General features: G+C 30.0%; 1 protein-coding gene and 2 long non-coding RNA genes across 5 annotated transcripts; 1 reads left to right on the top strand and 2 right to left on the bottom strand.

Moving 5' to 3' along the window:
• Positions 1-6,275: 6,275 nt before the first annotated feature.
• Positions 6,276-178,865, bottom strand: LOC129913105 (homeotic protein ultrabithorax). Of its 3 annotated transcripts, XM_055991599.1 has the most exons (4): positions 177,938-178,865; positions 151,758-151,802; positions 115,627-115,677; positions 6,276-6,704 (listed from the first exon to the last, which is right to left on the bottom strand). In XM_055991599.1, exons 1-4 carry the CDS (start codon positions 178,608-178,610, stop codon positions 6,406-6,408), a joined length of 1,068 nt encoding a protein of 355 aa, XP_055847574.1. In that variant the 5' UTR covers positions 178,611-178,865; the 3' UTR covers positions 6,276-6,405. The 3 variants fall into 3 exon arrangements, with proteins under 3 accessions (XP_055847574.1, XP_055847575.1, XP_055847576.1); XM_055991600.1 differs by lacking the exon at positions 151,758-151,802; XM_055991601.1 differs by lacking the exons at positions 115,627-115,677; positions 151,758-151,802.
• Positions 51,031-51,566, top strand: LOC129913106 (uncharacterized). Its single transcript, XR_008771981.1, has 2 exons — positions 51,031-51,245; positions 51,309-51,566. It is a non-coding gene; the product is annotated as an uncharacterized LOC129913106 (long non-coding RNA).
• A 35,109-nt stretch (positions 178,866-213,974) lies between the features above and the next one.
• Positions 213,975-265,146, bottom strand: LOC129915560 (uncharacterized). The gene is made up of 3 exons (XR_008772326.1): positions 265,031-265,146; positions 255,571-255,613; positions 213,975-215,147 (listed from the first exon to the last, which is right to left on the bottom strand). It is a non-coding gene; the product is annotated as an uncharacterized LOC129915560 (long non-coding RNA).
• Positions 265,147-288,358: the final 23,212 nt, after the last annotated feature.

Consider the following 288,358-nt stretch of genomic DNA (forward strand, 5'->3'; position numbering starts at 1 on the left):
TAGCAGTAGCAGCATGAATTTAAACTTTTTAACGCAGCAAAAGATTTATACAAATTTATATAGATATCTCTGTATAAAAGGTACAGCATTGTAAAGCCTTATACCTAACTGTGAATTTGTATTAGGCAAAAGCTCTGTTTCGTCGTTGGTCTTCGAGAAGTTATGACCTTATCTCGACGTTTTCACAAATGATTGCTCTTTCGGATTTGCCAATAAGGAAAGGCATCTCTACTGCAAACTCACTGGGCGGTAAGTTTTATTAAGTTCATTGATTTAATAGTTTCTGCAAGGATTTAAATGCGCATATACAAACCTATAGTTCGAATATATACCAGTTGTGTTTATATAGTTATTGTGCAATGTTCAACGATTGTAGAATGTTGAATTGTACTGCAAGTTCTTAAAAGTAGGTACCTTTATAGAATGATGCACCGGAGTCTATGGTATTTTTTTTTTCTTTTTTTTTGTGTGTATTGGTATCTACTTTTTTCTTGTACTCATCCTTGAATGGAAAATTCAATTTCTCTCGTTTATTTTATTGCAATGGAATTCATTAATGCACATTCACATCATACGGGTGGAAAGGTGCAGCGCAGCTCAGTGCAACACAATAGCAACTTCAACTTGGCCGATACCAATGTACTTAAAGGTATATCTGGGATTCCAATGAAATATTCAATGAATTTCAAATAAGGAACACTGTGAGTAGGATTTAAGAAATTTGTTATTAAAATTGAACTTCGCAAAATTTATTGATGTATTCTTGAAAACTTAAAACTTGGTTAACTTTATGTTTTGTTTGTGGACTAAGATTTTCCTTTTCTGAGCTAACTTTAAAAATTGTGAACGCACATTTTGATGAATGTTTCTGAAGGCTCTGAATCATAAATTTAATTCAAAATAAATTCAAACATATTTATGAATCTATACTAAATATAGGTATAGGGATTTTAATTGAAACATGTATTAATTTTTATACTCTGAGGGAAAAACAACTTAAAATAAACGGAAATCACTTTGATTTTACAATTTTTCGAAATGATTTTGTGTCAGAAAGAAAATAATTTTAAAATCAAAGCAGTACAAAGTTAATTTTATGTGCTTTTTGAATACGAAATATCGTTAAATCAAAGTTGCAAAAGTTCGGTACACGCGACATCCCATAAAGGAGATAGGCCTAGTGGCTAACAACTCTCAACCATTCTATGTGTGCGTGGTAATTAAATTGGCAAGAATAAAAGGAACCGCCGAGTTCGAACGGCTTAACAAAGATGCATTTCGTCATGACAATGATACTTTTGGAGGCTATGTCAATTCCTCGCAAGAGAGAGTAATATTGGAAAAAATCTTGTTTTAGGCGTGGGAGGCCATGTATTCAAAGCCATGTATTCAAACCCAGTTACCTAGGCGTATTCTTAAATCCTCGCTAAGTGGTATCAACTTTGCAGATAGTTGGATCTTTACTGTAGAATAATTGTATTCAAATAGATCATAGGTTAAAGCTAATTTTCATGTAGGTAAAGTACGGTACGATTTTTGATCCGCTAAATTTGTTCCACTTACCTATCTTTAACATTAACGTTGTGAAATTTCAATGTGCTATCTTAAGCGAAAGAGGGTGCTGATAACAGTTCAGTTTTTAGGTTTTGTACGTAATCTTGTTTTTTTTTCAGTTTTATTTAATTTAAGTTTACCTTGTCTGTATTAAACATAAGAAATATTTTTTTTTTTTTCGAAAAAAAATGTGAGAAATAATTAATAATAATAATAATAATAATAACACTGGTTTACAGCCAAAATGGACACTTAATCCCACTATTTTTTTCTTACTTACTTTGACCTCAGGAACTCGGAAATCACTTAAAAAAAATTACGAAGGATACGTTTTCGAGATATAATTTTTCAAAGTTTCTTGTCGTTTTTTTTTTCAGCATAGATACTTAGTATTTATTCAGGCTATATCTTGAGTAATAAACAACTAATCTGAACAGAAAAACCGGTTCCTGAAAAATGGCTGAAAGAGACCAAAAACAGTAGATTTTGAAAGTCCATATTTTATCCAATTTTAGCCAAATAGTTTTTCATTAGTTTTTTACGATATTTTAATTTTAAATTTTTTTAAAGGACACATATCCAAAGAAAATTTAATTATCTACAAAAAATTACTTAATAAAAATTTTCATATTCGGCTTCATTTTCAAGTTAATAGACGAAAACACAAAATATAACAAAAAGAGTCGAAAATATTGATCGTTACAAAAATTATCATATCTTTATAACTTATTCATAGATTTTGAAGAAAATTATTTTGTTATCTTTGCCAAAAAGTGCACTACACATACAAAATTAACATAAAACTATGAAGACTCGCAAGATTTAGATTTTTTAAGTCAGTAAGAAACTCTTTTTTTGCAAAAAATTCCTTTGCATGCACTTTAACTTTTGGAGTGACCCAAAAAAGTTATTAGAGTGTTTGTTGCTTATTTGATCAGCTTTCAGAAACCGGTTTTCCTGTTCAGATTAGGTGTTTATTACTCAAGATATAGCCCGAATACTAAGTATGCTGGGAAAAAAAAACGACAAGAAACTTTGAAAAATCATATCTCGAAAACCTATACATAAATATTTTTTTAGATAAGATTTTCGAGTTTTTTGGGCTCAAATCTATACGAAAAGTATAACGGCACTTGGTGTCCAAAATTTTTTTATTTTTTTGTAAACTAGTGTACCTACCTAATTGTGCAAATAAAAAGTCTGTGTACTAAATTTACTTGAAAGTGGATGGCGCCAGAAGTTATTATTTCGATGTTTTTTTTTTTTCAGAATAAGTACAACAACAACAACTTTCAAGCAATTTTTAACTTACAAAAACAAAACAAAAATGTTTAATATTTTGACTTTTTTCAAAAAAAGAATTCAATTTTTCAATATCGATAGGTCTCCTGAAATATTCGAAATTGCATTGGTTGTGCTTGTCGTTCCAGCGTTTCAAAACATGGTGGAAAACGGTTGACCTTTTCCATTTCATATTTTGTAAAAATCTCAACCATTGAGAGATATTTCAAAAAATAAAAAAATAAATCTAAATCTTTATTTTTGAATTTATAAGTTGAATCGCTCCACTTAAAATAAAAATAATTTTAATAATTTTTTATTATTTTTGTTATTTTTTTCTTCGTCTTTATTTTTGATTTTTTTAAATAAACGAAACTATTTAAAGTAATGTTGTAACTCTTATAGAGAGAAACTGATTGAAATTAAAGGTTTACTGTTATTTCTGATCTCTGCTCAAAACCAATTCTACAACGAATACCAGAGGGATCAATTCTCGGACCAATTTCTTTTTGCATGAAGTTTCCTCTTCCTCCCCTTCATCAATGCCAGCGCCTGTGAAGACCGCATTTGGTATCTTTGAATATAGGTAATTTGTTCTCTTTTAAGACCTTTTTTTCACCATACTTACAAACGCTCACATATACTAAGGGAAGTCTAATCCGTTAAGTAACTATTTGTCTCCATTTCCATTCAATGTTTTCAATTTTGTGAGTTCCTTTTTACGACTTAATAACTCATCCTTAAGAAGATTACCTTTTTTATTCAAGTTTTAAAAGTTCTTAGTACTTTTTCTTGTTTCCTTAATATCACACGTAAACCACTTCACCAAAATCCATTTCCAAAAATCAACCAACCAACGATGAGAGATAAGCATTTCTTCCATTTTTAAAATAAAACATGAGTCCAATTAATTTAATAATTCTCATTTTTGTTTTTAATTTCATAATTTTTTAAATTAAATTAAATTTTTTATAATAATATCATTTTATACAACTTAAATCTAAACAAAATTAAACTATATTCATATTTTTTATTTTTGTTCTTTTGTTTTGTTTTACCAGTAATAACTTTTAATTTTTTTTCACTCTAACTTTAATTTTTTTGTTGTTGTTTGTTTGTTTATTTCTTTTGCCATTAATAAAAACTTAAAAACATAAAATCACTACAATGACCACTGCTATAACAATGCCACCAAACAAAATAAAAAAATAATTGCAATCATTCATCAGTTTTTATATTTAAATTTAAATAATAAATTATATTTATATATAAAAGAAAACTAATAAAAAACAAACAAAAACATCAAATAAAACATGTTCTTGTATTTAATTTTTATATAATAGCGGCATTGAACTGGGCTTTTTTTTTGTTGTTGTTATTTGTATTTTGTTATAGTTTTTTTTTAAACGTTTTTGGCTAAACGTTCTTCTACGAAAATCAAACAAAAAAATCATCAAATCATATAATTTTGTTTTAATTTTTTATTTTTTGCTTTCTCTCGATAAATAAATTATCTTATACTTTAGGTATTTATAAAACACTGTATTTTTTTACGTATATTTGTTGCAGTTGTTTTTTTTTATTTACTTTCTATTCTTTTTAACTTTAATTTAACTTAGCTAAAAAGTTTTTTTTACGTATATATTTTATATTTTTTAAAATTTTTGTGTTTGTTTGTTTTTTATTATAATATCAACTTATAGTCTAGTTACGTATACATCATAGTGAAGGATTCCATTTTGTTTAGAATATCCTTTTTTTATTTGCTTTGTTTTTTTTTGTTATGTTTTTATTTAATAAATTAATAATTTAATTTGTTTTTTTTTTTTTTTTCAATTTAAATAGTTACTTTTTTTTCTTTATTTATTTTTACAAAAAAATAAGTGTCCAATGAAGATTAAACCTTACTAATTTACATCCTGAATAGAGTATTTATTTTTTATTTTTAATATTTTTTTTATTATTTTCTTCAATACTAATATAATATTTTTAAGTATACATGTAATGTATTCCATTATTTTACAGACTTTAGGAAAATAATTGTTCACTTTTTTTTTTATTTACGTATATTTGTTTCAATTTTTTGTGTATGTGTTTTTTTGTTTGTTTTATTCATTTTTGCACAAAAGGTAGAAGTTTTTTTTTTGTTTTCTTTTTTTTTTTTTAAATTAAATTCTAGGAATAGTAGGTAATAGAGAGATAAGTAATAGTTTTAAATATTTATATTCATTTATTTACTTTTTTTTTTGAAAATATTTCACTGGAGTTTTTTTTATGTTTTAAAGTTGTGGATTCTTATAGACTTTTTTTAATATTTTTTTTTTTCGAAAATAGTTATTTAATTATTTTTTATTATCATTTAGATATTAAAATTAAATATAAAGTCTTCACAGTTTTTTTTTTTTTTAAGTTTAACAAAAAATTGTATGTAAGTACATTGCAAATAAGTTTTTTTTTATTACTTGTTTTTTTTTTTTTTCAACAACCGATCTTTATTTTTAATATATATGCATAGTAATGTTATTATTTATATTTTTTTTATTTATTTTTACAAAATATTTGTTATAGGTAATTTTTATTGTTTGTTTTGTTTTTTAATTATTAAGGACGTTTTACTTAGTTGTTTGTTTTATTGAACTTTTGTTAGAAAATTATTTGTTTTTGAAATAAACAAAAGTTAAAAAAGAAATAAATGAAAACAAAGGTTTTTATATTTTAATTTAACATTAACAATTAGGTAGTGTCTTTTAAAAAAATTATTTATACAAAAAAAAAAAACAAAGACTGTTGTTTCTATTTAACAACATGAAAATATAGATACAAACAGAAATTAGGTATTGCACAAAATTTATTAAAAAAAATTGTTAAACTTAAAATTAAATTGTTCTAAACAAAACATTTTTAAGAACTAACATTAGTCAATTCAGGGCGAAAATTATAACTTTTTTCAAAGAGAAGCTGATGGAAGCAGATTTATGTCTACATTTTCTTTTTGGGCTAAGAGAATTATGTCATGCTTCATAGCTAAAGGCCTAAATTTTGTCAACTAAAAAAACAAAAACAAATATTTCTGTTCTTTTTTTCTTTCTTTAAATTTAAATACTTTAGAGATCATCATCAAACATATAGCGGATGTTGTTACCGCACTAAAAAAATCCATTTAATTTTTCTTTTAAAATTTTGTCAACAAAAACTAATAATTTTTAATAAATTCTTTTCTTTTTTCATCTAAACTAATTTAAAATGTTTTTTTTTTTGTAAATTATATTTATTATTTTTATTTAATTATTAAAAAATTTACAAATTCAAATTCATATCAACAGAATTTAATATTTTATAGGTTTAACTTATATTTGTATTTTTATATTTATATATAAAAAAAATTCAAATTAAATTAAAAATTAATTAAAGAATTTTCAAAAAAAAATTATAACCACTAAATAAAAATTGAAAAAATAAAAACACTAAATTAAATAGTAAATTTTTAATATTTTTTTTTTTTGTTTTGTATTTTTATTGTTTATCGTAATAACTATTATTATGCTTATAATTAAAAACAAAGATTTTTTCCTAGTTATGATCCGATATTTGCGCTTGCGCCGCTGCTGCTGCTGCAGCTGCTGCTTTTTGTGCTTGGGCTTGTTTCTCTTGTTCGTTTAATTCTTTAATAGCTTGAATTTCTTTTTTCAATTTCATTCGTCGATTTTGGAACCAAATTTTAATTTGTCGTTCTGTTAGGCAGAGTGCATGGGCCATTTCGATTCTTCGTCGCCGGGTTAGATAGTGATTTGTGTGGAATTCTTTTTCTAATTCGAGGGTTTGATAGCGGGTATAGGTTTGTCTACCACGTCTTCGGAGGCCATTTGTACCTAAAAATAAATAAGGAAAAAAGAATTTATTAGTTATTTTGTTTTGTTTTGTAAAATTATTATATAGACCGAAAATTAAGAACAAAAACTGTAGAAAGTATGGCAAACATTTGAACCTATATGAACTTAAAAATATGTAAGATTTGTTTTAATTTTAATAACTAATTAGTTAAACAATTGGAACTTTTAAAATTATGTTCTATTTTGATGTAATAACTCCAAAAACAAAACCATTTTTTTGTTTTTGACACAAAATTGACACAAGATTAAATTTATTAACAATATTGAAATTCAAGCTTTTTAACAGAGTATGGACCCAGATTTTATAAAAAAAAAGTCTTCAGTCTTAGCTCAAATCTTTGATTGATGTGTTCAAGCATCAAGTTACACAAGTTTTGAGCAATGACAATATGGATTGAATACAAAACCAATCATTTCCCAAAAAAATTGAGTTATTTTTTTTTTTTTTTGCAAAATAAGGACTGTTTTTTTTATACATAAAATTATACTTAAAATTTTCACAATTTTTTTCAAATTTTATTTCCAAATTTTAAAATATTAAATTGACCCAAATTTATTCACAAAAGATGGATTTAACTTAAATTTAAATTCGAAAGAAAGTTTTTTGAAAATGCATATTAAGATTTTTGAATTTTAAAAAATTTGGGGCGAAATTTTGAGTTTTTTATAATTTCAAATAGTAAAAATTTAAAAAAAAAATTAAGAAATTTTAACTAAAGTTTGCAAACGAATCAGAAAAAAAATTGTTCTTATTCATTCTAACAAAATTTTAAGTCAAATTTTTCATCTTTTAACGAAAATTGGACTAAATTTATTTTTTAAACAATGAAATTTGAACTTATCTATTTTATCGCTTTTGTCAAAAATTTGAGCAGTGACAGTGGAATCAAATATTTGAAACCAAAAATTTGGAACAAAATTTAAACAAATTTTTTTTCAAATACTCATTTTTTTAGACAAAAATTAGACTCCAGAATGTATAATCAAATATGAACGTAATCTTCTAAGCTGAAATTGGGCTGAAGTATTTGACCAATATTTAAACAAATATTAATATATTTGAAACTTAGACACAACAAAAACCAAGGGTTTGAACGAAAAGTGGATTGAAGCTTTTGTAGTCAAGCTTGTAGTTAGGCTTTTTTTTTTATTGAATTAGGAATCAATTTATTCATGCCTATAAGTTTTGGACAATGAAATACTTGAATAAAAAAGGGATTCATTTTTTTTTTTCTTTCTGTGTTTGAGATTAGGTACTTTATTACATAAATAAACTTGGTCTAAAAGTAGTAGCTATCACACAGAAATTGGGCCAAATAAAAATTGTATTCAATTTTTTGAACAAAGGACACAAATAATCAAAATAGTAAAAACTTAATAGATTTTGTTACGAAATTTTAAGCAAAAATTACTGATGAAACCACTCAAATTTTCTAAAATAATATTAGAGAATGCATTTACATTTATAAAATTTTGTCTTAGATAAAAAAAAATTTAGACAAAAGTTTTGAACACAATTTCGACTTAATTTTTAAAAACAAAAAAATTGTTTGGAATTTTACAGAAAATTCTGACCTTTAAAGTGAATTTTACCTTTTGAAGGCAAACCGGATGAAAAAGTGGTCTCGAGTTTCTAAAAATAGTTGGATAGACTTGAAAGGATAACGAAGAAGAGGAAATTTGGAGCTAATAAGTAATTTAGCAAAATCAAAATAAGTCGTTAATAAGGTGGTAGTCCTGGAAACAATTAAATACCTATTAAAAGTTAATATAAATCTTCATGTAAAACCCTACATTAGCAGCCAATTAATCAAACCTATCAAACACAATTAAAGTTTGACATCAACGGATATCATCGGATATACCTACAATAAAACTCGCCAACACTCTCCACACAACATATACCAACAATATCGAATCGATTGTTTACCTATTTGAAGAATTTATTTCCATCAAGATATACAGACTCATGCAGCAATCCACTAGATAGGTACGACGAGTATCTATACAAGACCAAAAGCCGACATAAAGTATTTTTACAATTTTTCTTTCATTTAATTTTTTTTTGTTTGTCTGATTTTTCTGATCTGTAAAAAAAAAAAATAAAAAAGAAAAACTTTTCATATGCCGCTCTGGCAATTCATTATCGCGGTAGCCAATCAAATCGGCATTTTCCACGCGAAAAAATAACGAATCCTCAAGCTTGTAGCGTATATAGCAGCATAAAAAGCAAACACTCGCACCTCTACCTTCTTCTAGATATACCAACTAACCCCCCTTTCCCCTACTGAACATATACAATACACAAAAGCGATTATTGTAACAGCCTGGGGGCAAAATAATATGATGCATGAATTCCAGCAACAGCACACAAACCAGCCAAACAGGTGAGTGCTGCTGTATTTATAGATGTATAGGATATATAGAAACCCTTGACTTGACCAGAGTAGCAAACAAAAAAAGCATCATCAATTCAGGAATTCGGAGGACGAAAAGGGTGTTCGTTTGTGTAATTTTTTTTTTTTTTTTGTTTCTGCTGTATTTTTAGTTTGATTCGGTTCTTGCCAAAGTTAAGAAGAATTACCTTTTTACCTCGTGTGTGCAGTCAAAAAACCTTGTATAGATTTATACAGAGGATATACTTGGTGAGCTTCGATCCTACTTGCATCCTCTCGTTTTTGGCCACTAGAAGCCAGCGTAGAGTGCATCAACCATCACTGTGCAACCAACCTCTCTTGATATGGTCATGAATAATTTTTTGTTCTTTGATTTTCGGGAGAGAAACATTTTTATTCCCCCCCCCCCCCCCTCCTCAAAAAAAAGGACACCACTTTGTTGCATGCAGTATATTTTAACTCCCTACATGAAGGTATCCCAATACCACGTGATAGGAGGAGAGAAAATGTTTACTATGTTGTCGCTGGTTAATACGACGATGTTTCCTTTCTTTTTTTTTTTTTGTTTTTTGGTTCTTTAACATCGAAAAGAAAAATCGAAAATAATTGGGTGGACGAGTTCCTTCTACATTATACGATAGTAGGTACATGATGGGGGTATTATCCGTAAGGAGTAAGTAAGTCCTCAATATTAGGTGATGCTGTGTTTTTTGCCAGAGAGTAGGTATAAGTGTATAGAAGGAAGGAAGGAAAAAGAGGTTTTGAAAACCATGAGGGCAGCATGTTTTCCTCGCTACTTTTTTTTTTTTTATTTTTTTTTTGAAAATTCCAACAGGTTTCTTTTATAAAACTTTGTTCAAGCATCGTCAGCGGTGTGCGACTCGGCGGCAAACTAACGAAGGAGTCCTTCTATAATGGTCGGTATTATACACATAGTTTGGACGACACGCTGCATGAAGAAGCAAAAGAAGAGATGGCCATCAGTAGAGCCAAAAAGGTTCTTGACCATCATCATCATCATCGAGCATCAGCAACCAGCTAACAACTTGGAGTGTAGGTACCAGAACCTTAACCATCTAAGTAGGTATGTGCGTCAGGATGTTGTATAGTAAGTTTTTTTTTTTCTCCCGATAGACTCTCCTGTTATAATATGAAGGACAAACGAAGAGAAAGAAAGGAGTGGATGCTGGAACGCGATTTGGAAAAGAGACATGGCAGAAATGTGATGGTGACCGCACGGTTCAAGTGGTGGGCATTATCATCATGTATAAGAAAAAGGAGTTTTGTTTTAAGTCATCCCATCAGCCATGCTGGTTTTTATGTAGGGTCTTTTTTTTTAATTTAAGTTCTTGCTCCACATTATGCAGAATATAAATTATTCAAAGCGAATAACAAGAGATTCAGTATAGAATTTTTTTGGATTTTCTTAAGTTCGGGTTTTTTGATTTCCTTATGAAGGATTTTTTTTTTTCTTCTTCTTTTGGTCGATGATGATCGAAAGGATGATTGTAATATTTAGAGAAGGTTTTTTTCTTCATTTTTTTGCACATACTTTTTAAGTCAATGAACGTCGCGCATTATTGCTGGACCATGCAATTAGTTGTTGCAGTTTTTTTTTTTTTTTTTTTTTGATGAAGAAGATTTTTTTTTTTGTTTTGTGTCAGTTAATAATTCAACTTTTTGCCCAAGGCAGAGTGTGTAGCAGAATCATACAGTAGCAACATAATGGGATTTTTTTTAAGGATGATGGATTGTGTTTTTGAATGCTTTTGAAGGCTAGAATTTGAAAAAAAAAACGTTATGATTTTGACCATTTTTATATTAGATATAGCTGCAATTTATCCAAACAGCCTCGTTTTAAGTCTTCTTCTCTTATGAATTTTCTACAGAAGCTAAAACTTTATTAGTAGCTTCTTTAAAGTTTCGTAGAAGAAGTTTTACCGAAGTTCCGTTTTGGTAAGCTTCGATAAAGCTTATTTTAAGATTTTTTTAAATTTTATATGAGCACCATATGGAAAAGATATCATATGCGATCTTATGGAATTCCCCATTGAACATTTCAGCTTCTCTTAGATGTTAACTCAAGATCTTAGCTAAATTTTAACTTCGGTAATCCTCCGATAACACTCATTTAAGATTTCAACTTCTATAAAGGGTTACGGAAACAAAATTTTTATCTTGTTTGGGCATCTTTTTATAAGCTCTAAACGAAGTTATTACTTCTATTAGAAAACATGTTCTGAGGAAAAACTTATAGAAGCCTTATAGAAGTTTTGACCACTTAAATGTACAAAAAAATGAAATTCGAATAGAAATTTTTGTCATATCTTTTAAAACAAAAACTATTGTTGACATTTTGAAGAATGCTTAAACTTTTGATGTCTAAAAGCTTTCTCTTTGTCTTCTTTAAGATTTCTTCAGGTCCATATAATATATCTACCCAAGCCGAATGATAAATATCCAAAACGTCAGTGAAATTATTAAAAAAAAAAAAAAATGCAAACAGATGAAATTTTTTTTCTTATTTCGAGTTTTATATTTTTTAATAGGATTTCAGTGAAAAAGAAGATTTATACTTATTTTTCCTCTTAAAAAGAAAAAGTCCAGCAAAAAGATGCTGAATGGGGAAGAAAATGGTTAACCTTTCCTTTTCTTATTTTTTTTTTTGTTTTTTTTTTTTTTTTTTGTTTTCTTACCTTCTTCGAGGTACAAAAAACAACCCCACATAATATACAAGGGTAGGTGTATAGAAAATAAATTTACTCTCCTTGAGTCGCGTGTTTTATAACTCTCAGGTAAGTCCTGCCTCTTGGTTTAGTTGTTTTTTTTTTTTTTTTTTTTTGTTGCTCCCCACCATCATAACACACACTCTCTCTCAAACACACATATAACTTCGTGCGAGTTTTTCGCGCTGCGTAGAATTTGTCACAACAATAATTCGTCGCTTGGTAGGGAGCTCTAAGAAAAAACATAGTGAGTTACCCCGTGTCGTTTTCATTAAAAATGGCTTAAGTGGAGAAAAAATTCAAAAAAAAAATTTTTTTTTTTTGTTTTGTTATTCATATTACACCAGCCCAAGAGTATTTATGCACAACGGTGAGCTTTGCGCTCCTGAAGGATATATGAGGATCCAAGTCAACGAACGACAAGAGGAGCAGCACGTTTTTTCAAAAAAAAAAAAAAAAAAAAATTCCAAGAAAACAGAAAGAAACTTTTTTATTTTCCCGTTTTCCTTCGAAACCTTGGGTGGCTGGGAAAAAAATATATATATATATTTTTTTTTTTTTTTGAAATTTTGTTGTTTTGTATTTTGTTATACTGCTTTTTTGGCATGAGTAAAGGGAGTGATCCTTCTTCACAGATGTGCCCAAAGGAATACAACTTTCGGGTTCTTTGTGCATTGAAAAGCGAATGCTTATAGTATACCATCATCCCCATATCAGAAAAATAAGGAGAACTCTAAACAGCTTGCTTGGCTTGTGCCGCTGCTGCTCCTGCTGCTGCTGTCTGATGATAGTACCAACTCGCTGTTCAGCACATTTCCATTCCCCGGGGTAAATTGTATGTGTGTGTTTGAATGTGCCACTGTCTGGAATATGGGGGTTTATTTTTTTAGAGGAGGGTAGTATAAACCAGGGTGATGTTTCTTGTTTTTCTTTATTTCACTCAGTTTGCTGAGTGTCTAAATTTTCGTTCTTGTTCTTTATTTTAAAGACATATATATTTATATAAATGTGTTGTGTATACGCACATACTTCTTATACCCGACGGCTATACTAGAATTTTGGTGGGCGAAATGGGGAGGTTGTTAGAACTGCCTGGCCCCAGTTGAGTTTCTTGATAGCAGCAGCAAAAGTATCTTCCAGTTTTTTGAGGGATTTTCCTAAAAAAAGTTTTATGTGTATCCCATAGCTTTCTCGGGTAAGATATATGGGGGGTGGGGAGAGAAACCCCCAACACAAACAAGGAGTATGGTTATGGTATCCATAGATAGCAGCAGCCAGAAGAATTCCCAGAGTGTACTTCCTTGTGAAAGTTCTATATTTCTAGGTAAGGAATATGTGTGTGTTTCTGTGTAGTAGTGGCTGCAGGGTAAATTTCGTACCCTAATTCGTCTTGGGCAAATTCCACCATACGACATGGGTAATAAATCACACGGTTACTCCATGTTATATGTCGCCAATGTGATGTATCGTTCTATTAAAGTATCTATAGATTAAATTATATGTATTTTTTGTATAAATGTTTCGATGTGTGGGTATAGGGTAGAAATGTTTGTGTGTATGTAGATGTTTTTCACATGTGTTTGGTTTTGCAATTTATGTGCTGTTGGTGCTTTAGGGGCTTATGTCAAGGGAATTGTTGTTTTTGTTTATTTATTTTTTGTCCTATGTTTGTTTTTTGTAATTTTTTTTTTATTCTGCTTTTAACATGGTACATTTGTGAACTTTTTTATTGACTTTTTCCTTTTGTTTTAACTTGAACACACAAATATCTGTTAAACAAGTGCTCATCAGCAAACAAAAAAAGGGAATAATGTACCTACCTCTAGTTAATTTACTTGGTTTGTGATGTTTTTTGAGTTTATACCATTAAATTTTTACTTTTATACCATTCAGATTTTTTTTTTATATTTTTATTGAGAGTAAGGAAAACAATCTCGTAAACTATTCTAAATTAAAAATAAAAGAGTAAAATCGGTTAAGTTATTGATATAAAAACTGGTCTAATGAAGAACCAAAGCATGTATGGTGTATTTTGTGTCTTTTTGCGTAGTTACGAACAATATACCGATAAAATCTTTGCATTCTGAATGACATTTGATCAAAATTTTTATGTCTATGTCACTAGGAGTGATATTCAGTCAAAATTCGTATCCGTATAAAAATTTCTTTTGTGAAGAATTTATTCCTGATTGGTATAAATGTTGGCGTATAATACCTATACCTATATGTAGAACCAAGAATTTATGTATAACGCGTATTATAGCATGCCAAGAGGCATTATTTAGGTTCAAGATTATTAAAACAAATGATATTCATTAGAAAAACTATTTCTTTTATTGGTATAAAACTGGTCAAAAGCAGATAAAAGTGATTATTTGTGCTTTATATTTGTTTTTTTTTTTTTTTACGAAAAATGTAATGGGAATAATAGTTTCTATATTCGGGAATCTTGTTTAAGCTAAAATTTTTTGTTTTGTAGTGTAATGCCATTGATTGGTATAAAAACTGGTAAAATGCAAGTAAGACCATAAACAATATACTAAAAAAATATACAATATTCAGATAACAACTTTGCATATGAAATTATATTCGTTTAAAAAAAATCCACTAATTGGTATAAAATCTGGTATAATTCAGTTAAAAGCCAATATTAATTTATTCTGTTTGTTTTAAACCCCAACATTGATTTAGTCGTGTTGAATCCTGTTGAAAGTGATATTTTATGTTCATTGATTGGTATAAAAATTGGTCTAAAAGCAACAAAATCAAGTATTTTCAAAATATTTTCAATCTAAATTGATTTTTAAAGAACCAAATTCAAGTTTCAATTGAAGTGGCTAAGTGCAGAGGCACTCGTATACAAAAACCTGCCAACACGAGAAAGAACCTCCCATTCAGACAGAGGTAAGCTATAAAATCTATTGCCAAAACTCATCAATATTAGTTCTCTAGACCTTAACAAGGAATGGGCAGGGTTGTTGTAGTATATTTTTGAGGCGTGTTTTACTCCATTGAGACTGCAACTAAAATACACCTTGCAATAAGCCAATATATGAAGAAACGAGTACAAGAGTCTACAATACTAAAACCTCGTATTCAAAAGGCTGGTGGTGGTTTGACGACAATCAGAATTTAATTGGTTTTATTTTCTTCGGGGACATTCGAGAATTGGGAAAAAGTCTCTGCAATGACGAGAAAACGACTCTCCACATACTTACAAGGACAATGAAAACGCATGGCATTTGGTTCAATAGAAAAGTAAGGTATTGTATAAACACGGTCAAAAGGAAAATGCGGCAGTCTTATTATTGTTGAGAATGAGGACCTCTATTATATTACAAAAGGGGTGAAAAATTTTCCTTTTTTGACCACATCGACTATGGTACAATAAATGAATAGAAAATAAATGATGAGTCTTTTGGGAGACCTTGTGGCACATACTTATACGTATAGCTTACCTACTATACGACCTACCAGTTTTTGAAATCTGGATAATTTGTGTTTATTGTGGTTTATTGGCCAAAGTAGAAGTGTGTGATGGTGGTGTATATAATTAATGGTTGTATAGTATAGTTTGCGATAATATTGAATTCGTTCGAGTAGTTAATTTGATTGGTTTTTTGTTTTTGTGTTTGTGTTCGTGTTTTTTTTTTTTTTTTGTGATGTGATTGGAATTTATAAAAGCTTCTGTGTGTACAACTTAATTAGCTTTAGTTTATTTTATACAAAACGAGTTTTAAATGTATAAATTGTTATGACACGATTTTATATATAAAAGCACTTAAAATGATAAAGTGTTCAACAATAAATCAAAGTAAACACATTATTTTGAATATTTTAAAATCATATCTAGCTATAACTGAATTTTAATTTTAGTTGTTTTATACATCTTTTATATTTATGAGTATTTAAATAAATACCCAAAGTTAGTACGAAATTTTTGTTCAGCATTTGTTTATGAGTCATAAGTGTGGTCACTGTTTAAATCAAATCTTCTAACACAAAATTGAACGTGATATGAGTTTAAACTATAGTTTCATAGTTATTTATAACCAAAAACTTTTTTGATGTTGATTTTACTTTGAGCATAATGAGAGGGTAAATCTACATATATTTTTTGTCCTCATTCTGAATTATTTTCTTACGTACGTTCAAAAATATAACGACACAGCTCAAAAACACTGTTTTCAAGGTAACTCAAGCCACTTATCAGACGGAAAATCTATGTTACGTTACGTTTCCATTACGTTACGTTGATACGTTCCGTTACGTAACGTAACATTACGTTACGTGCAGTTAAAAACTTATTTTGTCAAATTGTTTTAGGTATTTGTTCGAAGAAAAACTAAATAACAGGAAACAGTAAGCAGTTTGCCTGCTCAAGACGTACGTAAGCCTCATTAAAACACATAATTGAATCTTCCAAAGATATTTGTTCATTTTATGTACAAAAAAAAAATCCCTAACAATGGCTGATGGGCAAAAAAAACAGAAAAACCATTCCTCACTTTTCAATAATAATTGAGCACCTTGATCTATTTACACAAGAAAATCAGTTATTTCCCTCATAACTGGCAATCTTCTACTTAAGCAACAATTTATTAACCACTTTACTGCCCCATCGGTCATGTTATTCCTTTTTGTATGCTTTCCACCATCACATTCATTTATATAATGCCGGTTGCCATGGTAAACGATAATACAATAATTCCACTCTGATGTTGCTGCAGTAGGTACTTCTATACAAACGATTTCACAACTAGTTTCTCATAAGAACACGCCATTTGCCATTTGGACGCATCAGCATCGCCATTGCCATCGTCATCAACATCATTGGCAGCCACAGAAATAACATGAAAAGTATGACCAACAACAAATACCTAACCACTACAAAAGTTACAACAACATCTTTTTTTTCCAGCCATAATCAGAATTGAACTTGATCGTATAAATCATTTAACTTGATCAATAAATCAATGTCACTTTTTTCTGTCCAAAGACCCATGGAAAATAGGTATGTCTTTTTATTTTTCCTATACACACACACAAACTAATACATTGATATAAAGCATAAAATTATAAACCTACCAAAGACGAGCGTTAACGACCGCTCTTATGGCTGAGCATCCAAACCGCACATCATCAGAAAAACATGATCGCACGATCACTGTGCGCGCCGCAGTACGCAATCTTTTATATCCCTTCTCTCTCTTTTTGTCGATTAAATGTGTGTAAATATGCCTTAAATAATAAATACATACCCTTTGCGAATAATATTGGCAAAGGTGGAATAAAAAAAAACAAGTAACGAGTATCTTATCCTTCTTGAACGGTCCATTTAATATAAAACCTAAAGATGGATGACGGGTTTGTAATTTTTGTTGTTTTTGTTCTCTTATCAAAAATTAAAAAGAAGGAAGAATAAAAAATTAAAAATTCCAAAGTTAAGTTTTATATTTTTTTTTTTTACTTTGCAGAGAAAAACCAGGAAAAAATATGCCCAAGATGGTTGAAGAATGTCCGTCCTTCAACACAAAAAAAAATATATATTAAGGACTAAAGGGAAAATTCATACAAGCAAAGCATGAGATCAAATAAATTAGCGAACAAAAACAAAAAAAAAAAAATGTTTAAAATCAGTCACGTATTCAGTACGCGCAGTCGAACGGTGAAATCGTTTATCTTGATTACCACCAATGGCTTTTAACTTCCCTTTTTTATTTATTTTTTTTTTTTCAGTTTTGTTTTCATTTCTCTTATTCTTCCTTTAAAGCCGGGATATTATGTTGGGCTACTTTTAAGAGAAGTCGATTTTAAATGGAATGATAAAATGTACCAAGAAAGAAATTTTGTTGGCATAAAGAATAATCTTTTTAAACATGTTGAATGTTTTCAGTTTCTTTTTTTGTTTCAAGTCCTCTCTAAAACGGTTAATTAAACTAAAAAATGTTGACATTCTTATCCTCAAACCAGATTCTAAGGACCAAGTGAACGACGAAGATCAAATTTAAGGAGAATGTACAAATATGAAAACCTACATTATCAAATATTAATACAATCAGTTACGATTTACCAGTTTTGGCTGTGATTTACCAATTTAAAAGCTCCAACAGCTGAGATTTACCGATTTTAGTTGACCATTTCAGCTCCGAGTTACCAGCTTCATGTTGTGGGGTTTCCTAGCGATTTTTCAGATTCAACTAGAATTTACCAGTATCGACTAAAATTTATAAAAAATCGGCTGCCATTTAACAGAATCGGCTACGATTAACCTTCTTTGACTACGATTTACCAGTTTCGGTTGCAATTTAACAGAATCGGCTGCGATTTATTAGAATCGGTTACTAATTAACTTTTTTGACTACGATTGAACAGTTTTGGCTGCAAGTTACTAGCATATCGGCTCCGATTTACCACTTTTGGCTGCGATTTACCAGTTACGGCTGTGATTTACCAGTTTTGACAGTAATTAACTGGTTTCGGCACCGATTTACAAGCTTTGGCAGCAGCTCACTAGTTTTTGCTGAAGTTTTTCGGAGCTTTAGCTGCCATTTAAAAGTGAAAGTATAACCAGTTTGCAACGCAATCATATCATTTTCAAGAGAAATCTACGAGCATCTGCTACGGTTACCAATTTTGGGTGTGATATACCTATCAATTAAGATTCCAAATTAAAGAATTAAAACATTACGATTGAATGTATTGAAAAAAAATACCCTTTACTTTGCTTGATGTTTAACATTTCTTCAGTTTTTTTTTTGTTTTATTTTATAACATTTTAACAATTTTTTTGCTTTCAATTATTTTTTTTTTTTATTTATTTTATTTTCAAGAAGCTACAGGTATTTATTATAGCGTAAAAACATTTTCCATCATTATCCGTGCGATGCACATATTTTTGTATCCTTAAGGGCAACAAACCACACCAAAACTCGATCTGTTGATTCTCGCCATGTAATAGCTTCGGGCGTAATGTTTTTTTTGTTCCTCATCATTCTCCACACTATACAACATTTTACCATGGCCTTTAATATTATATCTTTTTGGTCATTGTTTGCTCTTGCTTATAGCATAATGATTGCTCAAATTGAAGTCAAGAATCGATTGTAAAAAAAAAACCTGCTTGCATTTTTAATAGCCATTACCTTTTACATCGTATTATAGCAAGTGATTGATCGGGAAAAAAAACGAGATTTATATCTTGCAATTTTATTGGGTGTATAAGTGGAATTTTATTTGCAACAAAAAAAAAGATAAATATTCCTACATTTGTAGATACCTATAATATTTCCATTTATTGGTCATAATTGAGAATTATTATAAAGAAATATTTTTATTTTTCTTGTATCGAATCTGTTCTTTAAATTAAAAATTAAAAAAAAAATTGAGAAAAAAAAACAAACAAAATTTTTAAATATTCAACCAGACCAGTTGTAATTTATTATCCAAATGTCAAGCAAATAAATCAAATTCTGTCAACGAAATACAATGAATCGTATCCCCCAATATACAATATCCATTTCCATTTTGGTTCGATGCTTGGGAACTCTTAAAAAAAAATATCAAACGAGATAATTAAATGGACGATGACGACCAACAAAAAAATAAAAAAAAAAGAAGAAGAATAGAGTCGACCAAAGTTAAGATAGCTTCATTTGGTTGGGATTATTTTTTTTTTGTTGTATTGTGGAGAAACCATTAACATTTATTAATAACTTAATAACGCGTTTTTTTTATTAATTTTGTTTTGTAGTGGGATTTTTGTTTTAGTCATTTGAAAATGAATGAGAATTTTAATTTATGTTTAAGCAATTAATCAAAAAAATATATTTATTTTTTTTTTTTTTAATTTTGTAAACTGGAAAGATTTTCGAGGTCTTAAGATGAAATAAATCTTAAAAAAAAAACATGAAATCATTAAAGAAAAACTTAATAAATTTATTATTAAATCATTATAAAAAAATTTTTTCCATATATCGTCGGCCTCATAAGAAAACCTCCTAACTCCACTTTTTTTCAAAAATGACTTTTGAATGCCATTCTTTAGAAAATATGTCAGCGGAGCAACCCAAAAAATTTGGGATCATTCCGAAAACTCTAAATAGACTTAAATTCAAATTTTGCACAGCGCGTTTCTTTCAAACTACTCTGTTGTTTATTTACTCTTTCGTCTCTCCTGTAAAATTTTGATTTTGGGAGTTACGAGGTTTTCTCATGAGACCGACGATGTGCAATAGAAGATTTCCATTTAAATTCAAATTAGATTATTTAATTTAACTATTTTCTTCACTTTAAAACAGATTTTAAAAATTTTAAAATGTCCTTAAAATCACCCAAATGGCTTAATTAGGTACAAAAAAAACATGGTTCACGAGTAGAACTTAGATTTTAATTATTTTTCGTCTTAATTTTATGGTATCAGTTACCATCTGGAATTTTTCAATTTAAATGTCAAATATTCTAAGGTGCCTTTGGGGTGCTATACTTAATTGAAAGAAGAGTCCATAGTTCATTTTCCAGTAAACAAACAAAAATGTTTTACTTTGAACAGTATGCTTCTTTTTCAAAAATGTTTTGTTTTTTAATTTCCTTGTTCTACAAAATACTACCCGAAATAGAAATACCGCACTTAAAAAACATATCCTCGCTGAAATTCCTGATACCTACTTTAGTAAATATAGGTATCAACACCGGCGGATCCAGGGGGGGCACGGGGGCACGTGTCCCCCCAGAAGTATTTCATATACTTAAAGCATATAATTTGCTTTGTTGTTAAAATATATGAATAATAACAGAAAGAACTTGAGTGAAACTCTTGTCTATTTCTGGCTGAAAATGCGAATTTTATTGTTTGTTGATCCACTTCACTAATAAATAAACCACTATTTGTTGGGTGAACACCAATTTTCGTTTCGATTTAAAAAAAAGTGAATTTTCTAAGTGTTTTTTTTTTTAACTTCAAAGTGATTTTGGTGAAAAATTTTGATATATACATCGACAACTAAGGTATGAATTGTATTCTAAAAAAATATTTAATTGTATATGCAACTCTATTTTTTCATACGGAGGGGTTGAAATACACACTTAAAAAATTTGCACTTTTTTCGTTATTTTTCTCTTACGTTAGTGTTTTTAAAATAGCGCAACCCGCCACAACATTGCATAAAATATATATTATTGAACTGCTGGATATATAGAACAATCTTGCATTTCAAGAGTTTGCCCAAGTTTGCACCCCTGCAAATAGAGACCCCTTGAAAAAAAAGCGACCCTTACTTATAGACTTTTATAAATATTATGTTATTGCGAAAATTTCTTCAGGGGTACCTTTAAAAATATGTAAAGAAATAGTGTTCCAAATTTCAAAACATTCGGTGCAGTAGTTTTGAAGTTATAAAGGGCACCGGCTTGAAAACATTAGTTTTGGGGAGAACGATTTAAAGTTTTGAACCCTGGACTAAAACGTTCGTAAGCGAAGTATTAAAATACTCATAGGTAACTTGGTCAATTTGGCTCCAATAGACCTACAACTTGAACACAATATTCTTGATATATAAAACAAAATGTAGGTATTGCAAATAAAAACAACAAAACGGGGTTTCCCAGAAAAAAAGTACCTACCTATGTTTCAGTTTTTTTTTAATCTTAGGAACTTTAATATTTTTTATTAGAATGAAGTCTTTAGTATTTGACTAAAAGCTACGAGGTCATTAAAAAATGGTATAAATATGTCCATAATATTGCAAAATTTTATACAAAATCAATTAAAAAACGAAAACATTTTTTTTTTCTACATTTCATCTTTAAAACTTAATTTCTCAAAAACTATTTAATGAAACAACTTGACTCAAAAAATAAAATAAATAACTAACTTTAAGAAAAGTTACCTATAGCACAGGGTTTTACGTGCATTTTATGATTTTTAATATTTTTTTTCTCCCGGCTAATCGGAAGGTAAGTGGGTAAGCACTTAAGTGGCTTTTACTGTACCAAGAAAATGAAAATTTTTTCTTCCGAATATTTTGTTTGTCATTTGGTACCTACCTATTTGATGTGGAAAATTTGCCCAAATATTTTTGGCCAGGTTTTAGACTAAAATACCGCACTGTGCGTCGTTAAAATTCGCTGCTTGTCAGACAGTCGTATGATACTTCACTTTATTTCTAACTGTTATTGCTGATTTTTTGCCAATCCGTCCCTAGTGCCCCTCCCTAGAAAAAAATCCTGGATCCGCCCTTGGGTATTAATAATTGCCATGGACTTCCCTTATATTCGATTGTCACTACCACTTGTCGTTTGTATATATTTTATCCAAATAAAGAAATTAAAAATGGAAATAAATTTTCGAAAAATTGGAAAAAATTACAACCAATAAACACCCCTCACTTAAAAAAATAGAATAAAAAAAATCTGTCAACAGAAACAACATATGGCGACTATACACGACCAATGTAGGTAGTACCTATATTTTTTTTACCATTTGAAGGTCGCATGTTTAGAGATTCAAATTCAATTTTTTTTAAGGACCCTGTCGTCGTCGCCCTTAAACAATTTATTTAGGTAATATATGCCATCATGTGGTAAAAAATGTGTTCATTTAAAATAAAAACTCATATGAACACTGAACAGAATCCCTCTTGAAACTTCTGTATGGACAATATATATGAATATGAGATGCAAGTCTGGCAAAGTGGACAGAAAAAAAAAAGAACCAAGAATATCTTTCAGATATACCTACTCATATCTACGAGAGTTTCCAAGAGTGAAATATGATGTATATGCATGTCACCTCCTATTTTTCTCTATATGATGATAATATGCATTAATAAAATAGATTTATTAAAAACGAAAAGGAACAATTTTCTTTTTGCCCTCTTCTCTTCTGATGTCAGTGAATGAGTGTGTGTTTTCTGTTCATTTTTCCATTCCGGAATATTTCTTTGTCTCCACATTCAGTATGGAATGTTCATAATAAATCTTCCCGAAGAGGGATTCACCATGTAGGATGCTTTATAATGTCATTCTGAATATGTATAAAAATATACTCATATAGAGAAGAGGTATAAAAATATATGTACACAAATATTTTTATATGGGATTTCAAGTGTTTGACTCTTATAAGACTACATTTTAATGATTTTTGTTATACCAGAAATAAAACTTTAGACATTTCTTTTTTTATATCAGTTATTTGCCGCGCTTGCTATATAAACATATGTATCAATTTATCATTATTTATTTTATGTAAGTATAATTTGCTTCCAAGTTTTTTCTGTCCTTTTGGGGGAATTCTTCAACATTCACATACTCCTGAGGAGATTTATATTTTCTCTAGGAAGTTGGAACTTCATTGTATTAAAACTAAAAAAAAAAAGATAACATATGTTTATGTATAGATGTGAATACATAATATCTGTGTACCTAACATCGTTTGTTGAATTTTTTTTAAGGACATTAAAAGAAAACATATAGTCCTTGAATATGGATTTCTTTTTATATTTTTTTTTTTTTTTTTTTTTTACAAAAAAAATAAAAAAGTTATTTTCAAAGTTTATGAAAAAGTTTTAAGCCGTGAAAGTTTTTCATTTTTTTTAGAATGATATTTTTTTTTCTCTTTCCTTCTTTTTTTTATACCTATATTTTTTTCGGTATTCTCTCTCCTATATTTCATCCTCCCTTAATTCTTTGTCTTTTTTGAAGGCCATAAAATTGAAAAGTTTCCAAGCACTGACTGAGCAAATATATGCGAGTAATATATTTTTGTTTGGCTTGAACGATGATGGCAAGTTTTATATGTATATTAAAAAAAAAAAAAAAAAAAGAAAAAAAAAAACGAACTTGGCTTTTTTTTTAATTTTACGTTACGACAATTTGAATAAGTGTCTTTGGGAATTTGTCAGCTGGGGTACAAGATAGAAAAACTTTGGCATAAACTTCCTTTGTATGTAAGAAAAAGACAAGTCCGGAAAAAGAAAATGAAGAAAAAAAGAAATAACAAAAGACAATATGAAGTTAAATTAAGTTTTTTTTTTCTTGTTTTTTGAGTGATTATGGTATTTACATTTTGGAAATTTTATGTTCATTTTACACCTGGAATATTAATTTTATTCATAAATTTTAAGGGATATTGTTATTTAAAATATTTAAAAAGGCATGGAGGAAGTTCTTTGTTTTTGGCGTAGTAAGGGCCTTTTCTTAATGTAATATTTTTTGACAGGAGTACGCTAAAGGACTTCAAATAAAAATACTAAGCTGTATTATGTCTCAAAAAAGAGATGATAATTCAAATCAGCTTTGTCGTTATAGGTAAAATTTCAATAATAATTTTGAAAAAAATCACAACTTGTATAAGACTTTAATAATGTGATTTCTTGAGTTTAATGGATTTATTTGCAAAAACACCGTCGATTGGTCATTTTTGTGGAAAAGACTGCAGAAATTTCGAGTAATGATCTTAAGGCTTCTCAGCTTTATAAACTATTCTACATTCGAGACACCCAAGTAACAATTAAACTTTCATAAGGGTCTAAGGGCTATTTTTTGGCTTGCATTAGAAGAAGGACAGGTCTTATACAAATCATTTTGGCGCATTTTACCGAAATTGCATAGGACTTTCCTTCACAGGTAACCCACAAGTTAATAGCTTGTGACAAACAGCTAAAAATGGCCTTACGGAGGTCTTCCTGCAGAGGGTTTATCTAATGCACAAACCCAATTACTTGCGTAGGATGTTATAATAAGGCATTATAGAAGTTGTGAAAAGTTGTTGAATTTATGCAAAAAAAAAAGAATTAATTGAATTTTATTTCATTATTTTTATTTTTTCCTATTTTGTTTTTTCTCCTTTTTTGAAAATTCCACTGCTTTTCTGTTGTTTTGAAATGGTAGCTAATTGAAACCTCACATAAAAATGCAATGTTTTTTTCTAAAGCGTTACAAACATTGCATATCTGCAGGATAAAAACTTTGCATACTTACTGGTGAAAAACATTGCATACTTACTAGATGAAAACATTGCATACTTACAAGAACCTCTTGGAACAGGTCTTATGAGGCCTTCTGTCACTTGAAAATACAAGGCTTCTTTAGAACGGTTCAAACAGGTCTTATAAAGGTCTTCTTTAACTTATATTTACAAGGCTTCTTCTTAACACTTCGAGATAGCCTTAAGTAGACCTCCTTTTTTCAAAAATGTATGATTTGCGTAAGTAAGCCTTAAACTAAACGTATACAAACTATAGCTTGCCGATTATGCAAGTAAAATTGTTACTTGGGATCCCGTAATTTTTCTAAGAATAAAACCAGTGTTTTTACCAATTTGCCAGCAAATAAAAAAAGTTATTTTACGACATAAACTATAAGTCCATGAGTTCCTTGGAAGAACCCGTGATTTTGTCAAACCATTCAGTAATTTTAGCGATAAAAGCCGTTATTAAAAAACCTGAAGAAGCTTTAAGTAATCGAAAAAAAAAATATTTTCAAAGCTATTGTAAGATCGATAACTTATTGCGTTTAAAGTATCGAAATTGTGCATCTATGAAGAAAAAAAAAATGCCTCCAGCTTGAATACCTACAATAAATAACAGTAAATGCGTATAAAACTAGCAATAAAGTCTCCATATATGTACTGATACACTAATATTTTAATACTCCCCAACAGACGTTTCACATCTTTTGACAAATCTAAATTGCCAAAAATGTCTGCCTTCTTTTCTATTTTTATTTCTAGCCAATAGGCATAGATAATATAGAACTCCCTAGTTAAAGTATATAAATATCTATCCTGACTTGGTACATCATTAAAATCAATTCCGCCCAACTAAATAAATTCGAAAAATCTTTCCAAAACCAGAAAATATACAGAAAAAGAAATGAAATCAAAAGAAGGCAACAAAAAAAAAAAATTGTCAAGAAGGAAGGAAGGAAAACTACCATCATTGAGACAAAACGCCTCCAACAATAATAAATATTCTTTTTCCTTCGTGGTTGAGATTGAAACTTATACAACTATATCTGTTATAGTAAAATTCTTACTATACAAGATACAAAAGATATACCTAATATCTTAGAAACGAAATGATAGTTTTTTTTGGTTAAATGAAGTATGAAATTGAAAATGAACGCCTGCATATGATATATATATGAAAGAATGTATCTTAAGTTAAACATTTAGACCAAAAAAAGATACATATCTTTGAGATATTCTATGTTAGGAAATAGCAAAAGTCTATATTAAGTATCTATAAGTATCAAAGTTTCTTAAGATAATAATCTTTGACATTCGTTTTAGATATTATAATGATACCTTTTACAGAGCAATAAATCACTATGCATAGCTTATGGCTTATTTCCCCTAAATCAACAGAAATGAGAACACTTTCAACTCAATTGAATAAATGGTCAAAAGGACTCATATGAAAGTTCTTATTCTAGCTTCCCATTTATAAAAGTTAAGTTAATCACTTCTTTCGAAACTCAAACAGGATCTGTACAAAAGTATTAGGTAAAGTATCTATATCTTAGCTGGATATGAAATGTATCTTCTATAAAGTATTTTGATGGCGTTTACACTTAATTGGATAGCAAAACGCGTATTAATTGCTTCACAAGGCAAAAAATGCTAACTGCCAGTTAGCATTGCAGAAGGCGATTTGACGCGCCTCCTTTTTATCACAGAAATCAATGCTTTTTTAATTGTTTTTTTGAGTTTCTTTTTATTTTTAATTTTTTATTAATTTCTTGTTTCTTCACTTTGAGTTTCCCTCTTGTTGATGGTGATGGTGTGCAATGAAGTATCCTTACACGCACACTTTTTTTTCACTGGTGCAAAAAATGTAATTATAAATTTAAGATAAAGAAAAAAAAAAGTATCTATAGCAAAACAATATAACATTTATACTCTATAGATACAGATTCAAAAAAAAAAAACGATCCTTTTTTTATAAATGGTGGGATGGATGGATGTGTATCTATGTGCGGTGGTGGCAAGGCTGCAATGGGTATCGGTATCGTGGGGAATAATGTGCATAAATTTGCCCAACTGTTGGTTTGCTATAAAAGATACGGTCTTGATATAGAGGGAGGAAGAGGTTTATAAGTCTTAGAGTTTTTATTTTCTTTTTTTTTTCTGTTGTTTTTTTGTTTCGTTTGTTTCCACTTCCTTACACCGCACAACAGGAATGAATCTTTCTTTGGGAAAAGAAAATCGTTCGATATAGTCAAATAGCCGCACTTTTTTTGTATCTTCTGTTTTACTTTGAAGCCCCTCTAGATGCTTCTTCCTTATTTTTTTCTAAATGAAAAGGAAATTATAGTTTGAGGGCATGAGGATGTGGTGGAATTTAAAACCAAAATAAAAAAAAATAAAAAAAAAAAACACAAGAAGTGGGCTTCTCGTTTTGGAAACACCCAATACAAGTCGCAGCTGGATTTATGTCATGGTTTTAATTGGCTTCCCTCGAAAACCCATCAGCCAGATAGAGCTCCCTTACTTTATAGAGATTTTTTTTTTCTTTTCGTTTTTTTTTTGTTGTTGTTGTTTTTCAGTTGTCTTTTATACTTTAGCTACTGCAACTTGCTGCTACTGGTGTGTATGTCGTTGTGTCTCTTCCATGGGCACTTAACTTGAAGTAAGTTTGGGTTTTTTTTTTTTGCTATTTTAGCCAAGGTTTTCTTATATAGACACTTTCTTTCACTTTATTATTTTATTTTTTTTTTTTATTTTCTAGGACTAAATGTGGTGTTTATGGGTGATTTTTTTCTACAGATTTTCCCTTTTTACTTGAGAAAGAGTTAAAAGAAAGCTTTGAGAATGGTATACCTACTCTTGGAGAGAAGTCTTTGATTTAACTAGAGGTCTAACTAGATATATATAAGCACTATCTTACCCTGTTGTTGTTGTTGTTATACTGTGTCTTGGGCAATAAAATTAAACAATAAAGGGAGTAATTAAAATGAAGTTTAAAAGGAGTTAAGCCTTAGGTGGTGGATTGTAATTACGGAATAACAGAAAAGGGTAGCAAATAAATCAGGAATCACCCTTTTTTTAGGACTTTATAGAAACGTGGAACATATTTTTATTTTTTTTTTTTTTATAAATCAGGGATTTTGTAATTCTTAATTTTTGAAAAGGGTTGTGTCAAGTGGAAAAGACATAAATCAGAAGGTGGACTTAATTTTATTTAAAGCAAGAAGGGGTCTTTGCAATTTGTGAACTGGTGGAGCATAGTTTTGGCGCCCGGAAGAAAAGTTTTTAAAAACTGAAAGCTTATAACAATTTTTCTAGGTAGGTATATATTTTCTTTATAATTCTGAATCTATAATTTTTACAATTTAAGAAATTTTTTTCTAAAAATTTAGCTAGGTTTCGATATAGGTTAACTAAAAATGTCAATGATCTCTGGTTTTCGGAAAGATGTTGTGGGTAGCAAATTCCTTAAAGCTTGTATTTAGCTGTTAAAGAAGCTATTTTGAATTGAATTTTGATTATATTTTGAGAATGTGCTTAAAAACTTTGCCTTGTTCTTAAAGAACAATTTCGTTAAGGCTTGCTTCGAGCTACAAAGCTATTGAGTTTCGGTAAAGCTTGTATTGGGTCTTGGAGATAATTCTGCTACAAAAACTAAATTTTTTACATCTCTTCAGCTAACAACTTCTGTAAGACTTTCTTTAAGGCTTTCAGAAAAGCCATCAACAGTCTTTGGTAGGGTAAAGTTAAATATAAGATCTTATAAAGCAAATTCAGTAAAGTTTACCTTGGGGTTGTTAGAGAAGAATATTTACAGCTTTTTGGCAAGATCAGCTAATTTTATTTTAAAGCTTAATTTTAACTTTTTTTAAGAAGTATTATGGAAGCTCTTTCAATTGATAAAATAATTCTATTAGAATTTGAAGTTTGATCTATTTTTTACCTAATAATTTTTAGCATTTTAACAACTTCGAGTGAACGTTTCCAAAACGTGTTATGAGTGACGTCATGAAAGCTTTAAGCGTTACTGAAAAAGCTTTCCGGGAACCTTTTATAAAGTTTTAAGTTTCGATTCAGCTTTAAATGACCCTTCGTAAAATATCTGTATAAAAATTCGTGGTCTTGTCTAGTTATTAGGAAGGAATTTCGTTAATGCTTCTATTAAGCTTCTAAGGAAGTTTCCTCTCGGAACTTGTGTTCTCATTCTCGACAAATGAAAAAAATAGATTATCTGTTTTGTTTCCTTTTTCTTGCAATGAATTTGATTCAAATGAAAAAAGGAAACTAATCCTTTGACAAATTAATTAAACCCATTTCTAACAAATACCCATAAAACTTCATCAAACCGATCACAAATAATTTTCATGTCAATATAATCTCATCGTATTGCTCTTTAAGCCCCCCCAGGTTATACAAAAACATCATAATTTATAAATCTATTGCCTTAAACATCACACAAAGAATCTATAATAATCTCCCTATACATTCGTATAGAGCATATCTCTCAATCTCCTTAAGGACATCACAAACTATATTCTTGTTCTTCGGATGCTTAATGGCTAGTAAAATTTTCCCGAAAACTATTATAATTGTGTATGATATCTTTATATGTACAGTGAATATGTGTGATGGTGTATATTTTCCTATCGGATATAATTACTCCGCATCATAAATTCTCCTATACTCCATTTCTTATAGTTCTGAATTTATACCCGAAAATTCCCCCCGGCAAAATATTCATTTTCATCATCTATATGTCTTTCTATATCTTTCTCTGTCATTGCCACCAGCCATGGTGTATGATATAGCAAAGAGAAAAAGCAAGACATTAAGACAAATAAAAAAAAAAAAAACTTTTCTAATTTATATGATTCCTTTAATTGAGGAGGAAAATATGTTTACGTTTTAAGGATATTTTACGAGTAAGCATCCAGGACATCTTTATATTTTTTTTTTTTTTTTTTTTGAAAAAAGTTTTTTTTTTCACAAAAAAAAAATAAAAAAAAATTAAAGAAAATCTTTCTTCATTAATTTGTGATTTATTATCAACCACTGCTGCCACCAAGTCGCTGGTCTTTTTCTTCCTTTTTCTTGTTTCTTAAGTTAATTTAAGGATTTTTTTCTGTTCATGTTTTCGTTTTTTTTTTTGTAATTCTCATTTTGAACTCGCATCACAGATACAAAATGAGATATATTCCTTAAAACCAATTTATAGACTAGTTGCCAGGGCTGCACTTTTCTATATACGAAGGATGTATTCCCTAAGACCTTGGGGTATATGCGGCGCATATATAATATTACACTTGGGACACATTTCGATGAAATATTTCCAAGTGTCCCTGGTCGTAGATCTTCTTAGCTGTCTTATTTTTCTCATGGTCTTACCTAGACTTTTCGATTTTCTAACAAAAAAAAATCGAAAAGACCGAGAGAAAAGGACGAAAAAAATATATATTCAAAGACCATAACGAAAACTTTCTCCTTGACTCAAAATTGGGTATGGAATGGAACCCCTCTCCAACGCAGGGTGGATGGTAGTGATACCAAATGGTAGAATGGTGTTCTTGTGTTTTTTTTTTTTTCTTTTTTTTAAGGGGGATGAAACTGACGACGACGATGTCGAGGTTGTTAAAGGCAATTTAAAAAAAAAGAAAAAAAAAAATGGCGAGTAGCATAATAAATTGTGGCATTAGACACACCATACAAAACGCCTACCTTATAGCAGCGCACTTGCGTATACAAACACACACAGGATACACCTAACAATCTAACAAACTGTGTCAAGATATTATAAATTGGGTCCTTAAAAGCTGAAACACAATCACGCTTTAGGGCGTCGCTTCGTTGCGTTACGTTGAGAAATCCTCAAAGCGCGCTTCTGTCACTTTGACTTTGAACAGCTGATTGCAACGTAAAATCTGCTGTCAAATTAAAAAAAACACAGTCACTCACAAAATTATTGGGCCAAGTCTTTATCTTGATTTAATTGTGGAAAAATGAAAAAGGATATTAATGTGTTTAAAAAATGCATAGAAATTTGTTTATTCTTCAATCCTATAGTTATAAAAACAAAACCATCAAAATATATTGTTTTTAACAATAAAACTCAGTCTAAAACATCAATAATTTTTTTTTGTTTTTAATACGTAAATTGTTTTGATTTAAAATATCTCGATGTCGTTTTTTTGTGCAAAATCTATATGGAGAAATTAAAAAACACACATAGTTTTGCAATAATTTATTTTTTTTTTATTCACATTTGGCGCAATAATAATGTGGGTGACTGTAACTATGTCTGTTAAATGTCAGAAAGCGAGCAAAAGTTCAGTCTGGTTGAACTTTTGCTCGCTTTCTTACGTTTCCTTACGTTTGTCAAAAAAAGCGTACGTAAGAAAAGCGTCATTGTGTGAGGATACACAGATTTCCTATAGTTGAACTTTTCGCAGTTGTCAAAATCGACGGCAAAGCGTGATTGTGTTTCAGCTTTAAATGGGGTGATGACGATAAAAAAATAAATAAAATCACTAAAAATAATTTTTATCTCGACATTAAGGACATTTTTTTCAATTTTTAAGCAATTCTCATCATAGTAGAAATTTAATCCTTAAAATAGACTGCGCATATTATTAGCTGCCACAAATTACTCCCTTATAGGTCTTATTATAGCATGTGTTGTAGGTATATCCTTTTGGATCACCTTTTTATTCGATATTCAACTGTTTTTGGGTTGTGTAATTCAATCTTAAAGAGAAATAACCCTTTTTTGAAGAGATATTACACACTCATTGTGTACCGAAATGATGTACCTATAACTCGAAAGGCAAGAGTTCATATGTGTGACATGATACTCTGTTAATTTCTTATTAGGTGTCTGCATTTCACTCCCCAGAAAAGACTTTCATCCTTGAAAAAAGGATATAAGAACGTATAGCAACAGAGTCTTGGGCCAAAACGTTCTTACTATCAACCGGTAAAATCGTGAAAACAAAAGAAAAACCAATAGATTTTTTTTTATCCTTATTCCCTTTTGCCCTCCAAGAATTCCCAAAACAACCAACACACCTCCTTTAGCGCTATATAAAGAGCAACCTTTTTCTGTGAGAAATATTTTCGCGATTAAAGATTTATTAGTTAGAAAACGACACACAACGACAACGACTTCGACTACCTACGCTGATAATATAATGGTGGTGTATCCTTTCACCCTTTTGGGTGCACGAAATCTAAGCTTTTTGATAGAAATCCTTTTTCTTAAACAAGTGCGCGCAAGAAACACACGGTTTTATGTCGTATAACCTGCCTTTTCTAGGTCTGGAATATAGGTGTGGGAGTTTATAACAAGTTTTTCTTCAATGAAGAGGGGTTGCTCCTTCTCGTGCTCTAGAACAAAAGCAAGCCCCCATGCCCATATACTCGCATCCTTTTTGAACCCCTTTTAGCTCATTCTCTAAACTTGCTTTGCTAGTGGAGTCATTCTTTATGTTGTGGAAGAGTATACAATTTTTTTATTTGTTCCTTCTTCTTCTTCTTTGTTTTTTGTTTCTTTCACACATAGATTTATGAGTGTTTATAATGAACTTGTAAAGTAATTATGCTACTATGGGTTCCTTTTTGGATCTTATGGTGGTGGTGGTGGTGTATTTTAAAGGTTTTGGTCTTGGCTTTAGGTACACTCAAGATATTCTATATAAGGATGGGAGGAGGTCTGAATGAGGATTATATTGAATGTCAGGCCATAGGATGTGATACGGATAGTAATTACACGCTTCATTGTTGACTTTTTTTTGTGTGCGAGTGCGAGTGTGTGCCAAAGAGCATCAACCATGTGCGGGAAAATGATAGCTATAGTCTTTTATTCCAGAGTAGACGAAGTAAGTCGAAGGAAGAACAAAAAAAAAAAAAAAAAAAAAATTATAAAATTCTATGAGGGTATATCAAGTTTATTTTCTGTGTGCACCAGAGTTAAGTGAAAAAGTATTCCTTGCTCAGAGAAAGAGAGTGTCCTGTTTCGGCACAATGTGTGAAGTGAATTTGAGATGATATTTATGTATTGTCTTTTATGTTAAGATAGCTAAAATAATACGAAATAAATTTGTATCTTCTTTTTTTTTTGTTTTTTTTTTATTGTTTCAGAATAAAGCTTTAAAAGTAATTCCTTAGGTTTGAGAAAATGTCTTTTATATTTGGAAGATCAAAGATGAGCCTTTTGATATTGTGTTTATATGCAAATTTGTTTCATAGTTACCTACCTACTTGTTTTTAAAGACAAAGAATATCTTTCTTTTTTAAAACAAGTCTACAACGGTTCGGAATGCAAAAACAAAATAAGTAAAATCCAACACTCTTAAAACAATACGATTCCCGCTTAAAATTTAGTGAAATCCGCTTAAATTCTGTTAAATTTAAGGTGAACTTCATTTCATTTTAATGTGGTTTTTCACCTTAAAAATAAAAATTTTAAAATTACAGTCAGCCTTTAGCTTTAGTTGCAGCTAATTTACCTACTTGTTTCCAACAGTGAGATAGACTGATGGTAAATCACTCGCCTAGTGACCCAACAATTGTAGTTGGTATGTTTAGGTATATCGATCTCTTGTGGGCTGCCAGTTTTTTTTTTTTAATTAACATTTTCCACATAAGAATACCTAATATGATTTTCCGCTTAAATTAAGCGGATTTCTTTTAAATTTGCGCATTCAAGAAATTACGAAGATCTGTCGGCTTAAATTAAGATGGAGGTCGCATCTTGTCAAAAAAAACCTTGCAGAAATCCGCTTAATTTAATGTGGAATCCGCTTGTTTTTAGGTTCGTGTATTTTGTTATGTTAGTTTTTTTTTTAAATTTTACAATAGGTACCTACCTATCTATTTTATTTGATTTAAGACATAGGTATCTAAATTTACCTATATTATTTTTTTTTAACAAAATTTAAATAAAAAAATGAGATAAGATACCGAGGACAATTGGATAATGAGTTGTCAGCTAAACATTACCTATCTGGGATTTTTTAAAGATTTAAGTGCGTGTCTAAAAAACTTAAAAATCCTTTATAGGTGCCCATTTAAAATTAGGTAAGTCAAAACCCTAAGACCATCTGACTACGCAGATCATCTTTACATCCCCGATCTCTCTATACCTAATTGACTTGTTAAAAAAAACCCATTCATTATCTTCAAATACGAATTTTTAATTATAAAAGCTTAACCAACTTAATCAATTCTATCGATAAATTAAAAATAAACATAAAATTAAAATCAATAGTTATTTAATTATTCTTCCTACCTACCTACACGAAACAAAAACAAAAATCCAAACAACCTGTTTCTATCTATTTCAACCAAATTTCATTAACAATTCATCCACCTCAATCAGAACTTCTTTCAACGCTTTGATTTTTTCAACTTTCTGACCGACCACACAGGTTGCCATGTTGCCAAAATTCCAATGATTTTTTTTTTTTTTGTGCTCCCGGGGACACACCATAACCGTTTATAATATTGCCGCATTATATCTTTCCTTTTGGAATATACTCGTCCAACACATCATCACATGAATCTTCCAACAAAAAAAATGGGCCATTTGTGCATATCATTAAATTCACCAAAAACCCATAGATATAAATTTTTTTAATGAATCAGTTCAACTTCAATATAAAAAAAAATCGAAAGAACAGTCGCAAAAAAAAAATTATCTCGTTTCCTTGGGGCCTTATTTGAAAAAAAAAAAAAACCTTAATGCACACGCGCACACATTAACGCATGACCGATGTGATCTTTTCATTCTTTCCCAAACAAACAAGGGTACCGGCCATTACAATCCACACACACACACCAACACACAAAAACACTCATACAAAACATTCTGAAAAATGAGAACGGCAAACATAACAAAGAACAATAATGGTGATTTTAATGGCTTCCGACCGATCACCAGTTAAAAAATGGTAGACGGAACCAATAAACGTCGTTTGAATACGATATAAGTGCCAACGGGAACAGTGAATGGATATAGTATTATAGTTGTAGAGAAAAAAAAAAAGAGTAGGTAGATTTGTTGTAGGTACGTGTGCAATATTATGGTAGCCATAAAGGTACTAACACAATAAGAAAGAGATAGCTTGATTGTTAAATTGAAATTGGAGTGAAAAGAGTAGGTATTGTAGGGAACATTATAGAAAATAGTGTTGGTATTTTTAGAAGAAAAAGAAAAAGAAAATAACAAAAAAGTAGGAGAGTCTCTGTCTATTACTATCAACCATTATTATAACTGTATCATTGCATATGTTGAGAGTTGAAGTGTGTTCTTTTCGGTTAATGGATGCTTGTTGCATGTTGTTAAATGTAAATCTCTAGTCAAGTGAGACGAAACTATAGACAATGCAGACAAAAACAAATAAAAGGAAAAAAAAAAAACCCTTCCATTATGGAAGTTGTTGTTTGTGATTTTGTGTTAAAGAGATGTCGTAGGTAGCAGACATTATAAGAAAAATGGTTGATGGCAACATCTGATTGTATTCATATTTAATTTTTTAGAGAAGGCTTATTGATTTATAAGTGAGATATTGATGGCGCAGTGTTTAGATAAAGTTGGAATGAAAAAGATTAAAGAACCGATTTTTTTGAGATTTTTAAGATTGTTTGGTATGTATAAAAAAAGCCAAATTGAAATTAACTAAGGATCGTAAATTTAGTAAGATTTATCGGGAGCTCTAATTTTACAGAAATACACCGACTGTGCAGAAATTTACGACCAATTTTCCATGTGGAAAACCTAGCAAGACAAATGTCGAGATATGGTTACAGTTCTTAACTACCTACATTACAGTTTTCAAAACTGTCGAGTTAGTGGACAATAAAGAGTCTTAGAAAATGTACAGATGTACCGACGAGCTGGCAAGGATTAAATAATCATTTATTTCTAATCAGGCTGAGTTAACAGAGTGCCAGGGGCGTACACACCATTGGGGCAAGTGGAGCGGTGTCATGGGGCCCCCAACTGGTTATAAAAGCATCGAAGCAAAAAGATAAGATATTTGACATGAATCACTTCGGACACAAAAGAGACAAAAAAATTACATATTATCTTGGGCCCCAAAAATTATTACTTGCATAATCTTAGCGACTAACAAATGATAGGTACATCAGAGGCCCCAAAAAAAAAAAAATAAGTGGGCGTACCTATACATACTTTTTTATTTGTTCTTATTTTCTATATCAAAGGGGCCCCAAAATTTAGTCTTGTCCAGGGGCCCCCACAACTCAACGTACGCCCCTGCAGAGTGCTAAGCAAATAAAATTAGGAGACACAAAATCACCCCAAAACTATCAAATCTGAAAAAAGTATGCTTAGAGTTGTAAAATATGAAAACGCATCGAGCTTAGGGGGTTACATGTAAATTGAATGTATCTACAACACATTACCTACACCTCTTCTTTTTTTGATTAAAGACTGTCGAAATCTAATTACCTAGAACAAAAAGTCTCGGTTGATCTAAGTTTGATGCTAAGAGGATCAACTGTCAGCACAAAAAACCAAATAATTACTATCGCATTGAGAAAATTGATCAAGACTTTGATTCGGAGTTCCGAGAGATCTTAGAGGTCCTAGATAAAAGGTCGTATTATAAAAGACACAAACGTTATATATTTGATGTTGACAAAAAAGATGACAAATCTTTCCTTTTTATATTGGTTCTTTGATCCTTGATTGGCCGTCTAGAAGCTAGTTTACTAGATTGAGTGCTGCTCATCAAGGTCCACAAACCACAAGATCATTTCTACCGAAGCTATTTTAAGCTTGGATTTCTACCTTCACGCAAAAGTTTCCCAACGTAGGAAAAAAGCGGGTCATTTAAAGCATAGCTGTTAGTATATTTTTACTGTACCAGTTAATGGAAGAAGTTAATTGATAAAATTGCAATAATTTTGTATTAGTTTTTGTGTTTCAACAAGCTTCCGAAAGTCTTTCATTGGTAACTGGAATGTTTAAAATTTTGTAAATTAACTACCTACCTAAACCAAGTAAATCAGTAAACTGCTTTCATTTACTTCTTAATACAGTTGAAACAGTCAACGTACCTACCGACTTTTTTAAGCTAAAAAAAATGAAAAAATTAGCTTTCTTAGTCAATTAACTGACGTACGTATACCAACTTTATAAGCCACTGTTCAAAGTCTCCCAAAAAAACAAAAACTGCATTTAAAAATAAATATTTCCCATCAATCAGCGTTATGGTGTGCATTTAGCAACAATTATACCCTTTATTTCTTACCTACCGCATGCAAATCCCTCCCACTTATAAACTCTAAAACGGCTCAAAGTAGGTACTATTCAATTAAACTCTCTGTATACGGTGTGCAAAAAGGGTTAAAAACCCAAATTACCGTAGGTAGGTAAAGTGTAGATATAGATATATAAATACAAATGCCCACTTGAAAAGGTGTGCATTTGTTACATTTTGTTTGTGTATCAGTGCATGTTGTATGTATATTTCAGTGAATGTGTGTATTTTATATGCGCCGAGATCGCAGTTTGTTGTTCGTACTTAAAATCAATTTACTTAATAACAGCAATTTAAGTGCGCGTACACATTTTACTTTACATGATGGCTCTCATCCATGGCATGCGGCGCAGCTATTGCAATGGCAGCAGAGGGAAAAAGTGCAACGGTAGAGCGGCGGCGGCGGCAAGCAGTCAGTGGCGGCGAATAATACCTATACGAAACATAATATTGGCGGCAGCGGAAAGGCGGTAGAAAAAACATTCTATATCCCACCGCATCCTCTTTTAAAAATTCTACATTTACCCTGCCTGTACCCTCCACTCTGGGGTATAGAATTTTGTATGTTAGAAGAGAGTTAAAATAGTTTGCAAAAAGAATTACTTTTTGATAAAATATGAATACAAAATGTATATTTGTATTTGTTTACTTGTTTGTTGGTATTGGTTGAATATTTGCTTATACCCACTTCTATCCGTTTAGTGAGAGAGAGAAATTGCATATAGTTAATCGTTTAAGTGCAGTTAATTTATTGGGGTTTTGTTTGTATATTTGCTACAATAGCGAAATTGTTTTAAAGTGAAATGTAAACAATGTGCATAGTGTGACGCCTACTGAATTTTTATTTCGATGATATGACCCCTATTATAAAAGGGATGAAGGGAGTACAAAGGGGTTTTTGAACAACAACAAAAATTTGAGAAAACTAGAGAGAAGTCTATGTTTGAAGGTGATTTGTAATTATTTTTTTGCTGCAAGCTATAGACACATTGCGTTTGATGTAAATTTGAAGTTAATTACGTAGAACGTGTTTTTTCTGTTATTAAAAATTAAATTTATGTAAAGGTACCTACATCAAGAAATTAGCAGAAGTAACAAAAAAAACTAGATCATTTGCACGATCTATAAATTAATTGATCGTTTAGTTTTTTTTTTCACTTTTTTTCCTTCGGACTTTTCTTGGTTTGTGATGGGGGTGAATTATAAAATATGAATAAACTAAATGATATTGAAGAAATTCTTTGGGGTAACCATGTAAGTGCGCACTAGTTAAAGATTATTTGCAGGTGTTTTAAAGAAGGGAAGATTAGATGCAGAAAAGTTTGGCAGGTTTCTTATTATTTGGACATAGCCTGGCCTGCGAAGTGTTTTACTTTGCTTCTAAAAACCTTTAAGCAAGAATACAATAAACTTATTTATTGTATTCTTGCTTAAAGGTTACCTAAGGAAGTAACAAAAATTTTAAAAATGAAACAACATCAATGCCCATTTTTTTGAAATTTTCAAGCTTGAAATAAGAGAAACATTCACTTTGTTTACATTCGTGAAGTGCGGCTGCATAAAGATTTTACTGATTATTTAAGTTTTTATTGGTTTTTCTAGCTGTTCTGTTAAAGGTGAAATAGATGTCGAAAAGTTCGAAAAAGAATATAGGTAGGTATTTAAATATTTCTTCAAAAACATTTTAAAATGGTAGTAATTGCACCAAAAACAGTTTTTTTGGTCAGTCTTTTAATTTTCGAAAATTTGATTTTTAAAAATTGTTACGGATTGCTGTTGTTTCTAACAAACATAGTTCCAAAGTTTTAGTTTACTAGCTTAAGATTTTGAAGATCAAGACTTTTAGATTCTTTTATCATCTGCATGGAGAAATAAAAAGGCCACCTAACATTAAGATGATGTCAACCTTAAACCCCACCATCTAAAAAAAAAATACGATTTCCGCTTAAAATAAGTGGAATCCTCTTTAATTCTGTTTAACTTAAGATGATCTTCATTTTATTATACTGTGAATTTTCATCTTAAAAAATCGACAAAAATTTAAATTTAAAAATTATAGAAATGAAGAAGATTTTTCCGCTTATTTTACGACCAATGTCATCTTGGCAAAAACCAATCAGAAATCCGCTTAATTTAATGTGGAATCCGCTTGTTTTTAGGTGGTCGTTTTTTTTCCGTATACAAACAGGTTTTTCATCAGCATTTCTTGAATTTCATCATATTGGCTCTTACTATTTATGCGGAAGTAGTAAGGTATTCTCTTGGAACCATGAAAGGAGTCCTGTAAAAATACACCCAAATACCTTTTTCAAACCTACCTTTCGTCGTTCTATTACTGTTCTATCATTGTCAGCACTTAGTCCACCTATCATCACAACACAATCAACAACTTAACTGTCTCTCTCTTTCTCTACAGTTCATTGTTTCGTTTGGTTTTTCCAAGTTTATAATTCATTTCCTGAATATTCATTGTTTGTCGCCACACGTAAAATTATTTACTGACCAGCTGACTTTATCCTCTCAAAACTCAAAGAGGCAAATTATAATCCAACTCACATGCTTTGGGGAGTACTTATTCTCAATAGGCTAACAAACGCCCCGACGACAACAAGCCAAAAAATATAAAAATAACAACAACAAACACACTCTCCCCCCCTCCCCTTCTCTCTTCTCATTCACAATATTTTTTGAATATGTGTGCAGTGAATCATTTAACAATAAAATTTTGCTACCGCATATATGTGGAGATATAGATAAGCGCTGATATTTATAGATGCAGCAGCCAAACTGCATATACAAAACTCCTTTTCGGCTTGCCTCTTATTTGCCTCTCTAACCTCCATATAGTATAGAGAAGAGTATCCAAAACAACATCACAGAGCAAAAAACAAAAACAACTTATACCTACCAACCAGCCGCTGCAGTATCTCGCTCTACAATATAGCCCCAGCATAGCCTATATTGTATAGATACTTTCCCATATATTCATGCAGATTTTAGTGGAAGCCTTTATGCGAGAATTTATAGACATAGAGAACCCCCAGTATATATTCACACATGTACAGTACACAGATATAGGTAGGTTTGTAGATACAAAACATACCAAAGCAGAAGCAGCGCCATCCAGCGGTCCAAAGTAAAGTGTGGTATAGCCAGGGCCTTAGCCATAGCCACTGCTCTAGCATCATATATCTCTCACTCCTCGATGGAACACACTGCATATTAAGTTATTGTATATTAGGTGTTAAATCAGATAAATTTTCGCATAATACCGCATACAGCACTTGGATTTGCAAGATTAACGTTTTCTCTCTCTCTCGCCATTTTGCTATGCCCGAATAATACCGAAATATACCAAAAACCCGAGTAAATTCTGATCTCTCTCCTTGCCCTTTCTCACTCTCTTTGGTTGAAAATAGAGCAACGCGCTCCATTCTCAACTCAGACCTGGGTGTTATATTATATGCCATTATGAAATATATCTATGCCCCATGCAATAGATACACACACACACACACACACACAGATTGCAGCATGCAGAGAGAGTATCCATAGATTCATTCTATATGCCAGAGGTGCAGATACTAATGTAGTTCGAGTTCATATTGCAAAATTTCGTTTGTTCTTCTTGTTCTTCCTCGCCTCCTCGCCTTTTATAATATGAACGACCGACGGAAGGTTTTCAAAATTCCCTATAGGATACCAGAAACAGAGTATAGTAGTTATATGTTGCACCCTTTTTTGGTTTAAGGATTTCATTCTTAGGCAACAGAACGTTTATCATGTTGTAGATATGTGCGAATTCATATTTAGAAGTGACTAACTTCTCATATGCAGTGTGAAAGATACATCTATGTATCCATATATTCACCTCTCTCTTTGGCTATAGATGAACATGTCCAAAATATAATACTCTTGTATTTAATATTCCGATCTTTCATACCTTTATAGAATATTTTCCATAGAGTTTGAAACTTATTATAGTCAAGAGAGCTCTAGTCTAGGCGCCTTTTTTACTCTCTAAAGCCAATATAATTCCTATACAGAGTTTTCCATCGTGCATGCATCATATATCTTTTTTACATTGGCATCAACATCGTCGTTGTCCTGTATAGGTACCTATATCTAGACTTGAAGTAGAAGTTTTCGGTCGGGTGAATCTTTGAGATGTGCTCCTAGATTCTTCTCTCTGTAAGCCTTGAAATTTATGATCTCACATGTTATATGTTCGGTTTGGGGTTCATTTCGTTTTTTTTTTGGTTTTCTTATATGAATGTTGCACCCTCTCTCAGAATGGATGAGAACATGCAATCTTCCAGTTTGTTAAATGTGAACACAACATGTTATTTGAAAAAGTAACTAAAAAAAATTAATTCTATAAATTGTGTTTGAGGAAAAAAGGACTTGAAACAAAAACGTCCGTATCAACTTTTTCTGAAGTGATGACAAAGATTTATCGATTCATGCGAAAATTGGTTAGTGAGTTATTGACACCTAAGTATTGGTACCGAAACTATGTGATATAGTTTTTGGTAAGGTCCTTTACTAAGATTTACTTGGATGATTAAAGATATTTTAGTGATTAAATGATAAAATTTGAAAAAAATTATGACTTTTTTTAAGGTGGAGAGTTCGAAATAGTGTTCTATTTTCAGAGAGGATTATACAAATAAACGTTTCATTATTGATTTGTTCATCTTGAAAGTCGCTTTTCATTATTCATAAATTTTTTTTGAAAACATTTTAAAAATGTGGGTCGTAAACCCAAAAATACGATTTTCAACCAATACTCGTTTTTTCGAAAACTGAATTTTCAAAAATTGTTTTATGTTGTGGAAGTTGTTTCTAACATTATCCCAAAATTTTACATCACCATCTTTAAAATTGAAAAAGTTATGAACCAAAAAATAAATAAAATTCTTCCATTGTTTGCATTTGGTAGCCCAAGTCGATGATATATTGAGAACATAACTTGAAAAAACAGGTTTGTTGAGCCAAAAGCACATCAACCAAATTATTTAAAAAATTAATTGAAAATACGAATAAAATATTTAAATGGTAAAACAACTTAGAAAAAACTTTTTGTTAAATTTTGAACTTTCGAAATAGAGTTCCATTTTTTCGATAGAGATGGAGTTTTCCTTATTAATTTGTTCTCCTTGAAAGTTGTACTTGATTACCAAGATTTTTTTTGAAAAATATTCAAATGTATAGAATTTACAACCAAAAAACCGTTTTCAACCAATACCCTTTTTTTCGAAAATTTATTTTTTTAAAAAAGTTTCGGGTTGTAAAACTTGTTTCTAACATAGTTATTAAGTTTTACATTTTCAACTTCATTCTTGCCAAAGTTATGGACCAAAAACCAGAGAATAGACAAAAAAAAAATTGAAAAAGTAATAGAAAATTCAAGCAAATTAAGTTTTTTTTAAGTGAAAAGTTCGAAATAGTGTTCTATATCTTCGCTGAGGTCTAGAAATTGACTTTTCTTTATTGAATTGTTCGCCTTTAAAAGTCTACTTCCTTATACGATTTTTTGTTTTGAAAAAAATTCCAAAATATGGCTTTTACAGTAAAAAAACATTTTTCAACCGATACCCGTTTTCTAAAAAATTGAATTTCTAAAACCTGATAAAGATAGTAAAAGATGTTTCTAACATCGCTCTAAGTTTTTAATTCTCAAAATATTATATTTCAAAAGTTATGGACTAAAAACCATAAAATTTTAGACCTTTTTTCTGTCAATTGACATTTCTTAATATAAATAAAGTAGGTATTGATAAATTAAGTCATGATGAATTAAAAATACAAAATTACAAACTTCTTTAAGACAATAAGTCCTGATGCATATGATGTACGCTTCACACTCTTCCACATTTCGCTGTACCATAAGAAACAAAACTAAACAATATCACGCATGTGCTTGTTGCTCCAGCATTCTTTTCTTTATACACATTATATGAACTATTATAAATCATACAGAAAAAGAATATTATATAAAGAAGAAAGTAATACCGCATTTTTCTCGCCATTTTTTATTTATATATATCACAAAGTTAACCCGCATAAAATGAGTGTTTTGTCTGTTATAGTACAACGAGACTATGTGCAAGTGGAAATGGAAGAAGTATATCTACATAGATAAACCTATAGTACAAGTGATATATGGCAAAACGTCTTCCCCAAAACATACGTACACGTTATATATTTCAATTCGAAATGGCAATAAAATCCCTTTCTTTCGTAGAAAATACGTGACCAATGTCTTTTATTTCGATTTTGTATTCCTCCAACGGAAAACGGGCCGGAATGCTGCATTGCACATATTTATACCAACAACAACAACTAAAAACAAAAAAAAAAAAGATAAGGACCATGAAAAAAAAGGGGGATGAGATTGTATGATTTAACTTGCATCCCAACACATATGGTGTTTTGTATTCTGGGATGGGGTGTCTCTAGTATCCATTCTCGCACTCAATTTTTCAACCCTAATTTGGTACCAAAACCAAAAGTCATGTGTATTGTATCGAATACAAATAAATCTACAGTAATTGATCATATTTTGGAAAAAAAAAGTTCAATCTTCTTTCTTTTGAATCCTTCTAAATTCGTTGTTGTTTCAATGATTCATATAATTTAACGCCTTCTATTTCCCCAAACCGAATAAAAAGACAACGTTCCACTCTTTATAATGTCATAAAATTCCAATAACATGGTTTAAAATATTTAAATGGTGTATAACCATCATTTCTATATCTTTATATCGAAAGAGTGGTTTTACAAAATGCGGTAAAACAGACAGATCTTTTTTGAAAAATCCTAAACCAATACCTCTAGAAGAACCCATAGAAGAACCATACGCCCTTCGATTTTATTATGTATATTTTTCCTTTGATTTTCATATAGGGTTTTTTTTTTTATGGCATTGAGACGATATGATGATGATGACGTGCTGTGACCACTTTATGAAGAGATTTACATTTTAAATGATTTCAACGCCACCATCACCATCATCAGGGATATAGTCCCTGGGATAAAATTTGTGTGTGTTTCTTTGAGTTCTATGAATTTGTATAAAATTTTTGTTTTTAAATATTCATGTTGATATGGTTGATTTAGTTAAGAGAATGATGTAGATAATGGTTATGGCTGCGAGGGCGGTTTTACAAGTATAGATACGGTCGTAATGAGGAATCAAAATTGATTGTTAGATTACCTATTTGAGATGATAATTGCATACCTTTCCTACTTTATAATAGAAATTGATATTTTTGACCTGATCAGTTATTTGTTTAAATGCCTTGAAGTTATTGATACTAATGGGCGATTTCGTGTAAAAAACTGTTCTTTACATTTTTTTTTGTGTAAAAAAACTGTAAAAAAATGGTAGGTATATAATGTGTAAAAAATTTAAAAAGAGTAAAAAATGGTATAAAACGGTAGATAACTTCAAAAACGCATTCATTTTGACAGGTAAAAAGTATTTCCAAAGTCATTAATGGTCTTTTTTCTCGAGAGCCCAAATTTGGTGAAATTAACTTAATAACCATCGTTCAAAACTAATGTTCTTCTTTTTCTGCAAATAGTTGAAAAAAAAAACATAAAAGATTTAATCATTTAATTTTGAAGTGAAAACTTCTTTAGTATCGTAGTGGTTTGAAACAAGATGAAACGAAAAAGCAACACGAAAAATCAATTGATCATATCATAACTTTTATGTTTTTATAGATAGATGAATGAAATTTATATAGTAGATAGGTAAACAAATAAATTATGATTGTGCAAAATTTCAATTAATTTCATATTCAAAAATCTGAGATAACGTCGAAAAGATGTTTCTAAACACATAGATCACATAACAAATTTATTTAACTTTAATACGCATGCTGAAAATATTACCTTTCATTTAATATATATCGCACATAACGGCACGTGCTCTACAAGTTATATAATCTTTAATTGAAAAACTTAAAAAATACCTCAAAACACCTATGAAGATTTGTTGCCGATGACCAGCCAGCAGTAGAGGAAGTACCGTAATCTCAGTTTGAAATTTCGACATGGTTGGCTTTAAAAAATTCTTACTTTTTTTGTAGGCATGGTAGAAATATGATTGAAGCTTCATATAAAAGGTGAAATAATAATGATTTAAAATTTATTATAGGTTGTCTTTTAAAAAATTGATTTAATGGCGTTAGAAGAGAAAAGAGATTGATTGTTTTGCTTTTTTTATGAAAACTAATTGGGTTAAAAAAATTCTAGCCCTTTTTGTAGATGTTGTATAGACATGGTCGATATAAATATTTTGAGCTTTCAGATGGTATACAATATATAGTAGGTTGTCATATAAAAAAGTGATGGAATAAAAAAGTTATATTTTTCGATTTTTTTTTATTGATTTTTAAGATTTCACTTCAACCACGTGTGAATTGCACATATGATTTTTTTTTTTTTTCTCAAGACATTTCATTTTTTTACCATTTTTTACATCAGTGAGTTTTTTACATTTAATTTTCAAGTTTCTTACATCGAGTTTTTTACATGTAAAAACCCTGTAAAAAACTCGATGTAAAAAAACCGGCACAACACTGATTGATACCAAAACAACCAGTAGCATTGTTAAGTTAAGAACTAACTCTTCTTAAATTTTTATTGCATTCTTTTTTTTCTCCTTTTTTTACTCCAAGATTGAACAAATTTATTTAAAAAAAAAAGGATATAGGTAACGTCTAAATAAAAATAAAGCTAAAACAGGAAATTGGTTATAATCTCTTTTGCTGTTCTTTAAATTGAACTAGGTATGCGCCTGACCAAGACCAAAGGACTGTGTGGACTCTCTCAAGGTAAACCCTATCATTGCAGTACTCATGGATAGGTATGGTGCCCCCCTTCTTGCCTTTTGTCTTTGGTATTATTATGTTTATGCAGTCAGAGCCTTTAGGCGGCGCATAACACAAACCAAAACTGAATAATTGATGACGACACCCTTAGGCGTGAAGTTTGCTGTTTGGCTGGCGAGGACGACGGCAACGACGACGAAAACAACAACAACAACAACAACAATGGTTATAGTCGTTGTCGTCATCAGACTATGTCTGTCTGGTGGTGCGTCTTTCTTATAGGTAGGTATAACTGCTGTTGCTGCTGCTGCTGCAGCCTAGATAAAATAATACCTAATGATGAACGATCTAATTTAAATTTAAAGGATAAGTAACATAGAGATATCCGGGTATTTTGTTGGAAACCCTCTCTGCCAACCAACCAACAAACACAGAAAGAAATAAAATATCAAAAATAAAATTTATATATAAAACGAAGCGCAAAAGGAATATCTCAAAAACTCAAATTAGCTGCAGGGGATTTTCTATAATTTGTTACACTCTCGCTCGCATGATGTTGATGGTGGTGCAGACTGGTGCGTGCATAAAATATGTAGGTATTTAAGCTTTAGGTGGTATAACTTTGTTATATGTATATTAATCATGGAAGAGAAGAAAAAAAATATTTAATAAATTGTATGAAGAAAAGATACACAAAAAGGTTTTTTTTATTTTTTTTTTATTCTTGAAGAAAAAAAAATAATGTAAATTCAGGAGTTAATTGCTTAATTAGAGGGACTTTATTAAATGGGTTTCTTTTCATTTTTTTTTTATTATCTAAATCGTTTTGAATGAAGATGACCACAATGCGTGGTATAATACGGTTATTGTTTATGATGAGTGGACAGAAGAAAATTTGAATATTTTATGGATTTAGGGGGGATACAAATATTTAGTTATCAGGAGAAAGGTTGCAGTTGAAGGCACATGCACATTTACAAAATGACGATGGCTACTAAATAATAGGAAATATCTTTTTTATAAATAAATTAAGCATCTAGTTATGAGAGGGCATACCTACCTACAACTTTATAAAATTCTTAAGTTCGGCTTACAAAAATTGACAGAGCAAAACCCTGTTTCGAAATATTTTAATGAGTGCGAGAATTATTTTATCGTAATATTTAATAAATTCTTATAAATATTTAAAAGGCAATGAAAAACTATATCAGCTAACCTTTTATACATATTTGATAGTGTTACCTATGAAGTTCTTAAGTGATTTAAAGAGAATTTCAATTTTAATTGCATGCATAATGAATTTATTAAATAGGAACGTAAAATTGTTGGTAACACAAATTTGGTCAAGAAGAAAACATGAGATTCACTGGAAAATCCAAAAAAGCAGAACCGAATTCGATTAGGAATATTTTGAACGAGGCCCCAGAAGTTATATGAAAAGACTCAAACGAACGCAAAAGAGTTTCCTTATTTTTTTGTTTAGGCATATAAAGAAAATTTCATTGAACTTGCAGCAAGATCGGTTTAGATCCTCCCAAATGTTAATGTGCTTATTTCAAGCACTTTTACTGATAATTTACTTCTATAAAGCCTTAGAGAAGCTATTGTGCGGAAGAAAAGTCATTTCAAAAACTTTATAAACCATATTGTTAAAACTGCAGATGTCAATGAAAATTGTTTTATAAATAGCTAGGTATATAAAATGACCGATTCAAATGTCATCAATTTAAAAATGAATTTTTGTGCATAGTGAATGAGTTAAACTGTGCTCAGAATCCATGATACTTTTCATGATGGCTTCTGCCACGCCTTTTCGGCCATCTTTGTGAAAGAATAAAAAGAGGTAGCATTGTCTATATTTTTCTGAAAATGTACCGGTACCCATTTGATAAACTCAACCTTAGTGAAACTGTTCCTTGATTGACAACATTAGGTGTATTCCAAATTTTTTCTAATTTTGAATTTTTATATGGGTGGAAAAACTACTACAATTTCTGTTAAAATGTGGACAAAAGGCTTTTCTACAAGGTTTTGATATTGCAGTTGCAGTCATTAAACTTAAATATATAAACAAAATTAAAAATTATTGTCGACTTGTAGTAGGAATGAATAATAGGTATTTAAAAAGATAGTTAAAAATAATAGTAAAAATTTTAAGGTTATGTAACTAGGTGCAATTTTTTTTTTTGGAAAAAAGGTAGGTTTTAAATTTACGAAATGTGGAAGACTGAATGGCTTTTAAAAGTAAAACCCAAAATAAATAGTTAGTTATAAAGTGATGTGATTAAAAATTATCTTTCCGATAGCATATTTCATATTTTCCATATCAATCACTAGATCTTTCAATGTCTGAGTTTATAGTACTAAAAGTGCACTTAAAAATATCAACTTTTTACTTTTAAGTTGTGTTCAAACCCTGGTTTTAAAAACAAAAATATTTATGAACAAATAAGTTTTCCTCAAAAACTCAAGACAAGCCCCCATAGGAACTCTTCAACTATACACTTTTTTTTTGGCGCCTCTTAACAGTTTAAAAATTGGTATTTACTCGTAAAATGCTATTAATGATTCATATATTTATATACGACATTGTGGTGTGAAGTGGTTCTTCCTTAAAAGTTGCTTAACAACTGTTATTTATTTTACGTTTCAATCCGAATTTTTGTAGATATCTACTATTTTTTTTTTATCGAAAGCCAACATTTCTAAACTTTGGAATAAAATCTTAAAATTGAGTTTGGATAACAGCTTTCTGAAACCAAATTATAGCATCATTTAAGTCCTACAGAAACAAATTACAAAAAAAAAAAAACATAGGTATCGATTTAATCCTAGAAAACATCCTTCAATCTTCAATATGTTCTTATCCAAGAATAAGAAACATAATGGATCATTTAATTTTATTTACTTAAACATCCAATTTTCAATTTGCCCTCACGCTTTAGCCCTTTTTCATTTTTAACTATTAAATATATTAAACTCGATTTACCCTTTCGATCTTTATAGAAGACCCTAATCAATATAGTTTTCAACCATGATCTTGTATCGATCAAACTGGCATCATCAGAACATCCAGAAAACTACCATGACAACATATATATTGGTTTGGAAGCCGCAATCTATATAAGAAAAGAAAATCACTTGAAGATGAAAAATTGTAATTTAAGAAATTATAGTAATTCCATTATACAACCCAGAAGAAATACTAAACCACTACCCTTTAACTAATATTATATAAAAAAAAAAAAAATTCAAAAAAAAAATCAAGATCCCTAAAGGGTTTTTTTTTGTATCCATCTTATATCGAAAAATATCGTTTAAATATAATTTAAATCATAAACTTTTTTTCCATGTTGCCTCTGCGCTATAATGCTTTTCCATCACAAATTACAGTGAATAAAGTATTATTTTCCATTCGTACGATTATTTTAATAATAATAATACTGCACATAGCCAAAGTGGAGAGAGAGAAGATGCTCATAAAAAAAGATTGAATGCTTTTAATATATTCAGTAGGTATATGCGAAAAGATATAGGATGGTTTTTTTTCATGACCCGTATCCGTATCTATTCCATTTTTTTTAGATACCTAAAGGTACTCTTGAAGTCAAGGTATAAAGTGCTTGAGTTTTTTTTTTAAGAAAAAAGGCTAGGTTGGTCTATGGAAGATTTTCTAGCCATCGATGGTTTATTACCTTTCAACAAAACTTCTAAAAAATTACACTCATACACAAACAAAAATTTACTATATTCATATTGTATAATCATCCTTTTGGTTGAAAGGAATTTTTCTGCCAGTTTTTTTTTTTTTTGTTCCTTTTTTTCTTTTATACTTGTTTGCTTGCCTAAACTCACATACAGATACATTGTATGTTGAAGATGGCTTTTATATTTGTCTTTTTTTTTTTTTTTTGTTAGTTTGTTTGCCTTGTGTCCTTTTATTGGTTCTATATGAATGACCGGGATAAGGACCGCAAATATACAAATATCCCCGCTTATAAAATATATCTCAAAAATCTCATTCCGTTTTTAAACTGTCGCTAGATGTGCCGCCAATGCGCTTGCTGCTGCTGTGCTTCTTATAGAATATGTCGGGAGAAGAGATGGGGACAGAGAGATGCTGGATGGCTTTGGTTCTGCTGGTGTATATGCGGCAAACTAATATTTCATGACAACTAAAGCAATTTGGCAACGAAAAGTTTCATGCATTTTCGAGCAGAGTGAGGAGAGGAGAGGCCACAGCATTTGTGAGTTGGGGAGAAGGGGGCTCTGATGTAGGGAGGTCCAGAATCTATATGATAGCATTAGCATCACTGACCTGACCCCACAAAACATAGAAAAATGAATGGTGTGAGAATTTGGGAATGAAAAGGACTTAGCAAGAATATAGAGAAGCTTATTTTGTGTCCTTTATATGTTTTCGAAAGGAGTGTTTTTTATTTTTTCTCTTCTTTTTTGTTTTCTTTATTATTTTTGTTCGTCTGAGTATGGTTTTTCTTCTTCGTCGTCTATACTCGGGGGAGCTTAAAAATTGTTCACACAAAAGTCATATATGAGAATCGAGTGTAGTGTATGTGTAGATATGTCCTTTTGAAGGAGGAAATGTGTGCGGTCAGGATACGATTATCCAGTTGAATATTGTTGTCTTTTTTTTTTTTTTTTCTTTTACTTCTTCTCATTTTTAATACCCATATCAATATGTGTTTCCTTTGGGTTTGAGATTCTAAAATGCTCTAGAGCTCATTCATATATCCTAGGAAGCACTTAAATGTGCCATTTTTGGTGACCCCCAGTTGTAGATTTTCAGCGTCGGTCGTCGTCGTTCCACAGAGATTGAAAAATTCAAAATCAAAAAAGACATTTATACAGCAACAATTTAATGACGATGACTACGAATGAGGATGGCTAGGCTATGGCGACGACGACGACGACTATGACTACAAAATGTCGGCGCATTATTATTGGGGGCGATGAACATGAATATGTTTATACTGAAAAGGAGAAGGATACAAAAAAAAATAATATTCCATAGAGTCGTTTTATCCTTGAGAAAAAATATTGACATTAGGTATATAATGAATTTTATTTTGTCTATTTTATTCTGTTTGTATTTTTAGTTTCGCTTGAGTGTTTTCATTGTTTTTATACATTTTTAAGTGCTTCATAAATTAACAGTTAATACTTCCGTATTCCATCAAAGCCTTACACATGAGTTGTTGAAATAATGGTTTACAATGTTTTTATAGTGGCGCTTATACTTGGCTGAATTTTGAAAAAATTAGAGGATTTTTCATCTCGAGGATATAAGTTGTGGATAAAATATGATTTTGTAGTGCCAAATAATTATTTTGCTTTGTTTTAATTCCACAGCCAGTCTCTATTCGGAATTAGAGCTGTTCCAGATGACAAATGTTTCATTTTTGTTGGCATTAACGGTAGCACTCTCCCTTCGGACCACATCTTCAGAAAGAGGTCTTAGGACCAATAAATGTTTAATGGAACGCACTCATTTCCGTTATTGAATAAAATTTAAGGACTTTCAGTTAAAATTTGTAGATTAATCTTGCAGTGGAAGATGTTTATTTTCGCCTTTATGAGTCATCATAAATAAATACGTTCCACAACCTTTTTCTTGCTAATTTCAAAGTATCCGAATATCCTAAAGGAACAGAAGTATAGCCTAAACACTTTTAAATAATTATGTTTTCCAAAATATGACTTGTGGAATGTAAGTTTGTAAATATCAAAGCTGAAAAAAAAATACCAGCAAAAAGCACCTATCAAGTGCTTAGTTATAATTATATAATTAGGTATGCATTTTGATAATTTTGCTCACTTATGTTGTTTTTTTTTCACTTGAATCTACCTCATGTGAAATGAAAAATCAATACATTCCACAAAGTGTAACGAGGCAAATTAAAAAGGAAACTGTCCAAAGTTATGTATATTATAGAACATAAATTTTGCCAAGCAAAAAGGTTTTACTATGAATAGTTGCTGTGAAATGCGTTGATGAAATATTCACGCAAATGATAATTTCCATGAGATTTTCCCGAACTTGAATTGGAGTTTTTCGTCTTAGCTAGACGCTGGGTTTAAGCAGGTTTCTCCCAGAAATTGATAAATTAATAGTAGAATCCTTACAGATCTTACTTTTTTCAGCGATTCTAACTTTCTTCTTGTTACTGAATAAGATCTAATGTTTGTTTGAAATCGAATAGCTGAAATCCGAATGCCTACCCCTTTAAGCATTTCTTTATCAACGGCAACTTTTTTTTTTCCAAAAAGCACTATCTTATACAACTGGCCAATTCAATCATATAAAACTGCACTTACATTTATTAGCTATCTAATAAATTAAGATAAATGTTGTTTTTTCTTGTTAAATTAAGTGAAATACTGATTTCACCATTTCCCCTACAAGATATTTTTTTTCTATAGATATCTTGTTGCAATATCTCACATCGTAATGCAGATACATTTTCCCTATTTCCCAAAAAAAAGGGATATTCCCAAATAGAGAGCAAAACAATTTGAAGAAACCCAGTCGACAGAGCAGAGCAAAAAAAAATCATCCAAACCGATATCTCTTAAGATACCAATATACCATCACATATTCCACATCTCTATATCCACACCCAATTCTTAGAAGTAACAAAACACAAAATAAAAATAAAAAAAAAAACAACAACCAAATAGAATAAAATCAGGAAAGAAAAAAGGGAAACAACCTTTCTCAATCACTTTCATATGCAAATTATTTGCTATTTTATCTTAGCTATACTACTCGCTTGCTACTATATGCATGATGCTAATAAATTGTTTTCAATTTTTTCTCAATACAATTTTGTATAGCTATGGTTAGATATGTTTAAAAGGACTAAAAGAAAAAAATATACACATCCTATAGTGAATGTGAGAACATCCCTTTTGTATATTGATTTGATTTTCTGCTGAATTGCTTGAGAAAGTACTTGAATTTCATTTTATTCTTTTTAAAAAAAATAAAAAGGGGGAATGAGAATTTCGGTTTACCATCATCATCAGAAGGGCGGAGGAGGAGGTTGAACTATGTAAGGATTCGTTTTTAGCTACTTGATAAGCGAACTCCTTTTTTTTAAGATAAAAACTTTTTCGTATCTTCTTTTCGATAAAATGTAGGAGGTATGCGATTATATAGGTACGATTTCTTCATGGTCGATGGAAGATAAAGTGCGTGCACTTAAGTTAAAGAAATATTTATGATGCTTGTTCGAATAAATTTTTTTTTCGCTAAATGAAAAAGATTTTTTTTTTTGAATTGGTAAGGATGTTTCTTGGAAATTAGTTGTGGTAGAAAAATATTTTTTGTATATAACTCAAAAACGTTTCTTTTCTAATATGGTTAGAGCTCATTAGAAGAGAATATATCACCGGCATTTAAAAATACATTTGTATAAAGGATTGAAAGTAATATTCAAATAATTTTGTGGAATCAACTTATTACTTTTTCTTAAATGTTAGATTATACCTACTTGGAATTCCTACGAATTTATAAGAGCTCATGAAAGAATTCAGTGGCTATAACTTTGAAAAGCTTCAAAAACAATTTATTCAATGCTGTGATTACTTTGGAAGAAAATTTCACAGAAGGAATTAAACTTATTCGTTAACCAAATCTATAAAAATGTAAAATCCTCGAAAACCTGATGTGATGGGGCAGAATGGATTTTTGACTCGGTTTCAGCAAACCCAAAAAACATATGCTTAACATAAACGCACCCCCAGGTAAGAACTTTTTTTCTGTGTGACTGTGCTAACATGTCGGAGGTACTGTGTTCAAGTCCAGCCTCCATCACGAAGCCTTTTTCAGGGGTGCTAACTGTTGTGAGGAATTGACAAAACTATCAAAAGTAGTGCATATCACCTATAAGCCGTGATAATTCCCTCTATTGTTGCCAATAAATTAACTTACGAACACTGGAATAGTTGAAGTTTGTAAGACACAAGGCATTCGTTCTCCATGAGCTTTTCACGTCTTTGAGGTACTATCGAATAAGTTTTAGGTAATACTTTACTGACGCTATTGGCCTGTTTACAAGACGCTTCATAGAGTGAAGCTGAATGATCAGAGATCAAATAATATTGGATCGTAATGGAACGTTTGAAAAATATTAAAGAACTCTACAAAGGTCATCCTGAAGTAAACACTAACTGTGGAATCGTTTCTTCTTTTATTTCTAGCTGGTTGCATTCAAAAAGACATTAATCTACTATCTAGTAACTGGAAGAAGTCAGCTAATCCATAGAATTTAAGGCCTTATACTAAACTCTCGTGAAAACAAAAATGTTTTATGTTTCATAGTTTATGGTAATTTTGGAGAAGAGGTGTCAACATTTTTTAAACAAGCAACTTTTAATGAGATTAGAAGCTGTTAAATGTTATGCTCAAACTTTTACACTAGCTAATTTGTATAAATCTTTTATTTTTAGATACTCAATTTGTTACTAGGGCTAGGCCTTGAATTTACCCTTTAATTTTTGTACTTATGATTTGCCTACTGAACTAGGATATCAATCAAATATTTATTGGGTAGGTAACCCTATTATCTTTGTACATTTTTGTCAGCCAATTTGTTCCTATTCTTATTAGAAAAATAAATCTCGATTTGACATTTTATTTAATAAAACCATTTTCACACATTGCATCCATGCTATACATATTTATCACAGTTGTATACACCTTCCCTTCCTGACTAATTTATTATATGACAATTTAACTATTATTCAACAAAAAAGGAAAAACTTTTACAAAGAATTTAATTTCAATATGCAATTTCGGTCAGGATATATGTATGTAAGCGAGGACAATGCAGTGAAACTATAGATATACATAGGTATAAATAAATGGATAGGAATTTTGTTGTGTTGCAGCAGCAAGTTCATTTGTGGTGTTTTGTTTGGCTTATAAATTAACAGATGTCGCATGCCAGCCGTGCCTTCGATCTCATTATTGCAAACATTCCTCAAATATATTTATCTATGTATTGTACCTATACATGTAGAAATATATCACATCCACCCATGTAATTAATTATGAACTAGGTATGTGAATATGTATTCTGCTTTCACCTTAATAGTATAGAACACGTTAGCATTTAGCAATAATATAATATTGTGTAATTAAATTTCAGTTGAAACAGCAACAACAACAACAACAACAAGAGTTCGTAGGGTCATTCAATGCGGAATGCAATGGACACACACTTTCATAGTCGCACATACATTTTGCAGACATTCATCACCAGGTCAAAAGTCCTACCGGGTACAAAATGTCTAACAGGGCAACTTATTGGAATGTCAACCCAGAGCTAGGATCGAAAGAGAGAGAGATAGAGAAAGTTTATCCCCCATTTTCTCTGTTCTATAGAAAGGTATGAAAAGGGAACAAAACTGGTATCGAAAAATACCATTGGTATCGGCATAATTTGCAGTTTAACAAATTTTGAGAAGGGTTGAATGAAGTACCAACTGAGTTCCAGGGAGATTGGAGAGGTATAAAACTATAGAATTTACACCATATCGCACCCTCTTCAAATAATTCGAATCACATCCCTTTTAATTAAAAATGAACTAGAATGCTAGAGACAAAAAAAAAACACGTCGAAATTTTCTATTTCCTATTATATTTTTGGAAGTGGAAGGTAATCTATCAAAAAAACGGTCTCTCTACACACAAAATGGGAAATTTACAAGCCTTAATTCGATTTCGATGCTCAGGCTCACCCTTTTTTTTTTTGGTATCCTTAGCGAGAAAAAGATGAAGTACAACAGAAATTCGTGTACCGAAATCGGTATAGAAAGAGTGTGCCAAACAGTGCTTACCACTGTGATATAGCTTTAAGGAAAGAAAAGGGGATATAGAAACAATAATTTGCTGCTATTGCTACCGCCATACAACACATGAAGCAATAAATTTTAAGCCCAAAGTGACATAAGACAATGCTGAGGCAAGCAATAGCAGCAGCAATAGATAATTTCACCTAATTTCTGCCAGCCATCATGGCTATACTCTCTACCCACCAACCCCTCTTTAACCACCATCATCATCCAATACCTACCAATACTATTGTAAATATAGTCTAGATTTTGCCAAAAGCCCGTTAGGCTTTTACCAAAAACACACACAAATACATCTATATAGGCATAAAGTGAAAGATAATATGGGTGCCAATGTTAGAATAGCGGTTTAAGGATAGATTTCGGTAGCAGGTGGATATTGTTAGAGAGAGGGTGGTACTGGTAGTAGGCCTTCTCTCGCACTGATATCAGAATTATAAGGGTGACGCAGCAGTAGCGGCGGCATCAGGCAGAAGAAATATGTTTAATTTGCGTGGGGTGGCCTGAGGCAAGCAAGATAACACAGTTCGTTGTCACAGAAGATAGAGCACGACAGGAATGTGTTTTTTTTATATTTTTCTTTTTTTTTTTTTTTCTTTTGATGTGAATTCTTATTTAGGAAGAAAAAAAATAAGCAAGTTATAGAAATAAAATAGAAAAACAAGAGGAAGTGGATTAAGTGAAGTAAAATAATAATATTCGCTTATGTTTTTGCTCATTTTAATTGCAGAGATATGGCAAATGAGTTTGGATGGTGGGGGTGGAAGGGGTATCTTAATTATGTTAATTAATAAAGCTAGTGATTTCATAGAAACTTTTTTGATAGGGAATCACATTAAAACACATAGGAAGACCTCATTTTTGAATATTTTTTCGAAATTGAACTATCAACATTCTTAAATTTCATAAATATTTTATATTTAAAAAAAAGTCTTAGATATCATTTATCAATTAAAATATTGGTCCACATTTTTAATAGGTCTGAATCTTAAAAGTTACCTTATGTAATTATGTTAATTAATAAAGCTAGTGATTTCATAGAAACTTTTTTGATAGGGAATCACATTAAAACACATAGGAAGACCTCATTTTTGAATATTTTTTCGAAATTGAACTATCAACATTCTTAAATTTCATAAATATTTTATATTTAAAAAAAAGTCTTAGATATCATTTATCAATTAAAATATTGGTCCACATTTTTAATAGGTCTGAATCTTAAAAGTTACCTATTATTTTAAAAAAATACTATTTAGCGTTCATATTTTATTCAAAACATTGTTTAAAGATTTGCCAGCTTAACCGAAAAAAAATATAAAAAAATGCGGAAAACTAGAAGAGGTCCGAAATTCAAGTCTATGATTACACTGGTTAACAAAATTAAACTTTTTTTTTGTTGCCGAAACAAAAATATACTTTTCTGAAGGTTTTCGGTGTGCTGAATTCGAATCCGAAGTTAAAAAAATTAATCAGCTCCCGTTTTTGAAATATTACCGTTAGAAAATGCAGCACTTCGGACCTTATTCTTTTATACATGGAAAATTGTTTGAGCATATTTAGTAACGGTTTTTATAAGAACTATTTACCACCTTTTTAAATCTGTTTAAATCTTTCCGATATCTTTTTTACTGCCCGAGATATCCTCAGTTGTTTGGTATTTTTATAAATTTTATAACGTCATTATCTTATTATGATATATGAAGCCAAACCCACTGACTTCAGTTTAAAGATATCTCGGGCAATACAAAAGATATTGAAAAGATTTACAGAATAATATCCGTAGAACTCAAAAAAACGTTTTTTTGCATTTTCTAACGGTAATATTTCAAAAACGGGAGCTGATAAGTTGTTTTTGACTTCAGATTCGAGTTCAGCACACCGAAAACCTTCAAAAAAGTATATTTTTGTTTCGGCAACAAAACCCTTGTAAATCAGTGTTATCATTTTAACGACTATTTTAGGTTCTATTTCAAATCAAAATATATTAATTTTTTGGTGGCTGTTTGTAGTTCAAAATACTACTAAGGTTTTATGAAATAATTTTAAGAACTTAGTGAAAAGTTTCACGGATTTAAGTTGCAATCAAAAAAGGCTTGGTGATTATGATATGGTTGCAAAAATGTTGCTGAAGAAAAAGAACTTAAAAAATGAGGCCTATATGGCAAAAACCTTATATAAAAGACCCTATACCTATAGGTATAGTGTTTTTCTCATGTTTGTATAAGTAGTCGAAAACGGAGTAAAACGACCATTGAATAATACAGCTGCTTTGGAATAAAATTTTGAGGTACTTTATAACGTCTAAGGTCTAACCTAAATAAACTATAGGTAATCAAAATATTTCGATGATTTTGTAAAAAGTTATTGGATTTTTTATGTAGGTAAAATGTTTGACATCCTTATTTTGTTTGCATAATACCTATACTGTTGTTATTAAGAATAAAATGAGCGCATTGAATTATTAGTTATTTTGTCCCATAGAGAAAAGCCAAACAAATGGTTTATAGGTACTAAATCCTAGCCTGAAAATTCAATCAGTTTTTCTTAAAGTTTAATTATAAAATATTTAATTCCTAAAAATGATGTATAAGTAAAATCTTTTTTTATATTAAAAAAAATTAGTAGGTAGGTAAAATTAAAAATCATTTTTGTTTTTTTGTTTTAAATTCCAATAATCTTCAAGAGGATATAATTTAGGTATGTATAACACAATTCTTACATTAAACAAAACTCACTCAGTTACAAATGTTTGCCATATTTTTTATCTTCTTAAGTTCTTAATTTTCTTAAGTCTTCTCAAACTTAATTATAAAGCTTCATCGAATAGATATGATCATCACTTACCTAGAAAAAAGATTAAAAACAAAGAGAAAAAGAAAATAAAAAACATTGATTAATCAAATATATTTAACTTTTTTACAATCAAAAAACACTTATTAAACAGTTAATATAAAAATATTTATAGTTTTATTTTTTTTTTACCAAAGCAATTTCCGCAGCCATATTTATATATTGAAAAATATTATATATGAAGTCACATCATAAAGGTACAGTTAAATAACAAGAAAAACAGCACATACATGAGCACAAAAAATAATAATTAAATTCACAGCTTTAAAAAAATAAAAAAAAATAAAGTAAAATTGAACGGTGCAGGTTTAACAATCAAGGGTAGGATACGAATTATAAACAAACAAAAAAATACTTAAAATTTTATTAAAAAATAAAAAAAAAAAAAATATTAAAGTAAGTTTTTTTTGTTTCCATATATTTGGAATTTTATTCACACACATCTCTTCATCAAAGATACAGACAGAAAAACCCAATTCGAAATAATTAAGAATGCATTTTCACCAATTTTCCAGGATATCTACCTCAGACACACTCGCACTCAATAACAAAAAACGATACAGGTGTAGTATAGGTAGGCAGAGGTATCTACCTTTCCCTATGTAAATTGAATATCGATGTCCTTTAATAGTTGCAAGTTGAACATAATACTCAACACTGCGTAACACTGTTTCATATCCTATCCGTCGGTAGGTGTCGGTCGGTTTGGTAAAAGGATGATGTTATTATTAAAAATAATAATCATAATAATAGAACAATTTATTGATCCTTGATTCTTTTTCACCCATTGAATATTAATTGAAATTGGGAGCTCGCATTTTGAGTTGGCGCTACGCGGCGTAGGTATATAGCCCAGGCAAAGGATAATGCGTTTATCAAGGGTGCACCAGAATTTAATATAAATTTCGTTGTTGTTTGGTCGAGATATTTTCCATTGCGTAGGTATATGTCATTACACCGTATAGGTTCAGTGTTTTGCAGTGATAATTTAGCGGATTAAAATTTCGTTAATGCAATGTGTTATATGCGAAAGTTATGTGATAAATATGCGAATTAAGTGATCGAAATGTTATTCAATGCAGAGTCCTGAAATATGCGGTATTCAATACTGATAGGGACTATATGGAATGGGGATATAGTTGGAAGATTAATATTCAGTAATTTTTTGGGTGATCCTTTGAAGGACCACTTTTGGGTAACAAAAAAAATTTAAAGTAGGACACATTAATTTGTAAAGATAAATTATCTTCTGCCAAGAAATTTTTCTACAGAAATAAGAAATGATCGACGAATTTTGAGACTAAGAAGAATATGAGTTGGAAGAATATGAGGAGGTTTAGTACTTTTTTTTTACACTTTTACACACATTTCACCTAAAAACTATCAAACTCTAACTGAATTTGCCCGAAAAAACAACCGCTCTCTACCGTGTCGCATTGAAATCACGACGTAAACTGGAAATCCTTGCAGAAGCATCTTGTGTTTATCATAATAAAATATATAAAATAATAAATACCTATACATTCAACTGAATTCGTCCTTGTCCCCGATATCAATCCCAAAAACATAATAAACCAAAACCGGTAACAGTCTTAGAAAAAAACAAACCCAACAACCAAGGTTACATAATTCCCTCTTTTTTTTTTTATTGTGCAAAGATTTCTCTTCCTAAGACTGTATATCATAAAAAGGACACCATCATGGATCATAAAAAGAAATATGAAATCATATTTTTACCGCTGACTTTCTCTTCCTTTATATTATATATATTTTTTTTTAATACAATTGATTTTTGTTTTTCTTTGCGTTTGTCGCAGAAAAAAAATATTCTTTTTATCTTTTTTTATTGCAGATATATCCTGAAGCCTGTGGCGGTGTTTGTTGGGTTGTTTGGTGGCAGCAGGTCTTACGTAAGTAAAATTACCAAAAAAAAAAAAAAAAATATGAAAAAATATCCTTTCATTCATAAGAAGTCATGCAGAGTCAGGAAGAACTAATGTATTTGGTCATATAATTTTTTTTCTGTCCATCTTCATAGAAAAAAAAAAACAAAAAAAAAATAGTTTCTAATATTTTGAAAATAAATCTGGAAAATACGCAAACAAAGCAATGTAAGGTGAAAGTTTGCAAAATAATATCCATTGACGAGACTACGCATGCAAATTGTATATAACACAAAAAATATCCTCGTTCAATAAAGGAGTCATAAATTATTATTTTTTTTTCTTCTAATATGCAAAAAAGGAAGACCAACAAATCGATGGGTATTTTCATATCTGGACTACAGGACAGATGATTTTGCAAAATAAAAAAAAAAATATTCAAAAAAAAATTGGGTCAGGATGTCATCGTCGATTGCATGTCCTTTTTTTTTTGTTATAGGTAAGATCGTGCGAGTGCAACTGTTCCATCACAGATATTTATTCATGAAATATGAATTATGAACAGGTAGTTCTTTGTTTTTGTCTGTTTGATAAAAACAATAAAGAAAATATTTTGGTCAAGAATTCTGATGTGGTATCATAAATCAGAATTTATTCAAAATATACTTTGAAAAGGTAAAGGTACCGATACGTGTGTCCTGCAGGAAGAATGCAAATTGTATTATGCCTATTGTATAACAGAATATATTTTGGTATGGGGAAAGTTTTTGAATTTAACAGAAGCCGGTGCATGGTTTTTCTTTCTTTTTTTTTTTGTGTTCTGTTTTGGTTAGGATCCTTTGTGGAGTTTTTATATTCCATAGTTACTATTCCACAGTTATCAGAAGAATCTATCAGGTTTTAGAAATATTCAGTTATAGCTGTTGGAAACGAAGGTTAATTTTTAAATATTACTCAACTTGTGGTGTTATAGTTCCACGTCTTCGGATTTTTTCAACTTTTTGGGACTTTCCTTCCTAACTATAAATGGTTTATAGATACCTAAGAACTTACTCATTTTCTAGGTAAGTTTAATTTTAAAATTGATAAAATATGCTTATAACAATTTGTCCAAAAGCCAAACATTTGAACTTAAAGTTCCTTGAAATTAACTTAATTCTTTTAAGCCCCTTTAAGGTCCTTTTAAAAGACTTGGATATTAAAATTATCTGTGTTTTTTTTTCAAAATTAACGAATTCTAATCGATTTTGTCAGTCAAAAAGAGTCCATGAATTGGGGTTTTTAGATAATCTTGTTTCAGAAGTTTTTAGGCCTATATTTCTTCTTAAGGTCTCTCCTTTCGATATGACTAATATGGTCGACAAGTCATGGTCCAGTTAAGAACTTTCCTCCAAACATTTTTCATGACTCCACATTACCAAATTAACTGCTTAGTTAACTGTTCCCACTTCACATCTATCTTACGTAACTTATTCATCAGTAAAATTAATAGTAGAGGAGATAGAACACCACCCTGAGGTATACCATTATATTGTTATATTTGGTCTTGTTTGTTCTGACTTATGTTGCTTGATGGGTATGCCAGCAATTCTCTCAGCAAGAAAAAAGTCTAGTGCAATTCTTAGATTTCGTACAAAAATTTGAAAGAACTCGTGGTGATGCTATAAATTCAAAACCTCATAAAAACTTCTTCAGTACCTACTTTTTAGTTTGATATTTTCATTTTTCATCTTATTTTAAGACATATCAAGGCCTTTGACTAAGTACCTATTAGAATTGTCAAATAATTTAGTTTCTACCTAACTTAATTATCATAAAATGCAGTTAAAAGTATCTCAACTGGTCATATTATTACACACAGCACTTGTGTATATCGCAAAAATGTATATTTCGTCACCTCTTTGCCAATAATTGGCAAATCTCTAATGCTATAGTTTTGATATTTTTTTATATCCAGATTTCTTATCGTCTTACAACAAATCGGTCAATTACAGTAATTTAAGGCGTAATTTCATAATCTCGTGAATCGACTTTTTATCTCTCACCTGCCAGCGCAGCGTTCATATAAAAAACTTGAAGAAAAAAATCAAGGCTTGTTAAAGAGATTTGAAGTGTTTGTGTATCTATCTCTATACCGCAAATAGACAGTCTATCTGAGTAAAATATTTATAAATCAACTATTATCCTCTTGTCGATAGATGTTGATTACTTATATGTAGGTAGCAATAGATAGACAGATTTACGAAAAAAAAAAATTAATTCAAGTTGTATATAAGATACAAGACTTTAAACAGACAGACAAATAGACAGTCAGTGGGATTATACTGAAGAGTAATTCAGTATCTTTATTTTTTATAACAAAGCACTGATGGAGCGTGTTGGTGAAAAGTGAAACGACTAAAAAACGAAAAAAAAAAAAATCTGCATTTTAAGATATATACGACTAGACTATGAATGCAGATAATGTATCTCTAAGATACAATGTGATATAATATTCACGAATTCATTTTCAAGACACACACAAAAAAAAAGCTCTTCGTCGTACCAGAGTCGTCGTAGGTTATAAGCAAATGAAAAACCATTTGAATTGAAATTGCGCTGCGCTGCGAAAAAGCGTGTCGTTATTCTATACACTTCTTTGTACCTATGGTTTGTATATCTTTTAAGGGTGTTTGCGGTAGGTAGTACAAAAAAAAAAAAACCATTTCGAAAGTTTAGTTTTGCATATGTTGCCGGTAACTTTTTTTTTGTTTAATTTTTCACCTCACAAAAAAGGCGAACAAACACAAGTGAAAGAAACTTTAAATATGTTTTCATCTTGAAATTAATGTTCAAATGGGACTTTTTCAGTTTTTTTTTTATATGAAATTCTTGTGGTTTTCCTTAGAGTGACCTTTATATGAATTTTTTTAGTTCCAGAATTTTTTTAAATAAATTTTTAACTTTAATTAAAAAAATAAATATTTTCCTTCAACAAATTCTTTTAAAATTAACTTTAACTTTGCATTTGCAAGTTATTCATTTTGTATCTTCTTGATGGCATTTTTATTGGTTTTTACTTGTATTTTATTATAAGAAAGAAAGACTTCCCAAAGCCAAAACCATCTGTATAAAGGCACCATCTTTGTTCCTGTAGGCTGTTTTTTTTTTTTTTTTTTGTTATTTGCTATTGCGCCTTTTAGTTAAGGGTTCTCGTTATCTAGATTGTCCATTAGAAAACCAAAATAAGAAAAAAAAAAAAGTATAAGAAGAATTTTCTTTCAACATCAACATACAAAAAACGTTTGCACAATCTCAACTTAAAAAACAAAAAAAAAAAAGGAAGAAGAAAAAAAACCATCGACAAGATTCTGCTGGTTTATTTTAACGAACTAGTCTGGTCAGACAAACTACCTATATAGTATCTTTTAGATACATTAGTAGGGATAGTTTTTTTTGTTGTTGTTGTTGTGACTGCATAAATAAATAAATACAAAGATAGAACTTACTTAAGGAAACAGCATCAACTTTTTTTTAAGGAAACAAAAAATAAAAAGCATTTTGGCATACATAATGGCAGCTCATACATGAGGGCATTCCAGTTAAGAAAAAGGCAAAGAACTTTGAAATTGCATAAAAAAAGAAATCACACATCTGTCTGCATCAAAAGATGTTTACCTGTCAATGCTTTACAATGTTTTCTGACTCCATATTACCTACTTTGATTGTAATGAACAGCAAAAAAAAAAAATATATTGAAGGATCTGATATGTTGGAATCTATTAAGGACATTAACACAGGGCCCTTCTTTCATAAAATTTAAACTTTCTCAAAGCAAAAATTTTAATTTAGCTTAGAAATAGTCTTTTAAGATCATACTCTGCTAACACCATCACCACCGTAGTGAAGATTTTTTTTTAGTTGGGACCATATTCTCCTGACCATATTCTGTTCAGACCGTAGTCTACTAAGACCTTAGTCTGCTAAGTCCTTAATCTGCTAAAACCTGCCTACAAACAATTTTGCTTCTTTAAAGCTTTACAGAAGCAACTATAGCACCTGTAAAGCTTTATAGAAGCAAAATTGTTAGTCGGCCTTAGTCTGCCATGACCATCGTGTTTGAAAAACCATATTGTCCTAAGACCATAGTCTACTAAGACCACAAATTTCTAGGGTCATAGACTGTTAAGACCCAAGTCTACTTAGACCTATGTAAGTTTGCTAAGACCTTAGTCTTCTAAGACCATAGTCTGCTAAGACCATAGTCGTTTAAGACCATGCTCTCCTGTGACCCTAATCTCCTAAGACCAAATTCCAAGTCCTTTAACTGCTATGACCATAGTGTTTGAAAAACCATGTTCTCCTAAGACCATAGTCTACTAAGACCACAATCTTCTAGGGTCATAGTCTGTTAAGACCCTAGTCTACTTAGACCTAAGTTTGCTAAGACCTTAGTCTCCTAAGACCATAGTCTGCTGAGAACATATTTTGCTAAGACCATAGTCTGAGACCATGTTCTCCTGTGACCCTAATCTCCTAAAACAAAATTATACTAAGACCATACTTTTTAAGACCTTAGTCTGCTATGACCATAGTCTACTACTACCATAGTTTGCTAAGACAGTACAAGATTTTCTAATATTATAACATGCTGAGACCCTAGTTCTCTAAGGCGATAGTCTAAGAAAAACATAAAAAAGAAGTCGGCCCTAGAATCTTACGTAAACAAAATCCATCCCTGATTATTAAATGGCTAACGATTGCGAGACTTAGGACAAACGGCAAAAACGACATCAACGACGACGACGCTGACAACGATGACATTTTTTGTTGGGTTCTTTGCAAGCTCCCAAACATATTCTTCCCCATCCACACATCATTGCTTATGCAGTTTGTTCCTCCTTTCGAGATGTATCTCGCATCTCTTGTGTTTTGTGTTGTGTCGTCGTCCTCGTCGTTGGCTGTGCCACAGTGATGATGTTCCTAGTTCCTGTTGCTGTGGTTTTTTGTTGTGTTTTGCTCCTCAGCCACTGATACTGCGAGGTACTGTTGGCTGCTCCTCATCTATACTAAAGAAGAAGAGGATGCAATCCGGCCCCCCTTTATTGCTCACACACAGCAATATATACAACAAAACACATCATTAAGTATAAAATTCTTAAAATGGAATTTTAAATCATTATAAGCTGCAAAATGTGCAGAAAGGAAGAGAATGTGCTGGGGCCGGCAAAAAAAAAAACTAAAAAAAAAATAAACTCGCGACATCCGCGCATAGGTATAAAGAGGAGAATCTCGTCGTCGTTGTTGAATCCGCACTGGATAGCATATAGGAAGGCCTTTTTTGCGAGAGAAGATGGACCACGACTTTATGTTTTGTATATGTTGTTTTGTGGTGTGGTGGCCAGAAGACCAGAAACATGGCTAAGACTATAACACTGCGACGATGTTGGCTGCTGCTGTTGTACACGTCGCGTCCGTCGTCGTGTGTCGTCGGTCCTTATGCCGCGACCATGTTTAAGAAGACGAGTTCCCATTCTCGCATATTTTTTCTTACCGGTTGTATACTCTCGGCGGGTTCGGTGCGCGGTAACATGTTTTCCATTTTTCAGTTTTTTGTTGTAGTTACTCGATTTGGTTCCGTTGTCGACATAACGACGACGACGTACTACGTACGTTCGTTTTATTTTGATTTTCAATCGGTTTTTTTTTTTTTTTTTTGTGGAGCTCTAGGTTTTTTTGCACTCGCGAGACCAAGTTTGGAGAACTCCTCCATCTTCGTCTGAAAATATAAAGTTGGTTATATCGGCGCGGCGCGTCGCATCCGTCCATATGTGGTGCCATTTTATGTTTTATATTAGGCAGGAGGTTCTCCTTCTTCTTCTGGGGCTTCTCTTCATTCTTCAAGATGATGATGATGGGGTCTTGTTGCGCTTCTCCCACTTGTTTCTTTATACTTTTTTTTTTGTTCGTTTGAGATGTATCTGCAGCAGTGGCGGTTTGTTATCTTATTTTTGCAATTTTCTTCATTTTTTTAGTTCAATGTTTGTTGTTGTTATTTTTTTTTTTTAAATTGCTTTTGGCAACAACAAAAAAGTACCTATAAAAACTGCTGCTGATGGGTTGTGTTGTTGCTGTTGATGATGTTAATGTTGCTTTTGCTGGATGACGATGATGATGATGAAGAGTATAGGGGCATGACAAAATGTATCTTTTAATTGAAGAAATAAAATGTATTCAACCGATTGCGAATTCTAACTCTTTAGAATATAAACAAGTGTGTGAGTATTTTTGATTGTATAGGTTACATATACTGTAGAAGGAATGGAGACAGTTTTTTTTTTTTTTTGTTGCCTTAAGTTGGATTTGTTTGTCGTTGAATACGAAATTTATTTATGCGTCCTAATTGAATTTATTAGCAAAAAATGATTTATTTTCAGCTGGCAATTTGAAAAGAGTTGTTTTTTTTTATAAACATTTAATTAAAAGGACATGTGTACATACCAGTAAAGGAAGGGTTTTTTTTCTTTTCGATTGCTTTCAAGATAAAGAGCTTGAAGAAATCCTAAATTCTGATCAAGTGGTTTTGTAACCACTTATTAGACTGAAAACCTATTTGAATACTGCTTTTATGAAGATGGAATAGTGCTTATCTTAGGACCTCTTCTTAGATATAAAAAAAGTTCAACATATTTCGTTTTGGCAGATCTTTAAAGGTTCTTGTGTCTTATTAAATCGTCATTTACTTTCAGAATGTGGTCAATAATTTGACTAACAACGACTTTGCATTTATGTTGGGCGCCATTTTATAAAATAAATTGATCTTAAAATGGTTTTGGGTCTTATTAAATCACCATTTTCTTTTAAAATGGGATCAAAAATTTGACTAACAGTTATTTTGCATTTATGTTGGGCTCTATTTTATGAAATAAATAAATCTTAAAAGGTTCTTGGGTTTATTAAATCGTTATTTTCATTAAAATTGTGGTAAATAATTTCACTTATAGCTACTTTGCATTTATGTTGGGCGCCATTTAATGAAATAAATTGATCCTAAAAGGTTCTTGAGTCTTATTAAATTGTCATTTTCTCTAAAAATGTCTTTAATAATTTGACTAACAGTCACTTTATATTCACGTTGGGCGCCATTTTACAAAATAAATTGATCTTAAATGGTTCTTGGGTCATATTAAATTGTCGGTTTCATTAAAATGTAGTCAATAATTTGTCTTGCACTCACTTTACATTCACGTTGGGCGCCATTTAATCAAATGAATTGCAAATAAAATGAACTGTTTTGAAAAAAAAGCAGAAAAAGTCTTGCAAATCACCTCTAACATACTGTATTTGTCCATACTAAAAGTTCCGTCATCCTATCCTTTGTCTATTTTGAAATTCATTTTTCTATGCCCTCAGAGAAGAAGATAAAAAAAAATATTGAAGGTGTCGTGTTATTTTTACTTGTACATCCTACTTTCTATATGTCTTTATATGTATGAAGTCATTTTAAACATGATTTCCATGTAAGGGAATTACCCCAATAAAGTTTAAATCCTAAGCCTCGTGTGATGCCTTCATGTTAAGTTTTTGCTTAAGTTGCTGCTGCTGCTGCTGCTTGCCACCACACAACCAGGATTATACTCTTAAAAAACATCAAAACAAAGAGAGTGTACGAGAGGAGGTGGGGGGGGGGGGGGGGGGGGGGGGGGGGGGGGGGGGAGAAAAAGTAGCTTAAGTTTTGCATTTGGAATTAGCAAAAACCCGCATATATACAAGTTTGAATTTTAGGGACAACAAAATCTAAAAAGTCTTTCTGTCTCTCTACATTATACTTGTCTAGAATTTGAATTTAAATCTGAATCTTCTTCTGAGGGATCTTTAGTTTTCCAGTCGAATAAGGAAAGGGATGGGTTTTTTTTGGGAGGGTGCGATTTGAGGGGGTATATTTAAAAGTAAGACAAGAGAGGATGGATTTATATTGTTGGCAACACATTTTGCCTGTGCAAAAAGGATTATATTGTGTTTTGTGTGAGATAAGACTTTTTGAGTATAGGACCAATACAATAAATGGGGAGTGATGGGGGGGGGGGTTTCATATACACAAAAAGGAGTTTTAATCTCTAAACGCTATCTATCAGTCATGGACTCTACGGATTAGGCCAAATGTGGTAAATATTTATGTTTATATCTGTAAAAGGGGCTATTTGTCCCCCCCTCAAAGTCAGAAGTCAGTATTTATATTGACTTGGCTTCAAGTAGGTATACTCAACAGCATGTTTTTATAATACAAAAAAAAAAAAACAACACAATCATCGTCAATCATTTGGAATAAGAAGAAGGACATTTATTTTATTTTTTTCGTTTTTGCTTTATTTTTTGAAATGCAAATGAAAACGAGGACAAAACACAAAAATATCCTAATGAATTCATTTTCATGACAAGGGAGTATCCTTGAATAACAAATTCAACTCAAGAAATTCAAAAAAACAAAAAAAAAATACAAAAAAAAGTAGAATTGTCGCAAAAAAAAAAAAACAAAAATAAAATAAACGAACTAGACTAGGTGCTTCGATGCAGTATAAGAGGAGCAGTAGCCAACAGCAAAAATGCTACCACCACATTGCTGCTACTAAAGTGCTAATCCATCAAGTCTGACAGAATCGCACGACAAGCGACTTGACCGGGACGGACCATTAACATCAGAAAAAAAAATTTATAAAAAAAAAAACCCAAAGAAACACAACCAACCAACAAGGTTTACAAAAAAAAACAGCAACAAAAAAACGGTCTTCGTTAAAAACCCATTTTAACGCGCCACTTTCATGCATATGTTCATTTTCATTGCTGCTCTATACCCCCCTCATGCAGCTCTCCCTTCAAAAAATGGTTGTGTGAGCCCCTTTTTTTAGTGTTTTTCCACCAGTTTCCACCATTGTCCATGCAGCGCGATGATAGTAGAAGAGGATGGTAATGGTGACGGTGATGGTGGTGGTAGTGAAGGATAAAAACGTTTTGAATTTTGAATTGGATTCGTTTTCGTTTCCATGTTTTATTTTTTTTTTTTTTGTAATTTTTTTTTTTTGTGTTCCAACTGTGAGTCTCTGGTGCGACGCGACATTATGCATATGTGGAGACTGTTAGGAAAGACTTCTTTCTATCTTTACCTATACCCTAGCAGGATACAAAAAAAAAAGAAATCCCAAAGAAGTTTGCTTTATGTACATAGATACACATTTACATATGAGTGATTGTGTATAGTTTGCCACTTTACTGCAGCCTGTGTACAGTGTCTTGGAGACGTCGCACTGTGGGGCAACTTGTATGGGAGACCGGAAAAAACTCAATTAAAACTAAACTACTGAACCAATTGTCATGAAATTTGCAGGAAAGGTAGCTAATAGCAAGACAAATCAAACCAATGACCACCCATTGCCACGCCCACTCAGAAAAAAATTATATTAAAAAATCAGAAATCAAGTTTTTGCAGCTGTAAATGACTTACTTCCAATCGCTTTTTTAGAAAAATCAAATTTTTTTGAGTTTATTTGAACATTTTATTAATAAATACCGTTTAAATTTTACATAAATAAAAAAAAAATCAAAAATTTTCAAAAAAGGAAAAATGTCCAAAAACGGTAGGTATGGCATTTTTTCAAAATTTAACTTTCTTGGAAACTTTTTTTTCCTTGGTTAGTTCTAAAATTTAAACGGCTACCAAGCCTAAACTTTTCCTTCAATTAGCGGAACATTCCATCAAATCATTCCATCCTTTTTTTGGAAACAAGTGGAACTAAAGATAAGAGAATCTTCAAATAACCAGTTTTACTGTATTCCGATTGCGATAGTTATAAATAAAGTCAAAAAAGTGGCTTAGTGAAAAAAACATTTGTTTTAATAGGTAAATGTGCAATGCAGGTTTCATTAACACAAACTCCTGATCCCAACAGCGACTAAATTGGGAAAAACTTTAAAATTGTGGGTTTAAAATTTTTTTTTGCAATCTTATCAAAAATTTTGGGCTGTTTAGCAAAACGGACTTCACATTCAGATTCAGCATACCAAAATACATTTAGAAAGATTTGTCTGGCGAAAATAGCTGCATATTTCTTTTTTGCCTTATTTTTTTTTTTGGTTTCTTGAATGACTTTTTCAGATTGAAATTGCTATAAAAACCGAATACGGACGTCTTCGGGTGAGATTTTTTTTTTAAACTATTGCTGAGATTCAATACTATCTAGAAAAACCTATCCGCCAACAGAGGCAGACGGAGGCAGTAGTTAAAACCTAATTTGAACCTAAAAGGTCACTAAAATGGAATGTTTTTTTGTCAAAAAAATTGTATTCAATTCTTTTTCGCTAAACTAATGTACCATATTGTTTGTCAATTTATTTTAAGCCTATTTACAAAAAAAATTGGTTCAAACCTTTAAATTTTAAGGAAAATAGATCATTTTGAAACTACTTGTATTTTTATCAGTTTTCACTGTTTTTCAACTTTGAGCGATAATCTCCAGGACCACAATTTTTTTTTTGAAAAACAGTTTTCATTTTCTGATTCTTCAACTAATTTACTGTTAGAAACACGTGGAGTATCAAAATAAATCGTACTTCCGAAAGTTGGGTTTTTTCCGCCTTTTCCCCACTGTGCGTCGTCGTCATCGTCGTCGGAGTCGTCGTTGTCGAAATGAAAAGGAAATCAAGCATGCATGACGTGTGCAATCCTAGGAATTCAACATACAAAAAATAAAGGACGAGTACTTCAAAAAAACGAAATAGTTTTCGAAAAAAAGGATATGGCTTCTCTCCGCTACCGAAAAAAAGAGTCGCAGACATTTTCCTATTAAATCTCGTTTGCCAGCCAAAGTCTCTACATAACATAGAGTCTCGTTTTGTGCCAAAACTAAATATGCATTACCTGGCTTTAAGCCTACCTCCTTCTTCCATAAATATATATAGGACACCCTGAAAGAAACCTTTTTCATTCAAAAACGCAATGTCAGAATCCTATACCTCGAGAGTATGGTTTGGAAAAAAGCAAAAAGACAAACATCGGAAACCAAACCAAACCATTGTGTATAGAGGTAGGTGGTAATGGTGGTGTACCTTTCTAGGATTCTATACACTTACTGAAAAAAGGAGTAGGAACTTACTATACAAAAAGAAAAAAGGACTCAAGGAGAACATTAAACCAAATGCACGTAGATATGAACCTTACGTCGTGTAGTTCCGTTTTGCTCAAGGACCAAAAAGCTGATATAGGTACCTTTGAGTGTGGGCGAAGGAAAAAATTGCACTATGCCGGAAAATGAGAAAAAAGAACACAACACGACGACAACACAAAACGATGTGAAAACAGCTTATTTTTTTTTTGCTCTTGATCATTTTTGTTTTGCTTTCGAAATCCGTTCGAAAAGGTTGAATAGCTTTAGATTTTGCTGGTTGTGTCAATATTTCAAATATTGAAGGAATTTTTCAAGTCATTGAATTTTTAGTGGAATTTTTTTTTGATAGTTTCTGAAATTTAGTTCAAAACAGCGAAAGAATAGAATTCAACTGACTTTGGAATTGTTTTTTTGAAGAACGCGTAGAATTTTCTGAAATATTGCTTAAGTCCCAATTCTTAAGGGAAAACCTTCAAATACCTACTTTTACCGATATTCCCACAAGTCCTTCTATATAAGGATATAGAAATATACCATAATGCAATCATATATTCCACTCATGGGTCATATTTCGAACGATGTCTATGTTATTATGTAGGTATCCCATATGGGAACATTTTTGTCCTTTATTCTTTGGGAAACAAGTCATACATTTAAGTGAGAGGGCTGCTTTCAAATAAATCAAAATTATACTCCGAAGAAAAATCCCATACCTATAGAAAATATTATACAAGCAATACAATTTAGATTAAATATTTAAACCATGTCGAAATGGTTTTTTAGTGTTTTAGTTAAAAAAAAAATTGGTTTTCTTGTAACGTAATATCCTTTTGCACTTTATGTTGGAAAGTAATTTTTTATATATGTGCAGTATTGTAACGTAAATGGTTTTGGATTTTTCCAAAGGAGAAAATAATTGAAAATAGCAGTTAAAGGTGGAACGGTATTAATGGATTTATAGTTTATAGAATTTCAATTCGATTTGGTTTCAATTTTAATAGATTTAAATTTGAAGAATGTTAAGCAGAATTTAAGGAAATACTGGAAAATTCAGAAAATGGTCGAGTTATTTAAGAAATGCCAGAAAAAAGTACATAGATTGGATGCCTTTTTTTTCTCCGTAAAAGCTAGCATTTTATAATATCGCATTCTACATAATAACTATTACTATGACATCCTAATCTAGTGGAATGAAAATATATTCAGCTCTAGAGGGTTATTCGTTGCACATAATTCACAGTCATTCTAACCGCTGGGCTGATGGACTCTTACTCTATTCTATTGCTAGCTGCATATTTTTGTACATCCAATAGGGCCATTTCACAAGTCACGGCATCAAAAACCTCTAGAAACATATTTTACAATGACTTACAAAACTGTTTCATTTGTTTTCCTAGCAGTTAAATGTAGGTATTGAAAAATTTCGTAATCGACGCTTTTTTTGAAGTGAAAACTTCTTTAGTAGATGTTTTTTTTTTCTAAACACGTTATATCTTTTGATCTAGAGCCCGTAAATATTGTATTTAAATTTAATACGCATGCTGATAACATAACCTTTCATTTGATATATCACACAGAACGGTACGTAATCTACAAGTTACACAATCTTGAATTGAAAAACTTGAAAAATACCTCAAAACACTTGTGGGATCTGTAGTTGCCGTCTTGCCGATGACCAGCCACCAATGTAGGAAGAAGTACAGTAATCTCAGTTTGAAATTTCGAAGTGGTTGGCTTTAAAAAATTCTTACTTTTTTGTAGGCATGGTAGAAATATGATTGAAGCTTCATATAAAAGGTGAAATATTTAGCTTTCAGATGGTATAAAATTAATAATAGGTTTTTATATAAAAAATATGGATTTAAAGGTGATGGAATAATAAAAATGTAATTTTTTTTTCGATTTTTTTTTTTTTGCAAGAAAAATGATTTTTTAAGGTTTCACTTCTAGCACATGTGAATTGCACACATAATTTCTTTTCCGGTCATCACTACATTTCTTCCATCTTCTAACTTTTTGTATAAAAAATTTTGTCGTGCATCAATTTAACACACACACAAATAATCCCTCATCTAGTTCAAATATCTTCTCATCTCATAAACATTTATATACAAATATCATCACCAGCTGGTTTAAATTCCTGAATTTAAATCTTCCTTTCGGCACGATTTAAAAAAAAATCAAATCCAAAAAACTTTATACCAGAGAGAGCCCCCCAATATACACCGTTGTTCGCGCATTGCATTTTGTTGAAAATTTATGTCCCATGTTTAAAATCAGAGAGTGCTGGGGAAGTAAAAATAGCTCCTTATTCATCTTCGATCGCATTCTTCATATAAAATAAAAATACATGTATAAACTTATAGATACATCGTGATGCGGCGATGGGGTATTGGTTAAGAAAAGATACTTTGTGTTCCTATATAGTTTTTTTTTGCTTGATTTTATTTTATTTTTCTGCGCACATTGAAGAGGATTGTGAGATCCATTTCGTCGTTCTTTTTTGGCCATCCAAAAGTATCAGAGTTTGTATAAGGTACCTACTATAGACTAGGTATAGAGAGGTATGAAACGTTTAGTGATTTTTTTTTTGTATCTTTTTTTTTTTTGAAAATGGTGTTTGCTTTTGATTTTCGCTGGATTCATTTTAGTTTAGAGGTTCTGCTGCAATGCACTTTTCGCCTACTTCTTCCATTTGAAGCGTTCGGTCGGTCGTCATCAGCCCCAGCAGAAAAACAGCGCTACAGCAGTCAACGAGCGCGCGTTAGTACGTTCGTTCGTTCGTTCGTTTCGTTCATTTGCTCGCTGTTGATTCTATGTAGGGTATAGATACATTTTCGTTTCGTGTCGTTAGTCTTTGACTATTTGCGCCTTTAAATAGATACAAAAGTATCTATAACTAGCTATAAGACCTCTATAGGTAAAGTAGATACGTGTATCTATTGAGGCATATCCAGTTTTAAAAGACATAGGCATCAAATCCTTCTGTTTGTTTTCCAATGTTACAATCGTTTCTTTCTATTTAACCCCTATATTCCCCCGAACTAGAGGGTATACCTATACTCTATAAGGTGCATTTGAGGCCGCGGATGGATGGACTTTTCCCAACCTACTCGGTCGTCGTCGACGGCTATATAGCTCGGCAGCGTGTACCTATAGCAAAAGTTTATATCTAAGCTATCTTTTGCTCCTTGTTGGGTATGGAACCCTGGCTGTGAATTTTTTTTTTTTTCTTGTTGTTGTTGTTGCACATTGCGACAATAGAATTTATGCGATCACGATTTTACCATGTTTCATACATTTGCCATTTAATTTATTACATCGAAGAGACATATAGGTGAATGTTGTTGGGTCTTTGCGAACGCGAATAAAATTGTATCTCTATACATTCGCTCTGTGGTCTTTGGTGCAAAACTTTACTCTATATAATGTGAAAAAGATACATAAACGCATGTAGATCTACTTCATATACAAAAAATATCTCTATACCCGTACCTATACCTTAGCCCGCGACGATTGACGATTTTTCCTTATTGTTTAAATATATGATGTGAAAACCAGGTAGTTGGGGTGCCTTAATAGTGTATAAAGTGCATTTGAATGTTTTGCATTGATAGCTTTTCATGTTAGCTACTTTGGCGGATGTAAATTTTTTTTGGAAAGAAGGAGAACGAAAGAAATGTATCTTCAAATCTGAAGGCGTATAAGTAGGCGATGATTGATTTTTTCCACCTCGTATCCTCTCTCATCGTTTGTTTTTTTTTTTTTTTTTTTTTTTGTATAAAAGTCGTGTATCTTTATATTTATAGGTATATCTTTTTTTTTCATCTCCTTTCGGTGGTTTCCTTTAATCCCTTTGATTTTGTCTGATCTCTCAACTGAATTTGGGGGGGATGCTTTAGCCCATATCACTTCAGTGATGATGTCCAGAAAGAAGGAGATGACGACGCAAAGGATTAAACAGAAAAAAAAAGTAAATACTAAAATAAAACTATAAAACCATCACCGCACACAAGCCGGTTTTAGTGCAAATCGAAATGACCATTTGCTTCATCATCATCCCGCAGAGACCAAAGAGATGAAACTTGAGCGGCAAACCTGGAACCTGGGCATTTACTTTATAGAGTGTTTGTAAAGCCCTTTTTTGTAATTTATATACTTCGTTCGGCGAAGTTTTGCTTTATTTGCGCTATTCGAGCTTACCTTCATTTATTTATATCCTTATAATCGAGTTTTCAGTTTTTTTTTTTTTACCGCCATATAACAAACATATATGTGTTTTATGTACCTACGAACGACCGACCGATGGTAGATGATGATGGTGAAGGAGCGGGTATAGTTTTTTTTTTTTTTTATTTTTTTTAATATGGGGATCGATGTTAAGTTTTCTCAGCGTGAAGGATAAGATTTTATGCGAACAACACAGTGAAGTGTTTTTGTTTTTTTTTTTTTAAGTGTGTTGGCGTTTATTTCAATTTGAAGAGCACGCAATATAAAGGTGGAGATTAATCGTTATAAAAATAAAAAAACGGTAGCACGATATTTTTTTTTTTAGGGCTATTCAAACTAACCAATTAATTTATTTAAGTTTATGTTAATAGGATTGATTGTAAGGTAGAATTTTTTATTTTTTTTTTTGGGACGAAAAAATATAGCTAGGTATACGGTCAAGGACATACTGAGCCATAAAGTTTCCTTCATCAATAATACAGTCATTAAAGCTTTCGAGCCTTTTTCCGGGAGATTTCTTTCGATTTTGAGCATGAAATCCTAATTTGCTTCACAAACGCTTCTAAAAGGGGATTTTCAAAAATTTGTAAAAAAAATTGATTTTGCTTTAAGAAGTTAAATTCTATTTCGTCTTTAATTGATGGGGTGTTTACTCAACTTAAAAAAAATAAACTTTTTTTTGAATAGCCATCAGATCCTTTTTTTATAGAAGCCTTATAGAAGCATTTTGCCCTATCTTTTTTTTTGCATAAATTTTAGATTAATATACCATCCTCAACGATTTCTGAAGTGTTTGTATGGATTACCCGTTTTTGGTCCAAACATTAGGCGCCATTTAGAAGGAAAATAAAAAACAGTTCCGTATAGAGTATTTAATCCGCCTCTCTGTTAAGGAATTTTTCAATTGTTCCCAAAAACAGTGGTAGTTTGTTTCAGGCTGTGAACAGAAGATAGTGACAGAAACTCTTATTTTACTTCAGGATCGAACAATTTTGTTATATGTAAGATCTTATTACTCGCTACAGCTATACTGTTTTTGTCAGTTTGGGTGATCAGAAGAGCGTAGCACCAGGAAAAAATCGCCGCTAAAAAACTTTGCGGAACGGTTTTAAGAACACCCAAAATACTGTCCAGGTCTTTAAGTGTTGTTGGCCTATACTCAAAATGTAATAAACCCAAACTTAAAATACCGACGGAAATTACTTAAGTTAGAGAATAAATATTTAGGTAATGATTTAAATAAAAATGTATTTATTTTATAATTTTAAAACTTAATTAAACTAAAAATTCCTCAGAATTAATGTTTCAATTAAGTTCAAAAAACATCAAATACCACTAATGGACAACTTAAACAACTGTCACATAAATCTAATATGACTACCTTTTTTTTTTTTAATACTTTATTCAGCTACTGAATAACAAAATCCATATTAAATCAATTTAGTTTCTCCTAATTAAAATTCATATTAATCCAGAATCTTAAAAAAATAAAGTTGAATTAAATAAGAAAATAAAAAACTTCAACAAAAATGTTTCTATAAATTTTTACAAAAAAACAAAACCCGACCAAACAAATTAAACTCAAACAAATCAATTTAATTACCGTACAAGCAACCCATTAGTTTCAACATTAATTAAAACCAATCGACGACAATCGTCAACGGCGGATTTTTTCAATTAAAGATTCGCATAAATTTACAATCGATTGTGGCGAGGTAATTACCTCTCCAAAGAGACTTATTTAATACCGCGTTGCTATACAAAACTATTTAAAACCAACTTGCTGTTTAAAAAACCACATTGCAACTTAGGTATACAAAAATACTGGACTATAACTGATTGACAAGCGCGGCGAGCGACTTGACTATGTGTTTTAGCTGCGTGATGTCGTGTATAAAACGTAATCACTTATGGATCACGTACTAAATGCGTTTATACTTATTTTATATGACATTTTCTGTCTTGAACATTTATAAATCAGCAAATCTAGTAAACACATATAGAACCTTACCAACAACTCCAAAAGACATATATCTCAAAAGCTGTCGAAGTTTTTCGTTTGCAACATTCATCATTCAAGTTTGCAACCTGTTTTTCTTGCAACTTTAATTGCATAAGAAAATGGGAAACGAAATATATATAAAACAAACAAAAAAACAGTTAAAGAATAACAAAAAAACAAAAAAAAAAATTAAATTAAACTCAAAATGGCTGTGTTGTGCTGGCGATATACTAAAAACGGAGACCGCTTTGACAATCACTTGAAATGTCAACTGGTATAGTTGGAATTTTATTTCAACTTTGTTTGATTTTTTTTTTGTATATCTTGCCTTCTGTTTCAACCTTTAAGCATAACACAAAATAATACATCGGCTAACTTGGAATGACTCTTGGAAGCCAATCTACAGCAACCAGCAGCAGCAAAAGAAGAAAATTACTTTACTAAAAGCGGTTTTCAGCTTTTAACCATATCGGTCTTTCCCGCCGCATTTGAAATTTTTCTCTGTTGCATTTTTATATAGCCTTGATGGTGATGGTGCTGTGCTCTGGTGAAGGTTTATACATTTTTTTTTTCATTTTATTCTCTTATCCATAAATGATTGGGAATTTTTCTTCATAGAAGTTACAGAAAAAAAAAAAATATATATATATAAAAAACATTCAACAATCCAATCCAACAACCGACGACAAACAAACGAAAGATTTATTACCTCGGAATGAAGTCTCATTTTATCCAATCGCCATATAGAAAGGTATATTTGTTTGTCTCTTGAGAGGTATTCCTGATGTTGGAACGAGCAGTGACATTTTATAAAAAGTGGAATTAAAATCGTTATATTCCTTCCTATTATAAGAGTCATATAATTATTGAGACTTTTCGAACGAATACATTGTATCTTTTTTATATATAAATTCAATGAAAATGAATAAATTTCCACAATAATGCATTTATAACACTTTCAGATACATGATTTGTAGTCAAAGATACACAAATACTATAAACTAGATTATTAAGATACACGAGTTCGAGATGTATAAATTCTGAATCCATGTTTACTATTATTTTTTTGTTATATTAAAAAAAAAAATCACATTTTAATGGAATTAAATGTATATTATGCATTGTATCTTTATGTTGTTGATTGTCATGTGTTATTCGATGTTGTCGATTAAAAACGAATAAATGTCAACTCAAATGCAGATAAAAAAAAAAATCAAACAAATAAAAAGTCAGTATAAGTCATCATCATGTAAAAATGAGAAGAACAAAAATCGTGAATCAAAGTGCAATTATTATTATTTTTCGTGTGTGCCGTGTTGATTGTTGTTCTTTTTTTTTTTGATTGAGATTGTTATTTTGGGGGGTTCATGAACGATGAACCTGCACAAACACAGACGACTCCCACAGGGACACTTCAATTAAAATGCATTTTCACAGTTTATGGGATAACGTTTTACCTCTATACTATACCTATATGTGGATTGGTTGAAATGTCCCTGCTATTGCATCCCTTTTTTGACACTGAAACTCTAAAAATTGAACTTTTATGCTAGGGTGGTTGCATGTAGGAAAATAAAGTACTATATTGACTTTGGAGGGTCCTTGATATCTCATACACTCTTTTTCTGGCTGTACACTCTGCATCACATGATGCGAACATGGCAAAATGAGACTTTAATTTGTAATTTTTTCTAAAAGCTATCAAAATACTTTACATCCGATTGTGTGACCCTAAGAGAATCTATGCATGTAAAAGATTAAAAAAATGGGTCCTTTAGTTACCCGATAAAGGAACAGTTTAAACGTATTGGCTTGAAAAAAATCGTTCAAAAAGTACAAAAAGACAACATTTCGACCTAAAGATAGGGTCCCAGAAATACAATATGAATTTTTTTCAAAGTAAGCATGTATTGAAATTTTCTTTTTTTGCGGAATAAATCCTTTAAATTTACCACAATTTACCATTAGCTAGCTCTGTAAAGCTATTGGAAGCTTGAAGTCCTGTAAGACCTCCTGAGGGCAAAAGTATAAAGAAGCATAACGGAAAAATTATAATTTCCAATACCAAAATAGAGTTAGTAACAAGAAGAATTTTTTACAAAAAGTGGGGACCTTGATTTTGCAATATTTTATTTTTGAAAGTCGCTGCTAATTTTATTGTTTTATTAGTTTTAAGTACACATTAAGACCTTGTAAAAGTTTAATCATAAATCATAAGCTAAAATGGGATCAAAAGTGGGATAAATAATGCTTTTTTTAAGTATCTCAGACCCCGGCTTAAATGCATCCAAAACTATTAGACACCAAGAATCATCTTAGGACCCCAAGAACATATTTGTTGGATCTTCATTTAAATGTTGATATATAAAATGACGTTGTCGTGGACAAATGTATTCAAAACTATTGAACACCAACTTTGAGGTCTGAATTTTAAGAGTTGTCTCCTACTAATTTTTTTTTTGTATTCCTAATTATAGCTTTTCAAATAAAAACAAATCAGAGTAATATTATGTAGATTAAAGTTAAAAGTAAGAGGTTAACAGTATTTTAGAGAACTCTTGTATTTCCCCACATTTTTTTTCGGTGCCTCATTTTTTCGAGAGTCCTCAACGCCACTTTGGTACGTTTTGTATGTAGTATAATCTGGATCTTAAAAATGAATCAAAGAATAATTTTTTAAGGGTCTCAATGCAAGAATATTGAATTAAGGCTTAAGGCTAAAAAGGCTAACTTTAAAAGGCTTAAAAATTAAAATTTTAAGATTAAACAAATTACAATTGCAATTAAAGCTTAAGGTCTAAAACATTTGAATCACAATGCTATTTCTTAAGACCTTTAACAGACTCATTTCTAAGAAATCTTACTTCAATCAACTGACCCCGAATGTATTTGTATATGAACAATGATGAAGGTAGTCTAAAAGATACATAATAGCAGATTGCTTGTGTATTGAGTATCATAAAGTATCAAACAAAAAAAAATATCGCATATAGTAGGTACAATCATCAGAGAGAGAAGAGGTATATACAAAAAATTTGTGTCCTCCAATACTGCAGTGGTACATCATATTTCGCGTGTGATTTTATATCTTTATAATAGAGAGATGCGCAGCTCGGAACAGCGTATATTTTATTTGCAACATTTTTCAGTTCCCAATAACAACAAAAAAAAAATGTATCTTTGTATCTTTTTTTTTATTTTGAATTCAAAAGTTAAATAATAAAAAAAAGAAAACACATACAAACACAAACTAAATGTATCTATCTTCTCTCTGGGATGATGCTGGTATACGGAGAATATTTGTGGCACCAGATTTTTTTTTTTTATATATTGTTGCCCCCATATCGAGTATAGGAGGATATCGAGTCATCGTCCGACCGATCAACCGACGGCTGTCGATGGTGCACTCTGGCTTATTCCTCTATACCATCATCGTCATTGCGCTGCCCTCTGTGTGTTTTATATTGGTGTATCCTTTGTTTTGTATTTTTTATTTACTTTTTTTTTTTTTATTTTCGGTTGTACTGTTGTGAGGCCTTATATTGCTTATCCTTTATCCAATATCTCCAATACTGCTGGCATCTCCTCCTCCTCCTCTATCTTGACCCAAACCAATGACCTCCCAATATACCCCTTCTCTCTCCTTCCCCCCCCCCCCCCCCCCCCCCTCCCCCAAAAAAAAAACCCAATGCAAAATATTCGAATATCCTATCGGCCAGAGAGCACACAACATACATCTATCTATCTCTACCTCTTTTGCCTATAAAGAGCCTGCTGCTATGGATTTTCAGTCTCGGGAAAATTTATACATGGAAGCTCTACAGATGATACAGAAATAATGCCAAAAGGATCATAAATATGGTCAGGCGCGCGATAACTCGATAATTATGTCCGCTTTTGTTTATTTCACACATCGATTACCGCCTTTTGCTACCCTTTTTTGCCTGAATCTCTCGTTTGGATATGTCCTTCTATACAATAGGTATATACAACAAAATTGTACAGGCTATCCTCTTTCCTTTTTATACCGCATCATGGCAATCATAAAGTGTTCTCTCGGCTGTATAGTGTTTGTTGTTTGTCCTTGCACATACTTATACATACATATAAATAGATATAAATGTTTTTTGTTGTTGTTGTTTTTTTTTTTTTTTTTTATTTTTAAATATTTGCATATGCCAGTGTTTATATGGCGCTTTAGCAAAGTTATATAAAATTTACAAGGAAGCATCATATTGAAGGCACCACGCGGATGTACAAAATTAAGGGAAGGTCTGTCGCTCTCGTTTACGTTTTATATGACTAAAAAGGACACTTTCATGTGTTTTGTACGATGTTCGTAGACAAAACAAAAAAATTTGCTCATGTAATTTAGGTTTTTGAATTCGTAGGTGATTCGAGAGATAGTAGACAAAAAAAATTCATTCATTCTAGCCTGTTGCAGAAAATGGAGATTGGGAGAATTAGAGACAGAGCAAAGGGTTACCCCATTTCTGATTCATAATTTTTTGATTGTGCAATAATGAACCTTTCATGTTCTGGGCTCTGTTCAAAAATACCATCACCAGAGGGCTATTTTAAAACTCCAGGGTAAATCTGAAATTTGCTGGAGGGTCTACTTAGTTTTTTAGTGTGACCATATTGGACTTTTAAAATTATGTTTCTTATTAATAATAAACGATGAATAACCCCGAGTTAATTAAAATAAGAGTTGAAAAACGAATAAATTTTATGTCCTTCTTTATACAAGAAAGGTACAAGGTCCTAAAAACGGTTTGAATATCCCATTTAAAGTAAGAACTTCTTGAAAACACATATATTTGTTTTTAAAACCTCAACTATCACAACAAAATTTCCATTTTTATAAGAAAACCCTAAATATTTCAAGACCCTTAAACTTCTTGCCGTCAAGAATTAAAAAAATTCTATTAAAATTTATAATCTGGTCACACTAATACATTGTCATCATCATCATCGTTTGGTTTAAAACAAGAACTCTCCCACAATCATATCGTCATAAAAACATACCCATCTCTATACTTTCTGCCGTTTTAGTCGGTTTATTCTTAGGCAACCCCCTCTTTTCAAATTCTCCCCCTTTTGGCACAATTCAGGGTCGTGAATATGGTCATACTCTATATGTAATAGTGCCATACTACTTCTGGTTTGCATCCCCAAAATTTGGTTTGGGGAATACACATATTTGCCATCGTTGTCGCACCCAGTTATTAAGTAATGATTTATCATTCAAGAGGTCGAAGCGAGAGGCAATTTTTGGACTTTGCAATTGCCTTTCCTGTTGGCCGGCGGGAATGAGGCGACGACGACGACGACGACAATTCCCATCAAGCCCTCAAATTCTACCAAAACCTCCCCCACTGTCCTTTTTCATCATCTATACATAAGAGAAAAGATGGTTTTTCGATGTTCGATGTTTCACATGTTTTTCATGCGAGGAGCCTATTTTTGAGCTTGTGAGCAGACGATAGAGTATAACTATGGCGTCGGCAATGTGGCGGAGACAATACTTAATCTATGTCGGGGTGTTAAATAAAGGCCTCTGGTTGATATGGTCTTTTGCAGTAGAGAGTACAAAGTAGGTAGATAGGTATATTGGATATTGTGTGTGAAATAGTCAAAACGAAAAATTCGTTGTTTTACACTTCACGCAATATAAGAAAAACGTTCTTTGAATAAATGATTTTAAAAATTTTTTGTATATTTTTGTTTGTCTTCATCTGCGACAAGATTGACTGCAGTGTCGTTTAAAAGAAAAAAAAAAAGCTTTGAAACGTGAAATGATTTTTTAATTGATGTGGGAGGATTTGTTTTGTTTTTTTTGATAGGGTGTCAAGATTTTTTTGTTTCTAGAATTTTTAAATAGTTGATTGTCAATAAATGTTTTGGAGCTGTCTTGACAATGTCCAAAATAAATTGTTTTGTGGTTGTAATAAAAATTCATGTTATTTGGACACACAGTTATTCAATTTGTTTTACTGCTATTTATAGATATTTATAAAGATATATTTTATTCATATAAGAAAAAAAGCTTGAACATCCGATGATTTACTGATGTTAGAAATAGCTTCGCCTTGGCAGAGTCTTGACATTAAAAAAGTCATGGAATTTCAATAGCAAAAATAAGCAATTAAATGGTGGAAGGAAACTTCTTAATTGCTTAAAAAAAAAAACTTATTTCAAATATAAAAGTTCTGGTCAAACAACACAGAAATCAAGAAGTTGTATTAACTTTTAAAAAGTTTAACAAAGGTCCGCCGCTTTTTATTAGTTTTAGAAAATTCTTCATTGTTTTTTGAAAAAACTGTTCTGATCACTCTCTTCGACCTAATTGTACAATAAAATCAGTCAAATCAAATAGTCTCAAAATAAAAAAATCGGAATCCGTTCGTTCTACAAAAAACTTTTGACACAGAGAAAAAAACAATAAATAAATAAAAATGTAAATAAATTTAAACCATTTTTCCGGATGCTATTTTAATTATCATAAAAGAGTTTTGCCTATCTGCGAACACATCAAACATAGCAGACAACCTCCACTGAAATAAAAAATTAAAAAAAAAAAAAACAAAATTAACATTTAACAAGAAAATTCAATACCGGAACTTTCTTTCTCCACAAACATCCACCAGAGAGCCATTTCCATTTTATATAGGTAGATATTCTTATCGATTAAAGCTTTTTTTTTTTTACTTTTCCTATCTGTGCTTGAAAAAAGTTTAAAAATGAATTTATTCTTAAAAGATTTATTGTTGACTTTTGTTGGGTTTATTTTATTTTATTTTTTTTTGTTACAGACGCCTTTTATTTATGTGACTTTTTGAAATTAACACTGAATAATATAAATAAATAAATTAAACAGAAAAATTTTAGCGGTTTACAACTATGATTTCTTTGAGAGCTACTTGAACCTGAACCATTTTCTTGAATTTGTTGTTTTTTTTTTTTTTTATTTTTATATTTTATATTAACGTGGGCATATAAAAAAGGTCATTTTGAATTGGTTATTATGTGTGTTAATGAAGAGAAGAAAAAAAAATATTATAAACGTAGGGTGCTTGAGTTTATAAAATAGTGTGTTGCCGTCATATCCGGCAACAATCTAATCGACATAATAAAATCTTTATAACAAAAGAACAACAACAACACACTCTATTATATAGTTGTTGTTAATTAAGAGGTTGTTTTTTGTTGGTTTCTTAAGTTCCGTGTTTTAAATGTAGAATAAAATATAATTTTATGCATTTAAAGAAATTTGAACAGGCAAACAACAACTTAGCTCATAATTAGCATGTTTTTTGATAAAAATCTTTATTCAAAAATGGTTAAAAAAAAGAAACAATCAACAAATAAATACACCATTTTTTATTTCACATAAAAGTGGATCACAACTTAATTGATATAGCACCTGATTGTTTTAAGTTAAATGACAATAATTCAAAATGACAGCCAGCGTCTTTTGAGCATAAAATTCACCTTGCTGGTTGTCAAACGTGGATTGAGAAAGTCACTAATTGTGATTTGTGAATTCAAAAACTTGGTAATGATGCTGTCAACTGACAAGCATTTTACCAGCTTCTGGCAAAGTTAAGCTTTGTTATAGCTTTTGATATAACAAGGCAGTGACGATTAATAATTTTTTTTAATGATAATGATACTTTTGAAGGCCTTGTCAATTCTTAGCAATAGTCGGTACCCCTGAAAATTGTTTAAGATGGTGGAAGCTGGGATACGAACCCAGACCTTTGGTGTCATAGTCCAGCGTACTGACCATTGCGCCCCACCGACTCTAATCACTATATACGCTTCCTTTAGGCTCTTAATTCAAGACCATTTACTAGAGATCGAATTGGTTCAAAAATAGACCTTCAAATTCAGCCCCGTACTGCTCCCAAATTAGGCACATTTTCGCAGGATACCTAACTGGTTTGACTTACTTTCGATTGAGAAACCTTATAATTTTTTCGATTCATCAAAATAGTTAAAAGCGATATCTACCAGTTTAGGACAACGAAAGCTGAAATTGTAGATTATAATCATAAAAAGTACGTCGTAAAATTTTAGAATATATTTTTAACTTTGACAGCTTATAATTTCCAGTTCGTTTAACCGAATCACCTGTATTACACATTGTTGAAAAGTTTCAAATGTTTTCTATCCAAAACTATAAAAAAATCTAAAATGGGTAAAAATTTGACGAAGATACATTCGTTTTCCAAAAATTCGTTTTTTTTTTTACCCTTAACTCAAGATTTTAAGGGTTTTACGGAGTTTTTAAAAATGTATACATTTCGTAATCAGTGCAACTAGCTCTACAAAACTTGATAGATCTTTAACCGCGTATATTTTTCGACCACTAAGTGAACAATTAGATTTTAAGTTACACATCAAATTATGACATTTAAGGTTGTTTTGCTGAATATGGAGTTTCTTGCAGCTAATTTTCCAGTAAGGAGATTGACTAAAATAAAAGAGTAAACCCAAGAACAATTATTTAGGTTTCCGAAACTTATTCTTAGATTACTGACACGAAAAATCACACTGAAACATATTAAAAAAAAAAAAGAAAAAAGTTGCTACAAATGAATGCAGCTTTTTTTTATTTTCAGTTTATCAAACCTCGACATAATTTACCCGCAATCAATAAGAAACGAAGTAAATGAAGCAATTTTCTATTTAGATTTACGAGAACTCTTTGTGCACGAAATTACAGAAATTTTATTGTAAAGCTTGAGGCTATTTTTAGGTTCAAGAACGGTTAACTTATCTACAATCTTTTAAGTTTGATTTATAACTTAATTTTCTTTAAAAAATTTAAGTCAGATACTTCCTGAAGAAATTCAAGGAATCAATAGTGTTAAACTGTAAACTAAATATTCTTACAATGACCATCAAAGACAAAAAAAAAAAAATTGTGGAACTTTCAACACAAAATTTTACGAAAAATGATCCATGAAAATGATAAAAAATTTAAAATTATGTGCTAAATAAATTCACCTCTTACTCAATTTGAAAGGGGATTTTCATTTATAGGATACTTTCGACCAAATGTACCTATATCCCTTTTGAATTTCAATTGGCAACAAAACTGTTTGCACATAGATTTAGCAAGAGATGATGTGGATGATCATGATGACTACCAGCAGCATTTTCAAAATAATAAAAAAAAAGATACAAAAAATAAATAAAAAAAAGTATCCCGTAGATACTTTCTTATTTTTTTCGTATTTTTTTTTTGTCGACGATCATTGCCGACTCTTTTAGTATTAAGGAAGACCAAAAAATATCGTGTCATGTTGTCCATATCTCATTTGGGAGAGCACGAAAAAGATGTCATGATTCGATCTTCACCAAATGAACAACATCACACAGAGTCACAAGCACAGTGCATGAAATCTATCTGCACCATTTAAGACCCCAACACAATAAGGCATGCAGGCATCATCAGAAAAAAAAGACTCCCCTTTTCCAAAAAAAAAAATGTCTGCAAACTAACTGTCTGTATTGACTATAGTATAGGAAAAAGTACCACATAAGGCAAAGTATATTTAAGATACAAAAGACAGAAAAAAAAAATAGGTTTACAGATCATGCATTTATAATGTCACTATGTTGTGAGAGAGGACACAAACCAAACAAATGGTGACTAAGTAGGTAAAACCTCACATATTCGACGATATAGTGTAGTTAGCTTTCTAAATCGATAGATAACCTAAGGTAGGTATACTTATAGATACTTTTAAATCTTTGCTCTTTTCCTTGAAACAATGCATTTTTTTTTTTTTTTTTTGTTTTTGTCTTCATGGGGACACTCTGGCTCTCTCTCTTTTTAGATTATTTTGTTCCTGTTTCTTATAAAAGTTGTCACGAAAACGGTTACCTACCGAAAAATAAAATAAAAAAAAAAAAACAAAAGACTGTAACCTTTTTGGTTGGTGGTCGTCGTCATCGTTTTCCATTCTCATCGCGAGCCTTCCTTTTTTTTTGTATAAAAGATACATTGTACTAAGGTATAGATATATGTATGAATGTATGGTTTATAAGGTAGTTGTCGTGGTTGTCGCAAAGTTGGTTAACTATTCATGCAGTCACCGAATCACGGACGTCGTTGTTGTCAACGACGACGACAACATATAGCATGGGACAAACTGCCTTCAAAAAATTGCATAACGTTCAAATCCTAAAAAAAAAAAAAAACACCAACAACAACAACAAAATATCATGGAAAAGCGTATACAATTCCATGCATTTTGTGCCTTTTGTTGCTCTTTTGCATATAGCAAGGTATCTTGATACAAACAAAAAACGACGACAGGCGACAGGTCGATAGAGTGCACCAAAAACAAACAAAACCAAACACATTGAAAACTTCTCATAGATGAAATCAATTTGATGTACAGTGTCACAAAGCGCTGTTTGCCGTTTTGCTCTATGTTTTTTTTTTTTTTTTTTGTGCCCCTTTCGTTCAGTTTCCACCATCCAGGACGACTTGCAAGAGAGATTCAAAACAAACGAAACGAAAAAAACTATCTAAAGGTGCAGTGCTATAGTGGCATTGCATTGAAAATGCAACCCCATCATGCCATGAAAGGAGGAAGGAGTCATCTTGATATGAACAAAGCAGACATTTTCTATTTTTTTTTTTTGTCTTTTTCTTTGAAAAAAGTTTGTATGCGGTTGAATAGAAAATCTCAGAGCAACTAAAAATGCATCTTTCTATACCAACAGACTTGCTCTATGTGCTATTAATTGGCATCAACAGTAAGCAAAAAGGATTGTTTTTTTTCGTTTTTTTTGTTTTTTTTTTTTTGATTCTATGAAGTTGATATAGAAGCGAAGGTGTTGAATAATTAATGCAATTCTAACCAGGAAGTGGGCTGTCTAATTGGATAATATCTACTATATACCTATTGCATTTGATGCTCTGAGTCATTTTGCAAATGATTTGATCTCGTATCTTTTTCATCTTCTGTATAAATTGTAAGTTGTGAGGAATGTGTTTTGAAGAATATTTTTAAGTGAATTGATACTTGGAAGAGATCAAAATGGTATGGGATTTAAGCTGTTAAGGATTGCGTGACAGATTGACTTAAAGCAGTAAGCGCAAATAAATATATCATAAGGCTCTGCTGTTTAACTTTTAAGCACTTTTTGACAGTTGTTGGACTTTTTGCTCTTGTTTAGCGATGTGTACACGGAGAAAAATAACACAAGGGATTACTTTACTTCTGGTAAATTTAATCATAATATATAATTGAAAATACAAGAAATTAGTTAAATATATCAGAAACAAAGTAAAATATACCAGAAATAATGTTAAATTTACCAGAAGTAAAGTAATCTCAGCGTTATTTTCCCTCTGTGCAGGTACAACTAGCTTTAAGGGTAACTTGCATGCATATTCGTTAGAGCTCAGGGCACAGATTCTTGATCGATTAGCAAAACATTATTTGGACCCATATCTTGTGATAGCATTTAAGCTCGGAAAAACTTAAGAAACGAAATTTTTCGATACAAAATATGATCGTGACACTCCATCAGCTAAAAATTTAAGGTAATAATCAAATGATCAAGTGTAACTTAAAATCAAGATTGATTAAACCTGATAAAAGTGAAGATTTGTTTTTGAAACCATTTTCATAAAGATTTTCACGTTCAAGAAGTTCTCTTTTACCGATAGTATCCAGGAACTGTCATAGGTATTATCTTATACCTAAATTGATGTCGAAAAGAGTGGTACGAATTAAAAAAAAGGAACGATGATTTATTAAAGTTATGTTTTGTAAATTGTGTTTCACTTTCACTTAAAACTTCAACTTCTTTCATTGTTATACTTCTACAACTTTCATTTGCAAAAATAAACTAACTCTTACCGATTTTGTCAGTAGAACCCAGCTCCTAAAATTTGGGTTTTTCTGTAACTGTAAACTCCGCAGCAGCTTTTCGAAAACCTAAAAATCTATTAAATCTTTTTAAACAGCTAGCAAAGATCCACCAGGATTTTTTTTTAGATAAAATAAAATAAATTCAACATCAAAGTAAACATCCTTTTGTAACAAGGCAAACTTCTCTAAGTTTCAACTCATTCCAAAATCTTTTCAAAACCAAAAACTCACATCCTACAAACACCTCATAATCCCACGCGCTCACAAAAAACTTTACAACCGCACCAGTGTGCAAACAGTAAACAGAGTTTACAGACTGCATCCCCTTCTTTTTTGGAAAAACCTAGACAAATAAAGTCCTTTTTTTTTTGTGTGTCCTGCGAGACATGATTATGCATGCCTAATCAAGCTAATTAAAATTCAAAACCAATAAGCTTTTGTAGAAGTAAAACTTTCTATAGGGACCTACTACCTACAACTTTTGATGTATTTTCCTTTTTCTTATGAATGAGAAAGCAATTTGTTATATGTATTTTATCCTTAAAAGTGAAAAAAAAATACTATAAGATCACATCCTTGCGTTGTTTATTTTTTAACAAAAATGAATTGTGACGAAGTAAAGAGCAAAGTTATAAATAATATACAAAGAAACACGTAATAAGAACGAAGGATATATTTCATATCAGAAATCTTCCCATACTCCCATCATCCAATTTATCCTTTCAAAAACTATATATGCAGAAATACACATTCATTGTTAGGATTTATTTTTTCATTCTCCGCACTCTTCCGTATTTATAAGTGGAAACTATGAATATCCAAAGAAAAAAATACAAAAACTTAGAATATTACGAGTGTGTGTTGATAATAAAACAAAAAAAAAATCAAATAAAAGAAGAAGAATGAGGATGAATGAACAAAAAAAAAAAAAAACAAAAAAAAAGGATAAAAAAAAATATACAAACTCTCTCTAAAATCCAACTCGAATCTGCACTCGAAAAGTGTATATGAGAATGTGAAAGCTTAGCTTTTGTGTGATAAAATGAAAATTGCACATCGTCCCATAAATAAGGATTCTCGCAAGGATAATTTATATATATAAGTAAAATAAAAAAAAAAAAAGAAAAGTTTTTCTCTCGTTGTCTAGTGAGGAGGCAACTACTCTCTCTTTCTCTCTCTGTTTTTTTTTTCCATAGGAAGGATCTGTTGCTATATTACTCTATCGCCTCCTTTTTCTCATTTCAAATGTTATAAGGACGAGAAAATACATCTTAGGTTTTCTCATGTGCAATGCATATAGTACAGTTATATTATTCTATTCTCGGTTATAACCTTATGGAAATACATCTACAATAGTTGAACTTTACAATTATCATTATCCTGATGATCATCGTCATCATTATCATCATCATCAGCTTCTATAGGAATTCAGCATCAGAATTTGCCAGGAGTTAGGTACTTACGAACTAGGACGACGACGACGAATGCTTGTGCATGCCACAGTTGAATATGAAGAAGAGGTTTAGACAGGGGGTTTTTGGTTGGGGTGGAGGACGATGACGAGGGGAGGTAGAATAAGGATTCAAAAACTAGAAACAGCAGCAGCAGCACGCAGACAAATTATGCTGAATAAATAAAACACTCGAGAATTGGATGAAGTGTTGTATGAGAAGAAAATCTATGTTTTTTTGTTGTTGTTTTATGTGTTTTGCCTGTGAAAATTCATTCTCTTTCGCTGTATAGGTATGAGTGTATATGAAAGCTGTACCACAGGATAACACGAGCAACTTAAGGATTTTCTTCTTTTTTTTTTTGGTACATTTTGAGTTAAATATGTTTACATATACAAAAGTTTTAGATATATATCTGTGCAAGAGTATAAAAATTGCTTTTGGTTTAATTATAAAAGATACCAGCGATATACAACCCAATTGGCAGCGCGATGAGAGAGAATGAGAACAAAAAGGATAAAGACCGCGTGATGGTAAATTGTGCAATTTGCTGAAATTTAAAATTAGTATGGTTTGGTTTGACTTTTTCTGATGATGTTTATTTTGGTAGAAGCAGCAGCATGTTTTGCATTTAATGTTTTTTTCTTGTTTTCCTTATTTTTTTTTTAAGAAGAAGAAGAAGTACCTAGGTATAATTAAATTGTTCACCGCACATTTTGCAAAATATCTTTTATCCTTTGAATTGTTGTTTTCATATACCTACCTACTTAAATGCCCTATATAACAAACCAAGAAAAAATAAAAAGAATCTTTGGGGAATATTTTATTAGCAGTAGGTAGAGCTTGCAAGGACATTAAGCCAGAGAGTAGAATTCAGTGATATATTAAAACAACAACAAAAAATTGTAATAAACTGAAACTGAACATATTTTTAATTAAAAATGAGCTGCGGTTTAGTGATTTGTTTGGTTTGGTTAGCTGACAGAAGAATGAGAACAATGCTGCTGGTGGGATGAAAAATTACTTGTTATGAAAATACAACTTCTATAATTTAAAGGATTTTTACACAAAATTTAAAATATTTTATTTTGTAGAAATGGCGATGTAAAGCGAGGGGGTGAAAGTTTAAACCGTCTATCATTTAATCGGGTCTAACTGTAACTTTACTGACGGAATTGTAAAGGTAAATTTCAAGTAAGTTTGTAATTCAATTAGGTACCTAGATAAGATTACAAATCATATCCAGCAAAAAAAAAAAAAAAAAAAATATAAACTAACAAAATTTCAATTCAACAAGCACCATCATGAGACTACTAAAAATAATTTTGGTATATTTCTCAAAAATCTCCCAATCAGTGAAAATAAATTTTGTCATCATCGCGTGTTTCTATACACTTACGTGACAAGAATACCGAAAAAACAGTTCCAATCAAAATTAAACCAAAACAAAAACATCAACACTGACCGAGACCAACTGTCATGTCGATGGCCGCGGTATTTTGTTTATTTAAGCTTAGATTCCACGTTATGATAAAAAAAAGAATCTAAATTCACATCTTTTTTAATTCCGAAAAATCTGAACCCATTTTTTTTTTGGTTCTCATATTACTATAAAGAATAAAATTTCTGTTTCAATAATTAAAAAAAAAAAAAAAAAACTAAGCCCTCCCGCTCTCCAACATCGAAAAAAGAATTAATATCTTCATCATAGGTATACCTACCTTAATCGGTATAGCGGCACCGTGAAATGGCCTGAATTTATATATATTTTTTTTGGGAGTGTTTGGTTATTATATTATTAAGTTGTGGGGACCCCGAAAAAAGAAAACGTGATTAAGATGAAATGTTGTTTCTGTTTTTTTTTTTTCGTTTTTTTTCCTGACTTTGTTGAGTCAAAAAATACGAGTTCTTATTTAGTGTGCATATGATTGAGATACATGTTGATTTTTTTTGGAAACGATGAAAATAAACAGATACAAAAAAAAACAAGATCAAGTCAGGTCACAGGTATACAAAACAGAAAAAAAAAATATATTAAAATATGCCTCGAAGGACGACACGATCAGCACTTTTTGGTTTTCTCGGTAGAAGAATTTTGTGTTTCTGATAAATCGAACATAAAACAAAAGAAAGTTGGAAGATGAATTTTTGCGCATATTCTGGTAGTCATAAAAAAGTATGAAAAGATATTGGCAATATTTGAAAAATTTTTAAAAGAAAAATTTTTGCGAAATGGCCTTCAATTTTTTATGCGCTTAAGGATCAAGGAAGAAACCATATTTTTTTTTTAAAGAAGAAAGGTTCTTAATATTTTTTAATGACCCTTAAAACATATGAATTTTGAAATAGGAAACTATTAAGAAATATTGGATAATTCAAGGGCAAAATTCATACATATTTCCCAACTCGTAACTAATATTTTTTTAAGAAACACAGGAATTTAAGACAAAAACTTCTGTTTACCACATGTGCTGTAATTAGTTTTTTTTCTCGCTGCTATAAAATTAGTGAAAATATGCAATTGATGGCCTTGAATGCCAATTATTTATCTATTGCAATAGTGTAATGAGAATGATAAAAAAGGCATGTATTTACGATACAATGTTGAATGATAACTTGTATTGTAAGCATACTTATATTTAAATACAATTTTGAAAGTGATTTTAATAGAAAAGATTGTGTGAGGACAAACAAGATAATAATCACATTGGTTACACCCCAAAAGCAAAATAAGCATATATGTTTTGTATAAATTTTTTTATGGTTAATTGATAGTGTGTTATCGATGTAACTTACACACCTATTTTTAAGATAATTATATAGCATAGTCTAGTGGTATTTTACATATTTTACTTTAGAGTTTTACTATACCTAGGTATCTAACAGCTATTAAGATTTAAGTCTACATGAAAATAACTGAGATCTGAGAGAAATTCCATTCAAGCAATTTTTGCTATCATGATTGTTGTTATTGAATTTTAAGCTTAAACTATGATTATTTAAGTATCTGTCTTATATACAGCAAAACCCGCTTAGGAGAAACGGTATAATGTCACAGTCCCTCTTTCACTTAAGCGGGTTTTTCACTTAAACGAACCCCGTTTAACTGAAAAAAGTATTTGGAGATCAGAAAAGTGTTTTAAGCGGGTTTTACTGTGCCTGTCTTGTATTCAAATGTTCGAATTTAACTTGGGTATCTACCTTTGTACCAAAATTTAACAGAAGATCATTAAACAGTAGATACATTGTATTTGGTGGTTTTTTGGCTATGTTTTTTTATCAAATGAATTAATTTATCGATGCTTTTCAAGCACAGAAGCTCAAAATTTTATCTTGTTTGGATTTATTTACAGCTACCCGATACGAATCCAAAGTTTTTTTTAGCTAATCATATTTTTTTTTGCAGATTTAAATTTTTTAAAGACCAAGAATCCTTATTACCTTTTATGAGTGTTTTTGATATCATTAAGTTAATATTAGGTATTTCTGATAGGAAGGTCTTTAAATGAGAGTTTGAATAACAAAGTCTCAAGCAGTTTATTGATCTTCCAAATTATTACTTTTGCGATACAATCATCGATCTTAAAGCCTGTTATAGAATAAAGCCTTTATGCAGTCTTTGTGAAGAGACGTGAAATTCAATTTCCGATAAGTTATAAGAATCTCATAGGTATCTACCTACTTATACTTACATAATTCTGTAAAAATTAGCTTAGGTAGCTTACAAAAATAAGTTTTCACATTTTTTAAATGTAAACACTAATGTGTGTTTACGATGATAGTCACATCGTCAGCATAAATGAGACACTTTGAGTGTTTTAACACGGATGGTAAGTCATTCATAGGTATACAGAATAAAAAAGATAGGATCTAAATTTCTGCCCTGTGGAATTCCAGTTGATCTTAAACTTGTTTGATTCACAACTAGTACCTACAGAGTAATAGGTAGATACATGCCAAATAAATAAGATTGAACCCATCTTACAAAGTAGATAACAATGGTCTGCAAGGAAATCCTCCTTTAAATAAAACTATTCTTTTCTAAAGGATTTTTGTATGCTGATTCCGAATCCGATGTCAGAACTGACCTAGCACGTCAGTTTAGAAATTCCAGTTAGAAAAACTCAAAAACCCATTTTTTTTTGCTGTTTTCGAAGAAATATTTTGGCATAATGTAATCTTTTTCAATTAAAATTGTTACGGTTTATGAAACAAATTATTTTTTTCTTTCAAATTCAATTTCAATTTTCTCAATATGTCTTTTCTTCTCCGAGATTTCTTAATTTAAGTAAGTTAAGTAGGTTTGGCATATCTTACCATAAAGAAACTGATCTCTAAAAATTAATATATATTTCTCCCTAGAACAAAGGTATACTTTTCTGATGGACTTTAGTGTGCTGTTTTTGAATCCGAGCTCAAAAATTTCGGTCAGCTCTGTTTTTTGAGATATAGTAGTTTTTTGAGATTTTCTAAAAAAAAAAAACTTGATTTTGTGAGACTTTAATGCGAATATCTTAAAATCCTGATGTGATAGAATTTTTTTGACTTCGAATTCTAACTCAGCACATCAAAAACTATAAGAAAAGTATACTTTTGCTTCTAGAAGAAACAAATCTGAAGCTTTATAAGGCAGTTTATCGATAGGTTTATTACAAATAAGATATTTCTAAATAGAAAAATAGTATATAAAATTACAGAACACGTAAAAATTTTGTTTAATGTATTTTATGATGGTTTTCTTTACATATTTGACTTTTTAAATATAATGGGCATTGATATTTTACATTTTCCTTAAATAAGGTGCTTTTTGTTCATGTAGGATTTACTAAAAAGTGAAGAATTTCGATTTTTCTGCTTTTTTTGTAAATCAGTATTTTAAAATATGAGTAAACATTTATGTAAAAGGACATATTTGGTGTCAATCGATAGGTCATATTATGAGAAATAATTCCTCCACATTTGAGCTCAATGCGACAAACAGTTTTAATTTTATACAAGTTCAAATGAATCTAAAAGGGTGATTTTTTAGAAACTGCCCACATTTTTCAAAAATCATTTTTACAAAAATGGTACCTGATAGAATTTTTCTGAAACCAGATTTAGATTCAGGAAAGTCTAATCTTTCATAATATCAACAAATTATTTGAAGGAGAAAAAAAAGTTAAATTTTGCAGACCAGTGTAATCGCTAAATTCCAATTTTCTTAACTTAAAAAGCAGAACTTTATGCGAAAACTTGTCAAAGGCTTTACTGAAGTCAGTAAATACATAGTCTAATTATTTTTAAAGGAATCGATACAGTTTTCCGCCAATTCTGTTAAAAAAAAAGTATCTGTGGAGCTACCTTTTGTGAAACCATGCAGATTAGGAACAATAAGAGATTTAACATTGAAACATAACGATTCACAAATTATAGCCTCAAAAAGCTTATATAGACTTATCGCAGATATTGAAATTCCGGAATTTAACCATTTAATCCTGCGGAACTGTAAATAGGGGCAACCCTATTTTCGGGTTCATAATGCATAAATTCATGATTCATCATCTGTGACAGTTCTCATTTTCTTAAAAAAAAATATTTTCAATAAACATCCGACGTCAAATATCACATCAACATCCATTCTTTTTTATAAAACAAAATAACAAAATTAATAACAAAAAATCAAAACATTTTCACTACAATTCTTCAAAAATAAATTTTCTTCCAATTGGATATCAAAAAAAAAAAAAAAAAACAAAATCTTCCGTGCCATCACATCGAATGACCATCCATAAACACTTCAGAGCAGCCATTAAAAAAACTTACCACCATTCACCGTTCATAAAGCAACAACAACAAACCAAAATACACCATCATTGTGTTTGAGGGGAAATATATCAGCCTGTGAAACACCACACACCAACAACAAAAGCAACACACAAATTCAAAAAGGGAAAAATGAATGATGGCGGTCACAAGACAAATAACCCAGCCTCTATGTTTCTCTTCTACTTAACTGTCTATCTCTCTTTTCCCGCCATTGCTTTGCTACTAGTTCCAATCGCTCATTCACACACACATACACACGCAAAACAAATAAACACACTCATGCAGAAATGAAATCAAATAATGTTATTCAAAAATTCCACCACTTTGGGTTGCCTTCCATTGCCGCTGCTACTACTAGCTGAAAACAAAAATTTTCTTTTCTCCTTCTCTATTATGTTGTGTTGATTTTTCCTATCCAACCCCACTCTCACAACCCTATCAAAAAAAAAAAAAAACTTTGAAAAACCTAAACAAAACACATCTCCCCTCCACCAGGCTCCAACTCCAACAAAAACTAAAGAAATAAAGTTCAGCTGGCAGTTGCAAAAATATCGCACACAATTAAAGGCAAGCACCAACGATCTAATAAAAAACAGTAAAAATCCCCGCCATCAATCAGTGAGTTAAAAACTATGAAGAAGGCTCCTCTTTTTTTTTTTTTTATTGTTTGTTGTTGTTTGTGGGGTGCATGGTGCTCAATTGACCTGCCCCTCTTTTGTTGCAATGAATCTCTATAAACAAAATAATGTGGTTGAGTGTGTTTGTGTAAAATGAGCACAATTCGCCATTAGTATGATTTGCAACACAAAACACGGCGAATTTATCATAAACAAAGCTACTCAACATTGAGTGGGATTCAACTTAGATACAATGTTGCTGCAATAAAAAAAAAATGTTGCCAAGTAGTCTATAAACAAAAATCAACAATAAAGTTGAGTGAAATAAGAATTATAGAGAGACAATACAAAGTACATTAGTCAGAAAAAGATAGATAGATGATAAGTAGACTTGTAAATGGGTGAGAGCGAGATTAATGATGAATATAAACTTCTATTTGGGTTGGAAAATATACGACGCCATATTTGTTGTCATCATCATCCATGTGGATTTGAGTGAGTGAGTCTGGGATTTGGAGATGAATGTGTTCCTTGAGTTAACTTAACGATTTGATGCGAGACGCGTGTTTATAACATCAAGTCGTTACAAAAATATAAATTAAAATAAGAAATTTACCGTTAGAAGTTGTAGTTTTCGTAGAAATACATCAAAAATGTATCGAATTTGATGAAACAAGTGTTTGATTTGTGAATTTTGTATTGAATGTTTGTTTATTTTACAAACAAAAAAAATATGAATAATGATGAGGAATTGAAGACGCCATCATCACTTGACTTGATGTGGTGTGGGTTGTTTGTATTTTATGGTTTTGCGGATTAGCCGGCAGATGGAGTTATTGCTGCGCCGTTATAATACAAAAAAAAAAGCACAAAATTTATGCCCTGAATCTATACAATGTGCTCAATAAAATTCGCGCATGTTTCGTTAAGAGTGTGTTCGTAGATATAATAAATGTGTATATGTGCGATTTGAGAATGCTTTATTGCCAGGGGTAGCAGATTTATAGCTTTTATCCAAGAAAAAAAGGGGGGTTTTTGTAACCCCCCATTTTGTCGGGTGTAATTTTCTGTAATTTTGGGGAGGCTTTTGGCTCTCTCTGAGAATTCAGTGAATATGGAAAAATAAAAAGAAAATTAACCTGCATACTTACATAGACACAGTACCTACACATAGAATTCCCGATTTATTATAGTGTGCGTTATGTGGATATAAATTACGAGGTGAATTTGAGAATCCTGGACTTTAATTCTTAACTGTGTACTGTCGGCGCGCAGTGTGTTTTTTTTTTTTTTTTTTGTATTCTTTTCTTTGATTTTTTTTTCTTTATTCAAGGGATACCCTCGAAATCCCCATTTTTTTTCCTTTGAACCCATATACAAACTTGGGTATAGATTTTTGTAGGTAGCTTGGTTTATGCCTCTCTCGCTCTTTTTTCTTTCTTTATGGCACTGAAAACGAGCCTTAGAATGGTTTTTGTGGCGAAATCAATAAATCCCCACGAAAAAACAGTTCGTTATAACCGACGACGAAAAGGGATTCGTCTCCAGCAGCAAAAAGGAACACTTATACATATTTCTTCTCTTTTTGGGTGCCAAAGGCGTGTGGAGTTTTTTGGGTATGAGGAGGGGGACAAAGGGGGCTGAGAAGGGACCGAGTATTTTGAGGTGGAGGCTTGAGGGTAGGTTTTTGGAGATGTTATAAAGAAAGATTTAGGAGAGAGATAATGTATATAACGGGAAAATATATGGGTCATTCCATTGGGAATTTTGTTCGCTTTTTTTGTTGTTGTTTGGTTCGGTTTGGTTTTGGTTCCATTCATTCCTTAAGCTTGATGTTCTACCGTTTTTCGGTGGTTCTTTTGTTGTAAAGGTTTTTTTTTTTGTTTTGAAAAGAACAAACCCATGGGGGACAGAAAGATATTATTGCGTAACTGCTGCTTTTGCCCCATATATAGCTCTTTAATTCTATAGATTGTATATATAGAAAACCCCTCTGCTATACCCATACCTTATATTGATGTGCGATAAAACTGTTTTATCTGTTTTTTTTTTTTTTGAGGAAGATATTTATTTTGTCGTTTTTCACAACAAAAAAAAAGTTCTCTATCTCTCTTTCATACTTTTGCAATTGATTAGCCAAGTTTTATTGCCTTAATTACCTATCTATGGAAATTTTCATAGAGAGAGAGAGTGTTAGAATAAGTGAGTTTAAAGATACTTAGGCATTGTAAAGATTAGGTGTAAAGATTGTCAATGGATTTCAGCACCTTTTTTTATGATTTCTTTAATCGATTTTTAAAATCGTCATTAGTGGGTTGGTAGGTAGATAATTTCAAAGAAAACCACGATTTATCTATCACGATGGAAACCGTGATTATGATTTTGAAAACTGTGATTGTAATTTTGAAATCTGCTCATTCGTAGGTTTCTGCTATTGATTTTTTATGTAACAAGCTGTGATTGATGTATCTATAAAAACTGTGATTATCATTCCTATTTAGAAGTGCAACTTTCAAAACAAATAGGTACTAGGATTATCAAAACTAATATTGTGATGGTATTAAAAGTGATTTTCATAACAATAATGTAGCTGTGATAAGAAAACTGTTATGGGATATATTGAAAACTCAACTAATCGTAATAAAATCACCGATTTCTCAACATTTGAATGTTGTGTCATCAACAATATAAATTGTGTTTTCAAAAACTTTCATTTTGATAGTGAAAATCTTGAATGTCATCTTAAAACTGCGACCGAATTAACAAAAATTCCTGAAAATATCTAATTTTAAACTCGACGTATAGATACCTATTATAAGAATGAACGATTATGATATTTAAAACCGTTATTGTAAAGCTATGAATTGCGATTGTCTGTGATTATTGTTTGAAAACCGGCAATTCTCGTGGTAGAAACACACAATTGTTAACCGTAAATAATGTGTTTTTAGTTCAAAAACTAACGATTTTGAAAATAAAAAGTGTGATTTTGAATAAAATGCCGATATTTTTGGGTTAGATACAATTATTTAAATAAAGAGGAATCATTGGAAGCGGTTCTAATTGAAACAAGCGGTTCTACTTGAAGAATATTACTCTGAACTACATAGATAATAAAAAATTTTAGCTGATATTCAAACTGTTTTTGAAAACGAAAATCAAAAAATTATTATTATGGATTTGAAAAGAAACAAGCGAAGATCAATTTGGATTATTTGGAATCTTAATAAACAATCAACTATTATATTATGAAACGGAACTGGGAGAATTTTAATTTATCTATGCAGGTATTTACCGTTTCTAACAGTATATACCTAAAACCATGATTGTAGGTAATACTATAAACTCCAATTTATTAAAGGTGCTAAAAATCTATCATAAAAAAGTATTTAAAACACCGTGATTTGATTTTGTAGACGAGAAAAATGATTAGGAATGTCAATATTCTTTCCTATTCACAAATAAGGCCATATTGAAAGTTTACAACGTGTTTGATCTTTCTAAAATGATTAAACGAATGAACACACGCTGGCCAGCTGTTTAGTTTGAGTTCCGGACTACAACTTTTGCCCCGAAACATCATTGACTAAGTCGTAGATTGCCAAAGACTTTCTATAAAAAATTGACCGAAATTCAAAAAATTTGGAGGCAGCAGTTCTATTCGTAAAGAAAAAGGACCACTTAAAAATAAGCGGATTTCTGCATGGGTTTTGCCAAGATAACTTTCGTCTTAAATTAAGCGGAAATCCACTTAATTTAAGATGAAAATTTTCTTATCTACCTATAATGATAAAAATTAGAAGATTTTCATCTAAAATTGAGCGGATTTCCGCTTAATTTAAGGCTTATTCCGCTTATTTTTAGGTGGGTATAGTTTTTTTTTCATTGTACATACCTTTAACAAAAGGAAAAAATTAAACTGATAAAGAGTAAAAACACTCTAATTATACTATACGCTTGATTCTTCACCACTTAAACAAAATGTTTACTTTAGAACCATCTATAGACTCTGTTCCAATTGATTGAAGTCTATTTGAAAAAACAAATTAACCCTTTAACTAACTTTTAAAGCTCTAAAATTGTAACATATAGGTACTCACTATACAAAAAAATATTACTGTCACATTATAAAAATGTTAATCTAAATAAAATGAAAATTCTTCATCGTCAAAAACATCGAAAAAACTGAAAAAAAATAGGTACCTACACAAAAAAAAAACTTCATTATCCATCAGCACGCTATATCCAAATGGCAGCCACATTCATCATGACATGAATTTTAAATTTGAATTTTTTGCTTTTGTTTGTTTGTATCGTTTTGACACAAAGTCTCTCAACTTAAAAAAAAATTAAAGTCCCCAAAGAAAAACCAACAATCAAATGTCAACCGAATCCCTTTTTAATTCTTCTCCACTTTTATTCAGTGTTTGTTTTGGGTTTTTTTTTTTTTACCTATACAAAAAAAATATGACTGACTGTCTGTCTTTTTTTATATACATACCTTCCAACATATTTAAGTTAGTATTTATATCCATATAAAGTTTATGTTGATTATGATGATGATGTCAATTCACACATCATATTAAAAAAGGTTTTAGTAAACAAATAGTGAACATGTGTCACGTTGTATCTTATTTTTTTTTACCATTTTTATTTTTATTGCAAATAAAACGAAAGTAAAAAAAATCCCTTTTTTTGTTGGTTTTTATGTGGATACCTCTGAACGAGTGTTGCAAAAACTATTTTATATTCCAAACATGATAAATATACGACGATGACGTCTTTATTATTTTTGGACATTTTTCGACGATGTCATTTTCACATACGTGTGTTTGGATTTAGATGCGGTTGGGACAGTTTGCTCATGGTGATGGGACTTAAGGACTTAATTTTACAGACATTGAAATTATAATTTTGTGTTTTTTGTACATTTTTTTGACAAGTGAAATTCTTTGAGAATTTAAGCGAAGGAACTTTGGTAGGTATCAGTCCAGAATAGAACAAAAAAGTACACTTTTTGAAATCCGAATTGGAATAGAAAATGACTGAGAGAGGACCTACAAATTTTGTTTTGCAAAGCAAAAGAAGAGAAAAATTTGACGCTTACGTAGGTATAAGGTTAAATCTTATTTTAGCGGAATATTGAATAACAAGAAAACTGATCGGGCTACAAAACTGAAGTTTTCGTGTTTCATTTAAGAGGCTATAGGTTACTTCAAATTTTTGCAAAAAAAAAAAAAAATTGAATTTTGCTTTTTTTTTATTTTGAGGCCTTTTAGATAAGCTAACTTTTTTAAACATAACATTGAGTATTTTTAAAAGTGTTGGAGCTACAAAATTGAAGATTGCATCAAAAATCCTTTTTTCAAAAGCTTCAATTACCTACTGACAAAAGAAAAAAATGTTTTTTTTTAAAAAATGTTTCTACTGGAGTGATCAAAATAAAAAATAACTGAATGCTAAGCTACAATTTTGATCATCAAAAAATTAATAAATTCCTATTTTTGTCCGCAAACTTCAGTCTTATTTTAGGGGAATATTTAATAACAAAAAAACTGTAGGGGTTACAAAAAATAAGTTTATATGGAATTGAAAAGCATTTGAAAAACCACAAATTTGGAGGTCAGCCAAACCCATTGTTTTTATTCATTTCAGATTTTGTTATTTTGGCGGCAAAATAGAATAAGTCAAAAACCATGAGAACTACAAATTTTTGGTTTGGGCAACAAATTAGCATTTACATAATCAGCTAGTAAATTAATGATATTAATTAATTGATTTCGCCCCAATTACCTGTTGCTAATTTGCGTCCATAAATCCCTGTTTTCAACTTACATTTTTGCTTCAATAAAGCTTTATAGAGGCAAAAGTATTAAATTTTTGAAAAAAAAAACCTAAATCATTCAAAACTTTTTGTATCCACTGTTTTAAAATCAAGCTTCCTCTATTCTTCAAAAGATGGCACCATCATCTTCATTAGAAAAAAAAATGACTAAAGATCACTCACTCAATTTTTTATAACGAGTTCCAGTTAATAGTCCCCAAATAACCACCATCAAACATTCTCATTTCTTCACCAACTCAAATTTTACACTTAGCTATAAAGTATCCATTTTCAAAAAAGATTCAAACCTCTAAACATCACACATATAAAACTATACCTATACCGAAATGTTTTTCTCCTTTTAATTCAATCTAAAAGCAATAGCCGACTATATGGGTATAGCCACACCCGATTTTATGAGATTTTATTGGCAAAAATTAGATTAAAAGGCAAAGGCAAACACCGCAACAACCGAAAATCCGAACACATATAACGCACTCTAAGAGTGAATAATGTGCGTGTGTGTGCTAATGTCTCAAAAAAAAAGTAAAAGGAAAGAGAAAACTTTGGATTTGAAAGTAAGTAGGTATGTGTGTTTAAAAGTTTTGAGCTAAAAATTTCAAAAGGTATTTTTGTTTGATCCTTTTTTCTTATTGTTTCATCCCCTCTAACAGAAACGATATATCTACCTTCCTGTAACTTTCTATTTTAATTTGTGCGTTTGTTACCTACTTTCTTCTTTTTTCCCTTTTGGTTTGCTTTTTAAATTTGGTGTCGTATTGGGTGATTTATTATCGACACGCGTTCAGGTATGCCACCAAAACACTAAACCATCTAGCTTGCTACACGGTACAGCAGGTACATGGTACATAGACTCTCTTATTTTTGCACCTCCAATTCTCTATATCCTGTGAAAGTAGGCTGAAATTGTTGGTAAGAATGGTGTATCATAAAGGATGACGGAAACAACAAGCCCACGGAATAATACATCTAGGCCATTAATTTGCACTTTACAGTGCGTTTGTTAAGAATGTCAATATGCAACATCAAAAGGAGAAGGAGGAGGAGGACGAAGGAAAACATTTGTGTATAAGGAAACAAATTTTTTCGAAAAAACATTTTATTCCACTTTCTTCGATTCATTTCCTCTTTTATTTTTTATTTTGCTTTCTTTGTCCTGTTTTTCTTTTTTTTTTATTTTGTCTTCACTTCCTTTTTCTTCATTTTTTTTTTTTTGTATTTTATTTCATCCGTTTTTGGGTATTATATAAGGTATATTCACCCAAAATACATAAAACATCCACCCACGCAAGTGATAAATGTCCTTTCATATACAAATACTTATAAACAGGATTCGTTACACACCAATATAAGGTATAACAAACAACAACAAGAAAATTATACATAGATACAAAAAATAGGCTAAAGGTACGGATACGGATATGGATATACTCTCTCAAAAAGATTCTCAAAAAGCATTTCTAGGATATTATGTGCGAAAAATAAAATAAAACACAAGGATAACGTGAGTTATTAGGTTATCCTTTTTTTTTTATTTTTGTTTTTCAACGCATATAATGTATAACGTTTGCCAGTGGCTATAACGGATGGTTTTTATCCTTGCAAGGATGTATGTATTATGTGTCAATAAATTATATACCTGTCATTTTAACAAAACAACAAAAAAAAAAAAAAAATTTTTCCTACGCTCCAGGTAGCTTAGCTTTCTCCGCATTCTTACCAGTATCAAAAAATGTGCTTTTTACAAGGATATCCTTTATATTTAAGTTTATATGTGCGTAAAAGTGTGTCACACAGCATTGAGATTAATATGCCAACGAATCGAATTTTTCATTCAACCCCATTTATTTTTTTTTTATTATAGGTATACCTATCGGAGATGAAAAAGAAGAAAATCGCTTATATATTAGCAAAAACGGCAGGAAACACTTGATTTTTGGGTTTTCCTCTATGGTTCGTTGTCCTTTTTGTAAGCACGCAAAGCTTTACCAAGAGAGAAGAGACAGTTTTTTGGGGGATGATGAAAAAAAAAATCTAGTCTAGATCAGTGGGCCACATAGCATCACAGCTTCCTTGAGAGCAAAAAAGGACACACCACTCACACAAGTTTTATGTTCTGTGAAAATCAATAAAAGGGTCGACTTTCTGAATGCGGATATACCTAAAGGACGACAAAACGAACGAAAACAAAACAAAACAAAAAAAATATGATTTTGTGGTGATGTTCAATTTAATTGAATCTTACGACTGAATAATTTTTTTTACTGGGTGCTTGGTTTTGGATTATAAAATATCTCGAACAATTACTTTATGGGCATCAATGTTGAATGTTTTAGTATTGAATCGTTTATCAATTGGAAAATTGGAAATGGAAAAGATTGTATCTCTTTTACACTAGCCATAACTGACAAAATACAGATTTGCTGAAAGAAAAGCAAACAGATATATAATTTGCCGTTAATTTGTCGCTAATATTTTTTTATTTCGAATTTTTTTGTGCAATGATTTCATAAAATAAATTGGTGTAGTGCTAAATTTTGAGAAGAACCCTTTAAAAAGTTGAATACTTCAAAATTTTTAAAATTGTCACTAATTGTCGATTATTTTGATGATGTGTCGCAATTTTTTTTTTTTCGATTTGCGGTCTTATTAAATTATTTAATTATTTTGTTATATACTCTTTTGAGAAAAACGCTACAAAAAGTTGCCCATTTATTTATGAGACATTTTAAATTTTTCAATGCTTAATTTGCCGTTAATTTGTCGCAAATGTTTTTATGGTTTCATAAAATTATTTTATTTTGAGTTTGTTTTAAAATAATTAATTTGTCGCTTATTTTTATGACATTCAATAATTTTATAAAATATAAAAAGTATTTGAAAATTTTACCTCAACTGAGAAAAGAAGGCAAATTCTTACTTTTTCTAGGTAATTTAGAAAATTCTGTATTTTGAATTCATCGTTAATTTATCGCTTATTTTTCGGTGATTTCAATTTTAGTGCAGTGATATTTCATATAATTTTTAAGGGGTTTGATTTAAATTAACCAAAGACAATCTTAATCTTTAAGTTGTTAATCATATGAAAATTGCCGTTTATTTATCGCTTATTTTTAAGATATATGGCTGTATTTTTTGTTACGAATTTCAAAACAATTTTAAGCGATCATAATCAATCAAATAGCAAAACCATGACAAAAATTTGTTGTTCTTTAATTTTTTAAATCTCTCATTGTTTCAAAATTTGCCGCTAATTTGTCGCGAAATAATTTCATTGTTCTGAAATGATTCTCAATGAATTCATAATTTTATTTTGATTCTTTTACTAGATTTTGTAAAATTTTCGCCAATTTTCGCTCTGAAAATGGATTTTAGATAGGTAAATAAGCCGCTTATTTAATTAATTTAAAAATTGTAGCTAATTAGTTTCAATTTTGTCATTCAGTAAGTTTATGCTACTTTAAGGCCTTTTTTAACTTGAATTTAATGAAAGAAAAACATTTTTTTCGATAATGTTTTGTTAGAAGAACTATTTGATAAATTTGCCATTATTTTGTCGCTAATTTTAATGATACTTTAGAAATTGACGTCTATCGATCAAAACTAATTTCAACTGTTAACATTGTGTGATAGTTATAATTGATCCAGGAGGTGTTTAAAACTCAATACCAGTAATTTTGAATTTCCTACAAAAAAAAAAAATGATAAGCAAACAAACCCAGAAGGACCTTTAGGGAGAAAAAAGAATAACACATTTCACTTTCGATGACACTTTTTAAACCCAAAAAGTAGTTACAAGGACATACACACATCCTTATAGTTCCAGAATTCCCTCAAAACAACAAAATACGAAAAAAAAAGTTCTAAAAACAACAACACACCGGCAAAGTTTATCCCCAAATGAATAATTTTTCCCCAAAAAAAAAAACTATATCAACAACAAAAATAACAAAAGGCGAATCATGTTTATTTTAATTTCGGCACAAAACCAAAAAAAAAAAAAAAAAAAAAAAACAAAACGAACAACATTTCCAATGTTTATTTTTGGGCGCGTCGACGACGACGATGAATTCAACGTCGGCTTTTTGGTTGAGGATATTAATTATGCGCCTCTAATACTGTTTGTATTAGCTGCGGCAATGGCATAATAATGCGGAAGAATATGGCAGTAAATTAATCAAACCAAATTCCAATAATAAAATCATTAAACATAATTTCGATATGAAAAAAAGAACAAAAAAAAAAAATGAAAAAAAGGGAGCAAAAATGATGTAATTTAATTATAAGTGGCATGGCCGTCGGCAGTTGTTGTATAGTAAGCATAGGCGCCCCCATCATCTAAATATTTATTTTGATTAGGTGCAATCTTTGTTTAATGTGATTTTAATGCGCGATATAGTGTGTTAGTTTTTTTTTTTTTTTTTGTAACATTTTGAGGGTACTTTGAGAAATTAAAATAGAATCAAACAAATGTTTCAAAAAAAAAAAAAAAAAAATAGTCTAAACTAAAAATACTCAAGTTTTTTTTTGTGTGTAAATTTTTCCACCCGGTGATGATATTAGCAGTAGGTACATTTGGAAGACTTCAAAACTAATTGAAAGATATATCGATTTTTCGGCGCCTTTTGAACTTCAAAAAGCTTTTTTAGAAAGTATGGTTTAGGCATAGTTTTCTTTTAAGAAAAAAAAAAGAGAGGGTAATCTTTTTTTGTTTGGTTTGGAAGCAATTAATTTAATTTGAAAAGATATTAAATTCACATTTACAGCAAATAATCATAATATTGGGAAGATGATTTCATTTATTTATTTCAATTGAAGAATTTTGTGTGTTATCTCTTTCGTTCAAGTTCAAGATTTTTTTTTTTTATATTTTCAAGCTAAAGGTTTCGACTTTTTTTTCGTGAATTTTATGATCATAATGGAGATAGTTTATGTGCATTTCCTGAGATTTATTATAATTTTTGAGACCTGACTTCACAACTCACAGCTTACCAATGCCAATAGAATAATTCAAGACCTTCAAAATGCATATTTGAATGTTCTTTAAATAGTGTAAAAGAAATGCTTCGAAAACTGGTAGGTACAATCTAATATCCACGATAGTGGCGAAGCAAAGTGTTCATCTGTTTCCTCATATCTTCTCAACTACTAGATATAATCTGACAAATGAAGTATTTTTGGAAGCCAATTTTTAGTTGGCTGGTTATAGTTTATGTAACGTCATGTTAAAGTGAATAATGCGCCCTCTAGCGGAAAAATTCATGACTTGACTAAAGATTTTTTTAATGTTGAAGAATATTTATGTTTCCACTTATAATCTATAGTTCCTCTCTAAACGATTTGTTTAGGTCCTTTCAATAGGATCAAGATTAGTTTTAAGAAGCTACTGCATTGGCAGAGCTAAAGACTGAGTCTATTTTTGTACTCTCTCAATGTCTCCTTGAAAATTGTTAGTCTCGTGTTTTAATACTATGAACTGTCCAAGCTTATATCGTTAGCGAATGGCTTGAGATTTTTAGGCGAAATTGCTGATAGAATCTTGAAATTTCAAAGCGATTTTAACAGAGGCCTAAGAACTTTCTGTAAATTTCTTAAGAAATTGAAAAAGAAAACAAAGAAATTGTTAATTTCCATAAGATTTCAGAGGAAATGCTTTGTTGAATGCTCGATTTCTTGGGCTTGATTTGTGTTTGGATCTAAATCAAACTGTCTTATTTGAGCGTTGAGGGATGGTGAACAAAATAACAACTTTCTATTTGAGTTTAATCGAAATAAATCAAAGGACATTTTTTAGATAAAAAACAAAATGGAAAATACGCATGCGCCTGGAAGCTGTTTTTTCTGATTGGCAAAGTTTTGTTTTACGAAAAGTATGGCGTATTGTTCCGACATATCCTTTTTTTTATTACGAAATCAAAATTCAAAATGGCGGAAAAAATAAATTAAATTAAGATGCCTCTCCGAGAAAAGTTTAAATAAAAAGACTAAGGTCCATTTTCTTCACTCGGAGTTGAACATAACTTCAGAATTTTTAATATAAAAATTCTCAAGTTTTGTTCAACTCCGAGTGAAGAAAATGGACCTAAGCTAATTATGAAAATTAAGAAATTTTTTATTTTATGATAATTTTGTTAAATTAATATAATTTCTATTATTTTTTTTAGTTTAAATTGAATTTTATTGTTCGTTTGATGAAAAATCAAAATTTTGTCTGCCTATAAGAAACTTCTCATTAACAGAAGTTCGAACATCAAACTCATCTAACCTATCCATTTAGTCCAATTAACTAATTTTCATCAGCTTTCTCTCTAGTATAAGAACGAGTGTACTCATATAGCGTAAAGGACTAAAGGTATAAGTACAAAGCAATTAAAGTCAAAAACAAAACGATATAAAAGGTGTAAAACGAGAAAGTTCGTGGGGGGGTGTATGAGTAGAGTGTATGTGCGTGTGAAAAAGGACTCTACACCTTATATTTGCTTCCTGTTTGAGCACTGATAACAATTTTGTATATGTAGCTATGTATGTAAGTTGTAGGTATAGGTAATGTTGAATCACAAGAGGAGGTCTTTTCTGTATATGTACCTACCTAACTGGAGGTGAAATTTTGTTATAGAAGTGGTACCAAAGTATAAAGAGAAAAGAGGATTGGTATGGCGGCGTATTACTACCTACGTACCTACTTGCAATTCATTTTGTTAGAAAGATACGAGGATGCATGCTATATGGCATATCTATATGTAAAATGTAGGTATATGAACTATATATAGACTCACGAAAACGTTTAGGAAGTAATTAAACACTCATTAAGTTTTGCTTATAGCCTATATGGGTTGCAGCAGGAAAATATAGTATAGACATACATATCTTTGTAAGTTAGGTTTGGAGGTAGGTCTTACAAGTGCCCCCGAGGATGTGACAAAGGAAAAGATTTTATAAGCTTCGAGTGCAAATTGAGATGGCAAATTAAAGCTAGTTCAAAAGATATACTTGTTCAAACATCGCATAAATTCATTTTTTTTTTTAATTCTTGAATTATTCTGAGTTTTGTATACCATTTTCATTAATGGATTTTTTTAGACCCTTCAAAATGTTTGATGAGCTTGAAAAGTGTTTCCCTTTACAGAGTAGGCCATAAAAAAACCCCTGAAGCTATAAAAACCCAAATTACCTTAACTAACTCAAGTAGCACAAAAGTCTAAGATACACCAAAATATTTGGTGTATTTTTTGCACTTTCGTGATATGCATTTTGAATATAAAAAATACACCATTTTCTCGTATAAAATAAACTCCGGTGGTTAAAAAAATATACCGATTTTGGTGTATAAATGGCACTAGTGGTATATTAAATGATCTGTTTTTGGTGAAAATTATCCCTTTGAAATTGAAAAATACACAATAAATCTATGGATAAAATACACCATTTAAATTATTCTGATTTAAAATTTGAACCAAAGTTTATTTTTTATCTCAAACAGTTTGATGAATTCTAATTCACACCATTTCTTATGAAATAAATGAAAATGAATTTTTATTCACTTTCATAATATTGCCATAAGAAACCAATTGTTAAATATGATTTTGTTTGCCAAATTTTAAAACGAAACACATTCTATCTACTAATTTTAGATGCTACCCCCTCTAAAAATCGAGCGCCTCAAAAATGTCAGTGAATTAATGATTTTTTTTTCGATTTTAAGAATCCATTTTTCAAAAATTATAATTTTTGTGTTGTTTTACATTTTTTTAAGAAAAGTTTTTTTATAATGAATCGAAAAAACTAAGAATGCGGGACTATTAGGTCGATAAATATACTATTTTAATAAAATAATTAATCGCTGTCTTCTATTTTTAAATGGCGTCCATTGAAAAATATGGCGTCTCCCACATATGCATTTTGGTGAATTTTATGTCCACAGGGTGTGCTTCCTACACCAAACAGAGTGTACAAAATAAACCGTTTTGGTTGATTTCAGAATCAAATAATTTTATGCACCATTAATGGTATATTATAAAAACAACTGAATATCGGTGTATTTTTTGCACGGAATCTTAAAACAATGTTGAAATTTTGTACAGAAAAGACAGTGGTATAATTTTTATACCACTAATTTTGAGAAATACACCATATTTTTTCAATTTTCTCAATTTTACACCAAAATTAATGAATTTACACCAATTTATACACAAGTGTGCTACTTGAGAAATTACTTAAAAACACTGATTTATTTATATCACATGATGATAAAATTCTATCCAATCTGAATAAAATCTCTTAAATATGTCTTCATAAACGCATATATTCACCCTAAATTTTCATCAACTTTCAAAACCCAAGGTGAAATAATACATTTTTTTAAGGATAAATTAGACTCGTATATGTCGTGTTGTCATATATATTCCGAAAAGACTCCTCAACAATACATTATTCCATTAGAAAATTAAACTTTTCCAAAAAAATATATATATTTAATGTATAGCGATCCGAAAATGACAAAACACATTCATAATAAATTCATATTGACACAAATGAGTATAGTGTACCAACACAACACAGCACAACCCCCATCTAACCCCCTCCTCCCCTATCACTCTCTCTAGCATTAATGTATGAATTTCGATGAAAATTTTAGCATTTCTGTTGAATCAGTAAAAACCTATTTCAAAATGACTATTTATGGAACTCTAAAGGTTTTTCGTTTCTTGTTGTTATTTTTGTTTTGTTGGTTATAGCTTTGGTTTCGGCATTCGTTTTTGTGTATTACAGTTTTGGTGATGTGGTTTAATAAAATGTCAATGTAAACATTTTGTGCCATATAGAAGATTTATATATTTATATGTTATTTGTGTAAAAGTTTATGGTGGGTATCTATTCTATTTATTAGATTTCGCATATATGGAATTAAATTATAACACACAAAATGCTCTTATTCCAATTTGGGTTATGAGTAAAGTTTTGTTTGACTTTGTTAGAGAAAATGATATCACTTTTTTGTTGGGAATAGTGTTTTTTTATTTGATTATTAGATGTTGGTAGGATTTTTTTTTAATGAAATAAGGGGAGTAAGGTTATGTGTGTTTTTTGGGATGAAATTTAATAAAATTAATATATTTAATGCGTTTCTACAACAACATTCTTTATAAGCAATATTTTTTGAGCTATTATCGCAAAAGTAGAATAAAATAATATAAATTCGGTAGGTATGTGTAAAATGGGCAATAACTTTTCTTTGGTTAATCCAATTGACATGGTTTTGATGTCAATTTGATAAGCATTAAAAAACACCTTAAAACATGTGTCATACATATCCCCTCTCTCTTCCTCCAAAAAAAATCTGTAACGCTAAATATACACAAAATTGATTTTTTAATCTAGTTACCTACGAACGCAATGCCCCGAGATGACAACATTAATACAATCAAATGTAATTATTCTTGCGAACCAAAAGCTTAAGACATCAGTTAATTTTTTTTTCGAAATTGTTATATAATTGCACTAAAAACCAAATCAACAAATTTAACCCTACTGCAATGCTCAACTTTACTGCAATTATACACGTTACAATAATAAACAAAACCATTTAAACCCAAGTGACATTACAAAAAAGGGTTGTTTGTACCTACAACTGGGTATTTTCTGATGTTTACTCCTAAAAGTCAAATGTTTAAATTATGTTAATTAAAAGGATTCGCATGCAGATAATAGTAGTTGTGGTATAACAAAACAGCTATTGTCAAAAGGATATAGCTAGGTAGTTGAAGTTTTTGTGTTTGATGGCTCTCAAACGAGGTGTTGCAGTTTGTTAATGTTTGTTGATGAGAGCTCTTCAACTAATTGCGTTTTGAAATTTCGAACAGTTGTCATAAAATTTTTTGTGGTAGCACTTAAAATTGAAATACCTGTTACATGATTTAAAAACATTATTGTTTATTATATTTTCACTTAAAAAAAAAATTAAGAAATAATTTAAAAAAAATAGAAAACTGGGACATCACAATTACACAAAACACAGATTCTTAGATATTGCATAGCATTTGAATAAAAATTGGTAATATTAAGACTTAAGTTTTTGATAAAAGGACTCTTAAATTTTTAAAAAGGGATTGTATGCAAGGAATTAATTTAAAATGCATTCGAAATTAAAAGGATATCAATTTAAATAAATTTTGTGATTTTGAAAAATAAATATAAAAAAAAAAACAACTATAAAAAGCTGCCGATTTTAAATTGCATCACAAAAGCAAAACGGAAAATAATTAAAAAATATTGCACATTTATATAACATTTATAGATTTAAAATTGATAAAGATAGTTACCTTATTTCAGAGAGGATTATTATTTTTTTGTATAATTATTTTTTTTATTAATTTTACCCATTTTTTCTTTTTCTCTCTCTCTTTTTAAAGTTGTGTGCAATAGATCGACTAAGATTATGACTTTTTTTGTATGATACAAAAAAAAATAAAGAGATATAATAATAAAATTTGTGTGGGAAAATCATAAGGAATTTATATTTTTAGGGATATCTTGAGACGATTTAATACAATTAAACATTATTGGGTTCTTATATTTTGAAACGTCTAATATCTTGATTTTATATACCAATCAGTGGTAGAAAAATTTGAATTTTGTCTTCGATTCACAACAAAATTACTAAATGCCTTGTATTGAAGTGTAAAATAACATATTTTTTTTATACCAGTTAAATGGTATAAAAAATGACAAGATATTGAAACTGAGGATGAATATATTGAATATTACGAATACTATATTGAATCCATTTTTCTATGTTAATCTCCTAGGGCTCATATATTTACACTAGCCCAAAAAATTTAGGGAACAAAAAAAATCGTGATTTTTTTAGTGATTTTCGATAGGCTGTATCTCAGTAAATAATGCCCGCATCGTGATAAAATAAAAAGGATGTGAAAGCTCTATTCTTCTAGTTTTAGGATTAAATATTAAATTATTTTATTTCTAACGGTAAAATAGCAAAATTGTTGCAAATGCTCAAAAACCAAAATTTTCTATTTTTTTTATGTTTTTACTTCTCTCGTAAGGAAGTGGGAAAATTTTTTCTGATAAAATGATTATTATTTTTAGAAAGGCTTTTTATTTGGCTTTAGAATTCCTTTTGTTTCAAACTTCTACGATTTTTTTTACACTGCAATATCAGTCATCAAACCAAAAACCATACTTTTGACTTTGACTGTCAATATCTCAACAACGGATCACTAAACAGAAAATTTAAGGACACATTTAAAAACTTCATTCAATTCTCTACAAAGAAAATAAGTTTCTTTGTAAAAAAAAATGTTTTCTTATTTTTGAGATTAATTTAGGAAAGCTATCAAAATAGGCATTTTTACGGTTTTTTAGAAAATGTACCGCTATTTAATTTCTTTCGGTGAAAAGATTAAACTGAGGCTTAATTATTGAAGCTTAATATACCTGGAATTAATATGCAAAGTTTCAGGCTTATTCATCAAGCAGTTTTTCTGTTGTGAAGGTTTGAACATTTGAGATGAAGTAAATTACCATATTTCTGCAGTTCTAAATGACTTACTTCTTGTTACTTTTTTATGAGCAAAATCAATTTTTTTTGAGTTTATTTGAACATTTTATTGGTTTATCTATAATTTAAACAATATATATCATATATATACATTTTTAAAAACTGACAAGTTTTGGACTCTGAACAAGTTGATTTATTTTTTTTTAAAGAAAAATGGTGTTCTACAAGTTCATGAAGGAATGGAATACCAGCTTTGTATCTAATCGTCATAGAAAATCCCTTAAAAATATAAAAAATGATGTCAAAAGAAGCTTTTACAAAAGAAATTTTGTGTGTGAGAAAAAAATTTTGTTCGAAAAAAATTAAACTAAAGGCCAATTTTTGTATGTGTTTTGGTTTTTAAACAAAATTTTTAATAAAAAATTGCAAACAAAATTGTATTAATTAATTTGTGTTTTCCAATTATAAATATGACTGGCAAAAAAAGATTTAAAAACAAATTTTTGTCAAAAAAATTAAAATAAATTAAATTAAAAAAATCAAAAATAATTATTTTGTACTTACCTAACCAGTCTGGAAGTAATGAGCCCGCAAGAGATTCTGAGTATCTCTTACCTGAAAAATAAAATAAAAAAATATTATATAATATAAATTTAATCAAAAAATTTAATTATATAGTATAAATTATATTAAATAACTGTATGCTAAAATTAATCTCCATTGGAGAGCGAAAAATTAAAAAATCGCCATGATCAAATCACTGTGATATAATCACTTTTTCGTAACTAAATTCAAAACATTAAATAAATAAGGGAAATACAAAAGTCTGAAGAAATTTTTTAGCCAAAGAAAGCCTAGGTAGTTGTGAGCCTAATGATGTATAAAATCGTTAAGACAGATTCTAAAAAGTCTCGTCAAATTGAAGTTTAATGATTAATTAATCTTAATAACTTTTAATATATATTCCTTATGTTAAATTTTTGTTGTTTTTCGTTCCAACCTTCTTTATGATATAGGTAGGTATACGAAAAAACAATGTAAAACTTTAAAAGACTAACAAGCACATCACGCACACCAAAAAACCTATTAAATTTATGAGAAACAACATTGTGCACAGGTGCGCTCTTGCTGTAGCAAAAGTGTAATCTAATAACTTTTTAATTTATAACAAAATATTAATCTTTTCTGCCAAGTTTTAACTCACGCACACCAACCTATAAAATGTAGATATATACCGCCCTTATTTATACTTATGATGTTTCTAAACATACAACAAAAAACCTTCAAGAGTGAGCACACATTAGTTGCTAATATCTATACAAAACAAAAACAACAACATTCTACCTAAAAATCTCAAAAAATATATATCTAAAACAAGAAGCGACCGTAGATATAACAATGATGTTTTGTATCTAATTTGCATAAAATATTAACGCAGGTTGATGGTTGTGTTTTGTGAGTTGTTGTTTGCGCGAAAGTGTTTGGGATTTTTTTCCTTTTTTTTTTCGTTTTTGAATTTTTATGGTGTTCAAAAGTAATGCTTCAAAGTTTTGTGCAAAAGATGTGATGTATATTCCTACACTCTCATATACATACCATCTATCTTTCATATTTTTGTTGTGTGTGTATGTGTTTTTTTTGGACAGGAAAATATAAAATTTATTATTTGAATTATGTTGATATATTTATATAAATTTTTGAAGTAGGTAGGTACAAGGTGTTGGGGATGGGCGAATTAATTTGAAGTTATGGCGCGGCTTCGTCTCCTGTGAGAAGTTTAATGTCTTCTCCCATTCTTCTATATTCAAATTTTGTTGAAAAGAAATTTGTTTTAACTCATGTTAAAATGTAACATAAGGCTTGACATTCAGTTGGAGGAAAAATTAATGTTAGAAAAGTGTTGAATAGAAAAAAAAAACAGAGGAAATTAAAAAAAAAAAATATAAAATGTCACGCCCGCAACATGTTTTTGTCACACCCGTAACAAAGATGAAAAGTATATTTTAAATACTCTTCGGCGTTTTGAGTCTCACTAGGTAAAAAGAAATTGTGAACATAAAGATTCTGATAGGTATATTAAAAAAAATATATATAGGTACACATAATGTCACACTTGTCACAATGAGTTTGTATTCAATAAGTTAGTTATACAAGTTATTATAAAAACACCATGGATTTTACTCACTAAGTTGAGTTTTATTGAAGTATGACTGAATAAGTTTGTAGATTTATGAGTAAAAGTGTCACACCCGTAACTGTGGAAACTCAAATATGTAAAACACAATTTTTTTTACGAAGGAAATTTTGAACGCTCAATTTTTTTGTGACTTGGGCACTGTTAATGTATCGGCATTGTTAATGTATCGACTTTGATAACCTCTATGGAAATCTACCATTAATTTACCCTACATTTTAATAAAAAAGTTAATTTATTTTAATAATTGTATGAATCAAAGCTAAACCTTTTGAATAGGCGTCATAAGGTATATTAACTCTTAATTAAAATCACTTAGGTATATTTCCTTGTCACCTATATCAAAAATTAAAAACCCTTTAAGTTGCTAACCTCTTAACACTAGCGCTGGATCGTACGCACGAGGTGATTAATTATACTGCATTATTTATAATTAGTTCATTGATTGCATAACCATCAATTGCTATTTATTAAAGACCCTCTCACTATCCATTTTGGTATACTGATGTGCTTTCACGCCTTTTACTCATTCTCTGTGTATAGCTTCCTGTTTAGCCTCATATCGAGTTTTGTTGTCGGCCAAAGTTCAATAACGTTCGTATACAAATCTATGCCTCTATACCTATAAAGCTTTTGCTACAAAATCAAATTGCATATAACTGTTTAATATATCTCTGACTGTTAAATATATATCCAAACATTATATATGTTTGTATATGTATAACACACGCACGTGGGTGGCTGTTGTATAGTGTATAGTATATTGGAATAATGTAATTAAATTTGGTATTAGCTAATGTTATACAGTTGCACATTGATCAATTAACAAGCAATATATTCATTTGTCAATGCATTATTTATAGTCATAGAGTATAGTTGATAACACAAATTACACACACACATTCACATAATATAGACAAATAAAATATAGGTACATATACAAACAGAAACGTAGACGAGGCCGAACGCCAGCCTGCCGCCCATATCAAACATGGGTCAAACTTGCATCTCTATACTCGAATATATTAACAAAAGGGAAAGAGGGTGAACAGAGTGGGGAAGATTGGCGTGGGGGGAGACGAGACGAGGGTGTTGTATAAGTGGTTGGTTTTGTGATTGTGCGGATGTCCTAAGTTCTCGACACTCGACTCCAATTCCTCACTCTTTATTTGCTGGCGCATTGCATTGCATTCCACTCTCTTGCAACTTCCAACTTCAAATTCATTGCCCCCTGCTATACCCGCTCTTTGGATCCACCTTTACTTTGTATACTTTGATACTCTGTGTGCTGTCTCACTGGCGCTCTCTAACGTGGTAAATTGTGCGGGCGAAGAGACAGAAGAAACCAAACACGACAGGTGTATTTATGTAACCTCACTTTTGCCACCCTTACAAACTCATACCAATTGGCTGTGTATAGTAAGAAGTGTGGGCGAAGGGCTATTTTGTGTGCTGCTCACTAAGAAATGGGTGAAGACCAGGGAAGGAGTCGGTTCTATATTTTTAATTGAGGCTAGAAGGTCTTACAATCGTAAAAGTCAAAAGAGTGTTCTTTTTTCAAACTCAAAATACTAAACTTTAACTTGAAATGAAAGGCAAAAATATCACGTTACGTTACGTCAAGTAGTTTAAGATAGTTTCTATTTGGTAATTTTTAATTAGATTTTTTTCAATACGTTACGTTGCATTACCTACGTTATATTGTCATACATTACGTTGCGTTACGTTACGAAAAATTTCCAAATTTCTTCAAATAATATGTGTTTTTGTATTTTGAAAGTTTTAAGTAACGAATCGTAGGAATATAAAATATACATAATTCATTTAACTTGGTTTTCAAACGTAACGCAAAGTATAATAACTCAAATTACATAACAGAAGCGAATGAATGTTGAAGGAAAATTATACCCTATATTGCGTAACAGTTTTAAAAAATTTCGTTTTCCTCAACAATATCGTTCGAAGTTATGCTAATGGAAAAATTTTCAGTAACGTTATGACATTCCGCTCCTGAATGAAGTTGAATTTCAGAGTGTTGCAAAGTGAATTGCAACATACTGCCTGCAAACAAAACAACAACCTTCAGACATACAACAAGCGAAAAAGGGGTATAGAATGGAAAAAGAAGCATGGGCAATCCTTGAACAAGGGTTGTGCACTTGTACTAACTCTTTTAAACAAAAAAACAACAACAAAAACGAAAGGCCGACACGAAACAAGTGAATATATAGGTACTATATCCCATAGAAAAGTGTTGTAGGTATACGTATTGGATATATCAACTATATGGGAACGGTGGACCCGCACTGCACTTTTCACTTAATTCAGTGGAATGGTTTATTATTTGTTTTTTTTTTTTTTTTATTTTTGGTATTGTAAATTTTTCTTCTTGGGAATTTCTTCCCTTTTGTTGGTGATATAGAAAAAGGGGGCAATAACTGTGTATATACCAATTGTTCTGCAACTATGGTCAATTAACTGGCATTAGACATGACGACCTTTGATATTCGGGTGTTTGCCATTCATTTAGCCTCCAGAGAGATAACCACAGAGAGAGGGAGTAAGTACACACACACACACATGTGTGACACAATATGATTTGTCATTATATCTCGTATATCTGCAGGGATTTCACATAAAATATCTGTATAATCAATCAATAGCAATTTAATGAAAATCCCGTTGAGGCAATTTATGCTGCGCGCCGTGTGTGTGGGGTTAATTTCATTCATCCCCCTCTCTCTCGAAAACCCTAAAATAATAGTCTGACACACATGTGTGTTTGTTTGCGCCATGCTGGATGGTCAGTGCATATTTCTACAAATATATATTATATATAACACACCAGGAGTTGTGTCACTTGATTTGCGAAACATGTGACCTATGGCAGTTAGTATTACTGAGCTTCTATAAAATATATAGGTAAGGGTCTAGGTATACCTCATACATTGATGGGAATGGGGAGAACAATACGATATGGGGCGATGTAGGAGACCAGTTTAAGGCAACCAACCGATAGAATATCAATCCTTGTCTTGCATGGGGGGTAGAAGTAGTTTATGTGTATCTATCTATAGGTTGTTTGTAGATCTATAGGTATGAAGATGGGGAGTAACATGCACATAAAATGTTTTACAATGGCAGACGTATGGGAATTAGATCCGATATGGAGAGTAATATAAATTTAACTATATGGTAGAATTTAACTATTTAACAATTTAAATTTAACAAGATGTCCTACACAAACAAAAAAAAAAACAAAACTTTTTCTAAATCAGTGTGTTTTGATTTTAAACACACAAATTTATAAAATGCTAAAATTAACAGATTTCCTTACTAAATAAACCATTACTCGTCTAGTGAAAAAAGGTAGGAATATTAGACTTTCTATGAGCATATAATTCACATCCAGTTCAATACAGAAATATATAATAGCTATAAGACATTGTAAAAGAACAAAACCATCAAGCATATTATAAAGACTTCATCTTATTTGAGATTTATTGATTAAGGGAAGACACAAGCAGCTTTGATTTTCTAAATAAACGAATAAAAAATGTCTAACCAAATAAAATGTTCCGAAGTAAGAACTGCGTAGAAAAGGAAGAAAATTTGTTCCCCAAACGAAATAAGCGTTTTGAAAAGTGCTAAAAAAAACTGTTTGATTTTTTGTCAGAGCCATGTCATTAAACAACATAAAAAGTTTCAATTCCAAAGGTTCCTTTGAGAAATGTTTTATATCAAATGAAATATTTCAATTCAAGTTCGCTAGATATCATTTACATAAGAATACTGTTCTTAGACATAACTTTGAAAATATTTTCGATTTCTTATTGAAAAGTAGCGCAGGAAAGATCTAAGAAATCAGTTTAAAAAATTAGGTGAAATTTAAAATGTTTTAATTTTGTAGAAAATTCGTTCTATCAAAAAAGCTTTGGCACTTGATTTCTGCAGAAAAGTATAGGTCCCTTCACTCAGTTGAATATGAATGATAGGAGCTCCGTGAAGCTTGCAGCCTCAAAATTATAAAAATTAAAATATTTGCATTAAGATTGTTACATACAAAAAAAGTTACGTATACACCACAGTGACCTTTTTTATTTCCTCTAATTTAATCACTGGCTGAATTGCAGTAAAATCATCTGACTTAGTGAATGGTCTGGTCATAACTGTGAAAATCATATGGTTGAAAAGTCAAAATTTTAACTGTTGGGTATTCAGATGGCTGCATATTTTGTTTTCTTTTTCAGGCCTCTAAAAAAAAATTTAAATTACTTGAAAACATAACAAATTGGCTTCGATGATGTCATCTCTATAATGTGTCTATGCAATCTTATTTTTTTCTATTATAAAATATGCTTTAAGTGAAAGTGATAAAATGGAAACAATTGGAAACAATTTTTTGGGAAATTTTGAGTACTTTTGAGTACTTTTGAGTTCTTTTAGGCACTTTACTGGACTTTGAATTTTTCAGTACAAAATCCTTTTTTGAATGTCTCTTAAATGGAGGGTGGACGAAAGATGATTTTTGGTATATATTAGATAAAAGGATAAAATAATAGGTTTTTTACTAAAAGATTCGTTGAAAAGCATTGTGATATCTATAACTAACTTGATTTGCAAATCAATAAAATCTTCATAAACATCCAATTACACACTCAACTTATTTCTGTGGGATTCCATAATAAAACACACACAACTCACAAAATTTCACATATGTCTTCGAATTGTTAATGGGCATCTGCAAATAAATTGTAACCAAATTGTAGAAAATTCTTTTCCAATACCAGAATTACGATTTTGCATTATTTTTTTTTTTTTGGTATAGGAAGGATTTATATTATAAGCAATATAGCACCCTACTTTTCTATACAAGTCATATAAAAAAAAAAAAAAAAACACCCCCAAGGGAAGGGTTCCATGTATGTACCTATATTATATGAAACGTTTTACTGCTAATAAAGCACCAACCATGCTTTAATTTATTACAAAACAATACCTTATACGAATAGAAGAAAAAAAAAGAGAAAGAATGAACCAAAAAAGTTGAAGAAAAAAATAAATAAATTTATTTGTGTTAGCAAGATTTTTTTTGTTTCTTTTATAGTAGATTAAAGCCCCGACAAGAGGGCGCTAGCAGTATAGAGAAAAAGATCGACATCACATCGAATGATGAGAGAGAGGAGAAAAAGCAATTTATTGAAATTTCCAATCGATTGATTCGTATTTGTCAGCATACTAAACTATGCCATATTTTGTGTAAAATTTTTTGTTGTTTTATTTCGTTCTGCTGTATTTTTTACATTTATCTTCTTTTTTTTGTGCTTAGATATACAAAGTTTGTGACTAATCAGCATTGTTCTAGATATTGGATGAATAATTTTGTATACTTTTTTGTATATATTTTATTTTGTAGGCAATTTTGTATATTTCGCGCACTCACACGACTCGGTGATGTGTGCAACAATTTTTATCGTGCATTTTAAATTTATTTTGTTATATCAGAAACAGAGAGAGAGAGAAAGAGTAGGTTTTAGGAAAAGGTTGTAATTTTTAATTTATCTATGATTTTAGATTTGTTTTGTATTTGTGTATTTATTTCCCAGGAAAAAGGATTCTACGAATAAAAAATATATATAAAATTCATGCAAAAACCATTTAAACATGTATCCCTATAAAAGCTGGTGATATGATGATGACGATGTGATGGTATAGTATCTACCAGAGTGCGGGTGAATGTTGTGTATCTATATCCTTTTAAATTGCGCCTACTCAACCATTATTTTAATTTATTTATTGGTCTTTCATTGGTGGATTTATGTGCTACGAATGGTTGAAATAAATTCACACCGAAATGTATAGCTTTATAGAGCAGCAATACAAACAGATATACATACACCTACCTATACAAACCTATAGAGTATAAATGGTGTATGGCTCTTGCTTTTCATACAAAAGGGATTACCGAATTCGGTGGCAGCAAAAAAGATTTATTTCCCCAAAACGAATGCAGATGATTTGATCTCAGAGTGCATGTGTTTGTAGCTACGTGTGTTGGTATAAAAAGAAGGGTAGTTTGAGTAGGTATAAAATTTGGGGTGGGTTTGAATCATATGGTGTTTCGTGTTTCATTTCAGATAAATATATAGTACACACACCGGCTATTAACAATCATAAATCGATGGGAATTAAAATCAAAATTTATTGATCAATTTGTTGATTAACTGTTCGGATATTATTTGCACATTTTAAATATTTAATTCGGTCGAAAAGTTGCTGGAATAATTTGGTCCATGTGCATTGCATGTAGATAGTGCATGTGTGTATCTTTTCATGTAAATGATATACCATGATTGTAAAAAAGTAAAGTTGGGATTGGTTTTTAATGTAATTTGTTCAAATTGTTTACATTTTTAATTATACGCACAAATATAGGTAAGTAAAAATGTTGTCAGAAAGGAAAACATTAATACTTTTAACTTTATTTTACGGAAAGACTCATACCTTGACAACTTAACAGCTTTTAAACCTTGAAGGACTTGGTGTTTATTCTTAATTTGTTTAAGAAAATAAAAACGAAAGAAAAATAGTGTGTGCGGGTAATAAGGCCCATTTAACTAAAATTTTAAATAATATAGTTAGTAAGTAAATAAAGTACCGTGTTTCCTGCTTTTAAACTAGCAAAATAAAACACTTGAATAAACCTTGCCACTAGGTCTTAATATGCTATGGTAGGGTAATAAGGCCTAAACTATGAAAATTATTATAAAAATAAACTCGATACATTTGGTAACTGAGATCGATATGAAATGTTTGCTTTGAAATAATAAGTAATATATTTATTTTTGAGATTTTGAAAAATATTTCATCTTGTGTGACAAATAAAGTTACTTCTAAGAGTGAAGAGGTGTCAAATGTAGGTAACTATAGCATCGTGAAGCCAAAACTGCTACCTCTAAATTTTGAATTTGTCTAAAATTTTCGTATTTCCACTCTTCAAAAAATTTTTAAAAACAAATTCAATTTTTTTTATTTTATAAGAAAAACCGCCAAGAACACTCAAATTTTGAGATAATCATATAAAACTAATTGCCATCGTTTGTCTAACCCGCAATTTAGGAAATATTCAAAAAACTATTTTTTTTATAACAACTTTCATAGAAAATATCATTTTTTTCTTAAGCCTGTCTTTTTTTTTCAAACGTTCAAACGGCAATCGTTTGTCCAAATCAAGAAATGAAAAGGTACAAACCAAAAATCATTGTTTGTCCCCTTTACGTTTAGAAGATACCTACTAAAAAAAAATTGTACTGAAAATTCCCAACAAAAGTTACGCATACACCATAGTGTACGTGTTTTTCAAAATTCTTTCGTTTGTTCACCTATCGAGCTCTTTTCAAAAACTAAAATCGTTTTTCGGCAATTTAGGTGACTGTGAAATTGTCAGTACCTACATTAGGTCACTGTGGTGTATGCGTAACCTTTTTTGGGAATTTGTGGTACAAAATTTTTTGAATATCTCCTAAACTTAGGGTGGAAAAACGGTTCCTGGGATTGAGGAAATTTCCTTCTTAAGAGTTTAAAGTAGTTATTGTGCCTAGGAACTTTTTTTGATTAGCTAAAGTTGCGCCTAATAAGCTTGAATTCTGAAGAGTGAATATGGCATTATGGCATTAGAGACAAAATTTGCTCAGGTACTTGATGATTTATTGATCTATTCATGGAACACCTTTTGCTTAGGATTTAGGAATAATTAATTTTCAGTAAAAATCAAATGTTAAAAAGCATCGATTTTGATCTTAGTCTAAAAATCTGACTTTCAACAATTGATGGCGCTCGGTTTGGTATACCTAAAATAATTCTTATTTGACTGGCTGATTGTTCAATTATTTATATTACTTCTCTTATCTTTAATTTTAAACTCCTACCTAATAAGGTAAAATAAATTTTGCAAAATTGTGCTACCAAACCCTAGCTCTCTTCAAACAAACATAAATAACTTCTTTTTTTTCACAAAACAATCTTTTATCCATCTCATTAATTTTTCAAGTCACTCTAACCCATGCATAGCCTTTCAAGTCATAATTTCTGTTCTGTTACCACAAAAGCCTACCCAACTACGCCATTATTATTACTATACGACTTGTGCAAGTATAAACACCATAGTAAAACAAACCCAGCTAAGCCCCCACATTTGCATTTTTGCAGCGATTTCAAATTAAAAACGCATAAAACAAATAAAATAACCAAAAATGACGTACAATCTCAACACGTTCCAACCGCAATCACATGATTTAACCACCACCATACGCCAAGCTAGGCCCAGGCCTGGTGGACAGAAATATAGTTAAAGTTATACCTACAACACTTCATCTTGCCCCTGCTCTGCCAAACTGATCCTATCCTATATCCATGGCCTATCATACACTTCTGCCACTGGTGTTCTTCTCATCCAAAAGAGTCTATTTGTGCTTGTTGCTTTATAGTGTTTTTAGTCCAGCAGCAGTTGCAGATTGCCAGTATAGAATTTGCAGCATGCTTGCCTGCCTGCCGTCAGTCATCACCATTACTCGTCACGCTCGCATGCGCCCAAAGATTATGAATGCAGAAATTGCAGCAAGTATAAACTATATGCATGATGTTGCATAAATATGTTTGTATAGATATACTCACTTCTCTATACACATAAAACAAAACTATGACGTTTCACGGATAGACAATATCCAGAGGCTAAGTACGTGGTGGATCGTCATCGCTATAGCTGCTGCTGTTGTTGCCGTTGCCGTCGGTCGTTCATCGTCGAACGTTGCCGGCCCTGTCTAAATATCCCCGTCATCATCATCAACATCATCGTCGTCATCATCGGCACGTCGTCAACTTTTGAGTTTACTTATTACAACAACAACATGAAGCTAGCTCAAGTCTGCAATCGTCATTCAATCTTTTATGATGATTTTTTCACAGATCATGATGGAAATAAGGTAGGTAATGAAGGGTAGGCGTTACATGTCGGGTCGTTTTTTGCTTGGGCAAAAGGCTAATCCAACAAACACGACTTTGGAAGAAGAAGCAGTCAGTGGCGCGCACACTCTTATAGATAGCTTTGAAAATGTTATACCTACCTATAGAAAGTGCAAGTTTAGCGCCACTTTTATAACAACTTAGAGATACTAATCTAATGTATAACGCCCGCCAAAGATAAAAATCTTTTGTAAAGCAGTGAGAGAGATATCTCTATCGTGAAAAGTTGTCAGACTGATATTTTGTAGATTAAGAGGTTAGGGTGGTTACGTGTGGTGAATTAGATTCTATATTTACATTTTAATAGCATGTGTACAGAACTGTGCAAATGAAATTGTCAAAGATGTATTGTATGGGTTTCAATTTCAATGGCTCCAGAGTGCATTATACCAGTTTATACCAATACAAAAATCATTAAGTAATCAGTATTCTTGATATCTAAGCAATTTAAAAGAAGATTGAATTGAGTACAAGTTGAATGTCAACCATTTTTTCTTTTAGACTAGTTTATACCAATCAGCTATTGAAATAACAGAGATCTTTTTTGATTAAATTTAAACTCGTTTGGCTCAGAATAAAATTAGTACTTGTTTTCAATTTTGCAAGGTGAAACAATGTCGATTCGTCGAATGGACTAAATGAAGATTCTTCTGATTTATACCAATAACAGAATATTAAGTTATAAGTCTGCTCGAAAACTAAATAAATATTTTGAAAGTAGGTTGCACTGATTCTAAGGCAATAATTTTAAACTGAATTATTTTCTATTTTTACCGGTTCACTCTAAAATCGCAGTGAAGTTGACTTGTGGGATTTAAATCGTGTTGAAGAAGACTTTATACCAATACAAAAAATTATTTTTTCTCTAAAAAACAGTTATCGGAAAATAAAGAAGTACTTTTAAACATTTATGATATCTGCTTCGATAACACCAGAAGTTGTCAGAACACTTGGGATTCTCTCATGCCATCATTCATAAGACTTAGGATTTTTATTTATTTCTTGGGTTCGTCTATTTTAGACCAATTGATAGACCAAAAAGATTAACAAACCAGCTAATCAAACTTATGTTCCTTCTGAGTGACTTGAATTCACATTAAGAAACAAATTTTTTGATCTTTAACTAAGACTAATTTATACCAGTAAGATAATGAAAGAATGGCTTTGTAAGATTATAAATTTGTATACCATTTAGAATATAAACGAATTATTAAATCACGAAGTAACCATTGGACATCTAAGAATGCGTATCTATATACAAATAATTTAAAAAGACTTGTTATTAGAATTCAACAGTATTGTAGACCAGTTTATACCAGTAAGAAAAGAACTACGTAAATAAAGGCTTTTAAGAAATTCTATTTGAATGCCAAACTTCAAAATTAAGAGCAATTTATTTGTTTTATGTCGTCATTATACCAGTTAGGAAATGAGTTAATCAAATTATATAACTATTATGATCGTTTACAATGTTCCGCACACAAGAATCTAGTCTTTTTAAGATAATAGAAGATTATAATTAGTTAGGCGAAGAAAAAATTCAGCATTTGTATGATTAATATTTTACCTTTTTAGGAACTGAGTTGATAGAGACGCGTATACATTTATATATTCTTCGTTTAAAGCATATTTCAGTTTATACCAATCATTAAGTAAACAAATTAAAATCAAATTGAATCAAATTAATCATATCTATTCAATTTATAAAAACCAAAATGAAGATTTGTTAGTCCTGAGCATTGGTATAATTTATACCAGTCAAAGAAAAAAGGACAAAACTTAACCTAAAGATTCAAAAACTAAAAATACTACATTTGATTTTACTCTTTTTGAGCTAGGAAGAATTTTGTTATACCATTCGGAAAATATAAAAAATGCTTTAAGGGTGGAAAGTATGAATCGATAAAAGCCGAATAATTTTCCAGCACCACACTGTAAAGTTAAGTCGTTTGTTTTCACGTGCTTCGTCTTATAGTAAGAGTAGGTACTTTGAAAAAAGTGACAGTTGTAATAGAAAAAAGAAAAAAAAAACCCTACTGCTGCTATAAAAAGTTAGCATTAGTCCAGGCGCTTGAATGCGGATCCAGCCGCTATATTGGCGACAATATAACTACACACAACATTATAAAATACCTAACTAAGCTCTGAAAATATGTATACAAATGTAAATATATGTTTATTCATCTGAATCATCAGTTTTCGCATGCAAATCACGTCCATTCTAAACGCCTCTATTTGTATGGTCTCGCCGCATTAAAATTGCAAATCAACATATACTGCGTCCCTTATACCGGTCGCGGCCGGCACGGCCATGGCGGCATTGAATTTTATTACATCAGTGTGAGAGTGTGTTTGTTTGTATCTAAGTAAATTTAAGGAAAAACTTTTTCTGCACCTTGAAGTTTTTTGAAGTTCTACCGCTTAACAGCTCACAAGAGAGACCTATATAAAAGACTTGAAAAAAAATGACATCTTATTTGTCAATCAATCTTTTCTCCTCTGAAGTTTTTTTTTATAACAAGAGACGGTTTTCTTTATTTTTCTTGGCACCATATTTATTCAAAAGAGCCAGTCTAACGAATCCTTAAACAAATGAAATTTGAAGCACCTATCCTCTACAAGAAATATTAAGAAGGTCTTTTATGTTTTTTTTGTTCTATACCAAATCTACATAAGAGCCACAACACTCGTCGTCATCATCATCGTTGGTGTCGTGTGGAATATTATACTATACCAAAACAACCACACACAGTTATAATATGGTTGGACTTATGGTAATAAATAAATCGCGAATCACATAAATCACCTTGAAGTCCGCATTTCTTATAAATGTGCGCAACATACAGGTTAACATTTATGATGCATTGTATCTAGATACTTTTTTTTAATTTTTTTTTTTTTTTTGTTGTCACCTTGTAGGAGAGCGCGATTGTTATACGCAAATAGTATCTAACTAGCTAGGTTATAGGTATATACTCATGTGAGACTTTACTTCCTCACTTCTAACTCGCGATGTGTGATTGTGATATGCAATGGCACGGTGGCCTTAATTTGGGGCACTGTTGGGTTGATGTATGTGGATTATTATAGTTCTTAGTTGGATATTTTTTGTAGTAGTTTTCCATTTGCCTTGAAGTTTGTTTGTTTTTATTTCTATTTTGTAGTTGAAGTGTCCATTTCCTGAAGATTTTGCTGCGATTACTTATATGCGTCTTAACCAGCTACCATCATCATCTAGAGTGAGAGTGACTGTGTATGTTAACGACCGGAGACGCCGACGACGCGTCGTTTGTAGTCTTCGTCTTGTCGCAAGCTTGTAGGTAATTTTTTTTTTCTTGCTTCTTCGTCAGTTTTTTTGAAACTGACATTTTTTTCCACTTGGAGAAAAAAGATATTGTTGTAGTTATGGCTATCGCAAATCTTAGAGATGAAATACACATTCATAAAGTAAATTGCAAATTAGTAGAAGTTCAACATAGTTGACTGCTGTATGCAAGGGGACAGTTATTTGACAGCTGAACTTTACTCACTTCAAAGATTTTTTTTTGTCAAGCAAAGGAACCCTTCTTTTGAATGAAACTGTCAAAGTGTTGTTTTTCATCACTGACCGAAGATTTGCCGCTAATTTGTCGAGAATTCGTAGCTAATTTTTTTGGCTAATTTCCCCTTAAATTTAATTGTAATACTTTTAATATTTGACATAAACAAAGTAATTTAAAAAAAATGATTAAGAATTTATTAAGCAGTAGACTTCTTCATAGTTTGTCGTTAATTTGTCTCTATTTTTTTTTTTGTAATACCGCTTTTATCATTCAATGTTTTTACGCAAATTTTTATATAATTTTGTTGTTTAAAATCATATCAGTCCGGACCTTCTGTCCTTAAAAAAGATGTCTTTCTTTAAAAAAAAATTGCCGCTTATTATGTCGCTTATTAGGTATTTCTTTAATTTCTTCTTTACTTCTGTTTTGTGTTTGTTACACTTGCAATAGAAGAAGTTTTAAATAAATCTTAGCGCAACAAATTTTGAAAAACGAAGGACTTTTAACCATAAGGCGCCTAGTGCAACAGCTTTTAGAAAAAAGGCTCCAGTTATTTGTATGTAAGAAAGAAGCTTTTAGCAAAAATCGGTGAAAATGCTTCTGTGAAACGAGAGCCTAGTGCCTTTACCCTAGACAGTTCAACCTTCAGGTGATTTGTTAAAGGATCACAATGTTTTACGAAACAGTTTGTAGATGAATGAAATTAACACTTTAGATAGGTAATAGAATAAACTACAATTGTACAGTTAATTTCAATGAATTTCATATTCAAAATCCTGAGATAACGGTAAAAAGATGCTCTTTTTCTAAACACGTTATATCTTTTGATCTAGAGCACATACAAATTTGATTTAACTTTAATACGCATGCTGATATTGTTACCTTTCATTTCAGAAATAATGGTACAAGCTCTACAAATTACACAATCTTAACTTGAAAAACTTGAAAAATATGATGACCTGCCACCAGTATAGGAAGTACAGTTATCTCAGTATAGGAAGTACAGTTATCTCAGTTTGAAATTTCGACATGGTTGGCTTTAAAAAATTCTTCCTATTTTTGTAGGCATCGTAGAAATATGTTTGAAGCATCATATAAAAGGTGAAATAATAAGCTTTCAGACGATATAATACTTATTATAAGTTCTCGTTAAAAAAAATGAATTTAATGATGTTGGAAGAAAAAAAAATGTTTTCATGAAAAATGATTGTTTTGAATAAATTACACGTATTTTTATACTTTTTGCGCATTGTAAATTTAAGTATGGCTTTATTCTTTAGGAAAATTTGTAAGCTTTTTTAATTTTGTAATTTTTTTTAAAGAAAATTATTTTTTTAGGTTTCACTTGAGCTTGATAGATAACCCTTGAAAGGTTAACCTAAAAAAAAAGTTTGTAGAGCCATAAGGTCCCAGTATAATATCAGAAGTAAAAATCCATAAGAAAAAGTCAGAAAAATTAAATATGTTGTGGCAATCACTTGTAACACAATCTACTTTACCAAAGCCTCAGTCAGAAATGAAAAAAAGAAAGACAGGAATCACCATACCAACAGACACATATTCATTCTGTTAAAAAAAAAAAAAAAAAAAAAAAACAACTTAAAAAAAAGGGTTTAAGTCTCTCCAAGATATAGTCTGGATGTGCGCGCGAGTCTCGGCTGCGGTCAAAAATATATCCTGTGCCATTCAGAGGCAGTATACGTTTCAACGGTTGTATGTGTGTTTAGTTCACGTGGGGCGAGGAAAAGCCTCGTCTTTTTGACAGCCAAAGAGAGAAGTAAATACAAAAAAAAAAAATAAACAAAATCTTAAAGCCACATTCAAGCCAAGCCAGACAAACTGTGTCCAAGACACTTTTTGATCCAGGCATATTGCTGGGCCGAGGTTATACTCCACCACCACCAACAACAACATCATTGCCATCATATGACTCTGGCGTGTTCCAAGAGTGTAGGGCGAACAACAAAAAATTAAATATAATCTCGAAAATGCGAGAACTTTTTTGACAGATACAAAATTGAGTTAGTTAACAGTTTTATATGCGCGTATGTAAATTTTTTATTTTTTTTTTTACTTTAATCCATCTGTGTGTGCCTTCTTCGTCCCTTGGGGGCATTCTTTTGTATTTTTTTTATTTTTAACTTTTTTTGAGCTGTCTCTTGACAACTGTCCTGTCTCTGACCATAGTGCGCGAGCGCGCGCACGAATGCTCCTCACACATTCCACTTTAGATAGAAGATAAGCGGATATATCTTTTTAGATTTTTTTTTTTTTTTTGTATTTTTGTTCTTTCTGTGACAACTTGTGACAGTTTTTGTTTTTTTTTTTTTTTATTTTTTAATTTTTGCAAACATGCGATGGATATATGGTGTTAGGTTCCATTTAAAAATATAATTTTTCTTCCCTCATATACATCTACAATAATTAATAAATAAAATTCTAAAATTTTGTATTTGTAATAAATCATTTCTTGTGCAGGAGTTTTTTTCATTGTAATACCTGTATTTCCTTTTCAATATTGAATTGATATTGAATTGAAATCAAAAAGTAAAATAAAAAAAAATAAATCTTTATTTTTTATTCGTGCATGGATCTGTTGGTGGTAACATATATTATCCATCCGCCAAAAGTGTCATGTTACGAAGATTTACGATGCGTCTTTTCGTATGTTTTGATCACGCCCAAAAATGCAAGTTTAACACAAAAAATAAAAAATTGAAAAGAAGATTTTTTTTTGAATAAAAGTGAAAACATTCAGTTGTTTCTTTTGTTTCGTTTGTTTTTTTTTTTAATTTTTGTTAAATCGTGTTTTTTTACATATCCCATCAGGCTCAGAAAATAAAGTTGCTTCTTTCCTTCCAGATAGTGGAAACAACGACGACCATTGATCTTAGCTTGTTTTGTGTTGTCACCATAAAAGATATGTTTTTTTTTTTTTTGGGAATTGAATCATTCTTTAACGAAGAGTCAAACAAGAAATTGGGTCTGAAATTCCAATTATGTCTTCTTTTTTGAAAAATTCGATTTAATTTAGAATACTTAACAAATTGAATTACGTCTTCGTTACAAATTTTTTCTTAGAATGTTAATGGTGCTTGGAAATTAAAAAAACCATTCAATTTCGACTTTTACCTAAGACATTTTTCTAATAAATCTCAGTAAAAAAATCTATTGACCGCAGAAAAATTTTAGAGTTTTTTTTTTAGTTAAATTATCTTTACAGAACAACTTCCATTACGATATTGAAAGAGTTCGAAATGAAGTTGGTTTCTAGCGAAATTGTGGCCTTAGCCGTCAAAAGAACTGTTGGCAGATCTACGCCGAAAATATTTTTTGTAGTTTTTGACTAATGCCGCTAGATGGCGCTATAATTAATTTATGTTGACATCATATAACCTATAACCAGCGGAAGAGCAAGACGATTCCAACGATAATCTACTGATCAAATTACGATAGTTAGTTTAGAAACTATGATGGAACAGGTGAAAAGTAATCTAAGTCCATTTTTGACTAACCAAGATTTAAAGGTGCAAGAACGTTTACTTGCTTGAAACTTGAAGTCGGGTTCTAGCAAAAAAGAATTTAAGAGCTATAAGGGTAAAGTGACATTTGCAGAGTTTTTATAACCTAAAATTTTTTTTAGTTTCTGACTTTCACCTCCTAGAGGGCGCTTCAATCAATTTAATATGATGTCAAACAAACTATAACCAGCAGACAAGCAAGGGTCTTCCAACGATACTTTTCTAGTCAAATTGCGATAATTAGTTTAGAAGCTATGATGGAACAGATGAAGTAATTTTACGTTGGAGCTCGTAGTGCAGAGGTTAACCAATAACATTTCATTTAATTTAGTTAAAAAATTTAATTTCTTGCTCAGTTCTTCCAATTCTCAAGAGTTTTGATTAAAAAGTGTTCCAAAGGAAGTGTGACAAGACTATACAAAGCAAATCAGAAAACCACAAGTGTGTCAAAAAGAGATGAAAAACAATTTATACCAAATATTTACACCAAGTATTTTTTTTTTTTTCTTAATTTGTTGTGACATCTTGGGATGCACATGCATGCTGCTTCGGCATATACAAAACACATGCAATGATCTATTGCTTTTGATTAAAAGATTTATTTCTCAAGAAAGAAAAAAAAAAAAATAAATCCCAAACAGGTAGATTAGGTTGGTACTCGTTTATTTTTCTTATTTTGTTCGTTTCGAATTGAGAGAAGCACTTATATTCTACAGATACGCGAGAGATCTTTGAGATTAATCATCCGGCACCACTATAGTGATGTATTAGATACATTTTTTTTTTTACTAAAAACAACAACAAAAATACCTACAGAAAAAAAATATCATTATGGCTTGTTAGTTCGGCCATGTTTATTATTTGTTTCAAGGTAGTAGTAGTAATAATAGGTAATGGTGGTGGTTTGGTGCGAAGGTGATAATAATATAATGGCTGGACTGTAGTTTTTATTGTGATGTAAGGATTTATTGTTTTGCCTTTTGTAATCAATGGATGTCAATTTATACAAAAAAAAAAAATCGATTTTTCCCACCATGATATTAAATTGAAGGATATTTTCAATGTTTAGGTGGGTTTGAAGCCATATTTGTTGTACCTATATAAAATGAAAACTTCGAAGGTGGTTTGTTGTTTCAAGAAAATAAAAAAAAAAAGGAAATTCTTTGCGGTTTTGATCAAAGATTCAGATAAAATGGGGCAAGATACAAAATATCAACTCATAAATCATGATTAAGGATAAATAATTGCTCGAACTATATGGTAAGGTGTTATAAGAAAAAAATTTTAAAGTGAAGGTAGGTACCTACATATACTTGTTAGGTACCTACTGTGTATGTAGATATACTGTCATCTCTTAAAATTTCAAATACACGTGAATCGTTTATAGTGGTCAGTAGACAATAAGAAATTGTTCCTATAATCATGATAAACATAAAATTACTGAATTTTGGGCTAAAAAGTATTTACCTAGGTAAAATTTTGAAGCACAGATTTTCATAGGTATTTATATTTCGAAAACGTTTAAGAATTTTTCAACTCTTAAAAAATTAAGGGGTCTGTATAAACATTTATTTGTTAAAAAAGGTAAAATAATTGATGCTTTCAGGAAAACATTGAAAATAATTAAAAGACTTATTCGCTGACAATACAATACAGATAATTATTAAAAAATCAACGTTTCTACGGGTTGTTACGATTCTTCTTAGAAACAATAATAAATAGTTAAAACAAATTTAATACAAGATGGTTCCGCAAAAGGGGAGAAGAGGGGAATGAGTTAAAGAGAACTAACCGCTGCCATCCTATAAAATTGTATTACCAATTACAGTAATAAAAAATATTAAAAAAGGATTTTTTGTCACTGAGAAGCAAATTCCTATATACGAAGTCATTTTGTTTGTAATGGTTTAGAGAACTTTCAAAGAGCTCCTATACTTTTCATGAAGATGGAAAATTTTACTTTATGAAATACAGTTACTTATCAAATGCACTGGTTTAAAAGGTTTTAAAACCTCAACAAACTCAACCTCATTTATCTATTCATTGTAAGTTTAGTAGTATAGGGTAAGCGGGGGTACATTTGACACCGGGGCACATTTGACTTTGCGTTTTTCGGTATGATCGTGCCCTTAATTAACAATAGTTTGGATGAAGAAAGAAGCTTAGTTTGATTTTAAGAAATTTTGCGAAATTTCACAGTCTTTCATTAACTTTTCGCGAAGTATTACGTGCTTTCGTGTTTTCTGTATTTCTGATCTAATTTTTGACCACCGGTATGTAAGCGATTTCTGAACCTAATAAAACAGTTTTTTTAATGGTGAATCAATATTTTGATAGCACTAAGCTTAAAATTAAGTAAATTAAAACCAGCTTTGTAAAAAAATAGTATTAGTTATTGAAAAAAAAGAAAAACAGTTCTGTGGCTCCTTCGGGGCACCTTTGACTTTTGAAATGTGGGCACAGTTTTACGTTGATTTTGGGGAATTATTATTAAATAAATTATTTAAAAATAAATCGACATCGATTAATTTTGATTAAGATTTAAATGGAGAGATTTTTTGAAATATTTTATGGTTTTTTGTTTTTTCTTCTTCTTTTTAGAAAATAAATTTTTTAATTTTTTTTTTTCGTTATATTGTTTAGTAGATTGTTTAAAACCAAAAATTTATTTTTTTTTCTAACTAAACAATAGACAAGCAAGATTCGCTGATAGTTTTAAAAATATAATGCACACGATGTGAGGTAATCCACCATTGTCAAATGTACCCCTTTTAAAGTCAAATGTGCCCCGGTCCCGGAGCACTTTTGACAAAATGACTTTTTTTAGAAAACATTATTTTTTTAAATGTTGTAATATGGTAAAACAAAAAAATTTACTGTTAGTATAATCTTGAATAGTCAATTAATCAAATACAAAACAAAACATTGGAAAAAATTAACAGTTTTCGAAAATACAGACCTTTAAAAACTAAGTGTCAAATGTACCCCCTTCTCCCCTAACACATTTCTTGGTCATCAACTTGTTTTTTACTTATGGTAAAAGGCCTTATTATTCCTTTTTTCGGCGCTGTAATGATCTCAATGTCGAAGGGATCATCCATAACTCTCCAACGTTTCTGCTTTAAACTAGTTATCCGCCTGTGGATTCAACGGGTTGATTTCAGAAATCGGCAGCAAACTTGCCGGTTTAAAATTGTTCCACTTCTGAGGCCAAGTAAATTCTGACGTTTTATGCATTTATTTGTCTGTACCAGGAGTTTTTTGGTCCACCTTTCTTCTTCTTTATTTTGAGTTGTTTTGTAATGAGTATGGGGCCTAAATAAATACCATAGGAGGTAAATATTTCAAAGCGTTTCTGACATTCTTTTTTTTAAGAAGGATTAAAGTTTCTATTGAGTAGATTAAAAGCGCAATAAAGATAAAATAATATAAATCAAAGTTCTATATTTCTATTTACTCAATAAAATTGCTCATTTACACGTTTTTGAAATTAATGATCCCTACTGAAATATAAACCGCCTTCTTAAAAATTATAGCAAACTCCCAAAATTTCCAACCTCTACCAAAAATCCAACTTTTCAAATCAGAACAAACAACAAAAAATTCTTATTATTTGTTGGATCTAATAAACATGCTATTTGCCAATCCCAAATAGAATCACTATCTATCAAAATGCGTTCAGATAAGCCACAAAAAATGACAAGGAAAAGAAATCCCTTTTACTTTCAACACAGAAATTCCCAAAGAAAAAGAATAAGACAGAAAGAATTACTTTTTATCACGAAATAGTCTAATTAGATTATACCTTTTCCTACTCATATTTCCACCTGGATATACCTTACCTATATGAATCCCAACACAATGGTAACACCTTTTCATCAGGTAAGAATACAAATTATGAATTCGCCTCTTTTTTTTTCTCTCTCTCTCGGTTATGGTTTGAATCTTTGATATTTTGTTCCTTTTTTTTTTTTGGTTCAAAAAAACAAACAAACAAACCGATTAATGTTCATAACTTACACACATAAATAGAATATCAATTTTTTATTTTGGCAAGCCAAATGGATTTTTTATCACCTTAATTCCACCCTTTTTATTTCTCATAAATATTCAGATTATAACTACCTACCAACTCGGGAGGTAGGTTATTGGAACTTCCATGTTTTTGGATTTTGCTCTTTATGGGGATTGTGTGTGTGTAAAGTATCTGTGTCAAAACGTGAGCAAACATAATTAATTTTAATAATTTTTTTTGTATTGTTATTTCTTATTTCTTCTATCTTCCACACTTCTTCCACAAGATGGATTATATGAGTAGGTATGTTAAAAAATTATGAGGGGAATCAAAGTCAAAAGTGGGATCATTCTATACGTCATCATAGCCGGTGTATATTTTATGACCGTTACAACAAAAACAATACAATACCTCTCTCACGGGAGAGATACCTGCTAAAGGTGAGCAAAAAAAAAAAAAAAAAACAAAACATGAGAATTGACTGACAACACACAGACGATGACTATGACGACGACGAATGGTCACCCATAAAGGAGAAATACAATCCACCAAATCCAAAATGGGAACCTATTCAATATTTTTGTGAGTTTGAAGGAAAAATAAAAAACAGACGAAAAAGGTGATAATGAAGGATAGTGTATCGTTGTGTATATGTGTGGATTATGATGGTGGACAAGAGATATGGAGAATTTTTAATCTCCTTCCATTACTCATCCTCACAAGTGAATTTTTGTTATGGCATATTTGAACGAACAGTCCCGAGGTTTTAGCTTTAGGTTCGCACGCGCTCAGTCTCTATAGGTATCTTCTTCTCCTTTGATTTTTGTATCTTAAAGATACAATTTTTTCATTCATGGGGTTTAAGTCTGGAATTTCCACTTTTGGATTTGGATCTCTAACCAAAATTATAGGTTTGTTGTTGTTTGCTGAATGGAGTCTTGTGAAGTAGGTATACAATTTGAAACAATTCTGTCATTCCAGAAGAAACAAGAAAACCTCTCGAAAATCCCTATTATAACCTCGTAGATACAACCTCTAAAACATATGTGTTCGCGGGGTGCATTTTTTTTTATACCATTTACGATGTGCGAATATTATTTATTACCACGTTTGTTTATGAGAGAGAGACAGAGACTCTTTTTAACGTTGATGGTGGCGGTTGGTGTGCACAAAAAACTTGAGCTCAACAACTCGTAAATAACCGACGCTAAAGATCTATAAGCTCCGTTATTTGTATCTTTTTTTTTTGTGGTTTTAGTTTTTTGCAAAGAAACAAATTCTATTTTTACAACTGTTCCCATTGAAAATGAAAATTTTGTACTTTTAGGGGGGCGGGCAAAAGAAGAACGGGGATCACAGTGACGACGGACTCGACGACGACGACGACGGAAGGGTAGAAAAGGTATAGAAAAAGAATTGCCAGATACCTTTACCTAACCTACTTATATCCTTTAGTTAAGTTTGTGGCGGGAACTTGAATGGGTGCAACAAAGTGTGAGCCAGAATATTATAACTTTACCGTCGCTAAAATGGACTTTGAAAAAAAAAAAACACTTCTACAAGTGTTGTAGAAGTGTTCTTCTTGCGCCGGCAATTCGGATCGCAACCTATTTCTCCGGTTCTACTGTTTTGCAGCGCAGTAAAAATTGATTAATTGCTACAAGTGTGTATATAGTTTAGTTTTCTGCAACATTTCGAAATAAAAAAGAAATTTTCTACAAAATAAAATTTATATCTGTACAAGAGTGTAAATGGATTTAGATACTTTTTCAACGATTTAAAGATACTTTTTCTTCTTATAGCCGGTCTCGGTTTTTGATTCTCATTTCTCTCTCGCCCGGGAATGAAAATGAAAAATTATCGCGCGCGCTCGAGTACACTGAGGTGTATCTGCATATATGTGGAAGCATAATACAATGTATAGATACAGATACAAATATACATTACACATTCTGTAAAAGCGTGATGCTTAATGTTGTTTTTTTTGTAATTTTGTTTTATTTGGTGCATCATCCATCCGCGCTCGCGTATCTCCAATTTCTCAATTCACTTTGCCATAAGCTAAAGAGCAAGTTGTTGTTGTTGTATATATGAATTGTGTGCTGGTGCAAGTTTACCTCTGTGAACCATAGGTATACCAAAAAGGTGTGAGGAGTGAAGTTTTTTTTTTTTTTTTGAGAGAGAATGCAATTGCTGAGGTTATTTCTGTGTGTAAAAACGTAATTTTTTTTTATTTGTTTGTTTTTTTTTTTTTTTATTTTTTTGCAATTTTTGTTGCGCGCATTAATCTTTTCAGGTGATAATTAACAGGCGTTTTGCCTTGTTAAGTGCTTCTGGAAAATAGTAAATTGAATATCACTGCAGTATAGTGTGGATGTGTTTTTTTTTTTTTATGTGATTTTGTTTTTAGTTGTTGGTTTATTATAGTGTATACCTATGGTTGTTGTTTTTGTATTGTTTTTTTTTTTTTTTTTTTAATTTAAATGAACAGAAAAAACGTGTAATGTGGAGACCAGGTTAAAGCGGTGACACTTTGTTTAAAAGACAGGAAAGATTTACTGATTAGAATTTGTAATTTTTTTTTTTTTTTAGTAATTCTTAAATCATTATATTTAGTTATTTATCACTAATTGAGGGTGTTTTGTGTGTATGTGAGATTGTTTTAATTGAGTTATTATTTTGTTTAATTAGGTAGAAGAATATACCGACTTTAATAGGAAGGTATAGCGTATAGATGAATGTGTTTAAGTGTGTTGCGTGTCAGATTTAATTAATTGCGTAAAGGAATTTTATATTAAATATCGGTAAATAGGTAGAATGAGCTCGTCTATAATTTTGTTCGTTAGTTAAGTAATTGACCTTGACATTGTTAGGTAAGATATGTAGGTATATAGGAATTCAAGAAGTATTACGAGAAATGGAAAGAAAATATCGGAGATGGAATACCTAAGTCATTAGCGGAATGAGATCTTTCTGCTCAAATAGTATTATGAACAAATTTTGGGATAGAATTAAGAACCTGCCTACTTAATTGAAAATTTAAGGATTGACAAATTTTTAACTATTTTTTTTCCGAATGGAATCAGGCGATTTCTAAGCTAAAAAAAAGGTTTATTTCATCCCCAAGGCCTATTTTAGCACAAGCTAACAACTTTGTAGTATCTACATTTGTTGTTATCCAGTTGTTCTCTTAAATTTTCTACAGAATTAAGGTACCTATGCCAAGCTTGAGACTGGAAACGTAGCTGGTTATGAATAAGCTTGTGCTGGATTATTTCTTCTCTTATTAGGAAAGGTGTTTCAAATAATCGATTGAAAAACCCAAATTTTTTTTATTTCTAAGAATTTTTAGACATTATGGAATGCTCGATTGTTTCATTATTTTGTTTGAATGTCTTCGAAGATATTGTTAACCCTTTCGAACCCAAGCTATGAAAATCAATATTAAAATATGTTTTTTCAGTATTATCATATCAAAAACATCACAACTAAGAAATATGAATAGCAAAAAGTTATTTTCCAAAATAATAAATAGCAAAACTAATGTGTTACTCTAATGTTGCATGTAAGTAACATGCACTGCCTATGACCACCAAAAAAAGTCGGACAATTGAGAAAATAACTTTTTATAAAACAATAATATATGCTACTTCTTCTAAGCCAAAAAGCAAAACACTTTCTGGATTAACTTTTTTTATATCTTTTTTTCAAAATTATGACCATATATAAAAAAATTTTTTTTTGCAACAAAAAAAGAAAAAATGTGAAATTCAGTTTCTTTTTCGATAAAAAAAAAATTAAAGGTAAGATATTTGACTAAATTTTTGTAATAATCCAGGAACTAGGCATCATTATCTTTCAATTGAGCCATCGAAACCTAAAATAATATTTAATGGAATATTTTTTACGAATTTTTAAAAATATGTTACATGAGAGTAACGCTGGGTCCGAAAGGGTTAAGGAAGTCATACTAACTTAACGGATTTCCTAACTGCCTTAATAGTAAAATATTGCTTTCAGCAAAATTTGTAGGTAGGTACGGAATATTTTCGTGAAAAAATGTTGATGTTCAGAATGTTGGTATTGATCATGATCAGCCTTAACGGGTTGATATTGGTTAAAAGGTGCTCAATATATTTCATCAGAGTGAATAAAGTATTTCTGCAGAAGGAAAACTGAAATTTCGGGTAGTGGTAATCTTTGGTTCAATTCTTATACACAATTCTTACTTACCTACATATACTTCAAAATTTATTTTTCGGTTTATTAACGTAAAGGACATCCAAATGAACAGAACACCGCATCAAAATATCTGACTTACGTACTTATGCAGAGGAAATATCAAAGATGAAAAGGCGATAGAGAAACAATGGTCAATTTTCTCTGTTATTTTCCGAAATTGCTTTATTTTTAATGCAACTACAAGGGGCTGCTACGGTGAGAAATGTCGTTCAATAAACTTGACATATCGCCGACTTTTATAATGATGCAAAAAAGTTTGAAGTACCTATAGAAAACTACCTCAAACATTATGACTTATGAGTTATGACGCACCTTTTAAAACAAAAAAAGCGACCGTGTTTAACAATGAAGTGATAATGAAATGCTCAAGAGATTGTAGTAGGCACTAGTAAATAAACTAATGATAAGGTCAAAAATACCTGAATGATGTGCTGCATCCTTAAGTACTAAGTTTTATGGAGTAAAAAAAATTTAAATTGCGTTTTTCTCGGAATAACTTTGAATGGACTTTTGCTGTTTTCCCCTGAATTCCAAAAATCGGTTAAACATCATAACAATCTGGTTTCGCGCTGAAAAAAAAAACTGACTGACTTTTGCTGAACAAGAGTTAGGTACAATTATTTTTTTTTTGCAAATTTCCTTTTGAAACCAAAATAAGTTTTTCCTGTGCTAGTATAGAACAAATTTAAAAAGAGGTTGCCATTTTGACAAACAGAAGAAATTTTGGTAGGTACAAATAGACACCGTGAAAACAAAAACCAAAACTCAACCTCAATTATCTGCATTAATTTATGTAATGTTCAAAATAATTTATATACCTAATACCTACCCATTTTTTGTTTAAACCTCCAAAACTTACTAACCATAATCTCTCAAAAGATAATAATGTGTTGAAAGTCATCAAAATGTTAAGCCAAAATACTTATAACAAAAGGGCAAACATTATTGTGTGCGGTAGGTATTTACAGTTTTAATATACAGATAATTTACTTATATGTCGGCAGCTTTAGAAGATCTAAAAAAAACCTCCTTCCTCATTATAATTCACGCACTAATGACTCAAAATATAATTGAGGCAATTAAAAACAAAAAATATTGTATATAAAAAAAAAAAAGTTGTAATAAAATTTTAGAGTGTGAAGATAAGGTCTAGTCAATGCGATGATGACGATGACTTTTTGGGGGTTAAGCATAAGTATAAAGGAAATAATATGATGTTTTGACTGTATCGTTATTTTGTGTGATGAATTTATTAGTTTATTGTTTTTAAATGCGTGAACTTTCGCATAAAGATAAGCTTTTTTTGAATTTCACCAAATGTTGTAATACTTTTTTTGAAACTGATAACATTTATATGTGAACCCAATAAAGACCCCTTGGGAGATTTTTTTTTGTTGTTTTTCTTTTCATTTTCGTTAAGAATATTTTGTTTGCAGTTAGAGCTTGCGGTGAAGTATTCAGACACAAAATTGTTATCTAAGATACTTGCAATAAATCAGAAAGTATAGAAACGGTAACATAACAATATTTATTTAAATATATATATGAATTTATAATACAAATATGTGTTTAATTTTTATTGTTACCTGACTAAAAGAATCTATAGTCCTTATTAATTTTTATTTTTTTTATCTTTTCAGCTATGTGCAATTTTTTTCTTACTTTGCTTTCTACAATGAAGACTATTAGTATCTTCGAAGAAGAAAAGTGCTGAAGGAAATGTGCACATGTACAAACAATGATATCCGGATGATGAAAATGGGAATGGGGATGGGGGTGTAAGAAGACCACCTCACTTAGGTAGCTATAGTTATACCTATCTGAAAATCTAAACCTATAATTAAAACAATCCAATAGCTTGTTAAAATTTTGCGAGTGTATGGATATTTTCCGTGTGCATTTCAGCTTCAGCTAGTATTCTGCGGGTTCTTAACATTTAAATGGAATACCTATTTTTTTTTCTAATTTTGTTGTGAGCAATGGAAAACTTATTGAATGAAATATATGCGGAGTATGAAATGAAATTAAGTAAATGTGACGTAATGACATACAACAAAGTAACATTTGCATACTCGTATAGTAAAAATAGAGGAGAAATGAATATTTTGTATTAAAATAAACTCGTTTAAGAGTCATCATTACACACATTATGCACACAGCGGGAGCATCGATCTGATTTTATCATCAAGAAATAAAATTGTATTTGCAACAAGTAAGTGCTAGTGAAATTTATGATTGAGAATTTTTGTGAAGATGTAGATTTGATAAATTAGTTTACACTGTGTCGTGTTTTGTGGAAAAGATTTTTTGTTTTATTTTTTTATTTTTTTTTTTAATTGCCAGAACAAAATAAAAAAAATTAATGAATAGGTAGATAACAAAACTTGAATAAACTCAAGAAGCTAAAGTTTTGTATTGGTACTCGGGGTTTTCAAGAAAAAAAAAAAAAAAAATAGTTGATAGTGAAATCTTCTGCAAATTCCAAGTTTTTGAAGACCAAAATACAGAATACGGTTCTAAAGATCGAGACATAATCTAAAAATACCTTTCAGGATTTTTTAGATTTCAGCAATATTAGTAGTAGAAATTTGTTCCTACTTGCAAAATTCCTGAAACGTAGGTACCTACCAACTGTGTACAGAACATTTTTGATAGAGTTTCTGTCGAAGAAGAGCTTAATAAATTTCGGATATCTAATGAAACGTATTTAAAAAAAAACGTGCATACAAGACCTTTTTTGGAACGGCATAGGAAGTTTTATGTCGTACTTACTTGAATTTGCTGCTACTATTGCAGTTTCTTTTAAATGCATATTGATATGATGAAAACAAGGGAAATTACCTACTTTTGACAACTTTTTCAGAAATCTCGAGTCTGGAATTTTTTTTAAGGTAACCTATAAAACAAAAAACCTATTTCCTTTTCGTAAAATTTTGTAAGAAGCAGTAGGTTCCCTACTCGTAGAAATTTCACTGAGTTGCAATATCAGTGTTTTGACAAATGATCTTCACTAAATCTTATAGATATTCTGTATGGTTCAGTGTCACAAGCCATTTCAAATGTAATATTTTGTACAAAAACTACACACTACAAATGGAGAAATTGATTTCAATTTTTTTTTTTCTATTTAAGCCGCGAAACAGTGTTACCATTGAATAATTACAAATAGAAGTGGACACCCAGGGAAACTTCCGCTGTAAAATTGTCGTCGCTAGTATCGTGCGTTGAATTAAAAAAGCAAATCCAACAATCCAAAAGCAAAGCCAACAATCCAAAAGCAAATCCAGCAACCCAAAATCAAATCCTAAACAGCTTATACATATAGATAAAAGTTTTCCTATTTCAAAAAGTGGAGATAGCCTAGAGGATAAGGTGAATGTCTGTTAAGTTTACCTACCTGGGTTCGAATCTGACGGGAAATTGAGATTGTTTTTTTTTCTTACATTACTAGAATAAAAATTAATTAAATTTGTCAAAAAAAAATCTCCACAAAAAAAAAACAATTTCAATTTTTACCGGTATTCGAACCTAGGCCACTAGGAATAAAAGGCATCGTACTTGTTCTCTAGACTAATATGACTTTTCAATAAACGAAAACTTTTATCAACATAAGCTCTTTGAAATGTATAATAATAATTAATAATTTTTTTATGAAGGTTTAAAAAAATTATTAGTTAAGACTCAACTCGAAAATACATGATAGTTGAGGCGCAAACCTGTAGTTCATCTATCTTCCGGTACTATTATAGTCGCATGAGTAATCTGCGGTGTCACTTCTATTTGTAATTATTCAATGGTGTTACAGTTCCATTTGCTGCAAAAAGTCAGGAGTGCACCGGTACTGATCGCTAAACTCATATCAGAAGTCTGAGCAAATAGGTATCTGATCAAAATCCATTTATGCGGCTGAACGTTTACTTTCCTGCTTTTATAGTTCAAAACATCAAAAGCAGCACATACTTTCCCCAAGGTGAAATGGATAGAATTTCGTAGGCCGATAGCGAAACAGTCGAATAAAAATTTACTTAGCCGCTTAATAAGACAAAGAAGTTCATGTCTGTTTGATTTATTTTATGCTGACAACAACGGAAGCAATAAATTAATAGAGTTTTGTTTCATTGATCAGTAGCTAAGAGTACTGTTTCTATTTTCCGAGAGGAAGAAGAAAATCTCAACTATTTTACTGACTAAACTTCTTCAATTTTACGATTTTGTTTAGACCTTCTGTATCCGCTCATAACTATGGTCTTAAAAAAGGTCGAAAATTTGAATATCACGGAAACTCAGACTTGCTATAGCTAAAGGTCAAGATAAAACTTTAAAAAAATTCTCACAGGAAATTTTAAATTACACGCGCAAAAAACTACCTAATAGCATTGAATAATTACAAATAGAAGTGGACACCCAGGGAAACTTCCGCTGTAAAATTATCGGCGCTAATATCGTGCGTTGAATAAAAAAAGCAAATCCAACAATTCAAAAGCAAAGCCAACAATCCAAAAGCAAATCCAGCAACCCAAAATCAAATCCTAAACAGCTTATACATATAGATAAAAGTTTTCCTATTTCAAAAAGTGGAGATAGCCTAGAGGATAAGGTGAATGTGTGTTAAGTTTACCTGCCTAGGTTCGAATCTGACGGGAAATTGAGATTGTTTTTTTTTTTTTTTTACATTACTAGAATAAAAATTAATTAAATTTCTCAAAAAAAATCTCCGCAAAAACAAAAAAAAAACAATTTCAAATTTTACCGGTATTCGAACCTAGGCCAGTAGGAGCAAAAGGCATCGTCCTTGTTCTCTAAACTAATATGACTTTTCAAAATACGAAAACTTATATCAATATAAGCTCTTTGAAATGTATAATAATAAATTATTAATTTTTTTATGAATGTTTAAAAAAATTATTAGTTAAGACTGAACTCGAAAATACAAAATAGTTGAGGCGCAAACATGTAGTTCATCTATCTTCCGGTACTCTTATAGTTGCAGAGTAATCTGCGGTGTCACTTCTATTTGTAATTATTCAATGCTAATAGGTACTCGAATTTCTGTTTTTATTAAACACCACCATCAGATATCATCGGTAAGTAAGTACGACCATATTCAGGTGCTGAAATTGGCACGCCCACTAACATACTAAAATGGCAGGTTTAAGTTAAACTTCTCCATCAATTTATTTTGATGAATATCCAACAGGCATATCAGATACTCCAAGGGCTTTGTTACTTCTCAAGCAAAAAACTGGTTTCATCAAAATTAAGTGATGGATATTCTTACTGAAATAAAAAATTTGAGCTATGAACATTTTATGATTTTAATTAGGTAGGTACCTATCTTATAATGGGATTGACCATGCTTGAAATTGAAAAAGATGGCGAAAATACTGGATCTTTTTTGTAATCAGCATGATTTGCTTCTTTCAATATTTCTAGATATTTTTCTCCGATAAAATGCAAGTAACGCTTTTATTAAAAGTTTTAAAAATTGGATTTCAAAATACTGGTTTTTTTGTAAAAACTTTTCAAGTGATTGCATCATTAGTCTAGTCTTTATAAGACTTTTATTTATCGTATTGTTGACTTTTTTTGGAATCTGTTCAAAAATAAAATGACCTAGTTTTCGTTATTTCCACAAGATGGAACATTTTAGGAAAATATCTTGGTTCTTAAGACCCAGCTTGTGTAAAACGAAATTTTGGTCAAAAGTAACCTAGCAAAAACTCCGCTGTTTTATCGAGCAGTTTTTAAGCTGAATGGTAGTTGTATAGATATAGATACCAAGTTGAAAATTGTTAAATGATGGGGCGGTCTAAAACCTGCTGAACTTATTAGACTAAAATAAGGCTTATCACCGTTTCACGGACGAAATTTATCAAACATTTTTAGTTTTCTTTCAATGTTCAATCATTATAAAAAAAAGCAATAGAACCAAATTATTTCCCAAAAGACCTTCTCTCCTTATCTTTAACCCACAAGATCCAATTCTATCTCATATCATAATAGCTCAAAATCGTGCTTCCAAACAAAAACTAAAAAAACTATTAAAATGATTTAATGCTTTAAAATTTATATCGTCAAAATATATATCCCGGTATATGTACATCTCGAAACTATAAACCTATCATATCACCTTAAATTCATCTGAGTTGACAAATTTCACACACAACAATACTTTATGTTTTATAATTTGAAAAACGTGCGATAGCACATCACCGGAAAATGCTACTCTGGTGCGCGTAAAGTCGCATATCCCATCCAGTTTCCCCCTTTTTCATCAACACATAAAAGCACGATGCTTGGTAGAGAGAAAAGATATACAATTGGCCAATATGATTTATTATATTTATATTTGGTATAGGTACTTTCAACTTGTTGTTGTTGTTGTTGTTGTTGGGGAGACACATCATGATGGAATTTTCACTCTTTAACCACTTTGTATGTTGTTTTATATAGGATCTACCTTCAAATCGTTTAAATTCTACCAAAAATTTGCTAGAAATTTCACATAGATACATTTGTATCTATGAATGTATCTATGGGCATAAATATAACAACGACCATGCAAATATGAATTATATCCATTTCAATAAATTATAACAAGTGTAACGTAACAACACGACGACAACGACCAACGACTCATCTTTTGACTGCCGTGCATTGTATCTGAGATACATTTTACTTGTGCTGTGCCTGAATTTTATGACTGTGACTACATGGATACAAATGGCGAGGTGAATAGACCTACTGACCTGATTTTTCGAATTTTCGTTGGTTTCAATTTTTTTTTTTGTTGTTGTTTTTGTTTCAAAGATAAAAACGATACACAAAGGTCGGTTTTCATAAAAAAAAAACAACAAACGACAAACGACAAAAATATTGATTTATTTTCTTCAAACAAACAAAATTTCTAGGAAAAGATACTTTTTTTTTTTGCCTTTTCATATCTATGAACTAATAAATCATCAAAATCTCACAAAACCACTAATTAACTATGCGAAAGAAAAATAACAAAAAAAAATGTTTAAACTGGTGTGAGTAGGCATATAAAATAAATCTCTGAACCTTTACGTTTTCGCAAAAAAAAAAAAAAAAAAAAGAAAAAAAAATAAGTTACGTGAGTTTTTTTTTTTTTTTTTTTTTTATTTCGCAAATTCATTCTCATTATGACCTTTGCGTATTCCAATTTGTATTTATTTTTTCTTTTTTTTCATTTTTACCTCCCCTCTGTGTAGATACAATAATATAATTTTTATTACGTGTTTATGTGGATCACAGTGCTTTGGCCGCATTTATCCGAAATAAAATACAAAAGAATGAAAATACGCGGTAGAACGAAAATTATTTAAAAAAAAAGTATCTACAAGATACTTCTAAGGCGGTGAAACCGTTTAAAAAGCAATTTTGATGAACCTATATATTTTGATATTTTTTTTTTTTTTTTGTATTTTGCAGTTTTTTTTGTAAAAGGTATAGATTTTATTTGAAACACAAAAATTTTTGTTACTGATAACCTTTAACCGAAAAAAAAACTGGAAACATAGTTATTTCCATTCCATCATTACAGAAATCAAAAAAATTAAAACAAAAAAAAGCAAGATTTTGTATCTTATATTTTTTCATCGCGCCACATTCATCTGCATGCGTTGGATGATGGTAAGTTACAGATGCAGCTTGACGTCTTTGGATGGCGCAACCTTACAATTTTTTTTTTTTATATGCTCTCCCTCTTACTTAGCTTAAGATATCGAAAAGATATGTTTTTTTTTTGTTTTGTTTTAAAAATATTTTTTTTTTTCAGGTTCTTCTCTGATTTACTTGAGAGATGTGATGATGATGCTGATGATGATGATGGTCTGGTTGAATTCTGGAGGTGTGCAAGAGCCTCTCTCGATCAGACGTGATTTTTTTTCTTTGTTTTTATTAATTTTTTTTTTGTATTCGAATTTTAAGTCAGCTATGTTAGCCCACTTTTTGATGCCAAAACAAGTATTATATATGGTAAAATGGAAAAACACAACACAGAAGAAGAGAAACAAAAATAAAAAGATATAATAAGGTGAAGATACATTGAGGGCAATAAAATCGATCTTTTTTACTATGAGTCCCATCCGCATGAGAAATCAATCATTTTTCTTCAAAGTTCGATGGATGAAGGGGAAAAGACTTCGGAGGGTGATCGATGCAGTCGGTGTTTAGTAACCATGAAATGAGATAAAAATGAAAAAACACATATAGGAAAGCTGTAAGTTGGAACCAAGGTAAATTTTGATACCCTATTTTTGAGAATTTTTGTTAATTGGATTGGTATTTGGCATTAAAGCTCAATGTTCTTTTTTTTTTATTTATTTAACAATTTTTCCTAATCTTTAACTAAATTAAGCTGAAGTTAGAAATCCATGTATCTGTAACACATTTTGAGTCCAAGTCATCAACGACTTCTTATAAGTTGTGGAACGTATTCATTCCACATTTAACAGAAGATAAGTACTCCACTTCAGGTGGTCGCTAAGAATTTTCTAAAAACAATATTTTATACCTTGAATTACTGATGACAAACATTTTCAATTAAAAATGGAAAGCTTCCAGTTGAAAAAGAATTGGAGACGTGCGCTGGTTGCAGAGTTTTAGCCTTGTATCACGTATTCACTAATTTTCCACAAATATGTACTATTTTTGAGCGGTTAAAGGAAATTCTTTTTATCATGACAGACAAGTGTTACACTTGAACAACTATTTTCACAAAAAGAAGCAGTAACGTTGAAATAGGCTGTATTTGAACCAAGAAATGCAACTTAATAGTGCAAAATACCACATCATTACGTCAAGTGCCAAGGGGATGACTTTTTCCGACTAGAAATAACATTCTATTGGTCCATTATATTCTTATTTCTTGTATTTTTAATAACTTATTCCTAGTAAAATTCTGTTGTTGAGATCTAGTTTGAAGTCAGTTTATTGTTCAAATTACACGATTTTTTTGCAGGTTGACTTCAGAAACCGGCGTCAAACTTTCTGGTTTTGTATCGTTCCATTTCTGAAGTTAACTGAATACTATTGATTTTGCATTTGCTGGGACCAGGAGCTCGGAATGCCTTAACAAGTACGAGAGCTATTTACCAAAATTTTCTAGCATTGCTTTGGAGGTAACCTTGTTGTTCAAAACGTAACAGTCAGATTCTTAATAGACATAATTTTTGCAGATTGAACATCATTAGCGATGCTATCATAGAAGTTCAAAAGTTTCAAAGTATTAAGATTAACTGATCTTTTGTTAAGAATATTTTTTTACCAAATTCCTTTAGTAAATTAAATAATGAATCGTAATTGAATAGTCTATTTCCAAAGTGATTTTTCTCTCTAAAAAGAAAACACCCTTTAACACAAAATACTTTGATGAACTGATGTTATTCTGAATTTCTATGGAACAGAAAACATACGTACCAAATTTAATCTATCTAGCACTTTTTCTAACTTTAAAGAACTGTTCATACAAACGCCAATAACTTTTAATATGATCATTGAAAATAAGGTTTTCAGTGTTGCTAGATTTGACATTCAAAATACTTCTATATGAATATCATGTTAGTACCGTACATTGTACATTGAAATGCAATAAAACATGTGAAAAAACGATCAGTTGAATAGTAAAGAATTAAATTATTATGATAATTTTTGTTAAATAATTTTATAGTTTAACCAAACAAACTAGCATCACCCTATGAAGAAAAAAAACCTACTTGTTTCAAAATAAATGAGGTGCTTGACTTTCAAGATATGCACTCGTACTTTACGAGTGCATATCTATACACCACCGTTGGTTGTTGCTGCCAATGGGGAGCTTCCGAAGAGAATTTTACGATATAATATAATAGCTTATTATATCAAGATCGAACTATTTACTCTAGGTAAGTAAAGAGAGGTACCCTACATTATAGAAGGTAGTTATAATGTTAAAGTCGTTGGGTTGATCGGATTTCATAAAAATTAAAGATCAAAATTAAAAGGGTTGGTCCTGATTGTAGAAAGGTACATGTTTAAAATTTTTAATGATCAAGTAATAATAAAAAAAAAAAAAAAACACACAACAAAAATTCTACTTTGCTAAAAGATTTTACTAGATAGTAGTTATTATTATGTAGTAATAGTAACTCAGTTCTTACCGTTGTAACTGTTATGAAGTTCTTGCTGTATGGTGTTGATCTTACCTGAAAAATTTTGAAATAAAAAAAATAAATAAAAAATAAATAAAAAGGAAAATAAAAAAGTTAAAAAAGAATACAAAATGGAAGTTAAAATAAAAAAATAAAAAAACATGAGACCTCTTCCAGTTAAAAAAAAGAGTTAACCCAATGTGTTGTATATGTCAATAGTCGCTCATTATAATAAATAAAGCCTAATTTTTACTTTGTTGCTATTTTTTTTTTATTCATTTAGGTATATAGTTTTTCGCTAAGTTTTTAGAAGTTAGCGAAAATCCTTTCTATACTTGGGTCCAGGCTAAGTGAGTTACGTAACAGGTTGGTAAAAGCTTATTGAAGTTCAGATTTTTTAAATTTTTACTCTTAGACCTTTCGCTAACTTTACAAAAACTTAGCGAAAGCAATCTAGAATAAATATTATAAAAAAAATTAAAACCATGTCAACTTATAGTAAATCGCCTTTGGGGGACCTAAAGATAATTTAAGAGCAAGTTCGCTAAGTTCATATAAATTTAGCGAAAAAAAAACTAAGCGAAATACCAAACAATGAAATAAGTACCTAAAAATTCAACAAATTCTAGATTTCCGTGATGATATGGAAACGAATTGGGTTAAAATTTCAAATAGTCAATATGTGTTTCGCTAAGTTTTAGAGTCTTGAAATATTAAAGAAAGCTTTAAAAAAAATTGTATACTGAGTAAACTTATTCAAGGTTTTTAAAATCTCTTAACTTTCAAACAACATTTAATTTTTCCTTCAATTCCTATCGTCTACTTCTTCCAAAAGTCATATAAACCTCAAGTGTTTTTGATATGTTCTTTAATCCACCATCCAGCTTGCATGGCAAAAGATATCTGCATTGTAGGTATATCGTCGCATCGTATCTAAAGCCATTAATATCCAATTATTATGTGTGTTTATTTCATAATTACTATTTACTCATATATTTCTATGACCACAACAGAGGCACAGACAGCAAAAAAAAAAAAGACACAACAAAACAAAAAAAAAAGCACAGAAAAAAGGTGTCCTTTAACATTTTTCCTTGCCTTCGCGCAGTGAAACCCAGATAAAATGCAAAACAAACTATCATTAAGAAAGAAAGGCAAACGAAACGTTCCTGATTCATCTTTTTTTAGTATTCTTTTTTTTTTTATATTCTGAAGGTAAGTTCTTCTTGCAAAAGCCTGATAGGTATAGACCTCCCCTCTTCTTTCTTTACCTATCCACCCCAAAAAGACCCTTTGGAACTGACACCAAAAACGAAAAAAAAGTATCCCAGTTCGCAATATTAAAATGATGCAGTGGCAGATAATAAACACTCATGTCAACAAAACGTATCCTTAAAAATGTGTTTCTTACACACTAACTATATCTCTCTCTCTCTCACTCTTGCTCTTTTTCGCTCAGTTTGTTGCTGATGATAGTGACTATACAAAGGACACAACATCGTAGTGATGATGGTGCTTTTTAGTGGGATGATGGTGTCCTGGTTGTGAATAACTACAAAAACAGTCAACAAAAACACCGTCACTTTTATACACAAAACACATTTCCACTAAAAAAAAAATAAACCTCGCGCACAGCGCACTCTATCATCCAAAGTATCTTTAAATGCCGTTTTACATTAAACGCTTTCATACCTTAACCCAACAGCAACAGAGACAAAAAAAATAGTTACAAAAGACACCAATGCAGCACCCAGAGAGAAAGAGTTGGAACTGGGATTTCCTACGTTGGGCGCCACTTTTTTGAGGGTGGTGATTACCTTTCACATGTATTTTCTTTCTTTAGATAATCTAAACTCAAGGCGATAGATACAAAAATTTTGATATATTTTATTTGTTGAGCCAAAAAATATTTAATTTTATTTTTTGGTAGAAAAAAAAGGTGCTATACGAGACGATGATGATGGGATCCACATAGATGACACAGAGCGAGGAAAATCCAAAGTAGAAAAGAAAAATGATTTAATGGCAGTGATAAACCACGTGTGTATTTAAATACTGCGATGGGGGTCTTATGTAAACGTAATTTTCACCACCAGTTTTCAATTCTAGTTGTAGATTTACCCTCTCTCTCTGAGGCTGGATGATGATAATGGGGAGTGGAAAATCCCTTAGACACTCAAATTTAACACTCGAAAGTTTTTCTCTGCAGTTTTTTTTGATGGGTAGTACAGTGGCCAACTATAAGCCAGGAACCCTGAACAAATGTTTACTTTTTTGAAAGATTTTTGTAAAATTAAATTTTAAATTTATAGTTGAAGGTTTAAGATGAGAGTAATTTTGTATGCGTTTCTCGTTAAAACATTTAATAAAAGGGGTGAGGAAAGTGTCTACAAGTTCATATCTCTCAAGTCTTTTTAAGTTCAATATCCGGAGAAGACTTATATCAAGATACACTCTTGATGCATTTTCTAAACAAAAACTTGACCGGATCGTTTATTTTCCCTAAAGAGAGAATAAGGATTGACTGTCACAGTGTTATTGAAATGTATATCTATAGTGCCTGTAATATTTATATATTCATTTGAAATTTTATTCGTTATGGTTCTGTGGACAGTCAGTGAAAAAAAATAGAGAGGAAAATGTGTGCGATAGCCCATGGAAAGTCATTAGGGAAACATTATATTGACATTAAATGAAGAAGATTCTTTTTTTTTCATTTTTCTTGTTCTTCTTTACCCTTTAATATTTTGCCACTTGGAAGAATAAAGTGTATTTGTAATAGAAATTGAAAGAAAGTAGTATCTATGGGTTTGTAGTTCAATGGTAATAATGTCATTTAACCATTAAACGATTTATATTGATGTTTAAATATGTTTTCAATTTTTTACTGAACTCAAGGAGTGTTGTATAATTTTTAGTAAGAAATATATATAAAATTTATTGATTAAAATGACCCATATTTTTAAATGTGAAGGGATGCAATAAAGTATGCAATTATTGAAATTGAAAGTTTTGGAAAGACTTGAAAAGTGAATAAATCCAGGGATGGAACTTCAATATTTAGAGTCCTAAGGTTAGAAATTTGAAAGTTACTTAAGGTAAATTAATGCCCAAGTACCTATACTTAAGCGAAAATCTTAATCTTCAACATATAATTTCTATGGAGTTTGGTATTAACGACTTAAGTCCAAAATCGTCGTTTTGAGATAAATTTTGGAAAAAATTAAAAGCATTTTAAAAATTTTATAACTGGTACAAAAATCAGAAGAATAAAAGCAGGCAAAACTGGTGAAAAAGTAAAACAGGTGAAATATGTAGAAATATTATCAAATATAGGAATGCGTACCGAAAAAAGCGAGCGTTAAATTCCTAGAATCAACAACATTTCACTCAAGTAATTTATTATACTTAAAATTTACCTATCGCAGCAACAATAAATCTTATAAACAATAATTTAAGCCTCAAGAAGCTTATACTAAAAACATTGCTACCTAAGAACACTAGTGCAATACTGAACATATACATATTTCAGCTTCTATAAAGTATAACAGCTTTACCGAAGCTGTGAATTTAAAATTGTTTAAATGCTCTTCTCTCTTGTATATGTTTTAATTTGTGTTCTATGAACTTACTTATGGAAGTTATGTAAGAATTTTTGAAACACTTCTTAGCAAATTTGTGGGAGTTCTTAACGAAGTTATAGCTTCTGTAAGCAAATTGTCTTTTAGGAATCTTTAAAACACTGTTTCTCGTTGTAAATTTTTGCATTCCTTGAACAGAACATCTTGGAAATATTTCATCTAAAAATGTGATAGAAGGACGTCACTGATCTGGACACAATAACATTCTAAAATTATTAACCTAAACACAAAAAAAAAACTAAACATAACTGTCTACTGGCCATAAAAATTACATGTGAACGAAATGTTGACACGCAATTTCATGTTGCATGCAATGAATGTAGGTATGAACTTTGCTTTAAAATATACTTAAACTTCCCCCCGGTCAACTAGAGAACAACAACTAAAACAATAAAAAAAATACAAAATTCCATAAGGTCATAAAAAAGACATTCTTTTTATTAAATAAACCGTCAAAAAATAAACCAACAAAAATACTATCAACAGTAAAAAAAAAAATAATAAAACCCGTCTAATAAATTAACAATGCAAATCAATTTTGAATTCTTTTTTTTTTTTGTTTTGTCTGTTTATTTTTTAATTGCATGTAAAAAATTGAAAAAAAAAAAAAAAAAAACAAAATATGCATGGACATTGTCAAGCCCATGTCAGCCCTCGCACTCCATTAATTTCACCTCGGCTACTTCACTCTGCTATACTGTGCACTGTAATTTAGTTCGACCCAATTATTTTCGGTTCATCAAATTATGAGCTAAAAATATGTTTTTTTTTTTTTTTTTTTGTTGTTTTTGATTATTTTTGGTTCGTTTTATTTATTTTGTGTAAAAAAATGAAAACGAGGTAGGTAGAAATATACTTTCCCGAGAGAGTGTCAGGATATACCGTAATAATGACCGTACATACCAACAAAAGTATACAAAACTTATACACATATGAGAGGGAGTTAGCGAAAGTGGGAATGTGGAGAAAAATGACCAAAAAGAGATACGTAAAAAAATAAAATAAAAATATAAAAAAAAATTATAATAAAAATAATGAAAATAAAAATGAGAAAAAAAAAACATTCTTTACCACCACACGTTATAAAGTATAAAGTCTGTCATTTTTGACCATTCAGTGTGTGCGCCATGAGAACATTATAAAACAACAAATCACCCGTTTGTATACCACACACTTATATTATATAGTAGTTCGTCGACGTCGTCGTTGTCCGTATCCGTCCGGCCACTATACTATGCCATATTATACACCAGTGAAGCCATCATGATGGGGAAAATCTGATTTTAATTTTGATTTATTTATTATTAATAAATTCATTGGTGGTCGATATGCATCTGATGGTTATATTTTTTTTTTTTTTAATTCATAAACATTTTTCGATACACGCATCTATACACTTTTGATTTTTTGTTTAATTTAATTTTTATATAGGTATCTGGTCTTTCTAAGTTGTCGGTGATTCAGAGTTTGAGAGTAAGTTTTTTTTTTAGAGAGTGGGACTTGAGAATTAAGAAAATATTTGGGCCAAAATATGTCTGCAAAATTGAATAATGATTTATGTAAATTGCATGTGACACACAATTTTGTTCCACGAAAATCTGTAGAGAAATCTGAATATAACGAAGGGACACTAACGGGTCGCAAGTAGTTGCTCTTATAGTTCAAAGTTTCTTTGTTTTAATAACTATTTAAAATACGAGTTTTTGGTATATTAAAATTCTATTACCTAAATAAACAAATCTAGTTTCTAGGTATTATTTTTTAATTTAAAAAATTTTAATGCACAAAATTATTTAACATGGCAAGAAGAATATTTCCACAAGTTTTTAATAAAATCGGTTAAGCCGTTAAAGATATACACGTGAACAACCAAAAAGTATATAAATTATTGGTTAAAACGGCAACGCTCTTATTAATTCTTCGATTTTTTTGAGTAAACATTTTCTAGAATCAATATTCTTGTATGGAAAACGAAAGGTAACCGTTTGTTCCTAGCTAAAGGTCAACCCACTTAAAATCACATGAATAAAACAGCTAGGAAATTTATTCTATAAGCAAGTTGTTGCTGTATCCCAAACTTTTTAAAATTCCCAAAACATCATTTCGGATGTGGAAATAATTTTGGGATGTGGATATGTATACAGAACATAAGGAAGTTCCGTCAGAAGACGGACAGTATGACGAAAACCACGTTTTTGGAGTTCTCGAACCTGTTTTTGCTACGAAACAAAAATTTAGCCTTATCTACCTAATAGAAAACAAATAGGTAATTTTAATATCGTCGGCACAAAGCCAAAACCGCGAATCTGCATTTTTGGACATTTTCACTTTAATGCGGCATTAAACTTGTCATCGGCCCCTCTATCCACTGCTTCGACCCCATTCATCCTTCTGTTGCCTAAAAGCCTAAAATATCAATTTCCGTAGCACGACTTCCCATACGATTGCATGAATTTCCAAAACTTTGAAGCCGTTTTTCTCAAAACTACAATTTTGCAGATTCGTGGTTTTGGCGTTGTGTATAGTATCGAAGAAGTTTTTTGACTAAGTGACCCTTAAAATCCTATCTTATTAGCAACTAATAAACATATCTGCAAAGAAGTTTTAAAATTAGTCTTTACTTATACAACTAAAACACAAGCTTGAAAAAAAAAACCTGAAAATATGTTTTTACTTGAGAGTGATCAGTAAAATTTGATCACGAACATTTCTTTTACAAATCCACGCATTTAATGAAACATTTTCTTGACGCCTCATTTTTTATATTTCTCCGGTGTACAAACAGGGTAACACTCTTAAAAAAACACTTGATGATGGCCATTTTTGTTTTAAAGATGGCTGCCTGACATCACGTCAAATTAATTGTATTTGTTACTATAGTCAGAATCTTGTTCTGAAAAATGGATTTATGCAATATTTAAAAAACTCAAAACTCACAGCTTTGAAAAATTAAGACAAAATCGAATTTAAAAATATTGAATTTGAAAAAAAATCATCATAAGGAAAAAATGAAATAAGACTTGTACAAAATTTAAAAACAAATTGTAGAAAGACTAGGAGGTTAAAAAGACTTAATTGAAAAAAAAAAATATGTGTTATTTTTAGGCATTAAATTGGTCCTTAAATATTTATTCATTTATCATTCAATTTTATTCCACCAGTGTATAATTTATTTATACATAATAATCAAAATTATTCATTTATTTTACTTTACAAAGTTTCATTTAATTTTTTTTTTTTTTTTAAATTTCAATTTCGATTGCCTTATTAAAACTCGTGCAACAATAAATATTAAAAACACCTCTCACAAAATGTTTGTTCGCATTTAGTGTGATTATGATGATGTTAATTAATTATTTTTTTTTGTTTTCTTTTAATTTTATTTTTCTATATGGTATGAAATTGAAATGAACTTTTGCTTATTTTTATTTTCCTTTTTGATATATCTTACGTGTGCAGAAACAAAAAGGGGTTGCCAACAGAATTGCTACTAAGTGGTTGTAGAGTATACCTACCTATTGATAAATTTATAATTATTCTTGTTTAGTTACTTATTGAGGTTGTAATTTCAAAAAAATGTTCCTTTGTTTACTTATGCTTACGTTAATACCTAGGATTCTAATATTATTCTCAACAAAGTTGAAAATATTTGCTTTTAAAAAAGAATAAAATGTTCTTAAGGAATAAATTTATGAAGAAATGCACTTGACGATAAATCGAGGTTGCAATTTTTGCATTTAATGGTTAAACGAGATTGCGTGCTTAGCGAAACGGAAACAAGAGTGAAATATTTGTTTTTTTTTTTCATTTCGTGCAGCCAAATAAACACTGAAAGTGGATGGAAGTAGTTTAGGTATAAAAATTTTTAAGGACATTTTAAAAATGGTATTTTTGAAATAATGTATTTTTAAATTGTGCGTAAATATCGTTATTGGTCTAAAATTTAATTTAATAAAAAAATTTAAATATACCTACATATATTATCCAAACATACTTTTCCCTATTAATTTATTAAAATTAGCAGAAAACTTTTTTTTTTAAGAAATCCATTTAAAAACCAACTCAAATGATTTAAAGCTATTTAGAAGTCTATAAATCATGATTAGGTAAGTTAAACAAAATTTATTACCATAAATCAATAGAATACACAAAATTATAGTGGCAACCCAGAAAAATCTACACGATTAGTAAAACACTAAAATTCACAAATTTTTGCTAAAGTTTTAAAAGTTTTAATTTACATTTTGGTAGTTTTTGGTGTAATTTATTAGTTCATTAAATAAAATCTCCGTTATTTCCACTAAGATGAATATTTATGCACAAAGATACAAAAAGCTTACAACAATATTATTGTCCGCGTATAGCTACCGATCAATGATGACGTAATCAAAAAAAATCTTGAAACAAAACAAAAAATAATTTCGCGCGCATAAAAGCCTTTATAACATAACATATGTAGTCACCTACTAATACAAAATACTAATTAGTTAATTATGTAAATTAATATTATCTTTGTATCTTTTTTTTTCTCTATATTCTCTATAAATTCTATATAAGATGAAAGCTAAAGAGAATAGCTCAAAAATAGACAAAACAAAATATTAACCTCTCAACCATAAGAGAAGCCCATCAAGCCGTAGGGGAGAGTGGGGCTAAATGTAACAGGGGTAAGAATTAACAGCTAAAAAAAGCGATGTTCCATTCAATATTAAGAAACGCGTAAAGGAGAAAAATGCTCAATTTTTGCATATCTACCGGCACATTTTCTTCAGATGAAGATTAGACGACAGGGTGAGAAGTTACACTAGTGGTGCCCAAAAAATGCATGTTTGTAACTTTTTTTTTAAATTTTATTTTTGGTCTACCTCTTTACCCGAAAAAGATAGAGTGCTAAGTGTTTTTTTGTTATATGCAACTGTGTTTTGGCTCAAATTGCGTGTATATGTTATGTCTATGTCAGTTTCGCTTTTTTTTTAAATTGATTTTATGTGCCAAATTTCATGCTGGGGCTAGTTGTAACATTTTTCCGGGGCAAGTTGTACCATGTAAAAACCTACCTATACTGAAAAATTGTTTACCTAATATAATTAACAACCCTGAATATGAATGCTTGTAATTGAATTTGTATTTATTTTGAAATTGGAAACACATTTTTGAACCACCACTTGAATTCATAAAGCTTATAAAACAATTTATTAATTCGAATAACTTGTATTTAAGACTACTGTCAAATTTTCTCTCTAAATCTTGGATTTGCCCCTTTTTTTACAAATTCGCACCAAAATTTCATGACTGAGGTTTGTTTTTATTGTTATTAATTAAAAATAAATAAATATAAACAAATAAAGGTATTTTTCTCTTATTTTTAGTTCTTGGTACAACCTACCCCGGTATGTGTTACACTTTGCCCCGTATGTGGGGTAAGTTGAAACAACACGATTTTTTATTTGGAAGCTTTATTTTTCAACTTTACCGTTATGTTTTGCTAAATTTTTATGATGGATCTTGGAGCTAAAACATGGGTCTTTAATTTAAAAAAGGTCTGGTTGACCCACTTTCAAATTTGTAGGAGAACCATCGATTTTAGAAAAAAGTGTTACATTTGGCCCCACTCTCCCCTACTCAAAGTGCTCATTCATCATTTTTATAATTAAATCTAAATTAGCTTATAAGGTTTTTTTTTTTTTATTTTGATATTGTAGGTGTGGATAGTTTTAAAAATCTCAACAAAGCATTAAGCTTTGGCTTAAAAGACTAAAATATGTTAACTTAGTCAAAGTAAAAAAAAAAAAAATATTTCTCATACTTTTAAGTTTTTTTTTTTTGTTTATTTGATTTGCTGATTGCTAAAGACTGACTTCTTCTCCTAAGACCAGACCATACCACTGATTTGTGGTATGGCCTTACCGTGCGTCTTTCTCGTTGTCGTCGTCGGTGGTAGTGGAAGCTTCTTCGTCTTCATTTTTTTTCTTTTTTTTTTATTTTTTTTTTTTTGCCTATACCTTGTTGTTGTTGTAATAAATGTGAGAAATTTTTAATTTATAAGTTTCTCGTGCTATCGCGGCGATGATCTTATATGCGCTGCGCTTGGATGGATGATGGGTTAGGTTAACCGAAGAAGAGAAACCGAACAATAATTCCAAGCTCTCTGATGCGGCAGAATCGTACGTGTATTTGTGTTATTTTTGTTGGCGATTTTTGTTTGGTACCTATTATTTTGAATTAATTCGATATTTTATTTAAAATACATTTTTTTTTATTTCTACGCAAAAGTGGAAAGATGTATTATTTTACCATTTTTTATAAAATTGTACTTTAAAAAATGTATTAGACATCAAAATGGCACTTATAGCCCGATCATCCTAGACGAAATTTCACTATATATCAAAGTTAATTTAAGTACAAGATTTTTTGATGCAGTTAGGTTCCTTTGATGGAGTAGAATATGAAACCACAGTTTTACACCAAAATTTGATATGGCGTATCCCCGAAAATGACCTCTGAACCCTAGGAAGTTCGAAAAAGTGATTTCAGTCGAATTTAACAGAAATTTTATCAAAGTTAATGGAAGTACACGATTTTTTGATGCAGTTAGGTTCCTTTGATGGAGGAGAATATGAAATCACAGTTTTACACCAAAATTTGATATGGCGTATCCCCGAAAATGACCCCTGAGTAACAATTTAGGCTTTCATAAGGGTCAATGCAAGCTATTTTTTGGCTTTCATATAACAAGAAGGACAGGTCTTATGCAAATCATTTTGGCGCATTTTACCGAAATTGCATAGGACTTTCCTTCACAGGTAATCCACAAGCTAATAGCTTGTGACAAACAGCTTAAAATGGCCTTACGGAGGTCTTTCTAGAGAATGTTTATCTAATGCACAAACCGGATTACTTGCGTAGGATGTTATAATAAGGCCTAATAGAAGTTGTTGTAGGTGATGTAGAAAATGTTGTAGAAAATGCATAAAAAAAAAGAATTAAATGAATTTCATTAATTTTCTTTTGATTTTTTCTGTTTTGTATTTTCTACATATTATTTTATTTATTTTAATTTTTTCCTACTTTGTTTCTTTTCCTTTTTTGGAAATTCCACAGCTTTTTCTGTTGTTCTGAAATGATGAGAATATTATTTTAATTGAAAAAGAACACATTTTTTTATTTTCATCACATGGGCCGACCAGGAATCGATCCCACGTACCTCTGCATACCTAGCCAGCACCTTACCAGTAGACCATACTAGAATATTAAAGATGAGTGGAAAAAAGGGAGCTAATTGAAACCTCACATAAAAATGCAATGTTTTTTTCTAAAGCGTTACAAACATTGCATATCTGCAGGATAAAAGCTTTGCATACTTATTGGTGAAAAACATTGCATACCTACTTGAGAGATGAAAACATTGCATACTTACAAGAACCTCTTGAAACAGGTCTTATGAAAGCCTTCGACTGAAATCACTTTTTTCGAACTTCCTAGGGTCAGAGGTCATTTTCGGGAACACGCCATATCAAATTTTGGTGTAAAACTGTGATTTCATATTCTTCTCCATCAAAGGAACCTAACTGCATCAAAAAATCGTGAAATCACTTTTTCCGTACTACCTAGGGGTCAGGGGTCATTTTCGGGGATACGCCATATCAAATTTTGGTGTAAAACTGTGGTTTTATATTCTCCTCCATCAAAGGAACCTAACTGCATCAAAAAATCGTGAAATCACTTTTTCCGTACTACCTAGGGGTCAGGGGTCATTTTCGGGGATACGCCATATCAAATTTTGGTGTAAAACTGTAGTTTTATATTCTCCTCCATCAAAAGAACCTAACTGCATCAAAAAATCGTGAAATCACTTTTTCCGTACTACCTAGGGATCAGGGGTCATTTTCGGGGATACGCCATATCAAATTTTGGTGTAAAACTGTGATTTTATATTCTCCTCCATCAAAGGAACCTAACTGCATCAAAAAATCGTGAAATCACTTTTTCCGTACTACCTAGGGGTCAGGAGTCATTTTCGGGGATACGCCATATCAAATTTTGGTGTAAAACTGTGATTTTATATTCTCCTCCATCAAAGGAACCTAACTGCATCAAAAAATCTTGTACTTAAATTAACTTTGATAAAATGTCTAGATTGATCGGGCTAGCCCGATCATCCTAGACGAAATTTCACTATATATCAAAGTTAATTTAAGTACAAGATTTTTTGATGCAGTTAGGTTCCTTTGATGGAGTAGAATATGAAACCACAGTTTTACACCAAAATTTGATATGGCGTATCCCCGAAAATGACCTCTGAACCCTAGGAAGTTCGAAAAAGTGATTTCAGTCGAATTTAACAGAAATTTTATCAAAGTTAATGGAAGTACACGATTTTTTGATGCAGTTAGGTTCCTTTGATGGAGGAGAATATGAAATCACAGTTTTACACCAAAATTTGATATGGCGTATCCCCGAAAATGACCCCTGAGTAACAATTTAGGCTTTCATAAGGGTCAATGCAAGCTATTTTTTGGCTTTCATATAACAAGAAGGACAGGTCTTATGCAAATCATTTTGGCGCATTTTACCGAAATTGCATAGGACTTTCCTTCACAGGTAATCCACAAGCTAATAGCTTGTGACAAACAGCTTAAAATGGCCTTACGGAGGTCTTTCTAGAGAATGTTTATCTAATGCACAAACCGGATTACTTGCGTAGGATGTTATAATAAGGCCTAATAGAAGTTGTTGTAGGTGATGTAGAAAATGTTGTAGAAAATGCATAAAAAAAAAGAATTAAATGAATTTCATTAATTTTCTTTTGATTTTTTCTGTTTTGTATTTTCTACATATTATTTTATTTATTTTAATTTTTTCCTACTTTGTTTCTTTTCCTTTTTTGGAAATTCCACAGCTTTTTCTGTTGTTCTGAAATGATGAGAATATTATTTTAATTGAAAAAGAACACATTTTTTTATTTTCATCACATGGGCCGACCAGGAATCGATCCCACGTACCTCTGCATACCTAGCCAGCACCTTACCAGTAGACCATACTAGAATATTAAAGATGAGTGGAAAAAAGGGAGCTAATTGAAACCTCACATAAAAATGCAATGTTTTTTTCTAAAGCGTTACAAACATTGCATATCTGCAGGATAAAAGCTTTGCATACTTATTGGTGAAAAACATTGCATACCTACTTGAGAGATGAAAACATTGCATACTTACAAGAACCTCTTGAAACAGGTCTTATGAAAGCCTTCGACTGAAATCACTTTTTTCGAACTTCCTAGGGTCAGAGGTCATTTTCGGGAACACGCCATATCAAATTTTGGTGTAAAACTGTGATTTCATATTCTTCTCCATCAAAGGAACCTAACTGCATCAAAAAATCGTGAAATCACTTTTTCCGTACTACCTAGGGGTCAGGGGTCATTTTCGGGGATACGCCATATCAAATTTTGGTGTAAAACTGTGGTTTTATATTCTCCTCCATCAAAGGAACCTAACTGCATCAAAAAATCGTGAAATCACTTTTTCCGTACTACCTAGGGGTCAGGGGTCATTTTCGGGGATACGCCATATCAAATTTTGGTGTAAAACTGTAGTTTTATATTCTCCTCCATCAAAAGAACCTAACTGCATCAAAAAATCGTGAAATCACTTTTTCCGTACTACCTAGGGATCAGGGGTCATTTTCGGGGATACGCCATATCAAATTTTGGTGTAAAACTGTGATTTTATATTCTCCTCCATCAAAGGAACCTAACTGCATCAAAAAATCGTGAAATCACTTTTTCCGTACTACCTAGGGGTCAGGAGTCATTTTCGGGGATACGCCATATCAAATTTTGGTGTAAAACTGTGATTTTATATTCTCCTCCATCAAAGGAACCTAACTGCATCAAAAAATCTTGTACTTAAATTAACTTTGATAAAATGTCTAGATTGATCGGGCTATTATGGTAGAAAAAATGTTGCCTAAATTCCAGCGGTACAAGCTTTAAATCATTGTCTTTCAGGCTTTTAAGTCATTATCGATAAAAATACCCATAAATCTTAATTCGAATCTCTTTTTTAGTTTGAGATTTTTTTTTGTTGGTTTTTTTATTCTTCGCGGGCCTCTCAACTCTGTTTAAGTTGTCCCTATACACAAATTCCTCTTGTTTTTTTTTCAACCAGGCATCCTTGTGAGTAGGTACCTATATCTTATTTTTCTTAAGAAGACGAAAAACCCAAAAAAAAAAAAAAAAACTTCAAGAATTACATCATGATGAATTAGTTTCGCATTAATTTATTGCAAATTAGTCGTGCCCACACAGAAATAAACCTCAACACCGTATAACTGCCAATAACTCAGTTTGTATTTTGGTAGAGGTACCCACCTTTTTTTTTTTGGGTTGGTTTCAAGTGACCTTGAAAAAAATTTTCGTCGATAACTTGTCAAGATTGTAGATAGACTTATTATGTACAGGTACATTTTTTTGTTCAATTCAAAATAACATGTACCTGTCAATATTAATGGGCGCAATATTGAATCACGTTATGCAATTATAATGAGATATTTTTCCTTTCAAAACATTTATGAATGTAAAACAATGATAATTGTTTTACATTGTATTTTAAAATTGTGGCAACCATCACGTACCAGAAAAAAGATATGATATGACTGACCATAAATACATGGGAGATGAACTGGACAGTGGACATTGTGTGTGTGAACATAATCATCATAATGGACAAAATGTGCCTAAAATGTTTCATAAAACTCAAGGACACGTCCCGTGGATGAGTTTATGTTCACAAAGTGTACACTCGAAGTGTAGTACTGCAAATGACAATAAAATTGTCTGAAAAGGATAATGGATATGGTAGTTAGTAGTTAGTACCTTAAATATCATTTGGGTAATGGATGTGGTAAACAGGAATTTAAAATAGGAAACAATTTTGATGTAAATTTTAAGTTTTCGTGTGTTTTTAATCAACTACAACATAAATCTTTAAATTTTCTTTCTCTAAAACCAAACCAATAAAAAAATTCGCACTTGCTCTTACTTAGCAGTTATCAAAAAATGAATGATATTTTTTTCGCAAAGTTTCATTTGGACACTCTCATCTCAATGCAAGAATTTCGCAAATTTTTTTTTGAAAACTTTTTGATTTAGTTTATTTTTTAATAGCAATTTATCGATTTGTTAAAATTTGTTTTGCTGGGCTGCCTTTTCGAAAAAAAAAACCTTGAAAAATTACATTTTGCAGTTTTTTTTTTAATGAAAAATTGTTTTCTTTAGGTAATTAAAAGTGTGATTTAGCTTTAAAATTATTATCAAAAGTGATACAAACGTAATGCAAGATAAATTGCAATTTCAATAAAAAATTCGAAGTAATAGTTTTGCCAAAGTGAAAACGCAAAATAAAATTGCAAAACAAATTTATACAAAACATTCAAAATGCAAAATTTAAGGAAAATGACGAAATAAAATTTGCGAAATGAAAAAAATTTCCAAAAATATTTGTTTATGTGAAAATTATATCTCAACAAAGCCAATAAAACAATTAATCTTGAATTTATAACTTTGATCTGATGATTAAAAAAAAAAAAAAACAATTGGAAAGTTTTTATTTTTGCCAAAAATCTGCTTGATGTTTTTACTTCACTTATTCATGGTTATAACTAAGCGAAGTTTTTTTCGGAAATCTAATTGTGAATAAGTACCTAGTTTGTTATTTTTTTGCTAATTTAAATACGGTGATTTTGTTTCTCTGGTAGTTTTTTTTTTGGTTTTAAGGGTGCTTCGCAAACTTTATGTAGAGGAGCAAAAATCAAAATTGCTTCAGAAGAGTGTTTTCAGCGTTTAAACGTATTATTACTTAACGTTGAGCAGTAATCGAAATAACTAACAAACAATACCAAAATTCGTAAATATTTTCAAAATATCAGTTACTGAAGAAAAGAGGCTTACACATTTTTTGACACTATGCTTCAAAATGTTATTAAATATTAAATATTTATTTTAAACTTTTTATCTGTTAAACTAAACCTACCCAACATCACTAAGACCCTACTCTACACCCACACCCACATTATTATCACTCGATAGTAACTTTTTTTCCTCCTTTATACCTGTTTAAAAATTCAATCAAATTCTGCTTATCTAAGGCTTTAATCTAAAGCTTTCAAATTGCGTTTTATTAATATTTATAAAAAAAATATATCTTATTAATATTAATCTATCTTTTACATAGATGGTTAAAGGGTATTTTTACAAAGTTAAAGAATTTTTTTTTATCATCTGGCTTTTAAGTCTTCGTCAAAACGCTACCTACGAAAATATAAAACAATATATAAATTGTTGTTGTGTTTTTGATTATTTAAGTATTTTTTTTTTTTTTTGCAATTTATAAATTTTTTTTTAACAACAGAAAAAATGTGGGTGTACTGTAGCGTGAATCTTTTGCATGTTTTTTCCCATTTTTTTTTTTTTTTTTGTTCATGTTTTATTTTTTCGCTTTCCCACTTAGGTTTTTTTTATCTCATTTTTGTTTTATATTTTTATTGCCTGTTTGATTTTAAACAATTTTATTGCTTCACTTTTTGACAGTTTTCAAGGTTCAGCTGTTTGTTTCTTTTATTCATTTATTTTTTTTCTGATGGTACACACAAGTCTACACTCATTCGGCAATATCATTATAACCGACCATGGAAAGATAGATTCTTTTATGTTGGAAATTTGGAACAAAAAAAAAATTCAATTCTCTTTAACGGTTTGTTGGTAATATTTTCAACGCTTATATTAATTTGAAGTAATACAAAATCAATTTGAATAATGCAAATCAGCAAAAAAAAAAAAATCTGTCAAAACTTTGAAATTTCTCAAAACAAAAAATTGAAAAAAAAAAACTAAAGCACATTTGGTGCATAAGATAATGCAGTAAACTCAGGCCCGGATAAAGGAATTTATGTTGTGGGGGAAAGGAACTTCTCAAGAAGAACCCTTAATGAAGACAGGTTTTGAGTAGTGAGTCGTTTTTCGAGTGAATTGTGAATAAATTGGTAAGGGGCTACAAACCCCATTTACCCCCCTTTTAATACCGAACTCGAATGTCCGGTATAGTAGCAGCATCATCATCATCACCTCGGCAATATATATAGTAGGTATCATATCTTTTTTTTTGCCCACAAGGATTTGCTCGCTGTTTTCACCCATCATTATCGTTATGTGTGCCTTCTTCTGGTTTATTTCTCGCTCTGCATCTTTCCGCTTTTTTTTTAAATTTTTTTACTTGAATATCAAAAGGAATTCTTTTTCTTCATCATCAGCCCAGAGTTGCAGCGCGTAAGAAAGATTCGTAAAAAAATTAATAATACAACAACAAACAAGAACCGAAAAAAAACATAATCTCAAACGAAAGGAACCCTAAAGACTAAAGACCCACAACATACATCTCTTACAACTCTGGATCTGGCCGATCAGTAGTGGTAGTGGCACATTCATCTGGAGGATGCGGCGGCGGCGTCGCATCGCGTCGGTGGCCAAAATAGATGGCGCAAAGGTCTTCTTATGGCCAGAGTCTTCTGTTTATACCACCAGCGAACAACAAACCGATCAAGTCAAGACCCAAGACGATCGACGACCACCACCAACAATAACCGAAAATAACAAACAAAAAAAAAAATCCTCTCAAAAGGAATGAAGTGGGAAAATTTGAATGAATTATTGGCGGAAATCGTGTGCGTATGAAATTTTTAATTTATATGCGAACTTCTCGAACTGCGTGTAGGTAACCTCTCTACACACAATTCGAATGGCACATCATAAAGATTCAGTAATTTTTCAACGAAAAAAAAAAATATCAAAATAAAATGAAAAAAAAGGGAATTTTTTTTTTTTTTTTTTATTTCTTTTTATGAAGGTATTCTCATTTTGGGAAGAAAGACAGAATGAAAAAGTGGGAACATTTGATTTTGCGGCGAATTGGATCAATATGATAGTAGAGTCATAGTATCTACTACTTTTCGAATTGGATTTGATATTTCGAAAGATTGTTAAGACTTATGGTCACTAATGAAGTGATAAGAATTTTCATACTTTCTCATAAGTATAGGTACAGGTAGTATAAGGTAGGTACTAATTAATTGTAATTGGGCAGGTATCAATTTCTTATGAGAATCTCTCAAATAAGAAAGGAGGTAGAACTTTTCTGATAAGATAATTTCAGTAGATGGGAAAAGGTGCTATAAAATTTTTCACATGTCGAGTATATATGATTTTTTGTAAATATAACTCGAAGTTCAAATTATGAAATAACTAAAAGGGAAGAAAATTAGGCTTTGTGTGACTTGGACTTTCGAAATTGAACTTTCTATAGGTATTTCTAGAAAAAATAAAAAAAGCTATTCAATATAAAAATAGCAATCAGTCTGGAAGAATTGGAAATGCATCATAAAGCTTTCGGAAAATTAGCTCTGATGCTGCTTCCTGACAAGACTTTTAGCTATTTGGCGAACTAGACGATGATCTTTTGGTCTCCAGGTAGGGAAACGTTACTAGAAGCTAGTATAGTGTGGTAGCTGGTTCTCTTGACCAAACATGAACGACTCATGAGAATGGCAAAGCAGTAATGAAGCTTAGGTAGAGTAAAGTCGGGTATTGTGGTATACATGTTTGTTTTTGGAATATATTTTGGAAATTATTGAAACAAACTAATCGCAAATTTGTGAAGATGTGCAATGGTAAATTAGCTTCGAGTTTTGAATGTTTTGCAGTGATTTTTCGTTTCTGAAAAAAAGTTTTGTATTAAAATGTGCGTTGACCTCGAAAATGCCACATTTCGAAAGTGGAGGGTAATGTGGTATACATACGTCTGCTAATGTGGTATACTCTTTTCCAATACAATATTATATACTTTATCAGTGTCTTCATTTTTAAAATAACCAATGAAGATGTTTTTATATTTTTTTTTTTATTAAGAATGAAAGAAAAAACAACATAATATTTAAAATTACTTGTGTTTTGTTAATTCAAGATAAGATATTTAAGATAAATTATTTATTTCATTGTTGGTATATTATAAAGGAATTTACTATAACACATTAGAGTATGGTAAGTATACCACATTAAAGGAAACAGTGATAGTGTACAAAAAATAAAAAAAAAATATATTAAAAGATAGATTTGTATCAAACTCATATCGAAATCACGTAAATCAATAGAAAACTGATGTAGGTAGGTAGGTAGGTACTTAAAAAATTCATTTTTGTAAATATTGCTTCTTAAACGTTTCAGAATGCATTTGTAAAGCTCGAAAAAAAAGTACACGTAACCGTTTATAAATATTTATCAATTTTTTGAAAAGTACGAAATATTTTCGTGTTTTTGAGTTGGCATTTTTCGTTAAACAAAAGTTGTCACCTAGGTATTGCTTTAAGGGACGTCCTTCTATTATCTTTAGTTTCTTCAAAAACAAGGTGTACCACATTAACCGCCTATACCACATTACCAGAACTTACTCTAATCCTGGAATATTATTGAAGAATGTAGTAAAATAACATTCTGATTTACCATAGCACTTCTTCAACAGTCTATAAAGTTTCTGATACGGTAAGTGAAATAGTACTATGTTTCTATGTCTGAAGATGAGGTCTCAAAGACATTAAAGGTGTGCTAGCCTTATGGAATTATGTTAAGACCGAATTTCAAAATGGTGCTCCTTCACACTCCTAATTTGGCCGAGCTTAGATCCGGTTTAATGGTACATAAAGATAAATGCTAATTGTTCGTATTAGTTCTCGATAAACTCCATTCTTAGTTCCAACAATAATGAGGCTTACCTATAGAGTTGTATTTGTTGCCACATTATAAAGATCAACTTTCATGATAATCATTCTTGCATTAAAGCCCTTTGATATCATGAACTAGGCAAGAAATACCACAGATAAAAAAATAAAGCTTTTTTTCTCTGAAGATCAACGAGAAATCGCTTCACAAAGCCGATAACAACTTGCAAATCAGAGTGTCTGGTATTCAAAATAAAAAGTTTCCCATATTTTTGACAAAACTGATAATTTTCATATTAGGCTGGAGGGTTCTATTCCTTAAAAGTTCATTTAGAAGTATCTTAGCTAAAGTACTGAAGACAATACTTATGAGCTTGTCCCAGGCATTTTTTTTATGCATTGAAGACTCGCATTTTTTTGTAATCCATAAACATCAACTCAGTAAAGGTATTCAAGTGCCTAAGTTAAGGATTAGTCAGCTGATTCGATGACAATTTTTAGGCAGAAATTAGTTTAAAAAACAAAACGTCTTATCCTCAGAAGTCAGCGAAGACTTACAAAGGCTTTTAGTCAGTTTAAAACCATTTTTTTTTTCTATTTTTTGACTTTTTAGATAAATTTCCGCACTTATCTCATCATGGTGCTGACAGCTGAAGTGTTTGTTTGTATTGAATTCAAATGCTGCAGTAAATTGAAAAGTTCTTAATTTCGTTCCTTTTAAGTAAGGAAAAAAAAAACGGTTTGAACTGTGAATCAAGTGTCTCAAAGGCAAGAAAGTTCTTTCGTTCTGATTCGGAACTGTTCAATTTATCAAATTTTGGTTAAAATTTTTCTGAACAACAACGAAATAAGAAATCAAGTTTCTTCAAAGGTGATATACCTACCTATATGAATTGATTGTATTCTGAAAAGAGTTTCTACGATTTCGGCAATAATTCAAACGCTTGAAGAACAAACTGTTTTCTATTTTGAAATTAAAATTATTAATGATGAAATTTTACAAATTTCCACTAATCACATCCATAAAGAAGTCGAAAACAGAAGATTCGGACAAAAAAGTATTTGTTTGTGATTCAATTTTTGTTAAAAACAGAACTTAGAAAGTGTCGGAGTTTCAGCTTTTTGAGTCCGTTACCGTGGCAAACTCATTTCTCCAAAGTAAATTTTATGCGATTTTTTAATTTTAATTCATTAATTTGGCCGATATATTTCTCGGGTTTTAGGAATTTGTCTTATTTTAATGATAAACATTTTATAAAAATTTGGCAAGTAAATAGTCTTGCTTGTCCACTCGTATAGGGTTATGTGAAATTGCGTAAAATTGATTGTAGTGTTATCTTGAGGCAAAATTTAGTAACTTTTTTATTATTTTTTTTTTTTGACTTCATTACGAAAATATACCCAACACCAAAAAATTCAAAAAGGAAATTAAATTCAAAAACTAAAACCCTTTGTCAACATTTTTATAACAATTTCTATTATTTTTGAACTATTTCTTATCAAAACAAAACTTTCTTTTTCAAAATTAAAAAAATTAAAAAAATAAATAATCTTGAATTATCTATTTTTCTTAAAGTTCCAAAGTTTCGTCCTTTACAAACAATTGTCGAAGACCACTCCAGCAACAATTTTAACATCTCTTACTAATCAATTCATCACTCAATCTAATAAATCAATCGACACAATAAATTCAAATCAATCCAAATTGGACTTGTATATCAAACAACACTAAATAATCATGAGTACTAAATAAAATTAAAAAGCTAAATGAAATTTATTGGTACATAAAGTAGTCGGAGCTAACCAATTGGTGGGACAAAACCTACTTATTTTTATCAAAATTTTTCTTTCTCATTTTTTTTGTCTTTTTTTCTGTTTAAATTTTCCAAAAAACACAAAAATGTGTCTGCGTCTGATGATAATTTTAACCAGTAACAAAAATTACCAAAATCACATATCAAAGTCATTGAATAATTTATGTTTTTGCTATAATTAATTTGAAATAAATTTTTTTGAGTTTCAGTTTTTTTTTTTTGGTTTTTGTATAAAAACGAAATATTTCTTTCCCTTTTTCCTCATAAATTCAAATATTTTCTAGAGACAGAAAAAAAAAACGAGAACAGTATTTTCTCAAAATAAATTGTTGTTGTTTTTTTTTTTTGTTTGTGTATTTAAATATACATCAGTCACTTGACCAGTTCGCTGCGAAGAAGCTGCTTATGATGATAACAAATAACATAAATTCAATCGAGTTGAATGTATAAATCAAATAATATATATTTTTTTATTTCTTCTTAATCATGACGCATAAAACCGCGACTGAATTTTTATTTCAACTCATAAAATATGCACAGAAAAAAAAAAATAAAAATAATGTAGGTATAATAATTCTTATAGGAAATCAAAATTTGTACTTAATAATTTATTAACACATTCAAAATTAGCAGAATTATTTTTGGAATTAATTATGAGTATTTTTATAAGATACGAAATTTTAGAAAAAAAGCTGAAATTAAAAAAGAAATATTGATGCAAAATGAGTTGGATCTTATTTAGAAGTACCTACTTACACTAATTTTCCTTCAATTAAATTTTTTTTATGAACTCATAACTTCTCCTTTATCAATTTCTAATAAAAATGTCCTCATATCGCAAGTTAAATAAATAATAAAAATACAAAAAAAATCTGAACAAAGTTCATGAAAAATCAGAGAGAAACAAAAAATAAAACAAAACTATAATATTGCATCTGATGAAGGGGCACATGATATAAGATTACATATTTTGCCCCCCAACTGTGACATACCAATTATATAAAATGTTAGTGTATGTCTCTTATTTGTAACAATACATAGAATCATATGAAAAAACAAAAAAAAAAAAAAAAAAACACTGAGAGGGACACAATGGAGGGAGGGTTGAAAGATTGGCTGAGTTGAGAATATTTCTATAGATACTATGTATTTGTATCTTATGAATACATAGTAGAAGTTTATCTTTTACTTAAACTCTATAGATATACTTTTAGGTACTCATATATACTTTCTCTCTACAATATTCATCGTGCATTTTTTGTGATAAAACTGTGACTAAGTGCAGATGTTTTATGTCTCTATTGTCTTAAGCAAAAGTAACCTACACGAGTACCTACCTAACATAATATTATTTGGGTTGATTTTTGTATTCTTTTTTTAATTTTTTGGAGTTTTGTCAACGAAATCGATTGGTTGCAAGGAACCCTTTTTAAAGGGTATAATTTTTTTATATTATGAATATTTTTTTTCTAGTAGAATTTGTAACATTTAGTTGTTATATAAAAAAGATGTTTTACCGGCGGGAAAACACCATTTCTATTCATAACATCAATTCTTTTTGTATGATTTACGACCATTTATTGTTTATTTGTGTAAGTTTTTTGTCTAAGGATATTGAAAATTAAAGGAGTGATAGATAAAAGGGTGTCATAAAGGTATAGGAAGGTACCTATATAATAATTATAATTGTAAACTAAAACAAAACGGCAAGAGAACAGGTGCTTAAAAGGAATACTAACACATTTTTGTAACACCAATAAATTGGTGGTAGTTTGCGAGCCAATACATCTAAATTTTTATTGCTATCAAAGGAGTATTTTTAATTTACTTTCTTTTGAAATTAAAAGCAATGAGTTTTGACAGAAATCATTTTTTCCTAAATTAACTGTTTGAAACGAAACAAAAAACATTAAAAAAAAATTAAATAAAAAATAACACTGATTTAAATAAAATAAAAAAAAAATTGGAACATCACAGTTATTAAAAAAAATGTTTATGGATAGGTTTTCGAGATATGATTTTTTAAAGTTTTTTGTGCATAGTTTTTTTTTTTAAAAGCTACTTTGCTATACCTATTTTGAATAAAAAATTACCAATCTGAACAAAACTGGCACTGGTATGCAAACAAAACTAAAAAAAATTTTCTAGTTCACATGAGAAGCTTAAGTCCAATGAATCAAACATTTAAAAAAAATCAGTTTTTTTTTTTTTTGGAAATTTTTGACTCAGGAGAAAATTCAAAATCTTTTCTATCCTCAAAATTTTAATCAAAAGTCTTAGTGTTGACAAAGATTACAAAATACTTTGATGTGAATTGTTTTTGCAATCATTTGATAATTTAAATGCCGCCCAACGTTAATTAAATCGGTATTGTAAAAATAACATACCTAAAAACAAAATAAAAATCTTCTCCAAAATTTTTAAAAAGTTTTAAGGTATTTTAAAGGGACTTTAAGGGTTTTTAGTCTTAAGATGGCTACTTGTTTTTATGACATCATACAAATTTCGTTATAGCTGTTGTTTCAATTTTTTTTTTTTTATTCTAGACAGAAAATGTCGGTACCTAAAATACCACATAGGTAATAACTAAGAGTTTTACCTACTATAATTATAAAATAATAACTATATACCTAATTAAGTAAGTTCAGTTTATTACTTATGACGGCGGTGGACGGAAGAAAGTTTTAGACAATAAAAGTTCAAAATTGATATGAAAGTTTTGTTTTCCTATTTTGTTCAATAAAATTTATGAAGAATTAAGTAGTTTCGATTTATTGAGTCCATATGAAATTAGATTTTGCGTTTTATTTTCCTTAAAAACTAGAGTTCGGAAATAAACTTGATCATAAAAAAATAAATTAAACAAAAATTCATTATTTATACAAAATGATAAAGTTAGCATTTATTATTTAAAAAAACCGAACGACTGATAATTGAAAAAATTCAGACAAAATTTTGAAACCAAAATACCTATTTCGTTGGAGAAATGCGAGATGAAATTTTAAATCCTGCAGACATTTTTTTTTAGTTTTGAATTCAGTGATAAGTACCTACTAATATGCACTTGTTCTATTTTTATTATTATTGTTACCTATATTTTACTAACAAATAATTTAAAATTATATGGTAATATAAAAAAAATAATAAGCATATTTTTCGTATTTTATTCATTGGATCCTGAATGATTTAACGAGAAAAAAAATGTTAAAAAAGTACCTATTTTCTGGGGTTCGGCCTAGGTAGAAACACTTTAAAAGCATTTCTTTAATATTTTAGTGACTTAGACAAAATATTTTATTACATACCTACCTATAATGCGACGGTGTTGCCGTTTCACAAATAAAAGAAAAACAAATTCGTAGGTATACGATTTTTTAAGAAATTTTAAATTAAAAAATCAAAATACATATTTAATTTTTGTAGTTTTTTTTTTTCAAATGACAATACCTACAGAGATGACTTTAAATATGTGTCGGTACAGTCTGGCACTTTTCAAATAAGAATTTTTATTTTTACTTCTTCACTCTAATATTTTAACATATTTAGCTAAAAATCGCATAATTTTGATTAATCCCTGACGATATGTTCTTAGGGAGGATTTTAACTTTGGATTATTTTTATTTTTGTTCATTCGAGAGATATTTTTTAAAAGAAACTTTGTCCGAGAAATCTTTTTAACCACTTTTATGGCTTAAAATAAAAGAAAAAACAAAAGTTTTAAAATGGTTGGTAGGTATCTTGTACTGAAGGAATTTTTTTTTTAAATCTCAACTGACAAAAGTTGACTAATGAATATAATGAGAAAGCTTTTACCTGCAAAATTCTTTAACTTAACTTTTTTTTTAATAATAAATTACCTATTAGTTATATTCATTTGAAGGTTTTTATACAACTTATTTATAAAAATGTATGTTTATCTAAAGAATAAGAACTTGCGGGATATTAATTAAGTTCGCTTAAGTTAAGTTCGTTTAAAAAAAAATGGGAAAATATTTCTTAAATTTTGTATTAAAAGAAATACAATATATTTTTTGTACCACTAAAAAGAATTTGTCTAATATTTAGAAAAATCTTTATTAGGTATTTTAAATAAATATTTTTTAACAAAAAACACAATTCTGTATTGTATTTTAGCTAAAGAAAAATAACGTTACTTAATTGATTTAAAGTTTCTAATTGGAATCTGATATACTTCCAATTGGAAATAATTTTATGGAAGCTTTACAAATCTCAAAGAATTTTTTTGGTGGCAATTAATATATTTTGTTTGACCTTCTTGAAAATTTGTTTTAGAACCTGAAGAAGAATTAATATAATTTGAGGGAAATGGGTGTTCACAATTTTCAAAGTGGAATTAAAAACTAACATTGATCTAAGTTTAATTTAAAAAAAATTTTATGATCGTAATTTTAAGATTAGATAATTTCAAATTAATTTTTATTTTTTTATACTAAAGCAAGTAAGTAAAGTATTATACTTGACTTAACTCCTACAGTAAAACTTAGCGAACTGGAAATAAGTAGGTATATGAACAAGCACATATCTACTTGTGGATTTTAAGAAACAAAAGGTTAACAAGTGCTTTTTAACTTGAAATTTCAAGGCCTTTAAACAAGACCTAAGCTAGATAATAACAAGAAGCATCTCTGTAAAATCACAGATATTACTACCGAATCATCCAACTTCGAATGATAACTTAGCAATCATAAATCCACAATTGATTTCATGACAGAGGAAAAAAATAATAAAATCATGCAAGTAGCCTCAAGACTCATGATACAATAATTGATTTAACCACAAAGCCATCAGGTGGATGGTTCGCTTAGGTATGCATTCAACATGAATTTATAGCTTCAAGCTAAAATAATTTGATTGATCTTGGACTTGTTCAAAATACCTGCATGTACCTATCCTCTTTTACCCTTCTTCTCTTTGATTTTTATACATTTGTTGTTGTAAAAAAACTCACCTGCTATAGCCATCCATGGGTAAAATGTGTGATTGCTAGCTTGATGTAAACTACTTGCTGCAGTTTGTGCAGCAGCAGCTCCCGAAATTGTACAATTCGCATTCCATGCACTACCCGCTGCAACAGCACTTGCAGCCGATCCACCACCACGATGGCTAACCGGACTACCACCCGATGTATCTAAATAACCTCCAACTCTTGAATCTGGTGTACACGCCGATGGCCGAACTGGTATCGAGCTATTTTGTCCACCAGCTCCACCACCACTTCCAGCACCACCGCTACCATTGCCGCCGGATCCACTACCCCCGCCGCCACCACCGCCACCACCCGCACTACCACCACCGCCGCCATTCGCATTTGTATTCCATATATCCTTATAGCCATTTGTATCGCCCAGCGAATTAACACCTTTTAAACAGTCTTGTTTGTATGCGCCATCATAGATTTTATTGCACGCTGCCGTTATACTGGCATCATAGGGTGAATCTTGGGTGGAACGTTGCAGATGATGATTGGCATATGGTGACATACCCAATGATAGCGGGAAGCCTCTGTATGCAGCCGCTGCTGCGGTAGCTGTTTGATCGTGATGGGCCGCTGAGCCCATACCCATGCCCGTCGCCTGATGCGGGTGGCCATAAAAGCCAGATTGCTCAAAATATGAATTCATACTGCTTGTGGTAAGAATTTTGGCGGCTTTTTTTTAATACAGTTAATGGGGGTGAAAATGAGGGGGGTCTTTTTTGGAAAAAGAAATTTTAGAAAAAATATTCTTTTTTAATATTTTTTTGGATCACCCGGAATTGTAATAAAGTTTTTTTTTAAGTCGAGACACAAACCAATTCACCACAAACACACTCTCACACTTTGTTTTGTTTCTTATGGTCACTTGGAAGGATATTTTTTTCTTTATTCGCAGCAGAGAACTGTTATTTTTTTTTTCTTATGAAATCATATTGCACATTTTTTATTTTTATAATTTTTAAAATAATTTGTAAAATTAAGAAAAAATATTTTTAATTTTTTTTTATAATTTTATTTAAAAATAAAGTTGAAAAATATTTTTCACTTTACTTGGGAATTTTTCAAATATGCACTTGTTCACTCAAGCTACAGGTTTTAACAATTCTTAAATATTTTTCCACTTCACTGTTATTTTTGAAAATTTTTTCAAAATTTATCATAAGTTGTTGTTAAACATAAAAAAAAATCAAAGTTTTATTTTTTAATTATTAAAATTATTAATAATTAAAATTATTACACAAAATGAATCATAAAAAAACCTATTCGTCACTTTCGACAGACAATACAAAATTTTGTATCTTTCAGATACTTTATCTTTTCGAAAAAAACAAAACCCAAATAAAACAATAACAATTGCGGTTATAGTTGCTTAGATATTGTTGCTTTTTTGTTTGTTTGTTTTTTGATGTTTTGTTGATATAATTTATTTTTATTCGGTTTTGGCAATGAAAATAAAAGCCACACAGTAATAATAATGATGATGACGATTGTATACGACGTTGATGATGATGATAATAGGCAATAATAGTAATAACAATAATAATAATAATCTATAAAAAGAGCGCGCGCCTGATCTTAACCGTTGCCATCGAACGAATGTGATTTGGTTTCTCGCAATAATACGATTTTGGTCTGGTTTTAAGGCGCTTGAAGCAAGCAAGAGTCGAGTAAAATATTGTAGCAGAGCGCGACACACAGTTGATGTGAGAATACGGCGACGACGATGACGACCTAAAACTGTGCGATAAACTGAAAAACTCGATTCGATTCTGGTTGTCGTTGTCTGTCCGTGTCGTGTGTGGTGTTTGTCCGTCCGGCCCGGTTCGCTCGTTTCAGTTTGAAGTTTTTTTTTTTTTTTTCGTTTTTCGTACAAACAATCTCTCAGATACACGTTCTGTTGGTTGTATCTGATATCTGCCTTTTAGTGAGCAGATCCCGTTCTTTGCGAGAGCTCTCAATGTGTATGGTATTTTTGTGATAGTGGTGGTAGTTGTGGTGGTGGTATGGATGAATTTTGATGTTGTGTTGTGTTGTGCCGAAGTTGCATTCTGCTGATAGGAAATTTTTTTCATTCTCATAAGAAATGAATTTTCTGTGGAATTCATTTTCCAAAAAACCAACTCAGTGTGGAAAATCCTTTTCTCTTTTGCTCTCAAGTGTTTTTTCCGTTGGAATTTTATTGGGGCGAATGGAGTGAAGATATAATTTTGATAGAGCGCAGATACATTTTCTCTGGGCAAATGATGTACCAATACCATTAAAGCAGTTGATGGGAAGATGAATTTGGTTGAATGAACAATAGATACATTGAGTGAGGTTTATTTGAAAATCTGAGTGGGTTTTTTGTTTGAATTTTTTTTTCTCTCTGATTCGAGCCACATTATTGCTTTGGTTGTATCTTTTTTTTTTCTTTATTTTTTTTGTTAAAAAATATAAAACCAAACCAAATGCTGAAGAGGCGAAAAGTGTTTTTAACCTGTGTGTTTTCTTCTGTTTGTTTGTATAGTGTAGGTATAAGAAAAGAAGGATTTTTTGTTTTTTTATTATTTTTCTTATAGGTTGAATTATCTACGAATAATTTTTAAGTGCACATTCGGGCAATCGCCGAGACCACATTAAGGGCATTGTAAAATCTTCCATTAAGATTAATAAATGAACTCATTTTCCGCGGACTATAGGTTTAGTGTATGGATGGAAGAAAAGAGAGTTTTGTTTTTTGTATTTGGAAGTGGGAGGTTTTTTTGGTAGAAGAATACATCGAGGTATATTAGAGAGATGTACGTTAGAAACTATGAAGAAATCAAGAGACATAAGTACAGGTACAGGTCTTGAACCAAGGGGGTTGGGATTGTTGCGGATTAGAAGATAGGTTACATACCAATACCTATCTTCTAATACCTACTTGCAGTTCGATTTTTGTATTTATTTTAGTTTTATTTTTTTTTTTTGAGATTTTTTACAACAACGTGAACAATAAGGAAGCGAATTTTTAGTTCGAACTTGTTTATATTTGGTGGATTTTTTTTCCTTTTTGGTTGATGATGAACATTTTTTTTCCGTTTTTTTTTTGGCAAAACTGAATTCGATGTGTTGTTTCTTCTTTTTTTTTTTTTGCATAAATGAGTTTTATTGGCGTACTGTGATTATTGCATTTGTGGGAAAATAAAAATGTTTAAAGTTTTGTGAATTGGAGTGGAATTTTGATGTTTTTTGTTACTGTAACAAAAATGTTCGAAAAAGTGTGAACAATTAAGGTATGTGGGTGTTTACTTACATAGGCATAGACATTTGAGTAGTGAGTGATGTCACACTTTTTTTTAAAGGGTTATGCCTTAGCTTTGAAGTAATGTAGTTTTGTAAATTCCAAATCCATCGTACCTACAAGAGGATTATCTTTTTGGGACAGCTCATTGTATAGAAGTCACTTTATGTCATTTTGGAAGCAATTGTGGAAAATGATTGAATCATAAACAAGTTCGCATGATGTTTTAATTCAGCTTTAATTGCAAGTTAAGTACTTACTTAGTGTAAGAAAAAAAAAGTTTTAGGAATCTAGGTAAATAAGAAGTAAAATCAAATTGCTTAAGTTTGTTCTAATATGAATTTGATACCTTTGAAAGCTTGATTTGTTTTTAAAATCTTTTTTGACTTAAAACGATCCGTAAAATGCAGCAAAATTAGAGTTTGAACAAAAATTGGTACACTTTTCTAAAGGAATTTTTTGCTCTTTTCAAAATCTCAGTGGTAAACATAAATAAGTACCTACCTTACGTTTTTTTTTTTAAATAGGTAAGTGGGTAACTATAAAATATTTTCAAACGATGCAATTGCAAGGAGTTTTTATTAAATGTCCTCATTTTGTTTATAACAACAAAACTACATGGAGAAAAAGAACACAAAAGAACAAGCGAAGTTATCTATAGTTTTCTGCAAATATGAATTTCGTCTAAAATTAAGCGGAAATACACTTAATTTAAGATGAAAATCTTATTATTTTTATGATAAAAACAAGATTTTTATCTTAAATTAAGTGAACTTCTACTTTGTCTAAGACGGTTGTCATCTTGAGTAAAAACCATGCAGATATCTGCTTGTTTTTTAGGTAGTTTTTTTTCTCCTTGTAGGTTTTCCTATTTTAAAAACCAGCTTAATGCAGTAGTTTTGAATCCAGAAAACCCAAAACCCCGAAAACCCAAAATCCCAAAAACTAAAAATCTGAAAATCCAAATTCGAGACTTTTCACCCCACTCCAATTTTTTTCAAGTGATGATTTGAAGTTTTCAATGACTTTTACTCAATTAAAACCAAAGCCGTATTTCGATAACAAATTTTATGTAAGTTTATAGAAATCGCAAGAAACTGTGACAAAATTAAATAGGTTTGTATGAAATTCAGTTTTTGATGGGTCTTTTTAAAAACGAAATAAGGCGTTTTAGCAGTTTCTATTGAAGGCAACTTGCCAAACAAAATTTTTTCAAAAATAGCTGATTTTGATTTAAATTTTAGTCGAATTTTCTAAATTAAACAAAAAAAAAAAACACTTTCTTAAACCTTTTTTAAAGGTGCCTTTCAGAACCGTATATTCAACGGTTACACAGGCATAATTTATTGACTCTCCATTAAACTTAAATCGCCATTAAAAAAGGGAATTTTAAAATTAAAAACCAATTTCGTTTAATTCAGTCTCTTTTAAGGATTTTTTTGAAGTTTGGCTTCATTAACTAATTGAGCATTAAATTTAAAAGTAGTTTTAGTTAAAACACCAAATTCGACCTTTTAAGAGGGATTTTTAGAGCTAATGGAGGTTTTAAACAGAATTTCTATTTATTCACTCTCCATTAGTGTCAAATGTCATTTCATTTATTTTTTTTATTTGAATTATTATTTTATTTGAAAAATGTCAAATGAGCTAAAGAATTATTAAAAAAACATCACAATTATGAAAAAAGTCCAGACTAGAATTTTTTGTAGGTATACACACATGCATTTGTAATATAAAAAAGAACAAAATTCAAAGAAATTAATGCATTTCTTGTCTACTTCGCACAGATATTACTAGATCTACTAGATTATATTCTCCACTTCAAAACTAATCATTTTTGAGATGCTGCATAATACATACATAACATACATAACATTGCAATTGAAGCCATGAGAAGAAGAGATATAAAGCTTACTTCTAAACCAATGACACGAGATGAATGCCGATAACACTTAAATTTAAGTTGTTATTTGACACCGATGGACAAAATTAAAAATTTCACTTAACTCCTTCTTCTTCTCATGGTTTCAGTTGTAGCTTGTAGCATTCTTTGGTTACCACTGGTATATCGTTAATCTCTTGCATTTTCTGGCGTTTTCAGCTGCAAAACACTTACGGGTCATAGTTTTTTGGTTTTTCTTCCAATTCAAATCTATTTGATTTGACAAAATTGTAGCTTTTGACAGATTATTTTTCAAACAAAATAAAAAATCCCTAGGATATTTTTAACAGAGTTTTAAATTTAAAGTTTCCATTAAAAGTAAGGACATTAACTAAAGAAGAGTGAATTAAATGAATTTTTAATGATGTATACTTAAAGGCGACAATAGTTTAACGAGGCCGTTAACTAAAGTGATAAATTTCAAAATTTAGGTCCAATTTATTCACACTCCATTAAATTTAATGTCGCCATTAAAAAGGGGAAATTTTAAAATTTGTATGCGATTTGACAGATTTATAATTTTTAATGGAGACTTTAAATATAATGGAGAGTGAATAAATTGGACCTTAATGGAGGCTCAATAAATTGGCCCACAGTGTAGTAACCGTGTTTTTTTAAACTTCTAAAGTTTAAATTTTTTTTTTTTATTTAAGATTAAAAACATGTAAACAGATGATTTTCTTAATTTAAAAGCAAGTTTAGCATAATTTAACATTTCTTATATAATTTCACTAAAATTAATCTCTTATTATTTCTGACATATAAACAGCATTTACCATAACAGTAAAATTGCGGAAATCTATGTTTACTAATGTAGGTACCTAATTCTTTTTGAAAAATTTACCGAACATTTTCTTTTGATTTTTGTTTTTGATTTGAAAGAAAGAAGGTGGACACAGTTTTGGATAAAAAAAAGAGGTTTTGTGTTGGATTTGTTGAGCTTAAATACTCTTAGTTCTATACCTATAGACATTGATACGGATACGTTAGTTTAATTTCTTAATACAAAGAAAAAAATAACAATGAAAAGAGCTAAGAATTCGGCCGTTAAAATAATGAAATAAATTTATATGAAACAAATAAAGTTGTATTGATTTTTAATGTTTTCAAACATTTTAAATTAATAAGCATTCGTATAATGATACCTATTAATGAATCTAGTATCTATCGAAAATTTCAGTTTTGTAGAAAAATTCCTACCGTTTTCAAATTTTTTTTTTTGTGTGCATGTAGCACAACTGAAACACAGATGGATTTTCAGATTCCCAAAATATCAGATCTTTTGAAGTTCTGAATATACTTCATAGAAGTTTCCTAGTAACTTGTAGAATCCGACAAAGTTGGTTCTAAAATTCCAAGTACCTACTCGTATATGCCTTTATAAAAAGTGGAAGTCGAAGAACATGGATCGATTCATTACAAACAAGGTACAGTTTCTTAAGACTCTCCAGAGTTTTTTGGGAACTTTATTTTTAATAAGTGATAAGCATTTCGCATACACTTAGTCTTACCAGAAATAGTTTCTTAGACATTGGTCTTTTTCTGCTAAAAGCTTTTTTTCAAAAATCATTGCTAACGATTCCGTATATACCTTATCAACACGGAAAATTCTGGGAAACAGCTCTAATGATTTTAATTTATAAAATTGTTTTTATAGTAGCTAATAGGTTTTTTTTTTTGTACAAGCTAATTGTATTGCATTGCAATATTAGTAACAGAGGAGATATTTTAAGTAAAAAAAAAAAAAAACAATCACTTTGAATAACTTTTATCCAAGACTGTATTTGGAACTTCATTAGTAACTTTATTAAATTCAAATTGTACCTAGTTTTTCTTTTCAGTCACCTCAAAACGAATACAAAATAGGTTCTCGTTGAGATATACTTCTATTCTTAGCCCATTCATCATGCAAAACATTTCAATGGAATCATCCACGTGTCAAAGTGTCGCCTGTCCATCTCTCTTCTACATCTTTTGTGAAATGATCTATCCAAGCCATACGGACGAATAGACTAAAGGACTCTTTATACAAGCAAAGTTTTACGAGGACGATGAAAGTTTATATTCATCTGACTTTGCCATTGCCTTTTCATATGAAGGAGTGACTTTCTGTGTAGTTGTTGGTATCAGTTAAGGTGCTGTATTGTACACAATCTACCTACCTACTCAAAATGATAGATAGATCGGAAATTCAATATTATTTATCATTTTTCCTGATAACTCACATGGAAAAGGCATCAGAATGAGACGTGGACGTCAGCAGAAGCCGGGAGACAGACGAGTAGACGTCACACAAAGTGAGGACGACGACGTGGAGCAACAGACCGGGAGACTGGAACGACAGACACGACGCAAGCCAGTCATTAAGTACGCCCATAAGTTTCATAATGGTGATGCATAAAAATGCACAAACTGGCAATGCGGTTGGTAAGGTTACACATCGCCTTCATGCCATCGCCATGCCAACTTGAACCTAGGAACCGTGTAGCTACACTAACTACTACGCTCCAGCTCAATGTAGGTACTCTTGTTCAAGCTTATGCATAGTCTCGTCCCAGCCCAAGCCCACCTACCCACTCATGATTCATTATGCATATGGAATTCAATCAGCAACTACATGCAGCAGTGGCGGCGGCGGGTGGCAGCAGTGGCTGGTGGAAAAATTAAAACTCATTGAGGGCGCAGAATGGAGAGCAGGAGCGTATAAAGGGTGGGGGGGAGGAGCAGGTTGAAGGTAGTGATGGTGGTGTATGATCGCCTTCGTCGTCATATTCGTCGTCGTCGCTTGTTGGTTTTTCGGTGTCATTTGGAGGAGTCATCCTAGTCACTAGTCACAACTACAACTATCTGCTTTACCGCGCGCCACCTTGCCTCTCATTCCATCGAAGTATAGACATCCTATATGGGTGGCAGTTGGGTGATAGAGGAAATATGGACACTTGGCGCCACACTTTTCCATAAACTTTGTCCATCACTGATTATAAATGGCCATAGAATATATCGTTGAAGTTGTTGTTGTTGGTTGTTGCTGTTTTTTCCGTTCTTCGCCAATATACGATTGAAGAAATACCTTTTGTGTGAAATGTTGGCAGAGGTTTTTTTTATTCCTTATTTATGAGAGTTTTATGACATTTTGATTTGCTGTGCAGACAATGACGATATGGCAGACAACCAAGGAGACTTTGGTGATGGTTTAAGTCAGGGCCAGCAGTCATTCAAATTTCATTCTTGATACCTATGCAAAGGGCTATAAAGAAGCAACTATAGCTATTCTGTGAAATATGATTAAGTTATTATGACTTTTTGTCAATTAAGTGGCAAATGACTGTGAAACAAAATAAAAAGTATGTAGTAAAAAGTTTTACTGCTTCACCTGAAATGTTTATAAAGTACCTAAACTTATTCGTTTTCAAAATGTAAATTACTTTTCTTTTGGGAGACCAATATTTAAGGTAATATTATAACCAGCAAAAAAGTCAAGTCAAATAAATACATATACTAAGTAGATTTGAATGATTTTTTTGGCTGATCTTATTTATTTTCTACTGCAATTACCTAAATTCTTAAATTTTACTTTTTTTTGATAAAAAAAACAATGTGTACATTAAGAATTTCGTTACTATACTCATTAATAAATATTCATATTTTCTTAAAAAATTCTTAAAAAAAATAATTGTAATGTAAAATCGTTTTACAAAATAGCTTATGTCTATGCAACAACTTGTGTGATTCATATTCCTTATAGAATTTGCTAATTTTGTATTGATATAGTACGTGAAAATAATTATTATCAAAATAAAATAATAATTAAAGCGAAATTAGAATTTAATTTCGAGGAAAAAAAATGTTACGTATACGCCATACAGCATATTTTAAAACAAATAATTTAAAATATTTCCTACAACATAATTGCTTGGCGGAATTATTTTCAAAATAGGAAAAGGGTCTTAGTTAGGAAATAAATGTTATATTAACTACAGTCTACCCCGCTTAGCTGTAATAGGATCTTTTTACCGACTTACAAAAAGGAGGAGGTATTCAATTCGGCTGTATATTTTTTTTTTATGTTTGTTGCCTCATAACTTTGGACTAAGTGAACCAAAATTTATAATTCTTTCTGTATTGGAGAGCTGGTGCCTGCAGTGTGGTCCCATTTCAATTTCGTAAAGTTATTGTTATAGAAACTATTAGAAAAACCATAAAACACAGTTTTGACCCATGGAAGTTGTTTTTTTTTGACGTGATAACGTCTTATAAATCGATGAACCATGGCAGCCACCACAAAAAAGTGACGCCATTTTCTAGCGTTAAAGCTGAAACACAATCACGCTTTAGGGCGTCGCTTCGTTGCGTTACGTTGAGAAATCCTCAAAGCGCGCTTCTGTCACTTTGACTTCGAACAGCTGATTGAAATATAAAATCTGCTGTCAAATAAAAAAAACACAGTCACTTACAAAATTATTGGGCCAAGTCTTTATCTAGATTTAATTGTGGAAAAATGAAAAAGGATATTAATATGTTTAAAAAATGCATAGAAATTTGTTTATTCTTTAATCCTATAGTTATAAAAACAAAACCAATCAAAATATATTGTTTTTAACGATAAAACTCAGTCTAAAACATCATTAATTTTTTTTTGTTTTTAATACGTAAATTGTTTTGATTTAAAATATCTCGATGTCGTGTTTTTGTGCAAAAACTATATAGAGAAATTAAAAAACACACATAGTATTGCAATAATTTTTTTTTTTTTTATTCACATTTGGCGCAATAATAATGTGGGTGACTGTAACTATGTCTGTTAAATGTCAGAAAGCGAGCAAAAGTTCAGTCTGGTTGAACTTTTGCTCGCTTTCTTACGTTTCCTTACGTTTGTCAAAAAAAGCGTACGTAAGAAAAGCGTCATTGTGTGAGGATACACAGATTTCCTATAGTTGAACTTTTTGCAGTTGTCAAAATCGAAGGCAAAGCGTGATTGTGTTTCAGCTTTTACACTCTCGCACTTTAAAATTTAAATTAAAAATTAAAAATAAACTATTAGAGATACAAAAATCTCCTAAAGCTTATTTGAAAGATAATAATCTAAAGCCTAATCCAAATGAAGGATTTTTAAAAATTCCGTCATTTAATAGGGTAAACAGGGGTAAAACGGAAAGATGAAATTTGGGCTAAAATCTAAACGCGTGGTCGTAGAGAGTTGATTCCTTTTGTTATAGATAGAGGAGACTGTTTTAAGGATAACTGCATTTAAGAAAAAATTCTAAAAAATTCTGGAACTCCGCTATAACGTTTTTCTTGAACGTTGATCAGGGCCCTATTTCACCAACTTACAAATTTGTAATTACAAGTAATTTTCACAATATTTGTGAAAAAATCGATTAATTTTGTTTCACCAGTTTCTTGTGATCACAAAATTGTACTTGTAATCTACAATTTTAAATTTGTGAAAAAATCCATTTTCTGTTTCACCAAAACTTGTATTTTACAAGTAACAAATTTGTAAGCTTTCAAGTTTCTTGTGGGTTTCTGTTTCACCAAAAAAAAAAAGTTACAAGTTTCTATTTATTTGTGAAAATTTTCTACAAGAGTCAAGACGTATGTCATTTTTGTTACAAGTTTGTAAAAACCATATTTAGAGTGATTAAAGTGCTTAAAATGGCCTTACTGCGAAGGCCATTATAATTAATTTTAGAAAAGCTATGTTATTATTATTCAGGGTTGTAAAAATGCATTTGAAATTAAAAAAAATCATATATTGCAAGTAAAAAAATTTCATAATGAAAAAAAATTGCATTAAAAAAATTTTTATTGCAACGGAAAAATATTTGCATTAAAAAAAATATTTATTGCAAATAAAAAAATTTGCTTTAAAAAAAATGTTATTGCAACTGAAAAATATTTGCATTGAAAATAATATTTTTATTGCAAATAAATATATCGCACCCTCACTGCAAAAGAGCGATAAGTCAAAAAATGACATTTTTGAGATAATGATGAGGAAATATTGCTTTTTAAATTATCTTTCTTTTGAAGGGCTTGTTGTTAACGTAAACGAAAAATTCGAAAGATTATGACTGTTTTTATCCAATTCCTTTTTTTTTTTTTTTTTTTTAAATTCCCACGCCTCTTTAATATTTTTTAAAAAATAAATTTATTAAAACTACAAAATAAACATAATGGTTCTTGTAATAGAGCTTTGACATTGTGGAAATTGCTGTCCCATGGAAAGTAATAGGCGAAAGTTTAGAGTCGGTATGTATTTTCAGAAGCGTTTTCTCGAAATGAACTTTTTTGAGTTTTCGCTCTTTTGCACTGAGGGTGCGATATTTTGCGTTACAAAAAAATTGTATTACAAATAAAACATTTTCTGCATTAAAAAAAATAAATGCAAAATGTGTGTCAAATATTTTTTTTTAATATTCGTCGAAATAACTAATAACTAATGTAGGTATGGTCAGATACCCATTGTAAGAAATTCGACGAATTTAAGAAAAAATATTTAATGCACTCACATTTTGCCTTGATTTTTTTTCTATTGAGAAATGTTTTTATTTCCGATAAAATTAGTTTTTAGTATATTTTAATTTGCAATAAATTTTTTATTTTCAATCCAAATATTTTTCAGTTGCAATTATATTTTTTTTAATGCAAAATTTTTTTTTTGCAATAAATATTTTTTTTTAAGGCAAATATTTTTCAGTTGCAGTATTTTTTTAAATGCAATTTATTTCAGTTGCAAATATTTTTTTTTGTTTATTTGTAATGGAAAACAAATGCTTTAAAAATTGGTTTAGCATTTGTGTTTCAAATCGAATAAAAACATCACAATCTGTTTAAAAAATGTTCCTGATAACCTGCCTCTTAAGTATGAAAAATTCGTTCTCTTTTTATCAAATATGAGAAAAATCATATTTGTAGTTCTTCATAATTCCTTAAATTATTTTATTAATTTTCCTCACTATTTACAATATTATTATTTTACCTTTTGTTTTATTTATATAAATCAATGGATGTCATTATAAAATAATCCAGCAATACAAAAACCTTAATACATATACATATATTTACAATTTTGTTTGGCATTTAAAAAATTTTCTTATTTGATTAAACTACTAAGATGTGACAGTATTAGTTATTTGACAATTTTCCGTTTAAAATAGTGTTGCCAAATAAGAGCTCAAGTTTTAAAAATGGCAATTCTATTTTTTCATATTCATTTTCAACTTAGTTTTCATTTGAAACCAATTTTAACCTATGTCGTTATGAGTTAAGTAACTCAACGGTCACCGCTAAGACTAAAACGAGCTTTACAAGTTTGTGAGATAAACTTGTTGTTTACAAGAAAAAAATATATTTGGTGAAACGGTAATTCTACAAACTTGTGGTTTTCAAAAGTTAGTTGTAATTTTTTTTTTCGATAATCACAAATTTGTGAATTACATATTTGTACTTTGTGAAACAGAATTTAATTGTACAAATTTGTACTTGTGATCTACAAGTTACAAATTTGTGCTTGTAACTTGTAGTTGGTGAAATAGGGCCCAGGTGTTGTGGGTATGACAAAATGTTGTTTATGGGTAGGGGAAATTTTTTTTGACAATTCTAAAGGTGCCAGGTGAAAGATGAGGGAAAAAAATTAGGCGTCTTATACGGATTTTTTTCCAACACTCTGCGTTTCGAAATATGAATTTTTGAAAAATACTTACTTTTTTAGGGGTATTTTTGGGTAGTTTTTGATTATTAGCTTTTTTTTGGAGCGTTCAAAAAATCTCAAGTTATATGGGACATGTAGGGCTGATAAATGCGCATACATGTGCAAAATTGGAATCGTTAAAAGAGTTTTGACTGAATACGGAGAAAAATAAGTTTTAAAAAAACAGGTTTTTGTGACGTTTTTAACCGATTTTCATCGTTTTTTATTTTTACCTTTTTTTCTTTAATATATAGAGGAATATTATATATGATAGACCATGACTACGACTATATGTGTGCGAAATTTCAATCATTTTCGTGAACACAATTTTGAGATAACGGTAAAATGAAGTTTTAGAATTCAACAGGTTATAACTTTTTACCAAGAGCAGATAGATATTTGATTAAACATTTATGAGCATCCTGATACAATTACCTTTCAATTGGTATATCACACATAACGCTAGACTAACTACAAGCCACACAATGTTAAATCAAGAAACTTGCGAAAAACATCATACCACCAGTGGAGATCTGTTGCGACATGAACAGCCACCAGTGTGGGAAGTACCGTAATCTTAGTCTGGAAATTCCAAATGGTTGACTTTAAAAAATTCTAACTTCTCTTGTAGGCATCATTGAAATGAGATTGATACGTCATTTGAAAGGTGAAACAATACCTAAGCTTTCACATGGTATAAAATGTATAGGTTATTATGGAAAAAATTCATTTAATAGCATGAGAACATAAAAATAAATGTTTTTTCGCTTTTTTTGATGAAATTTCATCAAGTTTAAAAAATTCTAGCTCTTTTTGTAGATGTCTCATAGACTTGATCTATATATATATTTTTAGCTAAGACAATAAGCTTTTGTGATGGTGTAAAATTTTTAATAGATTGTTAAAAAAAAATGGATTTAATAGCGTGAGAAGATAAATTTACATGTTTTCTTTGCCTTTTTTTGATGAAAGTGATTGTTTTAAATAAATTATTTTAATACTTTTTGCTCATTGTAAAAATTTAAAAATGGTTTTATTATTTAGAAGAAATATTTGGCTTTTTAATGGTATAATTTTTTTGTGAGCTTTTAAAATAAAAAAAAATAATATAATAAAAAAAAGAAAAAATGTATTTTTTTTTAGCTTTTTCTTGTAAATTATGATTGTTTGAAATAAATAAACCCTTCAAATGGCTCATTTTAAAAGCACACAACATGTTTTCTTACGACGTTATCACGTAAAATCATCGTCCGTAAACCGGCTTTACAGACAACCTCTTTTTTTGATAAAAATGATTATCTTATATCCGATTTTTGTATGGCTTAATGGCTTAAAAAAAAGTTTTGCAATTGCGTTATAGGAACTGCAGTATCTTTTAAAACTAAAATAAAAAAAACACTTTATCGGATTAAAGAAATTAACGCTAAACCATTAGGTAATTCAATTTTTTTTTTAAATTTTTTTAAATTCAAAAATTTTTTTCACCATCAAATGATTCATATTTACTTTACCTATAATCACTTATCTTCATGATCAATTTCATAAATGATCGGATTTAAAACATTTGTTTGAATAAATCTTTTCCACACCATCTATTACCTATGTATATTAGTATGTTGTAGCAAACTTTTTGCCAAGATATTGAGTTATCTCCCAAGTTTTCTTTTGAACTAACAAAAAAAAAAATTCCTTCCATTAATAACCTTAATCAACAGATCTGTCAAAATAATGACAAATAAAATGTCTTAATAAAAAATTTATAGTCGCTTACATGTAGGTATGACTATATCACACCCGCACCTTTTCACAATTCTATTTGGCTTCTTTCAAACAACAAAACTACCAACAACAAAAAAAAAAATAGAAAGCACCCGCCATTACCAGCTGGATGATGGTGCCAGAAATGTTTTTTCTTGCACCATCATCAAAGCTCATTTAAGCACCGAATAATGCTTTGATCTTCACCAAAGAACACGATGATTCTTTAAAGTTTCACTTTGAATTATTATTGCTCTCATAAATTTTCTAATAGGAAATTCTAATTTTTTTTTTTCATGTTCGTGCATCCCACTTCTTGAATATCTTTGGATCCAATTTAAGAAATAAAAAAAAAAGCTCAACACAATTAGAAAATAGGTATGGCAAACTATAAGATTGCTTTTGTGATAGTTTAAATGGAGGCGTATGTCATTCATTGGGATTGGCGCTCACCTTCCATCTTAAGAAGATCATCATACTGACGACAACAACGAAGAAGCCATTAAGTGGAAGGTAAAATTTTGTTGCGGAAGTTTTGTGACTGAAGCATTGTATGCAAATTCTTGGGAAAAGATCGTTTTATAAGAAATTACTTCTGTGTAAAAGATAAGATCACTGATAGAAGTCAGAAACTCAACAGATACAGATCTTATTTGCTTTGCATATAACAAAACTAAAAGATTGCATACATAATGTGGCTTCATTATAGGAATTTCAATCATTCTAAGCATCATTACCCACGGGTCGTTTGAACGCGACACTACTCGAAGTGTCTTGCACCCCATATGTTTTGATGCAGAAATGTTCCTTGGGGTCTAAATAGTAAGAAAAAAGCTTTTTTAAAATTTTCTACCGAGCTATTCTTTTTTTATGAGCTTAATAAGTTATGAAAAAACGTACTTTTACGTACTTTTTCACACGTTTTTGTTAATAACTCTGTTAATAATAATGGTAGAAACTCAAATAATGGCTCTATTTTTAGAAAAAATATCCCTCTTTTTAACGGCATTTCAATCAAATTAGTGGCATTTTTAGATATTCAGATATTCGAATCTAAGTCCGTTCATTTTTTCTGCCCAATTCGATTTCACTAATCAAAAAGTTTTTTTTATAGAAGTCAGGGTATACTTTTCTTATGGTTTTTCGTATGCTGAACTCGAATGCGAAGTCCAAAAAATTCCATCACATCAAGTTTTTAAGATATTACCGTTATCTAAAATACCCTTTTTTAACAGTTTTTGAGGTTATGTCATCTTGCGTGATAATTTTTTATAATTACATTGGTAGCGGTTTCTTAAAGAACTATGTTTCTTCTTTTAAAATCCGTTTAAATCATTTCGATATCGCTTTTCTTCTCCGAGAAATCCTAAAATCAATTCAACATGTTTGGTGAATATTCTCTATGAAAAAAATCTTATGTTCTTTTGGGTTTCATGGCAAATCGCAAAAAATTTTTGCATTCCTTTAAGTTTTTTGGTTAGTCAAAAATTTTCTTACTCATAAACTTACTTTTTGATTAGTGAAATCGAACTGGGCAGAAAAAATGAACGGATTTAGATTCGAATATCTGAATATCTAAAAATGCCACTAATTTGATTGAAATGCCGTTAAAAAAAGGGATATTTTTTTCTAAAAATAGAGCCATTATTTGAGTTTCTACCATTATTATTAACAGAGTTATTGACAAAAACGTGTGAAAAAGTACGTAAAAGTACGTTTTTTCATAACTTATTAAGCTCATAAAAAAAGAATAGCTCGGTAGAAAATTTTAAAAAAGCTTTTTTCTTACTATTTAGACCCCAAGGAACATTTCTGCATCAAAACATATGGAGTGCAAGACACTTCGAGTAGTGTCGCGTTCAAACGACCCGTATACCAGTTCTGAAAAAATTGGTTAGAGCTTAAAACCAAAAAAAATGGGTCTTCTTTACCATGCATTTGCCCCTCACTTAAAACCTACTATATTTTAAGTTGGTGCACACAAAATGCAAACAAAAACTTAACTAACTCTGCATGCTTTTTAACTAATTGCAATTGGAAATGCAACAATCATAATAGAGAACTACCTTCATGTTTGGCAGTTAGCATATTTAATTGTGATTAGTAATTGAAAAAAAAAAAATGAAAAAAAAAACATTCATAGAGCAAAAGGTGATACAATGAAGAAGTGAGTAGCACTTCATATTTAATTAACCGCCATACAGTACTTGAATACAAATATCCTAATAACACACTAATAAGCTAAAGTGTTAGTGGGTTTTTATTCATATTCATATTACTTTACCCAATAAAAAAAAACGTAACCTTTTTTAAAATGCAGTAGTGCATTCGCCCAAGGAAATAAAAGAAACAATGGAAAGAAGCAGAAAATAAACAAATGCAGTACGTATTCACTGAATTGAAATGCAACAACAACGTACCTATCATTTTTAATTGTATGAGAACATGAATGTTAACATTTATAAATACGTTAAAATTATTTATTAAGTAACAAACAATTCAATACTATGAATGCTTGTTGAAAGCTAACTGATGTATGTTTGTATAATTTTATTATTTTCTATCTAATTAAATAATCCAATTTAGGTGTTAATTCTGATAGGTACCTACAAGTATTTTTACACTGTTAAAAATTCTGGAGTATTTTTTAATACAGCTCTTGTATTAAAACAATTTTCAATACAAAAAATATTACATTTTAATACCTTCAAAATATTAAAATTATTTTTAATCTTTTTTGTATTAAATTTCAATATTTAAGTATTAAGTTCACTACTTGTAATACAAAAATTATTGGAAAATAATCTCCGTGGGTTAAATTCTAATCTTTTATTGAATTTTAATACCCCTGTATTACATTTTAATATAATTGTATTAGAATATAATACAAATTTATTAAAAAACTAATATATAAAAAGTATTAAATTGTAATACGAGAATATTAAATTTTAATCAAACGTCAGCGACAATTGGTCGTCAAATTGTCATGTTTGGAAAAAAAAAAAAATGAAAAAAAATCCATTGTTTGAGGTACCTTTTCTAAAAAAAAAATTAATTAATATTTGTCAATTTGTACTAATTTGAAAGCGCTTTGTGCTTTTTCGAAGCAAAATACTTACATTGCAGATGAATTTTGATCGGCAATAAGATTTTACATGCCACAGTTTGTGAAACATATAAAATAGAGACAATAATATCACTATTATTATGTTATTTATGATTAATATTTATTTTCAGTAATGAATTTAGGAAAAGAATACATATTATTAACTTTAAATACATTTGGTATTGAATTGAAATATTTTTGTATTATCTTTTAATAAAATTCTTATTAGAAATTAATATTAATATGAAAAGATTAAATTTTAATATGCAATACCTAATTGAAATTTAATACATTTGGTATTAAATTCTAATATAAACTCTATTATTTTTTAATACAACTATATTACATTTTAATACATTTTTTATTAACTAAAAAATTTTAATATTTGTCTTGTATTAAATTTGAATACATTTCTGGTGTAGACCTATATGTAACCCAAAAAGTATTAAAAAATACTCCAGAATTTTTAACCGTGTAGATTTTGATTAACTGAATTAATCCATTTGAATTGTTTTTAAACTTAATTGCTTTTACAATAGGTAGTAGGTAGCTAATTTGAGTTGTTTTAAGCAAATGGAAAATTAGATATTTCTGTGATCTAATCAATCAAATAGACAGCAAGTTTTATTACTTTATATGCACAAGCACATATTTATGGAATTAACATTTATTGTTAATATTAAAGTTAACATAAGCGGATATTACAATTGTATAAAATTGATTTTTTTTTTAAATACTAATAGACCTTCTATTGTATAATCTGTGCTAATATTTTGATTCTGAAATTCGTCATTTTACTTGATATGTTAGGTACCTATTAGTTAAATTAAAAATAGTTTTTTTTTAAATTATATTTAAAATATATACAGTAAATATTTGATTGGAAGTTATTATGGAACAAACATTCAGAACTGTAACTCTTTATATATCCTCATTAAAAGTTTTCAATATGGATCAAACTGGAATTTAAAAATACCATGACATTAGAATTAAAATTACCAAATCTATCTATACCTATTAGCAAAATATATTTTGGTTCAACAAAAAATAGACAAATTACAAAAGTATTGATAGGTAGGTTTTATAGTATAATAGCTATTTCTGTAAAATAGTTTTTGAAGAGTTTTTTTTAAGACTCAAAATTTTGAAAAAAAAAATGCAAACAAAAATTTATTTTTTTTTCTAAGAAAAACTGTTTTCTTAGAAAATAGTTGTTTTGGTAATTTTGTTTAATTTCCCGATAACGTCAAGACAATTTTGGACATTGTGTTCTATTTTTGACTAGAAACTTTTTTATAAGAGTATTGAATCGAAATTAAAATTAGTACCTACATATTTATTTAGGTATCTTATTATAATTTAAAAAAAATCATTTTGAATTTTTAGTTTTGCATTTTTTATTTAACAACTTTGAGTTTGAAAATATTTTTTCAAAAACTGTTATAAAAACAATCATACGTAAACGTTTTGACTATTTCTATCTCTATTTAATAAGTAGAAAAAGATAGGGACACATAGTGACCATACGGTAACGAATGTATGTCGTAATTCGACCCCTGGTTTATTTAAAAAAAAAGTAAATGGTGTTGGTGTATTGAAGTTCTCTATACTCCATGTTTGTTGTTTTGTGGATTGTGTTGAGTTGTGGGTGATATCGCAAGTAAAAATAAGATCGGCAGAAGAAGCAAAACAGCAACGTGTCACTATAGGACAAAAGCTACGTGTTGAACATTTTGGAAGGAGACGATAACTATATTGAGAGGAAAGATCATTGACGCTGAAGTCCATTAGTCCTTGGAAGACCTTAACAAACGTTACCATCAAAAAATTATTTTCAGTGACTTCCGTGGTTCAATTATTTTGTATAAAAAGTTTTAGGTTTCTAGAGGGGAGACTGTAAAATAAAACAATGGATTATTTAGTCCTTTCTTGAACACTGGCCAAACATCTTTGAATCTCTGCTTTCATAGAATGTGTAAAAGTACTTTGTAGGTAATAAGACAAACATTTTGATGTATGAGGTACCTACTTTACGCCTTTTCGTCAATTAAATAATAATCACTCAATTGTCTACCGGACGCGCAAAGAAAACAAAAGAAAAGTCATAAATATAACAAAAGGTAGGTTGTTACCAAAACCAATATGATGATCCTCCTTTTCCTTTTCAGGCGTGGCACACTCAATCGGGCGTTTCAGCAAAAACAATTTAAATCCTTCTTTTGTCAATAAACAAACAAACACATTCGCTGATTGTTTTCCACCCACAATTATACTATCTACAGTAGTTGTTGTGATTTTCCCAAACACATTATCCCATCACAGCCATAATAATCATCACAAACAATGTAAACAATGACTGACCGTTCGTTTACTTAATTAAGTAATTCCAAAAGGTTAATCCTTCAGCTCGAGGTCATATTTACGACTTTATATGGGTATCTAGGTGTCCGGTTGGTATAGTGTATTTGTATCGAGACCCAGGCTCTATATAGCAAAAATTGAACCGTCCAACTCTATACTCGTATAGGTAGTCCTGAAGTTTTGTCAGGTCACACAGGTAAGGCCAAAGAATAAAAGTTCTTGCATCGGAACCGGACACACCAATAACAACACCAACAACAACAACAATAGTTTTCTCTATGAAACAATACAATTTTTCGTTCGAGGTGAAGGTGGTAGCGGAGGCGGAGAGTTTACTTTTCCATACTTGACCGATATGATGAGGATGATGACCATTACAATGATGATGATGATAATAATGGCTGTTGTTTTATTCTTATGTGTAGTGGGTTGTTGTTGTTGTTGTTATTAACAAGTGTTGTATTGTGTTCGCTGATGGTAAAGTGGCAAGTAGTGGCAAGTGCACTTCAATTTTGTGCCATATATACCTCTACACAAAACGTTGCATGACCCTTTCATTTTGGCTTAATAATCGGTTGTTGCTGCGCTTTCATTTATATTGAGTGTTTTGTTTGGATGGGAGTATAGAGATGAAGACAAAAAGAGTGGAAGGAAGGTCAAGTCAAGTGTTGGGTGGAATGATTGCTGGACTACCGTAGTAGTAGATTACACCAGGATTGACTTCTGGCAATTCAAACAGGTAATTTGATTTTAACGATTTGTTTACGATCTATGTACCTATATAAAAACCATGGTGTACTGACATTTTTTATACCTAGTGTTTTTGGTAATTAAGGGTGTTATTTTGTTATGAATTTTTAAATAATTATGGAATGTGCATAACTTACCTATACCCTCTGAAAAACGATTTTGAGAATTGAAACTTAATTTCTAAAAGTATGTTTATGGGTCGCACGAAGTATGTAGAACTTTATTTATATAATCTTGTTTTGAATATTAAAGCTTCACTTTATGTAGATTAACGCACAGTGTCCTCTGCCAGATAAAAAAGACGAATTCTTTAGAATTGTACCTACCTTACCCCTTACGAGTATTTATGAGATAATTTTCTTGTATTTGATTTATTTCTTTCCAAGGCTGGACAAAATTGAAATGGGACCACATTGGAAGTTTTCACATTCCTACAAAAAGAATCATCAAAATCATCAGTTCACCCAATCGAAACTTCTGAGGTTTAAAACTTATAAAAATAAAATGCATGACTGGGGTCGCACGTACTTGCTCTTGTAGTTCAAAGTATCGTTATCTTAAATAGCTATTGGAAATTTAAGATTTTGTTTAGTGTCGAGAAAAAAAAAATCAAAAAAAAAATTGTAAGTTAAAAAATTTAAAATTTTTTTTTTCAAAAACTAAAAAAAAAAATTTTTCAAAAACTTTTTTATTTTCGACACTTCAAAATTATGTCTGTAAATTTTGAATAAAATTAACTCATGTTTTGATGAAATATATGAACTTAAAAAATATGTTAATTTTTGAAAAACGGCAACGCCATATTTCCGTTCTCCGCATTTTTTGAGAAAAACTAAAAACGCAGTTTTGTAAGAATCAATGGGAGTATTACATACACCAAATTTAATCAAAATCGTTAGAACCGTTTTCGAGAAATTTGCAATACCTCAAAAAATTTATATGGGAGATATGCGTTTAAAAGGAGATATTAGAAAAATAAAAAAAACGGGTCTAGGGAATTACGTAAAAATCATCTGTACCAAGTTTCAAGCAAATCCATTCATTCGTTTAGGCCCTAGCTCGATGTACAGATGGACGCACAGACGCACACACGCACAGACGCACAGACCGACGGACGGCATGACGAAAACCACTTTTTTGATCTTCTCCATCATCGTAATGTTGATTTTGATTAAAACCTCGATTTTTTTTTTTCTACACGAAACCAATACTTGCCCTATAGAGCAAGTAAAAATACAGAAGAAATGAGAACCCCTCCTTTTTGAAAAAATTAATAAAACAACACAAAATGACAAAAACGCAGTTTTCGATTTATAAGAAAAATCATTTTTTTTTTTTCAAGGGATCATGATTTTTTTTTTAAGCGTTGATTGTTTTTTTTTTCAAAATGGCATACCAATTATGTTGTTAAAAATATGTAGTCTAAGAATTTTTTTTTCAAAGATATTTTTTTTTGAACAGCTCTAACGATTTTAACATTTTTTTTTCAAATTTTTTTGAAGTGAAAACTTCTTTAGTATCGTAGTGATTTGAAACAAGATGAAACGAAAACGCGACATGAACATTCAACTTGTTATAACTTTTTTGTTTTAATAGATAGATGAATGAAATTTGTACTGTAGATAGGTAATTAAATTAATTTTATATTCAAAATTCTGAGATAACGGTAAAAAAAATGTTCTTTTTCTACACACGTTATATCATTTGATCTAGTGCACATACAAATTTAAATTTACTTTAATAAGCATGCTGATAACATAACCTTTCATTTGATATATCACAATTAACTGTACGAGCTCTACAAGTTACACAATCTTAAATTGAAAAATTGAAAAATACTAAATTTGAAATAACCTTTCAGATGATATAAAATTTACTATAGGTTGTCATTTAAAAAACATATTTAATGGTGTTCAAAGAGAAAAAAGATTGATTTTTTTGCTTTTTTGATGAAAAGTGATTTGGTCCGAAAAAAATAAGCTCTTTTTGTAAATGTTGTATAGACATGGACGATATAAATATATATAGATGATATAAAATTAAAATAGGTTATCATATAAAAAATATGTATTTAAAAAAATAAAAAATAGGTAGATTAAACTGTGATGAAGTAAAGTAATATTAATTAAATCAGTAGGTACTAATATAAATTGTTTAACTAGGTTTTCCTTTAAAAAAAATCAATAATTCCCAGTGGCACATTTTTTACGTCGAACATTAAAAAAAAAAAAAAAATAATACACTATACAATACATATTATATCCCTCTCAAATAAAACCCAAATATTTTTAATAGGTATATTGTTAAAACAAATCAACAAATTTTTCAATTCTTTTAATTTGAAACAAAATAAAAAAAAACTTTTCAATTTTTTTTTACAAATTCTGTCAATTTTTGATGAATTAAACTACATAAGTCTACAAAAAAGGCAGATAAGCGGTAATATAGTTTTTTTTTTCACTGTAGGTAAAGTATGATTTTTCAATGTTATATTGGCCCAAAACCTAAACGTGATAGAATAAATCGGTAAATTTTTTTTAATATAGTGGTTTCTCCCGAATTTTTTTTTTAAATTTTTTGTCCAGTTTTGTGTATAAAATTAAAATTTGGTAAAACGAAAAAAATTTAATAAAAATAATTTTAAAATATTTTGTATATTATTTTTCAATATTTTAATTTTTAAATTTATTTTTGTTGAAACTATTCATTTTTTTAACTTAAAAATCTATGACTTCAATAAAGAGGAGAACACAACATTATCCCTTGGGTTGTTTGTAGAAAAGACTGAAACAAAATAAAAGTTACAATAAGTGATCCTTCGTTGTGGAAAACCTATTAAACAACCATGCAATCACATTTCATAGACACATTAATAAAAAAAAATTAAATTTTAGTTCATTTTTCCTTTTACACATATTCAGTGTAGATAATCTAGATAATACTTGTAAACATAAATTTGAAGTAATCTAACAATATTTCGAAAAATGAATAGATTTAATTTGTTTCAAAAACTATCGAAGTACCTATATTATACACTTTTTAGGTAAGTAGATAGTAAGTATTGTTTCTGCCTTAGACCCTGGATAATATGAATTTTTTGATATATTATTTGTTGGTACCTTTGGTATTGTAAAGTTGTTGTTTAACAAAAATTCGTTGCTTGTTTCCTTTTTTTTTTTCATATATATTTTTACATTGCACTAGTTACCTATATCTAGGTACTTAACACATATTTTTTTATTTTTTTTATCTCATTTCAAAATTATTTCAAAAAATGTTTCAAATTCAAATGAGCCAACTTGCAAATTCGCTAATTGCTTCTTCGGAATTTCTCCAACTCCCTCTCATGGTGCATCACTATCTTTTTGTAAATTTACATTCCCTGACCAGTATATCAATTAGCATTTATGCTCCTCACAACTACTATCCATTGCTCGTCCATATAGACAGCTGGTGGTCAGTGCCTCTACTTTGCCCAGCAACCTCACACGCTGCTAATGTATCCATCGCCATCACCAGCGTTACCGCGTTGCCTCTTCCACCTCCTCCAACTATACACCTCCACTCATGTCTATGCTGACGAAGCTACATAACCATGCAAATTTAACTGCTTCGTAGAGATAGTTATGGTAGTTTTGTACAATTCAAGTGCAATGTTGAAAAGAACCTCATATCTCTATCTACACTTACCTTACCTCGTTTACTCGTACTTTTCGCAAAAATATATTTAATTGATATTCAAAACGGAAACGCGACAGTGTGCAGCAATTAAAAACAGGTCATAAATTAATTGTCACTCTGTGGAGTTCATTTGTCTTATTTTTTCGTTTTCGACAATAAATCAAATCCGCTGACAAATGACTATTTTGCTATTGAAATATTAATATAACAATAATTTTATTAATAATATGTCTCCGTTTCTTTATCGCACTTTTGGCTACTGGCTTGGCTACACTGGTTCATGCGGTTTTATTATATGTTTGTGCATTTTATATTTATCTCTTCCCCTATAAATATATCAATCCATGTCTTTGTGGTCTCTGATCTGTGGTGGTAATGGCAAGAATTGAGTTATAAAAATTCAAACCAACAATCAAAACATTATGTTTTGGCTGTCAAATAAAGTTAACTTTGATTGAGCAGAAAGGACGATGAGGACAAGCTAGATAGAACACACGACAATGACAATGACAACCATCAACGATCAGCATCCTCATCATCACGCAGTCAACAAAACTAGAATTTGAAACAACACCCATAAGTGTCCTAATAGATACTTGAGTCAGTTCATAAATGTATTTCTCTATATAGGGTGAGTTCAGCAACCAGTCCCAGCAGCAAGCACAAAGCAATGCATAAGATAGTATATATACCTACTGGGACTGAAAAAAAAAACGAAAAGGGCAGCAATCGGTGCGATAGAGAGTCCTGTGACTCTTTTGCAAATTCCCACCACACAAAAATACCACCTCTAAGTGAATCTTCATTGTCGCATGGATGTGCTCTGTCCCCTTTGTCAATGATAATACAAATATTTTGTTTGTGAATTTCACAAGTTGCCATAATGCCTACCTATAAAAACAAATAAATTCTTTTATTGTGGGCTTAAAGTCAATTTTATTCAATTTTTATATATTATATTTTTTTTTTTTTTGGCGCAACGTTTCAGGGATGGTTATCCCCTTCATCAGGCCTTTAAATAAAAATATTTTAAATAATTAATAAAATATTTATAAATTACAAAGTTGGAAAACTTACAAAATATAAACAATATTTGATGAAAACAAAATTATTTATGATTTTTAAAAAATAAGCAAAATATTTAAAATGAAAACAAACTCAAAATTTAGTAGTAAAAATACATAAGTAAGGTAATTTAACTTTTAGCTAAATGACTATATATAATACTAAGACCATCGCAGTCCGATCTTCTGTTGACAACATTTTCGTTCTTTTGAATGTGCAGCATTTCTAATAGCATACGTTTAGAATAATGATTTTCTTGTTGTAATATTTTTACATTATCAAAATCTGGTCTGTGGTCTTCCTCTAAACAATGCATAGCTAGCGCCGTTTTTGTGAGTTACCGGTTCTCACATCTGATTTGTGTCCGGATATCCTGTTTTTAAGTTTTTGTTTCGATGTTCCAATATAAACTTTTGAACAAGTATTATTTCCACCTAAACAAGTAATCTGGTATACCACGTCCGATTTGTCTTCTTTTTTAGTTTCGTCTTTTAGTTTGGTAAACACATTTGTTTTTAGTGTATTGGAAGATTTGAAAGCTATTTTTATCCTTTCCTTATCTCTTATTGGAGCATTTGTTAGTATTTTCGAAAGTTGTGGAACATATATAGAACTTCTATATATTCTTTGTTGACCACCATCAACATTTCCAGGTGTTGTTCTTCCATTATTATAATTTGCAATCAAAGATTTAGTAATTTGTATTGGAAATGAATTTGCCGAAAGTGTTTCTGAGATAATTTTTATGTTTTTTTGAATAAAAGAAGAGTCACTATTATCCAAAACTCTATTTATAAAATTTTTAGCCGTGTTAATTATAATTTGCTTTGGGTGTTTTGAATTGAAATTTATAAGCCTTCCGGACGATGTTGGTTTTTTATACCAATCAAAAATGAAATGATTTTGATTTTTAATGACCAAAACATCTAAATATGGTAGTTTTCCATTTTCTTCAATTTCAACAGTAAACTGGATGTTTTGATGATAAGAGTTTAAAGCGTGTAGTGTTGAATTTACATTGTTTATTTTGAGTATAGCAAATAGGTCATCAACATATTTTACAACAAATTTTGGTTTATCAGAAAGGTTTTTAATAACTTCTTCTAATAGATCTTCCATGATAATGTCTGCCAATATTGGTGATAAAGGACTCCCCATGGGAACACCTTGTTTTTGCTTATAAATTTGGTTGTTAAATTTTAAATAGTTATTATCCACGATGCAGAAACTTAAAATTTTAAGAAAGTTATCTTTTTCTATATTTGTATGTTCTTGAATATTGTTCCATTTTTTCTCTACAAACTCTAACGCCATTTGAACAGGAATATTAGTGAAAAGTGACTTGACGTCAAAAGATACCAAAACATCATTTTCTTCTAAATTGGTGACACCCTTAATTTTGTCGATGAAATCTTTCGAATTTTTAACATTAAATTTAGAATTTTTTGTTAAATTTGATAATATTTTAACTAAGAACTTTGATAATTCATAACAAGGAACACTGATTGATGCGCAAATCGGTCTTAATGGAATTCCATCTTTATGAATTTTTGGTAGTCCGTAGATTCTTGGACTATTTGCAGTGTATGTAGTTAGCTTCTTCTTTTCAAACTCATTAATTTTATTTTGACGAAAAAGATTTTTAACAAAATTATTATTAAGCGTTTGAAGTCTATTTGTTGGATCGCTATTAAGAATGGTATATGTATTTGTGTCAGATAGTAATCCATTCATTTTGTTAATATAATCAGTTTTTAATAAAGCAACCGTTACATTACCCTTATCTGCTGGTATAATGTATATTTCTGGGTGTTCTTTCAAGAATTTCTTGGTATCGAGATAAATTTTATTCAAAAACTTGTCAAAAGAATAAACTGTCATGGATCTTAAATGGTCTTGCAAAATGTGGGTAAAACATGACCTTGAAAAATCTTGTTCATTTAGATCTTTTGTTTTAATTATTTCTTCTACATCTGCTATGATTTTAAAGAGTGGAAAATTCTTTTTGTTGAAAGGTAACGAAAATTTTTGACCCATTGAAAGGAGCCATTTGATGTCATCCGGAAATTGAATGTTGGTTTTATTAACGAACCAGTTATCGTTAATAACAATACCCATTTTAATTTTCATATTACTTTTCAATTTATCTAACTTTTTCTTTTGCGATTTTTTTGTGTTTAGGTTAATTTTATTTTGTGTTTTCTTTTGACTTTTTAAAAATTTGGTGCTTTCATTTTGAGTTAATGTGTTTGTAATAAAGTTTACCAAAGTACTTATGTTTTTCTTTTGTTTTGAAATTTGAGATTGTTTTAATGAGATAGATAGCGAAAGTAGTTTGGAATTAAAAGTTTCTATACATGATAATAATTTTCTTCGAATACCTTTTTCTGATTGTTCGTTTGAAAAATCATACATTTGTATAATATTCTTCGTACTATTATGAAGAAAGTTTGGAACCAATCCAAATTCCCTGCATTTCAAAAGGAATATTAGGTTGTTCTTGTTTTTGATATTCGACACATTAAATCTGCTATATTTTTTTAGTTTATCTGTAGTATTTATTCCGTATTTCTCAGTGATATAAGTGTAAAATTCCATTCTTTTATTTCTTCTTACGGCGAGCCCTCCGTTATATAAATTCTTAAACAAATTTGGTGACTTTTCTTATATATAAATAAATTCTTTTATTGTGGGCTTAAAGTCAATTTTATTCAATTTTTATATATTATATTTTTTGGCGCAACGTTTCAGGGATGGTTATCCCCTTCATCAGGCCTTTAAATAAAAATATTTAGCTAAAAGTTAAATTACCTTACTTATGTATTTTTACTACTAAATTTTGAGTTTGTTTTCATTTTAAATATTTTGCTTATTTTTTAAAAATCATAAATAATTTTGTTTTCATCAAATATTGTTTATATTTTGTAAGTTTTCCAACTTTGTAATTTATAAATATTTTATTAATTATTTAAAATATTTTTATTTAAAGGCCTGATGAAGGGGATAACCATCCCTGAAACGTTGCGCCAAAAAAAAAAAAAATATAATATATAAAAATTGAATAAAATTGACTTTAAGCCCACAATAAAAGAATTTATTTATATATAAGAAAAGTCACCAAATTTGTTAAAGTACCTATAAAAACCCCAAGAGCTAAAATAGTAAAAATTATAAAAAATAAAAATTAAATATAGGTAGTTGTGTTAGGTAGTTAATTTTGTTTTTACTATTGCAATTTATACATTCATCAATTTTATTTTTATTTTTTTGTTTGGTTTTAAAAAACAGCTCCGAATTTTCAAATTAGGTACCTATTATGTTTTCTAAAAAAAAAACATTTTAATAAAAGTAATTGAGTTGTGTACTTTTTCGAGGAACATTCGAAGAACAAATTTTATGTTATTTGTAGGTACTTCCGATATATGTAAGTATAAGGATTCGGAAAAAAAATCGAACTTGAGATAAGAATCAGATAAAAAGAAACCAATGTGATTTTTAGCCTTACTCAACCCAAATAAATAAAAAAAATTTAAAATTAGTATGAAATTACACTACACCTAAATGCGAAAAATTAAAAATCTCAAAAACCTGTTAAACTAAAACCAATCTTTTTCTTGGGCTAACTGAACCGACATCTATAAAGTTTAATATACATTTTTTTAAAAATTTAAGAAAAAATTGGAATTTTCTTACCAGTAATTGTTATTTACATGTCCTTTATATTGCGGTTATCAATAGAACCGTTTTTTATTTCTGATTCTCTCGTAAGATATTTAACCGATTTCCCCCAAATTTGTAAAAAATTTAAAAATCCTAATTTAAAAATAAAAAATTATTAAAACAAAAAAAAAAAAAACTGAAATTTTTTTTTGAAATATACATAGTTTTAGTGAATGAACTAATAATTTCTTTAGAAAGAAAACCAAATTTTCGAAAATTTTTATAGACAAAAAATTATATATTTAAAAAACTATTTTAAATATTTTCAAAAAAAAACCAAAAATACTTTCTTACACAAAAACTCAAAGGAAATACTTTGGAAATTCAAACCATTTAAAAATATGTTTTGTTAGGTATTTTAAAAACAAATTTGAATACTTTTTTAAATTTCTTATAATAAAATAAATGATAAAAATAAAGTAACAATTTTGCCTCAAGGGCAAGTCGTGCATTTTATTTTATTTTAATTTACCTACATTTTTATAAGTTTTGCCCCCACATGGGGGCAAGACCACCCTACCAGATTCTGGTGATAGAAAAACCGCATCTTTCTAAAAATAGTTTAGAATACATCACACAAATAATCTGTATCTTCATCGGTTCCCATCACATACCTATTATAAAAAAAGAAATAGTAAAAACTTCTAATTATTTCATTGTTAAAGGAACAACTTACTTTTCACATGAATGACAGTAATTTGATGTAAAAGCACAACATTTTCTGAACTTTATGGGCTTTCAACCATCAAAGTTGCTCCTACATGATCACAGACATGATTGATCGTACCAGAAGCCATTATTTTATATTTTAAGCGTTGTCAATTAGGTACCTAGTTTTTTTTTTCATACAACACAACATAGTATAAAAAGGGTCGTGCCAACATTGACGGTTTCGACCTACTTTTCCTATATTCAATAGAAATGAAATTGAATGCATGACTGGGTGGCACGTACTTGTTCTTATGTTAAATTTTGATTGAAATTTTTGTAAGAAAATAAAAAAAAAAAAATCAAAAAGAAGCAAACAATTTGGTTTAAGGTTACAAAGCCATATTTAAAAAATGGTTTGACCTCCAAAAAAATTTTAAGACAAAAAAATTCCAAAATAGTTAGATCCGTTTTTTTAAATACCTATGTAGGTACCTAGTATATAATAATATATATAATATTTAAAATTTTAAAATTTGAAATTCAAAATTTTTTGTCATAATTTTTTAACTAGGTATGCTAAGGAAGAAAAGTGATGTAATTTGTTGGAATTACCATAGTTAATTGAGAAAAAATGTAAAAATGATAGGTATTTGTACACTGAAAAAAAAAACAAATTTTGATTTTTAAGAGGTTGGTCATTTGAAAAAGTGTTTTGTCATAATTTTTGAACAAAGGGAGGGCGAACTAAAAAAGTAAGGAAATTTGTTTCAATTATCTACCATGGTTAGGTTAGTTTTAAAAAGTTATTGTTTGTAAACTGAAAAACAAATCACGTCACACAACAATTTTTAATTTGTTGTTACTTTTGAAAAAAAAAGTTTGGATAAATTATACTAAGCATGTAGCTTTTCTTAGGTGCAAACCAAACAAAAAAAAAAATAAATAGTTTTTACACTTGAAAAAATATTTATTTGTATTTTGTGGTTTTAAGATGAAACATGAAATAAAAAAAATAAACTTATGCTTCTTAACAGGAAAGTAATATGGACTACATTCAATTAAGTAAGAATAAGTCAAATAAATAAAATTTGAGACGCAGTGCCTTCACCAGTGCATTTACGTGTTCCAAATTATAAATTTTAAAAAGGTCACTGTGGTGTATGCGTACTATTTTTTTTTTTTTTTAATTTTTTCTAAAAAATTAATGAAACTAGTTGGCCTTTGTATACCTAACAAAATAAAGTTGGGATGACGAAAATAAATGGTGGTTAAGCCTTGGCTATTCTGGGGCAAATAACCACAGTGGTAAATAAACGATTCTTACGATTTGAGGTAACAAAAAATAATGATTCTATAATTTTTAAAATATAAGGATAGGATATCGAAAATAGAAGTTGGGCTATCCTGGGCTAACCTTGGAAAACAAAACACGGTTTTAAACTTACGATATTTTTACCGGAAACAAAAATTTAATTTGTTCGGTTTATGAAATGAAAAAAAGTTTTTTTTATATATGTATTTTGAAAAAAAAAAAATGGTGGGATTTACCTAGATTATTTATTATTTTGATACCTATCTACAGTCAAAAAGCCTCAAATAATAAAGAAAATTTCCAATTAGGAAGGTAAAAACTTAAAATAACACTATAACTATACATTCAATTATTTAATTTTTAGATTATAAGAACTGTCACTATAAAAAAATTTCAAGAAATTCGGTTGATATACCTACGGAAAAAGCCGTATGATTTTTTTTTTATATGAATTTTTTGAGAAAAGCTAAAAATACAGTTTTATTGAAATTGTTTTGAATATTTGTATGTAAGTATTATCAATTTTTAAATTAAACTTTTTGATAAAAAAAATAGTAGGTAGGTACCTATATAAAAAAAAATAAATATAATGCCATCTCTTATATAGATTTTACCAACAACTAACAAGTCTAATAAAATTCACCTTGATAACGTAGGTATTGCATAAAGAACAAGACCATGATGGCTTCAAAACTACAACATTTCTATGTGTCTGTATAGAAAGAAATTACAGGGTGTGCGTTGGTTTGTGCCGGTTTCAGTTTACTTTGTAGATATATGTAGCTACGTATGCTGCCTGCCATGCCATATTTTTATCAAAGTTATTTCGTCGACGAGTCCTCAAATTGCACACACAGAACAGAGTATATTAGGTAGCAAAATTTTTACGACCTCGTTATGGGCCATTTCGGCGATTGTTGTTGATCCTTTTATGCTGCTCCGCACATTTTGATATTGCTACGGGTATTTCATTGGGTTCCTTCTTCTTTTTCTTCATACATTTATATTTTTTTTTTTTCTTATTTTTATTTTGTGTCATTGCGATGAGGGTAATAGAAGAAGCAAAGAAAAACCGGAAAATAAAGAAAGAAACTTCTAACCAAAAAGGTAAGACCGCACTGAATATAAAAAAAAAAAAATAACGAAAAGAAGAAGTTTTTGATGTCGAACTTTTTTGGGTTCATTAGAGATGGGAGCGCATTTGGAGAATGTCTTTGGTGAAATCTCTCAAAGTACCCTCTATGATGTTTTATATTGATATTTTTCTTAAGTTTGACTTCTTCTTCCGTTTAAAGTTTTTCTTCGTATGATGACGGGGGTCTCCTTTGCTATTTATGAATATGAAGAAGTTCTTTTATTTTATTTGTTGGGCTATAAAAGCAGACAGATCATCAACTTTGTTTGTTTGAATTGGTATGATGCTGAGGAGATTTAGAATTTGAACTTTGATGACTGTTTCAAAAATGGAAAAATTGTTTTAAATGTTAAAAATGTTTACTTAAGTTTAGGTAAGTATAAGTTTTTGATAGATGGTACACTGGTACAGTCTTGGTAGGTAGGTTTAACTTGAACAATTATCTCTCTGTGTGTCTCCAACTACACACCGATAACCCCTCTCAAAAACATCAGTAAAACTCTTAAAAAGAAAACATTCTGAGGAGGCACTAGTGAGAAGCAAATAGGCTGATACATACCGGGATAGCAAAATGCAGAAACATTAAAGTAGGTATGGCTCAATATTGTAATTAGGTATTCATAAAACGAAATTTAAAAAAATTAGTTTTTGAAAAATCAAATTTTAATACAAAATAGGTATTTCCATAAAGAAAGTTAATAAAAAGTTAATAAAAAGTATCTTGGGACTTGAACCATGAACTATTGTTACAAAAGAAAAAATCGTTTAACATCCTGAACTGCTGACATCCTGATGGATACCTTGAGTTGGAGGTTGAACTTGTCGTCATAGTGACTTGACCACACTGCTAACAAGCTCAGGCGGAGAGTCAGCATTAGACACAATTTTTTTTCTACATGATGCATCGCCTTCATCGATTTTTAAGACGTTATTACATCAAAACCCAAAAGGTTTTTGAAAAATTAAACTTAAAACTTTTAAGCTACTTGAAAATGATAGTCAAATACCATACTTCAAATTTTTTTTTTATCGAAAATGGTACTTAAATTCACATTTTTTTTTGTTTTTTTTTATATGGTCATATGTAATTTTGAAAAAAAAAATAAAAAAAATGTAAATCCAGATATTATTTTGTTTGTTTTTAGCTTAGAAGAAGTAGTAGGTATTCATTATTATTATATAAAAAATTATTTTCTCAGTTGTCCGGCTCGTTTTGGTGATCATAGACACTAGACAGTGTATGTGATACTTACATGTACCTAACATGAGAGTAACACATTATTTTTTGGAAAATAACTTTTTGCTATTCATATTTCTTAGTTCTAATGTCTTTGACACGATAAAACTGAAAACAAATGTTTTAATATTGATATTTATAATTTGGGTTCGAAAGTTCATTATTATATTGACAAGCTTCAAGTTGCAAGTCACATTTTGAAAAAAAATCTTGTGGTAAGGAAAGCGATGAAAAATTTAATTTTAAATTCATATTAAAAAAAAAAAAAAATAGAATTAGGTATATTTTTGTTTGATATTTCACAACATTAAAATAATAAAATCTCTGTATGAAACTTATTAATTCAAAAATTATTCAGTCTTAAATATTAATATTAAAAAAATTGTTAACATTCAATAACTGGTTTGGAAAATTAAAATTTAAAAAATTAAAAACTATAACGTTGTTTCTTTTTTTTATTACCTAAAATCTTATGAGTCGTTTAAAAAAAAAATTTGCTTTTATAAAATTGGTGAGTGGGTTTAGGTTGGTAAGTACATATATAATTTTTGGTCTACAAAAAAAAATTATCAATATTAGGGAACAGGGTAAGATCATTTTTTCAAACGTCAGTAATTAAAAATACCTTAACATCTTTGGTTAAAAAACTGCCGCTATTGCCGTAACTAAAATTTAAATTAAGATTTTTGGCAACAAAAACAATTTGATTTCAAAATTTTGTTTAAATTTCTTGAATATGCATCAAAAGATTGTCAAGATTTTTTAAGGAAAAAAATATATGGGAGGTAGAAGCAGGATTGTAAAAAATATAAATTGAAAAAAAAAAAAAGGCACTTCAAATTTAAAAAAAAATATTTGTTGCAAAAAAAAAATAAAGAAAATCATCAAAAAAATGTAGGTAGGTATTGATTGCTATTGAAATAAATTTTATTTCAATGAGAAATATTTGCATTAGATAAAATAGGTAGGTAGGTAAATATTGCAAAAAAAAAATTTTGCATTACAAAAAAAAAAAAAAAAAATGTTAAAATGAAAAATTAACGACGAATATTAAAATAAAATATTTAATGCACACATTTTCCTTTCAATTTTTTTTTCAATGCAGAAACATTTTTATTTGCAATAAATTATTTTTTTAATGAAAAATATATATACAAATTTTAGTTTCAATGCAAATATTTTTCAGTTTTTTAATGCAAAATTTTTTCATTTGCAACAAGTATTTTTTTTTTAATTTTTAATGGAAAACAAATGCTTTAAAAAAAATATTCAACTGCCTTTATTGAAAGTAAAAACTAAAAAAAACGAGCTGGTGAAAATTTTAAATAAAATCAAATGTTTCAGAACAAAAAATTATTTTTTGCACCAAGAGAATTTAATGATAATGAAGTAGGTAATATAAAAAAAAAAATGACCAAATTAAATTAAAATTTACTAATGTAGGTATAAAGTGTTGTAAAAACTTTTAAACTTTCACATTATTTAAAAACTAATTGCACTTTATCGATATTTGGCGCGTCCGTTCGTCCATATCATATTTCCTTATGCCAATATGCCACCTAACTAAGTACCTACCTATTAAATAAGTCAGTAATTTAAAAACCACTGCAACAGCCTTGAGTCATTTTTCAAATAAACCTTCTAATTTCGACCTCTAAATTCCATATTGCTTAAAAAATTAATTATGTTTAGTTTTGTTTATTATATGTATTTCCTACTGTCTATCTGATTTATGTATTTTATTTTGCTTGACCATTTAAATCATCTTCAGAATGTTTTTACAATTTTAATCCATGAACTAAATTATTTAACATAAATAAAATATATTTCCGTATTTATGATTTATGTAATAGCCTACAGACAGCTTATCTTCTTCATAATAACTTCATTATCACAAAAAGTTATCATTCCAATCCCATCAACAATCTAATAAATTCAGCTTAGATTATTCCAAAATTACCACATTGACTAAAACTTACCTTTACTACCTCAATGGGTTATTGTCGAATAAATTGATCACCCTTATAAAATATTCAAAAATCTCCAGAAGCCAGAGTCCACTCGTTAAATGTCAAAAAAAGAAAAAAAAAAACTGTCACAAAGTCATAAACGCCCAAAGACATCACAACAACTTCTTTTTCCTAAAATCCAAACAACCAACAAAAATCAAGAAAACAAAAAAAAAAAAACAACCAAAAAACAAATCGAATTAAATTAAAATGCAATAAAACGACACTTTGAGTGAAATTTTCAATAAACTTGATAGTTTTTATTGCAATCATTTACGCTCAACGATAATCGCACAATAATCGTAAAAAAATCATAAAACCTGGCCGTTGTGTTGCCGCCGCAGCGCAGCCGAGAATTAAGTTGATGGTGGTTTTTCGGTTTGGTTTGGTTCGGGCGTTCATGATGATGATGATGGTAATGATGACGATGTTATTGGTGGTGGTTGTGATGATGATGGCTATGGCATTGGCGAGATTGTTTCTGGTGGCGTTTTAGCAGATATCACAAGTGTCCGCCTTTGATTTTATGTGGTCTGAAATGGCTTCAGCCAGTTACCGAAACACACGAGAACAAGAACCAGCCTATCCGTGGTCGTAAAAACGCTTCTTGAGGAGACACCAATCTGACATGTTGCCTATGTGGGGTCCACTCTGCTACCATCTCGGAATTAAACCCGCTGCTGATTCGATTTGAGGACAAAACGTGTGAGGTTAGTCGTAAAATTCGGAACAAATAAAACGCACGGTCTGTCCTAGTATCTCCATTTTTATATGTTTAACCACTCACTTGACATTGGCTGTCAAAAGAAAGCATCCTCCGACAATCACTGAATAAATACATTTTACATGCGCTCTCTGTGCTCATAGTGGCTTACAGTTACGGGTAATCTTTTGCTTCCGTAGACGTTTATGACCTCTTTTACGACTTAGCGCCCTCTGTGCCACTTGTTGTGTATCCACATAGTGTCTCTCTCTTATCCAACCACAAGACTTAACAAATAAAAAATACATAAAAATGAGAACAAAGAGTGCGTCTGAACTACGTTTTTTTTTTGGTTGATTGTTATGTCACATTTCTGTGACTATTCTGACAGACTGATGCGATACGGCAGCAGCGTGATGATCAGGGTGAAGGTCGTTTTCATTTTTACGACAATTTTACGATCAGACAATCAGTTATCGTGCGATGATTTTTTTTTTTTTTTTGTTTAGCCCATCGCATTCGGAGTTTAGTTCAAGTGATTCCGAGGCAAAGTTATGGCCCTCTTCAAATTTTATGTACTACGCTATTGTGTCTAGGGCCGCATAAAAAATCCATAAAAAAGGATAGTAAAATAATCTTGTAACTGTTTGTTTTGACGGAAGATTGTCAATTAGATATATTTTTTTTGTCATCTTCTTATTGTTCAAAGGGTTTTTTTTACGAGCTCTTTTTGACTGAAGTGATTTGTTGGTCTATATTTTACGACTATTTGCGGTTGGTGAAGAAGTCTGCGGAGGCCTGAAAGTAAAAGATAAATTGGAAATAATTTTAATTGGTGAATAATATTATAGGGTGTTAGAATAATATCTAAAGTTGTTTTTTTACTATCATTTTTACAATAAAATTCAGCTTAAAATAATTGGTTTATTGTTGAAGTGATTATAGGTAGTTTAGTTTTGAGTTATGAAGAAGGTTGATGATCAAATGGAACTCAATAAGTTTTTTTTTCTATTTTTTACGCAGTGATTATGAATGCTTTTGTTTACATCAACACATAACGGCAATAGTCCAAACGGTAAGACGATATCGTTTTGATTGTACATTGTGTAATACGTACTGTTTTAATCAGTAATTTTTTTGTAGGATACCAACGGCAAGGGATTAATAGGACCACTTTTGCCTTAGAGTCTCATAACTTAAAACTTATAACAAAAGAAGGAATGAAATTTTGGCTTCTAAATATAACTTTAAACTTCGAATAGATCAAGGGGTCCAACTTGCGCCCATATAGCACCGACCTTAATCTTATGTAAAAACAAACGAAAAGTAGCAGTAATCATCGTTAAATCAAAAAGTAACAAGAATAGATTTTGGTAACTTAGGGTAGAAGCGGGTGAGATGGCGCGGCGGGGGAGATGGCGCACTTTAAATATCTTGTACATTTATTGCTCTAAAAATGTATGAAAAATATTTTTAGCTTTCTTTAAATATTTTCAATCGAAGTAGCCAGTATTCGTTTCTTTATCTGTGATACAAAAAATAAAAAAATTTCAAAGCAAATCATGGGATGATGATGAAATTTTATAAAAAAGACGAGTAGTTGCAATCTATTATATGGCATGCATTGGTGCTTGACTCCTTCACATCGTTCAATCATTTGTGCAATGAATTTGGCAATAGAAACCTAAAACAAACTTATGCGCCATCTCACCCACCCTATAGGGGGAGATGGTTTTTTTTAACTTTTTTTCTATATTAATTTAAAAATATAAACTTAAAATACAAAATTCTGTAATACAAACAATACGTTGGATATTGAATATAGAACATTTTTGCATTGTTAGAAATATGAAATGTGGTTTACTTTGAAAAATATGACGAAAACAAAATAGGTATGCCATCTCACCCGCTTTTACCCTAAACAAAATATCATCAAACGCAAAAATGTTACTTCGAATTCAAGTAGGTAAAGGTATTGATATTTTTTTTTAATTTGTAAAACTGTTTTTTTTTTTTTGCTAATAGTTTACGCCATTGACAAGGCACGGAAGTTATTGATAAGAGGCAAGAGTAAAAAACGTGTAGGTAAGTCTAATAGGTATTGGTGTGTATACCTACCTGACCTATACATATTGGGCCAGTATGTGGGGTAAGTTGGACTAGGTCCTGAAAAGTTAAAAAAAAGAGTATTGTTCTCTGGGATCAAATTTGATGCCTTATTTTGAGTCGATATCCCTGCAACGAGCACTTGATGTATGGGTGGATGTTCTAGAAGGTAGTGGGTACCGCATAAGCGCGAAAAAGACAGAATACCTATGCTGCCCATTTTCTGATCCACACAGGCCTATTCCTGACATTTATTTGAATGGTGTAATGCTTCCCAAGTGTGAAAAGTTTAAATATCTGGGGTCTATGATAAATAACGAAGGTACTTGTGATTTCGATATCAATCATCGCGTAAGCGTAGGGTGGATGAAGTGGCGGGAAAATTCTGCTATCTTCTGTGATCGAAAAATGCCCCCTAAGCTAAAAGGAAGGCTCTACACCGCAGTTGTGCGTCCAGAACTCACATACGGTTCACAATGTTGGACAATGTACAAAAAGTATGAGAGTAAGTTAACGGCAGCTGAGATGAAGATGCTTCGCATGACAGCAGGAGTAACAAAGCTTGATAGAATTAGAAGTACAAAGATCCGAGGAAGCCTTCATGTTAAAAATACCATCTCCCAAAAAATTGAACACGACCGACTCAGTTGGTATTGCCATGTTCAAAGGAGAGATCCTGAGAACCCCGTCAAAAAAGCAATATCATATAACGTTCCAACACGAAATAAAAAGAAAGGTAGGCCTAAAAACTCCTGGTACAAGCAAATGCAAAAACACCAGCATTCAGTTGGCCTCAGAAACGGAACAATACAAAACCGGGAGGCTTGCCGCCGATTTCTGAGGTCAACCCGGCGAACCCCACAGGCGGATCACTAGTGTGAAGCAGTAACGTGGGAAGGTTATGATCCCCTCGACATCGAGATCATAACAGCGCCGAGAAAAAGGAAGAAGAAGATTTTGAGTCGTTCGTTTATGGAAAAAACGAAATCGTGAAGCCCTCAAGAAATGCACATTTTCGCAAAAAATTAAATTTTTAAAATACCTATAATAATTTTCTTTTAAAATCCAATAGTATTTGCTATGATTATTTAAAGCTGTGAAGGACCCTAATTATGATTTATCTCCAATAATGACTTCATTTATGGGAGATTTAAGAAAACGTTACTTTGGCATAAACTGACCCATTTGATCAGAAATTTTGCTAAAGGTATTATTGTTTACTACAGGTAAAAACTAACTTCGCTTGGAACTTTATTCTTAGATAAATTAAGTGGTTCTGTACTGTGTTATTTGAATTAGGTATTATGATATCTTATTACAGTCCTTAGATATTCAACATTTATGTATAGTGGAGTAACCAAAGCTCAAAAATTATCAATATTAGGGAACCCGGCCGAACAGCTTAGATTTTGATGATCTTTTTTTTCAAACGTCGGTAATTAAAAATACTTTAAAGTCTATAGATTAAAAATTGCCGGTGTTGCCGTTTTGATTTTTTAAATTTTATTGAAGATTTTTGTGAACAAAAACAAATTTTTTTCAAAAATTTTTCTTAAATTTCATAAATTAATTGATGCCAAAAGATTTTCTAGGAAATTCAAGGAAAAAAAATGTATGGGAGTGAGGGAAAATCTTTCATCGTTCAAGCGATAGATGCAATTTTCTTATTAATTGACTTCAAACACAAAAAAAAATATTTGAACACAACGGCAACACCTACAATATTAAAATGTACATTTTTAAAAAGCTAGAAGCTTAGTCATATTCGTAAAATTAAAATTAAGTTAATTGAATTAAGGACTTTAAAAAGAATGGTAACTCAACTCAGATTCTTGAAAAAAAAAATTAAATATAAAATTATTTTTTATTAATTTAATAACCCTTACTGTTGAAAGCTAAATAGCAAAAATTTAAAGTTCTTATTTACCAAAGTCTTTGAGAAAATCAATTATTTCAATGCAAAAATTCAGTTTTTATCAAAACAACCCATTGAAATTGAAGTAATTTTTTATTTTTTTTTAAACTGTAATATATAGGTATTACCTTTTCCTCTTCGGAATTCAACTGCTAATATTTATGGCCAAAAATTTTTAAAAATATTTTTTTAAAATAAATTCATATTTTATTAGAAAAAGTTTGGAAAAAAGTCATTTAAAATTTTTTTTTTTACATTTTTTTTTTAATTCTGAGTTTGAGGACCATTTTTTCAAAAGCTCTTCATTAAATTTAGTGGATTTAAATTTAAGAGATAAGAATGAGCTTCTGGCTTTTTAAAAATGTATTTTAAAATATTGTAGGTGTTGCCGTTGTTTTCAAAATATTTTTTTTGTGTTTGAATACAGATTGTGAGAAAATTGCATTTATCGCTTAAACGATGGAAGATTGTCCCTTACTCCTATATACTTTTTTTCCTTAAATTACCTAGAGAATGTTTTGCTATCATTTGTTTTATGAAATTTAAGCAAAAAAAATGGTTTTGTTCAAAAAAAATTTAATTTTAATTTTAAAAAACAATACGGCAACATCGGCAATTTTTAATCTATAGACTTTAAAGTATTTTTAATTACCTACGTTTGAAAAGAAAAAATCGTCAAAATCAGAGCTGTTCGGCCGGGTTCCCTAATAATTTGCTTTAGTTACTCTACTAGTAGTTGGTTCCATTATTCATGCCCATGCAATTTTTTTTAAATTCTAGTTTCTTTCGGTTTGCTCAACCCAATGGAAAAATTAAAAATGAAATTTTTGAAACATTTTTAGCCAGTAATTGTAGCTTTCCAAACCAAAAAAACTTTTAAAAATTCAAGGCAAGTAAAGTGATAAGTAAAAAAGTAAAAGTGTGTTCCCAAAAAATAAAATGCGAAATTAAAAAAAAAAATCAAATTGGACAAATTTCATCAACCTAACTAAATGAAACGTGCAAACACCGATTTTATAGTTTTCGATTGATTTTTTTTTTATTCGAGATTGCACTGAAATAAGACGAAACTCTATATAGGTACCTTACCTATGAGCTGTTTTTCATTTGTAAGTGATAGAAGTCCACTTTAAGAAAAAAAAAATGGGTTAATTATTAATTTAGAAAGATATTTCCATCCTATTAATATTATTAACTAAATTTGGATAAATCAGTTCCTAATAAAATTGGTTATTCATAAAAATAAGTTGTTTTTAATTTATTTCTACTTTTAACACTTAAGAAATCCAATAATTGTAAAACAATTTCTATATCTACCTATACAAAATATTGACTTAGGTATAGGACCTACCTACTTAATTTTGAATTTTTTATTACCTTCATTATTTATTATTAATGAAAGTGGTATTAGGTAAGTCTATTTCATTAAGAATTTTGATAAATTTAATTGCATTTAAAAATTCCCTAACATTTCGCTATATTTAGAAACTTAAAAGCATAAACCCTGATATGCGCAACATGAAAAAATGGACGGCTCATATAATGGTAAAACTTTCAAAAAGAATAGGTATTGTATTATTTCTGCTAATCGTTTAGTGTTTTTTTTTTGCTAAAGTAGGTAATTTTTTTTAAGGATTTCATTTCAAATTCCATTCTATTATGGGTCAATGCGGAATTTTTAGTGAATTGCTCCAAAATGTAGCAACTGTATTCCTTAAAATCGTTTTTCATTTTCGGTCAATTCGTGGTAAATGTAGACCTGCAATAGAGTATAACTTCAAGGCTATGAAATTAAGATATACACTTAAGGCCTCTAACTTAAATTACTGAATTTATATGTATTCATAAGTTCTGAAGTAAGCTTGAATCTCCAAAATTTGAGCATTCATTTTTTAAATTAAAGAAAAATCATCACATCACATTTTTTGGAAATCCAACTCAATTTGATTCTATTTTACGCCTCTTAAAGGGACTATGCGTCTTCTTTTCTCCAACCCATGATCTTAAATCAAAAACAGATTTTCTTCCAAATAAGATGTTCCTCATTCTCTTTCAATATTAAAGGGAACAAACTGTTATTTAATATTTCTGTAATTCAATATTTCTCCATATTTCTACATAATTTCGACATAGGATAACAAGCTCCTGATAAAAATAAATGTTTTAAACATGGAATTTAAACTAATACTTGAAGTCTTAAAGAAAGAAATCCGACCACATGTGCCATCTACTGAGGCGTAGCCAACTACTTTCAAAAACCCATTCATCTTAGTCTTTTTTTTTTTTGTACATATATGACAACTTATAATGAAGGATAACACATTTACATGGTAGGTACATCCAAAGTATCGGTTTAAGTAACCAAGATGGCTGCAGCGAAAAGGAAATCATGTGTGTAACCGCAGTAGATAATCTAACATATGTTCCCACAAAAATGACACATAGCATCCCTTTTACATCTTCAAATGGAAGAAATCAAAAATAATGAGTTACCCGGCCGCTAATGCATATAGCGTTATGCCATTGTACAATAGGACAATCTGTCTTGACATAAACTATAGACAACCCTTTGGTTTTGAATTGAATTATAAAATCCAGTGACATAATTATTCAATGTTCTCTTTAGAATGAAAAGATCTAACAACAGCTGTTGTATATCCTTAGATTCTCATTCTATGGGACACAGCCCTGTTGACAGACCCATTCAAGGATCAAAGACAATTTTCACCTTAATTTCTTTCATCGTCTATAACAAAAGGATCAACAAAAAACACAAACAGCCAAATTATGTATTGCCCCTTTAACACTGTTGCAGTTGCAGGCGCTAAATTCTATAAATGGCCACCAATACTGGCAATAAATAATAATTCCAGGACATGCAATCGCACCAACACAACACAAAATTCTCTCTTCTCTGCAAAATTAGAAAGTTTTTCTCCTTCTCTGGTGGTTTGTTATCAGATAGATTCACCATACCGCATCCTGAAAAAGGCTCACAACCCAAAACAAAACGACTATACGAAAACAACTGTCTATTAGACTGGCATTCTGCAAGCAAACCGACAAAACTAAAAATTCAAATAGGATAGAAAAAAATTACTCTAAAATAGCAAAAAAGAAAAAAAAATGCTGGAACAGGACTCTTAAATGGCGTGACAATGATGCGCCCTAACCTTACAAAACGAAAATTGCCATGCCACACCGTGTAACGAGCGAAAGCGATCTTCAAAAATTTTATGATTTATTGCTGCCCAACAGCAACACAACAAGAGACAAAACAATGACCAGGAAAATATGATTTTTTTTTTGTCTATGTCCTGACTGGGTCTCTAGTCTACCTTTACATCTACACACATAAATCCTTATATGACATTGGAAATAAAATATATTGGTTCAAATCGAATGAAGGATCTTCTCTAGGAGTTTTGTGTTTTTTGTCCATAATCTCAAGGAGATAACAAGGTCCATGACAACTCGAAGTAGAAACATTCAACACCGAAATATAAATTGCCAACTTTCTCAATGTGGTAAAAAAAGTCAAACAACAAATTTTTAGGGCCAAACAATAACAACAAAAAAAAAAACACTGTCTCTATGATAGGTATAAAAAATTGTATATCTTTTTTTATGATTTATGAATTATTTTGGTTTTTGTCCTTCACGCAGTCATAATTTTTTACACATTGTTGGTGTTCCTAAAAATCCCACATTTATTACACAGCTATTAGATTAAGGATAATGAGGATTTTCTCTATTATGTTGGTTGTATATCTAAACAAAACAGAAAAAACGACAACTTTAGAAATTGGAAAAAATTTTCAAGTTCTTTTTAATGTATAAACTGCTAAAAACATGTTCATTGAGACAAAAAATTGAGGGTAATTAGAGTTTTTTTTTTTAAGGAAGGTATTTCCTCTTCTCAATGACATTTCAAAGCAAGGAGACCTTGAAAAATGATAGAAATAGAAATAGGTAATGCCAATAGAAGTTTAAAATTAAGAAAAAAAAAAATATTTATGAAATCAGCAGAGTTCTTTTCCAATTTGTCTTAAATTTTATATATTTTCTTATTTTCGAATTTAAAATATCTATGAAGAATTTATCAAATAAACGAAAACAATGAATAAAGTCGATTTTGAAGTTCAATAAACCCTTGATTTTTATTTATTGTTTTATTTAAAAACAAACTTTAGCAAATATTTTAAGAAAAGGTTAGCAATCCATTTGTGTAAATTTGCGAGTGTTTATGTAAAGTTAATCTTCTTTTAATTTTGATATTTTTTTATGAATAATAGGTACCTATTTCGATAAAAAAAAAAATACTGTTATATCTGTTATATTTAATTTAGTAAGACCCAACTTATTCACTCTCCATTAAAAATTGTAATTTATAAAATTTTGGTAAAGTATCTTAAGTCGACTTAAGATGTTTCGCGTTTTTTTGTTGAACCTCAGAGCCATCATAAAAGCCTACAGTTCTGTCTTATCGGCATCTTTCTATCTCACCCCCTTGATTTTGTATGCACAAAAACAATTTCATCTTATGTTCAAAAGACACATATTCAAAATCTTAAGTAGACTTAAGATTATATTAGGTTAAGACTTTTTTTATTATTGTGAAATCTTTAATTATCTTATGTTGACTTAAGATATTTTCGGGCGTGCAAGCAGAAACAAAAGCCATCCTTAAGTTGACATAAGATAAAATATTTTATAAAATTCCGAAAGAGTGTGAAAAGGCAAACCGTCTTATGTCAACTTAAGATTTTGGAAATTAATATAAAATACAATTTATAGAAAAGCCAAAGTATCTTAAGTCATATTTTTCCTTATAATGGGAAAATATTAAAAATATCTTTTTGAAATAAATTTAATAAAAAAGATCATAAAATTTGACATCTAAATGCTTTATACAACTAAATCTACACTTTTAAGAATTGTTGGCAGGCAGCTTTGAAGTGTTTTTTTGCTCTCCTGAAAAATCATCAAAATTTATATTAGATACTTTACCTTTTCAGTCGAGAATTAGCAACTTTTAAATTATTAACAGAGATGGAGTCTGAATAAAAGTTACTACGTGTATTTGTCAATGATGTTGGGAAATTTCGAAATTCCAATGATTAAAAACTGAACTATGTTTCATAATGAAAATTTCCTTCTCAAATGTACGGTTTAGTTATTACACTGGTTAACAAAATTAAACTTTTTTTTTGTTGCCGAAACAAAAATATACTTTTCTGAAGGTTTTCGAAGTTCTGCATTTTCTAACGGTAATATCTCAAAAACGGGAGCTGATTAGTTGTTTCTGACTTCGGATTCGAGTTCAGCACACCGAAAACCTTCAGAAAAGTATATTTTTGTTTCGGCAACAAAACCCTTGTAAACCAATGTATTTATCGGAACGATCATCTAAAAGAAAAAAGTGCCTTCAAAACGATTGTAGAGATCTAGAAATTATATTAATTTGAATGATGCGTGGTAATATAAAGGATCATAGTAGTGCTTTATCAAATACGAATTTATTTTTTTGTTCAAGGACAATGTTCTGTTACCTATAAAAATATCATTTCTTGCTTACCTACTTGAAATACCTACGTATAAAATGATTTTTTAAAATTTGTTGGTGATTTCTTTTGACGTTATAATTCAATAAAATTATGTATTATAAATAATAGAATTTTTATGAAAACACACCAGTAGTATTACCAATAGGACGAAATAAAAAGAAAGGTAGGCCTAAAAACTCCTGGTACAAGCAAATGCAAAAACACCAGCATTCAGTTGGCCTCAGAAACGGAACAATACAAAACCGGGAGGCTTGCCGCCGATTTCTGAGGTCAACCCGGCGAACCCCACAGGCGGATCACTAGTGTGAAGCAGTAACGTGGGAAGGTTATGATCCCCTCGACATCGAGATCATAACAGCGCCGAGAAAAAAGGAAGAAGAAGTATTACCAATAGGATGCACCTAATGCACCTAATTCAAAATACCTACTGTTGAAATATACCTACCTAGGTACCTAATTTTAATCTAAATTTATTCCAAAACTAGCGCTTCTAGAATTACGTATAACTGATTTTTCTACTCTTCTTTTAGTGAAACTTAACTCATTTTTTACACAAATTAAGTTATACATTTTAAAGATAGGTATAAATACTTCAAGAGGAGTTTTCATTTTTCATTTGAATTAAGAATATTGAAAACTGTTTATACTTAAGCCTGGTACGCTGCTCGCGCTAAATTTTAGCTCCCATACAAAATATCGAAAATTTTTAGCCGAGATAAAATGGATCCCATACAAGTTATCGATAACTTGTATGGGAATTTTATCTCAGCTAAATTTTAGCGCGAGCAGCGTACCAGGCTTTAGTAGAAAAGTAGGTAGGTACCTACACCTATTAGAGTTTAACGAAAATGAGCATTGTAATTTCTTACCATTTCATGTTTTTTTTAATCAATTTTTGTTTTTTTTTTTTTTAGAAAATAAATGGGAAAGTCGGTCAAACTGCTGCTTATTTAAAAAAAAATCCTAGAAATGGCATAATAAAAGTTCTGAAAGGATGTTTTACGAATTTTCCTTTTTTTATTTTTAATTTTTTTAATTTATTTCGCATTGATTATTATTATTTATGAATAACTACCTATCTTAATTTAATATCGAACACCGTTTTGATATTAACTTATCGGATTTACGAACTTATAAACGGTTTTGAAAAAGAAAATTCTATTTAAACGTTTATTCTGCCTGTTATTTTGAACCACCATGTCTCCATTTTGAATAAAAAAAAAGTTGGCTGCTTTTGCGTATTCTTCTTACAAATATCCTCCAGTGTACCAAATTTCATGACGTTTTTCTATAGGTACCTACAGAAAAAATGGCCGTGCAAATGATTTTTCACTTCAAAAAGTACCAAAGGCACCACTGTGTTTTAATTACATAGTTTGTTAAAACAATAAAAATTTCTCCAAAGGCTAAAAAAATAGTGCCTATTTTATTCGACTGCATAAACGATATTTGTCTATAAAAAAGGTTAGTACCTAGTACCAACTTAGGTGTTGATCATCAGGTTGATGTTACATTTTTTTTTATAATTTACGTGCACTTAAGAGGTTATACATGACTATACCCTTTAAATATACCTTAGCTTTTAACACAGTGCGAGCGTTTAGGAAACAGAAATATGATTAAGTAGGAGATAACGATGTACCTACCTATACCTACATTTTAATAAAATGTTTAGATATTAAAATGGGAAGACAAAATAGAGTTGGGTAAGAAATTCTAAATAAAATTTTAAAAAATTCAATTAAATAAAGAATCCCTCTGTTCTTTACGATACGTCTGAAGTTTGGCTCAAAAGTAGGTATAACAATGTGCAAAACTTTCCAACTTTGATCGAAATTATAAACAAGAATATTTTTGTCTATAACCTACCTACACTGAACCAAATCCTTACGTAAATACAACGAAAAAATTCGTTGAGCCAACGAAAATTTAATTAATTTTCAGCCGGTGAAAAATTTAATTGGCTCAACGAAATGGCTTTCATACGTTAATGAAGAACTTCATCAAACTGTCGTATTTTAATGAAATTTTTCATTAAAATTTTCGATCGCGAATTAATGAATTTTTACATCACTTTACGAAAGTTTTTCATCAATTAACGTAAAATTTAATTAAACACGGTGATATTTTTATGTATTTTTTGATTAATTTATGAAAGAACTTTCGTTAGCTAACGAATTTTTTCGTAAATTTTATGAATATTTTAATTAAATTACGAAAAAATATTCGTTAGCTAACGAAACTTTTCGTTGTATTAATAATTTTTTTTTAAGATTATAGTAGGTATATATTTATTGGACTTGTTAAATTATTAACAGTCCAAACAAAAAATTGGCGTTTCGACCCGGTAGAGCTCACTTGGACTCATCACTTGACTTATCCGTGAGGCACCTTGTCAAAACGCAAATATTTTTTATATTCAGCTCAACTTACATAGATTTTTAAACAAAAACCTAATGTGAACTATATCCAGCAAGATTAAATTTTTAGTCCATAAAACAGAAATGCACCCGGCAACGATATTTTTTCGTTAACTGATGTATTTTTTCATAAGCCAATGTAATATTTCATTAGTATATGAAGAATTTTCATAAGCTTATGAAGATTTTCGTTAGTTAATGTTGAATTTCATAAGTTAATGAATTTTTTCGTTACTTAATTAAAACTTTGATAAAGTAACGAAAAAGTTCTTATTTTTGTTCTTCAAAATGAGTATGAAATTTTTCGTTAATTGATGAATCTTTTCATTGAATTGGATTTTTTGGCACTAAAAAGGGAGAAAAAGTGTATGAAACGTTTTCATTAATTGATGAAGGTTTTCATATTACGAAAAATTACATATTTTCGTTGAGCCAACGAAAGTTTCGTTGGGCCAACGAAAATGTAGTGTATGAAACAATTTTCGTAATTTTACGAAATTTATTATTTTCAGTGTACCCACACACTAAAAAGTTATAAACACGTTAGAAAAGGTTTTCCAATAGAGATTTGACAACTTTGAAGTTGACGAGAGAAGAGCTAAATTTAAAATTTTAATACATATATGTACCTAATTTAAATTTAGGCATGTCGCACGAGTAAGATACGAGGGGGAGATATGCATGAAATCTATTTATATTTAGTTTAATTAAGCAGTAGATATTTGGAAAAACTTTCAAAATTACGATTTCAGAGTAAATTTTCCTTTTGTAGGGGAAGGTGGCCTAAAATGGCCCCCCTAAGGAAAATGTCCTATATCTCGAAAAACAGTAGCATTCAAAATTAAATGCTATATACTTTTCAAAGTTTAATATATTACTCCCACATTTTTTTCATTTGCGAGTTGAAAAAGTTCCAAAAAGTATTTAATTTTTTTAATTTTCAAGACGTCTACAAATTTCACTGATCAAATTTACCCGGGTAAAATGGCACACTGTCCAAACATACGTGATTTTAAATGCAAAATTGAGTCAAAAGGCATCTTTTCCATTTTCTTGGAACAAGTGGTGCTTAATCCCCCCCAGATCTTTCATCGAGTCATTCAAAACCAAGTTCATGTTGGTTGCTCGTCTCGTTTTTGTAGTTTTTGCAACTTTGAGTGTTTTGGATGCTTTTTTCCAGGTTTTTGACGGAATCAAGGGCTTTAGTCAGTCCAGGACTTCCTCTCTGTACATCGTTCATAAATAGCAACTATTTTCACTTTAAAAAAATGAAAATGTGAAAAAAAAATTAAAATGACTTGTGAAATAGGTATGCCATTTTACCCGAGCACTAAGTAGGCCATTTTGCCCATTTTGAGTTTTTTCAATTTAATTTTTACACCAACAAATTTAAAATCGTTTTAAACCAACTTATTTCAGTAAATTAATAAGAAATACTTCATGCTTACACACATTAACTTCTTTTTCCAAAATACAATGTTTTTTATACTTTTTTTTTTGCAAAAAAAATTTCACAAAATTTTAACGAGTGTACTTTTTGATGTGGATAGAGACAGTTTGACCTGTCAAATTTCAAATAATGGCTTGAAGTTCCTGAAATTTCGTATATGTTGGTTTTGCCAGATAAACTAAAGAATCGCGTTCATAAAACTTTCTAATTATTTTCGATTCTACGATTTCTAGCAAGGGGGCCATTTTACCTTGGGGTGCCATTTTAGGCCACTTTCCCCTACATTGAACTTTTGGAACCTACGTACCTATATTACATAGCCACTACGTATACTTTCTTCGATTTTTGCTAAAATAATTTCATGCTCGTGATGTTAAAATTGCAACAAAAACACCAATAGGTAAGTACGTGCCTTCAAGTTCAAAAAAGATTATGTAGGTAGGTAGTCCGGCTATAAAATACATTTTCACATAATTTTTCACTATATATAGTGGCCCTCAAAAAAACCGGACAGGTTATTAAATTTCAATCTCATCTCATATTCACAAAAAAAATTAATCATTACCTATAGGTACCTTCCAAGTTCCAACCTTCCTAAAAAAAAAACTCCTTTAAAACAAAACAGAATCATGAAAGTATTCATCTTCATAAATACCTACCTTTTTTTTCATACCAAACCGCCTTTGGATGTTAAACATTCCATGTGCCCCGAAAATTCGTCCAATTTAATTAATTTCCACTAAACAATTATTATCGAGCATATCAAAGAGGCAATTGCTTTCCTTTTCATAAAAAAAAATTTCGAGTAAAAATACAAAAATAAAATAATAATCGCAAAGAGAAACTTTCAGGTTTCTTGTCTTTTTTTTTTGGAGTTCTTAAATAATAATAAAAACAGGTAGAATAGGTACCTTATAACCTGATGCCTTCCCAAAAAAAAAAACTCACTTATATACATTACAACCCAAACCCAAAACCTTCCTACCGCCCGCCATTTATTTAACCACCATTCGTGTAGAGGATATTATATTCTCTCTCCCACAGTTCCTGATGGCAAAAAGCAAGAAAAACAAGTATCATGTTCCTCCTTTTCCCCTTTCCATCTTTTTTTTTTTTTCAACTGGCAATTTTGGTGGTAAGGTGTAGCAAGATATCCCACAGTAAAAACCACTTTTTGCCACAGAATCCTCTCTCATTCTCAAGTGCACAATTATATCCCATGTCCCATCATGATTGCAATATCCCCCAAAACCCAACCAACAGCCACCAAAACACTAAATACTTACTCTATACCTTCCTTCATACTTACTTTTATACACCCGTTTTATAGCCCGTGTCGCCCTCACCAGGATACCTAACTCCTAAAACAAAAAAACAACAACAAATAAAATAAAAAGAACCAAAGTATAAATGGGTGATTTTAGCTGCAGTAACCGACGACATTTACGATCATTTTACGAGCAGTAAAAATCAAAATCCTAATTTATGCTCACAACTTTTTTTTTTCTTCTTCTTCTTCTTCTGGGTAAAGTTGTTGTAGTTGTTGTTGTTTTTGGTTACCTCTATGTCTTGTTTTATTGAATTCAGCAGCAGCTTGATTCGAAGTGACTGGCAAAGGCAATATGTTTCATTCATTTTATTGTTTGTTTTTATAGATATTTAACTCGGATATAAAAGTCGAAGTATCTTATGGATATTTTAATTTGTTCATTCTAATCTTTTGACAGACTCGCAGAGAAAAAAGACAAGTTTGACAAAGTCGTAAAATTTCTATTCTCTGTTTTTTCGTTAATTGATTGAACCACTTCTTAGGGTCGTAAAAAAAGCAGCAGTTGAATTATTAAATTTCTCTGGGATTTTATTACCTAAACACACATCTACTAAAAATTCATTTAACTTCCGTTTATCATCCTAAATCTTGTCTTGAGACAAAGGCTGTGGAGATTATAACACCTATTTTCTACTTACAGTTATTGGGATAAAGGTACCTACTTGAAAATGGATAAATTTAACGAGCCATTTTCACATAAAAAATCAACGGTAAATGGTAAAGATTTGTTTTATGGTCAATAAACTCGAGATTTTAGTACATTTTTTTTTTAAGCTTAGACTTGAACCTTGCAACTATTTTCGATTCGAACCCTGACATGAAAGTAAGGGAACAAAAAAAAAAAAACAATAGCAAAAAACCTACCACAGGAATATGGGTTTAATGTTCGATACTCGTTGTTGTGTGGTGCATGTCATGGAAAGGGATTCATAGTGACATCTGCATGTGAGTCATTGAACTTATGCAGTTATGTTAGGAATGTGTTTTTTTTGGGCGTGGATTTTAGGTATATTTTTTTTTTGCTTAGTTTTGAAGAAAAGATTAATTGATTTTTGTGTGCAAAATGGGATTATAGAAGCAGGTAGGAGGTTATGTTAGAGATGTCAAGGAAGACATAACTTTTAAGGAGGAGTTTGGCAGCCATTAAATTTTTTTTTTAATGGATACCTTTTCACAGTTAGAAAAAATGATGGCTGATTGCAATGATGGAGGCTGATTTTTAATTTTCATTTTTTTAATCTGGAATTAGGTAAATTCATGATTGAATTTTCGTTTAAGGAACAATATTTCTGTAAAAACTAAAAATATTTATGTTTAAAATCTTAAAGTTCGTCAATTTACTTGATATTCATAGAATCTAAATTTAAAAAAAAAAATCTAAATCTTTCAACACTCACACGAAAATAGAAGTCTAAAAACTTTTGTTCAAACTAGAATAGATAGAAAAATGTACCAAAATGTTGTGCCTTGGTTATGAGTAACTGTATCTACACGTCTTTACGTTAAGCTACTAACGAACCGACTGCGACTGATGGAACAGAGGGAATCAAACACTGGTAAAAGGGATATTTTTTTTATATTGCTGTCTATAGCATAGTTGGGATTGTTGAATGTTGATATCATTTTTGTATTGTGTTTGGCTTCGTGTTGTGCTGTGTGTGTGTGACTGTTTAGAAATAAATTTATCCGAGGGGTGCAGTATAAGACAATTTTTGAAATTAAAGATACCTACTATAGGTACGTTTTTAGGTTCTAGGTGGGTAGGTCTAGTTACCTACGTTATCAGCTAAAATGTTTATAATGGAAAACTGAATAGGAACCTATTTATACCTAAAATTGTACGAACGTTCTAAAGAGAAAGTGAAGAACCAAGACCAAGATAGATGAAAGTTGATTTTAAAGTAAAATCAATAAGAGAATGTAGTTAAACAGTTCCTACGTTCTAAGATTTAAAAATAATTGATCGCGAAATCGTTTTTCATAAAAGCATTTATGAAAATCAATTCACTTCAATTTCAATTCAATTTTCAATTTATTTAGAAGCAGTGTACAAGTAAGACTTAGGGCGAAATTCATAGTCGTTACTCAAGTTAACTTGAGCATTGACTCGAGAAAATATTTTTCTCCATCAAACTCAAAATGAAATTTGGCTGATTTGAGTAAACTGTCTTCTAAAATAAATATTTTTCTAATTATTCGCTATCAGTTTTTTCCTTTATCTAATGTTAAATACCCGTTAAATCGATTCAAACACAAAATCAAATCAATACCAATTTATTAAAAAAAAAAAAATAGATTTTTAGATGACAGTTTACGTAAATTAGTCAAATTTCTTTGTGAATTTGATTGAGAAAAATATTTTCTCAAGTCAATGCTCAAATTGAGAAAAATCTTAACTTGAGTAACGACTATTAATTCCATGGTATAAAAAGAGAAGGTATGATCATTAGAAAAAACTCAGTATCGAGAACTGTCAAAACTTATGGCTACTTAAGGTTTTGACAGCCCAGCCCATTGAAATTGTTGTTGTAAATAAATTTGTCTTGGAAGTTGTTGTTGCTTTTGACTTTGCCAAATGCCAAACGTCAAAACCTTATTACCCCATTTTGTAAGATGGCGGCTCTAATGATCATACCTTGTCTTTTTATAGGTAGGTACCATGTATTAATTCCGCTCTTAGTCTTTTATAGTACCTAACAATATGGATAGTAATAATGTAATAATATACCTACATATAATAATAAAATTATTAAAATACGAGGGCGGTTTGAAAAGTATTCTTGTAGGGGCTTAAACGTTCTACAAATATGAAACGTGCGGATACGAATATCTTCTAAACTGTTAAAACAATCAATTTGATGTCAATGAAGTTTTTGTAGAACGTTTAAGCCAGAATACATCTTGTTAATTTGAAAATAATGAAGTTTCAGTGAATTTTAAAAATTTTAAAAGTAAAAATTGTTTTTATAATTTTTTTTTACTTTGACCTCGAATATCTTAAGAATGGTTAGATTAATGAAAAAGGTTATGAAGATCTTTTTTGTGGAGCAATCTGTTTCCTACAAGTCATGCGCGTTTGATTATTATAATTTTTCAATTTGTTACAAAATTAAGAACAAAAAAAGAATTTTAAAAGATTTTCTCGATTTTTGGACCTCAAATATCTACTAAACAGTTATATAGGTAATTGAAAAAAGTGTATAAGGCCTTTTTTGTAGAGCGTTCAATTTTCTACAAGAATATGTAAAGAAATTTGCTAAAAAGTCAATTAATAAAAAAATTATTTTTTTTTTTTGGTAGAAGCTGGATGTAAAAATGGAAAATTGCGAAGCGGATGACCTTCCCATTAATATAAAGAGCTCATATTTGGTGTGTATATTCTAGAAATGTCTACCAATCGATTTTTTGGAGTACAAAATCGAAAAAACCATGCAATTTCGATTTTTCGATTTTCGAAAACTGATGCCTGATATACACGACCGGTACTTTGCCAGTATTTTTGCCATTTTATTATCATTTTTATTTTCGTTTTATAAACGTTCCGCCATTATTTTTAAATAATGACAAGCAAGACGCTATAAAAAATGAACCTGCTCATTCTTTGCCAATATTATGGCAAAGATATTTGGCAGTTGTGTGTCAAAATTACTAACGAGAGTCAGAAATCGTTTAAACGGTGTTTGAAAAACTTAAAATCAAATGTGATAGATTTGTGATTAAAATTTAAAAATTATCCACAGGATTGTCTATATTTTGAGTTATGATTTTTGCATCGTTATAAAAGAAAATCGAAACAGATTTCATCATAATAGGATTGTTACAATATCAGGCAGTTCTTGACATTTGACAGCACGTCATATAAAACACATATCTACAAAGTTATTAACTTTGGTACATTGGCCCCTGTTATTGACCTCTCAATTGCTCGTTTTAAACTGTGTAGATATACAAATAAAGTTCAAGTGTTTTGTAAACACTATTTAAATTTAAAAATCGCAAACACAAATATAGGTATGAAATTCCTATTATTCGTTTACGCATTACCATATTATGACAAAGTTAATAATTAAATTCTAATAACCATTGCTCAGTTCACCTACAACATTGTATAAATTGTAACCCTCTATGCAATTATAGAATCATTATACAATTGCACTTTACTATCTGCACTTATCTCAATTGCATTCTAATTGCAAATTGCAATTTCAATGACCGAAATGTGCAATTAGACAGTACATGAATATTAAATTATCTATACACAACACTCTCTGAAACATTAAGGGCAATCCACAGCATCATGCAAAATATATATATTACACACATCAAACAAAATATAATTCATATCATGCAGACGCATACATTTAGATAGTTCACCCCTGAAACGCTAAATTGCTTTTAATGCCATAAATGGTTTTATACGGGCATAAAATAATCTATAAATGACAGAACTTTTTGATGCCTCTGATGAAACACACACAGCATCAAATTTCAAAACTCGAATTATTTGTTTATTCCTGTAAAAAAATTATCAATATTATCTCGTTTGATTAAGAACGTTGGTCGTTCTTGATTATTCGCTTTCCTCTTCTTCATATTTTTCTATCCATGACGCAAATTCAAATAACGTGCATGACCTTATGCAAATATATAAGGCGTGTTTTTTTGGCATTTCTATCCGTAGCAGGATTTCCAAAAAATCAACACTGAACAAAAAATTATATGCACGCACCAAGAGAAAGGAAAACGTAAACTTACACCCCTAATTAAAATTCTATCCGCAGGTTGGTTTAGCTTCTATTCCTATCGGCAGCTGTGTGTTGTTTTTGTAATGCATGTAAACGCAACTGCGGATACGGATAGAAATGCCAAAAAAACACAGCTATAATTTCTGTGGGGAATTATTTCTTACCCATATAAACCGATATTGAAAAAATCTAAAAAAAGATGTCTCAATCTAATTCCTGCGAAGATGCGAACCACTAAAAAAAAATATCCTTCGTTTCCTTTCTGATTTAGAAGAAAAAAATCTTTTGAATGCACAAAGTATCTTTCCTATAGATATCCTTTGTGTCCATAAATCAAAGGATCACAATTCACAAAAGGGTGAATCCCGGGTAATTTCTTTGCAAATATAATATTCCATAATGGCTGCGGCATGGTGCGCGCATTGTGCGTAAGAATTTCTCATGGCCGTCGTCCTCGCTCTGGGAGGGAAATTTTTTTCGTATCCTTTCTATTATTATAATTTTTTTTTCCTTTTATAATGTAATGATTACAATTTCTTTACTTTTTTTTTTCATTTCACCCCAATTTTGTCATTTATCCTGAGATTTAAAAGATTTACTGACTGTCAACAATTTCTTCTTTTTTTTTGTCGTCCTTGTTTGCTTAAGAGTACTCTTTCTATTTATTCAAAAAAATGGCGAAAATCCTATCTCATCCTCCATTGAAAAGTAGTAAGATCTACCTATACTAAGGGTGGGAATGCAATGATGAATTTCTTCCTGGTTGGTCCTTGGTAGCTGGATGGATAGTATGATAGAAGAAGGTCAAAATGATATTTATCATTGTTGGCACTCTCAGGGGTCCTTTATGATGAATGTACGCAATAAGATACGGTACATCATCCCTTAGAGCAAGTCGAGTTATTATTATTTGTTATGCTTCAAGTTCATCCCCACCTTTCATTGAAGCCGTTAAAATTTTAATTTAATTTTCCAAAAGGTACTTTTTTCATATAACTCTAGAATATACACATTTCTCAAGGATTCACATTATTTTGTGGTGTGAGGTATATTTTCAAGTCCATTTACTTTAGTGCCTTACCTATAGACCCAAAAATATATCTACATTTGAATTAGATACTTTTAATTTGTTATTATATAATTTTGTGTGAATGCTTTTGTATGTGTGTGTGTGTTAAGATAATATATCCCCCTTTCGATACGGTTTTAATTCAAAAGAATGAACTTACTCACTCAGAATTCTCATTTTTATATGAAGTGAAACCGTGAAATTTAATTTCGAATGCTCGCTTATTAATAATGACTTCATCTTTTGCAAATGCGTCATAGGTTAGATATTATTGCTAAACAAAGAGAAGAGTAAAAAAAAAAAAACTATATTCGTATGCATGTATATGAAACAGCTTGGCACTTATACACTTTATCTATCAGAGAATGACATCTTTATATAGAATTTAATTTAATTCTTTTGAACTTCTTTTTTATACCTTCAGATGTTTTTTTTTTTTTTTTCTGAATTTGTTTCTTTGTTCGGTGTTCTTGTTTTAACAAAAGAATATATTTTTTTAACCGAAACACTCAAAATTAAGATGTGTTTTTTTTTTTATGTTCTCCGAGATACCTACATCAAGACTGCGATCATTTGATGATAACAAAAAGTAAAACAGCTGCTTTAAAATTGAAATTTAATTTATTTAAAAAAAGTATTTGCATATAACTATAAACTTAAACATTCAGTTCTAAAATAGTACGATTAGTAGGCTATTGAACACATTTTCGGAAAAATGTTTAACTAACTTAAGCTCATGTTGCAAAAGGAAATAATTGTAAATATTTATTTTATTTCTCTTATATTTTATTATTCAATCATTGTTCTCAATGCCATCTTTACCATAAGGGCACACGGGGCCCGTGCCCAGGGCCCCCATTCTCAGGGGGGCCCCGAAGGAACGAAAATATCTCTCACACATTTATTCTCAAAACATTTTTGTCGGGCAGACCATCTACCAAAAAATTTTAGTTTTTATATGGCAACCAAATACAGTTTTTTCTACACCTATACGGAAAATACAATATGTTTTCAAAATGAAAACAAATTATGTGGCGTTGTATGCGGACAAAAATTTAAATCCAAACGACCAAACAAAAATTAAATTTTCCAAAAAATAAGACAATAATATTTAAGATTATTATTTATTGATAAAAACAACGAATTCTCTTCCATTATCTTTTTCCTTAAATAATAATTTCGTTGGAAGTTCGCAAAACTGTCAAATTTGTAGTGAGTGTTAAAATCAGTGTAAAAATATGTGTAGATTCGTATTAAAAGACGAAAAAAGAATCAATTCGTTGGCAAAAAACATCAATACTTTTTCCGTTGGAAAACGTTTAAAAAAAAACTATTGCCAGCTCATCGACGGTACATCAATGTTTTGATAATTTTTTTGTATAAACCTTTTTATGTCAAAATATTCATTAAAATCGGTTGTGTCGTTTACATTAAGAAATCGGTTCTATGGCAAGTAGGTACCGTTAATAACGGTCCAAAAAATATTTTTCTTATTTCAAAAGTGCGTTCTTATTTGCAGCATTACATGTTTTTTTTTTTCAAAGCAAAATCCTTATCCGTTTTTGAGAAAATTGCAATATCTCGAAAACTTTATATTGGAGATATCCGTTAAAAAGGAGACATTAAAATAAAATAAAATAAAATAAAATAAAATAAAATAAAATAAAATAAAATAAAATAAAATAAAATAAAATTAAATTAAATTAAATTAAATTAAATTAAATTAAATTAAATTAAATTAAATTAAATTAAATTAAATTAAATTAAATTAAATTAAATTAAATTAAATTAAATTAAATTAAATTAAATTAAATAAAATAAAATAAAATAAAATAAAATAAAATAAAATAAAATAGGTAAAATAAAATAAAATAAAATAAAATAAAATAAAATAAAATAAAATAAAATAAAATAAAATAAAATAAAATAAAATAAAATAAAATAAAATAAAATAAAATAAAATAAAATAAAATAAAATAAAATAAAATAAAATAAAATAAAATAAAATAAAATAAAATAAAATAAAATAAAATAAAATAAAATAACGTCTCTTGGAAATCACGTACAAATCGTCTGTATCGAGTTTTTAGCGAATCTATCAATCCGTTTGAGCTCTTTTTCCAATTCTTCAAACAGAAACTTATAACCGGTACAGGGAAATTATTGGCAGTATAAAATGTACAATTATTGGCAGTGGCAACGTTTGATGTCTCAATGTGCGTATTATTGGCCTCCCCTACCAATAATAAAGACACTAGGTACTTTATATGGAACGATATATTGGCAGCCCTTTTTAACCAACCATTGATTTTTAGCCAACCATTGTACTTATTTTACTTTCCAAAAGGGCCCCAAATTCTTGTGTGCCCAAGGGCCCCAAGATAGTTAAAGACGGCCCTGATTGTTCTTTGAGAAAATTGAACATTTCATAGTTTTTAATGTTTGTATAAATTGTATTCAATGCAAGCATAATTAGAAAAATGTCCAAGTGCAAGAAAACCTGCAGTAATAAAAAACGATTTTTTGGAGAATTTAAATGGTAAAAATTGCTTAGGATGTTAAAGTTTCTTATAGCATGTGTAAACAAAAATTTTATTTCAATTTTCAATACATTGTAAAAAAGCATTAAAAAATTCTTAAAAAGAAGGAAAACACTTTTTTGAATAATTGTAATCTTCAAAGTGAGTATTCCATTTAGTTTTTTTAAATTCGAAAATTTTCAAAAATTTTTTTTGGTACCTACCTAGGTATATAAAAAAAAATTTCAAAATAATTAAAAAAAAAAAAAAAAATGTTTGTAGGTATGCTATTTTAAAAAAAATATTATACGTTATACGTTATAAATTTCCAAAAAAATTAGCAACCCGTTTTGAAAAAAATTGGATTTAAAAAAAAAAATTTGAAATATTTTTTTAAAAATCCCACCCTGAAGATTTTGACCATTGCACCATTGCGGGTGGCAATGGTGCAGTGGATGTAGTGCTTGAGTGCTAACCTGGAGGTGTGGGTTCGAGCCCTACCTCAGGCAGCATTCTTTTCTTTATCCCCCAGCTTGGAAGCCACCCGTGGGATTCCTAGATAATAATCATCTTAACTCAATTCACTGTATCTACCAACAAAAAAATTCTTTCCTATCTTTCTATTCCTTTTAACTAGTGCCGTGCAGTTTGCATTTAAAAGATTTTAGGTCTTACAGGCATATAGTTAAAATTTAAAAAAAAAAAAAAAAAAAATACTATACAGCTACATAGACGATTTTAAATTAAAAAAAAGTTAGTTGAAATCGGCTTAGTCGTTTATGAGGAAGTCGGAAATCGAGAAAATGGTCCTTATAGGTACCTACAGATACCTACAGGATACAGGTACCACATCACAACAGTTCTTTGGGGCTTGGGCTGCATCTCGAACTAGAGACAGACATACAGACAGACAGACAGAATTACGGGACCCACTTTTTTAGCATATTCTATCATCGTAATGTCATGAAATTGATTTGAAAAATTTAGGGGGAAATGGGGAACAACGCTAAGATAGAGGATAAGATAATTTGTATTTTTATATGCCTTTATCTTAGACTTAGACTTAAAAATTATATATAGTTTAAAAAACTAAAAATACGCTTTTATCACGCACTAAAAACTATAAAATAATTAATTAACTTATTGGAAATGGTTTGATCAAAAAGCGTCTAGCGTTTTGTTCTAATTTAAATAAAGTACTTACACGCAACAAAAATAATGATAATGATCTAACAAATTTTCAATAAGTCAATTAAATTATTTTATAGTTTTTAGTGCGTGATAAAAGCGTATTTTTAGTTTTTTAAACTATATATAATTTTTAAGTCTAAGTCTAAGATAAAGGCATATAAAAATACAAATTATCTTATCCTCTATCTTAGCGTTGTTCCCCATTTCCCCCTAAATTTTTCAAATCAATTTCATGACATTACGATGATAGAATATGCTAAAAAAGTGGGTCCCGTAATTCTGTCTGTCTGTCTGTATGTCTGTCTCTAGTTCGAGATGCAGCCCAAGCCCCAAAGAACTGTTGTGATGTGGTACCTGTATCCTGTAGGTTTTTCAAAAAATTTGGCAAAATTTTCGAATATTTGTATATGTGTTGTGTTTTGGTTTCACAGATCCTTTTATATACCTAACTCTCAAACCCCTAATACTATCATATTAGATTTCTTCAATAAATTTGAATTATTCATTTTTTCAACTAAAAATTATTTTAATTAATTTTTCGCGTCCGTTTTTTTTTAAATTTTATAAATGCAATTTTGTAGAGCGTTCAATTTTATACTAGAAAATGATTAAATCTAGCCTTTTTAATGAACCATTATAAAGATAAAAACACAAATACACAATTTTTCCCATACAAATCCTATGGGAAATAGAAATTTGCGATGCGGCGGTACTAAATGTTAACATTAAGGGCTGAAACTTTTACAGTATTTTTTTATCGTCATTTCCAACAATGCTTTGAACAAAAAAAAAAATTTTTTTTTTAATCAGTCTAATGTAGGTATATATTTTATTTTTTTACTTTTTAGTCGTATGATTGAAAGTAGGCTATAATTGAGTTGGGGTTCTACGATCCCCAATGCCCCTCCCCAGGGTCCGGACCACCAAAATATTTTGTTGTTATCCAAACTACATTTATGTACCAAAATTAAGTTCCAATATTTTATATTATATTATTGTTAGTTAGTTAGTTAATTAGTTACCAAAAAAGGATATTTAAAAAAAAAACCAATATCTAAAATAAAAGCTAATCGCGTTAATAATTTTTACTTTTTTAGATTCCAAAACTAAGAGTGTTTTATATACCTACCTACGAATAGCTATTTTGTAATAAGAGACAAAAAAAAGTGTAATATACAATACAAAAACTATTAACACTCCGGTTACTAAATTTTTTAAGGATTCTTATTTAAAAAAAGTCAAGCACACTGCGAGTAGTGTGCTATACTCAGAGAAAAAGACCAACTAAAATTCAGCGGATTTCTGCATGGTTTTTTGCCAAGATGAAAGTCTTTTTATTTTTATATGATCATACGAAGATTCTCATCCTAAATAAAGTGGATTTTCATTTAATTTTCATTTTTTTTTTTAAGAATAAGTTATCTTAGCACAAAACCAAAGGTACAGAAATCCGCTTAATTTTAGGTAGTCTTTTTCTCCTTGTATGAGTTAGAATAACACAATAAAAAGCCTGGAATGTTTGTGTATTCTTTGTTAACGCTTTTGATTCTTATTCAAAAGTGATCTTTTTGCATAAATTAACCATAATTATCTAAAACAAAATGTTTTCCGCCATAATATTATATTTTATTCCACTTTAAGCGTAGAATAAAGAATGTGCAAAGTGCCCATTATCAGGAAAATAAATTTTTACCTACCTATTCTGTTAATATTAAACCATCCGACCAATTATTTTTAATTTTATTTAAATATTAAATAAAACATTAGGTATACCTACCATCGTGAATATACCTTACCTAGACCTACCTAGACAATCTAATTATTATATAATGAATGTTAAAAAATAATTAACTAAAATATATCCAATATTCTGGGCTGTTGTCACGGTGTTGATTTCGTTCATTGTAATTATCATAGAAATAATTATTTTTAATAATATACAACTATATAGAGGTAATATAACTAAAGCTCCCCTTATTTTTATATAAATATGAAAATAATTTTATTTAAATAATCGTAATCTTAACACGTCATCAAATTTAATGAGGCAAATCGTTAAGCAAAATCCCAAACCCCAATTAAAAAAATTTTGTGATATAGAACAATAGAAAATGTTGTCATCCATTTTATGTAATGTTAAATTGTTTGAAATATTTTAATTGTTTTGAATCAAAAAAGGCTTAATAATTATTATAATGATGATGACACAAAATTATTTGAATTTTATTTTAAATAGGCGTAATAGCACACAAATAACAGTACCTCCCTGTTAACAGGATAGGAACAAATTTAGTGGCCAATTTCAAATATTAAAAATAAGCAAAATAAGCATGTATACTCTCAAGGTTAAACTTATTTTAGTTTAAAAAAAAATCATTTTGTGTTTTGATTTAGTTCATTTCGCTAATGAATTTTCAAAATCATTTAAATCTCACAAAATCTTTAATTAAGTAAAAATCTTTTTTTTCTCTCTTTAAGAAAACCATCCATAAATTAACTGCCATGTTTTTGTATTATTCACCCCATGCGACTGAACGCATAAATCACACCAAAGTGGGTTACTGAAACAACACATTGTCCTTCCAGTTTACCCGTTCAACTTTGACCAGGATATCCTAATGAAATTCCCATTTGAACTATATTTTCAGTGTGTTGGTGCATAACATACCATAACCATACTAACCACATTCATATATTTGAACTTTACATATAACTAAAAACACAGCTTTTAGGTATATAAACGGAGTGTGAATGTAGAACATAAAAGAGCACTCGCCATAAAACACTTTCGCCGCAAGCTACACCAAACTCGAATTCATTTAAAAACTCGTATCTGGATGCGGCCCGAGCTCTGTAGATAGGTATAGAAATTATTTATTCGTTCAGCATAATATATGCATAACCTTCTCGTCGTAAGAGCTATAGAAAAAGCTTAAAAAAAAAAATTTAACCATCAGAGTCAACTGGCTTTTTATGGACACCCAGCTATGTATTGTATATATATATATTTTTTTTTTTTGAAAATTTGGTCAGAAGGCCGCAGAACAAAATGCTTGCTTTTTGGGGTTTACCATATACAAACAAAATAAAAGGCAAACAAAATGTCTGAATTAATTATCCAAATGGAAATCTGAAATTTGAAAACCCGGTCAATTTTAGGTACAATTGGAATTTTAATGCAATTAAAAAAATCTTTGAAAGATCTTTTCTTGGGTTAAATTTTTTGGAAACATCATATGCAAAAAAAAAGCAAATAACACTTTTTAAAGCCTCCCTCAGAAATAGTCATTAAAATAACATGGTGTAGCACTCAAAATACGCGGGCGGAGACCTATCACGTTTTGTAGAGCCAGTCGCACTGATTACGAAACGGTATTTAAAAAGTCCCTAACACAACCAAAATCTGGAGTTAGGCGCAAAAAACGGTTTTTTTTTACCTTCATCCATTGAAAAAAATCTAGCTTCGTCAAAGAGGGGGACATAGACCCCCTTCCCATAGTAAAAAAATGATTGTATTGAACGTTTACGATTGTTTACGAACGTGAAAAAATTTTTTAAAATAAGTACGTAAAATTTTCTCAAAAAATGAGCATTTCCTCTTTGAAGAAGGTGCAAAGAAACTAAATATGAACTTTAATTTATTTAAACAATTTTTTCAAATTGAAACAAAAAAACAAAATACCTTTTTCAAACTGGAATTTTTAAACTAGGTAGGTACTAAATGACCAATTTCTTTTATTATTATTATTATGTTATATTATATTATATTATTTTATAATAACAAATAAAAGTTTTGTTTCAAAAAATTATCTTACCTAAACTCAATTTTAAAATTGATATTTAATTCCAGAACTCGATTTTGTACAACTATAGAACTGCATGAGAGACTAGAAGACTGTGTATACCTACCAAGAACCAGTAATACCTATACAATTTTTTTTGTCTACTTTGACTATTTTCGGTCTATTCTTTCTTACTAGTTTATTAATTAGAGTTAGCCCCCTTTTTTACAATTGTTATTTTTTGAAAGTTGTTTTGGAATGTTTTTATTTTTTTTGGTTTATTTTTTCAATTTCAAAAATGCAGGTTTTCGAACCAAAAAACGATTTTTCGAAGAAATATTTAAATTTTTTAATTTTCAAAATGCCTTTAAATTTCACTGATCAAATTTACCCGGCTAAAATGCCCGTCTCCTTAGTGTAGTTTTTGGAACTTCGAATATTTTGGATTTTTTATTCAAGATTTTATATGGAATCAAGGGCGTTCCTCAGTCCAGGGCCATTTTGAACGAATTCCCAATCAGAAAGATCCTTGACAATTTTTTTTGCGACACGTCCTTATAAAGGTAGTGAAACCTTTGCTTTTTTTCAAAAAAAATCAATAAGTATGCAACTTTAGATTTATACTCAAAACAAACCCCTATTCAATTTTGCATCCATACTTAGCTGACGATGACGTCACAACTTTTTTTTCAGATTTTTCCCCATTGACGGAACTATCTAGGATTAAAAAGAATTTCCCATTGTATTAAAAACACTGCCCAGCACACAAAAATTTTCGAGACTGTTGTTTATCAGTTCTTACTAAATTTGGGGTGCTTATTCCAAAATTCCGAATTATTCCGAAAACAACTTTATTTTTTTTTCTAGCAGCTCTAGTTTTTAAATTATTCATACATGAAAAGGAATAGAAATTCATACAAAATTTTTTTGTTAATTTTTTTTTTTTATTAAACCTTTTTTTTTTTGTATTTTTATTTTGCTAACTGAACTGGAATGCGTTACATTCGAAATAAATTTTTTAAGCAAAACTTTAAAAATGCTTGTTAATAAAATCTAAAAAAAAAAAAATAGTATGAAATTACCCCAAATATGTGAAAAATAAAAATATCTAAAAAAATATAGCTCCTAGAAAGCAACCAGTGTGATTTTTAGGCTTAGTGAACCCAAATGCATTAGGGTGGAAAAATAAAATATTTCAAAAAATAAAGCTACTATAAATAAATAAATTTGATTTTTAGGTTTGCTGACCCCAAATACATTAAGACCCGTTTGCTGAATCGAAACTTAAACATTTAAGTTCTACATAAATCCTTATGTGACAGAGGAAAAAGTAGGGAATAAGAGATTATGTTCAACATAAATTATTTAAGTTTCGATTCAGCCAATGGCCAAGTTTAATATAAATTTTTCTGGAAAATTTTAATAAACGCTTCAAAATAAGGAAAACTTGAAAATAAGTATGAATATGTGATATCACAAATATGAAAAATTAAATATTTCTAAAACTAGAGCTGATAGAAAGCAACCAATCTGATTGAGCTAACTGAACCCAAATTTATAAAATTTGATTGAAAATTTTAAAAAGTTGAAAATTGTTGGCTAGTGAAATCATTTAGTCTTCTTTAGTATAAAAACCCAAAGAAATAGTTGTTCTACTTATGGTCTTTTTCGATTTTTAAAATGAAAATCCGCTCAACGAAAGTCAAAAATTCTTTCAACAATTTGCTTTGATTTTATTTTTTACTTAGGTTCGGTGCGAATTTCTTACAATTTCCACATTTTTTTTTTTTTTTTGACTAATTCTAATGTGTATACTTACCTAATGTACATGCCTAATTATTAGAGATGGCGCGAACATTCGGCCACTATTCGGTATTCGGCCGAATAGTTTAACTATTCGGCCGAATACCGAATACCAAATGGAGAAGAAAAAAGACATAAATATTAGACCACAATGTGTGTTTTATTAATAAAATGCACGACTGGGGTCGCACGTACTTGCTCTTGCAGTTTAAAGCACTTTTATGTTAGAAAATTGATATTGAGGAAGAGCCGACATTTAGGGCAAAATTTTGTTAAATAAAAAAAAATTTCTTTTTTGAGAAAAAATAAAAATGCAGTTTTATTGCCACTGTTTTAAATATTACCAGCCATATTTATAAAAGAATTTTAAAGGTTGTTTAACGTTAAACAACCTCTAAATAGCTTTTAAGTACAAAATGTGTAGGTATTTATAAAGAATTTACACATTTAAGCAACGTTGCTTAACGATTGCTTAACTTAAACGCCATTCACCGCGTTTAGAGCTTGCTTAGAGCCATTTTAAGATTGATTTGACTACATATGAATTATTACTAAGATCGTGAGCTCAGTATCATGTTATTAATTTATCTAGGGTATGGGGTGAATACTTCATTTTGGTTTGAAATGAAATTATTCCCTAAAAGGAGCTTGAATTTTAAATTCAAATCAAAATATTAAAGAATGTTAAAAAAAAATAAAATGGTTAGTACAAATGAAACAAATCAATGCTGTCTGGCTTTGCTCTGTGCATTTTAATAAGGAATCCGACGAAAGCAAACTCATCGTCAGCGACCTAATCTTTTTTTTTTTGCGCAGTCAAGGTTAAGAATTTTTGTTTACAAAAAAAAATACCCTCAAGTTGTCAAAAACCACGTGATGTTTTTTAAATGTAATAGTATTTTGTACTAGACTAGTCAATTCCCCTTCATTTTTTGACACAACTATCGTTTAGTTAATCATCTGTGGAAATTCGATTATAAATACAAATTTAAGCAACGTTGCTTAAAGGCGAATTAAATATTTAAGCAAGCTTAACTAAACAACCTTTGAGAACCAGTTTAAGCTAATCTAATAAATACCGCTGTACGTATATAAGGTTTAACCAAAATCGTTAAAGCCGTTTTCGAGAAATTCGTAATATCGTATTTTTTTTTGTATGGGAGGTATACGTTCTAAACGAGATATAAAAAAAAACCAACTTTCAGAATTCCATAAAAATCATTTGTACCAAATTTGAAGAAAATCCATCCACCCGTTTAGGCTGTGGAAATGTTTACAGATGGACGCACAGACGCACGGACGGAATTGCGGGACCCACTTTTTTGGAATTCTCCATCATCGTAATGTTGGTTTTGATTAAAACCTCAATTTTTTTTTCGACACGAAACCAATACTTGCCCTATAGAGCAAGTAAAAAATTGTAATTTTAGTACTTATAATCTACTAAAGGCAAGTTGTCGTGAATGAAAACTATTTGTTCCGCGATTACGTTTATCTGTAAAGACTTGTCCCAGGAGAAGAAAGGTAGACTTTAGCAAATGTTGTCAAAATATGAAATAATGTAGTATGCGTTGACCACCACTTGTATGGGTCCGCCGTTCGATTTTGGCGAACAGTCCTCATATATAATTTGATTTTAGATGTCTACCTTTGCAGTAGTAGGTAGTGTGTTCAGAAATGTATCTTAAAAGTAGTTCAGTTATTCATCGTTACAATACGATGTTGTTGGGAATTTTGTAAGCCACATCTATTCTTGAGAAAAGTATAAAATTTTTTAAATTACCAACGTTTTTTTCTGAATGTCTTTGGCCGAATATTCGGTATTCGGCCGAGGAGCGTGGCCGAATATTCGGTATTCGGCCAAATCAATGTTCGCGGCATCTCTACTAACAATGCAAACAAAAAATTGCAAATGTGCATCTGTTAAATTTTCTTTAGAGAGCAATGTTTGTAAATTGTAAATATTTATTTTATATCTTATCATAGAAAAACTTTCGTGATCTTCTATAAATGATATTCATCACCTGTTTCATATTAGTCAGTTCTTTGCGGCGAGGTGCTATATAAACTTCCTCACACTTTAATAAATTTCTGTAGATTTTCTTTCATGAAACTTAATTTAATACCCATGCAAGTTTTCTATATTAAGTCTATCCGAATATCTATTTGAATGAGAATGACAAATAAAATGCAGAGGGTGCAAGGGAAAACAGTCGTTATAAAATGGATGAATTTCTTTATTTAAACACGTGGTTCTGTATGATGATGGGATTTATTTTTGGTATTTTCAAATCTTTTTATATACGCGTATACAAAAAAAAATGTGATGTTAGATATACCTACACAAATATACATTTATGAGTGTATTTCTTTTTTTTTTTTTGGATTTTCAATTCATTTTCAGATTAAATCCGATTTAACTGATAAAGAACATTCGCCTTGGTTCGTTTCTATCTTCTATCTTACGTTCTATTCAGTCGAATTTATACCTAAAAGAAGAAAAACTATTTTTGTTTGAATTATTCCAGGGCAATAAATCTTGTTTACGACCTGCCACCATTTTTGGTATTTTTCTTCTTCTTTCGTTTTTTAGATTCTAAATATAAATAAATGCCTAAGGGGAGTGCGTGTTTTTGGAGGATAGGCTGTGTTAGCGGCAAGCACTCCCTGTTTTTTTGTCTTCTTTTTTTTATTTTTTATTTATTTTTTTTTTCCTGAGTTTATCGATTGAATGCGGTTTGAAGAAAGTTTATGAAAAGTTGTTTGACCCTGAGTTTCATAAACAAGTTTGTTATGCCATTGAAAGATGAGTCTTTTAATTTTGTTGTAGTTTTTTTTTTTTTTTGAAAAGTTTTGGTTTTTGGAAAATTTAATTTATTCCATCCAAAAATGACAACATTCAGATCTTTTTAAATCAAAGTTTAAAAAATATGAATACCAAAAATAAATGTTAACTTTAATTTTTGGCTTTAAATATCTACTTATTTAATTCCATTGTTTTCTCATTTTTTTTTTAAATTAAAGAAAAAATCAGAAAGTTTTTAAATTATTTATTGATCATAAAGCATTAGAAAGCAAACATATAAAAAAAAATTCCACCAAAATCAAAATCAGCTTCGGAATGTTTTATTATTTTGATTAAAAAGCACTGCTATCGAAATAAATTCTTAAACATTATTGCTACCATAGTGAATCAAATTTAGTTTTTTCTAATCCTAATTTATTTTTCCACAAGGATTTAATTTAATGAATTAAAGTCACAAGCACACTCGCTATTTTTTTTTTTCTCCCTCGCATTCCACTTTCTCAGCAGACTTTTATAATGTTTGCTTCTATAAAAAAGATTTATACCGATGTGATATAGGCGATAGGGGAAAAAAATATTTTTGCCAAAAACAAAAAAATATAGGACAAAAATCTATAAATAAAAACAAAACAGAAAAAATAAACTTTTTTTTTTCTATTTGCCTTTTGCCTTCGATAGCCTCTTTTATTTTGGGCACAACAAGAAAAGGGAAAAAAAATGTTTTGGATTTATTTATTCTTGTTTGTTTTGCTTTTTGGCTTTTTGGCTTTTGTTTTTTTTTTTTTTTTATGCCAAAATGTGCCATTTCAATTCGTATATACACAAAAGAGGATATATAGGGTAACTTCGGGCATTATGGCGCACCGGGCATTATGGCGCACCTCTCAACTACCATACTTCCAATACTCACTTTTAAATAAAACCAACGCAGAAACTTTGGCCTTCGTCGAACACTAGCCTTGTGACGATCGCAGGTCAGTGCTATTATTTTTGTGCCAAACAAAAAAGAAAACAAAAAAAAAAATACCGGTTCTGGGTTCCAATATAATAAATCTTTGTTTTTGTTTGTGTGTATCTCGGTAAGTGTACAGTGCACGTGTTAGTTGTAAAGAGTGAAACGCAGAGTACAGTTTTGGTTTGGTTATATCACTTGTTATATTTTAACTGAAGTAAGAATTGTGTTTAGTTTTTGGAGTTTTGTGAATATGTGTATATTTTGCAATATGGCGCAGATGCAATAAGGGCATTATGGCGCTATATTATACCCGACTGCGCCATAATGCCCTTATGTAAAACAATTTCAAAAGTAACTCTGCATTTTTTTAAATTTGAAAATAACCTCAATTTAACGTTAATTTTATGAAACTTATTAACAATTATATTTCAGAAATGCTGAATATACGTAAAAAAAGTAAAGGGTTCCGAAGTAAATGGGGTTCGCCATATTGCCCGTACATAGGGCAATATGGTTTTTTTTGGACTATTTTTAAATTTATTTATTTTTTGTTAAAAAGCTTGAATTTTTCTTCTTAAATAATTTATTTATGTTACGTTTTTATGAAATTTAATTAAAAAAAATGATTGAAGTAAAAATTGTAGTCCGTAGTAAAGATATTTGAGTTTGTGCTTAGGTATGCCATAATGCCCTAATTTACCCTAAATAATTTTGGGCCAAAACAAATGGCACTTGATATGTCCCCACCATCTTCTCATATACAACAATATAATGTAGGGAATCAGAAATGGGTAAGGCAAGTTAAAAAGAAAAAGCAAAAAAAAAAAAAAACAATAATATCCTTGCCCTGGGCATAGAAAACAAACACAAGCTAATAAATTATCTCCTACGCCATTTAGGTTTCGGTTAAGAAAACACGACGACTTTGAAAACCTTATATACACTCCGTATCATTTGATAGAACATAAGATATTTAATAAGTTCTCATTTAAGATCCAAGGAAATAGTATTAAATAGAAAATTTAATTTTAACGTGAACGGACAACTGTAGCCAAAACACTAATGCATGACGATACAGAAAGTATCTATTATTATTTATCAAGAGAAAGACCAAAAAATATATAAAAAACAAAAAAAAAGTTATTAAAAGTGTTTTTTTTTCGGCATCAACTCTAAGGAATTCTAGCCTAAAAAAATTGATTTTTTGAAAGACAAAAATTGTTTCCTCGGTCCGCTAGTTCAATTATAAGGGGTCAAGGGCGACAACATTTTTTATTTAGAAAGTTTTCTTGGATCACACACCTTTTATAAATTATATCACTTCAAAATCGCATATGTTTTTCTTGGTATCTATTAACAATTTTGTAAAGCATAATTATTGTCTAAAACCTACCGTTTTTTAAATTAAGTATGTTGTGGCCTTTGACCCCTTATAATGGGACTAGAGGACAGAGGGAACTTCAGGACTTTATACAGATTGTAAACCACCTTAACACCAAGCTGTATACCAAATTTGTTCCTTTCTTTGCTAATTTTTAGTCTATATTCTTACTGGATTATTTCTTTACTATCCACAGTGAGCCCCCTTTTAGGAGGCAGGGGAAATTTTCTAAAAAACTACTAAAAAAATTATTAAAAAACAACGGCAACACTTACAGTTATCAATGATACCTTTTTCAAAAGCTAGAATTGTACACTTAATTTGAGTTTTTAAATCAAGTTATTTTAATCAGTTATTTTCGAAAAAATCGATTTCAAAGTCAACATTTGTAAAAAATAAGTAGGTATGAAAAAATATATTGAATAATATTTTTGTCAAGAGTGTGGAATTCAATACGGAATGAATTGATCAAATAAATTGCCTAAACAAATTCCTTATCAAATACTTAAAACCATATGTTGTTAAGACTTCTAGTTTTTGAGAAAATTGAAAAATAGGAAAACTATTATAACCTCCCCTACTCTTACATATGCTTAAAAAAAAGCCATTAAAAAAGAGCAAGTATACGCCACAGTGTACATGGACAATTTGCAAATAATGTGAATTACCTAGGGGAGAGTGGGGCCAAATGTAACACTTTTTTCTAAAATCGATGGTTCTCCTACAAATTTGAAAGTGGGTCAACCAGACCTTTTTTAAATTAAATAAAATTTAGCTCCAAGATCCATCATAAAAATTTAGCAAAACATAACGGTAATGTTGAAAAATAAAGCTTCCAAAAAAAAAATCGTGTTGTTTCAACTTACCCCACATACGGGGAAAAGTTTAACACATACCGGGGTAGGTTGTACCAAGAACTAAAAATAAGAGAAAAATACCTTTATTTGCTTATATTTATTTTTTTTTTTTAATTAATAACAATAAAAACAAACCTCAGTCATGAAATTTTGGTGCAAATTTGTAAAAAGTGGAGCAAATCCAAGATTTCCAGAGAAAATTTGACAGTAGTCTTAAATAAAAGATATTCGAATTCATAAATTGTTTTATAAGCTTTATGAATTCAAGTGGTGGTTCAAAAATGTGTTTCCAATTTCAAAATAAATACAAATCCAATTACAAGCATTCATATTCAGGGTTGTTAATTATATTAGGTAAACAATTTTTCAGTATAGGTAGGTTTTTACATGGTAGAACTTGCCCCGGAAAAATGTTACAACTAGCCCCAGCATGAAATTTGGCACATAAAATCAATTTAAAAAAAAAGCGAAACTGATATAGACATAACATATACACGCAATTTGAGCCAAAACACAGTTGCATATAACAAAAAAACACTGAGCACTCTATCTTTTTCGGGTAAAGAGGTAGACCAAAAATAAAATTTAAAAAAAAAGTTACAAACATGCATTTTTTGGGCACCACTAGTGTAACTTCTAACAATGTCGTCTAATCTTCATTTGAAGAAAATGTGCCGGTAGATATGCAAAAATTGAGCATTTTTCTCCTTTACGCGTTTCTTAATATTGAAAGGAACATCGCTTTTTTTAGCTGTTAATTCTTACCCCTGTTACATTTAGCCCCACTCTCCCCTACAGCAAAAAATAACAAATACAAATGTATTTTACACAAAACAACAACAATACAAGTATCTAAACAAAATATGAAAAGCATTTTTGTATATAGATTTGGTTACTTAGTAACCAAAATGTTTTTTTCAGGGGTTTTTTGGCTATTTGATACACATTACACCATCCTGTAAAGAGACTGCAGCGCCATAGATATTCAAAAGATACGTCTAAAACGTTTATTTAGCTTAAAATTCTCTCAACCTTTGTCACAAAATAATGAATAATTAAGAAGTTTTGAATATTTTGCTTCGAAAAAAAAAATAAAATTTTTGTTGTTCAAAAATATCAACTCCATTGCATTTTGTTTTGATAACACTGGTTTACAAGGGTTTTGTTGCCGAAACAAAAATATACTTTTCTGAAGGTTTTTGGTGTGCTGAAGAATTCGAAGTCAGAAACAACTAATCAGCTCCCGTTTTTGAGATATTACCGTTAGAAAATGCAAAAATACGTTTTTTTGATTTCTTCGGACCTCATTCTTTTGTATAAAGAAAATTGTTTCAGTATATTTAGTAACGGTTTCTATAAGAACTGTTTTCCATCTTTCGACACCTGTTTAAATCTTTTCAATATCTTTTATATTGCCCGAGATATCTCAAACTGAAGTAAGTGGGTTTGGCTTCATATATCATAAAGAAGATAATGACGTTATAAAATTTATAAAAATACCAAACAACTTAGGATATCTCGGGCAGTAAAAAAGATATCGAAAAGATTTAAACAGATTTAAAAAGGTGGTAAATAATACTTATGAAAACCGTTACTAAATATGCTCAAAAAATTTTCCTTATATAAAAGAATAAGGTCCGAAGTACTGCATTTTCTAACGGTAATATTTAAAAAACGGTAGCTGATTATTTTTTTTTGACTTCAGATTCGAGTTCAGCACACCGAAAACCTTCAGAAAAGTATATTTTTGTTTCGACAACAAAAAAAAAGTTTAATTTTGTTAACCAGTGTAATGATTCATGAAAACTGCCGTACCGTTATTTATGGTATCTGCCATTGAACGATTTTTTGATTTATGACTTTTCAAATTTTGTATAGGTACACTAACATTTTAATTTTCAAAAAATACATTTTTGGGGTTTTAAAAAATATTTTATTTTTTTTTAACGGTAGGTAGATACCTATACCCACTGCTTTTTGAAAAATTATGGAAAATTTGTATAGATACATATTATATAAAAAAAAAAACTATTAAAAAAAGAAAACTCTGACGATTTTCGAAATTTTTTTTCTAAAAATTAAATCATATGCCATACTTGGTTTTCTGCAAAGTATGCCTGCGACCCCGACTGCAGTCGTGCATTTTATTTCTTAAGCATTTGGTTTTTGACAAAATTGTTTTCAACTCCACAATTTTGAACAAAACGAAAAAAATTTATTTTTTTCTAATCCTAATACGTATTATTTTATTCTTTAACAAATTAGGTTTATAATATTATTTTTTTTCAAATAAAAGTCTGAAGAATTGATAATTCAGATTTAAATTTCTGACTGTAAATCAGATAGTCCAATAATTTTAGGTTTTATCTGCGGAAAAATTCTTACTTAAATAAAACAAACCTATTATTACGTGTAATGTATTATGCCTACGCTTGAAATAGCTCCATTCCGAAAACCGTTGATGTTACAGAAAAATGCATAGGTAAGGCAATATTTGTAGTTATTTAATGATGAACAATTTTTCTATGGATCTCTATTGACCTCCTAGCAACAGGTCGCGAGATATGCGAAAAACTGTGGCCGAATTACCGCACACGATTACGATCATACGTTAACGTTTTGTTTATTGCTCTCTCTATTTAATTAGTAGAAAAACATAGGGACACATAGCAACCATACGTTAACGAACGTATGCCGTAGTTCGACCCCTGATTTTCGTGACCTTTTGACCTCTATAACTTCTAACGCCGGCACGATATCAATGTCGATTTTTCACATCTTCATAACAACGCCGTAACGAAGGTCTATACCAAAATCCAGCCCAGTAGGAATTTTTCCGCAGATTGGGGTAAAAAATGCCTAAAATTACTGGGCTAAGAGTTTTTGAGGTAAATGAAAACAAAGTTTTTCGAAAAGTTTGTTATCTGCCCTTCAATCTTCCTAAAAGCTTGTTGTCCAGTCAAATTGGATAAATCTCATCATTGATCTAAACATAAATTTGTATAGGTACAGCTTGAAAATGGTTTTTCATAAATGTTCAGGATTTCGTTTAATTTTTTCTAACCCAGAGTAGCTAATATTAGCAGATATTTTTTGTAATTCGTTTCGCTTACCAATTTTGGAATGAATAGAAGGATTTTTTTGGACTTACACTTTTTTATTCACAGAGGAATACCTCAAAGATAACCTGTATATTTATTGATACCTATGCTATAGATGGTTTTTATGTGCCTAAGTCAATTGTCATTTCTTGCTTTTTTGCATGATGCAGAAAATATTTCAACAATTCCCAATCAAGTTACATGGAGTGTTCCTTTGGGGATACTGACTGAAATAAATGTGTTTGTGATGCCTACACATGTACAAGTTTCCATCCATTCGCATTCCATCAATTACATTTAGGTATATTTTTTTTACTTTTACTTTTGCTTTTTTTCATATTGAACATTTCGTTGGTCCTTTTTTACCAATTTATTCAATATCATCTATATACTCTCACTGCTATATATCGGTTTAGTCGTCGTCGTAGTCACATTGGCATTTCGATTATAAATCGAATAATAGAAATGTGAAAGTCCACCATTTTAAGTGAGATATCGAATTTCGTTAGAAACACAAACATGAATTCAATACAAAAAAAAAAAAGAAAAAAAAAAACAGCAAACTCTGGCAAAATATAAAAGAAATGGAATGAGGAAATGATGTTTTTTTTTTATCCAACAGACCATACGGTGCCATTGCTGGAAATAATATTTTATAACAAAGGAAAAAGGATGGAGACCACTTTTTTTTTTACTGACTTGGTTTAGTTTTCTTCGTTCAAAATTTGAAAACAAAAATGAGAAAAAAACCATAAAAATTGCCCATAAGAGTTATAAAACTTACAAAACCTATTCCTTAGGTGAGCTCAAGGGAAAACAATATAAAAAGGACCTCAGAGAATTGAAAAAAAAAAACAAAAAAAAAATAATAAAAATATCCTTTACTCGTTCAGTAAAAGGTGTGAAAATATTAACCAGGCTACAGTCCATTAAAAGGTCATACCTACTCGTTTGCCAGTTTAAAAGTGCAACAGCCGGTGCCAGACCATTCAGACAGTATTCGCTCGCAGAGTGAAGTGTGTGTAACTGTGCTATTGTTGCACCAGTGCAGCAGTTATTACGTGACATGCCATAAATTATGCTGAGCCTTTTAGTTGCGCTGCAGAAAGAAAAGACCCAAAATGAACCGCGGATAAGCAACATGCAATTCGTGTTTGTGTCAAGAAAAGTAGGTATAGGTACATTTTTTCAACCTAGGACTCTCTGTGATTTAAAACGACTTTAAATATCCTTTCCTTCTACGGTACACATTACGTTACTTTATGTTTATGTTTGGGTATAATTGATTGGACGTCGTTTGCTGTAAGTGTGGGTGGTTGTTGAGAGTTAAAGAAAAACTTGTATTTTACGATTAATTAAATGCAGTGGAAAAAGTTTTAAACATGAGCTCAAAAATGCCATAGTTATAAATTATATCAATAAAAATGAAATCGAGTTCACAATAAATTTAGATTTAAATTTTGTAACATTTAAGCCATGTCTTTTGAGATACATTTAACACATCTTAAAAAGTAGGTTATGCGACCAAAACAAAAAAAAAAAAAAATTGAACAGCAATAAATTTCTTTTTGAACAGACACAATACAGTTATCATAAAAATGATAGTTTATTACCCACAAAACTGATCGAAATGAAATCACAATAAAATTGCGACTTGAGTGCTATCATCCCAACATTAGCCATTTCATTAAAATCCTATTCAAATATGGTTTTGAGAATTATTGAATTTAAATATTGCATATTCAACAAGATCACTAACAATATATAAAAAAACGTGTTTTTGATTAAAAAGAAATTTATAAATTATTCAAAAAAGACGAAAATCCATATGAAAACACCGACCGCTCACGTTCAAATCAATTTAAAATTCATAAAGAAAAAAACTTGTTATTTTGTTGATATTAAGTGGGTATATCTAGAATGTTTGATTTTTGATACCTTTCATTAGGTTACCAACAATATTTATTTTGTTTCATTTTGCTCCAAATTGTGTTCTTTTAAATCCCATTTTAATGTTTCGATAAAATAAATGACAAATTTAAACCAGTTAAGATTGGTCATTATAGATTTTGGAATTACATATTTAAATTGTGCTTAAGTTGAGAAAGGATTTTGAGTATTTTATAGATTGTATTTTATATACGAGACTAATAGAGTTAACAGTTTTGTTTGAACTTAGACATTCAAATTTATTCATATAAATAAATAATCATTTTTAACTTACCATTCAATTTGTTTTGGTGATTTTTGGGTAACAGATGGAAGTGCTGCAAGTGGAACGAAAAGAAAAAGGCATAGATACCTATGTTAATCCAGATGAAAAATTGCTTTTATTGAATTTGTAAAGTGAAAAAAAAAATGTGTATGAAACATACCTAAATATATTCAATGCGAAGACATTTTTTATAGAAGAAAATATTTTTAACTGATACCTTATTTCCTTTTTAAATGTAATATATTAGCTTACTTATTAACAAATTTTCAATTTTCAGAGGTTAGTTATTTGAAAAAATGTTTTTTTTTGTCATAATTTTTGAATTAAGTGTGGCCTAACGAAAAAAGAAGTGATGGAATATGTTTGAATTACCTTGGTTTGTTGGGAAAGTTTTATAAAGTATGTTCCTACTATTCGTGTATTGAAAAAGAAATCCCCTCACAAACCATTTTATATTTGTTGTTAATTTTGAAAATTTTTTGGATAGATTATACTCAGGATGTAGTACAATCAATCAATAATATGTGCACTTGAAAAAATGTTTGTAGTTATTTTGTGTGTTTTAGAGTGCAATAAAACAAATCAACATTAACTTCTTAACAGCAATGTTATACCTATGGACAACATTCAATTAAGTAAGAATTCAAAGTCAAATAAATACCATTTGAGGAGCAGTGCCCACACCAGTAGATTTACTTTTTTCTAAATTATAAATTAAAAGAGTCACTGTGGCGTATGCGCACTTTTTTTGTTTTGAGATTAATACAAATAATGCTTCTATAATTTTTAAAATTAGTTTAGGATAGCAAAAATAAAAATTGAGATATCCTGGACTAAACTTGGGCAAACAAATTACGGTTTTAAACTAACAGGAAAAAAATTATACCTAATTAATTTTTTTCGGTTTCTGATATACCTACTTATGAAAAAAAGTTTTTTATTGTATCTTTTCAAAACAGGGAGGAATAAAGAAAAAAAGTTGGGCTATCCTGGGCTAACGTTGGGCAAACGAACCCCAGTGCGAAAGCAACAATTTTTACACTAAATCAAAAAACATTTTTTTTATTGTAAATTTTTAAGGTGAAGAATAGAAGAAGAATATATCACTTGTTTAGTATACAAGTTTATGTTTATTTATTAGGTATGTATGTTATATTAGTTTAATTTGATAATGAACTTCGATTTTAATTTTGTATACCTAGGTTATCATGTTTCTATTTTTAAAAAAATAATCTCAAATAATGTTAAATACTTAAATCAAATTAAAACATATTCATTTCAAATAAAAACGATGTTATATCGGACAGGAAGTCATTCAAATTATTTCGAAAACCTGCGACTTAATAGATTTCTAGGGGAAAAAAAGTGACTTTCAAACTTAAATTCTATATACTTTTCAAAGTTTAATATATTACTCTCATATTTTTTTGCTTTGCGAATTCTAAAAAGTATTTAAATTTTTTAATTTTCAAGACGTCTACAAATTTCACTGATCAAGTTTACCGTGTAAACTGTCCAAACATACGTCCAATATGTGATTTTAAATGAAAAATCGAGTCAAATTGCTCGTTTTCCATTTTCTTGGAACAAGTGGTGCTTAATACCCCCCCCCCCCCCCCCCAAATATTTCTGCAAGTCATTCAAAACCCTGTTCACGTTGGTTTCTCGTCTCCTTACTGTACCTAGTTTTTGGAACTTTCAATGTTTTGCATACTTTTTTCCAGATTTTCGACGGAATCAAGGACTTTCCTCAGTCCAGGACTTATTCTCTGTAGTTTATGTTTAGCAACCATTTTCACTATCAAAAAATGAAAATGTGAAAGTAAGTATAAAATGGCATGTGAAAGTAAGTATGCCATTTTTCCCGAGTACTAAGTAGGCCATTTTGCCCATTTTGGGTTTTTTGAATTTAAGTTTTATACCGAAAAATCTAAAATCGTTCTAAGCCAACTTATTACAGTAAATTATTAAAGAATAGGTACTTCATGCATACATATTATATTAACTTCTTTTTCCAAAATACAATGTTTTTAATACTGTTTTATGCAAAAAAAATTCACAAAATTTACCGAGTGTACTTTTTGAGGTGGTTAGAGACAGTTTGACCTCTCAAATTTCAAATAATGGCTTGAAGTTGATAAAATTTCGTATAGGTATGTCGGTTTTGCCAGATTAACTCAAGAATCGCGTTCATTAAACTTTCTAATTATGTTCGATTCTACAATTTCTAGCAAGGGGGCAATTTCACCTTGGGGTGCCATTTTAGGCCACTTTCCCCTACAAATACTTTTTTTTAGCATACTACCTTTGCCTAAAACCTGCAGCTAGCAGAGATAAGTTCTTGAAAATCCTTCAAATTTGAACATCTGCTTGCAAAAAACTTCATTCCATTTTTTAATAGAAGATAGGTATCACAGTTTTCATTTATATTTTCAACGGATCTTGGCCCTCTGGTCTAAGTCAGTATGTTGGCGCTGTATAGGTACATACCTAGTGATTTATTTTTCCCCTGTTTTTTCAAATTCTGAAGATTTATCTAAACTATTTTGAATATCTACTACACTGAGGGAAAAGTCACCATAAAACAACGTAAAATCAATGAAAACCACATTGATTTAACTACGTTATTCGGAATGATTTTGCTGTGAAGATGAACATTTTAAAATCAACGTGGAAAAAACTTTAATTTTAGATGGTTTCGTATATTAAAGACCTAAATCAAAGTATATAGTTCATCTTTCAAACAAGGACGTTTAAATTTCAATTTATTTTTTCCCTCAGTGTAGGTAACTACATACTACCAAACTTTAATTGCTTCAAACTCCAAAAAAAAAACTGTCATTTAAGTATGGTTTTAAGTTTAAGCTAAAAGAAATATGAGCTTTCTCGCGAAATTTTGATAGAAAAAAATCTCAAAAACCATGGTGTTGTCCGACGCACAGTGTGGTAATTCGCCAATCTGACTGGACAAAATAGAAAAAAAAAAGTTTAGCCACATGATTTTAAATCATGAGTTGAGCTTCTCAATACAATGGGTAACTGTAATTCATTTTTTGTTTTTTTGTTTTCATTTCGGATTAGCGTAAGCTAAGCTTGAAAGTTGGTTCTTGTCAACAGTTGGATGGAGATAATACAAAGTATTCTATTTTTCGCTTGAGTTTGGTTGCCGATTAAAATCGCTGTGGTACTTTTTTTGTTGTAATTGTTTTTTTTTATTGTTAATCTACATTTTGAGGTAAAGTATTATAATTTTTATTTTTTAATTACCATTGCAACTATTTAAAAAAAAAATAAATTCTGTAAGAAGGCTAGGATGTGCAAAAAAAAATATCTTTGTTTTTCAAATAGAGGTAAAGTTAATTTTTCCGCATTTTTCCGGTCTGAAATTAATTAATTAATGTTTTGTGAAGTGTTGTCATTAAGATTAGCTAGTTACATGTCTCGCGTTTTCTCGACCGCCATACAACTTTTTTCACTTTTCAAAATGAAGTCAAGATTTTCAAAAAAACAAATTTTCGAAAAATGTGTCAAAACTGCCAAATAAGATCGAAAAGACAGTTTTTTTGATGTTTTAAGGAGCAGGTATCATCTTTGGAACATTTTTGACGATAAACAAAAATTAAAAACATATATACAAATTTTGTGCTTCAAGTTAAGCGAAAAAAAAGACAAAAAAGGTGGAAGACACATTGGACCGCTCTTTAAACATGAATTTCATTTTACCTGACCAATATTATGTGGTAACTAAATAAACAAAAACAGTAGATAGTGAAACAAAAGTAGAAAAGAATTTTTAAAAATTAAAGAACGGGAAAAATATAACAAACGGAAGGTTAAAAGTCACCTAAGTGCACCTATCCATTAGAAAATAGTTAAAATCAGTAGAATCGCTCTCCGCAAAATTGAAAAAGCATATTCCTATAAAACCGTGAAGGATTTATAGAAATTTTCTTTGAGTGAAGGATCAAAATGTATAAAAGATTAAGTTCTGATCCTCTGGAACCACTAAACCACTGGAATTTTCAACTTATGAGGCATTATCATTGATGAATAATGCTTTCCTGTCGGAACATCTTAAACAAGTTCAATCCAAAAAGCAAGCAAGTGTAAAAGGCCAGACATAGGGTCACGAAGAAATTTAGAGAATTATTAGCTTGAAAAACATCGAAGGTAATATAAACACAGCTGTTTTTAATAGGCCTTATGTTTCAAGTTTGCATTTAAATTATCTGCAGATATTGTTAAAGGTGATGCCATTTTGTATGATTGTGAAACATATATAATTAAAATTATTGCTATAATTTTAATTTAAAGCATGATATTGAGAAAATAAATCATGTATGTCACCTGTCAAAAACGTGTGTAAAAGTTCTATTTCTTAATAAAAACTTATTCTCGACTGAAAAGGTAAAGTATCTTATGTCAATTTTGATGATTTTTCAGGAGAGCAAAAACAAACTTCAAAGCTGCCTCCCAAAAATTCTTTCAAGTGTAGACTTAATTGTATAAAACATTTAGATGTCAAATTTTATGATCTTTTTTTTTAAATTTATTTCAAAAAGATATTTTTAATATTTTTCCCGTTGTAAGGAAAAATGTGACTTAAGATAATTTGGCTTTTCTTTAAATTTTATTTTACATTAATTTCCAAAATCTTAAGTTGAGATAAGATATTTTGCCTCGTGTTTTCAAAGGACGTTTTCAATTCTTATGTCCATTTAAGATGATTCGCGTGTGCAAAAGTGGAAAAAAAGAGACTTAAGATGATATTTGCTGTTTTTTATTTGAAAAACTTAAAGCCCTTAAAATTAAATAATCACATTTCTTGTTGAGATAAACTTTAAATAATGAAAACAAAAAACAAAAAAAACTAAATAAAATTAATAGACATTAACAGCCTTATTTATTAGATTTCACTTAACAGCTCTAAACGGCTACATAGTTATACAATGAATAAAGTTTTATGAAGCCTTTATGCAACGTTACATAAATTTCTATTTATAAAATATTTTTTTAGCAATTATAGTTATGCTAGGTTTGTGTCAATATAAGTACTAAAAATGAAAAATCTGTCGATAAAATAACTCCATCTGATTTGAAAATAAACAAAAAAAAAAACAAAAACGTGAGCGAAAGTTCTTGATGTCATATAAAGAAGAAAATCTTAAAAAAAACCCATTTCATTTGTTCTTCTTGCTTACAAATTGTTCACATGCTCCAAAAAAATTACATCAATTAAAAAGAAGCATACATAAATCATTTTTTCTATGTAAAAAGAAAAAGATGAAAAGAAAACCCACATTTGTATATGTATGTAGGTACTGCGGCCAAAAGTTCTCACATCTTATATCAGGAAAAAATCTCGAAAAAACACAATTTCTTATATTTTGTTTCAGTTGATTACAAAATTTTAAATATAATTCAAAAAATAAATTCTTCAATGACATAAAAAAAATATAAATGATTGCTGTGTTTTCTTTTTCTGAAAATTATTTGATGTTCAAATGACATTTAAGCAAAATATATTCTTATTCAAGCTCTAAACAACCTAAAAACGCGTTTAGCTTATACAAGCTCTATTAAACGTTGCATAAAGTTTATAAATGACAATTTTCTGTTTAAAGACATTATAAAGATTACATAATGCTATGTACTGTCTATGATGAGTTTATAAATAGGGCTGTAAATACTTAAACCAAATTATAAATTCATTAGAAAAAAACAAAGAATATAAAAAAAACTGAAACAAAAAACTTAATTTGATTTCCTATAGCATTGTTAATGTGGTCTTAAAATTAAGAAAAAATAATAATTAATGCAAAAATTAGGTCCCGTATTCTGATTCATCCGGTTCTTCTGATTCATCTGATATGTCTGGGTGAACATCTGGTTGATCATCGGAACGCAGGTTAAGATAAAAGTCGTGAAAATTAGAATTAATTAAGTCGAGCATATCAAGAAGATCTTTTTTTTTTGCAGAGCTTATTTGAATGGGTTCATCGTATGCAATTTAAGGTAACCATACTTGTAGTTACTTTGTTAATTCCTCTACCAGAAACTGAAGCTCACTATTAACACCGCTCGTTGCAGGAGTCTCTGGTGGACTTAACCACGGTTGCCGGAGTGGGTAGGATCCTACCAAACTGGGTAGGTTTTCTTACCTTGGGTAGGTTGGTAGGTTTGAAGTCAATTTGGTAGGTTTTTCCAAGTTCTTTCTCTAAAATAATTTTATTTTTAATAATTGAAAAAAAAAAAAATTGTAATTATGTCAAATCTACCCAAAATATTTGTGCCAAACAAATGTGCCCATCTAAACCGAGAGTAATAATATTAAGTAGTGTATGTAAACGCAGTATCCTCATTGTTGGTGTCTGAACTCATCCATTTTCATGTTTTGTGTTGACACTAACTTCACATTCTTGATTAGTGATTTCTACAAAATGGCATTACAATTTTATTTTAAAAGTTTTTTTCCAAAAAATTATTTAGAAAAAATTGTTTTTTTAAAAAACGGCTCTAACGATTTTTAAATTTTTTTTCTAAAAATGCACGTTTATATATCAATCAAAACTGCATACTTGTTTTGGAGGGCAATTTAATTTCAGATTTTATTTTATTTTTTTAAACGAATTTTATTTTTTTTTCCAAATTTCTATATAGAAAGTCTTAAAAATTTAAGCAACTTTAACTCCAAGAGCAAGTTCGTGCGACCCAGTCGTGCATTTTATTTTTTTAAACAAGAATTTATTCTCTTAAAATCGAAAATTTTCGTTGGGTAGGTTTTTCTTTGAATTGGTAGGTTTTTTTCGAAACTTTGGTAGGAAATTTTTTATGCGAGTGGCAACCGTGGACTTAACTGGTTGCCTATTTTTTTTTAATTTACCGTTCGCAGAATGGCTGCAGCACGCTAGTTTCCATACATTATACCAATAAATCTAAAGAAAAGTATTTTTAAGAATTAATAAATTATGAACTATAAATTTGAAACAAGAAAGTTTTCTTGTAATTTTAAATTAATTTAACAATAAGTATGTACATACCTTTTTTTGTTGTATGTCTTTAATTTGTTATAGTTAATTAGTCAATCCTGGTATAAAAACACTATTTCAAACACTAAATGAAAAAAAAAAACTGATTTATTTACTAACTTCACTAAAATAAAAACGTGCGCACAAATGAAAATTCAGAGTCAAACTACGCAGAAAAACATCTTATGTTCTTGTTCTTACGAGAATTTTTGTTGGTTTGCAAACGGTAAAATATCCTATGTTTACTTAGGGAGAGAAAAATTTCAGTTTAAAATTCAAAAAATCATCTTATGCTGACATAAGATGATTTGCCTTTTCACATTTTTTTTGAATTTTTTAAAGTATTTTATCTTATGTCAACTTAAGGATGAATTTTGTTTCTGCTTGCACGCGTGAAAATATCTTAAGTCCACATAAGATAATTTAAGATTTCACAAGAATGAAAAAGTCTTAACCCAATATAATCTTAAGTCTACACAACACAAAATCTTATGTGGACTTAAGATATTTTACCGCGTGTAAAGATGTGTCTTTTGAACATAAGATGAAATTGTTTTTGTGCATAAAAAAGCAAAGGAGTGAGATAGAAAGATGCTGATAAGACAGAACTGTAGGCCTTTAGAATGGCAATGAGGTTCAACAAAAAAACGCGAAACATCTTAAGTCGACTTAAGATACTTTACCTTTTCAGTCGAGTATTATTCTGCCTCTCTTTTTTCGTGAATAGCAATAGAGTTTTTATTTATTGAGATTTTTCAAGCGTTTTTTTAAATAATTAAGTATATCCAATCATAGAATATGTTTATGGAAACATAAGTTCAAATACTATAAAAATGCATTTTCTTCATCTATATTTTGACCCACTTTTTGCAGAAATTATAGATTTGTTGTTTTTAAATCTTTCTTTTTTATAGAATTTTACCTATTCACATTCATTTGTTTAAAACTATTTAGAAAAAAAGTCGATTTAACACGAGTTATTAATTTTGTCCAGCTAGATTCGTGATTGGCCACACTGTGCGACGGCGAAAACAACACTCAAGCAAGGATATCCTTATATCGCCTTATAAGTGTGATGATATCTATCTAGGTACCATTATATTGGACTGACGCAAGACCGTTTTTTGTTCGATTCTAAATGTGCCTTTATATTTTATATAAGCAAAAATGCGAAAAGTTATTTATTGTAAAGCCAACTATCTAAAACTTATTATAGGTACCTATTACAAATTGTATGCAGACATTCCATAATTTATCTCAAAATGTCACTCAATTATTGGTTCCAATCCAAAAACGAAAATTCAACAGTTCCACCAAAATAAAATCAAAAAAAAACTAAAACAATTTGAATTGAAAAGGACCCAAGAAAAATAATAATAATAAAATTACAATAACTATTCAACCTGTTCAATTAAAAGTTTTTGGCACGCACTAAAAACCATAAAACTCATAAAAAAAAACACTCTCTCAATATAATATTCACTCTTTTCTGTTACTGCTACTGTGTTGTCGCGTCATTTCGTAGGTATACCATTTCTGGTGCATCTATCTCTTTTACGAGCAATTCAATTGTTGCCGCACGTGCAGAGAGAGAGTATAATATCCGAATAGAGTGTACAAAAAATATTTAAATACAAAAAAAAAACACAGTAGAGTCTCTAAAGTTCCCCAAAAAAAAAAAAAATAAAAGCACCAACAAGAAAGAAAAAAAAAGTAATCATCCTTCGTTTCTTCCTCTCTTGTGTTATTTTCCAACTTAAAACAACAACAAAAACAACGAAAAAATTGAGTATCTTCTTTTTTTTTCATTCATTTCAATCAGTGCAATGATTTTCATTTTTATGCTTGTTGTTACGATCTCGTTTCCACTTACTTAAATCCACGTTCTAACTGCACGCTTTATGTCCCATTCTGGCATTATCTCTCTCTGCAATGGTGTCTGTGTATAGAGGATTCGATATTCGAAACGATAATGAGGCCATCTCAGTCGCACTTAAAGTGCCCATAAAAGCAATTTCTTTAATGTTTTGTTGTTGTTTTTTTTTTTTTTCATCGTCGTTATATTGGTTGGAGGGTGCTTCTGTTTTTCCTTATAGCTCGATATACACTCTACAGCGTCGGCGTTTTAAAAAACACACAGAGAATTTCATACAAATATTCATTTTCCCACACACAAAATATCGAAAAATTCACTTTTAAATGAGAGAATAAAATTCAAAAAGATATAGTTTATCTCTCTTTCTAACTAATCGATTGTGAGAGAGAAAGATATATTGGAATGTTGTATATTTGAGTGAAAGGCGTATTTGAGTGAAAATATTTTTACTCTATTCGCTCTAAAAAAAGACTTGTTTGTGAACTGAGAATCAAAGAGAGAGAGTAAAAATGGAATTTAAATGGGGTTTGCCGTTTTGGTGTATTCGGATATGGAAGACACTTACCACCATTATGGTATTGTATATTTTGTTGTTGTTATGAGAGTTATCGGTCGTTTCGCTACACAATCATGGCTTCCGTGATGTCTTGTAGGCGTGGTTTGCAAACAGTGGCGTGCATACAACACTTTTATCAGAGGGTTTAATGGAATGTTTTTTTTTGTAGGTTTTATCGAAGAAGAATTAAGTTTTTTTTCGGAAAAATACCGCTGGCGGAATTTTCGGTTTATTTTAAAAGAAATATTTACAAAATATTTAAATTCAACAAAAGTATCTTTCAGATATTTTTTTAATTTTAACAAAATTTGAATTTTTGGTTAAAAAAAACACTGGAATTTTAACGAACAAAAATGCACAAAAATCGCGGATAAAATATCTCGCAGATACACAAAGAATATAAAACCCGCACTATGGTGGACAAAAGCCAAACAACTTGGTTTTTCTTCACTCTGAGTGTGAGCCATAACAACTGGGAATTAAACTCCCCCTACCTTAAAACCGCCTCTGCGATGACGTCAATCTATACTATACCAAACCAGCCCAAGCACACAATGTATCTAAGTGAAGGTATCTATATAGCTTGGATTATAGCTACATGGACTATGGATATGCTGTATCTTAATTTGGGATTTGGATTTTTGGGCCTTGGGATATAGCATTCGCATGATTTTTCGATTATAATCACAATTTAAAGGGCAACGATGGTTTTAAATGTATGTAAGAGGTATCTTTTGTGTGTAGATTCTTAATGGCATTTTGCTCTTTCAAAGATTAATTCTTTCTTTTTAAATAAATAATGATTAGAATGGAAGAGTGATTTTTTTTTTTTTGTCGTGAAGGGCCTTCCTGGTAGGTGTATCTTTTTTTTTTTTTAATATAATTGAAATTCTAAACGATTAAAAATTTATTATCTTTTTTTTTTGTCAAAAAGGCAGGTTTTTTTCTTTGAGATGTCATGTAATAAATTCAATAGCAATGTGATTTATTTCATACAAAATTTGGTTTGTTGTTTAGTATCTTTTTAGTTTTTTGTATCTTTTAGAAAAAATAGAAAGAAAAAAAAGCTTGAAAATATAATTTACAAAAAGAAGAGATACAAGGTGTTTATTTTAATGCATAGAACATGTTTTATGTTTTTTCGAATATTTATGATGACTTTTTTGATTGCCTTAATGTTCATTAAAAATTATAATTTGTATCTCAATGTATTGTTGCTTTAGATAGGTTGGTATAGGCAAGGTTAAAAAGAGGCCTGTAGGCTTTAGGCCAGACAAAGTGTCTTTGAAGTTATGAATTTTTATAATTAGATGTAAATTTTTGAATAAGATACTTTTCATTTTGGATAAGATTCTTTTTCTTTTTTCTCTTAAGCTTACTTATTCTATAGAGACGATTGGGTATGTGTGAATGAGCATGTTTTGAGGCTTATCTTGTCAGAAAAAAAGTGAATTAAATGAATTTTATTTATTTTTTTGTCTTCTTCTTTTTCATCGAAAAAATGAGTCTGAATTTTTTTTTTTTTTTTTCTTTTTTATTCCATTTTAGTTGGAATTTTATTGAAGAAAACAAAAAATTAGATACAAAAAAACCACAAATTCAATCTTAAAAAAAAGTCTGAATAGAAATATACACAAAGACGAATGATGATGATGGTTTGGGTCTTTTTGAGCTTTTGTTGGTGATAAATTTTGTCATTTTTGTTGTTGTTTTGATGTAGTCACGATGACCCTGAATAATGATTAAATTTGTTATTTTTCTTTCTTCAAAACATACAACGCACACATGACTTTGATATTCTCTTGGACTTTTTTATAGTTTTATTTTTATTTCTTATATTTTTGCTCCAAACACATGGTTCAGAAGAATTATAAAAAAAAAGTTTATAAATAAAAAGTCTGCTTGATGAATGCAAAATGATTGACTTTGAACGATGAAAAGGAGGAAATTGACAATGAATGAACTGACAAAAGAATAAAAAGCATTCAAAATGCATTATTTTGGCTCCATTGAATTTTATTGGTTTTTAAGTAGAAATTCTTTTTTATTTTTTTTTTATAGAATGTTTGATGGTTTCGATTTTGTTGCAAAGATTGGAGAGTGGTGGAATTGGTAGGTAATTAATGTCGCATACACATCAGACAATCAACATGAGAATTCGATGAACCTGCGATGAATTGAAAGGAAAAATGTCTGTCTGTCTGCAAGAGTTTTGATGTTTTTGAATTCTTTTATCTGTTTGAATTTTTTTTTTGTTTCTTTTTTTTTTATTTTAATGTGGGATGAATGAACATGCGGTTGCAGACAAAAGATGAAAAGAATAAAAATAAAAAAAAAAACGTTGACAGAAAATCAAACAGATTTATTGTTTCGAATTTATAAAAGCTTAAATATTTTTCTTAGAAAAAAAAAATGAGAGGAATATTTTATTAATTTTATTTCAGGGTGAAAGCTGAATTGACATTTTTATGGCTATTAAGTTTTTTTTTTAAATGTCAAAACCATTTAAAATTTTTGATACCTATAAATTTTTTATTTTGGTTAATTTATTGCTACCTGCTGCATTTTCTTTCTACAAAAACTCAAAATTCAACTTAGTAGAAATATATTTGTCATTGATATAGAAGATGATTTTTAGACATGCTTAAGTAGGTTGTGTTTTCATAAGGGAAATAGGTAGGAACCTACCTAATTTAGATAGGTACTTACTTATCATCAGAATTTTGTTTTCATCTTATTTTGATGAACTTTGCAAGTAGGTAGGTACTTATAGAATACCTACCTACAGTCAGTCCCGAAATTATTTGGTCAAATCTCTTCCTTGAGTTAAATGTCGGAAAAACTGAAGAAGGAATACATAAAATGTAAAGCAACCCCTGATAAGAACTTTTGTTTTTTTTTGGTTTTGACATTTTTTTGAGGATATCTCAGAAACCTGACGTGATATGGTGAAATTGACTTTGAGTCTGGATTCAGCAATCCAAAAACTATTATGATTAACATATTCGCACATCCAGATTTTTTTTTCGTGACATTTTTGAGGTTATCTCGAAAACCTGACGTGATGAGGCAAAACGGACTTTGGATTCGGTTTAAGAGACCCAAAAACTATATGAAAAACCTAGTCGCAACTCCAGGTCAGAACTTTTATTTTTTTATGTGTGGCTGTGTAATTTTTCCTATAAAAGAAATAGGTAATTGGAAAACGCAGTCTAAAACACCACAAAATTAGTGAGCCAAAAATCCAAAATCGAGTTTGGACACTGTACTTTTAGTTTAACTTCTGTTTCAGTATTTTATTGATTAACTCTTTTATATTATACAGTTTTTAGTCCATTTCATATATTTTAAACCAGGTTTTGCGAGCCAAATAATTGATTTTATCCGATTTTCCTTATTGTACAATATTTAGTGTAGGTATCTATTTGTAAAAATAACGGTGAATTTCTGAATTTTAAAGCTAAATGTGTATTTGCTATCAGTATATTATTGTAAATATTTGGTTTTTTTTTATTTGCATTTGGCCCAATAATTATGTGAGTGACTGTATTTTAACTACCTACTTATAGGATAGAAACTTTTAAATTTCAAATTGAAATAAAATATTACCCAAAGGTAGAAGCTAGAAAGCTAATTTCTATTCCGAAACTTTCAATGTAGAATTTCAAACAAACCACAAAAAAAAAACAAAGTGATATACTTAAATGTAGCTGTTACCAATTAATAAAACTTTACGTTTTTCTTATACCTAATTTTGTTTCAGTATAGAATAACATATTTCATTCCATTCCTCGAAACAATAAAAGACTATACGAGGAAATGATTTGTGATAGATAATTAAATTTTAATTTGTCTTAAAACATTTAATATTGTCAAAACTGAAATTGTATTTTTTTTCTTACCAAATTTATTTTTCAATTAAAAATATAAAAATCTTTGTTAATTTAAAAAAAAAAAAAATCCTAATAAATGATAGAATAATACCATTTATTATATTTTTTATTTGAGTTCAAAAAGATTAACTATAAATAACAAAGTTGACAGATTTTTATTACTGCATCAATATTTTAGGTTGAATGGAAAATGCCAAACATTATCATTAACTAAAGTACTTGCAATAAACATAAATTATAAATTATATAGCATTTTTATCAGTAGATTTCTTGCCGCATTTACTGATGATGGCGATGCCAGTATCAAGAGTTCAAACTTAATGTTATCGATTTTATTTGACTTTCTTCGACACTTTGAAAATATATGGCTTCATTGTGTGTGCTAGCTGTCTATCATTTTTTTTTTTTTTTTGAAACTATAAGAAATGCTATTGATCCATTGAACTATCCTTGCATCTAATCTACAATACGCAATAAAGTTTGTTTTTAATGATACAATATTAATTTCTTTAATAAAAGATTTGGATTTATTAATCTTTTTATATGGAAGACTACCAATAATTCAATATTCATATTAAAATAAAACAAAATGGATGACTAAACAATTTGTTTTTAGTTGGTATATTATATTTCAAAAAAAAATTTATATTTTATAACCATTTTTGTTTTGTTTTATCTTTACAAAATATTTATTTATCTCTTTTATCTATGAAAAGTGCCTTGCCCTGAATTTCCTTCTTTTTTTTCCTGAAATGTTGTGTACACATTTTCAATTAAAATTCTTTAATATGTCCCCAAAGGAATTTAAAAAGAAACTCGCATTCAAAAGAGAGATAAAATAAACAACAATTTATTAAAACAAATTTCATTTTGACTTTTGTTTATTTTGAAATTAATTTAAAAGTAAATTCTTTAAAAGTACATCAACCCAAATTTATTATCTTTTATTCCACAAGAGTTGAATGAATATTTTTGTTTTTTTTTTTTTTTTATTTTTTCATTCGAATAATTAAACAACCATTGTATTTTTTTTTTTTTATTTTTTTCACTCATGTGCAATTTTATTTATTTCTTCAGACACCTACACTTAGTTGAACAGTGCCAAAATCAGGCATTTCCTTGATTATAATAATTATATTGTTAAAGTACTAGGTATTCAGATACAAATACCTAATATAAATGCTCAAAATAGAAATGTGCATAAAAAACAAATGCTTTCGGAACCTATAATGTTAGTATGTATTAAATTTTTAATTACGTCCTTTGAGCTACCAAAGGGTCCCGGGCGAGACTAAATTCAAGGCGTATCAAGTTTTAGTTTCGATTTTCTTAAAAACCATGAAGAAAAAAAGTCATTTTAAAACTTTATGTCATAAAAAGTGAAAAAAAAATTAGAAGATACTAAATACTTATTTAGATTTTACTTTTTTTTTAACATTGAAAAAAGGTCAGATGTCAAGCTTTTGAAAAAGGTGAAACACTTTTTTATATATTTTTTGTTTCATTTTAAGTACCTAGGTACTTTTTTTATAAAATGCTCAAAAACACCACTTTTGCGCTCGAATTTTACCGACGTATAATAAAATAAAGTACTCTGCAAGACCTTTTATTTGAGGAACGTTTTGTCACTGTTGAACAATATTGAAAATGGGCCCAAAGTCGATACAAAAGTGTCCATGGTCCTTTAACGCTTCGAAAATTTTCTCACAAGCCATGTGAAATTTTTAAACTTATCCAACTGCAAATGTCCAATGAGTTTTCTTTATTTTTTAATTTCCGGTTTTACTGGTTTTAGTTTCCAGTTAGAAACCAACAACTGAAAAAGGGCTTATGAAGCCGGAAAAAAACCGGAAAAAAACCGGAGAAACGTTGGGAAAGTAATGAATTAGTTTTTATTAATTGCATTAATTCTCTGAAAGATCATTAAGTCCGAAAACTTAATTTTTATCAAAGGGCTTATTTTGTTTTAATAACTTATTTATATTTTCGTGACAACCATAACGTCGAAGAAATATTATAGGATAAAGAACGAAATTGACTTCAAGTCCAAGTAAAAGTCTACAAGGTTTTGGGTGCAGAGACTAAGATATACTTTTCTATAGGTTTTTGATATATTGAACTCGAATCTGAATTCAGAAATATCGTATCAGCTCCCGTTTTTGAAATATTACCGTTACAAGATGTGAAGAAATTTTTGTTTTGAATATAAATTATAGCGGTTTATGTAAGAACTATTTTCCTTCTTTCAAGATTTTTGAAAATCTTTATGATATCTTTTTTACTGTTCGAGATATCTTTAGTTGTTTGGCTAATTGTAATGTATCAAACAGATATCACGTTTTAATCCCCTTTTTGATAAACCAAACTCACTTACTTCATTTTAAGATATCTCCGGCAGTAAAAAAGATATTGGAAAGATTTAAACAGGTCTTCAAAGAGGGAAACTAGTTGTTATAGCAACCGTTATGATTTATATTAAAAAAATTTTCTTCAAATTAAGGCATAACATCAAAAGTGGTAAAAAAAGTTTTTTTTTCCATTTTCTAACGGTAATATTTCAAAAACGGGAGCTGATAGGATATTTTTGACTTCGGATTCAAGTTCAGCACATCAAAAAAATTCAGAAAAGTATATTTTGATTTAGGTATGTGGGGAAAATCTTAATAACTTCACAATTAGTCAAAAAACGATTTTAATCATCGATTTTTATAATCATCGATTCACTTTTTGTTGAAAATCAAAGTCTTCAAGAATTTCTTCGCTTGATAGCAAAGTGAAATAAATTGCACGACTGGGGTCGCACGTACTTGCTCTTATGCTTAAAGTAACTATAATGTTAAAGCTTTTCATTCAAGAAATTTAAAATTTGATATTTTGAAGAAATTTCATAAGTAGTATAAAAAAATTAAATCTGTTTTTATAATTAATTAAACTCCGTTTTAAATTATCTTGAAAAAAATAAAAAATATGCCATTTTATTTCTTGTATAAAAAGGTATTTTTAGAAAAAAATTTTCGAAAATTGTAGGAGCCGTTTTTTAAAAAAATAATTTTTTATATATAAAAATTTTTTAACATTTTTCAAAAAAAAAGTTGGTATGTCATTTTGAAGAAATAATTAATTTACACATAAAAACTAAATTTCAAAATTTTTCATTGATTCGTTTTCAAAAAATTGATTTTTCAAAAAAAAATTTTGAAATATTTTTAAAAAAACCAAAAATGCGTTTTTTGAAAATTTTCTAAAATTTTAATATTATCTTTACTTACACACTTTTGTATAAAAATTTTCATTTAAATCGGGTTAATGTTGTACGAGATATTCAGAAACGAAAAAAACCGTTCTATGACAGGTACCGTTAATAACGGTACAAAAAATATTTTTTTTATTTAAAAAGTTGGCTATTATGTGTAGTACTACACACAAAAATTTTAATCAAAATCGTTAGAGCCGTTTTTGAAAAAAATTAACTTTTCTATTTCCGTTATATGGCAGGTACCGTTAGTTTTGGTCATAAAAAAAAAATTTCAATTTCCCCTCTAGGGAATCACCAAAAACTGCTAACCACCAAGTTTGAAGAAAATCACTTCACTCGTTTAGGCTGCAGCTCCAGATAGAGACAGACACACAGACAGACAGACAGACAGACAGACAGACAGACAGACAGACAGACAGAATTGCCGGACCCACTTTTTTGGCATTCTCCATCATCGTAATGTCATGTAAAATTGTTATCTCGAGTTCGATTTTTTTTACGAATCCTAAACTTGCCCTATAGTTACGGTGACCATCCGTCCCGGTTTACCCGGGACTGTCCCATATTTCTATAGCTTGTCCCTGGTTTTTATTTAGGAAACCCGGGACGTATCAGTGTCCCGTATTTTGTAATGTGTCCCGTGATTGTAACGTATTTCAACATTCTCTGATTTTTGTATTCAAAATTTTAATTACTTTATACGAAAAACAAGACAACAGTGGTTGAAAAATAAAAGTTTTTTTTTTAATTTTTCGAATAAAAGCATTAGTTTTTAAAAATTCTTCATAAATTATAATTTAATTCCAGCTTGTTTTTGTCAGTTTGGAAAGCTGCACTAATATAAGTCGAATAATGAACAACATATGAATGAGAAAGAACCCAGCTAAATTTCAAAACTTTTAAGGATCGTTGAATTCCATATTACAAAATTTCAAAATCATTTAAAATAAAATTAAAATGTTAAAAAACAGCTCTCACAATTTTAATAAAACAAATTTTTTCAGAAGTTATTAACATTTCCTATTATAAAACCGTTTTCTTGATTTTTGACTTCCTCGTAAACGACTTAAATGATTTCAACGAAAATGTTTGTTTATTTTTTTATTTTTATTTTATTTTATTTCATTTTATTTATTTTATTATTATTATTTTTTTTTTTTTGATAAAACAAAGTTTTCAAAACGATCCAACAAATTTTTTACTGGTCCCGGGTTTCACTTTTAGAAATATGGTCACCGTACCTATAGTACCTATATCGCAAGTAAAAAAATGTTTACAAGCTCTTTTGAAACGGGTTTTTAAGTCAATGTTTACATATCCTCAGTTGGAAAATAAATGTTCTAGCTGCGCATTTTGTTATGTGAATGTTAAAAGTTAGACTTTTTGTTTAATAATATAACGAAAGACTTGAGGTCTTAAACGCGGTAGGTAACTTAAATTAAAATTAAGTAAATTTAAATAGTTACAGTAATTTTACCAAAAATGAAATTTTAAACATTCCCTAAACTAGTACACGAGCAACGATGGCATAATAAGCTGAAATATGCTCTTTATCTATATTCTGTTCAAAACAAACAAAAATGTAAGTAAATACCTTTTTTAAAGTTTTTTCAAAAATTTTGGATTTTTTGACAAAAATGTGTTTTTGAAATTCGAAGAAGACTTTAGTATTCGGTAGATACGCGTTCGAAACAGTCTTGACCTTCAAATAAGATGATATGATGCCCACCTTAAATTCCACCATCTTAAAACAATACGATGTCCGCATAAAATAAGTGGAATCGGCTTAAATTCTGTTAAATTTAAGGTGATCTTTATTTCATTTTAATATGAATTTACATCCTAAAAAAAAAAACTATAAAAAATAAAAATTTAAAAGTTATATATAGACTTTAGCTTTTGTAGCACTTAAATTAAGTGGAATTCTTTTAAATTTGTGTGTTAAAGAAATTAAGATGAATTGTCCGCTGAATTTAAGACGGAATTTATCTTGGAAAAAAAAAAAAAAAACATGCAGAAATCCGTTAATTTAATGTAGAATCCCCTTGTTTTAAGGTGGTCTTTTTTCTCCGTGTACCACAAAATCACTTAGGTACAGAAGAAGTAAATAATTCTAAGGCTTTTCTGACACTCTAAGAAGGACTTAAATACACATGGAAACAATTAAGAAGAAATTACTAAGAAAGAACGAATAAAGTTGAAACAAAGAAGCTAAAAACTATACCAATTTTAAAAAATGTCTTATCGAAATTATACTATTTTTTGCATCTTCAACAAAACTTGATTAATATCACACGATATTATTATTAATGTGTTGGAGACTACCGACTGCTGTGTTAGATAATAAATGAAAAGCCAAATGCATTCTATGTTTTTAATCAATATTTATTAAATATTTGCTGACGTTTTGGTTCTTATTGGGATCATCTTCAGGGCCTACAACAGGGGAATTTATTAATATTTAACAATAACAATTTTTTAAGACATTAATTTTTTTGTTTTTTTTAATCAACAATAGCCACATAAACATAATTTTGTAAACAAAATTAATGAAATTAGCTAGCATTGACACGACGTACAAAATTTGTTGTTAATTAATATTAAAATATAAACTATAAGCAATTCCGAACAGCAAATTGTAAGCAACATTTTTAATAATAAGAAACGTCAAACGGATTGATCATGACACTGACAATTAGTTTGAAGTATGTATTTTAAACAGGGTGCCCCAAAAGGGCCAAAATGTTATAATTTATTATTATTGTGGAAGTTTTTTAAATAAATTCATATAAGTATCGCTAACATTTTTTGATTCTATACTTTTGGAGTTTACACAGTTTTTAGTTGATTTAATATGAATTTCTTTTAAAAGCATACGTTTTCTGTAAAAATTCAGCAACTGGCTGCTTGTCTTTCAACTTCGAAAAAAGTCGTCCGACATTGTTTAAATTTTTGAAAGCGATGATTACGGTGTCACAAGTTTAGGTGATGGTTTTTGCAATTAACTGTGCTACATTTGGGACGAACTGCAGAGATATTATTATTAAATTTACAAACTCGCAACTGAATTGGATAAATCTCAACGGAAATTGATTCTTGCGAAAATTAAAAAAATATCAGCTGAACTTGTTAAACAAGAAAATAGTTATATGAATTTAGCTAATATTGCACAGAGAAAAAATAAGGCAGGGATGACTATGCTTCTGGTATATTTAACTTTATTTCTGGTATATTCAACTTTATTCTGATTAAATATACTAGAAGTAAAGTTATCCCTGGCGTTATGTTTTCTCCGTGTGAATGCGACATCAGCTAAAGTTAACAAAATTATAGCTAAGTTCAGTAAATTTTAGCTGTTATCGGAAAATCTCAACCGAAATTGAGTACCTACATCTCAGCTGAATTCAGTTATTCTCAGCTTAATTTAACAATTCTCAGCTGAATTCCCTTATTCTCAGCTGACCTAAGTAGGGTAACTTCGGGCATTATGGCGCACCGGGCATTATGGCGCACCTCTCAACTACCATACTTCCAATACTCGTATTTAAATAAAACCAATGCAGAAACTTTGGCCTTCGTCGAACACCAGCATTGTGACGATCGCAGGTCAGTGCTATTATTTTTGTGCCAAACAAAACAGAAAACAAAAAAATATTTTGCAATATGGCGCAGATGCAATAAGGGCATTATGGTGCTACATAATACCCGACTGCGCCATAATGCCCTTATGTAAAACTAATTTCGAAAGTAACTTTCATTATGTCTCTGCAATTTTTTAAATTTGAAAATAACCTCAATTTAACGTTAATTTTATGAAACTTATTTAAAATTATATTTCAGAAATGACTAATATATGTAAAAGAAGTAAAGGGCTCCGAAGTAAATGGGGTTCGCCATATTGCCCGTACATAGGGCAATATGGTTTTTCTTGGACTATTTTTAATTTAATTTATTTTTTGTTAAAAAGCTTGAATTTTTTTTTCTTAAATAATTTATTTATGTTACGTTTTTATAAAATTTAATAAAAAGAAATGATTGAAGTAAAAATTGTTGTCCGTAGTAAAGTTATTTGAGTTTGTGCTTAGGTATGCCATAATGCCCTAATTTTCCCTAAATCTCAATCAAAATTTGATGAACCTCAACGGTTTCTTAAGAATCGTCATTAAAAAAGCTTCTATGGAAAAGTCCTGGGACTATTTTATTCTATTATTTTAGACAGGAATCTCTATAAATTATATAAAACATGAACATTTTATATATGTTTTTTGATTTTCCAAGAGTGAAATCGACAAAAAAAATCCTGATTCAAATTCCTGTCATACATCACTACAAAATAGTCCATGGAACATACAATGTAGATATGATGTATGCTGCACATACAATATTCATAAAAACATGCACACAACACCCGCCTATTACATCTAACCAATTTAAATCCAATCCTATTTTAAAAATAAAATCAACCACCTCTCGATTGCAACAAGCCGCATCTTAAACACGCAGACCACGCACACTTTTCACGGCGACGTTATAATTCACCTAAAAAAAATAATAAGAAAATAAACTACACACGTAAAAGTTGATATTTTTGTATAGCCTCTTACAGCTCCGTAGAGAGTAGGTATAGAGTGTAGGTAAGGTATAGTGTATTGCTGATTAACCACCATTTTTAACAATTTATCTCCGCGCCGCCTGCAGTGTACAAGCAGATTTACGACTTGTCGCCTCATGCAAAACAGGCGAAAATAAATATACAAAAACCGCGCGATACAAAAATATCTATAAGAAAATCCCGAACAACACGAATTTAATATCCGTGCAGCATGAAAACAAAAGCAACACCGCATGTCGCGTCGCACTACAGAAAAAATAATAAGAAAAAAAAAAAAAAAACAGCAAAAAAGGAGCAAGCCAAAGACTGCAATCCTGGTCAAGTGGGCGTAAGTTATTGCCAGTAGGCGCATAATGTTATATCCAATGTCTTATTTAAAAATGTGTCGTCTGCGTTCATCTGACACAACGCGACGTAGGTTTATGTGATGCACTCTGCCTCAATCTCATGAAGCCAAGCGATACCGAGTCCCATGGCCTGATGGCACTTTGGCGTGAAGGATTTCTCGATAAACAAAGTTTTATTTTTTTTTTTTTTGTATTTTGTTTATTTTTGAAAAATCTAAAATATACTTGACGTTGTTGATTATTATATTTTTCTTTTCAAAGAAATCCAACACATGAAACCATGCGAGATGCGAAGCACATAAAATTTGGTTAGTCATCGTAATTCTTTAGTAAGTCAAAGTCACTGTGAAAAAGTCATTTGCTTTTATGCAGAATTTTTCGCCGTTAACAGTGCTCGTCATAATAAAAAAAAAAAAATGAAAATGCATGCTATTGTTATAATTTTTGATTTCTGCAAGACTTAAAAAATTAGGAATCTAAACAAAAAGTATAGACGTCCTTTATTTTCCCAGACAGTTTCAGCGGAATCAAAGCAAAAATTCAAGTAATTGTAGCTAATTAAATGCTAATTTGTTGCGCGAGTCAAAAATGTTTACCATGAGTTATTGAATTTTCCGCTAAAATAAGTCCGAAGTTAACGGACAAAATCTGAAATGATTCAGCAGAAGATTAGGCTGGCATCCAAAATTGTAGTTAAATGCTGAGTAAAATGCTTTTTAATTCAACAAACTTCGTTATTATAGCCTTAACAGGTTCTTTGTTGCCGGACTACAATAGGAAAGTTATTATTTTTTTGTAGCTATTAAATGATTATTTGTTGCGCAAAATTTAAGCTAGCCCTTTGCTTATCTCTATATATTTATGTCAATCGACTTAATGCCACTATGAGAACGTTAGAGATGAAAATGTGAAAGATATGCTGATATGAATAAAAATTAGTTCCAAAACAATATTTTTTGTCTGTATCGGATTTTTGGTATTTTATTTTTGGACTACAATTCTTCTGTCTTGGTTTTCGGATTTGTATATAAGATTAAGCAAGGTATATGTTTGAAAATTCTTTGTACGACAATACTTCTTGTTTGACAAATCAAACAAAATGTGGTTCACTGTTGCGTATACATAACTTTTCTTTTCTAGACAAACTTATTTGTATTGCTAGCAAAATAATTAAACCAATATATTTTTCATGATAATTTTCTAATCTGATAAATAATAACTGGTCATTCTAAATTTTATATGCTAACTGTTAAAGTCGCAGAGTCATAGTCTTTCTAATAAACTGGATAGTTCAATTTTATACTACCTACTTAATTTTATAATTTTGTGAATAAATTCTTTACAACTTTTTTTTTTATTGCTTAAAAACTAAAATTCGGAGACTGAAAAATAGTAAAATAGATTCAGTTCCATGAAGTCAAGCTTCGAAAATAAACCAAGATGATGTGCCATAGCCATACTTTTCAATTGACGTTTTTGTAGTTTTTTAAAATAAGGATGAGACCTAAAAAAAATTTAAATCATGATTAATTTTTTTCCACTATACGAAAAATCTAAAATCAACATTGTTTAATTGCTGCCTTATATCAGCAAAATATATTTTAGATAGTAAGATGGATCCTAAAAAAGTGTTAGTCTTAGTCGACGATTATTTTACATGATAACGTCATAAGAAAACCAGGTTATGTGTTTTTTTATGTCCTATAAGTTTGAGATTTTTTGAAAGCTCCAAAAAATTAAAAAAAAATTTTTTTTTGAATTTTTTCAATACCTACATTGTCAGCCTAACAATATACCTATCTATCGATTAAAAAATAATCAAGTTTCTACAACAACTTGTCGCGTTTAGAAAATAGCCACTTTTTTCAATTTTGTTTTATCCCTATCTACCCCATTTATATTTAATGATTGAATTTTTCAAAATCTTTTATTAGTATTCACCTTTAAGTTATAACCTTTCAAATGCTATAGAAAATTGTTGTACCTACCTATCTCAAATAGTTCATTTTTAATTTTTAATTGAAATTTATGCCACACTGCTAAAAAGTTCAATACAAAACCCTCTGTCAAAAATGTATCTTCGACTAAATATTCAACCCAATTCTCACATGGACTAGGTTTAAAATGTCGTAATTAGTAGAAACATTTCTCTTAATTTGTATTTAATTGTTCGCATTTATTTTTTATATTAGGTTTCCATTTTGTCTAGAGTTCAAAAGTTTAAGTTTTAAATAGTGTCCGACCGAAGCTTCGGCTTAGGCTTCTACCATTTTAGGCCGAGGTTTTGGCCGAAGCCGAAGAATCTGTTTATTATATCGAGCATCGTACTAGGCGCCGGAAAAAATTTCAATTTTTGAATACCGAAGAAAAGATTGCAATCTTTTCTTCGGTATATATACCTAATCAAAAATTTCAAAACACATGTGTGTCATCATAAATAAATAAATAAAAATAATATTTTTATCCAATTGGAAAGGAGAATTCTGGACTTTTTTCAATTTTAGGCTTCGAATTCGGCCGAAGATTTGCTTTCAGTCTAACAATTCGGCTTAGGCTTCGGCTGAAAATCGACCTTTGGTCGGGCACTACTTTTAAATAAATAAAAAAAATGTCTCCAAGTTCAAAGTGTATATTTTTATGTTAGCCCAACGCGACTTAATTTTCAATTTTTCCATACAAATTGCGTACCAACAAAAATATGAAATTTCATTGTGATACATAGGTATAATAACCTTAAGTTACTAAATGCAATTATTTAAAACTGTTTTTTTGTTTTTGTAGGTATTTAATTACAGACAGGCCTTATTAGTTGTACATAATTATAACAGCTAGTCTAATTATAAAAAGCAGGTACTATCCCAGTCGGTCATTTTCCCCAAACAAAATCACGTGGAAAAGATTTTTTTTTTTAAAGGTTCAAATTTAAACCTCTAATATTGGCTTTGCTTAAATTCTAAAATTTAAAGTTGTACACAAAACCAAATACTCATATCTAAGTATGCTTTTCTTTGAATGTTATTAATTTTTATGAATTTTCAGGAATAATTTTTTTTTTCTTTGATACGCCCCCCTTTTTCTTCTTTGTATAAAAGTACAGATTTGTGTTTTCAGATATACTAGCTATTTTTGTTTTGTTTTTTTTTCTGAATTGTTGGAATTCATTGAAGATAAGTTATGGCGCTAGACTTTCAATGCTAGACCCCGAGTTCATGTGTTAAGGCACAACATTTATCAGTTCATATACCTCGATCGAATGTGTATATTCTCGTTTATATGCAACATCCATAGTAGCTTCATGCATCATAAAAACTTATAAAAATAATAAAAAAAAAAGAATAAGATAATGCTTGAGGCTTGAAACTGAAATTTTCCTTTAACAGATATCATCTAGGCTTCCATTCCTATTTTTAGTTTGTTTTCTTCATGAGATAAAGTACCAACACTTACACTCATTTCATATATGGTTGAATATATTCATATAGTATAGAGCTTCTTCTATATGATTCAATGTCGATGGTTCTTGTGATGGGACCATGCAATTCCACTTTTCCGCCCAACTGCGTCTTCGTCATTTTTATTTTAAAATAATATTCCCAAAATAAAAACCAAAAATTAATTTCATGAAGTGTGTATCGTTAGCTACCCAAATATACCAAATTGTACTATACCCAACGAACACACTCTAAATGAAATCATAATTGAAGGAAAAAAAAAAGAAGAAAAATATGATCAACATGCAATATCCATGAAAAATAAAAACAACAAATTTGTGGCACTATCAGATCGAATAAATTTTGTCTGCAGCAACTGTAGTGGTTTGGAAAATATATCGGGGTTATGGTTTCATATTGACTTTGAGTTATTTCATTCTTATTTAAGAGTTGAATGCAGGGGCGGACTGGCCCACCGGGCAACCGGGATTTTTCCCGGTAGGCCCTCGAGCAAGAAGAAAATTTTTAAAAGCACTTGAAATTCTATTTCGTAAAAGAAAACTTTCTCATAAAATGCTCGGTTGCTAGTCAATATAAACATATTGTGGCCTCCTATAAATCTTTCGGGGTCCACAGAATTATTTTTGTGCCCCTTTTATTAAATGTAGGCCCCCTATAGATCTTTGAAGGCCCACCGAACTTTGTTTATGGCCCTTTAGTCAATGTAGGCCTCCTTTCGTTCTTTAAAGGTTCACAGAATTATGCTTGTGGCCCTTTTAGTAAATGTAGGCCCTCTATAGATCTTTGAAGGCCCACCGAATTTTGTTTGTTGCCCTTTCATTAAATATAGGCCCCCTATAGATCTTTGAAGGTCCACCGAATTTTGTTTGATTTTGTTTGTGGCCCTTAAGTCAATGTAGGCCCTCTTTCGATCTTTCAAGGTTCACAAAATTATGCTTGTGGCCCTTTTAGTAAATGTAGGGGGCCTCCTATTGATCTTCCGAGGTCCACAGAATTATGTTTGTGGCCCTTTTATTAAATGTAGGCCCCCTATAGATCTTTGAAGGCCCACCGAACTTTGTTTGTGGCCCTTTAGTCAATGTAGGCCTCCTTTCGATCTTTCAAGGTTCACAGAATTATGCTTGTGGTCCTTTTAGCAAATGTAGGCCCCCTATAGATCTTTGAAGGCCCACCGAATTTTGTTTGTTGCCCTTTCATTAAATGTAGGCCCCCTATAGATCTTTGAAGGCCCACCGAATTTTGTTTGTGGCCCTTTAGTCAATGTAAGCCCTCTTTCGATCTTTCAAGGTTCACAGAATTATGCTTGTGGCCCTTTTAGTAAATGTAGGGGGCCTCCTATTGATCTTCCGAGGTCCATAGTATTATGTTTGTGGCCCTTTTATTAAATGTAGGGCCCCTTTAGATCTTTGAAGGCCCACCGAACTTTGTTTGTGGCCCTTTAGTCAATGTAGGCCTCCTTTCGATCTTTCAAGGTTCACAGAATTATGCTTGTGGCCCTTTTAGTAAATGTAGGTCCCCTATAGATCTTTGAAGGCCCACCAATTTTGTTTGTTGCCCTTTCATTAAATGTAGGGCCCCTATAGATCTTTGAAGGTCCACCGAACTTTGTTTGTGGCCCTTTAGTCAATGTAGGCCTCCTTTCGATCTTTCAAGGTTCACAGAATTATGCTTGTGGTCCTTTTAGCAAATGTAGGCCCCCTATAGATCTTTGAAGGCCCACCGAACTTTGTTTATGGCCCTTTAGTCAATGTAGGCCTCCTTTCGATCTTTCAAGGTTCACAGAATTATGCTTGTGGTCCTTTTAGCAAATGTAGGCCCCCTATAGATCTTTGAAGGCCCACCGAATTTTGTTTGTTGCCCTTTCATTAAATGTAGGCCCCCTATAGATCTTTGAAGGCCCACCGAATTTTGTTTGTGGCCCTTTAGTCAATGTAAGCCCTCTTTCGATCTTTCAAGGTTCACAGAATTATGCTTGTGGCCCTTTTAGTAAATGTAGGGGGCCTCCTATTGATCTTCCGAGGTCCATAGTATTATGTTTGTGGCCCTTTTATTAAATGTAGGGCCCCTTTAGATCTTTGAAGGCCCACCGAACTTTGTTTGTGGCCCTTTAGTCAATGTAGGCCTCCTTTCGATCTTTAAAGGTTCACAGAATTATGCTTGTGGCACTTTAGTCAATGTAGGCCTCCTATGGATCTTTCGAGGTCCAAAGAATTATGTTTGTGGCCCTTTAGTCAATGTAGGCCTCCTATGGATCTTTTACAATAATTATTTGCCTTAGATACTCCACTTTAAAGTTCCTATCGATATGCATCCTTTTGAAATTTTTTAAATTAAAATATTGTAAAGAACTTATAGTATCGTTCATAACTGTAAGTGCTGTCGTTGTTTTTTAATAATTTTTTTTTAATTTAAATTATTTTTTTAGAAAATGGCCGTTCCCGCCTAAATGGGGGCAGATAGACCCTCCCTCCTTTCCATAATAAACAATCACTGTATTAAGCGGCCCATAGACAAGACACTTTTGGAGGAAATTTAATCTCTTTTTTTAGAGCAATATTTATGTCTTACTCAGCCCAAGAAAGAGATACAACCAAAATAACAAAAAAAAAAAAAACTAAAAAAATTGAAATTTTTGATTTTCTTTAGTGTTTTTTTTTCGACTGTTTAGATACGCAAATTTTTTTCTGAATTTTTAAAAAAACATTATTCTTATAGGAAAAAAAAACATTATTCTTATAGGAAATTTAATTCTCTACAAAAAAGTTTTAAATGCGATACATAAAAATTTTGCTTTGTTTGTGAGATATATTGAGAACCCCAAAAACGGGGCTTTTGCACCCCTATCTTCAATTTTCACCCTCTCATTTAATAGCACTCCGCGGTTTTATCTTTAGAAAATAGTTTCGGGATTTAGGAGGATAAACAATATCATATGAGATCATTTTTTTTTATAAAATAATGCTTTAAATTGATAAAAATATGCTACTTGTAAAATTTGTTAAAGAAAAATGGCTTAAAAAGATCAAAAACAGTAGATTTTCAAAGTCCATATTTTATCCAATTTTAGCCGTATTTAATTTTTGTGACCATTATGTTGAAAGATAAAGTAGTATTCTCTTTTCTCCTTTATATCTAAAAATGCTCAAAGGATACAAAAAAACTATTAGTAAAAATATCAAAAATGTCGTTTTTTTCCTTTTTGAATAGTTTTTTCTTAAGTTTTTTTACAATTTTTTAATTTGAAACAAATTTTAAAGGATGGCTATCGATAGAAAATTTATTTAGGTATTTATTTATTGTTAATATTTTAGTGTTTGTTGCTTATTTATTCAGCAATCAGGGCCGCTTTTTCTGTTCACATTGGTCGTTTATTACTCAAGATATTGCCCGAATGGGTACTAACTATGCTGGGAAAAAACAACGACAAAAAACTGAGAAATTATGTCTCGTAAACGTATCCATCGTAATTTTTTGTAAAGTAATTTCCGGGACCCTTAGGTCAAAGCATGTAAGAAAATAAAATGCACGACTGGGTCGCACTTACTTGCTCTTGTAGTTAAAAGTATCTTTTTCTTAACCCTCTACTGCATGAATTAATATTGGCGGACGAAAAAATTAAAAAATGCTTTACCTGTGTTCTTTGGGTTGTTTCAAAACGGTTTTCATTAAAAAAAATTGTTTAAATTAATTTGTTTAAAAAATTTGTTTATAAGCTAAATTTGGCTTCGTATGCATTAAGGGGTAAGAAATCTTACAAATTTTATTTATTCAGAATATGTAAAAAATACAATTAAAAACATCAAAAGATTAATATTTACCATTTAAAAACAAAATAAAGTAAAAAAAATACATTGCATTACAAAAGGTTACGAATTAATTCAAATTTGGCTCATTTTAAGACATGGAACCGAGAAAAGCAATTTGTTTTCGTCCGTTTTAAACATTTCTTCTGGTTCACATTCTTTCCACTGTCGAAGTTAGTCTTGCTCCAACATTTTCACCCACTCCCAGATCTTACAAAAACTATAAAGTAATAAAATGATTAAAAAACATTATAGGTGAGCCCCCCTCCCCAAAAATTTTAAAGGTTATGCCTCTGGAAATGAAGTGAACATGAGAAAAATGTCTCTTAAGGCGAAGGGGCTCCATTTCTGAAGCAAAACATAACTTCCAAGCAAAATAACAATGTAAAGAAATAAAATTTTCCAACAAAAAAATTTAACAAATTGTGTAGATTTACAACCCCTTAATGCATACGAAGCCAAATATGGCTTCCGTACTTTTTGCCCTCCCAAGACCAGGCCAATAATTTTTTTTCAACAAAAATTGGTTCATAGCTTACACAATTAGACAATCGATCAAAAATAAATTTTTAATTCCACTTTACTTTCGAAACAAACGCAGTAATTAACACTTAAAGTATGAATGTATTCTACATTTTCGATTTCAATGCACACGACTGATCGACTCACCTGTGATCATAAAATACACCTTTATTTTGTGTCGGACACACGAAAAAACTATCTCTGGGTTCTCAGAAACTTAAAGAAGAGGATTGTATTTAATCTTTAACATTTTTTTGTGACAGAGAAGAGAAAAGTGCATACAAACAGACAAAACCATATTTGGCTTCGTATGCAGTGGAGGGTTAAATATCTATTGGAATTTTAAGATTTTGTCAAGTTCCGAGAAAAAAAAATTAAAAAATTATAAAGTTAAGAAATTAAATTTAAAATAGAAACTTTTTTTAAATTTAGTTTTGCATTTTTTTTGATGAAATATAGAAACCTAAAAAATAGGACAATTTTACTGAACAAAATTAGGGAAAATTAAAATTTTGATATTTATAAGTAGTCAAAATAAATAAAATCTGTTTTTGTAATTAATTAAACACCGTTTTGAATGATCTTTTACACCAAAAATCTATGCTATTTAATGAAAAGGAACTTTCAGAAAAAAATTTCGAAAATCGTTAAAGCCGTTTTATAAAAAAATAATTTTTTATATATAAAATTTTTCTAAAATGATTCAAAAATATAGTTGGTATGCCATTTATAAGAAATAAAAACGAAATTTCGATAAAATTCATCAACCCGTTTTCAAAAAATCGATTTTTCAAAAGACAGGTAGGTACCGTTAGTTTTGGCCCTAAAAAAAATTAACTTCCAAGTTTGAAAAAAATCGCTCCATTAGTTTAGGCTATAACTCGCGGTACTTACAGACGGACAGACAGACCAGAATAGCGGGACCCACTTTTTTAGCATACTCTATCATCTTAATGTCATGTCTGATTTTATCTCAAGTCCGATTATTTTTTCGAATCCTTAACTTGCCCTATAGTACCAATATCGCAAGTAAAAATGTCAATTTGTCTTCACCTTTCGAGACAAACCGGGACCAGTTATAAAATTGAATTTAATATAGCCACGGAATTCGTTAGAACATCATTTTTTAGATAATTTTATTGTGAATAAGACTGTCTTTGGCCATTTTTGGTTAAAATGAGTAAAAATGGAGCTATTAAATATAAAAGGTACCAACCTCTTTTTCAAGATGGCGGCTGCTTTCGACATCCTACCATCCCAAAAATTGACTTTTATGATAAGACATTCACCCAAATACATTCCACGAAAAAAAAATTAGTCCTGCGAAAAATGCGATTTGATTTAGTAATTTGCCTGGGCTATAATATCATTCTAGAACGTTGTGTTGAGATCAAATAATAAGAATAACATTCTACATTAGTCAAACAAATTAATTTTCGATTAGTATTTGTATTTTTGGAAGAGGTGGACATTTATGAAAAGTGACATTCGATATATTGATATATAAAGACCTTATATTAGATATATAAAGAATACATATTTTCTTTTGACTAAACTGAAAGTAAAACCCACTTAACGTTTTAAAATTAATGTTATATAACTTAGCCCTGTAAATTTTTTTTATTTTCAATCACTCAAATAAATTGATCCGCCTGTTCACAGATTATAGATTAATAAACGTGAAAAAACTTAATATCAAGAAACAGTTTCTGCATATCAACTTTTCTTTTTAAAATTTTTAAAAGTGAATTATGTATTTTTGGCCCTTTTCCTTAAAGTCCCGGGAGGCCCTTTGAACCCCAGTCCGCCCCTGGTTGAATGAACTGTATGAAAATTATAAACTAAAGCCTGAACCCTTCAGCTTGAAACTGGTTGAGGCGGATATTGAAATTGGTTCTTGGGATGGATAAAGGTTAAGTTTTAATGGCTTGAGTATAGGACTTGTGATAACACAATGTATAGCTGAATCAAAAAGTATTAATGATAGAAAAAAGTAGGTCCACAAACTACCTACTTGATCTTGAGCCTCAAAGTTGCTGAGAAATGTAAAATTGTTATCTAAAGAGTAAGAGGATATTTAAGTTTAGGTACACACAAGCAGTTTAGGTTCCTACGAAATAAATCATGAACTTGAATAGTTTTTTATGAAAAAATTAATATTACTACATAAAATCTGTTTCAAATACAACATAAAAACGTCAAAAAATTGGGCCTGGAAAAAAAGCTTCATGTGACCGAATTTCTTAAAACTAAATTTTTTCGCGTAGACTATAAAGAAAAACTTAAACGCAAATTCAACTTGAAATAGTCGGTATTAAAAATTGACGATTATTGATATCTAACCATACTGACTGCTTTTTTGTGCTGAAAACAGTAACAAACTCGACAAAATTGACGAAATTTGAGAACCAATAAGTTAAAAAATCATTTAGCATTAACATTAAGCTTAAAGAAGGTGATTTCATCATTTTTAAAAGCTCAAATTACCAAAGAATAAAAAATTTGGGTAGGTTTTGACATTTTATTCATTTTTGTCCATAACTTAAAACAATTCCGCCAATAGAACCACCAGTTAAACGCAAGGTCTTCCTCTACAGAAAAAGAAAGTATACTGAACTATTAGTATCCTTAACATTCCGTCACGGCAACACCTACAATATTTACATTACAGGTTTTTAAAAAGCCAGAATCTCATTTCAAGCTGTAAAATTTAAATGTACCAAATTTAATCAAGAGTTTTTAAAAGAATGGTCCTCAACTCAGAATTTTGTTAAAAAAAAAAAAACGTTTTTAAAAAATTTTAAATGACTGTTTTTTCAAACTTTTTTGTAGTAAAAGATGAATTTATGTTAAAAAAATGTTGGCCATAAATATTATCAGAAGGAAAAAGGTTATACATAGGTATATATTACAGTTTTGAAAAAAAAAAAAAATTAAAAATTACTTCAATTTCATTGGATTTTTTTTTATAAAAACTGATTTTTTGAAAAAATTGATGTTCTCAAAGACTTTGGCAAATGAGAACTTTAAACTTTTGTTATTTAACTTTCAACAGTAAGGGCTATTGAATGAAGAAAAAAAACTGTTTATTTAAGAGTTGAAGTTAAAAAAAAAATAAGTTAAATTTTGTTTCAAAACTTCTATTAATAAAAGTTTTTCGAAAAAGAAATGCTTTTTAATTTTTGTCATAAACTGTAATACATATTGACACTTCTATTTTAAGTTTTAACCAAACAAATGTGAAAAAAATGCATTTTATATTACGAAAAAGTTTTAAAAACGACATGTTAAATTTTTTTCAATAATTTCATTTAAAAAATCTGAGTTTTATTACCATTTTTCACAAAAACCCATCATTCAGTTTAATTAATTTTAATGCTACAAATTTGAATAAGCTTCTAGCTTTTGAAAAATGTATATTTAAATAATGTAGGTGTTGCCGTTCTGTTCAA

The sequence above is a fragment of the Episyrphus balteatus genome, chromosome 3 (assembly GCF_945859705.1).
Source record: "Episyrphus balteatus chromosome 3, idEpiBalt1.1, whole genome shotgun sequence".
NCBI classification, from domain to species: domain Eukaryota; kingdom Metazoa; phylum Arthropoda; class Insecta; order Diptera; family Syrphidae; genus Episyrphus; species Episyrphus balteatus.

Coding starts and splice junctions, on each gene's coding strand:
- LOC129913105 (XM_055991599.1), bottom strand. CDS start 178,610: ATGAATTCATATTTTGAGCAATCTGGCTTTTATGGCCACCCGCATCAG. Junction 151,803..177,937: donor CCCATGGATGGCTATAGCAG/GTGAGTTTTTTT, acceptor AAAATTTTTCAG/GTAAGATCAACACCATACAG. Junction 115,678..151,757: donor ACTTCATAACAGTTACAACG/GTAAGAACTGAG, acceptor TTTATTTTTCAG/GTAAGAGATACTCAGAATCT.